Source organism: Pteronotus mesoamericanus, unplaced genomic scaffold (assembly GCF_021234165.1).
Source record: "Pteronotus mesoamericanus isolate MK-2021 breed Mesoamerican mustached bat unplaced genomic scaffold, CSHL_Meso_final contig_116, whole genome shotgun sequence".
In the NCBI taxonomy this organism is placed as follows: Eukaryota; Metazoa; Chordata; class Mammalia; order Chiroptera; family Mormoopidae; genus Pteronotus; species Pteronotus mesoamericanus.
The window spans coordinates 37,578,922-37,867,279 of record NW_026555027.1 but is presented as its reverse complement, the minus strand read 5'-3'; positions in this window follow the sequence as shown (position 1 = coordinate 37,867,279).

Below are 288,358 nucleotides of genomic sequence, written 5' to 3'. Positions count from 1 at the left end.
TTAATGTTAAATTCTCCTTTTCCCTCTTCCCCTTTCCTTCCTGGCCTGCCTTTCCATTTGGTTTCTCTTATATAATATCTCTGTTTATTCTTTTGTTAAAATCATGTCCTTTAAAACTTCCTGCAGCTGGGCTTTCCTCTCCCAAACCAATGTTAGAATCACTTTGTTGATAATATTTAATTTTTATTTCCATGTTTTATTTTTCTTTATTGTTTCTCCTTTGATCAAGTTTCTATTCAATCTGCTTACCATCCCCCTTATTAATTTGGAAGTTTTTTTCCATACTATTTATTGTTACACTGGATGGCTTTTACTGTTTTTTTCTCCTACCTAATTACTTTGTTTTTATGGCAAAATGATAAAGAAACAAGACTATTTATAACAAACATTTACTGATCTCTTCTTTGATTATGAAATTTTCTCCAGTGTTTTTTATTTTTTCCAGATGAAGAACATAGGTGATATATTCTCTGAAGTTTTGTATATCCTAAAATATTTTCCTTTAACCTCAACCAGTCATCAATAAATTGTTTGGATGTAGAATTCTTGAATTATTCTCCTTTCCTTTCAGTGATCTGTGAATGTTACTATTACACTGCTAGTTAACACAGATCGAGGATGAGATGTTTGGTACCAGTATGACTTTAATTTATATTTTAGCAAAGTTATTTTTTCTGCTGGGAAGTTTGTATATTTTTAAAATTGTCTTAGAGGTTTAGGAAGTTTACCAGGATATGCTTAGTTATGTATCTTTTCTCATTAATCCAGCCTATTGTGAACCCTTTAAATGTGCAGGCCCAGGCCTCTCCCCATCATGGGGAAATTTTCCTTCTAATATTACTTGCTTTTCCTCTATCTGTACCAGTTTCTCCTGTGGAACCAATATGATTCTCATGTAAGGTTTTTGAATCTATCCTTTACTTCTCTTACTTTATTTTCCCCTTGTGATTTAATTTTTTCTTTTTTTAATTTATTTTTTAATATTTATAAATCATGTTTATTCTATTACAGTTGTCTCAATTTTTACTCCTTTACCTCCCTATCCATCCCACCCCCACCCCTCACTCCCACAGTCAATTCCCACTCTGTTGTCCAGGTCCATGGGTCACTCATACATGTTCTTTGTCTAGTCCCTTCCCCTTCTTTCCACCATTGTCCTCTTTTCCCTTTACCTCTGGTCACTTTCATTCTGCTCCATGTTTCTGTGCCTGTGGTTTATTTTGTTCGTTAGCTTATTTTGTTGAATAGAGTCCACTTATAGGTGAGATCATATGGTATTTGTCTCTCATCAACTGGCTTATTTCACTTAGCTTAATATTCTCCAGTTCCACCCATGTTGTCACAAAAGGTAGGAGTTCCATCTCTCTCTCTCCTTCTTTCTTTCTTAAATGAAGATTTATTTATTTATTTAAATGTCAAAGTTAATTATAAAATATTTTAAAAATTTAAAACCATTATAAAGTCTCAGCAATTAAACCAATGGGACACCAGTCTACAGCCATACCACCCTGAACGTGCCCCATCTCATCTGATCTCAGAAGTTAAGCAAGGTTGGGCCTGGTTGGTACTTGGATGGGAGACCCCTTGTGATTTTAATCTCTGTAGCTTGCTCTATATTTTAAAATAATTTCAGTTTTCTCACATGAATTTAGGTCTCAATAATGCCTTGTCCTTCACCTCATCCACTGACATTTTAATTGGGTAATTGTATCTTTTGACTCCCAGATATCTTTTGGCTTCACCTGAAAAATTCTTGAATGCCTGTATGTTTATTCAGATCTTAATTTGTTTCCTCTAGCAGTTCTTTGTCTCATGATATCTTGTTCTGATTGTTTTGAGTCATCATCAACTCTAGCTTTTCAGCCCCGTTAGCTGACTTGACAGTTTGCTTGGATTTTCTGGGCTCAGTTTTATCAATTACAGTACCTAAATAGCAAGAATCTTACTAGGATACCAGCATTATTGGGACATAATTGTGTAGATTGTCAGGTCCTGTTTGATTGCTGGTAGAAATTCTCCTGATCTCTGGTCTGTCTGCTCTCTTCGCATTTCAGAAGTTACCCTTTATCTCCTGGCCTTCTGAAGTAAATAGCCCAGTACATTTGGGTGAACATATATAGATCCTTCTTGTTTAGAGGTGTCTGATTTATGATAATGAGTCTCTTTCCAGGACCACACTTTTCTTGTCCTTGATTCTGATCTCTGAAGCTATTTTTCAGATGTTTGATCAGGCATAGGGAATAAAGTTTCTCATCAATTCTTTCTACTTGCAACACAATAGAAATCAAATATTATTTAAGCAAATACTATCTCTATTACTTAACAGGTCAGATCAACTTAGAAATGGTTTGGAAATTCTGAAAAAACCAATAATTATAATATCATCATCTGTGGAGCATAATCTAGTTTTTCTACATACAGTTAAGACTTTAAAAATAAGTCTACACTAAGTGATGTAGAGCTGGAAAGGGATGAGAAAGGAGCGATTGTCCTACGTCTACAATCCCATGACTTTTGCTTTTTGGGATTTTCAAAGGAATTTGTAATCCATTCAATAACTGTTTCTTCAGGTAATTAAAACTTAAACTGCTAAAGCCGCTGTTCTTCACATATTTAATGCATTTTTCGATGGATGACTTTGTATATGGATGACAATGACAATTTAAAATTCATAGGACTGTTATCTGTCCATCTAATCTAACAAGATAGTAGGTTGTCATTTCCAACCATTGTAACTGATTTTTTCCCTGTAGTGCAAAACATCATAAAGCCAACTTACCATATGGACCCTGCCATGCACTTATCCCTTTTTATGAAAAAACAAGTACATCTTAAGCTCTATGTAAGTCCTGATCTTTAGAATTGCCTGTACCCTTATAACTTCGCACTATAAAAATTGATGAAAAAATTAATGAAAAAGCTTTCTATTTGTTAGCACATCTGATTGTTGGAAAGAGACTGATGTTTTAAAAATAAATTCAGAAATCTTTCCTGTGTCTTAATAGCCCACATCTCAAGATTTGAGTGAACTTTAAAGATCCTTTAGTCCAATTTCTCATTAATGCCAAGTGGTTAGTTGGATTTTGTCTTAATTCCCTGGAGGAGGTAACCCAATACCCAGTGGGCAGCCAGTACATTTATTAGAAAACTCTGATTGTTTAAAAGGTCTGGATATATTGGGCTTGGATCTATCTCTTTGCAAACTGTGGCCACTGATCTGTTCTACGTTTAGAACATCTTTTTTGCAGAATAATGCTACCCTTAAAAAAACATTTTATATTCCAAAGAAAAGCATATATGCTTACAGAGTTTTTTTTTGGGAGTACCAGTACTTAAATGCTATATTAAGTGGAAGCTTAAATGCTATGTTGACCTTTCATGTGATTTTAACTTTAAATATTCTGAGCTGGTTGGCCTAGATAGGCATATATCCTGAATCTAATCTTAAAAAATCTCATTATCAAACTTAGGTTTTTAGTGTTGGAAGGAGCTTTGTACATACACCACCTAACCCATTAGCTTTATTTTACATAGAATGGAATTAAAATCCAGAAAAGCGAAATTTCTTTAAAAAGTTAAGGCCACTGAAATTTAGATCTCCTTCTCTCTCATGTGACAATGGACGAGATGAGGAGATCTAATTTAGTGTCATGTGACACTAAAGAGTAGAGCTTAAAAATGCTCTCAGTGGATGTTAAAATGTAGATATCAAATGCTAAAAAAAACAGTAAATATAATAATCTTATTTATGGAAGACAAACTAGTTACTGCCAAATACTATACTACTTTTAAGATAGGTGCATTCTGAACAAATCTTGTCCATAAGAAGCTTGTAAACTTCTTACAGAGATAAAACCTAAGTAATTATTACCTCTTATTTGGTCCTATGTGGACCTTGCCCAAGATAAAAATTGATAGAGAAATAATCTTTTAAAATTCACTATGGCTTGAAAATCAATAACAGTGCTAAAATGACTGAGCTGCTGAGTTATTAATTTTTTGACAAGAAAGAAAATCAAATGCTGAAAGTTAAAAATAACTAATAGAAAAGTTTAAGAAAAATAGGTACAATACCTTTTAAATGTAAATCAATCTTAACTAATGACTACAGATGACATGTGCTCATGTTATTTTGTTGTATTATTTATGGGTGAAAAACAAGGAAGTACCAGAAAAGACTACAAAGGAGACTGGAGAGTATAAGACAAAATAAAACTCTTTTATTGCTTCTGGAAATGCTAAGGGAAGACAAGTCAAAATCTGTTTTCCTTGATAAAGATATTACTCCTTTTAATATGTTTAAGAAATGTTTTTCTTGCTGGTGGTTGGCTATACATCCAATGGAACACTTGGCCCTTCGACAAAACTGTAATTTTTTGATGGATTGTGAAGTATGTTTACTCTATCAGCCTACATATGATGGCATGCAATAATACACAGTCAAAACTATTAAAGTAGACACACACAGTACAGTTTTACCAAAGCAATTCTTTATTTTGGTTGTTTATGTCACTGTTGTAGGATACAACAACCTTTGGATTCTTATTCCTTGGGGGTTGGACTCATGTTTTATTTGTCTTTGTGTCCCAACTAAAGCATCAGACCAAAGCCATACTTTATTTCCCATCCTCCTGTTTCTTAAGAACATTCAAAGAAGCACTGGCCAAGCAGTTCAATATTTATTGAACAAAACTAAAAGAAATCAAAATGAACAAAATACTTGTATAAGGTATCACCCCACATGGCACATAAACAACCTTTCTCCCTTAGTGAATGTAATATTTTTACCATGAAGAGGTAACCAATTGCAAAACTATTTCTCAGTTATACTAGTGGGTATAAAAATACCATGTGATGTTATTTCATCATTGTAGTGGACAAAGAAGAATTATTGTTTCTTTTACTTTGTAGCTCTGGTGAATCCTGAGGAAGCGTAGTTGAAAAATCAATTTTCCAGGCTGAAGTCTTTGCTGGTCACAGTTCAGGGATTAGAGAAATCCAATTTCAGGAAAATATTGGTCTTCCTGAAGGCACCCTTATAGCTCCTCTTTTTGATGTGCTAAGATGGCTTCCCTTCTGGGTGAATATGCAAGCCAGGATTTTCATCTGTCAATATGGAACTTGCCCCTGTGCTCCTTATGTTATAGGTGGTTAAGTCTATGGATTTTTCCCTTCATTTAGAAACAAAGGCATCAGCAAGTTACTAGAGGTTTAAAATGTTTCCTAATTGCTATCAAGGTCCTGCTAAGACCTGCTGATATAGGTTCTACTGAAAATCCTTTGTCTAGTAAACCTGTACTCCATCCACATGTCCAGGAAGACTAGTTTCCATCTTTGTTGGGTAATTTACAATGAAGCCTACTTGATATTAAATAAGTCCATGTAAGACCAAATTCTGTAAGAGAGTCAAGAGTGAGATTGATTTATTAGTTTTGGTTATTCTGAGCATCAATATCTTTAATCAAATAGGCAAGGTCTATTTCATAGAGAATTCTGTAACTATGCCTGGAGAGAACAGGTTAACCTCAATAGAACCTACATTCTAAACACAAGTGATGTGTAGTTTACTGTCCTTATAACCTGTGTTGTCTTAGCCAAGTAACTGACAGTTGTCTGATTTTCCTCCTAAATATACAGAGCTTCTAGTGGTAGCATACTCAGGCCTGTATATAGCTGGCACCTAGCACAGTGTCTAGCAGAAGTTGTCCAATAATTATTGGTTGAATAAAGAAATGTATCTTAGCATGGATTCTATAAACACCACATAATTGAGGCAAGAGTTTTTTAAATTTTGTTTTCATGTACTACCCCCTAAGGAGCCACAGTTTCACAGTCCTATCATGGGATACTTGAACCCAATGCAAGAATGTTAGGAACAAGCGTGTAGGAAATAAAATGGCATTGTAGCATAAGTTGTCCCCCATAACTGTAGTTTTGTTGAACTGATCTGGATATATGATACAGCATTTTGAAGAACAATATAGCATTGTTCTCTAATTCAAAACACCTACTCCCTCAGATAAAGTGTAAAGTTATTAGCAACAAATGATCAGAGTGGTACTGCAGACTTTCTCTTTTTGTGGATTTCGAATTCTGTATCGTCCTCTCTTGCCTGTCCTGCATTGTAACTGTTTTGAGGTCTGGAACAGACTGATCACTTCCTGGTTTTGCTTGCTGTGCTGCCATTTTTTTCTTACTGTGAAAATGCCTGGCTCAGTCCTTAAAGAATTTGATGTTCTTGTTATATCATTAGAATTTTGAAGTCTTTTTTCTTTTGACATTGAAGGGATTTGGGTGAGACAGGAATTCCACTGGCGCTGTACAATGACATCAAGTTGGTGCCTCTGGGTGCTGTCTATATGCAAAAACATTTTATAGTCGGGTACGATTTTAGAGGGGAACGTAAATATCTTCTGGGCCAAGTAATCCCTAGAAGGCTTCCTCCTATTGCTCAAGTGCTGACTGACTCTTCCTCACATAATTCTTCCCTCTCACCACTGCATCTCCAGAGAAAGAAAGGGAAGACTGTTCTTGGGATTATGGCTTCATCAGAAATGTGGCAAGATTGTTTAATTCTTTTGTACCCACATGTCCAGTTTGCATGTATGCATTCTTGTATGTGTGTGTGAGAAATAAGCACACTGCTCATAGTCTAGAGAACAAAGAGGGTAACATCCTATTGGTTACAATAATCACAATTGTAGTGTGTTTTCAGGCTGGTCATTTCACCGTGGTCTTTGCTTCTCAGTGTTCCGTAAGGTAGTGTACTTAAGTGTTATGGCAATCTCTCTAAGAGCTTTCCAGACGTGAAACCATCAGAAGTTTTGCCTTCTATAGAGTGTGTCTACTTATTGCCCTCATTTTCTTTGGTTTCTTAGTTAATGGATTTGCCTTCTCTGCTCCTGCCTCTGCTGCTCTCTGTTGGAAAATCCTTAAAGCCCAATTCTGATCCCACCAAGAGTTACCTTTTTTTTTTAAAGCATTGCCTACAGAAACTGAACTACACTTCAGGGCCAGGGAATATTCCTGGGAGCTCAGTTGCTCTGATCAGACAGAAATCACCTGGAAGCTTTGTAGCCCTTCACATAGTGAGATGGCTATTCTCATTAGCTTTAGAGAGCGCTTCTAACCTGGCCATCTTCTTGTTTCTCAAACATATGTTGCAGCATTTTGCCTCTGAGGAGGCACCTATATTCCTCACTACCAACTTATTCTCATGGATTGGTAGATGCTCATTGACAAGCACTGATATTTCTCAGGTTTCAAATAAAGCTGTGTCCATAGGATCCCCTATGGTTTATATGTCTTCACCCTGCTTCTAATTCTTTGCCATAACAGTTGCTCCACAGTAAACTACCCAAGGACACACAACTGGTTATCAGCAGGATAAGAACTAGAACCCAGCTATGTATTAGTTCATAGCTCTTTTCACAGCAAAAAGGCCTTGGCTGCTGGCAACAGCATTTATTTAATAGATAGACATAAATTACACTTTCAGGATATATGAGTCATAAAGCAGGAAAATGACAGAAAGCATCTGGTTTATTATGTTTCCTTATTGTTCGGTTTCACTGAGGATTTTCAGTTTTTGAAAGAGAGAGGTATTGTGGAGAATCCACAATAAAGAGATAATTTTGTTTTGTGCTTTGATTGAGCTGAAACATTCAGCTACCTTGATTTTAAGCTCAAAAACTCCTAAAGTGATCAGCAGCTGTTTATTCAAGAGGGTACTACCTCTCTGAATACAGAGCAAAATATAGTTGTTTTTTAAAATTTCACAAAGGTAATAGGGAGAACAATGGTTCTTTATGGTGAAATGGCACATCCTGGCATGAAAAATCTGATTAGTGCAGGTTTGAGGAGTTGTCTCAATAATCAATATGCCCTAGTTTCATAAATGATAGGGCTCCTGAAATCCATTTTGTAAATTGTTCTCAATTTACCTTCTGATCAATTTTATTATAATGCATTGTAGATACTGATATTGACCATAAATTTGTCTTTAAAAATAGAGAAAAATCTAGTATGATATATGTAGTGTAAGAAATAACAAATGTAACTGGCTTCTTTCCATCGTCCCATGTCTAGGATTGTACCAAGAATATTTACTAAAAGGAAAAATTAATTTAGCTTAAATATTGGATGAATAGTATAGACAGAAGTTTTCAAACTTCAGCCATTGGACCAAGTGTGGCCCAATGCTTATTTTTGTAAATAAAGTTTTATTGGAACATGGCCACATTCATTTGTATATTATCTATGGTTGTTATGCTACAATGACAGAGTTGAGCAGTTTTAAACAGGTGTATGGTGCACAAAGTCAAACTATTTATTATTTGACCCTTTATAGGAAAAGTTTGCTAAACTCTGGTCGAGAACAGTGATTTTTATAAAGTGTGGTTTCATTGGCATTAATATTAGTCTAACTGTTATTCACTTAACCATCATTGTTGTTAAACTGTTAAATTACTCGCTAAATAGAAATGACTTCATTAACCATTTCCAACTGTAAGTATGCCTATTAACTGCTTTTTGTATTCTTTTGACCAAAAATATAGGTCTACATAATCACAAATAAGGCACATTTTGTGCTTTTCAATACCAGTTAGAATAGATAAAAAAAAAAAAAAAACCCCTGCATATTTAAAGGACTGATTTTCCTGGATTGTGTAAAAGTATTATAACTGATTAAAAATATACTTTGTGGAATACTTTGTGTTCATTGAGATCCAATGAGTGATCAGCCTAAAGTCACACAGATGAAAAGGCCAATATAAGTATGCCGTCTTTCTAGTTCATTTATGGGCTGAGTCACCAGGCATCTGTGATTCCCTTCAGTGTGTGCTCTGAGGAGACAGACATGGCACCTTACTTGTGGCTGTGAGGATGCTGTAGGAAACCCATCTCAGAAGTCTGGGCATGTGTGTTCACAATGTGACCACAGGGTTTGGGAACAGGCCCAGTGTTCACTCTGCAGCACCCTCTGGTCTGCCGGCAGGACTCAGTGGGCACTGTTGGAGCAGTTGTGTGCCAAGGATGTTTACATTAATGATTGAATGCTTATGGGATGTATTGAATACCTACTCACTTTCTCTTTGCCAATAAATTCAGAGTGTAACCAATGTATTGGGTCTGTACATATTAGCTATGTTTGGAAATAAAATAACAGATAACAATGTTGTCTTAACTTGAATATGACTTCCTGTGACTAATATTTATTATTTAATGGATACTAACATGCATTAAAATGTAAAATTCTGAGTGTTTATGCAATTGTCTATAAATAGGAAATACAGTTTAAAATTTGGAAGCAATTTTAAAGTTTCCAATACCTAAAGGTTGTATTGCAGATATTTAGTGTTATATTTTGAGATTAGGATCAAATATTTCAATTCCCTAAAAATGATTTTATATACTTAATGTTTACTAAATGCAGCAGTGGTTTTAAAAAATAGCCTGTAAATATGAAATATGAAAAAACATATTGACTTAGTTATGGTTTTTAAACTCCCAAAATAAGACAGATCTATATAATTACATGCTTGCTGATGGTTGTCTTCATTTATGATTGTCAACTCTTGAACAGTCCTTACCTAGTAGACATATAAGACACAAGTAGACTAATACATAGGAAGAAGCTTATATGTAAGCATGGTTATACACATATTTTAATGACAGAGTTAAATACACTTAGGTCTATGTTTATTTTTTTTCCTCCACAGGGTAATCTTATATTTGAATTTTACATTGACCCACTTTTAAAAAAGTGAGGGGGGGAAATAGAGGTTGATTCTATTTTGTAGAAGAAATCTTAAAAAATATAGGTGATGAGGCAATGCCAAGAAATTCATTCTAATTAGAATAGAAGCAGAAGATAGCAAAATATGGGACAAGAGATTTATGACACAGTTTAGGCTTGGATTTTAATACCTAATATATTTTAATAAATATAATGAAAGAGGTGGTATGTTAGAAATTATTAACCAAGCTTATGAAATTCTTATTTCTTCAAGATTACAGTGAAGCTATTGCTGTAGGTCCAAGATGAGGGTTTTTCTGTCATTGATGTACTAAATCTCACCCCTGGCATTGACTTTTTATTCAGGTAGTAATCTTCTTGTTAGGTAATAAGAATGTCCATTTCTATAAGAAATGTGGTGAGCAGAAATTTGATCTTGGTATACTCTCATGGTATAACATTTATTTAAGAAGACAAATATTATAACTAGCTCATCTGGTATCAAAACTTTGAAGTTTGATTACTGTATTTAAATAGTAATTTTGCATGGGGACTGGCAGGAAGGAAGAATACATTTAGTGAGAGTACTGTCTTTGTGAGGACAAGGGTCTTGAATGTTTTATTCAATGATATAGCTCAATCTCCCAGGATAGCACCCAGTGCATCGTCAATCATTTTTATTTATTTATTTTATTTTATTTTTATGTTATTTTTTGCCAGGAACCAGGATGGCATTTTTTATTTTGGGTTCACATGTACAGATACTAATCATGATAGAAATGATTCAACAAATAGAGTCATAGAATTTCAAGACTACATAGAATATGATAGAAAATGATCATACAGTCAAATAGCTTTATTTTGTTTTTAAGAAAAATGAGCAGTTACAGCTTGGTACAGGTAACTTAAAAAGTTAGTGATAGAACAAGGACTAGGACTCAAGTACTAGCTCCCCATCAAGTATTTGCTCCCAAATGTTGTGTTGTCATTTTTCCTTGTTTCTTCAGACAATAGAATTCAACCAAGACTCTTAACTTATTTATTTGTTTATTTGGTTGTTTTTCTGGAGATGTAATTTATATACCATAAAACTTATCCTCTTATAGTACACAATTCATGGGTTTTTAGTAAATTCAAACTGCTGTGCAACCATCTTCTCACTATTTAATTCCAGAATGTTTGAATAACCCCAAAATAAAATCCCATATCCATTAGCAATTACTTTCAATTCCCTGCAACTGCCAAACCCTGACTACCACTAATCCACTTTCTGTCTCTATGTCTTTGCCTATTCTGGACATTTCATATAAATTAAATCATACAATACATGGTATTTTGGGTCTGTCTTGAATTACTTTAGAATAATGTTTTCAAGGTTCATTCATAATGTAGCATACGCAAGTACTTCATTCCTTTTTAGGGTTGGTTAATATTCCAATGTATAGATATACCACACTTGGTTTATCTGTTCATTAGCTGATGGGGATTTGGGTTGCTTCCACTTTTTGACTATTAAGATAATGTTGCTACACTGTGGAAAACAGTATGGAGTTTCCTCAAAATATAAAAAATGTTACTGCTTAAGGACCCAGCAATTCTACTTCTGGGTATATATCTGAAGAAATGCAAAACACTAATTTGAAAGAATACATGCATGCCTACATTCATTGCAGCATTATTTACAATAACCAAGATAGGGAGGCAACGTAAGTGCCTATCAATAGATGAGTGGATAAAAAAGTGGTGGTACATATATGCAGTAGAATATTACTTGGCCATAAAAAAGAATGTGATCTTACTATTTGTGACAACATGGATGGATGTAGGGGAGTGAAATAATCCAGACAAAGACAAATACTGTATGATATTACATATGTGGAATCTAAAAAAAACAAAACAAACAGAATTAAAACAGACTTACAGATACAGAAAACAAATTAAAAGAGGCAAGACAAGAGGGATGTTGGGGAGGGTGGGTAAAAAAATGAAGAGATTAAAGAGTACTAATTGATTGTTACAAAATAAGCATGGTATATAAGGTACAACATAGGGAATGGAGTTAACAACATTGTAATAACTATCTATGCAGTCAGGTGGGCACTTAAATTATTGCGGGGAACACTTTGTAATGTCTATCCATGGTGCTGTACACTTGCAACTCAAACAAAATTGTTGACTGTAAACAGTAATAAAAAAGAGAATAATGTTGCTATGAACATTTATGTACACGTTCTTTGTGTGGACATATGTTGTCAATTCTTTTTGGTATATTCATAGGACTGGAATTTCAGGTCATAAGGTAATTTCATTTTTAACCATTTGAGGAACTGCCAAATTGTTTTCCAAAGTGTCTGTACTATTTTAGACTTTCACCAACAATTATGGTCTCAATTTCTTCACATTCTTGCTGTATTCTTCCCCAATTTTTTCTTTTAAGTTTTTTGATTAAATTGATGTTTGCCTCAACAGTTACCACCACTTCAGCAGTTTTGATATTAAACAATGCTGCTGATTGTTTTGACAAACATGCCTGGGAAGAAGGCTATTTTCCCTGGGTGAGCTCTAAGTTAGGTCAAATGAAGACACGCTTTCTGAGTAGGGTTTCCTAAATAACTGCCAGACAGGTCAAATAATTACGATTTCCCGAGGCTAGGCTTTAAAGGCACTCCAGCCCCTTTCTGACCCTTCTAGCTGTGGCTAGGCTGCTGGTGTACATGGTAGTTGTGGGCAATTGACTTTTTACGCCACCGCAGAGCTGGAAGAAGGTAATGGGAACAGGACAAGATAAAATGTTACAAAGCAAACTGCCCTTACCAAGATTCAGCAGCTTTTCTTGAATAAAAGCTCCCTGGATTGTTGCAAGGCTTTGGTTAATTTCCAGAGTTCTGAGAGGTTAAGATTTTGACAATTTTTTTTTTGCTAGTGTTTTAGTAGCTTTTATAAGAGACAGAAATTTTAGAGGTTCTTACTACATCATTCTCACTGACCTCATCCCCTAACTTGTTTTCTAATTACCAACATATTAAGTCTTGCATGCAGGAAAATAAGAGAAAAGAAACACAGAAGGAGATAAAAGAAGAGAACAGGGAGGGAGAAGAAAAAGGATTTATCTGGGAAATCTGGAGAAAGCAAAAATGTGTGCATATTTTGTTTACAGAAAAGACCAAGTACACACTCTTTAATGGATCTATGTCTGGGGGAATACTAAAGATACAAATGGCATATTTTATGAATCCTTTGCAGATTCATACTCCTGGGCAAATCTTTCTATAACAGCACGTGTTCAGTGTGAGAAGGGCAGCCAATCCTTTTCTTTCTCTTTTTTCCCCCACAGTCTTCTTTTTAAGGCAGACTAAAGAATCCAAATAAAATTACTGACCAAGTTAAATTTTACTTTATATATTAAAATATAAGCAAATAAAACAAATTGAATTTAAAGCTATGATTTAAGGACAATTATTTTAGGAGAAAAAAATACTTTTAAAGCTTGCACTTTACCAGAATTCATAATTTCCACATTCTTTCTATACTTGGACTCTAAAGGTCTAGGTCTCCCTAATTTACAACTTAAATTTCATCTTAGAGCTCGGCTTACTGCCACCTTAGAAAGTAATCAACTAAACTAATTCCTACTGGGTTTTTAATTACCAATAATTGTCTGATGAAAAGCCATTAAAGGCATAACCCTTATGTCAGTATATCCTTCTGTGAATCATACAGGAAATTAATTTCAAGGAATATTGCCTTTGATGACATACTTACCCTCGTCCCACCCTATCCTCCTGGGAGAACTTGAAATATGGGACAAGCACTGTTGATACTTGTTAGCATTTTTATCACAAGGTTAGCAGAGGAAAACAATTAACGGGACATAGAACAGCAAAAGTAGCATAGCTAATTGAAAAAGATGGCTTTGAATTCACATAATTCAGATCTAATACTCACCAGGTGTGTGCTTTTGGGAAATTTCTCAACTTCTCTGAACCTGTTTCCTTACCTTTGAAATGAAATAACATCTACTGCATGTGGTTCTGGAGGAAGACTAAACGACAACTCTTATATGAAGTTACAAGAAACTGAAGAAAAGCATTAGTGAGCAGGTCAAAGTCATGGTCATGATCACCACCCAGACTGTGTTAGAATGTCTTTTACTTTATTCGCAGAGTTAAGGAGGCCATCTTCAGGACGACTCTGTTGCATGGAAGTGTGCCTACCCATGCATGGTGTTCTCTGGCAGTCACCCGAAATGCAAACGAAGAAAACTCCCACTCTTCCAGGAGCCTACAGTTAATCCAGCAATAGTGGGGCATCTCCAGTTGAGGTCTTAGGAACCTGAATCACATTAAAATCCACCCTCGTGACTCATTCCAGTCTTAATTATAAGCAGATGGAATAGACCCTAATTGTTTACACACACACACACACACACACACACACACACTTATCTATGTGTATGTATGTATAATTGTTTATAAATGCTTATATATACATATATGTATATATAATTTAATTATGTATAATTTTATATATGTATGTGTGTACATGTATGTTTACATGCACATTTCTTTTTTCTCTCCCTGCAAATCATTGTTTAGCTATATTGGGGCAGGGGGAGAAGCTGGCCTGAGTCAGTTCCAATTGCCCTTAGTGTTTCCTTCTCCTTTGCCACCACTGTGGTATTTATGAGAACATATCATATCCTGATAGTGACAAGTTGAGGACGCTCTGCCAGCGCTCTAATTCTAGCATGGTGTAATTTGAATTCTGGAGTAAAAAGGAATTTACATTCTGGCAAATAAATTATATAGAGTAAAAGCCTTAAAGATTTTCCTTTTCAATAGGGACATTTCACACTCAATTATTTTTGATTAGGGAATTTCTTTCATGTTTCTCAATCATGTGTGTGATATTTGGCGTTTTCTTTGGTTGGGGAAGAGATAGGAATTTTCTCAGGATTTGGAGCCTGAATCAAAGGTATAAGGATGGAGATATAGAGGATGGTAGAGACTGAAGAAATAATTGTTAGTAAAAGATAGGACCAAAAACAAACTGTCAGGGACAGGAGTGGCGTTAGGGGTAGGGAAACTTGGAAGTGAGATGCTCAGGAATTTGGCTTGGGGTACAAGGTGGATTTCTCTATCCCTCCACATGTGAAACAGGTAATTAAAGAAAGAAGAGTAGGTATAAAGATAGGGAAGAGTTTGAATTTTGGGCACACCCATGAACTGTTAGGTAGACCATCTCATTATGTCATTGAAGATAGAGGATTCCTGCTCTGAGATGTAAATTTATGGGGCATCAGTGTATATACGGTATTTTAAGCCAAGAGGGTTAATGAGATATTAAGGAGGCTCTACATGAGAAGTAGTAGGAAGACAGAACCTGAAGAAACATTAACAATGAAACAGGTGCCAGAAAAGAGGGCAAGCGTGAAAGATTGAGAAGGGCATGCGCAGATGTGGCAGGAGAATCAACAGAGTCATGCTGTGCAGCCAGGAAGGAGGACGATTTCAGAAGACAGAGGTTGAGAGTGGGGGCTGCAGTAACTTCCTAAAGGGTCTCTCTTTCTCTAGTCTCTTCTCCATGTCCTCAGGCTTCATACTGTCATCCAGGCGGTTTCTCCTATAACAGGCTGGCAATTAGTAGATAGCATGCAAAATTTCATACATGAGAGAATCACCTAGGCCTAACTCATCAGCTAAGCCAAATTGGCTACTGAAAGATCAGCTCTGGGTCTCATACTCAGAGATGCTAATTTAGGATGTCTGGACCCAAGAACATGCCTGTTACAAAAGGCCCCCAGATGGTTCAGGTGCAGATGGTCTATTGATATTTTATGATACAGTGGCCTAGGGGGTAAGTTTAAATTTCCTTGGGTAAGATTCATGGCTTTTTGCCTTCTGGCTCCAATATCCATGCCCCTTCTTACTGCTCCCTTTCCCCCTCTGCTTCAAATCCATCATGAACTCTATAGTCTAGCCATGCTAGAATTGCAGAGATGGGTTGTGGTGGAGGGAAAAACCCTTCCTGGAAAAAGAGACCAGCCTGTACAAAGGGACTAAGGTGAGGCGACATGGGAAATGAGAAAATAGGACAACAATCGCGGTGGCTAGAAAATAGGGCATCGCCTGGTCTGAATGATCATAGTGTACATACAGAAATGTGTTTGGAAAGACCAGTTGGGGCTAGACTGTGGGAAGCTTTGAGTTTCAGGTTGGAGAATTTATCATTGTTCTACAGTAAACTGGGGTGCTTGGCTCTTTCATACTTTGTCTTATTCATCTTTTTCCTTTTCCATCCTGTATGTAGTATCAGCTCCCTCATATTATCATTGAAACTGTGTCTTTTCTGCTAATTTTTTGAGTCTACATTTCATAGGATGAATAAAAAAAAAAGATCTGAGTTTTCGATAGAGAAATAAACAATTTCTGGAATGATAAGAGGACCTTGAATAATCTAGACAAATTTAGTCATAGTTACAAGGCAATTAATCAACTTTCAATTTTCCTAAGCCTGCTTAAGAGGCAGGTAAGCCACTGTAATTGTTCTCTTAATCTTTGTCAAAGAAAAAAAGCAAGACATAGCTCAAGTAGCTGGAGTTCAGATTCATCACCATAAACCTGAACACCATGTATTTTTCTCCAATGGAAGATTTCTGCCAAGTCGGGTCCAAGAGAACATACGAGCACCTTATGCTGAATGCACACTTAGAGAACTGGATAAGTTTTGCCATCTGCTAAGCCTCACATAGCCTCCAGTTTGAAGTTGAGGCAATGTCAGAAGCTGATTTAAGCAGGTTGCATATGTTGCACTGCAGGAAAAACATTGGACGTTGGGGACTTGGAAAAACAATGCTAGGCATTTGGAGTCCATAAATGTTTAGTGTTTGTGACAAATATGCCCAGTAGCCATAGGGCAACATGTTTCTCCCCTTAGATTTAAGTGTAGGTTTTACTCCTTTGCTTAGTAAAAGAATTTCCACATTATTTTGTATATTTGCTGGAACTGCAATCATCATTCATTATAGCAGGTAAGGTTACTTTAGTTAATCACAACCTTCTTTTGTTGCTTAAAATTTGACAGAAAATGCCAGTACTATGGCATACTTTGGGGAATTAGTCTATGGACTTGCCATTATTGATGATGTTCTTGAACAATCTAGATGCATAAAAAATAGGTGAATTTATAGTAACTGACCTTTAAAATTCTTAAGGGTTCTATATGCACTCTATTTTGCAAGTCATTCAACTTTTTCTCCAAGGCCTTCTGCGGTGTGAATGCACCAACCTTTCTAGTCTTGTTTTCCCTCGTTTTGTACAATTACAAATGTAATTCTTCAAACACATTGGATTTTTTAAAATCTCTAATTGCATCTACTAATACAGCTTTTCTCGTCTAGATTTTCCTTTTCTGCTTATCACCATCATCTCTCCCTGTTGATAACTTATCTGTTACTAAGGACCAGCTCCAGTCTCCTATACCCTGGAATCCTTTGTGATCGCTTATCATTTTCTCATAGCACTTAGCATGGTCTCATTTCATAGTTATAATATGCATGTATTCAAGATCTCCTTTTAATGGGTCATCCTTTCCTTTATTATACAAATAACAATTAATGTCCTCATCATCTGAATTTAAGATCTCCCTCATGTGTGTCTTAGGAAACTGTAAAAAAATTCAAGGCATGAGTATTAGCAATTAAATTCAAATTTTGGAATTCTCTTAGAAAATCTGTAGCTCTAGACAAATTTTTGCAAGGAAAGCAACTGGCTAGTGATGAATATTGGTCAAATTTTAAAAAGAAACAAGTATTCCAAGTTCAACTCAGTCCCTTATTACTTGCATTTTATGTCACTGTCCTTATAGATGTATAGCTGTATAGTGTGATTCCAATGCTTATGTATTTTCCACATTCCTCCTTCCTGGACACTTTTCACTCCAAATTTTTCTGCCCATGACTTTTTGCCACATGATAATTGCTACTCCATGTTTCTGAAGGTATTCATTCAACTCTCCCATCCTCTGCATGGACATGGACCCCTCTGCATTTGCTCAAGGTGCAGCTAACATCAGGTCGCAGTATTTTGACAAAATTTCCCCCAAGTATGGAGTAAGCAACTTTAAAACCAGATATCTGATATTACAGTTCTTGGAGTCTATTATCTAGGCCCTTTCCCAGCAATCTACCTAAGCCTACCAACAGTTTATCCCTCCTCTACTGGGGAAACTCGTTATTTTCTCTTTATATCCCATCTCAAAGAGAGGTAACAAAAAAGTTGACAGAATAGCTCTGTAGAATTGTACACTTCCCTCCAAAGAAGTTAGCTTTTACAGTATGCCATGGAAAGCATCAACATTTCTTCCTCATTTGAAGTATTACCCAAGAACAATGGGTAACTACTGCATTCCTAATGACTAAGCTATTCATCAAAATGGTGAACGAGAAAAAACAGCTCTCCAAAGTCAAATTTTAATTTCTATAATTGAAATATAGCAGTTTCTTAAAATAAGGTAGGTTCATTCACATAAGTGAGGCTGAATATTTTATTAGTGATGATTTTTTAGAATTACCAGTGCATGGTGATAATAAAAAGAAAATTGACTTTTCTTAAAATTGATTTTATTGCTGCCTAAACAGGGGGAAGAGAGGTGATGGCAAGGAAGACTGTTCCCATTGTGTCTTCTCCCTCCTTTGCCCCTGCTTAAAATCTCCCCAAATGGCAATTCTCTTTGATTTATTAACTTCAAGAACTAGATTCTATCTGTAGAAACAGCAGAGAAGGTGCTGGAAGAACTTTTGAATCACTTCTCGGCCTTTTTGCTAAGACCAAGTGTGGAAGAACTCTTGGAGTAAAAGAGATTGACCAAATACTTGTTTAAATAACTTTCCTAATTCCTAGGAACATATGTTTTGTTTCTTTGAGACAAAAAAAATCTTATTCAACTCAATTTCTGTAGAGTATTGCATCTAGAAATTCACTTATCCAAATGTGTGCTCACGTACTGCATTCTTCACTTGCCTTAAATATTTATCCTCTGTTTAAATCTTTTACCTTGCAAAAGATCATGAAGTATTTTTTCTCAAAATTTCTTTGGCAAACATCCCCTGTACATCCAGAGTGACAGTTTCTGTCCGGAAAGGGTGGACTTAGAATAGAGGCTGTGCGTCAGAACGCTGTGGTCCAGGCTACCATTCCTGTCCAGGGCCAAACTGTGCAAAGGTTTTACACCAATGATAATAATGAAAAGAAAGCTTTGGAAACAGACTCTCTAGGTTTGACTCTGTTTCTACAACTACCAGCTGTAAAATTGAGAATGTTATTTAGTTCTTAGTGCCCTAATTTTTTATTTTGCATGTTGGAGAGAGGAATATCTGTTTTTTTTGTTTTTGTTTTTGTTTTTAAAATTAAAGTTGTGGCCCAGATAAATAAGATATGTCAAGTAAAGCACTCAGCAGGATGTGGGGACTGGGAACACTTGTGTACTGCTTGTGGGTGAAGAGTTTGGTACAAACCAGTATGTAAACTGGCAGGACTTAACTAGATAAAATTTTTAAAAAATTCATACATTAAACTAATGATTTTACTTCTAGGAATATATCCCAGAAAAATTTTCACACAACACCATAAGAAGATGTCAAGTTTCTCTAGTTGTTAAGGGGTATGGAAACTAACATTTGTAGACTTTCTGCCATGTGCCCAGGATGCTACAGAGGTTGCTTTATTTAATCCTCAGAAACATACTTACCACTTAATTTTATCTGTTTAACATTTGTGAGTATGATTCTCAGTGAGGTTCCATAACTGAACAAAGATACAACTAATAATAAGGAAATTTGGGCTTGAAACTCAGGTATAATTTTTACTCCATTCCAATATCTCATACAGTGTAAGAAAAGGGTAATTATCTCTCTTCCGTTCCCCACATAGACTGTTGTGTGGATGAGTTTGTATATCACATGGTTTTCCTACTTTGTCTCTCTGTCGTCTTCTCTTTTTCTAATTTTACATATTATCTCTTTTTCATTCCATCCATTTTAGCCCCTTTATTTTTAATACTTATGCTGTTTTCCCACTTCATTGAAGATATTTAAAATTACTTTGGATTCACATATATATGAATGATACTGAAAGATAAGAAAAAATTCTTAGACTAATAGTTACAAATAAAGAGATTGTAGCTATTATTTAAAACTAAAGAAAATCAACTGCCTTTTCAGAAATTAGCCAAGTCAAACTATTAATTTCTTTCTTTTTAAAGTTGAGCCTTCTGGCTTTTAATGAGAGGACTTTAGGAACAAGGTCCAAGTTCGTTGATTCCTATTCTATCCATCCATTTTCTCACATACATTTAAATAATAAACTGTGTCTTTTTAACTTTGAAATGGAATTTAAATTTTGACCAACTTAGTAATTTCTACCCTTAGGTAATGGACATTTGTCATATTTACTAATGGATTCATCAATCTGTATTAAAAGTTCCCAGGTGGACTTATCTTTCCAAACATCAATTTGTCATATATGATCTGATGATGACTTTGTGTTGTAATGGCCCTGTGGGCTGCTTACAAACAAACACACACCGTGTCTTTAGACATAGTTAGTTGCATATATTGGACATTTTATAATTTGCAGGTAATGGCCTAGAGCACAGAAAGTGGTTCACAATGAGGTTCACTATGGAAGACTAATGCTGTGGCAAAAAAAAAAAAAAAAAAGAAAAAAGAAAAAAAGAAAAAAGAGGGATGGACTAATAACAAATGTTCTTCATTTGTATTTAGTGCTGGACTCTTTGAATTATTTATGTGTCTAGGCACAGCCTGGGAAGTATTTCAATGAAGCCTAATTTGTCAAGGTTACTTATACTTTACCATATTTTTCTTAACTATATCTTTCTGGATGGTACCACGCATAAATATTTTCATTGTGCTGTGCATTTATTTGCAATATTGATGGCACTGTAAAATGTGGGATATAATCACCTCTTTAACCAATGTCAGCTGAAGAATTAAGATCGGAAACACCAGTGCCCTCCTTTTAGAAATATGGAAGTTAAGTTTGATTATTATTCAGCTTTTGTGGCTGATGAGCCAGCTATAAGTCATACTGTTGAAAATTTAGTGTGTAGAAATCATGTTACTGAATATTTTATCTCACTGGAAATCCACTATAAAGAGCCTGCATCTTTAATCAAATATGTGATGATGTTGCAAGCTCTTGGGTTGTACTGTCATACTGAAAAGTTGAGGTTAAGCAAAACTAAAGGCATAGCTTCTGGAGAGTGCAATGATTGTCAATGTGTATGTAGATGTTATTTCTCTAAGAAGTTGTTTTATTTTAAAGCACTAGGCTATAAAAGAAAACTTGGGCTCATTGTAATGTTCAGATCCCAGTAACACCAGGTAGTGAAGCATGACCAACAGAACAGTCAAGGAGGAAATAAAGGGGAGAAGCAAATAATGGTTGCTCAAGTGTTTGCAGTTTCTCTGATATATGTTCCAGATCTCACAGGACCTGAGGAAATTTCCTGTTCATAGGAAAACAACTGTCTCAAGGGCAGAGATAAAATGTCTCATTGGTAGAGGTGGTACCTTAACTTTAAGTGTGAATTATTCCAAGTTCCTGGTTCCCAGTGGTTCTACAGCCTCACCTGTATATCATACCACACCAGGATGCTTGTGGCTTCTTGGTATTGTGTTGTGTTTCATTTTGTTTTGACATTGAAAGAGGAAATGATTATTCATTTTTGGATCCAACTTTCAGTTCAAGCCTTTTATGACACACTATCCTAATGCTTTTATTCCTTTTCTGTGACTAGAAAATGTAAGAAAGGGATACTAAAGGAGGTTTTAGAACAACAGCCAATCTGAAGAGACTCTGAGAAAAGACCTGTAAGAAGTTTGAAAAAAAATTCTGAAATATTATCAAACCAGGATCAAGCTTGTCTTGACCTTGTTTAGCTACTTAGAGTGCCTAATTACTGTTCTTTTTCACAATTTCCCCTCATTGCTCAATTTCCCTTTAAAAATCTGTGTCCTGTACCCCTTATAACCTGGAGGAGGCTACTGGTTTATTGAACAAGATATAAAAGCACTTTACTGAGCCTTATAATTGCTAGATCATTCTAAATAATTGAAATGGAAACCAGTGCTGTTCAATAGAACACTTTTGATGATGAAAATAGTCTGTGCTGTGCTATATGATACAGTAGACACTAGGTACCTGTGGCAATTAAGCACTTAGAAGGAGGTTAGTGTGCCTGGGAAACTAAATTGTTATTGAAATTTAAATAGCCACATAGACTACTGGCTACCACCTTGAAACCGCATAGCTATATACATATATTCAGGATACTGTTGACAATTGCTTTTTGAGCAAGTTCACTGACAGTCATTACTTTTTTAAAAAGTGAAATGCCATTTATTTCTGCATTAAAAATTAATCTACATATACTCACTTTTGTGTTTTTGTTTGCTTGTATTGGGAGAAGTGGGGAGTAGGTGAGATAGAGACAACTATATTACTCTGTTGATATTGAATTAAGAAGAATCCTACATGAAAAGCTCTGTTGTAAGAAATATGTTTTATCATTAAGAATTTAGGAATTTATTGTAAAGGAAACTATGTCGTGCTATTTCAGAACTAAGGAATTATAGCAACACACTACTTATCCAGAGGTCAGTATTCTATTAACTTTGCATATAAGAAGGGAAGATGCCAGAAGTAAACAAAAGAGACCTCAGAAAAGTACTGTATGGCCCCAAATAGTGTTGACAACCATGATTTCCTATGTTCTCCATGCATGTGCATCTTTCTTAGTCACACTAGATTATCACTCCTTGCAAAATGTTTTTCATTCTGCCTTTTGATTTGGTTGTCTTTTTCTATGCTCCTATTTCTGTCTACTGAAACGCCATCTGCCTTTGGAAGTCAAGCCCACCCATGCTCTTTGGGCTTCTGTTTCATAAGCACTGTGCCTAGAGCTGCGTTTGGCAACTAGCAACCTAATAAAACATGAGCAGACTCAGAAGGGACAAGGCTGGGCAGGTTTATAGTGTCTTAGAAAGTTAACCACTGCTTCAAATCTGCTTTCCAATGGAAGCATCATTTTCTTGACAGGCAGGTATTATTTATACAGGGTAATGTACTCAGAGGTACAAGGAGGATTAGGCTTCCCCTGGCTCTTCTCAGTTCTCTCCACTGCATTTCTAGTATTTATAGCTTCCTGATTAGCCTCCACATTTAGGGTACAATAATGTATTTTTTTTCTCTTAGTCATATAAACATACAATCACCTAATCTTCATTGATCTCAAATATCTAGATAAAAAGCATTTCTCTCACTTCTCCTGTTATTCTCTACTGCTTTCAAGTAGACCAAGCTTGTAGTAGCTTTTATTTTTCTTTCTTAGTACCATGCATAAGTTTATAAGAGCCAACATTCTCCAGTTTCTTTAAAGTTTGGTCTCTTGTCCTCAGTTATGCTAGATTTTGTGAGTACGTAGTCCATACTCAAAAGCCAATCAGTGCGAGTTTAACCCACTGCCTTGCTGCTATGGCTCAAGGACTGCCACCTGCTCAGCTTAGCATCTTGGGATTCTTGCTATGGTCCCATTTTACCAGACTCAGCCACATCTGTCACTTGCAACATCTCATGTTGCAAAGCATGAGTTAATGTTGTTTTGATTTCATGTGTTATCATTTCAAGTGGACTTGACTTAAGCAAAAGGATATTTATCCATAATATTTTTGGCTGTTTCACAGAATGACAATGTTGTGGGAAGTATCACAAAGCAGATAGGCCACAGAAATACATGGGTTCTTGGACTTAACTCCCCCAGAACTCTTTTTGCCTCTTGTCTTAGCATTTCTCTGTTGTTGGTATCATTCTCCATTTCTGTTCTAGATGTAGGCTCCACAATGGGACATACGGCCAACAACCACCCAACTTTTCTTCCTGTGTCACAAGTCCAAATACCATGGGAAAGGCTCTGATTGTTCCAACTTGGGTCAGCCCATTCTTAGATCATTCAGCTATACCAGGGATAGCAGCGTCATAGCCAGTAATTTGTTATCTTCACAATAGGCCCGTTGGAGGGTGGGGCAGGGACATACTTCCCTTTTTAGCTCCACTTTTTCCTCCCTTTTTTTTCAATTCCAATGACTTCCAAGTCCAGCTCAAGCTCCACCATAACCACAACATTACACACTTATAAAAGTCTCTAAGAATGTGGGAGCAACATAGTTTGGGTTTATTTAAGTTAAAATCCTAGACAAAGTATTCACTGCTACTTATGGCTTTGTGACTTTGACCCTTTTATTTTCACCAGTGAGAATAGAAAGGTAAATTGGGATAGGATTGCAGAACTTTGAAAGTCATCTGACAAAAGAGAGTTTATATAATTTTTTGAACAAGAAATTGTAAGTGGTATTTTAAGAATTGTAATTTAGCAGCTGGCACAACAGCTCATTGCCAAATTCAGTTGTTAAGATGATCAGGGTAATGTTTAGCATGAAATCTAATCAAATAAGAAAGCCCCTAGGAGACACAGGAAGTCACTTGATCTTTACAAAAGGCTAATGTTAAGATGGCTGCCTTTTTGTCTCCTGTCTATTCTCATATTGTCTTTCTCCCTTCATGCATTATACTTAATTTCTGCCTGTTGTTCACCAAACCAGCAGTTTTTCACTCTTAATATCAGAGCATGGTAGACACTTATCTTTTTATCTAGTCACTTTTTTTTTTTTTAAATCTTAGCTAAATTAGGATTTTTAGAGGGAAGTGAAGGTCACAAAACTGAAAAAAATTATGAATAAAAAATGAAAATGTTGGTGTGGTCAAAAATTTTATATGGCTTTTTCCATAAACTAAAAGGTATAATTTTTTTCACCAATAACTTTATTGATTTGGGTATTTTGAGTATGTCAGCTATCTTCCGCATGATACAACACTGATTGTTCTCAATTAATGTCTCGATTTGATCGCTATCAACTTCAACTGGTCTGCCTAACTGTGGAGCATTGTCCAGTGAGAAATCTCCAGTATGAAACTTTACAAACCATTTTTGACATGTTCAATCAGTCACAGCACCGTCTCCATACGCTGCACAAATCTTTTGTTGCATTTTGCTTGTGTTCTTTCCTTTCTTGAAATAATAAAGCATAACATGCCAAAAATGTTGCTTTTCTTCCATTTTCAATATTAAATAGCTACACAAAAATCCACCAATTTTGATAAGGTTTTTTCAAATGCACGCTGATATGACAGCTGTCACAACACAATCCAACAAAGTTGTTTCAAATGAAGATAAAGACAACTAAGTACTACTAGAGCCATCTTATGGAAAAACCAAACAAACTTTTTGGTCAACCCAATATTTTAACAGAGTATTGAATATAAATTCAATCTAATAAATATATATTTTTTATCTAGTATTTTCAATATTGTTTTAATCCAAAGAATACAGAATTTCTAGATTTGGAAACTAAAATCAAGCAGGGGTACAGATTAAGGAATTAGGTTAGTTATTCTCACATTGTTTAGGTGCTATTACATCTAAAGTTCATGATGTTTATTGGAAAATAAAATTACAAAATATTACTAAACTATATTTAAAAGGACTAAATATACAATTGTGTATTTAATTAGGTACCATCTTTTGCTAGATTTTAGCATATATAATCTTTAACATCTGCCAAAGACTTAGAAATAATTACAGGAGGAAAACTAAATCGAGAGCATGCTATTCCATTGGCTTACTATCATTTGCTGAATTAAGAGAAAAAAATATAACATTTGATTTTAGTGATGACATATTTTGATGGAGCTCAGTGAGAGCGTGATCTGAGAATCAGTAAATTAGAGCTCTAACATTCAGTAAGCTCTCCAAGGGATCTTGGGGTAAACTTCATCACAATGTGTATTTGCTTTCTGCTTACAGCCTTCAGTACCAGGGAGTTGAGGGTAAATTGCCCAGCAATACATACAGATAAGGACAAGGGGTTCTCAACTTTGGCTATATTTTATTTTATTTTTTAAATGGATTGATTTGAGAGAGAGAAGGGGGGGCTAGAGAGAGATTTGTTATTCCACTTAGTTATGTATTCAGCGGTTGACTCTTATATGTGCCCTGACAAGAGATCAAACCCACTACCTTAGCATGTCAGGACAATCCTCTAAACAACTAAGCTACCTGGCTAGGGCAAAGCTGACTATATTTTAGAATCATTTGGCAAGCTTTGAAACAAATGTAGATGACAGAACCCACTCTAGACCAATTCAGTTAGAATCTGTTGGGTGACACTTGGGCATGGCTATTTTGAAAAATACTACCCTGCGAATCCTAATATGCAGCTTATGTTGTGAATCACGGATGGTAGAGATGAAAAAGAACCATGAATGTCCTAGTCTAGCAACCAAGAGTTTTAAATTATTACACACATTTTGGGCAGCGCAATGCAACTATTTTACATTTCAGTTTCCTTAGTTGGAAATGAAAGAATGAGACTAAAATACCTTGTGTATTTTTCTAGCTCTATGACTCTTTAGATGTACTCCTAGAAATTTGTATATAAATAAAATTTTCTGTAAGTAGATCCAATATAGTTAAATTCTACAATAAATTCTTCAGTAATGCATATATATATATACACACACACACACACATATATATATATAAAATGCATGACAATGTTTTTGTATATTATATAATGGAGTTCAAATTCAGAAATTAAATTATTGTTTCCTTGCTACAGACATTTTAACAAATTTAAAAATAATGATTTCACTCAGTAGACTAGGTTCTCCCTTGGCATCATCATCATCTAGAGAGCATTTTCATCTCTTAATTTAGAGAACAACTCTCTTTTATTTAGTGTTTCCCAGTCACTCTCTATTAATTTCTCAATTTTTGTTTTTTTTGAGAATGTTAAAATGTCATCACACCAGCTTGCTGGGCCATCTGAGCAATGTTTCACTTGTCAAAGTCCAGGAGACCTTTAAAACCATTCACCCATTCTTTTCATGGATTTAACCAGTGTGTGCCAAGGGGCTTAGCATGGATGGAGTCAGATAGTGGAGAGAATTACTGCTTGGCTTTCTCTCTCATAGCTGATTTCTGATTCAATGCAACTACATTTTATTTTTCCCCTTTTCTGGATGAAGAAAGCAAGAGCTGGGAAGCTGTGTGATTTTCCTAGCAACTATAACAGGGAATTGGTATTAGGACTTTTATACTTCAAACTCAGCAGCTTTGTGTAAGCTCCCACATGTTAAATTAAGTGTTCATTTAATAAACATTTACAGAAAATCATTTGCGTGCATGGAGTTGAGGATGATAAAAAGATAATAAGATTAAGTCTCATCAGGATCCCTCTTAAGAAGAGAATGTAAAGAGATTTTGGTAACATGATTTGATTCTTCCTCAGGATAGAAGCTGAGACTTGAGAACTAAGGGGCCTTGATCTGGGTGGAGCTACATTGCCAGGTGAGAGAGAGGCTCTACCTGTTGCTTGTAAGGAGGAAGAGGAGATTAGAGATGGCACAAAAGAAAGACTGGGTAGAACTGGGAGATGCAGGAGACCTTATCTTAACTCTAATAAATCTAACACATCTTGAATGTTTAATGGGAGTGGATTTAATATGGAAATAGTAAATAAAGAATCTTGGTTCTTCATCCAGAATGTCCCAGGATAATTGGAGACATATGGGGAGGCTGTGTTCAGACGCATAAGGAAGGCAACCAAGCACTCATCGCTGAAACGATGGAATTGGATTCAAGACAGGTTTAAAGGTGTCTGCAAGGCAGTGAGAGAGGGAGGGAGAAAGAAGTCATTAGCGGACATGTGTTATCCCAAAATCAATAGAATACACCCTGCTATCTTTAGCCAAAAATATGAGACTGCATAATTTTAGAGACAACAGTGATGTGAAAATGATTTACTTACATATTCTATTAAAAAGTAATTTACAATGGCAGAATAGTCCTTAAATGTTTCAAGATATGTAAAAAAAATTATCAAAATAAAAAAGCCTAGAAGTATGATGAATAATAGTGGTATCTTACATTATTTCCTTAGCTGAGTAACGTATTATGCAGAGGTAAGAATGCTGAAGAAGGCCAACATTTGTATCATTTTAAAAAATTTAAAATTTGAGGATTTAATTAAATCATTTTGTTTCCTCCTTAGACACACAGTATTTCATCATGGTAGGCTTATGAGATTGTTAGTGTGTGTGCATCTATGTGTTTTCAATGGAATCTACCTAATTTTTTAACCTGAAATTAGTTTTTTCTCAATGTAGAATTGCTGTAATGGACTTTTTTACATTCACTGTATTTGGAATGAATACTTTGGCCTGCTTTATTATTGCTTGTGATAAAATATTGCTAAATTTATCAGAATGTATACCACCACAGTGATTTGAACAAGTGAATCACATATTTACATGATATTCTTTTGTTTAAATGCAAAGGTAATCTTAAATTATTTTAACAGAGCATATGCCTATGTAATGTCAGTCTTCCGAATTGTTTGTGATGAATATGCCCATTTCTCTAGAAGATATATTGTTCTATTGGGTAAAAATATTAAGCAATTCCCAAAACACTTAAAATCAATTTGGTTGGACTAGTTCATTACAGTTTTTCATTAAGCACAGACAAGAGTCCTTAGAATAATGAATCTAGCCTCCAAACTTTCATTCTAAATTTAGGTCAGGTAATTAGTGTATGTTTCCCATAAGAAACAGGTAATTATAGTGGCAAATGTCCACCTACATGGAAGAGTATATGTCTTATTTGTGTGTTTTAATGACACAATAGTACCTGAAAACCCAGATTGGACCCCAACTTGTGTACTACTTTTGAAATCTGGCATTTGCCATTTGTATGAACTTGTCATGCTTTTTTCATACCTTTCTACAGAAATGGCACATGAGCTAAATGCTACTTGTGTTCACCTTGGAAGAAAATCAAATGGGTATATAATCTGGTATGAAAGTACAATACTGCACTGAGTTACATTTTCTGACTAAGAGAGCCCAGCAAAGATATTTTAGGCATCCATCAATGAGAACCCTGCTTAAGAAATTTGTGTTCTGCTGTGTCTGCGATTGTCAAGTCACTTGGGATCTGATTAGTTCCATGTGTGCCTTTCTCATTTATCATCTAACTTAGATCCATATCCAAATGAGAGTTAATAGGGGCATAAGGTGGAAGTTGGTATAATTCTGTAGGTATATTACTTCCCCACACATAAATGTGGTAATAGATTGTTTTCCATGACAAGATAAACATTTTTACCATTTAGGTTTCTGGGTACCTTTTAAAAAATAATTAAAACATATTATCTTCTTATGTGAGTCATTGAAAATGAATGTGCTCATTTTAAGCAATACAAACAAAAAACACTGGTCTTCTGGTCTGACACGTAAGTCTTGGAGAACTTTCTTGTACAGTGAGCATGCATGAGTTTCTGAATTTACAGTGTTGTTAGCTGGAGCCTGGACTTTGGTGAATTCCTTGAAAAATGCTTCTCAAGAAGTAACTTTTTTTGAAAACAACTTTTTGATTTGTGCTGGTGACTTCTCTTTGCCTCATCACAGACACACCAGTGCACCTTTTTGCTTTGAAAACCTCTACATCATTGATTCTAGCCTACCTTTGTCAGAAGTGTTCATAAGTGAACGAATATGAATTATATTCAAGTATTATGAATTATATTCAACAAATATGAATTATATTCAACCATTGAGCCTCAACATTATGTCCCTCTTGCATTGGTTACATTGCATTTTCTCATTTAGCTAATTTGGTTTGGTTAAAAGATATGCACTATATTGTCATAAGAATGTTCTATATTGATTACTACCAAGATCAAAAGTAGAAAACAAATATACCTTAAGGATGAATGAATGAATGTTTGGAATGTTTCTATGTCTTTTGTACCCTAAAATATAATCTGCAAATAAACTTTTGCTGCTAAATCTAGTAGTAGAAAGTTAACAAAGGGATAGAGTTGGACTTAGTTTGTTCAAGAGGAGTTCTCTGATATTTGAGTTATTGATTTAGTCAGGGATTTCCTCCAAAGATCACGTATAAAATGACGCTGTTTCTTTTCTTTACATTTAAACTATTTTCAGAAAATGTTTTTTCCAGGGTTCTACCCATGATAGATCTTTGATAAGGCACATAAGAACTGATGTAGGTAGACTGATAAGACAGATGCCATCAATAAATGCCTTCACAAAAATACTTGCCTGTCACAAGTTAATTTGATGCAGTATTTTCTGTCATGAGAGTGGATTAATTTTGTCCATTTTCTCCTCTTGTCGTAATTCTTGTCATGTGAATTATAAAGAAGAATATACTAGACATTATAGTTCTGTGATAACTCATTTTTGTGACAAAAAATATAATGAGACCAGACAATAGTGCAAATTCATCATATTCTTACAGTGAACTTAATATTGACTTTCTGGCTTCTGTTCATGATTTTGAGGGCATGTCACTTATGGTTTTATACCAACCAAATGATTAAAGAAACCACCATTGAAAGACTTGTACTGATTACAAAAGCCTTTCAACAGGAAAGTAATAGAACCATTTTGATTTTCTTTCCTTTCCAGCTTAAACACATATTTAATGTATACTTGTGATTTCATTTTGATGAAGACTCATTGATTTGATAAAGTTACTCAGAAAATGTAATAAGTTTGAAGATTAGACTGCATTTATCAGAGAAAGAGTGAATTTCTCAATAAATCACTATTGTAAGTCATAAAGGAAAAACAGTTTTATGAAAAGAAACTTTTAGAAATATTTCTCATATTTTGTCCCCTTAGCTAAAGCAGCAAAGCAATCATTTTTAGCATGGTCTGTAGCTCTAACCATAAAACCCCAATTCAGGAAATACCTACCTAGTAAACAGACTAGTTGTTTTTAATTTCCTTCTATTTCTACCACCTGTACTCTAACTCCATGGATTCTCTAATTTCTTCTTTTCATGTTGGAACAAGAAGAAGCACTTATTCACAATCAACTATTCCTTTTGTACAACTTCAGAAAAATATTTAAACAGAAACATAGAGGACAGAATCTATAGGGAATATTAGAACTGAAGAACAGTCCTACAATAGAAATGTCATCTAGATAACACATTTACTACCATTCCTATGCTCATTATCATCAGTGAAAATCATACACAAATTACTCTTTTATTCTGCATTCATATAGTTCTTCAGAATCCTTCTTAACACAGCTCTAGAAATGATCAGCTAACAATTGCCTTTGTGTTGAGAGTTGAAGCCTACTTACGATTTTCTTTCTTAAGATTCACTGTCTATATGTCCAACATATGGAAAACATTAAAAAAGTGCTCATTGCATTATGCTAAGCAAAATAAGCCAGGGGGCAAAAGACAAATACCATATGATCTCACCTGTAAGCGGAACCTAACCAAAAATCAAAGATGCAAGGAAAATAAGACCAGCAACACTGAAAGAAAAAAGAAACCAACAGACACAAGAGGGAAGGAGAAAAGGAAGGGAAGGGGCAAAAATAAATAAATAAATAGATAAGTGCTCATCGAATGGATGATTAAATGTTTCAAATTTACAATGAGAAAAATAACCTACATCTACATAGCAGGGGTCTCATTTCTCTTGTGATATAAGAGTGCTTCTGTCAACAATGTTCTTTGTGATTTGACTTTCTCCCTAGAGAAGGTGATGAGCATACACAAAAATTCATGTGAAGAGCTATTTAGCAATCTGTGTTTATGCACTTGAAATCTATACATTTTGTGAGTATATACATAAACATAAATTCACTCAGAATACAATGCAGTAGAAAGACTCTGTTAGATGTCGCTTCTGTTCCCCCTTTACATGAGACCTTGGGTCTCAATTTCCTCAGCTATAAAATTTAAGCAGTTATTTATAAAATTTCTATCCTTTTATACACACACACATACACATATATAATGTGCATAATCAGTTATAAAATAAACCAAAATTTCACTTGACCGAATTTTATGGGTTTATTTATATCTTAAATAATAAATGAGACATATTACTTTAATACTTTGCCAAGGACCTTTGATGAAGCTGTCAAAAACCAAAGGCTGATTTTTCTTTTCCGAATTGTAATTACCTGTAGGAAAATAAATGCGATAGTATTCTTTTCTTGTTAGAACCTGGGAATTCTATTCCAGTGTTAAAATTAGAATATCTCCAGCCTCTTGTGAAATGAAGTACAAAGAATAGTCTCTGACTGAGGCTGAATTTATCCAGATAGAAGACACAATCTTGAGTGTCCTGGAAGATCTGCTGCCTTCTGAGAAAAAAAGGCCCAGTTTGGTGTGGATTCTTGCAAAAGGTGCTCACACAAAAAGCCTGAGTCACCCAATGGGAAAGCAACTAATTGGCTAGACAGTCTTGGAATGAATTTAGCTGCTGGTTGGCAGGTGGGGTACATGTAAAGCATCACATCCAGGCTACATAGTAATTTGTTTTTAATTACCATGTTTGCTTGGAAAGGCTTTGAGGTCTACTTACTGCTCATACTGGTGTGCTAATTGACTGAAGATTTACAAACTCGGTGTTACACAGTGTCCTTTTCAATCACCTGTGGTGATCTGAATAGCATATTATTTACTTGGTTCTTCTAAATTTTGTATTCATATCTCAAATAAAGATAAAAGAGAAAACTTATCTCTTATTAAACCCCTCAATTTCAGCTAGTCAAGATTATAAGACTATACTACCATGGACAAAGCCAATGTGGGGAAGGATTGAGGGTGGGAGGTGGGGGCGAGTGGGGCAGGGGAAAGTGGTGGTAGGAAAATGGAGACAAATGTATTTGAAGAATAAAAAAAAAAAAAAAGAATGTATCACCCTTTAAGCATGTCTTTGATTTCATTTTTTTTTTTGGCTTAGAAAATGGAATGTGTGTGTCGGTGAGAGAGATGTTCATGAGTGTCAACAAGTAAATACTGATTGATGTGCACGTTCTTACAGCCCAGGGAGGTGGGAAGTGGGAGAGGGAAGTGAGGTGGGTATGAGGGGAGCAGCCAGGGTGCAAGGGGAGCCAAGCAAATGGTGAGCCAGGTGCCTTCCCAGCAGGAAGCGTGCCCAGGGGCACAGCCTGGCAGCCCACAGTGGGTCAGATGGGGTTCAGAAAAGCACAGGTGCTACAAAGTCCACGCCTACAGCCTGGGAGCAGTCATGGATCAAGCTGGGCTGGATGAGAATAGGCAGAGAAACGACCTGCATGAATGATGAAGAGGCAGTCAGATCTGGGTCAGATGACACATTGGAGCCAGTGAGTGAGAAGGTGAGCGTACATGCAGGATACAAGGGTTGTGTGAAATCCTGCCAGCCAGAGAGGTAGTCCTCTCCAAATGTTGAACTGGAAGAAGAGTTTGTAATGCTGTAATTGTGTCTCCAGGGTCTCTAAGCTGTTGGGTTGGGGGTAAGGGACTAATACAAATTACCAGTGATCTAAGAAGATGTCCTATTGTCAGTGCTTGTTGCATTTGTATTGAAATAAAATTCCTGATACAAATTTAAATGATAAAAAACCCCATTGTAAATATTTAGCTTGTCTGTGATTCCTGGGGTTGAGGATGCAGTTTTTGCTTTTGTATTTTAACCAGATGTACTCTAGTTCAGTCCCTTAGGTTCTATAATAGTTCCTGACAGATAATTGGAGCCTAATGAGTTTCATCTAATATTTATTGAATAAATGAAAATTTTTCTTTCTGTAATGTTTTAGCCCCATCTTAAAGATATAAATTGTGGCTCCATGCACACTAGAATTCAACATAAACAGAAGGAAGTTTAGAACCTTTCTGTCAAATTTAAGCACGAATGCATTTTGACTTGTCAATCTAAATATTTTTGCTTTGTTCTTTTTGGGAAGTGGGCATAGGTTATGCTTTCTGCATACTTGTCTGAATTTTCCAATTTATTTAGTCATTGTTAATACAGTTAGAAGTCATTATTGTGCTGGGTTGCTGTTAATATAATATTATATGGCAAGGCTTGCAGGAATGCTGACCTGGACCAAAAGTACCTACTCTCAATAGAAAGCTAAACATTTACACCCATGTGCTTAATAATATTAATCTTTTTAAAAGATTACACTCCCTAAAACATGGCTAAATCACTGCTTCTCGAACTGGAGCCACACCCTCTTCCTTGGCAGGGATGGGGTGGTGGGATGAATTTGACATCACAGAGGTTTTAAAGCACCAAGCCGTATTTCTTTGGATTCAGATCACTGAGTTCAGTTCAGGTTCTCTATCATTTACTAGTGTTATGATATGAGTCAAATGATCCCATCTGTAAAATGGGAGTAAGAACAGAACTTAGATAACAGTGTTGACGTATCAGTTATGTTCGTATATGTAATGCGTTTAGAACACTGCCAAAACCACACAGTAAGCACTATAAATTGGCTATCATTAATTATATTATCACTATAATAATTATTCATTGTGATTCATACTTGAAGGGAGGAAGGCAACTGGAAGCTAGAGAAAAGAACTTTGACATCTCCTAAAGGCCAACAAATATAGTGGTATATAGGATGAAAATAGAAACTTTTGTTAGAAAATTGGAGCAAGTATCTCTCCATCTAGCCATTTAACAAAGATTTCATTTTCTGCTTAGATGTTTGATAACATGGAGAGTATACTATATACATTTTCATGAATAAAGATGATACAGTCATAGACCACATTTGAAAAGAATTACTTATATATAGATTGATTAATTCTCTGTGCTTTTTAAAATTGTGGAGATAATAATTCAGCTATGCTTTCATGACAAGTGTAATTATGAAACAATATTGACTGAGAATTCAAGACTTGTGTAATTATCACAAATGACAATAACCAAGCATATTGTAATCTGCTAAAAATCATACAGCAAATTTATTCTATTAAAATAAGAAAAGAGATCTGACTTGAAAATATACATGGAGGAACCTGAAAAGTAAAGGAAAACTTGGATAGCCAAGTGAACAAAGTTGATTATCCTAGGATAATCATGGCTCTAATAAAAGTTATTATCGGTAGATCTTTACTGAGGGACGTTACCCTAAAGCCCAATCATGACATCAAAATCAACACATCTACCTATATAATTTTTTCCTGGGATTGCCTTCTATTGTTTGAAATCACATTTAATCCTTCCACAATAGGAGGCTGATATGCAATTGTGAGTGCCTGAATCACACTGATTTACTCCCTAATTTCATTTGAGAAAACCACTTTATAAACTAATATCCTGATTCCAAGCAGAAAAGAGATGGAATACAAAATAAAATATCCACAGGGGGCTTCAGCATTTCATTTGGGGTGTCATATTGAACATTAAAATGCAATGTAATAAAAAAATGTTTAGAAGAGATAAGATGATGCTGTCCTTTTGAATAACTCAAAGAAAAAAAACTGCTTCAGCTTTGAGTGCTGCATTTTATTTATAGCTTCAACTGATATCTTGACTTCAATCATGGAACATCTAGTTAGTTTGCAGAGATGGTTTTATAAGCCTCCTGGGTGAAGGGAAATAGCCTTCCCTGATTGGTCCACCAATAGGTGGCTCGCTGAAAAAAGAAAAAAAACAAAGGAGGAGAGATGAAGAAAACTAGTCAGCAGTGTGAAAGGTGGAACAGAAGTTTCCCAGGGGAAGCGTGTGAGAGTGGAAGATTAGTTTCAAAACCTAAGAACTTGGAGGACAATGGAAGGGCAAGATAATAAGAGAAGTAAAATAGAAAGGGAGGAAGCTGCTACACTGTGAGCAAATAGCTGGTTTAAAGGAGGAAATTCAAACTGGATATTTAAAAAATTTTGTAGACCAAAAATGTGAACATGGCAATACAAAATAGCTATTTGTCAATAGCTATATTTGTATTAGCTATATGTAGAGCTTTTTGGAATACTACGGTTTTAAACAAAACAAAATAAAACTGAACTTAGTTAAGTAAATTTGAGAGTATATTGATGTAGCTTATAATATACTTGCATTAAGAATGTGTATAGACTATATATAGACTGCATATGTGAATAGATTATTTTCATATTTATATATTGCTTTATTCTATTATTTTATATGATACTTATGTTAGACTATGTTAATAGAATATATATTTATTTTGTTCTAGCCTCAATTTTTCTTTAAGGCTAAGATTATTTTTCAGCAAAATAAAAGCAGTTTAAAAAGTCTGTTAAGAAGTATTTTGTAGAGCAGTCATTTCCAAATGGACAGTGCTCAGTTAGATTGACTTTGAGGATCAAATCCTGTGAGCTCTGCCTTTCAAATATACACGAGGCCGATTGCTTCTCATCCCCTCCCCTGCTGCTACCCACCATCTTTCAGTAGATTATGGAAATATCCTTCTAACTGGTCTCCCTGTTTCTACCCTAGTCCCTAGATCACAGCCAGAGAGGTGCTGTGAAAATGAAAGTCACATTACGCTACTCCTCTGCTCACACTCTAAAGGCTCCCTGTCGCACTCACAGTCCAAGTCTCTGCACGCTCAGCACCTGCAGAAAGACTGCCCTGCAGACAGACCCGAAGCACCGCAGAGCTGAGCCTACAGGATACAGCCTTTGTATTTGTAGTATAGTCAAAGCACTCATCTTCACTGGGTAATTCACTTCAAAGAGTCTGGGAGTCAACCATTTTGCTTTCCAAGTTCCACAAATCTGGACCTAATTTCTGGCACTGCATTCGCTCTAACCCAGTTCTATTAAAATATAACCATTTGGTAGTTTTATGGAGTTTGTCAGGTTTCACCTGTTATAATTCACACTGTGTTTAATGATTCTTATCCAAGCCTGTCGCTCACTGCCCAAGGTTGGGAGTTCCAAACTGCCTTTTAAGAAAAATAAAATAGAAATCATTTTGAGAAGAGGAAGTTAGAGTTGGAGATGTTTGGCTATAGAAATTTGAAAGTTGTTGTTTTTTAATTATGAAGAGATAAGGTTTTTGACCTAGCGTGACCGAAGTAAGTCAATGAAGAGGAAATGTTTTGACTGAGCTTTTAAGATGCTTTCAGGTAAAGGAGAAAAGTAACATCTAGAATTGATGAGAATACAGCATTGAATAAATACTAAAAAAATCGTTTGGATCAGGTATAGTGGCTCCCAAACTTAGTGTTCATTGTTAAAATACAGATGCAAGGTCTTGCCTATAACGTTGTGATTTAGAGCTGGAGTGTGGGTTTGCAAATATATGTTTATTTAAAAGTAGTCCCTGAACCTCTTTGAGAAACTCTAGAAGCAGCTAGAAAGGAAGAAGGTGGGCTCTCACCTTGACAGGGCAGAGAGTTATGTGACCTTGGGCATGTAATGATGCCCAAGTCCAGTTTTTCTATCTATGATATTAACAATTCACAGCTGTATATACATTTTACAGAATATAAATATTATTTTCATATATTATCTAATTTAATATTTCTGGAATTTTGCAAGGTAGTTATTATTGTCTCCATTTTATGAGGAAAAAATCCAAGGTTCAGAAGGGTTATCACAGGTCATTGACAGATCTGTGACAAAAGCAAAATGAGAAATCATGCTACTTTTAATCCTATACCATGCCTGTTACTATACTTCAGATGCAAATGAGGGAGTAGATTCAGATTATATGTTTCCTTCTAGTTAAATTCTATGATTTATGCAGCCATTTTAGATAGATACAGAATTATTTTCAGTCCACATTTCCACTAGAGCAGGGTTCAATTCCAAGCAGTTATTTTGGTTAAATTGATGGCTGAAACACATTAAATATGAAGCTAATCTTTTTCTGGTCTAGATTATTCTGTTTTATTAATCAATGGGTCATAGAGATGGTTTACTTGATAATTCCACGGATTAGCACATGACATTAGGGGAATAAGATGCAATGGGAAGGGAAGGAACCAGCAAAAATGAACTGACCCTCACACTAAGAAATAGCTGAGGACATGCAGCAGATTTCTCTCCTAAAACATGCACTAACCTAATTTTGTATTGGGGAGAAGCAACAATAACTTCCCCCTCCCCGTGTGTATTCTGAACAACAGAGAAGGCCAGACAGTAGGGAAGATGAGCGATCGGATAGCATTCATATTAATTGCACTCTAATTGAGAATGTGGCTCCTATCTGTCCACACACAGCCTTTGTAACCAGAAGCCTAAAGTAATCAGACAGCCTCTCCTCAGGGAAGGGGGCCTTCAGTAGAAGCAGGTGGCCTGCCTCTGCAGGAAGGCTGCTCCCAAGAGGCCGGGACCTGCAGGGAGCTGCATGGTGCATGCCAGACTCCTCTTCCAACTACACAGACAGGTCACTTGCTTCTCCTCCTTAAAGATAAGGAAAGGCAGGGCAAGAGGCCAGGAGCTTTGAGGGAACCCCCCCCCCCCCCCCCCCGCCAAAACAAAGGAGAGGATAGAGGAGTGGGGAATAAATATGCCTCCTAGACATGGCCTTCCATCTAATGAGAGAGATGTGGGGCTTGCAAGGGGAATGGGGATCTTGTGTAGAATTTGGAGGCTCTTTCTTTTGGTGGAAGAAAGGGTGAGAAAGGAGTGGACCTTTTCTCTGTCCGCATTGTTTTCTCATATAGAAACTTCAGTGTCTGGTCTCTTTTACCTGCTTTGAAGTGAAAGATTCTGCTTTCTTCACACACTGTATTTCTCTCTTTTTTAGAGGCTCCCTTGAGGAAACCTGCTTCCACTCTAGCTTGAGATTCCAGCCCATTACATGCAGCACATCTCCCTGCCTTGCACACATTGTTCCATAATAATAATAATAAAAAAAAATCCCCATGTCCTCAGCAGACAGAAATAGAAGGGCTATATTTTTGAAAGGTTACTGAGTTGAAGACTTGTCTAGTAGCGTTGTTGATATTTTATTTTCGGGACTAGAAAAGCATCTAATTTGAAGGAATAGGGAGTAAACAGCACTGCACAAAATTGGCATCATATTAAGCCTGCACGGTCAAACCTCACTGAGTGACATTGGCTAGAGAGAGCTCTATGGTAACCTAAGAAATAAGAATTTAGAGTGTCAGGCAACAGAGAAAATCAAATTATTGTCAACTTGCTACAGGAACTCTGTTCAAGCAAATATGTCATGCAGTCAGTGGCAGACATTTAAAAAGCCATGCCTCTCAGCAAATAAATTGCTTGGTTACTCCCTTAGAGCATTTTCATTTTTAATCTCACCTTCAAGATCTTTTATCCCTATTTTTGTTCCTGTTCTCTTGTACCACAAAGCTTTCTTCTACCACCACCAGAAAAGATAGCATGTTTAAGAATCATGGTGCAGCAGAACTGAAAGCAACCTGAACGCTTCTATTCTAATGGCCTCATTTTACCCATGAACACCGAATCTCAGTGACATTGATTGGTTTGCCCTAGGTCCCCCCTCCCGCAGAAAGCAGCCACACAGCCAGCAGAACTCAGCTCCCCCAAGCATCCACCCACGATAAAAGGTTGCACAATTACCTGACAGCAGCTGACTGTTTTCTATTTGTTCCACCACTTTAACCTTTAAAAAGCGATTTAATTTTAAAGTAATGCATAACCCTTAATAGCAGCTTATAGGGCTGATATTTTTGGAGATTCTTGGAGCTGTTCTTATAGGAACTACTTGTTATAATAATGTTGTTGTTACTATTGATCACTCTGTGCTTGACACTCTGCTAAGTGCTTTGTAAATCTAATTTCTTTTAACCTTCACAACTATATTACATGAATCGCATAGAGGTCAAGTTCTTCAGGAGATACAATGTCAGATCTCATCAAATTCAGTTACAGCCTTTACTTTAGTGTCCCAGTGAGGACAAGGAAGGGATCATTATTTCCTTTAAAGCAGGAACCCTGACTAATCATAACTGAATTCATTAGATAGTGTCAAATAGAATGCTGCTTACTCCGTGTGTACCAAGTGATATTTCTAACAAGCTATTCACGGGGGGAGGTGGTGGGCAGGAGCGCATTGTTAAATACAGCTATTACAGAGGTTTTCTTGAATACAGCGGTCCCCAGCTCTACTAACTGAGCCTATGGCCTGGGCAAGACACTTAATGAGGTGTGGGGACACGGGTGTTTGCTAAGGCCATGACACAGGGGTCTTACCTTCTGGACATGCATGTTAGAAACTTTCTGGACTAAGTCTGCGGGCAAACCTTCAAATAGCACCTCGTCGTATTGAGTTACTGTACAGGATGCTCATCGCTCCAGTTCACACAGGGTCCTGTACTGGGTGCTTTAGAAACTCACTTTAAATTTCCTTGACAACTGCATTACTACCATTTTACATAGAAAAAATATTGAGGTTTAAAGAAGCCCTAAAAGTGGTCAATGATGGGCTTTGCACCCTGGCGTGAGTGGGTCCTCAGTGCGCTCTCTTCATGTTACATCACAGAGCCTGCCCCGCCTCTGCCTCCTTTCAGCTCTGCCCTTTTCCGCCCGTACAGTTTGTTTATAGTCTCCTGGGCATAAGTTATATTTTGCAAGGAAAAAAAAAGGAATTCCACAACTACGGGTGAAATTGATTTCCCCAAATTTCCCACTTGACTGAGCTGTGACTGACATCCCTAGTCATACCAGTTATTTGAGTACTGCGTTGCAAGAGCACTTATCAGCAATTCCTATCTGTACAATGTATCAAGTAAGTGTTATTGCAAAGACAGTTCATGAGTTCCAAACTGCTTTTATAAACCCAGCGTTTACTATAGCAAAGATGAATGTTACCAGTTCCAATTGCTTTTCAGGAGTAATTTCTACAGTGACTAATATTGTAACTTGAATACATCTAATGGGTACAAACAAAGAAGGGTATATTGAATACAGTGCAGATGGATCCTTTTATATTTATACAGAAACTGGTTGATTTTAATCATTCATTTAGTGTTTTATTTAATGGCTGCTATTTGCTCATCACTGTGCTTGGTATGAAGGGGACTATTATTAGACATTGCTTCATCTCTAAATAAACACACACACAGCCAGAGCTCACATGTGCTTTGTTCAACAAAAATTTCAAGGTGCATATAAATATACAATATCATTCAATCCTCACAGCAGCCCTACAAAACATGTATCATCAACTCTAATTTGTAGTGAAAACAGACTGAGAGGTTAAAGAATACAGTGAGAATGTTGGAGAGCCAGGATTAGAACCCCAATCCTGACTATAGTTCTAGGCACTTCCTACTACTCTAGTTTGCCACACCGTACTATGACCTTGAAGCGAAGGGTACACAATAATGTACGACAGAAAAGGGAGAGATCCCCAGAGGCCAGAATAGCTGGTCTTGGGTGATGAACAACTCTCAGGCAGATGAAGAGGAGGGAGAAAGAGGACTTCCAAGGAAGAGCTGTAAGAAGAATGTCTAAAATATGATATGAATAAGGTATGTTCTGGGCAGCAGATAAGCCAAAGTGAAAGGAAGACTGGTCTCAAATGGGGGTCAAAGACCCCGCTAGAAGGGCAGGCAGGGCCCGGTTATGGTGAGCCATGGGGGCCTGTTTATCAAACTCTGACCTTCCTCAGGCCTGGGAACTCCCTGCAGGGGTGAAGAAATGTCTTCCCTCTGCCTATTCTGTGCTGTCCCTCAAACAAAACAAATTATTTCTTGTTTCAAAGGTCACTTTAAGTCTTCAGGAAGCTTTCACTGACTGCAACAATTTGGATATTTTCCCTTCAAGGAACTCCTAGAGCATCGATTTTTGTCCTGCAAAATTTATCACTTAATAGGATTCTGTGTTTTGTTTTTCCCTAATTGTTACAAGTAAGTTTGTCTTATGATCTCACCCAGGCAATAAACTTCTGGAAAATAGGGGCTATGTCTTATTTATTAGAGCTACCGAGACTCCCTTCGAATATGGATATTATAAAATAATAGTAAAATATATCTAAGAACAAAGAATCAAGAGCAGGGAAGATATAAATGGGAAGGAGGGCCAACATGAATATGCACACTTTCAGAATGATAACATGATTTCCTATAGATGCCAAATTGTAAGGGAACAAGGCAATATAATTCTTACCATCGGTAAGAAACATACTGTGTCTTCAGATAAGCTGTACTTTCCTCAGCAATTAATTTTAAAAGATTGATTTTGACTTATAACAAGGTACATTATTTAACAGGTTATAAAAAGTAGCGTGCCAGTTATCAGTGTATTGCCACTGAGCTTCAAGTCCACTCCTCATTGTCTACTATGCAAAACCAGAGTTAGATTGAATATTTCTCCATTGCTGGGTAACACGGTGTTGAACTTTGTCCACAGACTGCTCTAGAGAGATGTCAGAAGAGGAAAGGGCTTCTCTTTCAGATCTGACCTGCTCCTGGCAGTTGGCTCCGGAGGAACCTGCCATGTCTTTATGGGCAGCTTCTCACAATGTTCTGAAAGCAGTATCCTTGCAAGTGCCTCTGGTGTTGCTTCTCCCAGTGGGTGGCTTCCCTTGGTACCTCCTTGTACCAAAGCTTTGGAACTTGGGCATCAAGTTCCCAGGGACAGCACTTCCCTACGGGTAGCTCCCATGGCACCGCTCAGGTGGCGCTCCAGTGAGCCATGAGGCCTGGTACCTCCTCGTGGACGACCTTCCCAGCACTGCTCCTCAAGTGGCCTGTAAACAAGTTCTGATAAACCTTTGCATGTGAGCAACCTGCAGCACCCTGGAGAGCAGTTTTCTGGTGAGAGCCACTTTTATGGCAGCTTCCTGCTGATGGCTTCCTCTTTTTCAGCACCCTCAGAGGATGGCTTTCCAACGAATCCCACCCAGGCGGCATCTCAATAAACTTTTAAGATCTATTTCCTTACAGAATCGGTACAGATTTAACATATAGAAACCACCTAGGAATGTCTTACTATGTTAAGTGCAATCTGGCCTATTGCACTGATGTTGACCCTCAACGGGGATGTAATGATGGGCGTATTTCTTAAGTTTGTTGGGCTTAGTTTTTCTCCTACAAAATGAGGAGAATGAAGTTGTACATCCATAAAATATATTTTAACTCTTGGATGCACAGATCCCAAACTTTGTTCACTTATAACTCCGGCTATAGGACTAAATTTAATTTCTAGTATTAGTTGTTCTTAACTAAGTATAACCCGCGAGTGTCTCCTACCTCTCAGCAACTTTGTAAAGATGCCATGTTGTGTTTTACAGAGCCATCTACTCTGTAGAAGAACCGGTACTCTCTTTTTCTGCTCTTACCATCTGCACTGATCAAAACTAGCCATTGTGAGTCATGCTCATTTGTTTATGTCTTGTCTGCGGCTGCTGTTGCATTGCAATGGCAGAGCTGAGTAGCTGGGACGGGGACCATATGTGGCTCTCTCTTTCACTTTGCACTGCTGCTTGATCCATAACAAATAGCAGTGATGCAGTTAAAACTCAACAGCATTTTGAGTGCCATGCATACTGCTGTACTGTGACATTTAGTTCTATTTATTTTTCACTCACCAGCACACACTCAGAATGTCAAAACGAGAAGAAAAACACAAAACCCTAAATATTGTAAACCTTTTCCTGGGCTACATATAAACACAATTCTGACTATATAACTAATTCTATTTTTTAAAACTTGCATTAAACATCTGATTGTTGAAAACAGTATGCTAGATGATTTGGTGGTTCATTTTCTTCATGGTGAATAGTGGCATAACAATCAATATATAATAAAACATATGTAATCAAGAATCCCTGAAAATATTCTTACCTCATCGCTGTATATTTAACAAATACTTCTTGAATGCCTATGCCTCAGGCATTTTTCTAGGTTCAGGGGAAACAATAGTTAGCAAAAATACACAGTCATGGAGCTTACCATTAGTGGAAGTGGTAAATAATGTCATATAATCACATGCAGGAGCCTATTTGCCACAGTGAAAAGCGATACAAGTTGGTGCATGTAGGAATGAACCTAAAAGAAAGGTTTTCACTTAAGGTCAGGAAAGGCTTTACTTATCCTTGAGCAGAGAACAGAAGGGTGAGTCATAGTTAATGGAGGAACTGGGGAGGGAAGAGTCCTTTATTCAGAGAAAGCAGTCTGTGCACAGATCCAAAGCCAGGAGACAGCACAGCGAGTACAAGGCGGGCACAGAGGCCAGACTGACTGGGAAGCAGGAAACAAGGGGAAGATGATAGAAGACAGGGAGGATAGGCAGGTGGTGGCCAGGCATTACAGAGCCTCGCAGACTCTACTGAGTCCTGTGTTTATCCAAGGGGATGGAGAGCCGTTAAAGGATTTTAGGCAGAAAGGTAGGCACTGTCAGGCATTGTCGAGATTCACACCTTGGAGGTCTCAGGCAACCTTGTAAAGAATGAACTGGAGGTAGTCAGAGTGGGTCCAAGCAGGCTGGTTAGGAGGCTGGTAAGTTAGAATTAAATATTGAACCATGCAATAATTTGCCTCAACTTTAACTAGTGACTTTTGGGTCTTTAAAGGAAACAATGACTTCCCAAATCAAACTGTGCCGCAAGCCTCTGCACTTGCCGTCTCCCAAATATTTGTGCTCCTTTACTGGCTGGGGTTACCGCCAGTTCCTGGACCATCTTGCCGTAAACAACTAAAACACCTGATAGAGGATAGTAATTGCAATGTAAGACCCAAATCCTTCCCTCCAGTCGTAAACCAGACATGAATTCCTAACAGCCAGGCAACTGCAAAGAGTGTAGTGAGGCACAGTTGAACCAGGATTTTATATCTCCTTGATGAACAAATTGGCTTATCACATAGGCCGTCTGATGGTTAGCCTCACAGCCAATTCCTAAGACAACAGAAAATTGCAAATCCGCTTAGCCAGTGAATTTGGCAGTGTCTTGTGGACTTGGTAGTAAACTCTATTTCCAACTGTCTTCATAAAAAGTAAACATATAATATTTGAAAATCACCCTGTAGGATACAGCAGGCATTTTTCAGATGTTTGATGATACCAGTGTTGTTATATTAGAAACTTTAAGTCTGTTGCTTAAATTAAACTTAATTTATTTTGACTTGACTTTTGCCTTGCAATGCCTCAACTAGAATATTTGGGATTGGCATTTTTCCCCTAAAATTTTCAGTGGCGTAAAGTAGTGAGAATGATCTATTCACTAATTAAGCTAAAGACAAATATACTCTTTCTATTTAGGTCACCGTAGATGTCCCCTTTAAAATTATAAACTGGCTTTGGTATATAAGCTTTAATAAAAACCAGTGCCTGAAGCATACTTGCTATAGGTAAACAAGGATTTTCACAGTAGGAAAAACATGAAAATAAGTTGTTCTGTGCACTGCTTTATTCTAACTGAAAAACTCAAAGAGAAAGAAAACATTTTGCATTTAATTTACTGACTACACAGGTTCATTTTATAGGAGCATGAATTATCACACTAAAAATTCTGAAGACTAATTCACAAAAATAATTTATTTTTCTGAAGATGCTTCATGCCAGATGTTTACAAGTAAAGAGATTTACTAAATGGTGCTCTCTTTGACAAGTTAAGAATCCAAACCATAGGTGTTACCCTTTTTAAATTCCAGAAATTATAGGACTTGGGGCAATTGTCATATGGGAAAGTGTTATGTGGACAAAGTTCTACATACTTTCCTGTGACTTTAACAGCAGTTAACACTGATTACTTATAGAACCTGAAATATTTAACACAATATTGAAGACATTTCTTAAGCCCTTACAATGCTATAACATAATCTTTTGTTTAATGTATTCATTAACATATCTTTATGTATTTTGTTATTATTTTCATAACAAGTTACTACAGACTGAAAGTGGCTTAGAATAACAAAATTTAGTGTGTTATAATTATGTAGATAGCAAGTTTTATTGGGGCTAAAATCAAGGTGGATGCAGGCTGCTGTATCTCTTTCCAGAGGTTCTTTCAGGAGAGAACCCTCTTCCAGCCTTAGATTGTTGACAGAATTCAGTTCTTTGCAGTTATTAGACAAAGGTCCCCACTCCTGCTATAAGCTGAGGGACCCACCCATCTCCGAGAGACCCTCATGTTTTTTAGCTCCTGGCCCCCTCCCCCATCTCCGAAGGCAGCTGTGGCAAGTCAAGCCCTTCTCAGGTGTCATTTCTCTGACACACCCTTATGTCTTGTTCATGTTTAAGGGCTCATAATTAGATTGGACCCACCTAAATAATCCACGAATCTCCCTGTCTTCAGATCAGCTGATTAGCAATTTAATTCCCTTTTGCCAGGCAATGCAACATGGTCAGAAGATTAGGATGTGACCATTTTTGGGTTGGGTGGGTAGGCAGGGGGGGCATCTTTCTATCTACCACACATTGTAATTGATTTTTTAAAATGAGTTTACTTATTCCTGAGGGAGGGAACTGTGAACAGTTTATCTGTGTATCTATAGCGCTTAGTACTATAGGATTTGTTTGTCAGTTGTCATTCAAATTATGTTTAAATAATGATTGAAGAATTGAGTTATTAAATAATTAGCTCTAAACATAGAACCTCAGTTATCACCAGCAAGGAATCTTACTTCTACTAATTAACATATTGACTATGAAGACACTTTGAAACATAAATATTATATAATAATTAAATGGTGTTTTTAATGTCGTGCTTACTTTGGTGACAAATATAATATCTGTCCTCATTCTCTTCAATTTTACTTGCTTCCTATGTATTCTAGGACAGGTGCTCACTTCCTCCAGCTTCTTAGCTATGGAAAAAAAAATGACATATTTCTGGCCAATGGCATTAAGCAGGCATCTGCTAGGAAAGATTCTAGGAAGGCTTTTGGTTTTTCTGATAAAAGGGACAGATGCAGTGAGCACATAGTGCTACAAATCCAAAAAGTGGAGAACAACAGATCAGAACCTGAGTTGTCTTATAGCAGTATTAATTAATTAAATCAACACTGGTGACCTGCCATATCCAACCCGTGTGTGTGTGTGTGTGTGTGTGTGTGTGTGTGTGTGTATTCATCCTGTGGTTTTAAGCCAATAGCATTTACATACACATAGAGACTTTCTGCACATGCTTATTCTTTATCAACATCTCAGAAACAAATTGATTCAAATTAAATATGGATTAACATACTTAAATTTGTGAAGGCAAAAAGACATGAAACTTATTAAACTAGCCAAGTGAAGATAAAAATCTATCAAAACGTATGGCTTCTGAAGAAAATCTTTAAAAGGAAGTTTTAAAGAAGAGAACACTGTTCAATTATTTCTTTTCCAATAGTAAAAGTCAAGAAAGCCTTTCAATTCAAGGCCTTCTTCCTTATTCTCTAGAACTAAAAGTGGAAAAACAGTTATCTATTTATCTCTGATCAAAAAGCTAAGGAAATTCATTCAGTAACTTTCTTATTTTCTACCCAAGTTTAATTTCCTTGAAGAAGTCAACCCATTTGGGAAATTCTAGTGCCAATCTTTAAAAAGTGTTTTGGAGACTAGGTCTGCTAGACATAAAGAAAGGCCAAATACATGAATAATAACAATTTTTTTTGTTTTACTTTCATCTGTCAAAGTATCTAAAGATCAAAGCTTTAATCTGAAATGTATTAAGTTAATTTCAATCATAATAAAAATCTAAGGCTTCTCTGACATACAGTTATCTGTGTAATTTTGTAAAACTTTTTAAAGATAGAATAAATGGATAAAATAATTCAATAATTCAATGCATCTCTTCTGAAGTTTAAGCCTGGTATTTACAATAACAAGATGTCCTTTTGGTATCTATCAATAGTATAAAGTCTACTTGGAATATCAGTCATGTTATAGCACTAATAGTGTCTAGCAAAGAAGCCTCTGTAGAAATCATCAGGCATAATGTATAGGAATAATCATGTTATCACTGTACTAAAAGTTCACAAATATATTTATCTTTTTAGTGGGAATTAATACCAGTTCGCTAAGTGTTAAAACACTGTGTTAACCTTTTACATGTGTTAAACTATGCTTTAATCCTCTAACAATCCTATGAAATACAGTATTCTTATTGTTATTTCCATTTTTATGGATGAGGAAACACTCTGATGAGTGGCTGGTGATTTGCTCCCCATCGCACAAGTAGGAAAAGAGCAAAGATCCAAATCACAGCATCTGATTGTAGAGACAGCCCTTAGCCTCTACTGCTGGGGCAGGAGATTGGAAATGGCCACATGTACTGGGTTGAACAAGTCTAGCACAACTGCCAGCAGACACAGTGTTACCGAACAAAAAGGACCCGTGAGGGGGGTGGTGCCCAGATGCTATCACCAAAACAACGACACCCTCCTTCCCCGGGGTCCCTCAGGTGTGGGTCCTTTGCCCGCCGCCCTTGGAATTATGGCTCTGAATAGCAGAGTTTGGTGAAAAGGAAAGGAACTATTTATTCGAAAATTTTACAGGTTTGATTAATGGCTAAATGTTACCCTTAAACCTCAAAATCCCTTCAAAACAATCACCAGCACACACACTGTCCTGCCTCTCCCCCTTTGCCCAGTTAGGCCAGTCAGGCCAGTCAGGGGTACCGTCCTTCAGAAGAAAAAGAACAGAAGTCCGGGGCTCGGCTAGGCAGGCCTCTCGCGGGTCTCAGCACCACCCACTGCATCGCCACGATCTCCAGCTCTTAATCCATAACCATGTGGCACCTTCTCATAGCCCACTAGCAAGAGTCCTTTCTCCCCTCTTTCTTTCTGCGTGGTCTTCACACTGTTCCCCAGAGTCTGTGTCCCTTTGTCTCTCCTGCAGGCCCCTGTCTCTCCTCTTTCTCTCCCAGTTACATTCTATATCGTCTTTGAAGCCTTCTTGATTAGCTTTGGTGATATGCAAAATAACTCTCTTTGCATATGAGGAATAAAGCTATCCTGCTATTGACATGCAAAATGACACTCAATGGCCCTACTCAAGGCTCCCCTCCCCCATGGTAGCCTGCCCTGGGGTGGGGAGAATATATTTTTCTTGGACACGCAATCTCTGGACCTTGTTACAAATACCCTTTGGGGGGACCCTGGCTGTGCCCCATTACAAGAGCATCTCAACCTCCAAAGGGCAAGTCATCTAGGTGGACTGAGCATGACTTAACCTGTTAAAAGCAAACCTATTGCAGTAAATGTAAATTTTTGGCAGGTTGGGATTACCATGAATCTGAGGATGCTTATTCTTCAGGTTCTCTCACTTGGCTTAGACCCTTTCAAGACTCTGTACTTAATTTTGTATTAGTAATTATGTTCTTTACCATAAAAGGATTCCCCAAATTGTACAAAATTCATGTTTCTAAAACTTGAGACCACCTCTGTTTAAGGCAAAGACATCGTTTGCAAGTAACAATTATTCAATATTATTAAATTGCTTGAAATTATCACTATTAAATAGTTTGAAACTATCTTGGCTACTTGTAAAATTCAAGCTGGTAAATAAATTTGTCACAATCTCATCCAGTAATTATCAAATGTTTTGTGGTTTCTCCACAGCAGGTGAAGTAATTGGGCTCCATATTAAGAAACTGAAAAGATATTTTCAGTTCTAATATTAATCAGGCTTGACAACATTTCGTTTAGCCAATGTGAGATATAAATTTCTATGATTTTTATACAAAATAGCATGGGTGCTAGGTTCTGACATTATTCTTACTTCTCCACATTTATCTAAATGTTTTAATCTTTCAACTTCAGAGGTAACAGGTTCACTTGAGTGGATTTTATGTCATATCTACCCCTCAAATAATGCCCTCCCATTAAAAACCTATCTAACTACAAAATGCTGATGATGCCTAGGAAAATAAATTGTTCTGTATCCTCCAAATTAACATAGAGATTGAAACCTTAAAACTACAATGAAAAAGCAAAGCTATACCAAGTAGTTCATCTGTTCCTAAGTGCTAAAAACTAAGTTGCAAATTTAAGAATAAAGGATCTTTAGATTCCATCATCTATAACTAAGGGATCAGATGACTACTGAAGCAAACAATAGGGGTTTTAGGTACACTATTGAGAAATAGTTAACGCTTACCAAAACCACATTGACATTGTGCTTACCAAGACAGCACCTAGTATTTGAAGTTGTCGCTTAAAACCCAATAGTTGCATTAGGAATCTTGTGAGGTAGTCAGTTGCGTATAAAATTAAGAACTTGTACTTTTAAGCAAAGAAACTTGTTTGGGTTCTTGGATTTGGACATGAACATTTCATTATATACTTACGTATTATAATTAAATAGTAGCGATTTGTAAATGCAATGTGAATCAACACTTTCATGTTGGAGTCAGTGTGAACTTTTGCTCACAAAAAACATGAAATAATGCTATTAAAACCAGCTTCAGCCCCGGGTGATGTGGCTCAGTGGATTGAGTGCTGGTCTGTGAACTGAAGGGTCACCAGCTCTATTCTCAGTCAGGGTCCATGCCTGGGTTGTGGGCCTGGGTGTGTGACAGGTAACCAGTCAACATATCTCTCACATATTGATGTTTCCCTCACACATTGATGTTTCTCTCCTTCTTCCCCCTCCCTTCTCCTCTCTCTAAAAGTAAAGAAATAAAATCAAATATTTGAGGCAGTTTTTTTTATGAGTCTTGATGCAAATCCAGTTAAGGTAATTATAGCTGCTTGAATTAGTTCTTATGATCCTTTACCTGCATTTTTTCTGTAGCATTTATTAACAGGTTGTTTGTTAGTTATTTATGTATCAGGTTTTTGTCTCCCAAGATGTTTTAAGATCCTGCAGTCAGGGCTTCAGTCTTCATGCTCTCTTTTGACCTTCATTGCTGTCTTTAATTGTTGGTGTTCAATGGATTGTTATTTAAAAAAAAAATTGACTTTTATTCAGTTTAGTGGGAGTAAAATTCAAGAGACATGTATTTGTAAGTTGAGAATATTGTGCTGAAGTATTTTAGTAGATATGACAGTCTCTAACAATGAGATAGGTTCTTCATGAATCAATGTTAAATGTCTTAGTCATTAAATAATATTTATCACAAAACCACCGGAAGGTTAAAGGCCTTATAGGAATGTGTCCATAACTATCTGTTAAGATATACAAAGTAAGCAGAGAAAAGGCATTTCTTTATCTTTGTTGGTTCATTCATTTAACACAAATTTGTGAAGTATCTACTATGTGCAAATGCTTTTATAGGCACCAGGATCAGCATTTGAATGACACATGCTCAGTGGTCTTGTGCACAAGAGCATGGGAGTCAGGTTTAAGTCTAACACACAAAATTAAAAATTAAGCTATTCCATATAGGTGTTTGCATACATTATTATAAAATTAAATTTAAACTTAGTTTAAACAGACTCCTTAGTGAATTAACTTTTTTTTTTTTTTTTTTGCGCAAATTGTTAGTCTCCATACTACTAAAGCATTTAGAGACAAAATGCCTCCCCTGAGCCTGAGCCTATCCAAATTGCAATGAAGATGGTGTTGGCCCACTTGACTCCTTGTGGTTCCCAGAAATATTCAAGAGAAATAGAGAAGCACTTAGAATGCCACTCTAATGCTTTTAATACAATTAGCTTTGGTTGTGTAGGTACAAGCCAATCAAAACAATCAATTAATGTGAACTAATATGGATTCAAATCAACCTGATAAGTTAATTTCATGATTCTATTTACTTGTATCATAAATGCCTCTTCTTACAATAAAGTAGTTTGTGTCCTGAAAATTTCATTCCATTCTTCAGCTTTTGATGTTTTGAAAGAAGAAATCAGATTGCATACTTTTAAGGTTTTCTTTTAATTTATCAGTATATTTCCAATGACTAATCTCAGTCTTAGAGTTGCAGCAGGGTGGCATTTAAGGATCCTTGAAAAGAATCCTGAAGAGCATCAGCCCCGGAATTTCCTCCCTGTGGGCTGGGATCTCTGGAGCATATCAGGGGTGTGGTATGGAGTCTGTGATTCCCTGTGTACATGGATCACTTTCTGTGGCTGAAGTAAAAATTTCATATGCACCATTTCTCAATAGCTCCAAAAGATGCTCGTTTAAATAGGAACAAATGGAGTTATTTAAAAATGTTCTTCAAGTCATAATAGTGTTTTGACAATACTTTCCTAATCAGCAGAATCTAAAAATCTATTGAAAATCATGTGGGGAAGATGGTCTGTGGAAGTTTTAAAATTTAAAAGGTTCACATTTAGAAATGTAGTTGAAAACTGAATGCCTAGCACATAATAGACACTCAGTAAATATGTACTGAATGATGGAGTAAATAACTCTACTCTAGAGCTAGCCAAATATTTTCACTTTAGGGACATATGTACGTATCTTCCCATGGACATGTGAAAGGTGATGGTAGGTCCTATATAGAAGGACCTTCTTTATTCTATGTCTGTCTCAAAATAAATGTAGTTAAGTTCTCTTCTGAAAAGATCATTATGCTTTGCTCAGCCTATTGAAACTGCAGGACTATGCAGAAACTTTGGGATAAGTTTTGGCTTCTCCTCGAGGTCATGCTCAAGTACAATAACCAGAAAATATCTGGAAAAGTCGTAAAAAAATTCTCCTATAGAAGTGTGTCAATCTGTGGTCCAAAGAACTTGCATTAAAATCTCCTGCGATATCTACTAATATACAAATTTCTGGGAACCACCCTAGTCCTATGGAATCAAACTTTCTGAAAATAAGGTCTGTAGATTCTCATTGTCACTCATCTTTCTAGTGATTCTTGTGGACACTGACATTTGAGAGCCACTGTGCTGGTTGGTGGGAGAGAGGAGTTAAGTTCACTCTCTCAGCTTCGACTTGAAGGCACCTGATGATCATTCCTTCTTGAAACTTTGTGAAAGATGGGGCCTTTCTCTGTTTTCACTGTTTTATTGGTAAGAGAGGGATTTAGACAAGAACATCCTTTTCTTGAAAATATCAAAAGACACACATGACCTGGGAACAGAGAATAAGCTACGCTTTACAAGTTAGGTTATCTAAAGCCAACATTCCTCACATTCACTTTCCTTTTGTTATTACCCTAACCTTGCACACAGTAAGTCTTATTTAAGTGTCCCAGACTGCCTTAGCAGTGCAGGGGGACCAAGGCATGTGGCACCGTTACGCAGAAGCATCATCTCCTCTTACTCCAGGATACACTGAGTGAAAAGGGAATCCTGGGGACAGAGCTGCCTCCAATAGCCCTTCAATAATTTTTCTTCCTTGTGCTGACCATGAGATCTGCATTTATTACTTTTAATAAGGAGAGTACAATTTCTTTGAAGATGCAATTCTGGGACAAAATATTCCCTGATGTTCAGCCCATGAGATCTCTCAGTTGTACCTGGGAATCTATTATTTTTGTTGTATCATATTAGAGAAGTTGCTTTTCACGTATTCATACATGTAAACTTCTTAAGTTGCTGTTCTTCCACAAGAAATAAGAGGTAGGTTTTTTTTGTGAGTTATTACTAATGTTTGTTTTTCAGAAATCAGCAAGAAATTTAGTTTAAATGGGACACAACTGGAAGCAGTAGTCTTGAAATGGAACCAAATACACCATAGTGGTTTGCATTAAACTGACTCAAATTGCTACTAAAGAAACAAGCCCTAATTACCATTCTTCATCAAATTATTCATTTTTATAAACTGGAGCTTTTAGTGCATTAATGAGATCGAAATCAATCTAACTGGAAGCACAGGAAGCAATTAAAATTTAGCAGGGAGAAAGGATGCAAGGATATTACTGATAGTATAAAACTTTGCTCTGACTTAAGGAGAAATGGTTTTAAATAATGGTAAGGTCTCCTAAGATAATAATCGTTGTCTTACACAAATATAGCTGCAATAAAATTAACTTTTGAACCATTTAGATTGATTATTGTCCTTTTATTCACATCATCAAAGTGTGAGTCTGACAGCATACCAGAAATATATTTTCTTTCCTTTCTATATATTTATATGGTATAAACTGAGATTATGACCTGCCAAAAAATTAAGTGGATACATTACCCTTGAACTACTTGCTGTTTTGTTTTTATTTAGTCAGTAAATACCAGAGTGTGAGCAATTATCAACAATAAGTTCTGGTTTCACCTGGAACAGATGGGTCCAGGATAACACAAATGAAATCATCCAATAGTTTCTCAGTCCCCTGCTTTTTTATTTTTTGCATTAACTTTTTTGTTTACTCATAAATCATAAACATGTTTTAAAACTTAGCTCAAATGTAGCTTCATACTCACTTTCTATTATTTTAATCATGTCACATCTGTCTCTTATATGCATTTTATACTTGTCTAATTATACTTGTTGAAGTGAATGTAATATTACAGAATTTGTATGCATATCTTTTACCCAATTATCATCCAGATTTCTTAAAGTGAATGCCATGTGTACCTCCCTCTGTCCCCTAAGTGCTACTCAATACACTGTGAACAAATAGACAAGGACATTGAGAAGGAATCCAACCTGAGTTCCAGTTTCCTTACAATTTTGTGTCCCAAGTGGGATTTAGACATGCCCGGTGAAACAGACTTGCCAGGGTCCTGTTTATATAAAGATCAAGGAGCTTTTGGAAGAGACCTTATCATCAGGGAGAAAAGAATTGGATTAGCTGGCCAAGAGGGTGTCCTTTGTGATTGAAAAAGTGAGCTGATTGGGAAGAAAGCAGGGAGTTTAATGCTATCCTGTGTCACTTCTCACTGAACTCCTGTGGGTCCTTTCACTTGAATAAACATGAAAGAACTTTTGTCCTGCAAATGCTGCGGGCACTGGGTCGTCAGGATTATTGCCCAGACTCCTTGTAAAGTGTCGGAGGTCAGAGTGGGAAGAGGCGTTGCTCTTCATCACTGCACAATAGAGCAGAACCATGCGAAGTGCAGTCCGCGGACTGGTGCCAGTCCGTAAATTGGTCCGTGATGAGAGGAGGAGCTTGAGTCAGAACCTAAATCCATCATGTCAATGAGCACACTGTTTAATTGAGCTGGCATTTTCATTTTATGATAGCAAGACATTCTTGATGAAGGAGGAAGAGTGTTCATTTTCATTCTGGCAGGACTTTCTTACTCTTGGTAACAAAGAGTTTGTGGACTCAGTTTTTGTGTGTACCTTTGCATCTCAACAGTATCTAGCACATAGTAAATACTTACATATACTTAAAAAATATAATTAAATGACCAACAAATACATTTGGATAGTTGAGCTGAAAGGACAGAAAGGATTAGGTATTATGAAACAAGTCAGACCACGAAGTGTTCGCTTCTCTTGGATCACCCATTTTGATCCTGATTGTACCTTTGTTTGCTGAGACCTAACGTCCCTACAGATGGTCTTGGTTGTTTCCCTAGGCTGTTTAGTTATAACTTAGCATTGTGTAGTGTCTGAATAAAAGTACACGGTTCCTGCTTTTTCAGTTACCCCAGAGATAGTTATATATTGAAAACCTAAGAGTTGAACCATGTTAGGATCTCAGAGACCCACAGAGCGTAATCATCTCATTTTATAGAGGAAGACACTGAAGTTCAGAGTGGCAAACTGACTTGTTCCAAATTATGCTATTGATTTTTTCCCCTTAAGCTATGCACTTTTTTCTGAACAGTGGCTGGTAGAAGATAGTCCAGTTTCCTTCCAAGGCACTTTGTTGAAAAGCCACATACAAAGTGATTCTCTATGAAGCATTCAAAACTATTGGCTCTAATAAAATTACCACATTCATCTACTTAGTTCCAAATCCAACATTAATTTACTTAGTGTATTCCAAAGCAACTGACAACAGGCTACCTCTGTCCTAGCTCAGCACAGTTTTGTAGTTTGACAATTTGCCAATTGACTCCTTCAGCCTGTTTTTACAACCTGAATTTGTAAATGTTTTATGACTGACTCACCATTAGGCCCTAGCAGTCTTTTCTGCGAAGTCTCACAATCTGGAAAACAACTCTTTTCCCTCAAACATCCATCAGTATTTGATTTTCGTGCTGGTGTGAGTTCCAGGGGCACAGGCCCACTCAGTCCTGAACCAGATCCTCCCTCCTTTTCTGTCAGGTGCCTGTAACTCATCTGGCTTTTATACCTGCCTGCAACACAGCTTAAAGTACCTGACTTCAGGGTGGGTTTATGAGCAAAGCACTGAGAGCAATTAACATTTGAGTGAAAGCTACCTGTGATTCCTCTATTTAACAGCTGTTAAATGGAATTACTTCTCTGCTTCAAACTCCAGTCTGGTGGGTGGTGTGTACCAGACAGGAATTACAATGTACACATGTAAATGGGGATTAAATGGATTGGATAGCATAAATCAAATTGCAATTTTGAAATCCAGGCAATATTTCCAGTGGCTTCGGAGAAAAAACCCATAGAGATGAAACCATATGTAACAAAGCAGGAATATTTTAGGATGTTTCAGTATTTAATTGTCCCAGTCCCATTCGCCAAACCAAGAGTTGACTGAGAGCTTCTGGATAACCTAAATGCAAAAGAACAGAAATAGCAATAATTTTTTTTTGAGCCAATATTGTCCCTGCATTTCAGATTTGCCTTTCAATTATATGTTCTTCCAGAGGAGTCACCTATTGATGATTTTAGACAAACCAGAGGTTTTGTCAGACATACAAGATTTTGTGCTTTGGTGTTATTCTTTATGGGTCTTTTGGAGAATCTTACACCAGTTTTGAGTACCTATAGTGAAGAACGGATTAACATGTTAGAAACACTATGCTTACTGACCCGAACATAAAAGATTTGGCAATTACTCGTTGAATGACTTTGAGTGATTTAGAAACCAAGATATCCATATCTCAAAGTGAAAGTATTTACTTATAAATCCTACCTATATTAATTTTAACCATATAGACATTGTCAAAACATACACTTCACCAGTGATATTATGTATGGGTCACTTTAGAATTTAACTTATCTGGAGATAATGATGCTCAAATAAGTCAAATACTAAAACTAAAATATTTAGGACCATAGTTGGTCCCTAGACTAAAACAATGCTTCATTGTATTCTATCTTTTAATCCTTGCAGCAACCCAGAGTGCTGTAATTACCAAACACTTATTTACTTGTAAAGGTTGAAGCACAGAGGTGGTGTGTGATTGTTCCAGGCACAGAGGTAAGGTTGGTAGAGGCAGGATTTATACCAGTAGTCTGATCCTCCAGCCTTAGTTCTCAACCTCTCTACTCTATATTGCAGTTACATTTCCTCTCTGTTTTTCTGTTTTGTTTTGTTTTGTTTTCTGGTCGACAAATGTTTGTGATGCTAACAAGAAATGTAAAGTTATGTGTGCATGTATATACGCCCCCCCCCCCACCATAATGGTTTAGTGGTTATATTCTGCGGCTACATGTTAGTGGCCTATTTGTAATAGAGTCAAGAGTTGAGAAAAGCCTGTCTTCATCTGAGCCCTCTATTGTCCTCCTGGGCTTTCCCTCTGCCTTTTGGGTCTTTTGTTCTGCCTTGATTTTCATCTCTAACGTTTCCTTTAATTACTGTGTTTGGGTTATGGTGGTTATTATTTTTAAGACTTCAAAACTGAGAATTAATACCCTTTGGGAGAAATTCTTTCTCTTTTCTTGTTTTCCATAGAAATATCAAACAGAGTTCCTTTCCCCCTCTGTACCACTCATGTAAACGACACAAGTTCTATTTAGCAAGTTGTACATTATGCAAATCATCTGATATTACATTTGCTATTAATATTTTTATTTACTTTTTGTTTTAGAGCTTTTTAAAAAATCAAATAGCTATTCACTATTATTTGAGCATTAAAAATACTAATGCTTTTTTATTACAGTTACCAATGTATAAATTATAGTTGAAAGGAATGTATTTTTAAATATTTTATTAGTACTGAAACATTTTGGTTTTATTATAGCATAAAAATTCATAAATAAAGCCTAAGGACCAACTTCTTTCATTTAGTTAAAGGTACAATTTTGTACACAAAACAATCCATAGTATAGTCACATAACTAGATTGTAGCAAATATCCAATTGTGGAATTTCCAGAAGGTTTAATGCTATGATATTAATGGAATATTTTACCCACATATTTATTTTTTTAGAAAATTCATTTCTGTAACATCTGAATGTCACTCAACAAACACCAAATGTATAATAAATGATGGACGTGAAAGACATTTCTTTATTTAAAATGCAAAATATATGTTAATAAATAAAAACAAATTTAGATGTGAAGCAATAAAACATTAAATTACTAGCAACATACTGCTCTATATTAATTTCCATAGCAACTAACCAGAAGCCTAATCATTTACCCCAGGAACAACATCACAGATTTCATTTAGGCAAAGCCTGTAAACTTGTTATTACTGATGTCTGCCAATGGCATTAGCTGGCAGAAAAAGGCAAAAGAAATTGATGAGATCAAATTCTCCAGTTTAATATACTTGACAAAAAAAAACCCCAAAAACCCAAACTACCTCCCTTTAAACTTTTGATCAGATCAAGTTTTTGTAATAATTCCCAGGATATAGAGACTGACTCAAAGTAACTTTTTATTAAATAAGAACATATTAGGTAGGGAGTGACTTTGTTCTTTTCTCAGTAAATTATACTTCTAAGGCATATTGGACCATTGCACTTAATTTTCCATGGCCTTTCTGTACTATAATTATGCATCCATGTCTTTTGCCATGTAACTTTGCAGAACTATCCACTGGAGAAGGTGGAATGTATTCCCTTGCCTGAACAATGTTGACCTTGGCCATGTGACTTTTGCTAAAGCCAAGGGAATGTTGGTGAAGTAAAAATGGCTAGTTTTGGGGCCAGACCTTGAGAGGCATCATGTATTCTTGTCATCCTCTTGTGGCCTTGCTATTAGAAACACTAAAAGGTAGATACTGGTCCAACAAAATGAAAAACACATGCTGTTCACTTGAACATACCCCAGCCTACCAAATCAGAGCCAAATCAATCAGAGTCAATTTATAAAACCACAGGAAAATAAATGCTCAGTGTAGACCATTGAGTTTAGGGTGGTTTGTTTAGTAGTGTTATTGTGGTAATAGCTAGTTAATGTAATGGCTATCCATCCAGTATTCCAAGCCAGAAACCTCAGTATATTAGGTGTTGTTTTGGTTTGTTTTTAAGGAAAACTAGGTTATAGTTTTTTAGAAATACTTGTTATAAAGAATTTATGTACTAAAGAGAAGAATAAAGATGAAAGATAAAAACAAAACAAAGAAAATAAAATCAAAAGATGCTAATTTCTTACCCCTCAAGAAAACCATTTCAAAGTTAGGTGAACTTCATTGCAGACAACCTTTTTTTTTTTTTTTTTTTTTTTTTTTTTGTATAAACTTATTTTAAAATAGTTTTAGATTTATGTAAAAAACACAAGGATAGTACAGAGAGTTCTGTATTTCCCTCACTCAGTTTCCTCTGTTAGTAACATCTTATGTTACCATGGTACCTTTGTCAAACTGAGGAAACAACATTGATATATTAGTAATAATTACACTGTATAATTTATTCAGCATTCACTATTATTTTCCTACTGTCCTTTTTCTGTTCAAGGGTCCCATCCTGGACACCACATTGCATTTAGTCCTCATTTTTCTTTAACCTTTTCTGGTCTGTGATAGTTTCTCAGACTTTCCTTGTCCTTAACAGTTTTGAGAGTTATTGATCAGATGTTTTGTAGAAACTTCTTCACTTGGGATTGCCTGATCTTTTTCTAGAGGTTAGATTTGGGTAATGGGTTTTCTCTGTCCCATGTCAATACTACATTGTGTTATTTCTGTAGCTCCACAGGAATTTTGAAACTGGGAAGCTCTTCTTGTTTTATAAATTAAATTTTCCTTACAATATTAATGATAAGTTTTGAACATTTTCTTCTTTGTATAATGTGTCTCTTCTAGATATTGTTTGTTAGTTTGCCTGCTGTTTTCTTTCATAAAACCAGCTTTATTCAGCTACCTATTAATCCTTGCTTGTCTGCTCATAATTAATGGTGAAGATTAAACATCTACTCAGAAGCTCAAAATATGTAGCTAAGACTTGTGGACTTTGATATTTATTGTAGGATAATATTTTATTTGTAGTCACAATTTGGGGGTAGGTTGGGCAATAATTTATAAAATTATGGGCATTACTGGGAAAGTGTTTCTTTTTTTCTTAGAGAAATCTGACTCATCTTGTAAGTGAAGAAGTTCTAGCAAGGGTGTTCAACCTTTTGGCTTCTCAGTCTACCCTGGGAGAAAAATTGTCTTGGGCCACACGTTAATTACAAAAAAAATCTCATTATGTTTTAAGTAAATTTGTGATTTTGTGTTGGGCTGCATTCACAGCCATCTTGGAACACATGTGGCCAGTGGGCCACAGTTTGGACACCCTGACCAGAGAGTGCATAGGGAAAGATGTATGCTATCTTCACAAATTTGAAATCATAGATTATAGCAAAAAAAAGAGATATATTCCTATTTGAAGAAGCACTAAAATAATTCAGACAACAGCAACAATGTAAATTTTTCTTATTTGTTTCAAGCATTCAAATAATGATTCACTTACTGTTTCTAATCTTTCTGGAACATGTGCTCTTTTACTCTCTAATGTCAGGCTGCATAGTTTTCAATTCTGGCTCTGCCACTTCTTTTGCGACTGAAAGCAAATTACTTTCTTCTCTGTGCTTCAGCTTTGATGTCAAAAACAGGGATAATATTAGCATTTATTTTATATGGAATTAGCACATTTAATGCACCGATCAGTAAATGAGTAGATCAAAAAATCTGTGGTACATTTATATAATGGAATACTATACAGCAGAAAGAAAGAACTCCTACCCTTCACGACAACATGGATGGAACTGGAGAGCATTATGCTAAGTGAAATTAACCACTTGGTGAAAGACAAATATCATATGATCTCACCTGTAAGTGGAACTTAATCAACAAAACAAACAAGTGAGCAAAATAGAGCCAGAGACATGGAAATGAACAACCTGACAGTGGTCATAGGTGAGGGGAAGGGAGATATTGGGAAAGACAGGGAAGGGTCAAGTCAAGGAACATGTATATGAAGGACCCATGGATAAGTACAGTGCGGGTGGGAGAGGAGGGTTGAATGTGGGAGGGGATTGATATGTCAGGGGAGAGCAATGGAGGGAAAATGGGGACAACTGTAAATGAACGGTAATTAAAAAATGCTGAAAAACTCAAAATAAAAATTGGAGGAGAGCGTTAAAAAGAAAAAACTTAAAGCAATGCTTGAGAGACCGAGTTCTACATTTTTTTATTGTTGTTTCTTTCTTCTTCCTCTTTCTTTCCCCTATTTTTTTCCTTCTTTTCCGAGAAACATTCTTGTGTTACTTTTTAAAAGTTTTTTTATGTACCATTTGTGGAGTTTTCTGTTTAGAGCTACCAATAATATCCATGCTAAACATTCTTTGTTCTTTAGAGTTATTAGTTTAGCTTTGATTGCTCTAAATGCTGCCTTTTATAGCTGCATTTGCAGTGTTTACACCAAGGCATTTCTCTAAGTCAGTTAACTGATCTCCATTCCATGCTTTTATATTTATTTTCCCCCGTACACAAGTACTTTTACATTCTCGACTCCATAATTCTTTTGCTTTAACATCATTACATTGAGTGAACCTCTTATATAAGAGTTACATAAATTGTTTATAGCTCAAGGTCCTATCATGGGTTCTCTTTTGTTCAGAGGGTTATATTTTCTAGACTTAAAAAATCTTTTGAATGATGTATTTTTGTATGTTTATTTGTACTTCATCTGCTATTGTGCTTTGCCTTTTTTTTTTTTTTTTTAATGCATGCTCTTTGAGGTCTTTCCTTTGCTGTGTTACAGTGTATGAACTCTGGAGTAACCATCTTACTATGTATAAAACGTGTGCCCAGAACTATCTACTCCGACAGCCCCAGTGTTGAGTGCTGGCTATTTGGCATTCTATCCATGCCTGAGGCCATAACCACAGAAGCCAGCGGGATGCTGTGGAGCTGATGTGAGATTATACTTTAGATTTTGCTAAACATGCTGATTAGGGCTCCGAGGTACTTTGTTGAGGGGTATGTTCTGCACCTGTGGAGGTGCCTTATTGTCTGTATCTTTCTTTCAGGAAATTTCACTTGTGGAAAACAGGAGTTTTTCTTGTAAGCCTCAGAATACCCAGCTGGCTGCCCTTCCTCCAGATTTGGGAGTAATAGTGAGAATTGTCATTATTTATTTATTTTTCTTTCTGATTGAGAAGTATCAGAGATTGATTGTGAGCAGGATAGGAGCCTTCCAGTATTTGTCTCACTGTTCTACCCCAGGAATTTTGGTTTCTCTCTTTAGATTCTACTTTTTAAATTTAATGGTATCAAACTGTGCCTTTTTCCTTGTTTGTTTGCTATTTATTTTGTATATACATTTTGTATATTTTCATATACATGCATATAGTGAAAAAGAGAGAGAGAATTCGAGTTTTTGCTGATCTGGTTTGACTTGTTAGATATTTGTAAGTGAAGATTCTGTGAGGTAATTTTATTCAACCATTAAGTCAGAAGACTTTATGGGTTTTATTTTTGACTCACCTCATTTTCTCAGCACTCATATCAAATTAATTACCACTTTTTAAAAAACTTAATTTTATCTGTTAAATTCATCTACTTTTTAAGTGTTACTGTTATTATCTTAGTGTAGCTCTTATCATCTCTCTCTCAAGTTACCAAAGCAGCCTTTTAACATGGCCCCACTTCAGCATGGCTTCTGTCCAGCTCAAACCTCACAAATACCTCTCTCTAATCCAACACCCAAATTAAATAATCTTTATAAAACAAAAATTTTCATATGCCTGTTGTGTACAGTTCTCAATGGCTCTTGTTGCTCTCAGGAGAAACAGCAAATGCTTGACATTGTTTATCATGGCTTGCATGCTCTTCCTCCTGTTCATGTCCCAGTTTTATCACTTAATAAATTCCCAGCACCACCAACATCTCAACTACATACTTCTGTGCGCTGAACTTCTGAATAACTTAAGACCTCTCATACTCTTTCCACTCCAGGCTTTTGCTTTTGCCATTACCTTCCTTTACCATTATCTCCCTGGACTCCTTTCCAACACCCTTGTTCCTTTTGATTACCTAATTGCTTCTCCTCCCTTCAGGGCTAACTCCTTCTAGGAAACCTGCAAGATCAACCAAAGGTGGATAAGAAATGTCTCATGTTTAAAGGAACTCTCAAATCTCAGTTTTTTCAGGAAAAAAATAATTGTGTTTATGTGACTCAAATTAAATAAATCATATGCGACTATAAATAGTATTTGCCATCAGTCTGTATTGGTTTGAACTCAGGATACAAGGTAATAATATAGCAGATCCTCTGCTATATTATTCACAACATAATGGTTGTAGAGAAAATAATAATAATAACAGAAATCATTAATGGGAGGTAAATGATTAGTGGGCTGTAATGGTAATGTCTTCCATGGGCCAAGCTGTACCCATATGTTATCTTTAATTCTTAACATACTATAATAATTTTTTCATCAACAAATAGAGAAAATTGAGGCTTGGCATGTCAAGTGACTTCCTCAAGACCAAAACTGGTAACATAGTTGTGGTAACACTGCTAGTATTTGATCCATACTTTCTCAGGATCTTTCTGCTACAGCAAAATGGAAATGTTTAATAATCAGTCAGACCCATGTGCTTTCCTAACTAGTATTCTTTGCTGCAGGAGTGTATCTAAGCACTATGTCATGAAAGGGACTGATTGTTCTTCCTGAAGTCAATTAATGTCAAAGTGAGCAAGACTAAGCCAGTGCCAGACACATAGTGTGCAGTTAATTCTTGAAAGAATTAAAAAAAGAAATGGGTCAGCTTTTCTAATAAACCCCATTGTCTAATCACTCGAAGTTTTATTTCTAAAATGTTGGAATCCATATTTGTTTTTGTACATACATATCTCCATCCTTATCTTTAGCCAATGGTTCTCAACAGGAGGAGGTTTTGTCCCTGATACTTGGCAATGCCTGGAGAGGTCTCTGGTTTTCATAACTATAGAAGAAGTGTTGAGGGATGAATACCAAGAGTGCTGCTAAACATCTGGTAACACACATGACAACCCTCCACAACAAAGAATTATCCAGCCTAAAATGTCAGCAGTGCTGAATGTGAGAGATCCTGCTCTTAAACTAAGGCATTTAGATTCTTGAGAAAGACAGGAAAGTACTTCTTTGTGGTTCAATATAGATTTTCCAGAAGTTATTTGTGGTTTCTATTTCTTTGTTATTTTACCTTCTTTTCTGCTGTGGTTGAGTTAAAATGAGCTTCTCTGAAATTTAAAATAACTCAAGGCTTTATGTTTTCATATTTCTACTTTTAGATCACCATGGTTTTCTTTGATTTTTGCCAATCCTATGTCTTATTGAAATGCTATTTCTTATTTCAACATAGAATCACTAAATTTGGCTATAATAATTACATTTTGAGAATAGGTTTTGAAACAAGGGGTAAGTTGAAGGGACCATTAAAAATACTCACTTTCCAGATGTGTGCCACAAATTGGGACCTTTGTTTATGAACAGTAACAACTGCTCTTTAGATCATTATAGCCATCCCAGTTTTCTTGGTCTCTGGCAAGGAAAGTAGAGAATATGTTTTTGGAGGCAGTTGTGATGGCAAGAAGCCCAGAATTTGAGGTGGTTAACTTATGACAGCAAAGGTCAACAAAAGCCATCAATCACGCATGATAAGTGACCAGTTTGGCAAGCATGGCCAAGAGTCACTTTCATCTGCAATCACTTTCTGGGTGTGGGATGCAGAATAACACATAAAATCATACAAATCATTTAAAATTTGCTTTTCCTTTTCATGTGAAAATATCATAACTTTTGCCATATTTGGGGCCAAGTTACATTCTTACATTTTCTTGATCAGGCCTTTTTGGCCAGAGAAATCCTTCTTGTAAGGATTTTAGTTCTAATCATAGAACTTTTAATTTCAAATGAGGAATGATATGTAGTTCCTGAACTGATTAGGAGTTTTAAGTATGTCAAAAATATTGCACCAATAGGCTTGTTACTGAACGTTTGTGCCCCCTCAAACTTCACGTGTTGAAATCCTAAGCTCCAGTGTGATGGTATTGGAGATCGGGCCTTTTGGAGGTATTTAAGTCATGAAAATGGAGACATGAGAGAGATTGCTTCTTCTCGCTCTTTGTTCTATGCCACATAGGACTCAGTGAGAAGATGGCCATTGACAAAGTAGGAAGCAAGCCTTTATTGTCCCTGTATCTGCCACTCCCTTGGACTTCCCACCCTCCACAACTGTGGGAAAAAGATTTCTGTTATTTAAGCCACCCAGTCTATAGTAACTTAGCAGTCTAGATGCACAAAGACAAGACTTCAGGAGATAAACAACAAACACAACTTTTATTAAATACTGAGAAATATTAATTACCCCATTTTGACTGAGGGCAGGAGGTTAAACAACTACTAGGGACCCCTACTTTCATGTGTGTGATGAAATAGTCAAAAACGCAACCTAAGCTTATCTTTGAAAAATTCAACTTCAAGAGATGCTTTAAAAAAAGAGAGCTGAGTAATTTTTTTGCTTTACTTCTAAAAGGGATTTAACATGGAAAAAGCAGTATTTCCTCACTGACAAATAGTAATGGATAAATAGAATATATATATTAGTTATTAAATAATCATTAATTGCATAAATATATGTTAAAAGTACAGTTCAACCTGTCAAGATAGGTTAATGTGAGCAAGTTACCAGGCTGAGCAGCACAGAATATGTGAAGACAAGACATATTTCCTGCTCAACTAGAATTTTGGATCAGATAACGGAAATACGTACACTTGGAAGTACAACTCAAGGGAAGCAATTGTAAATGGGGTGAGATGGGTTGTTTTGAGTTGACGTGCTTGTAGAAGCAACAAGCTTCTGTTGGAAGTTAAGGTCACCAGGTCAATGGATTTTACTTTAGGAGGGCACAGAACCTCCTGGTCTTAGTTTTCATGGTTTTAAAATTAACATAAAAATGTCTTCTACAACTAACTTGCAGGGTATTTGCAAGAATCAGAGAAATAATGTAGGGGAACCACTTTATCAATGTCTGTAGATGTAAGTGATTTTTGTGATATGAAGAATGAAACTTTTAACCAAGGGAAACTCAGAGCCCATTCTGACCCTGTCTTTAAACAAGCCTCTTCTCGGTGAAATGAAAATGCTCTTCCAAAATCCCACAATTCTAATTTATATATTGCATTTGTTAACGCGTTTTTTCATGGTGTAAAAGATACAATGTAAAATAAGGTCCAGTCTGTCTAGGTTCAGTTCATGGACCTTGAGAATTTATCTTCTGAATAATCTACTTCAAACAGCTTACTAAAGTTCAAACAACAACAAACAACAACAACAACAACAAACATTTAGTCCTGGTTCAAGATACACATGTACTATGTCAGACCTAGTTTTATTCTAAGTCAGGCAAAGTTAATCAAATTACTGATTTACATATTTGTTAACCCTCCCAAGCTAAGCCCTCAAGTTAAATAAACTGACCCAAGTGTTAATAAACACTGTGACCTATAAAAAGACTGATAACAGTTTTCTTTCCTGAAAGACAGAACGAGGTCAGCCCATGACTGTCCTGACGTCAGTTTCTGAGGGCAGAGCCATGATAATGAGAACTAAGCAGCTTCCATGCCTTGGAGGAGTAGACCTCATTTCACCTCTTAGTCCATCTTGTATCTGGGCCACTCTCTTGACAAGCAAACATTGTGAAGACCAAGACAGTCTCATTCTCACTTAATTGAGTGTGTGGGCATTAGATCTGCTCCGATCATATGCTTTGGCTTGTCGTGCAAAACCCTTCTTCTTAAGAAACTTAGCTTTTCTCCATACATGATCTGGTACTTAGGATGTCATTTCCTTGGTTAGTCAAACGAGACAAGAATTATTTGTCATAAAAGACAATGATCATGTTTCATTTTTAGTTTCAAGAAAACCTGCCAAAACCGAGAGCTTGTGCATTATATGAAGAAAAAGATCTTAACCCAAGAGAAAATCTACTTCTGGCTTTAAATGTCTCTATTCTCTGTGCTCATACAGGAACAACTGTGCCATCGTGTTTTATATCATACCACTGACATGGGAGGACTTCTGCTGCCTTTTCTTATTTGTTCTTTAGAGGGATAGGATATATGTCTATATGGAAAATAATACAGTAATTAATAAATAAAAATACACAGATAAACTGTTTTGCATACTTAACAACTATAAACCTACTTTTGTTCTATGCTGTGTGTGTGTATATATATTTTAAATTGGAATAGACTATGTTATATATATGTGCGTATACATAGATATGCATATATTGAATACCTCTTTGAGGTATGATGTTTCAAAGTTTAGCATATGCATAAAGCTCATTGAGCTGAATAAATGTGAATTCAGGTGAAGACTCATTTAAATTCACGGAAGCCTATCCCTTAGAAGCAGGTGCACAGCACATGATTAAGAGAGAATCTAATTGTGAGAAGCAGGATTGTAGCAGCAGCGCACTAGCTTTCTGACTCATCTGAGGTTGCACCTGTGTGTTTGTAAACTTTATTTTTAACTAAGAACTATTTCTTCTCACAGGAACTGGATGAGTTTTTAGAAGGGATTGGTTACAAAGGAAAAAAACTTCCTGTGAGGTTGTGATAATATAACTGAAACAAAATGCACTTGAAGAGTTCTTTTAGAATATATCTCACATGAAGTGTTCAATAATAATAACATAGCAAATAATATAATTGTACTAGAAAGTCTTGGCTTGAGTGTTGGAAGACATTTATCATCTGTATCTCCTTGCAAATTGTCTAATTATTCAGAACCTCAGTTTTCTGAGGTTCGTCAGGTACCATTAAGATATCTTTCAATCCTGATGCTGAACAACTAGAACTTAATGTTTTAAAATGCTGTGACCTTGAGCTTATGGCAGAGTTCATGGACTAGGTAGGCTCCGTTCAAGTAAGTCAAAGAAATTAGTTATTGAAACCAACTGGAGGAAACGAAGCAGTGAATGCTATCCATTTTGCAGTAACAAGAATTTCTGGGAGGTAAAGACTAAAATACATGTGGAATAGAGAGCCTAAGAAAACTGGAGGCATATTTGGGATTCATATTTACATTTTAAGGCAAAGTAACAGTGTTTCAAAAGGCAGCTACTCAAATTAAATTCTGTATGAGCAAATAAGACTCAAATCCAAAGGGTTTTTCCCACTGTCATTAAGTTTTTATTCCTTTGGATCTTAGACAGCTATCATTTTTCTTTAATTGCCCTTAGAATCTTCAAATGTAAGAAAACACAATGTGAGTGCTACAGCTGATACATTGATTACCGTGTAACATTTTGGAAGATTAATTTAGGGCAGCTGAGACTAAAACTAGGCTATAGTAGATGTTTGGAGAGGGTTCCTTGGGAACGATAGGCCTCCAGAGGAAAGAAAAGGACGCTCATGGAGAAAAGCTTCAGGACACGGTGAATTTGCATTTGGGAGGGCAGAAGGTCCCGATCACCTGAAATGAAAACACAGAACCTGGAAGGTTAAAGCTGGAATACGTCATAGGTGGAAAGAATAAAAATGCTAAAAGTAGTATAAATGAAAAGATAAGCAGAATATACATTTATTTAAATTAGGAGGAAACCTGCAACAACTGAAAACTACAAAAAGGTGCTAATGTTGAGTTATTTCAGTGTATGTGCTTTAGGTGTAATCAGATTTAAGACTCACTAAGCTCTGACGTGTACCCCTCCCTTCTGAGAAGAGCTAAGATACCAGGCCGTGGGTAGAGGGGATCTAGACAGAGCTCCTCCAGAGAGCCCTCCGAGGTGGGCCAGGGTGAAGCAGGCTGTGGGACAGGGTGTGTCACGGGACTGAGATTCTTTTCCTGTTGTAGAAAAACAGCAGTGAGGAGAGACAGATTGAGAGAGAGAGAAAGACTAGTGAAAATTCAAAATAATAATATTTGTGTTTTTTTTAGATATCTTTCCAAGATAGTTCTTCTGTTAACAGGTATGGTGAGACAAAGCTCCTCATCCATACCACCCTGCTTGTGAGTGAATACCTTTCCAGAAGAAGGCTGGTGCCCTCTCTCTCTATATGCAAAATGTATTAGAATTCCAAAAACATTCATTGATCTTCATCATAATAATTATGATCTAGAAAAAATTAAGGCAGAATTTAAAGATGCACACAATGTAATATGAACAAAGACATTCTTTAAAATATGAGTATTCTATTGAAAAGAGGAAAATGTCTAGGTCTACGTCAGTTTAGAATTGATTAGTAATGGTATTGCCTTATGAAAGATTAACATTTTTACACACTATTAAATGACATGGAAAATCTATAGGGAGAAGCAGATATATACAGCAGTATTATAGAATGGTATGCTAAATTTGTAAAACAAACAATATATTAAAGAATTGAGGAACTATAACAACATGACTTAAAATACTTTCTAATTGGGAAGTTAAAATACAGATAAATTAAGTGAAATTCCAGAAAAGGCTACAGCCTTCTGAAACGTCACATTCTGAACTTTCAGGTTTCAGCCAGATGCCAGACACTCTGACTGACATTCGGTGAAATGGTTTCTTGGTTTAAAATTCCCTTGGCCCAAGTCTTAGAAGTTCACGGAACAGATGGCTTCAATTTGAAGGACGTGTCTGGTAATAGACAACGGCAAACCTGTCCCTCTGTGCTACGAGGAAATAGGGCACTGACCAAGAGACATTTCAAATTCTGCCACTTTTTCCAACTCTTTCATGCAAAGGTTTTTGTTGCTGAACTCCAGCTCACAGAGAGGATAAAAATCAATGTCACTGGACTTTATGTCGATAATTAAAACATCTCCGTGGTCATTCCCCGTACAAAGTATAGACCAATAGATAAGCACAAAAGTGGCCCAGGAAGGCTGTTGGCACAGGTTTTCACAGTGCAGCAGTGAGGTGTCTCAGTCAGCTCTCTTTTTTTCTAACCCCCTTCGCCCTTTGCGTGCACCTGGGGACAACAGGCCTAGAAGATACCTGCAGGTAGCTGCTGTCAAAACTGCTTGCAATCCACGACAAGCCTATCAAGCTACCCAAACTTCTCCTGGTCCTGGGGTTCCTCCTTTTGATGTTCTCGTAGAAGAGGCAGAAAGGACAAACTGGATGCCCAAAGCACTGAGCTTGTTACATTAACTAATAAAGCCAATAGGAAATCCAGCAGACCTGTGGGATCTAGGAATTTAACAGACACATTGGCAAGGAAAAAAGAAATTCTTTTACTTACAACCTCTATGATGTCACCCTTTGCCTTTTGCACAATTTTTTCTTAATCCTTCCCCAAAGGGGAATTGGCAAGGCTAAGTGTTGCTCTGCTCTGTTCACTGTTTATACTACACTAAGATTTATTATTATAATGCATTTAATGGGAGGAGGGTCTTTAATCATGACAACACTGAGGTGAGCCTGCGTAGTCCAGGATCTGGCAGAAAAACCACTTACTCACTTAGCCTGGCTTCACCTGTTTCCTTAATTTACTTCACTCTTGCAAAGCTTTCATAGACTCCTCTCCCTTGGTATACTGACAAGGATAATCTCAGCACAACCTTGAAGATCTCTAAGTAGTTATATCCAAAGTGTTAACTCCTTCTAAGAAAGGCTTCTTACTAAATGTAAAACTTTTTTCTGCTGATTTTTCACTTCAATTTAGCCAATAAATTTTTCTATTTTTTATTGCCTATCATCTAGGACTGCCCTACGTTTCAATTACTCTAAAGGTGATTAGCAAAATTGAGACTAGGAAAGGGTGGAATATAGGAAAATGTATGGTCTATGTATGGTTGTTTTCTATATCAACTTAATTCTTAAATTGAATCAATAGATTGTTGGATATAATTATTGATTCTAATTTAACATTGAACAAAATTTTCAAAGAACTTGGTATGTCAAAAGGAAGAGTAAAAACAACACTAGACTGACAATCTGAGTCAGTCTGAGTTCTCTTTGTCATAGTCTAATAGTGTGACCTTGAAGGAGTTACTTCGGTTCTCAGATTGTTTCTCAAATGTGGGTGATTGCTGCTTTACCTGCATCACATGCCCGCTGGGAGAACAAATGGAACATGGTGTGTGGGGAGAAACTGTAAATCTCCACACAAACATAACATATCATCAATGCTGAAATATTAGCTTTGGAATCTGCATGAGTCTGGGAAATTGACAAATAGTTTTATGAATTGAGTTTGTTCTAAAAAACAGTACAAAACAAAACAAGAAAAAATTCCCTCAGTAGCATTATCTTTCTATGTTTAAGACCTTTTCATTTTCGGCCAACAGACATTGAACTCCCTGAGGATGAAAGTCATGTCATTCATATTTATATTTTCATTACTGAATGGAGGACCTCAATCTCAACAGATGTTCAAATAAGAGAAAAATACAAGGATATATATGTGGAAATGCCCTGTTTCCCCATTAATAGATCCCCACAAAAGCAAGCTAAAACCTGATTGATGGGCTGAGCAAGTTAAAACCCTATCTTGTAGACCTTGTTTAATTTTCATTATGTCTCTTGCCTGATGATCATTACATCAATTATTATTTCTTCAGACTGTCAGAAATTGCTGGTTTTCATAGACTAACTATTGAAATGAATAAATCCCAAATGATTCACCCCATGCTCATTGGTTCAAATGGTGATCCTCATTTCCACAATAGCGGTTTGCCTTGCAAACCATTCAAACATGAGAGAAATCTCAACGATTCCCTTGTGTCGCAATGTGTGTAATGATGTGTGTGTAGCTTGTACAAATGCACATTTTAAACTTTTATTTGGAGAAGTTAGCTTGAAAGAGAGTCATCATGTACATTTTATAAATATCTGACTTCAGGAAGAAATAACTGTAAAGATTAATACAGGGAAACCTCACTAAAGTAGAGTTGGGGGACCAGAAAGGGGCAGCTCTCACACAGTACCACTAGATGTCAACTGCAGAAAGAATTGTAATTGACCCCCCTTCCAATGGGGTCCGTTCAAGACCTCAAGGGAAGAATCCTCAACATGCAAGAAGCATTAGAAAGGAAATGATGTACATTGTGTCTCCTATAAGAAATCAACTACCCCAGCAACTCAGCTAATGTAAAACCATCATCTTCCTGAAGTCTCGCTTTTTCCAATGGATGTTCTTTCAAAACAACCCCTCCCAACTTCCTCCTTTTTCCCCATGAAATAACATTTCTACCCTTATTTGACATTCTTGCCGATGGCTTTTCCATAGCTTGCTTGTCCTCAATTGCAATTCTTTGTTGTTCCTGAACAAACTTATTTTCTTGGGATAAAATAATTGACTTTACTTTTAAGGTCAACATTATGAATGAAAAAATGTCTCTAACATATCTACCAATGGAGAGAGTATCTCCCGGGATGGTAGCAAGTGAACTAAAAACTGAAAAAGGACAAATAGCAGGAAAAGAACAAAAGAGTACAAAAGAGGAAAATACTTATGATCCACAAAGACTAAGCTGCTTCTCATAGCCACATTTTGCTAGTGGTGTTAACATTTATATTTTTAACAGGAACTCATTAAGTAATTTTTTTGTTGCTAATGGAAGAATCCATCTGAGGTGAAACAAAAAGTATTACTATTTGTTCATTTTAATCTACAGAAATATTCAGCTGTTTATAGAACCTAAAGGAAGATATTTAAAAAGAAAATCCATGACAAAAGGCTGAATCAATTACATGAAAATACATTATTAATTATTAACATAGCTATAGTGTTTTAGTGTCAGTTTCAATTTCTTTATGCAGTGTGCTTAAACACGGAAAATACTCCACCAAATATATCTAAAAACATATTGAAGTATATATGAGAGCTGTCCAGAAGGTATCCAGCTATGTACTATGAAAAATAAAGACATATACTGAAAAAGTTACAAGATACAAGAAACATTGTACATAGGACACTGACGCCTCAGTGCCCTTCAAAGTAGGCACCTTTTTGACCTCACACAGTTCTTCTAGTCACCATCAGCCATCCCATTGTATTTTCCTGAAAATCATCGACAGTCCGAAATCTCTTCCCTTTCAAAGGTGATTTTAGTTTTGAGAAAAGCCAGAAGTCTCAGGGTGCGAAACCTGGGTTGTAAGGAGGCTGAGTCACCTGGGTGATTCGATGTTTCACCAAAACACTCTGCATGAGACATGATGCATGAGCGGGCTCTGTTATTGTGATAAAGCTGTCAATCACCAGTTGCCCATAGCTGCAGCCTTCTGAATCATCCAAATAGTTTCCATGGAGGAATGTTTAAGCTTAATGCAAAATTTGATGCAGATTCATTGTTCTACTCCTTCAGTCATTTTGAATGTGACCATGCAGTACCACATGCTCACTCAACAGCGTCTACCATCTTCACTGACTAGTACAGCAAAGTTGTCATTGTCCACGCATGCGCATTCCAGTCCACTTTCCTTGGCTGCCAAGTTACATTGTGCAAACCATTCTCAATATATTAACACCGGTTGGACTTTTTCTGGACAGACATCGTGTATCTCCAGTTGAATTTCAATATTTTTAAAGTTTTCTATTTTAGAGAGAATAATTTATAAAAATATTACATTTTATTCCATAATACATTTGTACCTGTGAAAATAGTATTTCAACTCAATTTGAGTAGATCGGACATTCCAAGAAGTAAAGCCTGCCACATTGATTTAATTTCTATGTTTGTAAACATCCCTTTCTCCCCAGTTGCCTATATCTTTGGGTATACAAATGTCCTCGGTTAAACATAAGAGGCTTGGAATAATTTATATGGTATTTTTAGATTTATAGAACCTAAAATATGTTGAAAGTGTTATTTACACTAATTTTTTTATTTTGAAGATAAAAATCAATACCAGGAAGGTTAAATGGCATTCTTAAAGTTTCAGAGCTAACAAATAACAAATTTAAATTCAATATTTTATATTTTCTGTGCCAAATTGTTTTTACCGCATAATGCCACCTTCTTATTTTTTATTTTTAAAGAATAATTATATTTGGAAACAACAGGAATATTTAAAAATGAGGAACAGATTGAATTATAGTGCAGAATATCTGTAGCCATGAGAGTCATATTTAGAAATGCATTTAACAACATGATAAATGATCATGACGTATGGTTACATGCAAATACTGGTTATTAAAGAGAAACACAGTATGCGTCTAAATTTGTAAAATTTAATTTTATGTAATACCAGCTAATATTATCAATTGATATCTTTGGATGGCAGAATTACAGGTAATGTTTATGTTCTTTGCAGTATTCTCCATATTCCAAGTTTTCTAATGATGAGTATATTACTTTTATAATTAGAAAAATGACTAGACGTAAACTAAGCAAATAAACTGCCTGGGACAGGTTAAATTAAACTTTATTTTAGTTAACTTATCATATGCATGCAAGAATATGATTTAGCTAACAGTAACTGGTTGTGTGACTAGGGACACATTTTCACTCTCAGAAGATCCATTTTCTTGTCTGAAAAGTGGAATATAGTTATTTTACAGATTTTGGGTAGCGATTAAGTGAGATCATGCATATAGTGCATATAAAGTGCCTACCCAAGTGGAGATGCATAGTGGCCATTTAGAAAATGTTAGTTCATTTTACTTTTATGAGTTCATAAATTTTTATTAATGAAAATGTCTATAAAATGCTATTTTCATTAAAGAGTTACAAAAACCTGATTTTCAAAATCAATTATATTGTTGCTGAAGTGCCTTACTGAAGAGTATGGGGGATGATAGGGAGGGCAGGGACAGATGAGAGAATGGGTTAGGGTTTGTGATCCTCACAGAGAATGTAGGACAGAGGGAAGAGTGTGCCTCTGGGTTTAGTTAAAATGTTTTAAAGGACTCACTTCACAGCGCCAGAACTTCTCAAATATATTGGATGCAAATGCATTTTCTGGTTCTACTCAAGATACTGGAAACTTAAATACCAAAAATAGTCCAGCTCTTTGAGGTAATTTACCTAAATGCATGAGCCCATATAAATAAGGTGTCAAGCAACCTTAACTCATTAGGCTAATGATTTTTCTGTGTCTGAGAAACAGCATGATCCAGATGTTACAGGATACCTATGTGAGCCAGTAACTCACTTTATTTTATCAGTCTAGCTACTGGGTACCATTATTGCCTTGGCGCTCAGTAAAAATGTCGTGTTGCAGTTGATCAGCTAGACTGTACTATTTACCAATATTTCCACACATTTGTCACACAGTGTTTAAGAGACTTTTGGATCGCGAAGGAAATGTTACATTGTACACAGCCTAGATTTAGTGGTAAACCTATTTAAATGTATTACAATCACACATGCGAAGATTCTCTAATCCAAACATCTGATTTTGCAGAAGTTCTTTCTCTAACAGTATTAGAAAACAGAGAGATGTCTATATAGAAACACCTCCTGCTTCTTACTCCTTTTAAAAGTGTCAGGTGTCAAAACACCTTCCAAAGCAGCCAAGGAGATGAGAAAGTCATAATGATGTTAAAAGAAAGGAGCAGAAATGAACAGTTTCACTGGATGAAATTTATAATGGAAAGTGAGTAAAAGCACGTTTTAACTCCCTTGTTTTACAACTGCATTTTTTTTTTTTTCTGACACGAAATAGTTTTAAATACTATGTGGTTCAAAGAATAGGTAATGCATCTGATGACACACCAGGTTTTCTAACCTGGGCTGCTACTTCCAATCATGAGGCTAACTATTTAGAAATCTCAATAAAACAGAACACATTTTCTTTTTCTTACAAAAATCGCAGCTGCCTTTCTCATTAATGGAGAAATATTTTCATGTTTCATTAACCTGGTGTCCACTGGGTAAATACGTGGTAGCATTTACTGCTTATATTGTACAAGTGCTTTTGTCAAGTCAGGACAAGTTAATGCAAAATGTTAACCTAAAACTAAGTGGAAAATAAAGTTGGCATTTCATTTTCTATTATCTCTACTATGGGTATTGAAGAGCATATTTGAATTGTCACAAATGAAGGGTTTTCAAAATTGGCTAAGTGACATTTTAATATATGGCAAAAATTTTCTTATCAGTAGCCTTGATACCATAAAAAGTAACTCAGCAATACATATTTCTCTGTTCTGGCAAGATAGGCAAACTATCCCAGGTACTTGTCGAGAGAATGCATTGCTATGAGAAGGTTCTGAGGTAGCGAGGTTTGCAGCACGGACTTAGTTCCACTTAGAGGACCAAATTCTTCCTGCCACAGCGATGTAGCCAGAAAACAATCCTTGGAACAGTGGATTGTTTCTGCCTTAGGGGAATGCTTTTGTTTTTATCCATTTCTATTTTTCTTCTTCATGCACAGACAGGCATCAACTTGTGCTTGCTGATAATGGAAACAGAGACTGACTGCTGTGAGTGACATTCATTTTCCTCACAGATGACCCTGATTTATACTTTTAACTAAAGCTTTGCCTCGATGTAGGAAAAAGGCCTAGGCCTGCAAGAAATGCAGCAGAAGCTGCTATGGCCCATATGCTAGGCCCATAGAAGTCTTCAGTCACTTTACTTTGAAGTAAAGATGCAGTCTCTACATCTTCGCTGCTCAAAGTTATGAATAAGGTCAGTGGTATTGGCATTGGCATTCTGTGGGATCTTATCAGAAATGCAGAGCCCCAGGTCTCCCTCAGACCTGTGAGTCAGAATCTGTATTTTAACAGGATCCTCAGTGATGTGTATGCATCATGCTGTTTAAGAAGCATTAGTCTAAATAATGCTGCTTGGTATCTTACTTTGTTATTCTGTTAGGTAATCCACCCACCGAAAACATTAGTTGATTAGAAAACATTAGTGACTGTATTAGTCATTGTTCTCCAGAAAACAGAACCAAGAGGACATACTCGCAAACAAAGATAAGTACTGTAAGGAATGGGCTCACAGGACTATGGAGACTCTGCAGTCAGCCAGTGGGAGACTTCAGGAGAGGCAATGGGGAAAGGCCAGTCTGAAAATTGGCAGGCTCAAGACCCAGGAAGCAGTGATTTTCAGTGAAATATAAAGACATGGAAAGCTCAGCAGCCGCTCAGGAGAGTGGCTTACACATGGGAGGGTCACCCTTTTCATTCTAATCAGATCTTTAGTTGACTGGATAAGGCCCACCTGCAGTAGGGGGGACACTCTACTTTGCTCAGTCTACCAATTCAAATGTAAATCTCATTCCAAAACATCTTTACAGACACTCACAGAATAATATTTGACCAAATATCTGGATACCTCATCACGTTGAACATACAATTAACTATGGCAAGTGTCATGGTTAAAATACCGTGTAAGAAACATTGTCCTGGCGGTTCTGGGTATTTTCCCTGCACACTTGGCCCAGGTCCCTGAAAGCATCATAGCTACAAGAGAGCATTGTGCTTAAAAATCTGCAACACACTTTCCCGCTATCCATCGCCACTACCCTATCACAATCACTACCATCCTGTCCCAACAACCTTCCATTGTGTGGGCAACAGCAGCACTACTGGGGAAAGCAAAACCCTAGGGGAAAGGCGCAACACATTAAGCAAGTTGTATCCTTCACCATGCTTGCTTTGGTCTTTCGGTGTCTTCTGTTTCACCGTTTCTGCCTTTTTCACATTCCATTTGGAGATATTTGGCAATGGCTGTAATTTCATTATGTTTTTATATTCATCATTATTGTAATTCACTTCTCCAGTTGATTTATGTTACTTATCAATAGGTCTATTATGTGACTTATCAATAGACCTATTACTATAGGTCTATTACTATAATATAAATTAGAGACTATTTATTATATTCAATAGTTAATTCAATCAAACAACTGGGGGTATATGTGAGAGTAAGTGTGAACTTCAGGTGCGGCTGTGTTGTGACTGGAACCTAATGAGGGTACTGTGGTGATGTGATTAGTTGAATTTACTTGTAGTTCCTTTAGTCAATGTCATACACATTTGTAAAAATTCAAGCTACAGCAACCTCTCCTGAAAGGAGTTAATATTTTTCAATTCCTGTGTTTTGTAATAATGTTTAATAGTTTAAAAATATGCAACATTATCTAGCTCAATGGACTTTGCTAATGGCATTTCTGAAGGAAAATATCTTTCCCTGTGAACTTCTGGGAAAAAGGTATGCATTGCTATGGCATAGTTTAGAAATATTTCACATTTGTGGATAAAGAGAAAGCCTTCATGAACAAGAATGTCAAGGTCTTCATTTTCCTTTATTATTCAGTTTGGTGTGGCAGAAAGCCTGTTTTCCATCATAATTTGCTTTGTGGTAGAACCCGCACTAGCTGAAAAAGTCCTTCAGTGGTGGGCTGGAATTTACGTGTGGTTTTCCTCAAGACTTATCTTCCTCATTCCCGATTTGGATGTGAAATCACCCAACCATCTAAAGATACAAGAAAATTCAAGAAGTCCTGGGCTCTGGAAGAATTTATTGAAGACTTCATCAGTGAGGCTGCCAATCCTTGACCCTTTGAGGGAAATAAAAGGATTTCTAGGTATTATAAAAATTGATGCTAAAATGTGAGTTACTTTTCTTATGTTTGCTACAATGACTATATATTAAAAAAAGAAGGATACATATGTGTTTTTATTAATTGATCAGGAATTGGTTTATATGAGAAAAATTTTAAAACAAAATTAATTCATAACCCATCAGACATTAAAAAGCCTCTTTCATTGAAAAGAAGACAAAAAATCCCTGAAATTATAACAGCCTTGAAATGTCATTTTTTTGTGGACATAATATTTAAGGTTTGGCTAAAGTAGACTTAGTCATGAAATACTGCTCTGTTTTTATGTCTTATTGAATCTGATTTTTCAAGTATTAATATTTTTGTGTTAACTCTGCTATTCTCTACTAACGTTTTTCAGTAAATCTAAAAAAAATATTTCTCTTTAATTTATCTTAAAACTTTACGTCTTATCCTAAGTGGCTAAAATGATTTAATTCAAATGCACCTGCTCACAAAATTCCTGTCTTTAACAACTTGTGGTGGTTCTCCTTACTTTACATAGTTTCACTGGCTGAATCTCAGAATAGGTACATATTTTTTCCTCTCCTTTAAAAGAAATTGTTTGTGGTGATGTCCCCTGGGAGAGATCGACATAAAAGGAAATAAGGTGTCAGTTTATATATGGGGAAGATCTGTTATAATGCCATTGTGCTTTTTTCCTCTTGATAAAGGGATAAAAATTATTCTCATTCTGTTTAAGGTAACAATACATTATTTTAAAATTGACAACAAATGAAAGATAACTTTGTGCAGTTTAGCAATACTTGGCTGTATGAATATTTAATTGTTTTTAACTTAAGATAGCTAAGTTAATGATAATATAACTCCATACCTCTATTAGGACTTAAGTAGAAACCAATAACTTTGATTGTAGAGGATCTTACTTTTAATACCTGTTACTTGGTTCTGTTCTAGTATTTGGCATTGGGAGACTCTACTTCTCTTTACTCTTGAAATTAGGCCTGCTGAGTAGATTTGCTCTGCTCAAGGTGTTATTAACATGTGCCACATCTTGGTGGAAGCATTTAACTGTTGATGTGCCACCCTAGAGTCTGCTGTTGTTGCTGTTAGGGTTTTCCCGATGGGAAAGATGCCATCCATCCAAAGCGAGGATGGCAGAGATCAGAAATGCCCTTCAACACCCAAAGGAGATATGATGAAAGTGATTGTTTAAATATTATCACAGCACAGTCTATCCTGGCAAATGCCCTGATGTGAAATTACAACCTTGTAGAACATAGACTTACCTGGCATAGGCAGGGGATATAAGAGACTGAACCTTGGCCAGGGGTTAGTATTATACCTCTTAGATGTCAAGATGATGCTTTGAGATCCAACACATTGCAATTACTTCCCATGTAAGAACAACAATAACAACACAAAAGCAGACCCAATAGCTGCTGGGTCCATGAGGGCCAATATTATACCTGTCTTTGGCCATGTACTTCAAATGAGAACAAACACCTGGATATTGAAAGTGTCTTTCTGTATGATCTAGGGCAGAGATTTTCAACCTTTTTTATCTCATGGCACATATAAGCTAATTACTAACGTTCTGCAGTACTCCAAAAAATATATTTTTTGCCAATCTGACAAAACAAGTATAATTTTAATTCATTCACACTGGACAGCTATTGTTTTGTTGGCTATTGTCATTTTTTTCTTTGTTTGAAAGTCTAAGGGAAAAGAGGTCAGTGCCCCTGATTAAATAGTCATGTATTGCATATTTTAAAAATTCTTGTGGCAAACTAGTTGAAAATCACTAATCTAAAAGAGAAAACAAAACTAAATATGAACAATTTGTATCAATTTCTATGTAATATTTTCTTTGGCCACAAAGCAGAGTCAATGAACCCTACTTCCTTTTTTAAGTTCTTAAACTTGAGTAGCTTAGTTTGAGCTATCTATAAAGAAGGCTTCTGGAATAAGTAGATACATCTAGTCTTTAAATTCTTACATTAGTTTGGGAGTAATTATAGAAATATCTTCATTTTTGGGGGGGTAAAATTCTGGTTGTGATATTTACTAGCTTTACATGCCTGGATATGTTACTTGATTTCTATAAACCTATTTCCTTTTCCTTTCTTTTTATTTCTCCTTTTTTTTTTTTTTGTTTAAATACCTTCACACTATTGTGAAAATTAGAACATTAGAAAACATATGAAAGGTCTAATGGAATTTTTGTTCCTCTCTCCTCCTACTGGTCCTTGTCCTCCTTCTCCCTTTCTTCCCCTTCATGTCTGTCCTTTCCCAATCCCTCCTCTCCCTCTGCCCTTTTTTCCCTTTCTATTTCTTCTTCCCATCCTCATTCCTTCTTCCTTTTTCTTGTTCAAAATACAGGGACATTAGTCAAGATAAACGTAATCAATTTTAAAATTGGGCATATTTTGCACTTTCTCTGATCTTTTTACAGGTTCTTTTCACTTCTATCAATTTTTGCTAATTCCTTCCTTCAGAAACTCTTAACATTTATCTCCATAAAATACCTTCCAATCAAAGTCAATTCATTCAGGTCCCTTTTTTTCAATGACCACTCCCTGACTCTCCCATTCAGATTTCTTCAGGTATTGCAATGTCAGTGTTAAAGTTTTTTTTAAAAACAATTTGATTTCAAATTCCTTAGTAGCAAGGCTGTCTCTTTTTGTTTCATTTTTTAAAAATAACATGATGCAAGATTATGAAAATAAGAAATGAGGGGGAAAAAATGGAAATCTTCATGACTCAGACCTAATCTTTATTTTCATGTGTTATACATTGTTTCAGAGTGTTTTAATGCATATGTTTTATGAGAAGGACTAACATAAAGGCATGCTTTTATTAAATACAACAATGCAGGTTTTTTTAAATCCTTACCTGAGGACATTTCATTTTTCTGTTGCTTTTAGAGAGAGGAAGGGAGAAAAGGAGAAACATCAAAGTGAGAAAGAAACATTGATTGCTTGCCTCCCATATGAGGTCAGGTCAGGGATCAAACCTACAACCCAGGTATGTGCTCTGTCCAGGAATTGAACCCGCAACCCTTAGTTTACAGGACAAGACTGCAACCAACTGAGCCACACTAGCCAGGGCCAACCGTGCAATTTTTAGTGAAAACATTTTAATTGTATTAGAATATTTCAGAAGAGAAACCACAGTGTAATTGGAGTCATTGAAGAAATTCATTTTTTTTCTTCACCAGAGAGATTTCTGCCTAAAGAATTATTCTGACATGAAAACAAATACAATTATGGAAGCCATTCAGAGATTGGAATTATTTTTTAAAAAACGATTTCAATTTAACTCTGTGTCAATTGATTTCCTTTTATGAAAGCTATACCTTCACAATTCTATTCTCCTCTTCACCTCTCCAATTTTATGTTTCATTACTATTTTTTCATGCTTAAGGTGTACAAAAGTTCTAATCTGTAACCATGATCTGCATAGTAGTTTCCTATTATTTCTTTACTTAATTGTATTTGGTACTTACCAGAATTTCTTGTTCTTTATTTTGGCTGTATTTATTTTCAAGTAGTTTTTCCAAAGAAGAGCTTAAGGGTTCTCTGTTCTCTGGGTTCTTCCTATTTGTTTTATATTTATATTGTAGCATTGCTTAGTATGATATCATTAGATAATAGCTTAACTCATAATGTTTTAAACATAGCCCATTATTATGTTACCATAGACAAGTCTGGAGCCATCCTGTTATTTTGTCCTTTGTATGTGACTTACGTTTTCTCCTGGACACATAGAGGATACTTATTTGTCCTTAAACTTCTTAACCAGGATGAATCTTTATGTTGAGCATCCTATACCAATTTTTCTGAAACCTCATATATTTCTAAATTTGGGTTAAATTATTGTTGCTCATTTCAGTGAAACATTTTTTTTGTATTGTGTATTTTAATTTTTCAGTTACGTTTGTTGAATTCTTTACTTCAGAAATACTAGTTATCATTAGGATAGCTTGCACTTGTCTGTCCTTTGTGTCTATTGACTTCTGTCAATTAATTTAATCTCTTTCTGTTTTTATCTTCTTTCATTAAAGTTTTCTCAAGCTCTTTGTCTGTGATACTGATTTTCAGACATGTCTAGTTGTTCCATACTTTTTCAATATATTTATTATTTTTTAAAATATATATGACCTGCAATATCATACATATTGTTGTAGTCTGGTGATCTTTAACCTCTCTCTTTGAAAAAAAATCTCATTCTAAACATGATGCAAGATCAATTTTGAGTTCTTATTGGCTCAATTTTATTCACAAAAAAATTGTTTTATCATCCAGTGACTTTTTTTTTATTGATCAGGAGAATACGTTTTCTTCTAGTTTAGGTTTTTACCATGCAAAAGGTTTTCCTTTTCTCTTTACTCTTATACCTTTGCCTCGTTGTGAATTCTGTCATCTTGTTTATGCTTGGGTGGTGCTGTCCAAACCTCTTATTCAGTCTGATGTGGTGTCTCACTGTATTTGAGAATTGTGACTTTTCTCCTTCAACAATAGTTTGAAGATAGACTTGTGTATACTTTCTATTTTTCTGTAGCTGAGGGAATTGTCAAGAAGAGGAAGGAAAGTCAACTGTGGAGGTACACAGATTTATTTGGGCTACACTCTTCTAAAAGTTTATCGGATGTATTGTATAATGTTACACTCCATCTGGTTGGAAAGGTGGAATTTACATTTCCACGAGGGAACACTTAGATTTCAGCCCATTGTTCCAAGTTGGTGTGCAATCGTACAGGCTTTATTTCTGTACGTCAGTCCCATTGTTCACTTTCCTTATTTTTGTTTCTCCACCAAGTGTTTCCATTACTTTTCAGTCAGAATTGGAACAGAGATGCTGGCCACTCAGTTTGCCTTTCTTTGTGTTTGAGAGTTTTACTGAGAGTCCTTAGAAATTTTGCCACACTGTGTTGTATGGTGCCCCTTCCCTGTTTTCAAAATCTTATCTTTTATACTTTGACTATGAGTCTTGAAGTTTATGGGTATAGACAATGTTTCTTTTTTAGGTTGCTGCTAGGTAATAGTTTCTTCTTTTCTGTGTTATTATTTTTTATTTGTTTGCTATGTTGTTAGTTATGTGACAGGGAGATTGCTTATTCAGATTTATTCTGCTATTTTAACATAGATTTGCCATTCCTTTTCCTCTTTGGGTTTAATTCTTCATTAATAAAACTTCATTGATAACAATTACAGCAATGACTTCATTGGGTAGTTATATAGGGTATAGTAAAGAACACCTGTAGAAATGACAGGTGTACAAGAGACACTACTTACAGTTTGCATGATTTTCAACATGTCGTTAGAATTGTACTAAAATGATATTGATGTGAGCTTCTAGAAACAGTTACAATTTTAAATAATTTTGTTACATTATGGTATTTTGTATGTTTATTTTAAAAAGAAGACAAACGTGAAAAATAAAATAATAGCAATTAACCAAAATTTCAGGTTCCCTTTTTAAAGAATATTGAAAGTTGCTTCAAATTTCCTTAGCAATGGCCTTGTTTTCTGTACCATGTACACGCTATGAATTTAGATATAAGCTTTTATTCATTATGGGAAATCTCAGGTTCTGGATTTAGCTTCTTTTCGTTTGCCTCACCTTCCTTAAATAAATAATGCAAGAGATTGCATGAGTTTGAAAGTCTCAGCTGACCTGGAAAACAAGTCTGTCAGGTATATTTTCTGTGAGAAATATCAAGTTTGCAGTAGAGGGAAGTGAAAATCATCAAGGTTTTGTCCAGTGTCACATCCCCTGACTGAAATATTCAAGAAAGCATTTTTTTTATGCTTCTGTGTATGCAGGCCTGAGTAGGACTGACAGGAGCTGGTGGGCAGGACTTAGAGTGTGGTCCCAGGGGCAGCCTGCCAGCCCCGACCTGACAGGAAGTAGACTCGCTCTGGGTTTTTGTTTACACACCCAGAACCATGAAAGTCTATCATGCTGCTTTGCATTAGTCTTAATCTACATGAGTGCTGCAGTTTTACACATAATAATAACATTAAAATGATAGCTGTTATGTACTGGGCAGTTGTCATGGGACTTTGCTGGGAAATGTACATCTATTTTCTCATGCAGTTCTCACAACACCACTGCAAGGAGAGTATTACTCCTCACTGTAGCAATGAGGAAAATGATCCCAGAATGGTCAAATACCTTATCACTGTGAAGCGTCTCAGGTCCTAAATGACACTCAGCTGTGTCACTCAGCTGTAAATGGCGAGAACATCTGTGTGGCCTGGTTTCTTAGATTATAAAATTCTCATTTTCCACTATTCTATATTGCTTCCTAGAAATCTCAATTAACAAGAAGTTATTTTCTTAATTATACATTTTAATAGCTTTTTTGAGATACAATTTACATACCAAAGATTGATCCATTTAAAATGTATAACCCAATGGTTTTTAGTATATTTACAGAGTTGGCCAACCATCACTATCACCTAATTTTAAAATAATTCTATTATAACGAAAAGGAAACTTAGATAATAAAGATACAAAATGCACAAACAAAAAGAAAAATATCAAAGGGTAATTTTTATTGCATACTCAATGTAACTCAGCTGTAGTTTTATATTCTTCTGTCATAGACTCTGATATTTGAAACAATAATCCCAATGAAGTATCATGCAGTGCAGTTTGTGGTTTGGCTATTTACCCCATATTTTCAAATTTAACTCCTAGCTTCCACCTTTCTCTGCTCCTACCATGCACTATGAGGACTCACGGTCACTTAATATTTTTCCAGTTTATTCAACATTCCTGGTCCCTGCCCCTTTCCTGGAGCTTCCAGCCACTTGCAATCCTCTTCCCAAGAATTCTTCTCTGATTTCTGTTTCCTTTCACTAATGTTTTCCATTGTTACTAGTTTGTTGATGATTATTATAATCATAACTATTTATTTATTCATTTATTTATTTCCCAAATGCATGATGCATACTTTACATTTCTTTCTTTTAGTTTTACCACCACTCCATTTGGTAGAAATAGTTACCTATTTTTTAATAAATGAAAAACCCTGATCTGGAAGATCCCCATTTTATAGCTATCAAGTGAAAAAGCATTGGGATTTATGCGTCTGACCACAAAGTGGGTAGATTGTCTTTGCATCATAGCAGTAAATCTGTCAGACTACCTGGCTAGAATTACAATTACTTCTGTCCAAATATGAATTGCATACTAAGATACTGACCAAAGAAGAAAATTCAGAACAGACATTCCAAGCTGAAACTGCTTGCAAAGAAGTACCAGGGGACTTGGCACTACTGATGGCTTCTCTCCTCATTGATCCACACACTTGCTTCACGTTGGATTTGAGCCTACCTGTCTCTAGGCCTCTCCAGGTTTCTCTGCCCAGGAGCGCATAAACCTTCTGCCGCTCTAACACTCTTAGAAAGAAAAGGTTGTTATATTGTATGCCAGTCCCATAGCAGGCTCTGAGCTGGATGCCTGTTGCCAGCTCAATCCTACAGGATTGGGCTCCACGGCCTGGCCTGTGAATGTGTAAGTAACATAAGTTTGAGGATCAACAGGCGCTTGCATTAACACATTAAAGAAATGTGACTGGATATACTTGTAAAAAGAAGTGCAGTTGTCAAGTCTGAACACACAGATGCTACTATATGCCTAACAGCTTATAGGATTTACTCATTCGATCCTCATAACAGCACAATTATTTAGGTACTCATGTTATATTCAATAGATAAGAAACTGAGACCTGGTAAGTGATAGAACCAGGTGAGTCCCCAGGTCTGCCTGGTACCACAAGTGGTATTTTTAATCAGTTCAGTATAGTACAAAAATTGAGTCATTATACCCTGTACATAAAAATCTAGAAACGTATACATCTATAAATGCTTATCTATTTGTATGTATATTTTTCCAGCTTTTTTTTCCCTCCATTGTCTCATATAGAGAAATTGGCTGTGTTTTGAGTATTACTTTCATTATTGACTCAAAGTATGAAGATATTAATTTTATAATACTTTATATTAATTTAACAAAAATAAGCGTTTCAATACACTTTTAAATAGAACTATTTCTTGAAGTAGATAACCAGTTGACAACAAAGGGCCAGGTGATGCTTTGCCTCTCCTTGAATACTTAAATCTAATTTATTGTCTAATTATCTTAGTCAAACTAAAACATCTACATAATTTGATAAAAAAATATATGATTTTCTTTGTGGATACTGTAAAACCCTTGGTAACTGCTTTTAAGCATTTAATTTTTATTAAATTAGAATCACTGCAACTTAATGTCTTTTCTAATGTGTCAAATATATTTTCCTAGTTGTAGAATATGATGTGCTTTCATGTGAATTTATACAGAATTTCTAAATCTCTTGGTAGTGTGGAAAGACTAATATGTACTTGCATTTATATGCACATAAAAATGAATATAAAATTTAAAAACTATTTAAATGTCCATGGTTGATCAGCTCTTATTTTTCAGTTATTTTATTTTTCTACTAAGAGTTTAAGTAGATTTTAGGTATATCCCTTGGTTTCCTTTTTTACCAAAATTAGTGATGAATGGTACTTTCATCATTTTGCCTAACTGACCAAACTACTGTTGTTAGATAGGGTTATTTTGTGGTAGAAGATGATCTTAGTGAAAATATTCACTCATTTCCTGAACCCACAATCTTGAAATGTGAGATTGTGTATACATTAAAGTACACACACACACACACACACACACACACACACAAACATATTCATGCTGGAAATTAACTTTCCAGAGATAATTTTTTTTTCTTTCTTAATTTTTTCTTAAATTTTATTTTAATTTATTTTTTCAAATACATTTGTCTCTGCTTACCCCCCACCACTTTCCCTTGCCCCCTCCCTCCCTCCCTCCCTCAGCTCTTCCCCTTTGGTTTTGTCCATGAGTCCTTGCTATATGCTCCTTGACTTTCCCCTTCCCTTCCTTTTCCCTGCCCCCCCTTCCCTCTTGTCTCTGTTTTAATTTTTTATTTTTATAGTTATAAGTGTACTTTATCAGAAGATTAACTACCTGTGAACAGTGATTGTGTGATATTCACAATTACAGTCCCACATCGCAAGGTCCTGGCACACAGGAGATACCCAAAGATGTTTATTGAATGAATAAGCAAACGAAGAGCATTGGCAAGTGCTTATAACCTCACAATTGTCAGCACTAATTTCATGTATAACAAAGATATCTTCATACCTCAGGAAAATATTAAGGAATATCCTTGCCCCTATTTCCCAAACTGTTTTCCCTAATTGAATGGGAGTGAGACTTGAGTGGGAGAGAATATTTTTGAACTAATATTCTTGGTAGATAGATATGCACAAATACTTCTGCCTAGATTATAATAATGCAATGAGAATAAAGTATGGGTCATTTTCCTTTTGTCCCCTTTCTAATCAAAGTTTGCCTTATGACCTAGCAATTCCACTTCTTGGAATATATCCGAAGAACCCCAAAATAACAATTTGAAAGAATATGTGCATCCCTATGTTTATTGCAGCATTGTTTACAATTGCCAAATTTCGAAGCATCCCAAGTGCCCATCAGTACATGAAAGGGTAAAAAAGCTGTGGTACAATTACACAATGGGATACTACTTGGTCATTATAAAAAAAGGAGATCTTACCTTTTGTTGCAGCATGGATAAATCTGGAGAGTATTATGCTAAATGAAATAAACCAGTCAGAGAAAGTCAAATACCAAATACCATAAGATTTCACTTATACGTGAAATCTAATGAACAAAATAAACTAACAAACAAAATAGAAACAGACAAATAGGTATGGAGAACAGACTAATAGTTGTCAGAGGGTAGGGGATTTTGGGAGCTAGTTGAAAAAGGTGAAGAGATTAAGAAGGAAAAAAACAATCTTACAGATACAGACAACAGTGTGGGGATTACCAGAGGTAGAAGTGGGCATATGGGTGATAGAAGGTGAGGGAAGACTTGACTTGGGATGGTGAACACACAATACAATATATAGATGCTGTATTATAGAATTGTACATCTGAAAACTGTATAATTTTATTAACCAATGTCACCCCACTAAATGAAATAAAAAAAACTAATCAGGTTTTCTATTTCTCCTTGAGATAGATTGGATAAGTTGTGTTTTGCAAGAGATTTGTCAATTTAATCACAATATTATAATTTTTGGCATAAAGTTATTAAAACTTTATTACCAATTTAATTTTGTAGAATCTGTAGTAATGTATTCTCTTTCATTCTTGATATTAGTAACTTGTATTATATATCTTTTTTCTTTGTCAGTTTCTTAAGAATTTATTACTTTCATTTATTTTTAGCAAACAACTCTTAAGTGTGTTAATTTTCTTTGTGTCTGTTTATTGTTGCTTTCATTGCTGGTCTTTTAATAATATTTTCTTGCTTCTTGAGGTGAAAACTTAGATAATTTATTTTCAGCCTTCTCTTTAAAATTTATATAGTTAAGGCTATATAAGCATTACATTCTATAAGCATTGCATTCTATAAGCATAAATATGAGGTCTGTCCAGAAGGTATCCAGCCATGTAGTATGAAAAATAGAGATATTTATTGAAGGTACAAGATACAAAAAACATTGTACACAAGACAATGCTGCCTCAGTCCCCTTCAAACTAGGCACCGTTGGACCTCACACAGTTCTCCCATTTGCCATAAGCTGCCCCATTGTATTTTCTTGAATCTCATCATTGTCTGAAATCTCTTCCCTTTTAATAGTGATTTTAGTTTTGGAAAAAGCCAGAAGTCTTGGGGCACCAAATCGGGAATATAGAGGGCTGCGTCACCTGGGTGATTCGATATTTCACAAAAAAACTGCACAAGATGTAATGACTGAGAGGGCACACTGTAGTGGTGAAGCTGCCAATCACCAGTTGCCCATAGCTCCAGCCTTCTGAATCATCCCAATAGTTTCCATGGAAGAATGTTTAAGCTTAATGCAAAATCTGATGCAGATTTGTTGCTCTACTCCCTCAATCATTTTGAATGCAATGTCCACACAGTCTACATGTTCATTCAATGGTGTCTACTGCCCCCATGGACTAGTACAGTGAAGTTGTCATTGTTCACACATGTGCATTCCAGTCCCCTCTCCTTGGCTGCCAGGTTACATTGGCGTCACGCAAACCATTCTTGTTATATTAACAATGGCTGGACTTTTTCTAGACCTCATATGCCATACTTTCAAAATATTTTCTAATTATCAATTGAAATTTCTTCTTTGGTCAAAATGATATTTATATTTTATTCATTTAAAAGATAGAGTTTTCTTTTAGTTTATTTCTTATCAATTCCACTGTGGCCAGAAAACATACTTTGTATGTATTGTTTTCTGCTTATTCTATCGATTACAGAGAGAAGGCTATGCTTCTCCTATGGCAAAATCTTTTAGGGATTTAAATAGACAACCAAGGTTGTAATTAATTCCCTTTCTTCTTGGTGAACTTTGAACTATGATATCTGTCTTCTAAGAATGACAGAAATAACTGCTTATTTTTATAGCCCCTTAGCAGCTATTTTCTGCTTCGTTTTGACATTTTTATACTGCATATGCACAGCTAGAAAATGGCAAATGCGTCAAGAAAAATTTCATGCAGAATCTTGGGCTTATTTCTCCAAGGCTCTCTTTTTTCAGGAACTTGGTATCTCAGCTCTCCAAATGTTGGCTGCGGGTGCCTTAATTGTTGTTGTTGTTGTTGTTCTTTTTTTTTTTTTAAATCAAACCACAGTTTTAATTGTCCCAAAGTTGTTTTCAATCGAAGGATAAGTCTGATACCAGTACTGCAGCATAATTGCTGTACTTATTTATTTAAACTAGATTGTGAGCCTTCTTGATGGCAGATCGAATGCTGTCTTAAAAATCTCTTTAAGTCTAGTATATTGGTAAGCATATTACCAATATTTTATATTTTATCACTGTAGAGAAAGGGATATAATTCTTTTGCTTTTACTGTCAATCACTAAATCCCAACGGTGCAAGAAGGATAATGGAATGGAAAAAAAAATAATGTTTCACAGTTGGAAATAGTTTAATGCTTAACACACATTTTATCTTATAAAGTGTGGGATTTAGCCAAGTTATTTAACATGACATTGCACATAAAGATGATAACATTTTGCCATGTTTGCATGAAAATTGAATGACATAACACATAATAAATGTTCTTAAATATTCAGTTGACTTCTTTGACTCTCTACTTGGCCTAGTAACACACATTTTGACTACAGTGGCTAAGTCAGCATTTATTTTTTCTACATAAGAACAAGAATAACAATCTTAGGTACTTGTACAAAGTTTCAGTTTCATAGATTTAGTAATAGCAGTAACAGAAATGACAGGGAGGCCCAGGAATTATATGGATTTCCAATGCTGCTTCAGTTTTACTGGAGAACTTCAGGCAAACAGAAATAAACCTGAAAGTACAACCCAGCAAACCAGGAGTAGTTTCCTACTTGCCTGAGTTAGCAAGGAATTTAGCCTTGTGAGAATCAGAACTAAAGTTCAAAAGCTAACTTAAGCCTGTGCACAGTATCATTTTCTCTCCTTGAATCAAACTGCTTTATGTCAAAAAGGAGAAATGCTCAAGAGAACTGCCCCTGCATAGCTGAGTTCAGCTTCTTTTGATCCAGCAAAGAGACATTAACAACCTCAGAAAGACTAAGACTGGATGGAGAGGCACAGAGACCTGAGTGTAGGGCAAGCCTGTTATCTCAATAGACACAGTTCCTTCCCCTCAGTCTATACCAGAGCAGGGAGGTGTTACAGTTTTAAGGAGAAGGCTTGCTATTTGCCTTATCTCTGGAATCAGGTTTATTCCCTTTATATCATTAACCTCTCCATACTGACACTTCTGAAGACATGCATCTCCCTGGGCTATTAATGCAGAATCTTCAGGGCTTTAAAGTAGTTTTCTTCTGGTGAAAATAATCTTAGGAATTATGTAAATATAGCACTTGAAAACAGTTAAAATCATGTATACGACAAATAAATTATTATGAAGGCATTATATCTTTCACTTTGTGGATTTTAGTTAAGTTTGAGGCATGAATTGAAAAAATGTAAATAAGTCCATTCTCTAACAAGAAAGGAGATAAATTGTTCAGTAGCATAGTCAAGATCCTCTCAATTTAGTTTAGTGCAGGGAGTATTAAAGTTTAATTGAATGGTTGATATTAAAACTTTCCCAAATAAAAAAGAAATAGTATTAGTGAAAATGAGGTGAAAAATAACTACTGCCTGGGAAATACTGACAATCCCCAATAGCAGATTAAAGGCTAAGTTGAGTTTAATTTTCTCCTGCACATAAATCTAAATGCCCCAAACAACCTGAGGTATTCAGAGCCGACTTTGAAATAATATAGTCAATTGGGTGTCTTCTCTCTGTTTTCCTGAAAAGAAGCAGTGGGGGAGACTTACAGTCTAGTTTTACCACTTTCAACTATTCTAGCTTCTGAAATGAAAATTGTATTTTCTGGTGCTCTTGGAACTAACTACCTCATGAAAAGGAGAGCCATGAATGAAAGGCCTCATTTTATTTTTTGTCTCCATAGAAAAAGACGAATTTCTTTACACTTGTCCCTGGAATATCTTTCATTCCTCAAAAGATTCAGACCGCAGAAAAATCTTGGAAGTATGCACCTGATATTGATTAAAATGCCAAAAATATTTAAAATGCACTAGTAAACAAAGAATTTTAATATGGTCCTTACTTCCTGGAGTAGAATCCATAGATGGTATGAAAAAACAGGGATTAAATGCAATTGTTCTTGGTTATTTGTTTGTTTCTCGGTATGCTTAGGTATCTTAAAGAATTTGATGAACCTTCAATTTAGGAAAATATGTAATGGCCTGTACTTAATAATTATGAAATATTTCATCTATAGAGAAAAGTAAAGAAATAATATAATGAGAATTAGTATTTCTTGTATACTTTTAAAGCAGTATGATGTTTCAGATATAGTTTAAACCATTTTTGTACTCATGTCTGAACCTTTTTCCTTTACTTCCTCTATTAAAATAATTACTATTATAAGCGTGGTATTTTTACTTCTATGTAAACATGTTTATGCTTCTAAAATATATTTATATAACAATATATACTTGAAATAAATGAATATTTTATATAACATATATGCAATGTGTATATGAGTGTAAGCAACTTATACACATACATATGTGCATGTTTTTAACCTTTTAAAGAATGATTCATACTGTAATCTTTTTCAACTTCTAGTTCAGTCATTTTAGCTGCTATATATGGTCTTATAGTGTGAATAGATCAGATTTTTTTATCCATTCCTTTGGTATTACATTTTTAAGTTGACTTCAATTTTTTTGTTAACATACATATGTTGCAATAAAGATTCTTGTGGATGACTCATTGAGTATAAATGGGAAAGTTTCTCTAGGGCATGTGCCAAGGAGTGGGACTACTGGAATGAAAGGCATATATACCTTCAGCTTTACTTTTCACTGGTAGTTGTACTAATTTACATTCCCACCACCAGTAGATTAGAGTTTCAGTTCCTCTACATACTTGTCAACACTTGATATTGTATAACATATTGTTCATTGATTGGACAGTTCATAATATTAAGTCAAAATAGCTATAACAATGTTATAAATTGCTATTATACTCGCAAAATCCCAAGGAATGTTTACCTATTATTTAAGAGATTTTTATGGATCAAATCTCTTAAATTTAGGGCATTCTGCCAAGATTTGGGCAGTCTACACAGCCCAAAAAGGAAATAAAAATTATAGGTTATCTATCCTGCCTCCCCCTTCCTCATTCCCTCAACTTTCATCTTGTGGGGCAGAGTAACCAATGGAACATGCTCTTTTGAAACATTAATTATCATCTGTGTTTCTGCATCTCTATTTGTAAGTTAAAAATATGTTGAATTAATTCCTACATGGAGAAACCATATCATGGGTCTCATAATAGGTCTTGTTTCATATGTATTAGTGAAGTGGCTGAACTAGCCTAGTGATTTTATAGCTTTAAATTCTATTATTCTGTGCCTTTAGAGTCAGTCATTTTTGTATATGGAAGCAAATCTCTGGAACTAGTAGTCTTACACATGGTAACTTGTTATAACAAAATTAACAAATTTGTTTTGCTTATATAGATTTTAGTCCTACCTAAAAAATATTCAAAACTCCCTATATGTTTTTTAATTTTTGAAATTTCCAAGGAATGACATATCCTACCAAGTCCTGCATGGATTACTTTTAAGGTAATAGAGAATCATAGGAACATTCTCCTAAATGTCCTACAAAGGCTACTCTGGGGCAGTGAGCCAACCAGGGCTTGCAGTGTAGTGCTGGTTTAGAAGGGACAGCTCCTTGGGGTTCCATCTTAACTGTTCAGTAAGCCACAAATCCTCCACAGGACTCTTGGACACTTGCTCTTATGCCCCCAAGGGGTTGGGGTGATTTATTTTTCACCGGATTCATGTTGCTTGGACCCACATCACACAATTCCAAGCCAAGACTAATCCCAAAACTTTATCATGAGAACCACATTACTGGCAGCGTGTCATCTTTCAATAGACATAAGTGAACATAAAAATGGTATAGGAATTTTATTCAAACTAAACAAAATAGTTTTATTGCCAAAATAAATTAATTTTTTTCTCATTTTTTGTCTTTGTAAAGAAGCAAAGTCCTCCAATCTATTTTTCTCACAGTACATTTCTGATGGTGGCAAAAATATTATAAAGGCTACTGGGACTGGTATCTAATTAGATAATCAAAAATGTTGGCTAAAGCAAGAAACCAAGAAAGTTATACATACCCATGATAAATGTTTTATTTTGGTTCAAAACAAATAAATATACATTCATTTAAAATATTTTAAAGGGGAGTTAGGGTTTTTCCAGAAGTATAAATCTATTGGCTAAATTTTTATTTATTTTTATAACATAAACCACATACAGAATTCAACCTATAATGTTCAGATTTTTCTCTATAACATGATTTGAAAGACGCTTGCAAAAATATCTTTAAGTTTTTTATCATTTTGCCCTAGTCTTCTACATTGGCTCACCCACAAATAATTCAATAGCATTTTTATTTAGCAACATAGGATAATCAAGTTTTGAAACCAACCAAATTTTCACAGAAATAAATCATTTTGGCACTTATATTTCATCAATGTACAAACTATTTAATTAAACAGAATTGCCATGCCTAGTGTGTTCGTTGGCATAGTGTTTTTGAAAGCTGTCACAACTAACTCATGCTGAACACGGGATTCTACTTGTGGACCAAAAGTGTCAACCATACTGCTGGAGTATCCATGCCATATATAGCAGAAATGGACAATATTAATTAACATTCAAGTTAGTAAAGTAAATTTTTGCTCAGAGAATATCTTATGGCACCACAGATATAGGAAGTAAGGCTATGTGGAAATCTTTCTTTTGTTCTAGTCATTAATTTCAGAGCATAATAGGAAAAGGGCAGTCTACAGTATTAGAAAAGCTTTAAAAAAATTAAAATCAATGCTGCCTCAAGATGAAACATAAATCAGTATTTAGAGGCTTAATCCAAAAACCTCTAAGACTAGGTTCCAGGACCAGGAAGCAAGCAAAGGTGATGGGTTCAATGCTATGTGATAACAAGGACCAGGTTAGAGTCACATTATGACATAAAGCTCAGGCAAGGCACATTTATGAACAATGACCTAAAAATTTTCCAGAGCTACTTTTGGTTGCAACTAGTATTTACCTGCTGCATAGAGCAAGGGAGAGGAGATAATGGAGGTATATCAGCATCTGGGCCAAAGTGCCCACTGACTCAGAATCTGTATTTGTGGTAACCTTAGGGAGCAGGTCCAAGCATACATTTTAAGACTTGTTTCTGAAATACACACCTGTGAGCTGGTTACAGATAGCTGTAAAGCCACATTCAGAGGTACAGTTCAAGAGAGAGACACAAATCAACACATAAATTAAAAACAAAAACAAAAACAAAATTGACCACCACCACAACAGTAATCTAATAACTTCCAGATCGATGTGATCCTAAAAATTAGGATTCCAAAACACAAGAGGAAATCAATTTCATGACAGTCAGTCATAAATTCAACATGAATATTTCCTTCTTGAATTCAAAAACATCAGACATGATTGCCTCAAATGTAGTTTCTCTTATTCCCTATACCCTTTACTCTTAAACTTACGTTATCTGTGTGTAAGAGCTTCTCAAACTTTCTCTGGCAGTCTTCCACTATCTTTTATTTTTTTTTTATCTGTTACATCCCTTCATAGACTCTCTGGGTCAATTCTTTAGTAAAGTGTTTTAATTAACTCAATTTGTCTATGCTTTTGCCCAAAGTAACATGCAACTCTAATTTAATTTTAATGTTGATATTTTTATTTCCAAAATTAATAATTGACTTTAAAACAATCATCTGGTTTTTACCCATATATTTCTTCTTTGTTTCATAGTTTTTGTTCTTCCTTTATGAATGTTTTTTATTCTTTTATCACTTTGAAGATTTTCAAAGCCATTTAAATATTTTTCCCCCCACAGGAGTTTTCAATTATTTGCATTCATTCAGGCAGAAATTATCCTAGTCAGGTAAATTATCATTCAAGAATGAAGATGAAATAAGCTACTTTCAGAAATACAGAAGCCGAGTTTGTAACTGAAAGATTCTTGCTGAATCATTCCTAAAAGCTGTTCTTCAGCAAAATACAAACAAACAAACAAATCCAAGAAAAGTACTAGAAGTACTCATGGGACAAAAATAGTGGTAAATAATGTCAGTAAGTCTATAAAAAAATAAAACTCTAAGTCTTCGAAGATTATTGCACAGGGATTGGAAGATAACTAATGCATATTAATTATCTATTATTTGGTAGGAGAAGAGATATATTGAATAACTTTAGATTTTGTTGGGACTATATAAAGTTAATGTTAATGCCAAACATTCAAGAGTAAACACTAAAAATATAACAACTCACCTTTTCTTACAGAGTTTGTCTGGGAAAGTTATATATATGTGATATAAATAGATGTAAGCAAAACTTTATCCAACAAAAGGTAAAAAATTTTTTAAAAAGAAAAAAAGAATAGTAAATAAAAAAGAAAAAAGGACTGAACAGTTTCATGCTTAAACTAGTAATCATAGTATTTGTTAATGAACTAAACTCATATATACAGCTAAAGACTACTTGATATTATATTAAAATAAAATTCAGAAAAAACAGAGCTTATAAGGAATACTTAAATTAAGGTAGTTCAGAAAACTTGTAAGGACAAGAAATGCTATAAAATCCTAACCAAAATACAGCTGGTTTAGCAGCAATATGAGACAAAGAAAAATTTAAGAGAAGAAACATTACTAAGGTTTGAGAGAAGTCTTACAAAATAATTAAAGAAAAATTATGATACTACAATATTGAACTTGCACACAATTCACATTTTTCTCTTGTAATTTATATATCAAAAGCCAACAAATCTACAAATACAATCTCAATGGGAAATTATGATAATCTTTCAAATATGCTAAATAGATCTAGCACATAAAATTAGTAAGCAATCAGATTACTTAGATGATGTAAACACAACTGATTAATTTGATACAGTATATCTAAAAAAATCACATTCTTTTTACACCAACACTGAAAACTTACAAAAATGAACAACGTGACAATGATAGACCATCTAAGTGTAATTCACCAAATTGATAGATGCAACAGCTATGGTCATATTTTAGGTACAGGCAAATATTTGATCAAATTCAACATGTATTAAACATATATTACATATATGTTTACATTATAAACATAAAACATATATAGCAAAGGTGCTATAGAAATATGTTATATGTTTTTATATGATGGGCACTTTTCTAGGCATTGGGGATGCTATAATAAATAAGACAGACAAAATTTCTGCCCTGATGGGTCATATATTATAGTGGTCAAGACAACAAATAATAAACTATATATTTGCATGTATAATGTAGACAAGTAGTGATAAGTTCTATGTGTAAAAATAAAGGAATAAAGAACTATGGGTGTGTGCATTTGCATGAATGTGTGTAATATTTTAGATATTTTTGATGGCATGGTCAAGGACTGCAGTTTTGAGGAGATAGACATTTGGGTTGATACTTGAATAAGTACAGGGAATAATCCATTATATTATTGTAAGTACATTGTAAGTACAGGGAAAAAATCTGAGGGAGGAGGGTTTCAGGCAAAGGGAACATCAAGTGAAAAAGCCCTGAAGTTGGATCTACTAGAAATGCTCAAGAAATATCAAAGAAAGCAATATGTGAGGCAAGTTGAGAGATGTAGAGAGTAAGAGATGAGGCTAGATGACATAGACTCTTAAAGGTCAAGATAAAGATTTAGATTAAATTTTGCATCCAATGGAACGTCAATGGAGAAACTTGAGCACAGAATGAGATTAAATAGTTTACATTTTTCAATGGTTACTCTACCTGTTGGTAAAATTGACTCTCAGGACAAAAGAGAGCAGTGAGAAGGCTATTGTAACCTATATGAGAAATTGTAACTAAGTTTGTGCGGGCCAAGGAGATGAACATAGTCGACTACTTCACAGTTTTAAAGTCAAGTCTCACTGGATTGACCAATAACTTGAATGTGAAAATGCAGGAGATAGAGGAGTCTGGAATGACTCCTACATTTGGACCTGAGTGTCTGTGTGAATGGTGGTGCCCTTTACTGAGATAGGGGAAGTTAGGAGAAGAACAGATTTGGGGAGAAAATAAAACTATTTTGGGCAAATTAAGTCTGAGATGAGAATTAAATCTCAAAGAGGAAATACTGAGTAGGAAATTTGTTATAACTTCTAGAAAACTAAGACTAAGTAGGGACTTATCTTATAAATGGCACCTGCCAATCAGGAAGCATAATATAACTGGTAAAAGAGCATCATCTCTATCAAGGTAGCAATAATTAAAGTGCCTGGTATTGTTACCATAGACAGTCAGTTAGAGCACTGGGGAGTTTCCCTCATTGGTCAAGATGGTGGCAGGTGAGGTTCTTACACTGAACACACCAGAGAACTAGAAAGATGAATGGATAGAGCCCTGAGTAGCAAAAGCGAGAAAGATAATTGGATAGTAAAAAACCTCTCTCCTCCCTATCCTTATAAGAATCTTAGGTCTGAGCAGGAAGATTGAGATGATCTCTGAGATAGGAGACCCCATTCTCCCAGGCCATGCGGCAACTGAATAAAACCTCTTTCCTTTGGCATCAGCACCTGCCTCATGAGTTTGGCTTTTGTGGGGGCAGGCAACTGAACCTCCATTTTTGTTTGGTTACAGTATTAACTATTTCTCTTCAGTTTTAGTTAGTTTTGCCCAAAACTATTTTGGGCAAATTAAGTCTGAGATGAGAATTAAATATCAAAGAGGAAATACGGAGTAGGAAATTTGTTATAATTGTGCTGGGTGTTATAGCCAATGTAGCAAAACAAGAAAAATTAAAATGATCATAAAGGAAAAATAAAATTATGGCTATTGGTAGACAAGATATGTTTATGTAAAATTAAAGGGAAATCTCAAAAAAAAGATTGCAATAAATCATAGCTCAGCACATTTACTAGATACTGATTTTTAGTTTCCTATTGCTGCTGTAGCAAACTATCACACACTCAGTAGCTTTAAACATAGCTAATTTATTATTTTACAGGTCTGCAGGTGAGAGATCTGAAATGGTCTCCGAAGGGATTTCTTCTGGAAGCACTAGCAGGGATTTGTTTCTTTGCCTCTTCAGCTTTTAGAAGCATGCATTCATTGGCCCATGTGCTCTTTCTTTAGTTTCAGAGCCCACAGCATAATATCCTGGGCAAATGTTTCCCTGACTCTGAATTTTTTGTCACACTCTTCTTCCATGTGTAAGGACCCTTAATGTTCATTGCATTTACTGGGATAATCCAGGACAGTATCACCACCTCAAGGTCATCTAATTATCAGGTTAATTATTTATCTCTGTTGTATTAAGTTTTTCTCTGAGGTTTTGTCTTGCTCTTTTGTTTGGAATACGTTCTTTAGTTTCCTCATTTTGCTTGACTCTGTGTGTTTATTTCTGTGTATTATGTGAAATAGCTACCTCTCCCAGTCTTAAAGTGTTGGCCTTTTTCAGGAGATGCCCTTTGTCCTTCAACCTTGTCCTAGTTCTTGGTTGTCTCTTGAAACTTTGAGATTGTCTAAGCAGTCTGATTTATTCTTACAGTTCTTGGTTGTTGAGGGTTTGCCAAAACCTGATGGCTTTCCAAAAGGAAGGATCTCAGTCAGTGGCTTAGAAAAGCTGATTGGAAACCACACCCTCAGGCAGCAGCTTTGAAAGTATGGTAATATATATACAGCCCCGTGAGACCACAGTCATAAATCCTGCTGACTTTTAGAGCAGGAGGTCTGGAGGTGTCCCCTGGGTGACAGCTGCAAAAATTTAGGCTTGAGACAAGTGTATAACCTCCTTTCTGGGAGGTGCCAGTGAGCTGTAGTAAGACCCAGAGAGAGTGCAAAGATGGCACCCTCCCTCCACGCTTAGCCTGTTTTGTAAAAACATCACTGTGGTGTCTAGACGGTGGCAAACCTGAAGCCTGACATTCAGGCTGAAGCTCCAGAACAAGAAAATAGGCCTTTTTCACAGAAAGACAGGAGGTATGTTTCAATCTGCTGTCTGCGCAGTGCCCTGAAGTCATACCCTGCCACGCACTGCTTCTCTGATCTTTACAGTCCTGTGGGACTCAAGAATGCAAGCCCTTCTGACCACCAGAGCCAGATGATCAAGGATAGTGCCCTGTACGGTCTATGCTTGCCGAACTGGCTTTGGGGAGGCAGCTGGAGAGTGCAGGTATGGGGCATGCCCTCCAGCTCTAGGTGTGCAGTAGGAGAAGGTAAGAACTGCACTCCCCGGCCAGCCCTACATTAACAAGGGAGAGGGAGAATGCCAGGGCTTTCATCCTCAAGAGAGAGTCCCAACCAATGGACCTTCTTCATAAATAGCCTAGGCACTTTTCAAACTGCTGCTTTTGTGCTGAGCCCAGGGTGAGCGAGTCTGCCCGAGTGGTGTCTCATTTCCCTTCAGTCCTTTAGGTCTCCTGGACATAAGCCCTGTTGTTTTTCAAAGCTGTTATGTTTTGGGGGCTCATCTCTCTGATGCAGGTTCCAAAGGTTGGGGCCCCTGCCGTGGAGCACAAACCAAACTTCTTATTCTGCCAAAGGCCTTGACAGCGTATGTTTTTGAAAAAGCACTGTTCACTAAACTTTAAAAAATATCCATGGTAACCATTGCTTCACAGTACAAAGGCTCCTTGAACTTTCTGTATCTGTAAGAGAACATGGAGATTTGGGATTATGATTGGTATGTGGTAAAGCGAGTGTCTTTACAAGAAAATTAGCTTTCTGTTACTGTGAAATTTTTAATGGTTTCTATTTCCAGGGTCTAAAAAGCCAAATGAGTGTCTTTCAAAAGCAATGAAATGTAACATTTAAATTAATATCTGAAAACGTACTGTTGTAGGTTGTAGCCTACACACAGATATCAAGTGTTAAAAAACCACAGGATACAATCTCTGGTTTTTCAATCAGGATATGTGCAGAAAATATCCAGCCATGTAACATTAAAAAAGGAGATGCTCATTGAAGAAGATTCCAGATAAAAGAAGCATTGTATATAAGATGATGACACCTAAGTCCCCTTCAAAGTAGGCACCTTGAAACCTCACACAGGTCTCCCAGTGTCTCTTCCACTGTTCAAAACACTCTGCAAAATCTTTTGTTGGAATTGCCATCAGCTGCCCCATTATATTTTCCTGAATCTCATGGACAATCTGAAACCTCTTTCCTTTCAAAGGTGATTTTAGTTTTGGGAAAAGCCAGAAGCCACAGGGTGCCAAATATGGGCATAGTCGGGGCTGAGTCACCTGAGTGATTTGGTATTTCGCAAAAAAACTGCAGGGAATGTGATGCATGAGCTGGCGTGCTGTCATAATGAAGCAGCCAGTCACCAGTTGCCTATAGCTGCAGCCTTCTGAATCATCCCAATAGTTTCTGCGGAGGAGTGTTCAAGCTTAACGCAAGATTTGATGCTGAATCGTTGCTGAATTTGCTCAGTCATTTTGAATGCGACAGCCACACAGTATACTCGCTTGCTCTACAACATCAACTGCCCCCACTGACTAGTACAAAGAAAGCATCTTTGTTTACACATGCACCTTCCAGTCCACTTTTCTTGGCTGCCAGATTACATTGGTGTCACCCACAAACCATTCTCATTATATTAACAATGGCTGGACTTTCCAGACCATCATAGACTCTACTGCAGGCTCATTTATGGAGATTGTGAAAATAAGGTATGTGTGTTAAAGGTGGAAAGGTGAAAAAGCAGCTGGTCAGTTTTCTGACTTTTAAAGATTTCTCTATTTTCTTTCTGCTTTGAAAATTCTATTTCTCTTTCATTTCTTTCTTTAAAAAGATTGACTCATTTGTTCATTCATTTGCTCTTCAATAAATATTTTTGAGTGTCAGTATGTCACAGGTTCTGTGCTAGGGATTAAAATAACAAAAAAAAACCCAAAAAACAAAACCAAAAGCCTGTTCAAGGTTATTTACTGTTTTCTCATGCCAGAGGTATACTGAAGTAATGTTTAATGTCCATGCAGAGATTTTAAATCACTGGAAAGCCTTCCTCTCAAGAATAAACAACCAACGAACTGAAAAAACAAAACTGTGTATCATGGTAAATGGTCTTTGTCACGAAGTGCCCAGCTCCTTTGGTGGGAGGGCCTTTGTAGAACCTTGTATTTCATTAATACACTTTTTTTAACAGCTCAGCACTTGTAATTACATACCCAAGGTCGCTTTCTTTCCAGACACGGAGATCACTAGATAATGGCCTAGGGCTGCTTATCCATTTCTATATCCCTGCTCTCTGACATAATACCTGCTGTACATTAGGCACACAGTAAACATTTGTGGAGTAAGTGAATTAATATAAATACAGTGAGATGCATGTTGGATGTGTCTGTGTTACTCCCTTGCCTCTTCTGACAATGCCAAGAACTTGTTTTTAGAGCAAGATTCAAGGTGAATCATTATGACATAGCAACTCTAAATTGACAGTGTATCAGAAGAGATGCTTACATTTTTCATTCCTTTTTATTAATGTTTTATGCCTAATACAATTTTTGGAATACATGATATTATTTTTATGTTCTCTTTAAAGTTTAGTAAAGGGAATGGTAGTCTTTTAAAAATAGGCATGGTATTTGGTAACAAAATATATGGAAATAGATACATGTTTGCAATAAATATATATTCTATCATTTGTATGTATATTATAATAAATATATATTTACCGTAAATATTTTATATATTTACAATAAATATATACATTTATATTGTTTTATATTTACAATTTTATGTCTAGGTCAGCATGTGGTAAGAACAGTGCTATGGTGCAAAACGTCCAGCTGATCCAATACAGGGCGGCCAGGCTGCAGCAATGAAAGCTCTCAGACTGGTTTATTTTGCCATTTTTATGTTATTTAATTTTTAAAAATTCTCATCTGGGGATAACTTCATTGATTCTAGAGAGAGTGGCAGGGGAGGAAGGGAGAGAGAGAGAAATAGACAACGACATTGATGTGAGAGAGAAACATCAATCCATTACCTCCAGTATGTGCCCCGATGTGGGATCAAACCCACAACCTAGGTATGTGCCCTGACTGGGAATCAAACCTGCAACCTTTCGATGTAGGGGACAATGCTCCAACCAACTGAGCCATACAGCCAGGGCTACTTTGCCATTTTTTATTGCATGAGTACTGTTGTTTTGCACCAACTGTGTATTTTCTAAAATCACCACTGTATCTGGTTTTTTTTTTTTTTTAATTGTTCTTCACAGTCCACACTTTCCAGTTTATCAGCACATCTCACTGGCTCTAGATTCAATTTTGAATATTTCAGTTTCCACAGTATTTACATTGCTAACATCCAGGTCAGAGCCACTGTCTTCTCTCCCGTGATTTGCACAGTAACCTTTCATTTGTTCTTCCTGTTTCTTCTCTTTCTCCTACTGTCTATTCTTCACCTGGGAGCCATAGTGAGCCTCCTACAATGTCACCCATGGTGGCCCCTTGCTCCAAGCCCTCTATTAACTTACCGTCCTGCTTAGGCTAAAATGCAAAGATCTCTCCATGTCCTACAAGACTCTACATTATCTGACCCTGACTCTTCGGCTTCATTTCAGACCTTTTCTGCATCTGAGTCTTTGATTTTCCTATTCCTTCTGCCTGGAAAGGGTTACCTGAAAATTTAGCTAGCTTGCTTCTGCCTTTATTTAGGTTCCACTTTGTGTCATAACTTGAGAGATGCAGTCATTGACTTCCCTACTAAAATAGATCAATTTGTCATTCTTTATCCTTTTATTATGTTTTATCAGATCTTTTTACATGTCTCTCTCCTTCCCACTGGAATGTTAGCTAGGTACTTTATTTTGACCTTATGGTAACTCCAGGACACAGGAAGTACCTGGTACATAGAAGGTATTCAGTAAAGACATTTTGAACACATTAATTTTTCTTCTCTTTCATTAAGGCTTCCCTTTGGTTAGTGCCATTACTTTTGTTCCTTGTTTGTGTTACTTAGTATTGTTAGTACTGGTTTTAGCACATGCATTATCCTCATAGTAGACTGCAGTTTACATAGACAGAAGGAGCATGCCTTCTATCTCTCTGGAGCTCTGTGTATTTTTACTCATAGTGGTAAGGACTGGGTTGTCATTACCTGCTATTTATAGTAAAATAACAGGTGGAATATAATTATAAGAAAGAACTCCATATGGTCTGGCATTTTAACCTGCTGCCATGTCATCCTGAAGTGTCCAAATAGTATTAGAATTTTGCTAGTGTTTCATGCTATTTTACTGTTGCCTATTGGCAAAATATTTCCTATGTTCTTAGGAATTTTTAAAGTATATATCTTAGCTCACAAATCCTGATATTTCTCTTTTTAACAGAATTTCTGCTATTGTTTACTAATTACTAGACATGTCCAAGTTTTGCATGTAATTTATTTTCCATTAGGAGAACTATAGAGAGATCCATCCTAACATAAAAGACTATGAAGTGCAAATCATACAAGGGGGCAATTTTATAAAAGTAGTGATTAAGAAAGATGTCTCTGTAGTTAGACCCACTTGCTTCTCATTCAGTCTGTTGTATTATGATTTTTGTCAAATTGTTTAAATTCTCTGTCTCTAAACTTCCTAATCTGAAAATTGGAGATAACAGTTTCTACGCCATGGGATTTTTGTAAAGATGAAGTGAGTTAATCCATGCAAAACCCCTTTAACAGTGCCAGAAACATCATATTAGTGAATAATTATTAGCTCTAATTATTATTATAATGAAGCAGTATTAAAGGCCCATATTTTTGAGAGTTTATAAGTATTTGCAATTTACATACGATATATTATTGAAATCATGCAATATATTAAAAAAACACTTTAAGTCTCTTAATGAAACTACATTTGGCTAATATTATTAAACTCTTTTGCAATTTATCCTTGAACAGAGAGATAATAAGCAGTCAATAATTCATTTAAATTAGTAATCTCATTTTGTTTTTTATGTTTAAGAGATATCCAGAAGACTTCTGGCCAAGATGGAGGCACAGGTAGATATACTTTGCCTCCTTACACAACCAAAAGAAGGACAACAACAAATTTAAAAACAAAAAATACCCAGAATTGCCAGAACATTGAACTGTATGTAAGTCTGACAACCAAGGAGCTAAGGAAGAAACATTCAGCTAGATTGGTAGGAGGGACGGGCAGCTGGGGCAGAAAGGATGTGTGGCAAGGCAGTGGCTGGAGGACTGGGTGGTCCCACATTTGCATGCAGATAAACTGTGAGGAACAGCTAGGGGGCGAGACAGACCATGCAAAATCCAGGGTTCTAGTGCAGGAAAAGAAATCCTCAAAGCCTCTCGCTGTAAAAACGTGTGGGGATTGCAGCCATGGGAGAAACTCCGAGCCTCACAGGAGGGTCCATTGAAGAGAACCACAGCGTTCTAGAACATACACAAACCCACCCACCTGGGAATTACACCAGAAGGGCCCAATTTGCTTCTGGGTATCAGGGGAGGTGACTAAAAGCTGGTGGAGAGCCAAGCAAGCAACATTGTTCCCTCTCAGACTCCATCCCCACAGACAGCATCACAACTCAGTGACCTGGGTTGCCCTGCCCTGGAAAATACATAAGGCTCCATCCCTTCCAACTTAAGACGTGAACTAAGACAAAGAAATACGGCTCAAATGAAAGAACACATCAAAGCTCCAAAAATAGAACTAAGCAATGAACAGATAGGCAACCTATCAGATGCAAAGTTCAAAACACTGGTAATCTGGATGCTCACAGAAATGGCTGAGTATGGTAGCAAAATGAAGGAAAAAGTGAAGGCTATGCAAAGTGAAATAAAGAAAATATACAGTGAACCAACAGTAAAGGGAAGGAAACTGGGACTCAAATCAACAATTGGGAGCAGAAGGAAGAGATAAGCATTCAACCAGAACAGAATGAAGAAACAATTTTAAAAAATGAGGAGAGGCTCAGGAACCACTGGGACAACTTTAAATGTTCCAGCATCTGAATTATAGGGGTGCCAGAAGAAGAGGAAGAGCAAGAAATTGAAAACTTACTTAAAAATATAATGAATAATTCCTCAATCTGGTGAAGGAACAAGACACGCAAGTCCAGGAAGCTCAGAATTCCAAAGAAGTTGCATCCAAGGAGAAACACACCAAGATGCATCATAATTAAATTATCCAAGATTCAAGATAAGCAGAGAATCTTAAAAGCAACTAGAGAAAAGGGGACAGTTACCTACAAAAGAATTACCATAAGACTATCAGCTGATTTCTCAAAAGAAACCTCATAGGCAAGAGGGGGCTGGAAAGAAGTATTCAAAGTCATGAAAGGCAAGGACCTACAACCTAGATTACTCTATCCAGCAAAGCTATCATTTAGAATGGGAGGGCAGATAAAGTGCTTCCTAGATAAGGTAAAGTTGAAGGAGTTCATCATCACCAAGCCCGTATTAAATGAAATGTTAAAGGGAGTTATCTAAGAAAAGGAAGAAGATCAAAAACTATGAACAATAAAATAACAACAAACTCACAACTATCTATAATTGAACCTAAACAAAAACAAAAAAAAAAACAACTAAGCAAACAACTAGAACAGGAGCAGAATCATAGAAATGGAGATCAGAGGGTAGGGGGGAGGGAAGAATGAGGGAAAAAGTACAGAGAAGAAGCAGCATAAATAGTAGGTACCAAATAAGCAGAGGAAGGTTAAAAATAGTATAGGAAATTGAGGAGCCAAAGAACTTATATGTATTACCCATTGACATTAACTAAGGGTGGGGGGAATGCTGGTGGGGGGAAGGGGCAGTTCAGGGTCGAGGGGAAAAGAGGGGAAGACAAAAATGGGACAACTGTAATAACATAATCAATAAAATACATATTAAAATACTGAAAAAAGATATCCATTAAGTTCTTGTTAGAAACAAAAAAAAATGACATTCAAAGCAATATATATTTTAAAACCTGCTTTGCAAAGACTTTGTATTTATTTTCCTTCCTATACATTACATTTATTTTAAAACTTATAAAGCCTAACAAGGAGATCTTTAGCAAAATTTTAATGTGTTGGAAAGTTATTCTTCATTGCTTTTAGCCTACAAATTGCTAAATTTAATATCAGAAAATTAAAAACATGCATTAGAACCAGAAAATAAAACCTACTGCAAAAAGAAAGGTGAAATGATAAGTAAATTTTTTAGTCTAAGTCAAGTGAAAAGAATAAATACATTGAAAAGACATTATACTAAAAACTAAGCATTTGCTTTCAATTACATTGTTTTTGCATTTTTATAATGCCTGATTAAAAGACTATTAGTACCTATTTAAATATTTATTTTAATCTGCTTCTGTACATAATGCTCATAAACACTAAAGAATTTCTGTGAGCATTTTTTTTAAATAGATACTTTGAAAACTTCAAAGTAACTTTTGTTTTCTCTAGTTTACTTTAAATTTATTTTCCCTTTGAAATGTAGTGAGTCTCTACTACTAAATTAAGGAAGTCTTTTATTTCTTAGAGAAGGCAAATTGCTTGCTAAGATTCAACCCACAGCAACATTTTAGTAGTAATTTTAATTCAATAGATATATCATTTTACAATGGAAACATCAATGGAACATTAACAACAGCTAAAGTAGATATTGCTGATTATATGAGTGTTATAGAGTCATTTGCTCTAAATGAAGACCATTTATCTTTCCATTTTCCATTTATCCACTACTTGAAATAAAAGTTGTCCACATTTCTTCCCAAAGAAACATTATTCAACACACATCTGACTACACTTCTGAGAGCCAGGGAAACAGTGAAGGCTTGTTTTGTTCAGTGCTATTATTTCTGAGACGGAGTGAAAACTGTCCTGTAAACAGATACTCTCATCACGAAATCACTTCAAAGGCATCACTACCTGACATTTTTACTAACAATGTTAGTCATGGTAAATGCACTTATTGAAACTATTGTTACTACTCAGTTACATAAGCGTTATCAATATTTTACTTTTTATTAAATGTCTTATAGATAAATTATTTGAATAGTTTCCTTTTGAAAATATTGCCTAATACCCAGTCAATTCAATGGTATAAAGTACTGCATTAAGAAGTTACTCAGACTATATCAATCATAATTCTTGGCCACGGAAGAAGGCCATTAGCCACAAATCATGCTCCTTCTTTCTACCTGCATGCCCCATATCCCAAGACATCAGGCTGCTTAATGTCTAGGCTACCTGTTTAAGTGTTTAGTGGAGACAGAGGAGCAGGATAGATAAGGTTTCATCCAAGCAGAAAATCCAAAGTAAACTAAGTCTAGATTCAGATCATGTATATCTAACTTCCTTTTGTAATTTGGGCAGAGTTGGGTAGAATTGAAAAAAGATTTGATTCATGCCTGGGTTAGACTTATTCTATTTATTGTTTCCTGCTCTTTGACTACCTAATACAGCAGAGGCAGCCCTAAAGTCCAATATTCTCTAGGTAGTTGACATGGTTAATGGCATTTGGGCTAAATCACTGTACCTATAAAATCATATTAGCTTGTACTATATTAAAGAAAAAAATCAATGTTTTTCCAAATAGAAAAAGATGACACTTATGGAGAAAAGAACTGATGTCATACAACTTTAGGTAAGGCAACACCAGAACAGTAATTGTTTTAGACTATTTTTATAGATAAATGTAGATATATACATATTTTCATATGTAGTGAGAGACTGAACAGTCAGTTTTATAAACCTTGATTTCAAAAGACAGCATTAGCCTACATAATGCTAACATTGATTTGATGATGTGTGCGTAGTATAGTACCATAGAGAAACAAAGATCAATGTTCAAATGAGGGTAGGCTCTTTGAGGAGTATAAGCACATCAACACTTGTGTAAATCATAGACTATCATCCTCTTTTAGGAGTCTTGTATAGAGCCAATTCTACTGAGGTGTTTTCCCTTCTCCCAATGAACTGTAAATTTTCATAATCAAATCTAATTCTAAAATGTTCTTTTTTAGAGCTTAAAAGCTCTTGGAACATTAACTGTTCTAAAAATAATTAAATAATAACATTTTCTTTGACTCTTACCAAAATGATCCAGATCTATTTGCCTCAGGGCAAGACTGATTATGCTAATGACTAAATATGCACAGTTGAGCTAACTCACAGCCACCCAGCTATTCAGTCTCAGTCACACCCTCAATTGGTGGTTGGGGGTATAGGTTAAATTACCAATTTCTCCAATTCATGTAACCCCAAAATGAAATGGCTCACTTGTAGGCTCTTGAACGAGACAGCATATTTCTTCCTTTTTTACTTTTACTTTTTTGCTGTATGTTTTTGAACTGTATTTTTAATTTTTTTCATTTACAGTTTACATTTCAATATCATTTTGTATTAGTTTCATGTGGACAGCACAGTGGTTAAACAATAATATACTTTACAAAGTGGTCCCCCCAATATTTCAAGTACCGACCTGGCGCTATACATAAGTATTACAATATTATTAACCATATTCCCTATGCTGTACTATATACTCCTGTGACTATTGTAAATACCAATCTGTACTTCTTAATCCCTTCACCTCTTTCACTCAGGCCCCCAAACCTACTCCCTTCTGGCCTCCCCAAACCGTAAGTCTGATCTCTATATCTATTTCGTTAGTTTGTTGCTTTTGCTCTTTCAATTGCACATGTAAGTGAGGTCTTTCTCTGTACATATTATTTCACTTAGCATAATATCCTCTGGGTCTATCCATAAGCTATAACATATTTCTAAATTAAAACTCCTACTCTCTTTAGGTGTCAGAAAAAGGATTAGTAAATGTACTCATAAAGGTCTTTGGCTTCCTGACAGGGATGTCCTTCCCACATTTGTTATGCCTCTTCCATATCATCTAGACTATGAGCAGGTACCTGATGAAAGGTATGTTACATACCTTCCAAATATGGAATGAAGGAATTTATATACGCAGGGGTTCATTCTCTGCTGCACGCTGCTTTGCAGTTTTCACGCCCATTAATATCTTCTATGCCCCCACTTGAGCCCCTGTGCAAGCATTAAGGTAAATTCATCTTCAGAAAGAAAAAATATATCTCAGGAGATTCATTTCAGATAGAGTGTTTGAATAACATTAAGTGAACCAAGCAAAAGTAAGATGCTAATGAAATTAGTATAGTCAGATTTGAAACTTGATGAGTATAAATAAATCCTCTGATAAAATATAACTGCAACATTTAGTCTATTTTTCATTACAGTATTTTGGAAAGAATACAATTGTGTCTTGAAATAGTTCTACTTTTTAAATATACTTTAAAATTTTTCTTTTGGCTGCTGTTCCTGAAATAAAAAGTCTATTGGAAGCAAATTTGATAGTCCTGTATAACTTAACCATGAGGACTAAACTGATTATTTTTATTTACCTTAGTATGTTAAAGAAATCGTAACATACAACATCATTCTATTAGGTACCTATACCTATAACTATATACTAATAATATGAGTGGTTTACATAATACTTTTAAAAGGATTCTCTAATGTATTCCATACAAAAATACAATTTAGTATTCATAGCAATCATATGAACTAAAGTATTTTTCTTCTTTTTTAGCTTTCTCCTTGAGGAAACTGAAGTTGAGACAGGTTAAGTGACTTCCTCAATGACATACCATTGTAAGGGGCAGAATAAGTTCTTACTTGAAAATAATCGCTCTGCAATTTTATTCAGAAGCATTTTTTGTTTTACCATTTTCTAGACTTTGTACAAAGAGAAGTGACTGCAGTACAGAATACAATAGAGTATTTGCCTTGGTGGAGCTTTTAAGTAAGCATAAATATTTGTAAGAAAACATGTGCAGGTGACGAAGAGAGGAAAATGTACAAACAATTATCATGAAATGTGATAAAAGCTAAATTCAATAATAAATTCAAATATGGTATTAGAAAATAGGGAGCAAATAGAGCAAATATTACTTTGAGGAAATGTCGGGAAACCCGTGGAAGGAAGTAATTTATGGTTTCATTTGGGAAGGAAAAATGGATTAGGTATTAATCAAGCAGAAAAAACAAAGAAGGCATTTCAGGCATAAACAAAAGATGTGAAGTGAAAGGAACTGAGGATTCTTGAGTGGCTGAAATGTGTGTGCATGGTGCTGCATCCCATGTGTAATTGCTGAGTGAGTGAGACTATAAAACTAAAAACCATCAAGAGCTCAGAGGCTTTGCTCATGGTAAGAAGTCTGGATTTTACTCCTGGTCAACAGGGATTCATTAAAAGTGCTGAAATTTGTTCTAAGCCCGAAGTTCCTGCCTGAAAACAAAGTGCAGTAAGCATTAGTCTTGATGCCAAAGTATTTTTAGCCAGAAAAGAGCATTAAAGAAAACCCCCCAAAACAATGATGGATAAATAAAAGTGATGCAACAGCTCTCCTGGAGAGTATACCCCAATGACAGAAATGACAACCCATAATCTCAGGACATGATATGTAATCTGAAGAGTGATTATTCATATGTTATCATTAAAGAAATAATACCTCTACACACCCTCACACTTCATGTCCTTTGTTAAAAACCACTAGCAGAAAAAAAGTATTTTTTCAGTTTAGGGGCCATTATACAAATCCACATTTGCAGTCCAGAAAGCAAGGATATGAACTGCTGGGGGGTTGACATGTTTTTAAATTCAGCCCATCAATTCCTGAAGCCCTGCCCCCTAAGGCTTTCTGTATAGGAACTCTTTCCTCCCACCTCCTCCAGGTGACTGATTACTTTTGGCCTGCTCATCAGAGGCTGTTAGAGAAAGAAATAACAATAGGGTAGGTGTCTTTCTTATTTGGATTTTCATAAATAAAAAAGAGTTTGAAGGATAGTCTTGATGGGGATAATTTTAAGATGATAGCACATAAAAGTCAATTTAAAAAAAAGAAAAATCAGCATGATAAAGACTGAATTTTATTTAAAAGTTTATTAAACATTTTATTTTTAATTAAGTTAAACTTCCTTAAAAATATAAATACACATAAACCCTAAGTCATGTGTAGAATGTGAAAACTTCTGACGCAGTGGGAGCTTTCTAAGCTTTTATAAAATGCCTGTCTTTTTGAAAAGTTCAAATCTAATCATACAGAAGTAGGTAGTCCATGAAGGGAAGGAGAAAAGTTAAATTAGAAAAGCTGAGAACGTAGTTGATGTGTAGCTTGAAAAGCTGGATATATCCCAATCAATAATCTTGGAGGAATGATGCTTGCAGAATTTTAAAGGAATTTTTATATTATTAAATATTGTAGTTCTGTGTTCATTATTTTTAAGAATGTTCAAAAAAAGAGAAAGGCTCAGATTACTTGAAAAGGGATGGCTGGGTGGAAGAGAGGATGACCGTGATAATTATATGTTCTTCAGTTTCACTTTGACAGTAAGACACCCAAAATAATTTTCAATGATCTATTTTGAATCACCTAGAATTATGTAAGTTTCTGAGCATTAAACAACCAAGTTTATATGTGGAGTTTTTCTGCATCCTGTCTAGGAGCTTTCTTAGCACATTACGATACCAAGCTTGCTGTCAGAAGAGTATATCTTTCCAGCCCAATTTAATGTCGTGTAGGTAATTGAGGTAACAGGAGATGGAACCTCTTTGAGACTTAAGCATTTAATAGTTTGGTTCAGCAATGGGTCCTAATGGTTCAGATGTGGGGCTCTGACGTGAGACAGACCTAGAGTTGAATTACAGGGGATGACTTTGGGGAAACCTCACTTGGAGTGGAATCACTTATACATTCTACATAAAACAGAGACTATAGCTCTTCTCTCATAGGTTTATTTTGAGGTCAAATGAGAACCCAGGCACAGGAAGACCTACAGAAAAACATTTACTCATTTGTAGTTTTATTTAATAGTCCCTCTCAGAAAATTTCAACAGTTTAAATTTATAAATTTTACTTTTTAATGATTTTGTGCAAATTGGTAATTACATTAATAAAGATCTGAATAGTTAGATAGATAACTTCCAGTATGTTTATGCTTTTTGTTAAGTTTGTTTTTCCTCATGTAGCTTTTAAAAAAATTAGTAGACTTCATATTTAGAGTAGTTTTAGGTTTACAGAAAATTTTGTTAGTTTTCGAGCAATGAATTTTTATCCTTTGATTTAATTGAGTTAAAGTAAGAGTACAAATAAATACATAACTATACTTATTCATTAAAATTTTGTGACTAAACAGGTAGTTACTTTGTCAGCTACACACACACGCATGCACTTACAAGCCGAGTAACCCCTTATTTTAAAAAGTTGCAAACATAGCTTCCATAGTCTTGACATGTTGTAAAATAAAGTTGTATTTTAATAAAATTTTAGATTTTCTAGTAATACATTTAATTATATATTAAATTTTCATTGAACTATCACATCAATGTTCTTATCTACTTTGTAGGTTTTGAGCAAGAGTGCCATATGCTAAAAGTGTCCAGGTAGCAAACTGGTTACTGGTCTCTGCTCTTGGGAAAGACTATCTTTACTGATTCTGACAAAGATTTTTGAATTTTTTTAGCTAAAAATGTGATAAATATCAAAGCGCTTTCTGAGGAACTGTAGACATACAGTTGTGCTGTACAATAGTCTAAAAATACTACTCTCTACCATACTGTACCTAACTGAAGTGTACCATCTTATACTGCCACATTGTATCACTACCATACTTTATTATTTTATTACATATGGTCATTATCTGTAGTGTTATTACACAAGTATGAGATGGATTCTTTAGTAGTCAAATTAGACAAGGCAATTTTTTCAATAACATGAGTTTTCTTTATATCCTTGCATTTGTATTTTTTTCCAGTACCGTATATTTTTACAATTACTTATCCAATAATTTGTTGCTGCCTAGGTCATGAAACTGACGACCAATGTGTTAGAGCATTCCATTCCATTGACTCATCAGCCCAATGTTAGTGCTTCACAGAGCACATTTCTGGTGTTGGCATTTCCCTTATGTGCTAAATATCTGGTTGTTGGGAGCTGAAACTGCCGTTAAGTTCACAAGATCATGTAGTCCTGACTGAAAATTTAAAATGAGCTATTTGAAAAATAAGAAAATTAATCATCAAAAAGCAGACAAGTTTTGAGAGATATAAGTAGGAACAACTACATATCTCAGGTCATCAAAAATCATAGAATGTCAGGAGAAAAATAACTCAGTAGTTAGTATTTAAACCAACTTAGAGGACACGGAGATGCATAAAGTCAGAGAACTCTTTTTTTTCCTCTTAGAAAGGATTTTGTTCTTTGAAGTCTTTTTATCATTTAAAGGTTGATAGGAATATGCAAAGCTCTCCTGGAGACTTCTGACAAATTTTATTTTGAGGTAGTCTAGTTGTTATTAGTTTTGAGCCCTTATATTATAGACTCTTGTTTATTTTTATCCCAGAAAAACTCTAACATTTATGCTATAGATTTAGTGATTTATAATAGGATAGGGTCTAATTATTTCTGTTGCTTTTTGATTGTGTTTCACTTATTTTATTGTTTAATGTTATTTATTGAACTGATATAACCAAAATAACTAAATAGTTAAAGATAAGTAACATGTCTAAAACATAGCTGTGTATATTTTTATGTATCTAGTTAAATGAGTTTCTGAAGATATTATTTGGCCTTTGCATTAATTTGGGTTTTCTGAGATGCAGAGCTCAAGATGGGATTAAACATGCAAGAGATTTATTAGGTAAAATGCTTATGAAAGATAAAGTCAAAAGATAAGAATAAGAGTAGAAAGAAAGAAACTCAGACAATGAAGCAGCTCTGACACTTGTGAAAGAAGAAGGGGAAGGAAGGAAGGTTGGGTGGGAGGAGTACTAAGACTCTTCAAAGAAAGTTTTAACTAGGATCATGGGGAACCTTTAAACAAAAGTCTTAGAATAGAGTAGTTCTATTTCACTGCAAGAATGGGCCTGCACTGATATCCCTGCTGTGCTCAGTCATTGTTGACAGCAGTCCAGGAAAAGCAAGACCTTGGGGCAAAAATGGTGGTGGATCTAGGGGAAAGACAGCTGAGGCTGTCAGAAAACCCTGCCCCTGCTGCAGGAGAACTGAACAATGCATCACACCCTGGGAGGCAGTGAGGTAACAGAGAGAAGAAGGTAATTATTTGAATTTATATCGTGGCTCTGCCACTTAGAAGTTTCTTGAACTTAGCTAGTTTTTGTTGCTCTAACTGTAAAATAGGAAAATTAGTGTGTATATTGTTTATTGTAACAGTTAAACCCACGAAGGGGAGAACAGATGGGGAAAGAAAGAGTTTAGGAATTTCTATGATACAGACACAAATATAATGAAATTTAGGAGCAATAGGAGAACATTGTGGTTAAGAGTCAGACCCCCTGGATTGAACTCCTGAGTCCATTCTTCATTGGACCTTGACCTTGTTTGTTTTCAAATATCTGGGGTTTCCCCTACCTGTTACATGGAGATAATAGGATCATTGTGAGAACTGACTAAGTTAATAAATGATTAGATCCATGTCTGGCATATAGTAAGTATTGCAAATGTGAATTTTTAATGTTATTTTTGCTTAAACTTTGTTTATTCAAATGCCTGTTCATTTGGGTTTTCTCATTTTATGATATTGCATTCTTATTTTTACTATAATCTTTATTTACTTTGACCTCTTTTCCTCTCTTCTAAAACTGTTTCTTATCTGTGGGTGACTTCTTCTCATAGGTTTTGCTGAGATTCACTTTAAAGAGAAAGGTTTCCTAAGCTGGTGGTCAGCTGGAATAGAAATGGGGCATTTTCAAGAGTCATTCCCTTTGATTTGCCCTCTGTACTCTGGCTTTATCAGCTGGTCATCCCCACTTGTGTTTTCTCAGTGTGATTTTTCAGGAAATTGGCCTGTATAAGGGTGTGATAGGCAGGCAACATGAAGCCTCAGCAGAGGACCACCTAGCCACTTGCTGAAGTGATATTATGCTTCAAAACTCATGCCCCATGCTGGTTTCTCAAATATTCACTCCTCTTTTACTTTAATGTAAAAGCTTAGTGATTTTGAGCTCATCAGTAGGGAATGGAATTTTGAGTACGTAAAATTTGTGATAAAAGCTAAATCACAACAGCAATAGATTTCTTCCTTCAAAAAAAAAACACTTCAAAAGAGGATTTTCAAAATTTGTATTTATTTATTTAAAATTGTCTTGGTGCTTTCAACTCATCTTGGGGAGGTTAGTTATCATGTTCATCCTTGAAGAGATGATTGAGTTTAGGTGACATGCCAAGCCTCAGAAAGATGCAGAATGTAACTTTCTGACGTAGAGGGTAATGATTTGAAGCCATAACTCATTCTCCTTTTTCACTCAGCTGCATCAAGAGTTTGGGCTCTACAGGCCAAGACGACACCCTGGAGTACAGCTTGCAGACTGCAGTTACATCGAGCTCATAAATGACTCAGTTGGCATCTCAGGCAGGGAGTATATGAACCAGGGTTGGATGCTAATGATTTGATGTCTAGATGTGAGGAAGGGAGGGAAGGGGGTTCAAAGCATCAACAATAGCTCATTGTAAAGGAGAACAATAGCAAGGGAGAGAAATTAAAGAGAAACACAGCAAGATGACAAGGTGAATTGGAGGGGGGAGTATCATTCATCTCCTATGAAAGCCCCCACAGCAGAAAGATAGATTAATGCTGTCAGAGCTGTTATCCATTCCATCAGCTTTATTATATGGTAGAAAGCTACCTGTCACTATCTTGGCTGCATGCGGTGATACAATCCTGGCACCTTTTCCCCAATGCATTGAAAACATTTTCTAGGTTTTTTTCTTTGAGGCAGCTTTAATATTTGTTTCAATCACAGGTAGATCCATCATATGCATTTAATTTAAAAAGTCATAACAAGCAGAATTTCTGTTCAACATAAAGAGCTCATAAAACAAATGCTACTATTTATCAACTTTAATGCATTTTTGTAAGGCCTTATAGGAATAAAGAATAAAAATCCAATGATGGTCTTACAATAAATATTTAATACTTTATTGCGTATTTATGGGGTAATCTTGCCTTCCCACAATATATAGCTGTTCAAAGACTTAAATTGTGGTCATGTGGTTTACTTGCTCAGAGATGGCAATAGTGATCTATTTCCATGTTAAGCCTTGCAAAAGATCTTCCACCAAAATTAAACTAAGTACCAAAATTATTGGGATTTTCAATTCTGTTTTCTAACGGAAAATTATTCACTTTAAATCCTTAAATTAAATTGTTTCTAATCATATGCAGTCTGATTTTTACCAAAAGCATTGTTGTGACAGCTTTCTAAAGACCCCAAAATAATCATTTTGCTCTCCTGGAAGCAATAATATAATTCTGGAAAAAAAAGAAAAAACAAAAACCCTACGCACACAATAAGTTTTACAGAAGCCATGGGGAATGAATTAAAACAGGAATTTGATAAAATGATGAATAACACTTAGGCAAGGATCACTGAATGTTTAAGGAAGGAATCAGATCAATAACCCTTGAATTTACTGTGTAGGCCTTTTGCACTTTGATTGCGGTTGGGTTAACTTTGTTTTATCTGAGTTCAATGTGATGCTGTCACTGTTCAACCTGAGTGAGGCTGAAAATGTGGTAGAAATTAAACAGCCCTTTCCATCAGGTGTATATACTTTTCCTTATATTGTCAGTGGGAGCCACAAAAACCAATGTTTTCCTCTTTGCTTCACTTCCTAGGAAGCTCAAGCATAATTGTCATTAGCAGATTTCATGAACCAGTTTTATTTGTCATTATTTTATTCTGAGCTAATGGGTCAGTTTTCATGTTTTTTTGTTTTATTTCACATTGAATCTCTCTGGGGAATACATGTGATTTGAGCTCATGGGTGTGATGCAACCGTGTGATCGTTCTGGATAATTATTCCAGACATTCTTTGCCGTGATGGTTTATGGATCTACCCATATATTACATCACAATTTTCTTAAAAAAAGCAACCATAACATGAAAGTCATCTTAATCTTTTAATGGTACTATATGTAAGATGACTGCTTTCTGTTTCTCAGTTAGGATGTTTTTAAGTATAAATGTTCCCATTTAGGCTATTTAAAAAATATAATTGTTTTCAGTTTGTTTCCCCTAACATTTCTTTTTCAACTGTTATATTTGAGTCATTTACTCTAGCTCATGGTCTATTGCATAGCCTGTTGCAAATGGGATACATATATTTCTAAAGGATTCTATATGGAGTAAAGCATTATTTAGTAAATTGTATTGCCACAGTGGTCAAAAGTAATAGTATGTTACTGAGGTTAAATTCTGTTAAAGTGATAGCTATTATGACAGTGTTGGATCCTAGCATTTTAAAAACCATATATGGAAGTTAAAAACTCAATTTCTGAGCTAGAGTATTAATTGTGTTGTCTTATGTGATTAAAACATAGTTTTATCAATAATTGTTTCCACATAATTCAGTTAATTACTTATGTCTACTTGATTTCAAGGGTATGCTGAGAAACTCAGTTGAATATTAAAATTAATAACATGACTTTTGGGGATGAGTTGAATTTAATATAATTTTCTTGTTTTCACTCTTTGGTTAGACTTACTGTTGTGACTGAAAGTCAAGGCCAGTGTTCATGTATTGGTTATGTGAAATGATATGTAAGCCGAGCCAGTCCTGGGACTGTTCGCCTCTCTTCACTCCTGTTATTCTCTTCTGTGTCATGGAGGGACTGACTCTGGCAGGCTGCATTTCCCAGGTTCCCATGACACCCATTCAGCTAATCGCGAGCATGTGTGAGATATCAAAGGGTGGGAAGAAAGAAGGAAGCAGGCTATATCCCCATCTTGTCTTTGGGTAGTGTCTCTGGCCCCCTACCCACTTCTCTGGTGGTTCCCCCTTCTACCAGGCATCCCGGCTGCCGCATCCTGGAGGTTTACCTCCCCCAGCCTCCTCCAGCCCCCGGAATGACAGGGGCTTCTTACTGGTACTCATGCCTGGGTTGCCTCACTCTCCCTGGTTGGGTTTCTCAGCCTCTCCATCACCTGTGTAACCAATTTCTTACGTAAAATGTTCTCTGTTATAAAAACCTAAAATGATTTTCATCTTCCAGGTAGATCTTGAATAAATGATAAGATTCAGCAAAAAATACACTTAGCATAGAAATAGTCTGTATATCGATGTTATTGTAAGTTGTTTTTTACATACTTTTCAAACCAGCTTAAATGTTTTTTCACCTTATATCTCAAGTTCTGAGTACCAGATTTCATGACTCCTGTGTCTTTGGGAAATACTGTATTTTACTAAGACCACAAAGATGTAAATCAGGAGTAAAATAGCAAGAGGGTAAAGGAGAAAAAAAATAAGTAAACAGGACTCAAAGCATACAATATTTTTAAAAAGTAATTATAGAACCTAATGGGACTCCAGAGTACCTCATTTTTCCTAAAATGTTTTACAACAATATTAATTTTACTGTATTTTAATGTTACATGGGAAAAAATGTGCCATAGTCAACTAACTTTGGGAAATAAAACATTCACCAAAACAAAATAGCTTTTTAAAAATAGCATTGCTCCAGAGAGTTTAATTTACTGATGAGCCTTGTGACTCTCCAGGAGGCTAACCTATTTCATTCCCTCTACTCACAGATATTGATTTCAGAATTTAATCATTTATTTATTCATTCAACAAATATTTATTGACTACTTACATATGAGGCACTAAGAATTAGGGATAATAAGATTAAAGAGAGCAGGAAATAAACCATTTCTGACTAATTTCTAGTGGGAAGAAAAAGACAACGAATAAGTAAACTATGTAAGTTAGATGGCGATAAGTGTTATAAAAACAATAAAGCAAGGAAGGGGGATAGAGGACACTGAGGGGAAGATAAAGACTTTCACTTTTAAACACAGTGGTCAATGAAAACTCCATGGACTCATGGACAAACCAAAGTGGGGAAGGATTGAGGGAGGAAGATGGGGGAGGGAAGCAGGGGAATGTCGTGGGGGGAGGGCGGAGACAAATGTATTTGAAAAAATAATTAATTAATTAAAGTTGAAAACTCCATGGAAAAAAAGGGGTAAGTCATGTGACTGTCAGATGGACAATCATTCCACCTGGATGGTACGGTAATTGTTATCTCTGAGTAAAGTAAGCCTGGGATTTTTGAGGAGCTAATATGATGTACATTTTAAGAGACAACATCAATTTAAAAACAGCTTTGCAAGCAAATATTTGCAAGGAAAACAAAAGCAGAACTGCTATATTCAATCTACACACATCTTTTTAAAACTGACCATAGCATTTATCATTGTATATCACCTTTTTTACAGGTTCGAGGCTATTTTTTTTCAAGTTTCTTCTGAAATCTGTGACCAGTAGTTGTGATATATAACATCATGGTAACATATTGGTTTTGATTATTTTGGCTTATATTTATACCTCCATGGATTTGACAATATAATCTGGACTCACGATGAAGAATTCTTGAATTTTGTTCTGCATGTTTTATTTAGGTACACTCTCAGTTTCATTTTCCTTCTTAAGTTAATTACATATTGCTAGAAGTTAAATAGCTTCTCTTCAAAGGCAACTAAAAACTTTTGATATCAACCTTACAGACACCCTTCAGAACTTGTGATTTAGTCACACCAATTATCTCTAGCTTTGAAATACTTGTGATTGGTTCTCAGATGTTTGGTTACATTTGCCTGAGCAGTCAATGACAGGTACTTCACAACCTATGCCTTTCTCTGCAAGCTGAAGAATTTCTTTTGAAATTGATTGGGAAATGCCTTTCCCCTAGAGAAATTTGAAAATGTGAATGAAAAAAATATATTTGAGCCCAGAAACCATTTTGCATGAAGCATCTCAGGGGACCAATGTTTTTTGGGTCACACTGGGAGAAACATTGATCTGGTCAAGTGTTAAATTTAACAAAAACATTATCATAAATAGTACCTGAACACATTATCTTAGTATGAGGTATAAACAAGGTAGAGATGCATAGGTCACAATGTAAAAATTTCTCATTGCTGCTAGTCCCACTCCGGCTCCTTTTCTAAGAGATGGTCTCTGTGAACAGTGGTGTGTATTACTCACAGCACACTTACTTTATTTTGTTGTTGTTGCTATAATTTTTTAAAATTGTTCAAGTACAGTTGTCTCCATTTCCCCCACAGCACTCCCCACTTCCCACCCTTGACCCTACCCACCTTTGGCTTGTCCATTTGCCCTTTATAGATCACACTTTCCATGCATTTACAGGTATGTATATACAGTAAGTCCTCATTTAATGGCAATGATAGATTCTGCAACTTTAAATAAAATGATATCTATTGAAACCAATTTTACCATAGGCTAAATAGTATAAATAAGAGTTAAGTTCCTACAGCATCTCATCAGTGTTATAACAAAAATGTTGAACAAAATAACATTATTTAAGGACCTGCTGTAGATACACTCACATATATATATGTTTTTATATTTTTTATATGTTATATATATACACATGCACATATGTAGGCAGATATATGTTTATAAATATAAAAACAAATATAATTTTTATATAATATAAATTAAAAATTAAATAGCCGCATTGTTTTTGATTTGTTTTGTTTATATATCTTTCAGAAATCATTCTATGTCATTGCATATTGGTGTACCTGACTTTTAGTATGCCATTATATGGGTATATTAGAAATTATTTAACCTTTCCTCCATTAAACAATATTTAGTTCATTGGCATTTGGAAGAGTTATTACAAGGAATGTTTTGGAGAGTATATAATTATATCTTTTCATAAATGTAGAAGTAGGTGCTTTTTAATAATGATAATTATCTGGAAGCAGAATTGTTCTTTAAAGTACATGGGCATATTTGAGATCTAACAAAAAGCTGCTAGATTGTCTCCAGGTAGATCCCATTGGCTACACTCACACTAACAATGCACGGAAAGGCCAGTTTCTCTGAATCTTCCCCGTGTTTCTTCTTCAGTGTTTAAATACTTTTGTTTTGTTTTTCTAATCTTATAGGAGTAAAATTTCATTTCTTTACTAGCATTTCTCAAATTTATTTGTACATTGAGTACCTTTCATTTATTTTTCTGTGAATGTTCTGTTTGCATTTTTTGCCCATTATTTCTATTGGGTAGTTTTTTTCTTTTTTAAAGTTGATTTATTGGAGTTCTTTTTCACAGAAATTAATCTTTAAAATAGAATACAAATATTTTCACCTAAGCAATCATTTGTTTTTTAACTTTGTTAGTTATTTATTTCTCCAGAAATATTTGAATTCCATATAATATAATCATTACCATTTCCCTTTCCTGTTTTCTGGGTTATGTGACTTATCTCTTTAATCCACCTAGAAATTAGTTTTTTATTTATTATGTGAAATGAACTGTATTAGGGAACATTACTGCTAAAGCAATTAGATTTTAAAAATATATATGAGTTCAAACAGAAGTTTTTCAGTCAAGGGTAATTTCAGCTCCAGGTAATTCAGGCTAATGATGGCCGGATTTGGAAGTTGGGTAACTGTTACTGTGTTTCTTTCAAATTCATTTGTTGAAGTCCTAAGCCCTCACATGATGATATTTGGAGGTATGGCCTTTGGGAGATAATTAGGTTTGGGTTAGGTAATGAGAGTGGAATTGTCATTATAGGATTACTGATTTTATAGGAAGAGGACGATGCTATCCTCTTTCCTCATGCATGCACTGCAGAAAGATGTGCAAGCACACAGCAAAAAGGCAGCTATTTGTAAGCCAGGGCGGGGGGTGGGGGGGCGGGCGCGGGGGAGAGGGATCTCACCTAGAACCCAATCTGCTAGCACCTCATCTTGATCTTTTCAGCCTCCAGAACTGTAAGAAATACATTTCTGTTATTTAAACCCCTCAGTTTATAGTATTTTGTTATTGCTGTGAGAGCAGACTAAGACAATAGATTAGTTTACAGAGTGAATGGGCAATTCAGGAAAACTCTGGCTCTGCTATTTCCCAAATGTGGTTTGCAAGGCTTGCCTGAGAGTCTCTTTCAACACTGTCATTTTGAGGGAAAAAACAAAAGGGGACTATGTGTGTGAGTTTTTCTGAGCTTTGTCTGAAAGTGGTATGTATTATTCTCATGTGCCATTCTCTAGAACCAACCACAGGCTCAAACTGCATTCCTCAGAAAAACAGACTTAGTATACAATTGGCATCCTCAGTCACAGAATTTAGATTTATTTTGTTTCTATAAAATGATCATTTATTGAATAGGCCAATGTTTGATGTGAAATACCACCATTATCATACATTAGATCGCCATATATACAAGATCTATTAGGAAAGCTCCTGTAAATTGTTTGTTTATTCTAACTTGAATACCATGGGATTTTATTTCAATACTTTATAACAGTCTCTCTAACTTATTTTTCTTTTTCTATATGTTTTTGACCATTTATAAGCATTATCTTTTCTAGATATTTTTTTAATTGTTATATTTTATTAAAATATTGTTTTGATAGACCTGGCATTATATTTATAGATTAATTTGGGGAAAATAATTTTAACTTATTGAAACTTTACATCTCAGAACATGTGTGTATTATTCAATATTTAAGTTTTTCAGTTTTATTGGTATTTTCAAGAATCAACATTTGGTTTTATTCATCAATCTATTACTTTTCTCTCATTTAATATATTTTGCTTTTACCTTCTTTACTTCTCTCTTCTACTGTTATTAGATTTTTCTTGCAATATTTTGAGTTTATTTAGGTGTTCTATCATTCAGTTATATTTAAAAATTTCCTGCTCAGTGATTAATGCAATTAATTTCTCACACATTTTTTATATTTGTTTACATTATCATTCATTTATACATATTTTTATTTTTTAATTTTGATTTACTCTTTAATCTGAGTTTTTTAATCCATCAACTTATATATTGTACCTGTTGTATTTTATCAGCAATATTATTTGCATTGTTGAAGTTAACTGAGGTTTCCTTTTTTTGACTTTAAATAAATTTTTATTTTTCAATTACAGTTGGTATACAATATTACTGTAGTTTCAGGTGTACAACTCAGTGATTACTGAGTAAGACATTACATAACTTACTAAATTATTACTCCAATAAATCTAGTACCCATTTGACACCATATACAGTTATAACACTGCTGACTATATTCCTATGCTGTACTTTACATCCCTGTGACTGTTCTGTGACTACTGACTTGTACTTCTTAATCTCTTCACCTTTTTTATCCATCCCCACAACCTTCCTCTCATCTTAAAGAAGATGTTTTAACATTTCTTATAATACTGGTTTGGTGGTGTTGAACTCCTTCAGGTTATCTTGTCTGGAAAACTATTTGTCTGTCTTCTGATTCTAAATGATAGCTTTTCTGGGTAGAGTAATCTTGATTGTAGGTCCTTGCTTTTTATCACTTTAAATACTTCTTGCCTGTCACTTCTGGCCTGCAAAGTTTCTGTTGAAAAATAAGCTGGCAGTCTTATGGGAACTCCCCTGTAGGTAATTAAACTACTTTTCTTTTTCTGCTTTTAAGATTCTCTCTTTGTCTTTAAGCTCTTGCATTTTATTTATGATGTGTCTTAGTGTGGACCTCTTTAGGTTCATCTTGTTTGAGATTCTCTGGGCTTCTTGGACTTGTATGTCTATTTCCTTAACCAGGGTAAGGAAGTTTTCTGTCATTATTTTTTCACATAGGTTTTAATTCCTTGCTGTCCCCCTTCTCCTTCTGGTGCCCCATATTATACAAATGTTGGTATGCTTGAAGTTGTCTGAGAGGATCCTTATACTGTTGTCATTTTTTTGGATTCTTTTTTTTTTTTTTTGCTGTTCTGATTGGGTGTTTTCTGCTTCCTTATATTCCAAATTGCTGATTTGATCTTTGGTTTCATCTGCTCTACTGTTGATTCCCTATAATATATTCTTCATGTCAGTTAATGTATTCTTCATTTCTGACTGGTTCTTTTCATATTTTCTAGTTTTGTTTTTACATTTTCTCTTTGTTGATGTTTTCACTAAGTTCATCTACTCTTCTCCTAAGATCATTGAGCATCCTTATAACCAATGTTTTAAACTCTACATCTGGCAGATTGCTTGTCTCCACTGTGTTTAACTTTTTTTTTTTCCAATTAGTAATTTGATTTTTATTTAGTGTTATTGTCTTTGGGCTTTTTTTTGTGTGTCTCTCTTATGATTCCTATTTTCTATGCTTTCTTGTTTCTTGTCCTTTTTTAAATTAAAAAAAAATTCTTCTTTTTTCTTTTAGTGGAATTGGAGTTATACATCTTAATTATATATTCTTCTTATAATATATATATTTAAACCTAGAATCTTTTCTTGAGGATTCTGGGCCTCTTATAGCTTTGACTAACCTCACAACATTCCTACTTTTTCCCTTTAGATACTATCTTTGGCTATAACCAACTGTGTTATTTTCCTAGGGCTTCCATAACAAAATACCACAAATAAGAGGCTTAGAACAAGTAAAATACATTGTCTCACAGTTCTGGAAGCTAGAAGTCCAAACTCAAGAAGTTGGCAGGGCCGTGCTCTGTCTGAACTTGTGGGAAAAGGCTCTTAACTTGCTTTTTTAACTTCTGGTAGCTTCACATATTTCTTGGCTTGTGGCAGCATAATTCCAGTCTCTGCTTCCATCTTCACATCATCTTCCCTCAATGTGTATCTGTCTTTATGTCCAAACCTCCCACTTCATAAGACATATTAGATTATAAACCCACTCTAATCTCCTTATTTTAACTTGGTTACCACTACAAAGACCTTATTTACAAATTAGGTCACAATCTGAAGTACTGGGGGCAAGGACTTCAACATGTGTTTTTGGGGGGCTTATTCAATCATACCACCAACTGAACTACTCTATTCCCAGTATATCCCTCTGTTTTTCTCTCCAGGTAGAGCTGCCAAATTTAACAAATAAAAACAAAGAAACCTCAGTTAAATTTAAATTTCAGATAAAAATAAATAATTTTTAGTATAGGTATCCCAAACAGTACATTGTTTATTCTTATATTAAGCTTTTTTGTTGTTTATTTGAAATCAAAATTAATCTGGGGATCCTGGGTTTTATTTGGTAACCCTAACTCCAGGTCTTTGCCTTCCTTAATTTGGTTAAGCTATCTTTCACAACTTGCAAACCAACTTTATATCAAGATTTGGCTCAAGTGACACTCCAAGAAGATTTTTCTGTTCTTTCCATCAGGAAGTGATCTCTTTATCTTCCATATTTTGGTAGAACCTAATTTACTCTTCATCTGTGATATTTACCAGATTTAACTTTGTATTAAAATTATTGATATATGTATCTTATCTACCCTAGTCAATAGAAGTTATTTGAAGGCCAAAAGTTTTTACAATTCAGTTTGCTATCCTACACAGCATCCAGTTCAACTTTTTGAGACAACAAGCATTCAGAAGAAAGAAAGAAAGAAAGAAAGAAAGAAAGAAAGAAAGAAAGAGAGGGAGGGAGGAAGAAAGAAAGAGGAAGGGGGAAAGAAGGAAGGGAAGAAGGAAGGAAGGAAGGAAGGAAGGAAGGAAGGACCCATGTTTTTATTTGATTTGGCTTGCTCAGGTAAGAAATACAGAAAAGAAAATCCCACAAGCAAACAAAAACAAAATGGACCACTTAACAAGTTAACAACCAGGAGAGACAGAAATATGTGCAAACAATTCTTACTTGATGGTGGAACTCTGAGCCCTTAACAAAATGCTCCCTGATTTCTAAAGTGCGGCCTCTTCAGCAAACCACTGGTTTGACCTATTCTAAACCTTCATCATCAGGTTTCCCTGATTTATTATAAAGGATTAAAGTGCTCACTGGTATTTACTTTTGATGGTTTATGTTTAGATTATATTTACAGTCAGTGTGGAAGAAATATTGAAGGGTATATTCATACCCACACTTTTTAAAAACAGCCTGGCTGAGTGTGGATTGGCCAGCACATAATAGAAAGAAGAAGGAGGAAGAGACTCATTTTTAATAGCAGTGATCCTGCTCAGTACTAATTGCAGGGCAGAGATGCTGTTTATTCATTTTTTCATTTATTCAGCCAACCAACAGATCATTGCTTGTTGTCGGTTAAAAAATACACCTATGTGGACATAAATGTCATCAAGACCTCTTTATTGTTGGTATTTTTATAATTAAAATCCAATGTAATTCATTAATATTATTCGTGTCAAAGGATAGAATTAGTATTCTCCTTAAATTGTAACTTAAAACCTTAATATTTAAAAAAATATCTTTTCCTCAAACTGATAAACTGTAGGTCACTAATATGTCCTATACTAAAAGACATACACCACCCCTCACATTTGAAAAAAAGAAAGTACACTTGAAACCAATGCAATCTTGTTAACCAATGTGAACCCTGTAAATTTAATTTAAAACAAAGAAAGTAGGTGTATTCACACATGAGTTTGGAAAACATTGGATTCAAAGCTTTCTTAGATATTTAAATATATCCATGGCTTATGTAGTAATGGATGCAGTCTTTGCCATATTTATAAATACTTTGGGAAACAACACCATATTACTTTGAGCTTTCACTGTACAAATATATTTTGAGGATTAACGCTTGATTTGTAGATGTAAATCTGTATGATAATTTGTGCCTTAACAGCTTATTTCATTGTAATTAATATCTTCTAAATGTTGAAACCCTTTTTTTCTGTCGAAAATGTTCAATATGTGCCAATTAATGTGTTAATTAGGTATGTCAGTCGCAGTAAAATAAGGAGAATACTGGGTCCCACATTGTAGGAGTCACTGGGGAGTGAAGGTATGGGAGGAGGTGTTAGAGAGCCAGAGGAAATTCATTACCAAGCCTTGAAAACCTAGGTACATCCAGTTGTTAAAGTGAGACCACAGGGAAGAGTTGGTAGAGAGGTCTCTTGCAGGCTGCTTTTTCTGCATTTGGGGTCACTGCATTTTCTGCATTGTTGGTCAGTAGGATTAGCAGAAGGGAAGGAGAGCTGGAAATGACTGTGAGCGAATAAGGACACTTGGGAATCTCCTGGCCCTTTTGCATCTGTATTTCATTTATAATCATGGTGACTCAAAGTTTAATGGTGGCAGTTCTGTTTCTACTTTCCAAATCTCTTACGAACTCTTTTTTTTTTTGGACAATTCTAATGAGAACATAATCAGGGAAAGGGATTGTGAGAAATGTTTCAGCTTAGATAAATTAACACAGAATAAAGTTTCCACAGTGAGATTTGGGATTTATTCTTGAGCTCCTTTCAGAATAGAATACTTTGCATCTTGTGTTGTGGTTCTAGTCCTATCTCTGCTATTACTGCTATGCGATTTTGGTCAAGTGACTTAACACTGTTAGATTCAGTTTCCATATTTGCTAAATGAGGGGGACAGAAATTCTCTTTCAATTTTAAGATTTGAAGAGAATTGTGGACACTCTCGGCCCACTCCTGCATACAGTACATTAAAATATATTTTGTAGAATCACAATAAAGATTATATACTCCTTTTATATTTCAAAAGTCTAAATAAATCTGGATTCAAGTTTTAAAAATTTATTAGCTCTTTCTAGGACCAAAATAAAAGTGTCTATGGAGACATTGACTATATTCTGTAGACACTGAGACAAGTTGAAAGAATAATAAAAGAGTTTTTAAAAATTTCATTCTAATCTGGAGGACTAAATATTTACTTTTTAATATTATTTCTCAAAAATTATTAAATGTATTTTTTAAGAAGTTCTAAATGATTGATTTTTCTTGCTTAGTAATTTCTTCAGTGTGTTATAAAAGATAAAACTTGCTTCACTGGAACAGTAATTTCTAAGTGAATTTAAATGATTAATAGAGGAAAGAGTTTGACAATACTGAAACAAGATTGCTTTTTCTGCAATTAAAGAGCGTGCATATATATTACTTTTGTCAAATATTTATGAGGAACCAACTATGTACCAGTCACTCTGCTAAAGGTGACAATACAGTTGTTCAAAGAAACACAAGAAACCAGGCTAGCTTGATGCACAAATGCCCAAACAAAAAAATTTTACTGAATTCAACAATAGATCTGGTCACACAATCTTAGGAGAGCATGGAAGAAAGTAAAAAAAAAAAAAAAAAAAAAAAGATGACTTTGGAGAGGTCCTATGTGAACTGAGGTGATTTTTTTTCTTCTTCTTAGTTTTGTTTGTTTGTTACAGTTTAATGAAAGGGAGTTAGCCTGATGAAGAGAAGAGAATACAAATGGGAAATCTAGTCACAGGAACATCATGTAACATGAAGCTGGAGAGAAGAGCTCATTTTGCAATGCATGCTAGGTCTTGGGCTGTGTGTACATTACTTTAATCCCAGTAAAAGCCCTACGAAGTAGAATTATTATTATTTTGTGAATGTCAGATGTGAGGGAAGAGGTGGCAAGAATCTAGGCTACTGTGGAAAGGAGAGCCTGGTTAGTCTAGTGAATAAGCTAGGGCTTGCTTTCTGAAGGAAAAGTTATAAAAAAGTATTTAGAAAAAAGAAACCAACAGAATCAAGAGGGAAAGGGGTGCGGGGAAAGGGAAGGGAAGGGTCAAGTCAAGAAATATGTGTGGAGGACCCATGGACAAAGCCGAAGTGGGAAAGGATTGAGGAAGGAAGGTGGGGGAGGGGGGCAGGGGAAAGTGAAAGTGGTGGCAGGAAGGTGAGACAAGTGTATTTGAACAATATCTGCCCCCCCCAAAAGTATTTAGCATAAGTTTGGCATAGTCAGATTTGTGTTTTTGAATGTCCTGACAGATATTGATGGTTGAATTTGAAATGGGTAGGAGTTATAGGGTGGGAATTAATTAAAATGTAATAGTAATAATCTAGGCTGACCTTAGGACAATGATGGAAAAAAAAAAAGGAATATATTTAAGAAATGTTTAGAAAACATTTCATTCCCTAGTCTAATTAAAAACATTGGGCTATGAGGCAATCAAATTTAGTCATCCTTTCACAACTAAAATAGTTATGGATCTACATAAAATGGATAACATGTAAAGTATAACTAAAACTTGATTGTAGTTTCAATCAGTGTTTTAGAGTTTGGGTGTTCAACCTACATGCCCTCAAGCTTCAGAGTACTTGAGCCAGCAGAGTTCATACCCCAGCCAATATAAGTAGTTGATTGTTTATCTTTGTTCCCTTCTTCGGTATTAAAAGGACAACAGTGGTGCAGCAATCCAGACAGCCAACAACAAAGTGTTTCTGTCCCTAGTACTTCCTGTGGTTACATCTGGCCATGTGATTTTAATCTGTCTAATGAGATATAAGTGCCAGTCGACTAGGATTTCTGGGAAGATTTACCTTGATAAATCTACCACATTTGTTTTCCTGCCTACAATCCAGCTGTAATGGCCAGATAGGCAGAGTCTGAACCACACATCAAGAATGGTAAAGCAGGAAGATTGAGAGAGACTGATTGCTTGAACATCTGTACCAGTGTTGAATTGCCAAGCCCAGGCCTCTTGTTATTTGAGAAAATAAATCCTTTCCCTGGTTAGAACACTGTTTCATGGTTTTTATTGTATATAGCTGAATTCATCCTGATTTCTTGTTATAATTGCATCACCTTCCCCAAAAGTCATCTCAAAAGAATCAGACTTAGGAGGAGATGGTGATGTAAGTTATGTCTTAAGTTCATTTCGTTAACTAATCTTGACATTCTCCAAGAAACTGAATAGTTTTTGGTGAGAGTAGCACTCTATAAAAAATGTAAACCTTTGTTTTTTTGAGTAGGTAAAATCTTTTTGCTACTTTTTTCACTGGCAGATTATAGAAAGAAGATATGAAAAGCTTTTGGCTAACTTAGTAAATTTATGTTTAATACAAAGAAAAAAAGCAGTTGAGAAAGCCCAGAAAAGGGTAAAACATCTACTGGAAGTGACTGAATTCTACTACCTAATCAGAATGTTGTCAAGAGCTGTGACAGTAGGTAATGTGGAGAATGAGATAAAAAAGCCAGCCTGTTTTCTTTTTTTTCCTTGAGCTGGAAAGAATATACTCTGAGCAAGTACTTGACAAGCAATTATCTCACACGATTTTCCTAAAAGACCTTGAGGTATGGGCCTTCCTTAGAGACTATTTTCTTTTTTGTTATTCAATTTTATTTTAGCAGCATTTTTAAGCACAAACAAGAAAACATCACCAAAGGCTTAGGTCTAAAGTGGAACCCATTTTTTGTTGTAGATTATAATATGCTTGCTTTCAGTAGTAAAAGTATATGCAAAACTGAGAAAGGAAACTCAATCAAGACAAACTTAACCAATTTGAACTGAAAAAAAAAGTTGTTTAAAAGATACAGGTAAGTGGAATCTTTTCAACAAATGATGTGGAAACAATTAGACATTACATGCAAAAAAAAAAATGAATCTAGACATAGACCTTACATCTTTCACAAAAACCAACTCGAAATAGGTCATAGACTTAAATGTAAAATATAAAACTTTGAAAAGTTATTATAGAGAAAAAAATCTAGGTGACCTTGGATTTGGTGATGAGTTTTTGGACATGTCAAAAGCATGATCCATGAAACACACACACACACACACACACACACACACACACATACACACAAATTGAACTTTATTTTAATTAAAAACTGTTCTGCAAGAGACACCATGAAGAGAGCAAAATGATAAGCCACAGACTAGGATAATATATTTGCATAGCACATAATAAAAGAATTGTATATAAAATGTATCAAGAACTTTTAAAACTCAACACTAAGAAAATGAACAACCTTTTTAAAAAGGGTAAAAAACAAAAAAGAGCAGACACCTCACCAAAGAACTATACAAAAATGACAAATAAGCCTATGAAAATATATTCAGTATCTTATACCACAAGAGAGTTGCAAATTAAAACAGTGAGGTATCAATACATACCTATTAGAATGACTAGAAGTCAAATGATTCACAATAGCAAATGCTAGCAAGAATGTGGAGTATTAGGAACTCTCAATCATTGTGTTGGGAATGCAAAATGTATAGCTATAATGAAAGATAGTTTGGAAGTTTCTTACAAAGCTAAAAATAGTCTTACCATACAACCCAACAGTTGTGCTCCTAGGTACATATCCTTTTCATTTGAAAACATGTTTACGTAAAAACTTGCACACAAATGTTTGTAGCAGCTTTATTCATAATCGCTCAAACTGGAACCAACAAAGATGTCCTTCGTAGGTAAACAAAAAAAAATGTGACACATCCATATTGTAATGTGTGGGGATGGAGCGTGGCACTCTGGGATCTGAGGGTCACTGTCCGGGGCCAGCCGAGATGGGAGCAGAGACTCTGAATCCCGCAGAGCCCATCCAGAGGGTGTCTCAGATGGGGGGACTAAACACGAGTCATCGCAAACACTTCTCTGTCTGCCAGGACAGGGGACATGGCACATCCCTCTAGCAGGGAAAGCCCAGAGTCCCTTTGTTCAAAGGCTTTTATTGAAAAGGTTATCAGTGAAGCTAGGTAACAGGAATGCACAGGTTATATTATTACATCAGTATGTTAATGTTTACAGAGAATAAGTGGTGCCTTGAAGAAAGCAAATGGCAGGCACACAACGATTTACATGGGTCTGAGAGGAGACTAGTAAACAAGAGAGACGACTAAACATGAGGGCGTAGGAAACACAAGAGTGCCTAAGGTCTGTGAATAATGTAAACTTCCTTCCCAGCAGGAGCTGGCTATAGCTTCTGAGGGAAAAACAAAGCACACTTTAAAGAATTTACTTTTAGGCCTGATTTCCCTGGGAACCATCCGTTCTAGTTTAGGGCTGATTCTGGTATTGTTTCGAACCTGAGCCAGGCAGGGGGAGGGAGCTGCCAAGAGACAAGGAGACTTCTTTCGGGTAGAATGAGGACTCCAGTCATGTCCAAGCCGACCGAGGGGTGTGGGCCTTTTTGCCCTTTCTCTGTGTCCCCCAATTTCTTGTCTGCCTCCCATACTGATTGATGTCTGGCTTAGGTTATTGTCTCTACATGATATAACTTACCCATCATCAACAAGCAAATCATCACAGGGCAAAGCAGGGAGGCAGGATTTATGCTCCTGCCAGGGGACACAGGTTATATCTCCTCAGGCCTGTTTGCCCAGAGCCTTCTTGATTATTTCCAGTCTTGGGGCCCTCCTGCCTGTCAGTGGGGTTACAGTTCCTGAAACCAGACAGGGCGTTTCCCAGCACATATAATAGAGTATTATTCAGCAATAAAAAGAAATGAGTATTAAGCCATGAAAAGACCAGGGAAAATTCAATGCATATTACTAAGTGAAAGAAGCTAATCTGAAAATCTTGCAAACTGTATGAATCTAATTATATGACGAAAGGTAACACTATAGAGACAGTAAAATATGTTGGTTAGCAGAGATTCAGAGGGTGGTGGGAGAGAAGAGTGAATGGGTGGAGCACGGGGGACTTTAGTACAGTGAAACCGTTCTTTGTACTGTAATGGTGGGTACATGAAGTTTTGCATTTATGAAAACCCATACAACTGTACAGTGCAGAGAATGAGCCTTAATGAAAACTATGGACTTCAGTTGAAAATAATATATCAATAGATATTGATTCATTAAATGTAACAAATGTCCTGCACATGCAAAAACTGGATATGGGAGAGGAGGGTATATGGAACTCTGTATACTATCTACTCTAATTTTCTGCAAATCTTAAACTTTTTTTAATGAAATTAGAGTAAGATAAACTGACGTCACTTATTCTTGGGATCTGAAGAACAAAATAAACAAAACAGAAGCAGACGTGGATACAGAGAACAAACTGAGGGTTGTCAGGGCACTGGGTGAAAAAAGTGAGGGATTAAGAAATACAAATTAATAGCCACAAAATAGTCATGGGGTTGTAAATATTGTAATAACTATGTATGCTGCCAACTGGGTACTAGACTAATTGGAAGGGTCACATCATAAATTATATAAATGTCTAACCACTATGCTTACACCTGAAACTAATATAAAATAATTTGAATATCAACTGTAATGGAAAACTAGAAAAGTATCAGTCTGTGATATATTGAAAAGCTTTTAAATTTTAAATGTTAAAGTAGTAATTTAGTACTGCCAGAAATTCTCAACAAGTCTTTCTAAAAGGGAGGAAGCTAACAGTGACCACCTTAAGACCTTAATGTTCTTTCATTAGGCTTATAAAGAATCACAACAAACCTTGAGAGGAAAGACTTAGTATGTGAATTTCTACAAGTAAAAGCACTAAGCCTTTGAAGTTCTACAAATTGTGTAAGATCACACATCTAGGAACTGCTGGAACTAGGCCCTAGTTCCCTCTGATGGTAAATTCCAAAGCTGTCCAAGCTCACCAGTTATACACTTGGGCTCTAGAATGAGCAGACGTTGATGCACATCCCAGGTCTGCAATTTCTTAGCTGAGTAGCCTTAGGTAACTTACCTCTATAAACTTCAAACTTCTTAATCTCAAAGTAACTTAATAGTGCTACTTTATGGGATTATTATTGGAAACACAATTCTTAGCCTAAAGTCTGTAACACATTAGTCAATATAAAGTTCTCTCCTACCATCATCATCATCACCACCATCTTCTTCTGCACCTATGGCAATGGTTGAGTAAGGAACTATATACATAGAAGAAGGGCAATTCTGTAGAAGAGTCTATACTTACAAAAAAACACAATTATTTTTACAAAGCGACAGGGTGTAAAATTAGCCATAGCTATCACAAAGCTGGGATCATGCTATTTATCATCTTCATTCTTTCCTCCAGCATCTTTATGTAGGTAAAATCAGGTAGGCAAAATATACACATATACACACACACATATATGCCATGTATATTAGCCATATATACATAGAGTTATAAAAGGCAAGTGAGTCATAAACAGCTGTAGGGTGGAGTTAGAAAAAAGTAAAGCCTTTTATTTTTCTTTACTCTGGTATTAGTGAGTTTGGTGGGGGGAATCATTAAAGTCATGTGAGAATCTTCTGGGATTTTAAAGCAAAAACTTCCATAAATGCCTCCATATCTTGCTACTTCCTCAAATTGTAATTATGACTGGCTGTTTGGAGTTCTCAGAATAATTACAAAAGAGTGAAATTTCCAAGATGTTTCAAATGCTCAGGAGGAAATGCCTTATATCAAAAATGAAGTTTCTGGAGTAGTATGCGACTTAAACCTGTTTTGATTCATGGATAAAAGCTATAACACAATGCCTGGCAAATTGTAGGTGTTCCATCTGTATTGAATGAATTACTATCTCTGCTGGTAAACACCCTATCTGGTTTCAGGAACCGTAGCCCGGCCAACAGGCTGGAGGGAGGGTCCCAAGGCTGGAAAAAATCAGGGAGGCTTTGGGCAAACAGGCCTGAGGAGACATAACCTGTCCCTCCTAGCAGGGGTGTAACTCCTGCCTCTCTCTTTTACCCTGTGATGGTCGCTTGTTGATGACGGGTAAGACACCTCTATGAAAGGAGTGACCTAAGAGAGACATCGACTGGTATGGGGAGCAGACAAGAAATTGGGGGACACGGAGAAAGGGCAAAAAGGCCCACATCCCTCAGCTAGGCTTGGACATTGCTGGAGTCCTCATTCTATCTTGTCTCTTGGCAGCTCCCTCCCCCTGCCTGGCTCAGACTTGAAACCATACCAGAGACAGTCCTAAACCAGATCTGGTGGTTCCCCGGGAAATCAGGCCTAAAAGTAAATTCTTTAAAAGTATACTTTTTTTTTCCCCCTCAGAAGCTATACCAGCTCGTGCTGGGAAGGAAATTTACATTATCCACGGACCCTAATCCTATACCCTTAGGCGCTCTTATGTTTGCTCTGCTCTTATGTTTAGTCATCTCTCCTGTTTACTAGTCTCCTCTCAGACCCATGTAAATTGGACCCAAGTAAATCGGTGTGGTCCTGCCATTTGTCTTCAAAACATCACCTATTCTCTGTAAACATTAACATGCTGATGTAATAATATAACCTGCGTATTCCTGTTACCTAGCCCCACTGATAATCTTTTCAATCAAAGCCTTTGAACAAAGGAACGCTGGGCCTTCCCCACTAGTGGGGAATGTGCCATGTCCCCTCTCCTGGCAAACAGAGAAGTGTTTGCGATGACTCGTGTTTAGTCCCCCCATGCGTGACACTCCTGGGACGGGCTCTGCAGGATTCAGAGCCCTGCTCCCATCTCAGCTGGCCCCAGACAGTAACCCTCAGATTGCCGCGCTCCCCGTGACGTGCTCTGTCCCCTGACATGGCAGTTGTTGCCCTGACCCCGGATGAGCGGCCACCCACAGTGCCCCTCCTACACGCCACGCGACGTATCTCCTCCTCTCCCACTCCAATAGCATTGACTTTCCTGATATGCCTCTAGAAACAAATGTTGTTTAAACACCTCTTTAGAAGAATCTGAAAATAACTGAACAAAGTTTTGGAAACATTTGTGAACTACCATTGAATTGCTCCATGTATATTGGCCTCAAACACAATCCCTAAAAGGGGGGAAGCAAAAGGTTGATGGTTATCTTCTCCAAACCAAAGAAGAAAGATTATTTTCTCTAACTCCTGTAGATAAAAGTTTTAGAATAAATGTAGTGTCCAAGTATAGAAATTGAGCCAGGTTATTAATATGATTTTGATTCTTTTAAAGACTGAATGTTTATGTACCCCCCCAAATTTTATGTGTTGAAGCCCTAACCTCCTAGGGTAGGAATCTTTGAAGGGGGGGTCTTTAGGCAATAATTAGCTTTAGATGGGATCCCACGAAAGGATTGGTGGCCTTGAAAGAAGATGAAGGTCAACCAGAGCACCTGCACTCTCTCTCTCCCTCTCTTGAATGTGAGGACACAGTGAGAAGGCAACGACCTGCAAGCCAGGAAGAGAGCTTTCACCAGCACCTGACCCAGATCTCAGACTTCAAGCTGGAAGAGCTGTGAGGAAAGACATTTATGTTGTTTAAACCACTCACTGAGTCAATGGTATTTTGTTATGGAACCTTGGGCAGATTAAGACAGACTTTTCTTAGGCATAGTGATAGTCATAATAGAGCCAGGAGAAAGTGAAAAAATAAACAGCACCTGGAGTATCTTGTGTTAATTAACAACACAAAGTATGTGATCCAAACTGAGCTAAACAGGGATATATGAAATAACCAGAAAAAAGGATTCTCAGGGGTTTGTGCAATCAGCCAGTTATTTTGAGGCTTTAAAGTTTATTAGCTTCTTTAAAGATCTCTGTAAAGTGATATCATTCAGCTTAGATAACACATATCATATCTTATCACTTTTAAAGCACATTTGCTTTTGTTCATATTTTTCCATATCTGAAAATAAAATGTGTTTTACAATCAATGGCATCTTACAACATTCAATACAATTTTCCCCTTTTTTAATGTTCATAGAATAATAATATATTTTATGATTGAGCCTCTTATAGTTGATGAAATATGATGTAAAGACCATAACTCAGTACTTCACCTTCTTATGTGATTATTTCTTCATTCATTCATTCATTCATTCAATATGTATTTACTTAACCAATAGCATTCTAAGTTCTCTCTGTGCTTGATTCTAGGGTTTAAGATGAATCCAGCTTCTGTCTTCAAAGAACTCACTGCTGAGAAAGGCAGATTTGTATACAAATAAAAAAGGTGAAAAATAAAAAGGCTTGAAATAAGGCAGTCAGAGTGAAAATGAGAGAGATTAGATAGATGTGGTAACTAATGAGGAGATAGAATTGACAAGGAACTGATCAGTTTGCTTTGGTCAAGTTTAGATAATTATGTGAATTTTCAAAATAGAGAATAAAAAAGGAAAACAAGTTTTGACAGAAACCTAATAAATTTTAGACTCTCTATCTAACAGGCAGGACTGGTCCTAAGGAAAGGGCCCTTGGATGGTCGTTTGGATGTTTAAGTCACATAGTATGTTGTTGGCATGGATTATCAATAAAATTGCTCAGGATAAACATGGAGAGTAAGAAAAAGCCAAGGATAGAGCTTTGAGGATACTCCAGAACAGGAGTAATCAGAGATGGAGGTAGCCTGGACAGAGTGGTCTTTAGAAAGTCACAGAGGAGAGTTATAAGAGCAAACATTGCTACAGAAAGGGTCACGTGAGTTGAGTCTTCAGAGCCTATTAGATGTAAAATTCCAATGACATCTGACGTCATCATTAAAAGCATTCTTTGTGCTAATATTTAGTATTGTTTCCTTGGTCCTTATTAAGCAGCCATGGGGTTTACAATGAGTACATGAATACATTTTCATCTTTTGCAAAATGCTGAGGAAAACTTCATTTTATATGTGATTTGTATAGGTTCTGTCAAATTGAATTCCTTCAAGAAGCCAGTGCAAGGAAAGTTTCTGTCATCTGTACAACTATTACATTTCCTTTAATCAGATGGTGAAAATATGTGATCCTTTATTTTTCTTTTGGCTGCCAGGAAGGTCAGAGCTGAAAGAAAGGCTCAGCCATAGTAACCTTCTGACCCCAGACTCTGGGTAGAATAACCTCCACCCCCTATTGCTATCTTTTTCATTATTTCTTTTTTGCTTTTACTTTTATGGTCTTGCTTGTTTATTAAAAGAAAGTTCAAATATATTTTGGAAGAATAGGAAGTATGAATTATAAAGAACTAAATATAAGTAAAAACAAAACTATCATGATGTATTTTAGAATTCATTTGATTTTTCTACTGATATAAGGTCTAGGGCATGAGTTAGTAATTAATATTAATGCGTAGAAATGAAGGCTTGCATTGTTGGTCTCCTGTTGTGTGAGCTGTGACAGCAGCTCTTTATTCAAACTATTTTAGGAGTTGAGCTCATATTATTAATGATTCAGGTGCAGTAATCAAATAATAAACCCCAAATCCACATTAATTTCTATTTCTATTCAGGACACTAGGGAAAAATAATCAGTGTTGGCTGAAAGAATGAGGAAAATTGAAGAGAAATTAAACTTATTTTTAAAACCTCTTTGGAATATATTAAATAGGGAAGAAAATTTGACAGCTATTTTAAAGATAATTGATCACTTCTCTTAAAAAAAGTCATATTCCTTACTAATGCGACAATTGTGCCATAACATTTTTAGAGCTTTTAGTACAGAATATAGTGTGTTTCTTAATTGTTTTAAGAATGTTACTTAAATTTATCTTATTGGTCATGAGCAAGAATTAGAAGTACCTTAATTTCTTGCAGAGATCTTATGGCGTTTTCCTGAAGTGTGATCAGTTTCCAGTAGTACTAGTAGTGCCTTTAACAAAAAGCTGATAGGAGCAAAAGATAATACAAGTCATAGCTATAATGTTCAAGAAATTGGAAGATGTCAGGCACTGGGCAAACAATCTCATATGCATGTTGTATTAAATCTTCACACCAAAATATTTATTTTCATCATTTTCAGAAGAGTAAACTGGAGCCTAGAAAGGTCACACAGCCCAAAGTGCCTAGGTAGAATTAAAACCTATAATTTTAACTATTAAGTTCTAGCGACCTGGAATTCATTCTCAAATGCAATTATTCTCCAATGCTTTTTTTTTTTACCCTTTAAATATTTATTACATCTATTCTAGGATCTTCATCAATATTCATTCTTAGTTCAGATTGTCTTTGTGTTTTATTGCCGAACTATTGGAAAAGTCTTACAGTTGGGGATTTCAAGCATGGTAGAGCAAAGAGTTCACTACGATATTCTATCCTCAAAGGGCAACTACAAAACTATAGAAAATTATCAAAAACAATCAGTTAGACCCCTCAAAATTGGCAATGATTCAAAACAAACTGAGAAGCACTGATTAGTGAAGAACTACTAATCTTCAGATAAGGAAAGTGGGAATTCAAGGCATTATTACTTGTGGCTGCATCTATTTAGGTCATAAATAGCAAAATAACAGACATAAATCCAATCATACTAATAATTACATAAAATATGAATGGACTAAGCACCCAAATCAAATGCAGATGTTGTTAGACTGAAAACAAAAAAAAAAAAGTAGGATCAAACTCTATTCTCTCTACAAAAGACACACTGTAGATTATGATTCAATAGACTGAAAGTGAAAAGATGGAAAAGAACATACCACGCAAACAGTAACCATCAAGGACCTGGAATGACTACATTAATATCAGACAAAATTTGTTTTAAGATAGGTTGCCAGAGACAAAGAGGAATATTTCATAAGGATAAAAAGGTCAAATGTTCTGGAAGATATAACAATAATATGTATGTATAAATATCTAATGACAATACTCACAAATATGTAAGAGTGAAAGGAGAAACAGACTTTTAGAAATAATAATTAGAGACTTCTAAATACTACTCTCAAAAACTGATAACACAAACTAGACAGAATGTCAGGAAGGATATAGATGACTTGAACAACACTGTCCACCACCTTGAAGTAATTGACATTTATAAAATACTCTAACCAATAAACAGTAGAATATACTTTTTTTTTTGCTTGGTGAATTCCCCGTGTTAGGCTATAAAACAAGTTTCAATTAATTTAAAAGGGGCAAAATGATACCAATTGTATTCTCTTAACATAATGGAATGAAGTTAGAAATGAATGAAGGCCCAGGAACCATGCAGTTTTATAGGTAAAAAGTACAAAATGGGAGTTCACTAAGTTTTATGCTTTATTCATCTATACCTTATTTATGCCTGATGATGTTTCTTTAAAATATTTAGATTACTACTTATGCAGAATACTATTAATCCTACCATGAATATTCAGCATGCAAATTAATAAAGAATTAATCTAATTTTTTCAGTCATAAAATATTTCCTGAATTCCTGCTATGTGCCAAGTACTGTTTCTGTAGTTGAGGATACAGTAATGAGCAAGACCAAACCTCAAAAAAAAAAAAAAAAAAAAAAGAAACCCTTGTCTTCATTTAACATACATTTTAGAGGATATGAGCAAAGAAAATAAATATACTAATAAGTACATTTAATGTATATTAGAAAGCAATAAATGTTATGGGGAAATATTAAACAGAGATGAGGAATGGTAGGGTAGAGCTGAAAATTTAGTCAGGAAAGGCTCCTTGATAAGGTGATATTTGAGCAAAAGCTTAGAGGAAGGAGCAGTGTAAATATCAGGAAGAAGGTCATTCCAGGTAGAAGAAATAGCAAGTACAAAGGCTCTGAGGTACAGGCAAGGTTCTGGTCTTGGAAGAAACAGGAAGGCCATTGTGTCTAGTAAGACAGACACAATTACTAAAACAGTATTCCAACTGATGTGATGAAAAGAGAATATAGGAGGACAAGGATGGGAACAGAAATGCTACTGCAATTATCCCTGCAAGAGATGAAAGAGGCTTAGGTTGTGTAAGAGAATGCTGGAAGCAGGGAGACATGGGTGAATTCTATGCATACAACATTGTGAAGGAAAGCCAGAAAGTTTTCTAACACACTGGAGATGTGGAATGAGAAAATGAAAAAAGTTAAAAATGACTCCAAGGTCATAAATGAAAACCTATTTTGTACATGCATTTTGGTAATAAGCAAAGCCTCTGCTCTCGCTGTTGCCTAAGGCACTTGTAGAAGCTCTGGAGTGTGTCCTTTGTAATTAAGTGCTCACTGATCACTTATGTCCCATGCATTCCTCATTAGGACCACTGGCAGCATCTGTAAAGGACAAGAAAGCAAATATTTAGGCTTTGCAAACGAGAATGAACTCTGTTACAGTGGCAAGAATACAGCTATAAACAATACATGAGTAACTGAGTTCAGCTGTGTTCCAAAAAATCTTAAGTCATATATGTAAACAAGTGGTAGGCATGCTATAGTTAACCCACTCCTGCTCTGGGGTGCAGCTTAAATGTAATGTTTCACTATCATAAATAATGTACTTACTGACTTCTGTGTGGTTCCTTGGATAATCTAGTTTTCTATTCCCTTGGTTTGTAGTGCTCTTTCCTCAGATACTCATATGACCTTCTGCATCACTTTACTCTATTCCTTGTTCACGAGCCATTTCCTCAGGGAGGCTTTCCTGACTCCCAGTGTAAAAATAACACCCACTTTCCCTTTTGTAACCATGCAAACTAGGCTTTCGCTGCTTGGTGCCCTTATATATGACCCAACTATCTGTGTTGAAAGAAACATGGTATTATTTACAGGATTTCAACCTTAGGGGCGCTGAGAGCACTCCTTCTCTGAACCCTTTTCTCCCACAAGACCCAGAGCCTCTCTTGCTCCCCAAAAGACTACAAGCCAAAACCATGCCCAGAAGTTTTCCATTCCCTTATCTATCCATCAGCAGGTTATGCAAACAGATCTCCACCCTCTCTGGCATGTGCACTTGTGGGTTTCAGAGTCGCCTTCCTCTCTCAGCAGCTCTTTCCTTAAGGATCTGGGGTGCACTGTTCTCAGTCTCCATGTAGCGTTCCATGTTGGGAACCATTGTGTCTGGTTTCAGGGACTGTAGCCTCGCTGACAGGTGAGAGGGTCCCAAGGCTGGAGCTGAGCAAGGAGGCCTTGGAAAAATAGGCCACTGAGGAGATGAAACCTGTCTCCCTGGAAGAATTGCAGCTCTTGCCTCCTTCACATCACTCTGCTTGGCCCCAGAAGATGGCTGGTTAGTAAGACCTCTCGATGGTAGGGGTAACCTACGACAGGCACAGCCACGTGGGTAACAGGGAAGAACCTGGGGAGACATAGAGAAGGGGAAAAAGACCCTCACCCCTCAGCTTTGATATGGCCAGAGTCCTCACTCTATCTGAAGAAGTCTCCTTATCTTTTGGTGGTGCTGTGCTGCCTGCCTGGCTCAGGCTTGAAACAATACTGGAGATAAGCCTAGACTGGATTGGGTGATTCCCCAGGGGAAATCAGTCCTAGAAGTAAGTTCCTTGAAGCATGCTTTGTTCTTTCCTCAAAAGCTATGATAAACTGGCTCGTTCTGGGAAGGAAATTTACATTATTCACAGACCCCAATCTGAGGCAAATTTCTTGTGTTCTATGTTATCTATGTTATCTGTTATCTATGATCTCTATTTGTTTTCTGTAAACATAGCCTTTTGATGTCGATTGATAAGTTTTGCTGTATACCCTGTGCATATGGTTCTCATTAAAAGCCACTTCAAGAGAAGAGCTCAGGACCTTCTTCACCAGAAGGAACTGCCACCCCTTCCCCTGGCAGACCAAGAGAAAAGTGTCTGATATGACTTATTTTATTTCCCCATCCGTGACGACCCAGAGCATACTCTGCGAGACAGAGTCCGCCCTCCACCTCAGCTGGAGCCTGAACAGGGACCCTCAGATCCAGAGCTCTGGAACTCAGTTCCAGAAATCATGTGCTGTCATACTCTGGATCATAGTGTGCCAGAGGCTGGAGCCCAGGGAGGCACACATCTCCAGGAGTGGACTCCCATCCATGCAGCGTCTAAGCCCCTGTGGGCTCCTGTACAAAGAGAGTGACTTCTTCTTACCAAGTGCCAAGCCAAAAGAGCCCCATACCCAGAGCATGCACGAGACAGGGGGAAAGAGAGAGAGAGAAAGACAGAGAGAGAGAGAGAGAGAGAGAGAGAGAACGTGCCTTTTTGCCCTTTCCTTTAAAACTCCTGAACTCTTACATGGGCAGGAAGCCAGTAGGAATGCCCAGCTTTTCCTACAGTGCGTTAGTATCTGACATTTTTGTCAGCCCCAGTGTCTTTGATCCTCTTTTGGCTGCCATCTTTAGTCAGGGCAAAAATTTCCTAGCTTTTCTTAGGTGTAAAAGTATCTATTAATCCAGGGTGGGGCATCTCTGTCCCTGTGGCTCATGCAGGTGTTGTATGAGCATCCCCCACCCCAGGCTACACGATGAGAGTCTCCGCAGGAACAAGTTCTCAGAGTCTTGTTGTCTTTGTTTGCAGTTTGCCCTGGGCAGCAGTCTCCTTCTTCAGCCCTTCCCTTCTGGAAGGCAGGAACTCCCTTAGTCTGCCTTTGTTATGAAAATATGCCCTAAACACTGTGCCTTTTGCTCTGTTGGCTCCTCTCTGACCTGGAGGAGGTGTGGTATTTTTAATCTGCCACCTCAGCACCCTTCCTGTCCTCTTGCCTCTTTGCAGGATTTAAGGGGGTTTCCCCTGGACCTGAGGTCTCCCCTGTTTTCACAGGACCTCCAGTCTGACCTACCCTGTTACACTTTGACTAATGTTTCTTTAAAGAGTTGTCACTGTTAACATCACATCATGTTTTTTAAATGTGTTTATGTGTGTTCCCCACTAGAATGTATGCTCTGTGAAGGCAGGGATATTGCTGTAACTATGTTACGGAAAGCCAGACTCAAGACACGATTCAGGGAACGGAGTAAGCCTTTATTCACACGCGCGGGCTCAGAGGAGGCAGTCTCCAAATTCTGAGCCCCGAATCGGGGTTAGATAGGGGTTTATAAGCCCTAGCATTCCGGCGGGAAACGGATGGGCTTCCCAGGTGGGGGAAGGGATTAGCATTCAGGTGGGAGATTGATGAGATTGATGTGCTACCCAGGCAGGGGAAGAGATGTGAAAACGGGCTACAGGAACAGATAAGCAATGATTAACAGTTAACCTGGGAGGGGTCTCTGGCTAGGCTGTTCCTCTTAAATCATCTTGCCCTTATCAACTATAACAGTTCCTCGAGACAGTTGACAACCCATGTTAGCAGAATTCATAGATACTGGGTCTTCCCTTACCTGTGCTTACCTGACACTCTAGGCTCCTCTCCACAGTCATGATTCAGATCTGAACTGCTCATAGTCCACTATCACTACCTTCTTCACCAACACGTGCACAAACCAAGGTCATTTTCCTTACTGTAATATTTTCACATTCTTTGAAAATTATTTGTTTATGTTCGTTCATCTTTATTTCCAAAGACAAGAACAAGGACCAAATGGTGATCACCTTTTTGCCCTCAATGCCCAGTATAGTGAACGGTTTAGAATACAAGTTCAATACAGATTTCTGAAACTTAATTGGTCCTATGTGTGTGGTATGGGTAATGCATATGTGATTGATTATGTTTCTTACCAACAATTTCACTGAGTTGCTAGCACTTAAAAAATGGGGCTAGGAAAGTGGCAGAAGGCCATATTTAAAAATAGAGTCCTCTATCCTTATACTTGATACCATTTGGGATCGTTTTTATATGATTTAGGACTCAGATATCTTTTCTAAGAGTTTTCTAATGCTTCATGAAAAAGCCATTTTTTTTTTTTTTACATTTTCACAATAAATTAATGAAATAATTTTTATGATTGGTTATATGAAAGCTACCAGTATGATCAACCAAAATATTAGATGTATTTCTCAAAATTTAGTTATAAATTTGGGCATCTGCTCCTAGTAAGACCCCTTGCGAATAAATTCTTGGTACATGACACAAGGCCAGTGCCACATTAGATCCTGAGACTACTTGCCACCTTTGAATCATGAGGATGTACACCAGCAGTGTCCCTTAATTATACTTGTGTGGAGGAAATGTTTGCTTATAGTGTTTACTACTTTTCTGCTTGCTCCTGGTTAGGGCTGCTACTCCTTTGAGGAGAAAGGCAGAAGAGGAAAGATCCTGGGTCCACCACTGAAGGTCATGATGATTAGGGACCATAAGATTTGTTGCATAACAAATCTGTTTATTTGTTTATAATATAAATTTTGTTTATGATATCAAAAATATACTCTATCCTCGGCTGGTGTGGCTGAGTTGGTTGGGCATTATCCTGAAAAGCGAAAGTTTGCTGATTCCATTCCTGGTCAGGGCATGTGCTCAGGTTGCAAGTTCAGCCCTAGTTAGGGCATGTACGAGAGGCAACCGATCAATGTTTCTCTTTCACAACAGTGTTTCTCTTCCTCTCTTTCTCCCTCTCTTCCCCTCTCTCTAAAAAAGAAATAAATAAAATCTTTAAATATATATATATATACACACTATATATAAATGTATATAAATATATGTATATATAATCTATAAAAAAACAAACAGTAATAAAAAGAATTATATGGAAAGTGAAGAAATAGATTACCTATCCCATTTAATATAGCAATGTATTATCATCCCCATTTTTAGATGAGAAAACCAGGCTAGGAAATGTTGGATAACTTGCTCACAGAATAACAGTTAGAAAATGACAGAGCCAGGACATGAACTTTGGCCCATTCATCCTTAAAAATATGCTCCCAACTACCATACTATATAAAAACATTCCATGGTATTAACACTTTTTGGGTAGATTACCTGTGAGCTATACTCCAACAGCCTATTCTTATTCTTTAAACTGTATCTCAATTCCTTTTCAAATTTAGCCTTGAAACTAAGGCTTCCTTGAATCTTTGCTGCTGCTTCTTCTTCTTCTTCTTCTTCTTCTTCTTCTTCTTCTTCTTCTTCTTCTTCTTCTTCTCCCAATAAAAACTATGGCCTGACCTGTTTCTTAAAAGTAAGTTGGCCATGAAGATTCCCCTCCTTTAACTTGAGCTGCTGGTTATTTGCCAAGCAAAGGCTTGTTGCTGGAAAAGCTTTCCCAGAGAAAACACAGTTCAATGAGCTAGTTATTTTACAAATACCTACTTCGACTAGTTCTTCTTAATATCTTTGAGACCAGTAGTTCTCAAACAGTGTTCTCTGGACCAGTAACATATGCATCATTATCTGTGGGAACTTGTAAAAAAAGATCCTCAGAGCACAGCCCCAAATTACTGAATCATAAACTCTGGGAATGGGTCCCAGTAACCTGTGCTTTAACATACTACCCAGGTAGTTATGGTGTACGCTCAAATTTAAAAACCATTGACTCACCCACCCCCTTTACAGTTGGCTAGGAATTAAAACAATGAAACAAAACAAAACATTTAAGCGTTTTTTTATCTGATTATTATTTTACCACCCAAACTTATTTAATATATTGAATATTAAAATATTTGAGAAGAAATAAAATTTTGGGGTAGTGTGATCAAATGGTATGTATCTTTGTTCAACAGTAAATTTAAGATAGGAAAGTTCTCTTATCATTTTTTAACTACATTGGTTAATTACTACTCATTTCTCTGTTTTTTACTTATCTTACTATATTGACAAATTTAACCAGGTTGATAGGAATGTGTTGTGATTGCCACCTCCTCAAAAGATCACCAAAAAAATCTGCTGGTTAAACAAAGCTTAGTTAATTATTATTACTGAAGTAAGAACAAATGCCTTCCAAATAGCATCTCAATAGTGTATCAAAGAGTAATGTAAGGAAAATATATTTATAAAGTTATAGACTCTGATTCAAGTGGTTTAGAGACTTTCTAGGCATAAAACTGATTAGGACTTAGTAAATTCTGTGGCATAATAACTTAAAGTTGGTGGATACAGTGAGGTGAGAGTGCTCGAGTGTCTTGGTAAGTAAACACTGTTTGATATGCAAGCTGTCTGCCAAGTGAGCAAGATAACTGTCTTGAAAGAAGAGCTGTTTTCCCAGATCAGCAAACTGTTTTTTTTTAAAGACAAATTGGTTGCAGGAATTTTCTGAAGCAAATGCTGTTACATTATTTATTTGTCTACAGGCTTACATTCCGGGGCAAGAATTTTCTAGAACACATAGTTAAATCATGTTGACACAGGTGGCCTCAATTCTCTGTGATAATAGTTAATTTAAGTGGAGGTAGGTGGTCTTAATTCTCAACCCTTACTATCTGCTCCCCAGGATCATTCTTCAGCCTGAGTTGGAGAAGTGGTGAAGCCGGATCTCCAGCATGTTTAAGGTACAGCCATCAGGTATCAACTTTCCAGTGGTGGTGATTTCAGCCTCTGTAAGCGTCAAGTTTTCCTGTTTTTCATTGGATGATTATTTTTATAATCATTTAATGGGACGGCGGTGGAACAATGGTATTTAAATCTCTGGAGAGCTTTCATTTGGGATACACTGACAAATACTAACTGGATATTTATGATCAGAGATTGTAGCTTACTACTGATCCAGAAGCCAATAGTGTAAATTAAATAAACAGAGCAAAACTTATCCCTAATCTGAAGAACTAACAGGAAGAGTTATGAGGATATAAACTAAATGACCTAATTTCTCTCTCTTTTTTTTTTAACACCAGAGATGTCTAGAGCAATATAAATACAGCATTCTTCCCCTAAAATAGCACATACTCTCAATTTTTTAAAAAGTGAGCAGTTTATATAAAGTGGCTGATTTTGATCCACTTTTTGTACAATTTTATCAAAATTGCATGGGAGAACTCTATGGATTTACTTACATTGTCCCCTTTGCCTGCTATTCTTTAAACTGTAAGCATTGGGGCTGGTTACATAATTGGCAGGATGCAATAGAATATGAAAATGTGAGGCCCCTTGTTAAAAAATCTAAGAAAGTGCAATTAAGCATATTAAAATACAAAACTTTTTCTTTTAATAATATCTCATTACTTATGAATAATAGTAGTAATGGTAATGTATCCATGTATAACAGCTCATGTTGATGCTCAACCCGAGTGCTAATGCTTGAACAAGGACTTGCCCTGTTTTAAAGTGTTTTCAACTTGAAAAGGCAGTGGAGTTTGAAGATTCGGGGCTGCCCATAATGGAAAGACCTGGCTCATAGAGTATGGAGAGGCACAAGAGTGGGGAGAGGACAAGTCAGGTAACGACTGCTAGGTTCAAGTTGTGATTTGGAAGATCTAACATAGATTTGAATTTTTTACATTTTCCATGTGTCCTGGTGAAGAACTCTTCTTAGGAAACAGTTTTGGAATCTGAACTTTTTGGGGGAGTTTCGTCATACAAGGAAAAGTTCATTCAATGGATAGCTTCAATTTTACTCCGTTTTTTTGTTGTTGTTCTAAGTTCCCTCTGGTATGATGGAGTTTGCTAGTATTAAAAATTCTCCCAAATATCCACTATTCTTTGGTACAATTATGCAATTTAGGAAGATAAGGAGTGGAATTAGACTTATAGTGCAAAACCACATAAGAAACAGGAACGTGACCCACAGTTGGTATTAATTGGAAACAGAGATGAACCCATGAGTTACTGTCTATCAACGGTTGTTAGAATGAGTTGCTGAAGCACTTGGTGTTTTGGACCCCCTTGAATTTAATAGTCGGCTCTCTCCAATTAGAAATTGACAAATGGGCACTTTTTGTAGAGGGACTGTTTTGAGGAGAGATTGCTTTCAGAACCACTCTCTCATGAACAAAACAGGACAAGATGGAGGAAACGTTTTTATAAGATATTGGTGACTCAAGGCAATTTTTGTCCTATAAGAACATCAATGTGATGAGTCCTGACCTTGTGAATCTTTGGAGTCTGCGTGAGAGATAGGCTTAACTGTTCTCTTCCCTGGGAACTTCCTCAAACAAATTTACCGCAAATGATAATGGGGACAGATAAAGTCAATCAGTAGTGTAATCAATAACTAAGTGGATTTCTACAAAGAGAAAATATTTTAAAATTTGTGAAGATAATAAAACAATTTCTATACAGAGTTCCTCATCTCTAAGATACAGACTTTGAGGGCTCAAAAAAACTAAGAGCTCAGATTCAACAAGAGGCTTACCTCGCCTTCACAGCAGGAAGCTCAAGGGGCTCCGGATGTCTGTGCTGTTGCTGCAGCAGTGGTGGTGGAGTCTGGACTTGACCTTTAGGGGCACTTTTGGGGTTGTCGCTGCTGACTCCCCAGCTGACTAGTAAAACACGTCAGTCAAACAGAGCTCATTTTATTAGATTTACTGCAGTGAGGATGAGCACTATATTGACTGTTTTAGTAGCTTCTCAGAAGGGAGACATCAAAGAATGCTGTTTACACAGCTTTAGGGTCTGTGCTCAGGAGTTTGTGATGGGATTTCAAGGACGAGAACTAATTGAATGGAACAAAATTTGTGGCATAATAATTTAGGATAGGTAGACAAAGTGAGATGAGGGCCATGAATCAAGTCTTGTTCAGTAAACTTTTGTGTAAGCTATTTGCCCAGGTGAACAGTCCATTGTCCTGATTGAAGATTTTACCCAGATGAAAATTTTTTTTTTAATTTTTTTTGCCAGAGAAATTGGTTTTCAAAAATTTCCCTCAGCAAAAAATAAAGATATTTATTTCTTGTGTAATATCATTTTCTTCACTTATCTGTTCAAACAGGCATTTGGTATAGAACTGAGTCACACACCCAATATCTGTGAAATTGAGCAGTCATTTCAGAGGGAGTACTAAGTAACAGATTGTTTAATGAATGATTATGTCCCATAATAAAAATGTATAATTGCATGTCCTCTTTAGTTTCTTTGCATCAGTGGAGAGGTATCTTAAACATATTCTAAAAATTATTAATTTTATAAATATTAAGTTTGTGGTTACCAGAAATAAAGGAAATAAAAAGAGCAAACAGGTAGGGCAAAACATTGCTGAATAGATGAGTTATAAAAATGAAAATATTGATTTGGATTCCAGCTAGAAGGTTAGGAAGAAATCAGACTGTAACTTCTATTTCCTCAGGCCCAGAGCCCAGGGAAAATCAATCAATAGCAGCGTCCTGGGTGTCAGACTGGCTTGCTCTTGTGGACTCCTAACATATCCAGGGCTCCTAACATCTAACCCTGTTAGCTTTTTGTGTGCAGCTCTAAGTAAAGTTTCCCTGGTTATTATGCAGTTCTTACAGATCCACCTGGTGGTGCCGACAAATGAGGCTTTCATCGCCTCTATCGTTGATGCCCAACATGTGTGCCAGGGCCAGTCGGGTGCTGCGTGCTCTCTCCCGAAGTCATCAGCACTGTATCTTCTCATTGTCAGTTACTTGCAGGTTGCGATGTTTGCTGTGCAAAGGTCTTTCATAATCCTGGTTTTATGGTCTTAGCCTGATGGTGACTTACTTTTACATTTATTAGTTAAAAAGTTATTTTAGCTTTTGTTCTCCCTAGGTTTCTAATGTATCTATGGAGGTCATGGTTATGACATAACCAAGTGTGATCATAATTTTCTTCTCTTTGATCACTGCTGCCTTTTTTTGGCCATACCTGCCGCTTTGTTTTCCTTTTTAAGATGTGGTGTCTTCCACAATTATATTTAGCTCTTCAAAAAGATTGGCCCCTGGCAGGGTGCCCCACTTGTGTTTAAACAAACTATGATATACAGTCAATCCTAAAAACTAAACTTGAATTTGCAATATGCTGAGCTCTATGCTGAATCCACTTCAGGGTAGTGATGTGTAGGCATATCCCGCTGTAACCTACATGCAAATATGAGTTATAGGCACATACTGTGTCCTTTTATATAAGGACTTGAGCATCTGCGGATTTTGGTGTTCCTGGGAGGTCCTGAAACCAGTCTGTTGTGGGCTGAAGGACAGCTATATCTGAATGCCATGGATAAACCAATAGCTTAAGTAGGAACTTAAGACTGTGTTCAGTTAAAAGTGGCAAATACTTCTGTGGGAGGAGTGCCTAGGTGGGGGATTATTCATGAAATTTCAGGGGATAGAACCCAGGTGTAAAAATATAAATATATCATCCGGGGTTAATGGAAAAAAAATCTCTAATGGGGTGTGATACCAGCAAGTATAGGCTTTTTTTTTTTCCTCCCCCTCAAGACCAGGGTCTGTGGGAGAGAGAGAAAAAAAACCACAAAAAACAAAAAAAAATCTGAGGCAGTATGAGAGCATGTGAAAGGGAGAATATACTCAGGTATTTTAGAGCTTTTTAAATATGGCATCTAAAAGATGTTAGGTAGCTGCATGATTTTAGACAGATGGTAATGTTTTCTCATATTTAAAATGAAGTTTGAATTAGCTATTTGCAAAGTTGTTTTCAGTTACAAATTTTGATTCTTAGGAGAGAGACTAAATTAATCTGCTAACTAACCTTGGTAAAGTTAGACTCTAATTATACCATGCATGTTACTTTCATATAATTTATAATATTAAAATTCCCTACTTTGATAAACTAGTTTTCTTTCTTAATACTCTTTTTGGTAGACTATGTATATAATTGTTTGGATGATTCATAAAGAAGTGTTATGCTAATAATTAAGGACTCTGTTTTATTTTCAATAAATCCAGTCTTAAAGACTAAAATCTTTATTTAGTATCATATATGGTATAGAAAGAAGAACATTGAATAGGAGGTAGGCTGTTTTGGGGGATATCTGAGACATTTCATCAAGTTAAAAAAATCGGGGACATCTAAGGTTAAAATCATTTTTACTCTTATTAGAGAAATTTTTAGAAATGGGGCACAGACATTTTTGGGGAGTGAAAACTGCAGCCACAGCCAACATAATTTTGTGTCTGAGTGTTAAACATTTCTGGAACCAAAGACACTTTCTACTGTGTGCAAAACAACACTGGGGCTAGGAAACAATTACTTAGCTACTTGCTCCAGGAAACACTTTCTTCTGGAAGACAGTGCAACAACAAAAAAGCACACAGTTCGATCATCAAGCCTTGTTTCATTGACCCTAACTTTGATGCATCTTCAAATCCTAAGCTCTTTTAGTGTAATCTTTGCACAATTCCAACCATTTCCTTCCTCGCAAAATTGCCTTAAAGTCGTCTCACCTAAGCTCAAGACTTAGCTCCTCTAATTTCTACTTTTTGAGATACTACTAGAACTACCAAGGTGATGGTCTCCCTTACTGCAGGAAGTCTAACAAATTTATCATTTGATCAACAGACATTTTTTGGCACTATTTTCGAGACATCAGAGTTCACATCATACATTTATTAATTTATAACTAAATGGTTGGCTTATATTATAAATGTCATTATAGCTAGTCTTTCTATATCTAGAATCACACTTAAAAATATCTATATATAATGTGAAGTGTTATAACTCTTGGCCATGGAACTATCAGTTTTATATATGAAGCTTTTTCTATTTTAAAAAATAATGCTTCCACCTTGGTAATCTCTTAACTAAGATTGTTTAGTTATTTACCCTTAAGTTAAATAGGAAAGAAAGAAAAAACAAACAAACAAACAAAAAACAGAAAAAAAAATCTGACTCTGTCAAATCCTCCTTATATAGTTTGTCATTTCCCCTCTATTAACTCTGTCCCAGGATTGAGAAGAAGTTGACTTTTTGAACTTTCATTTACATACTGTGCTGAAGCTGGAACTCTGGCTGCAGCTTGTTAAATTTATTGACTAAAAGTCCCTGGAGCTATTGAAGACTCTGACTTACTGTGTTGGAGAGATGTCATTTGTAGCCAGTTGAAGCTTTTTACTTTCTCTACTATTTTCCCCATGAACAATCTATCTTACCTATTTTTTCCTTAAAAAAAAGCATTTGTTCCAATCTACTGGTTGTTTCATTTGCTTAAAATATACAAACATAACTAGAGGAAAAATGACCCAGGAGAAAGTTCCAGGGAGGCATCTACTACAAAGCCGTCTAAGGAATGAACCAAAGGCTATAAATTTGGACAGATTTTTCTTTGGCTGCAGCAAGCTTTGCACCAGTGCTAGTGAGTCAGCACAAGATTTGTTTCCTAACGACCTTAATACTTCTTTTCTAAAAGAAAGCCCTGAAGTATAGAGGGTCAATATATTTCTGAACCTGGATATAAAATAAACAAGAGAGCAAAGGAATAACAACAACACAATAAAGTTTCCCCAGAATCCTGATTTATACTTTACAATTCTTAGGAATATGGGTTTGTTGTTGACCACTAAGCTCTAACATTAGAACCTATTCCCCTAGCTTCCTGAGCTGGGGGCTGGGAACTCGGGGTGCTCCCCTCAGGCTGGGCCCGCCTCTGCACCCTGTACTGTCAGGTACAAAGGAATTGCTGGGTTAGCTTCCTTGAAATGATAGATCAAGTCCTGGGGGTGGTTAAGGAGGGTCAGTGGCTGAAATAGGTATACATATATAACTAAGCAGCTTCCATGGTTTTTACATTAGAACTTATAGAATACACTATATACAATGAATTAAGGCCAGGGCTTAATTCTTTGTGTATTAAGAATACACAAAGAAATAAGTTTTGTTACCTTGGTTTTTTTTTGTGTGTTCCATTTATGTTTTTCAGAGACGTTTTTATTTATTTTTCTTTATCCTAGTTTATACACATATATAAATATCTATGTATTTTCTTTTTTATGTTCTAGTTGTTTATTTCCTTACCATGTGTGCAGATGAGAAGGTACATCCAGTCATGCTTCCACTGGCCAACTTGATTGGTAACTCTGCAATGAGTTTTAAAATGATTTTAGCCAGTAACTAATATTTTAAAATCAAAATTGTTCATATAAAAATCCCAGCTTCTGGCTTCTGTTTTAACAAGATTGATGACCTAAAATTACTGAAGTTATGTTCTCACATGGAAACAGTTGCCTGAGCTAAGTAAGCCGTTTTCTTTAGATGAGGCCTGTGTTAGCTACTGTACATGCATCACCACAACTTCCTGTTTTTCTTTACTCCCATCAGACTGTTGGCATTGCCTGGCTACTGCAAGTGTTGGAATTTATGTTCCTTGATATAGGAGGGGAGAGTAGCCTTAAATGAAGCTGGTGCGTTCAGTAATATCAAGATCATACAGAGCCTTGGATTTGGGATCCATGAGTTTAAGGAGGGGAAAACAATCTCATATAACTAACGTAGTAGCACCATGAAGTAAATAGCAAATCCTTATTTCATAGATGAGAAAATTGGTATCTAAAGGGTTGTAGATCCTTTTCAAGTTCACCGAACTGCTGTGACTAGATGGGAGATTTGGAATTCAGATTCCAAAACACAAAAGCTTTTACTGTTCTTCTTGACTAATACAGTTCTCTGGAGTGAAGTTGAAGATCATTTAATAGATTAATATCAAACTACCAATTAAAGTAAGTAGCAAATAGAAATTGATCCTTATATGTGGCACTATAGCTGACTATTTCTTTTGAGTTGGGTTAGGAGTAGGGCATCAGAGACTATGGGGAACCTCCATCTGGAGAGCAAATGTCCTTGCATGGTGAAATGAAAATGACAAAGAATCTGGTTAGGCCTTATAATGAAATGACAAAATCCATGGAATTTAATCATAAAAACTAAATGCACAGGCCAGTGCACCAGTATCTTCATTTTGAACAATTAATAGATATGTAAGAATGACTGAATGATATTTTATGGTTAAGGTTAGGTGCATTAGTCCAAAGTGGTACATGCTTTCAGGATACTGAAGTATAGAATAGAAGCTGGTATAGACAGCATAGACTTAGAATAAAGGGGTTGCTTTAGATAAAATTAATTCCTTCTTCCCTCCTTCCCTTTTGGCTTTTGAAAAATAAGAATTGAGGATCTATTATACTCATCATATTTCTGCTAGCATTAGTGATATAGTAGTTAGTCAAGCACATAATTACATATTTATATTCACATAAGTAAATATATAAACTATGTTCAGAACAAGACAAAAAATATGTAAGGCGTTATGAGAATTTGATGATGTGACCTCGCTCAGATTGGCATATTAGATGACTCCCATACCTCTTGGAATTTAAAGTAAGTCTGGAAAGATGACTTGTACTTGTCAAGTAAAGACTGGTTAGAGGAGCAATCCTCTTAACAAGAATAGCGGGCATTGCATTATAGGGTGTGGCTCAGTTGGAAATTTTTAAAAGGCTGCTGTCGCTAGCATGTCATGAGCAAATTAGATACTGCCACCACCAGGATTGTCAGATAAAAGGTGGTATACCCAGTTAAATGTGAAATGTAGATAAACAATGGATAATTTTTAGTATGAGACATACAGTTTATTTAAAAACTCAGACATCCCCTGAGACTGGAGAGAAAGAGAGCAGCAGCCTCACCAGCAGGAGCTTGGAAACTGCTTTAAGAACTTTTACTTCATTCTCAGTTCAATGAGAATTAGTTTGAGCAGGTGAAAGATAGGATAAAACGTATGCTTTACAAAATTTCCCCTGCTGCTCTGTGGAGAGTGGACTAGAGAAGCAGGAATGGAGGCAGACAGTAATGAGGTTGTTGACAGAGTTTAGAAAAGGTGGTGACTGGACCTCTGATTGTGGCAGCAGTGATGCAGGAAAGTGGTTTGAATCTAGACACCTTGTGGGCAAAGACTTGGATAAGTGGCAGACAGTGATGAAGTTATCAAAAATAATTTAGGTGGAGGACAGAGGGACCGTATACTGAAATGTAGATGTGCCAGTCTTTGGAGAATGTTTGAAGGGGGATTTCAAAAGTTAGTATTTGCCCGTGTTAAATTTGGGATGCTTGTAAGACGTTCAAGTATAGATGCCAACTTGGCAGATGGATATGTAGGTCTGAGACTGAGAAAAGAGCTATGGGCTAAAAATATAAATCTGTCTTCAGCCAAATCTGGCCAAAAGAACAGAAGTAAGAGAATTAGTTGCTTCTTTGTTTGGCTAGCTTTAAACCACTCTATTCCGGTTACTTCATTTTGAGAACGTACCTTGTGCTTTTGAAGAATAATGGGGAAACAGTCTGGTTTAATATGCAAAATATTTCAAGAAACATTTCTTAGGGGAGAGTCTTTTGATTTTTTTTTTTATTCCTTTATATTTCCAAGAGTCATCACCTAAACTTGTCCATCTGTGTGGGAGAAAATGGTAATGCGTGTGCTATCCCCAGTTTCCCCCACCATGCACTGACCAGGGCGGCAGCCTGCTAATTCCTGCGGTAGTAAGCAAGCTGCTTAAAGGAGGGAGAGAATAGAGACAGGAAGATTTTAGACTTTTAGAAGCTTTTTGCATATTCAGATAAGAGGTAATTATAAAGTAAATGAAAGAAAAGACTTTGAGACCATTGCAGGTGTGGGGTTGACAGAACCTCAAAGATGAGCTCTAAGGGTAGGGGATGACTCAAGGATTTTTCTCTTCCTGTACGTTTTTCTTTCATCCATTTAAGACCTAAAACACAGAGGCATTTCTCAAGTATTTCTACCACTAACTCAAGCAAAAAGCCTGGATTGCTGTAACAGAATTTTGCGGTGGTGAAATTTAGGAAATGTCTAAGCTCTGAATACGCCTGTCGGATATAGAGTTATAATGGGGCCCAGGGAGCCCCAATGCCTCCCTTAATGACATGCACAAACTAACAGCTGTCTCTATGCATTGTTTTCTGGAAGGGTTGGAGATGTCCCATTCTTTATCATCTCTTAGTCTAGAAATAGTCATGCGTAAATGAACAGGAAATTGGAGAGGATTAAAAATGGTAAAAGTGGTTTGTTTTTTCTCCTTTCTCTCTGTCTTTGAGGCTAAAGCAATAAATTTGCACAAAGTTCTGTTTACCTATACTATTAATAGTGGGAAAACTTATAAAATAATTTGATTCTCTTACATATTTTAGTTTTTCGTCTTTTAAAAAATTTTCTTAAGTACCTATTATCTTTATTAAATAGAAATGTTTGGAGTATATCTACATTGTGTGTTGTATATCATTCCAATTTGAAGAAATTTCAGCACTCTTCCTTTTTTTATTGAGAATATATGTAGCACATTATATTAAAATCTCTTTAAAATAATTTATTAGTTACTTTTCCAAATGCCCCTTGAGGCAGCTTAGTGGCAAGTTTTATATCACACAATTTCTCATGTCACATTGTAAAAAGAGTGAATTGTTTGGTATAACTGTTGTCCTTTCAGCAGAAATTGTATATCTGCTTGTTTTAATAATAGGATTCCAAGTTAAGATAAAAAAAAAGTAAATAATTAAAAATGTAGGTATTCAACAAAATAATTGTGTACTGTAAAATATCAGTAAGTTAAACTTCAACTATATATAACACATTAGTAAATATTTTATGTGAATAATCTATATATTTTAGAGTGTATAGGACTATGACAAAATGAACAAATTATATTTGCTTTGTAGAAGGGACCACTTAAGAAGAAAGAGGAAAATAATTTGACCTTTAACATTTTAAATCAAGATCAATAAAATCCACATGGCAGTTTATTAGAAAATTATTAAGCAGTACTTCAAATACTATATTGAACTTCACACTCTACAAACACAGAAAATGAGCTAGCATTTGATTAATATATGTTATAATTTGCTTTTTTTCTTGAAGTTAGCCAAGATCTTAACCATTGTAAGTAAAGATTGTTTAAAGTATTTTAAATGCTATGTGGATTTTATGTTGTGCATTCACATCTGGACAGAGTTTTAATACAAATAAACAAATATTTGAATCACTTTCAAGATTTTAGAGTCAACTTAAAGTTGCAAGGCATTATGCCACCAATCTTTGGCTCACTGTACAAATTTGACATACAACTTTAAAAGTCTTAAGAATGATTTACCCAGGTTAACCTTTCAGGTGGTGGTACAATTATTTTAGATAAAACAGATGGCACATTTTCTCTTTCTTTGAGATTAAATAACTGAGATAAATGTTTTTAGAGTTCTCACAAATAATTGTTTTGGGTTCCAATCACTTAGTGGGAGACAGTGAGGCTGGGGTAGTAGGATAAAGTTAAGGAACAAGTTACTGAAGTAGCAAATGGGTCACGTTGTGCTTTGAGAGGGGCTCACCTGCACACACATTGTAAAATAGCAGGGATAATAGCAACAATAATACTAATAATAGTAATAAAAATGACAATAATGTGGAGGTTTTAACAGTTTTTTATTCTGATGCAACTCTTACTAAATCTCTACAATGTTCAAAATAATCTTGCCTACTTTCTTATATAATCTCCATTGTAGAAGAGAGACCCTGCTTTATCAAGTTTAGACTAATTAAGCCTTTAAATTTAGCATATTCAGATATTGAAATGGCAATAACTTCCTGAGTTCCTACCAATTCTAATTGTTGTAGGAGGATAATTGGTTCAATATATATGTATGAGGCAGAGGATTTGGGATTTTATGAAATTCTGTGTTTTTGATGTAAAGACAGTTTGGGTACATTTCTATAGACTAAACATAAAATTAGTGTTGATTTGTTTTTTTCAGTTGTTGGCCAGTTTCTTAGTATTAGTTGAATTGGCCCTATTTGCTTGTATTTCAATATCAAGGGGCAACAAATGTGGCATAAAAACCCAATATCAATACAGTACTGTTGCTGTCTTAGATTGTATTAGTTTTCTGCTTCATATCTCTCTTTGAAATATCTGCATCTATAACAATAATGTGTCATAATATCTTATGTTTGAACAGTCATAAATCTACCATATATTGATGGTTCACCAGGTTCTGTGAAATGCTAATTTTCCCAGTATCTTGCTAGATATGTATTATTATCACAACTTTATAGATCATTATGGAGTTGTGAAAGGACCCCACTAATAAGTATTGGAAGCCAGAATAAGAACACATACCTATTTGCTTTGGTAGCCTGACTTTTTTCTCTATAACATTAGAATTTTGCTTCCAATATAAGGTATAATTTTTCACAGTTTTAAAACCAAATCAGATATATTACCTAATTTATCTTCACTACAACACCATGAGCTAAGTTTGCTATCTAGATCAACATTAAAATTCTGTTTTGGGATCTGAAGATTTCAAATGCCTTCCTCAATTTGAAATATTCTGATTACAGTTCAAATCCTGGGCCTCTGACACCTTTATCTACTTTTTCTGTAGACTAAACATCTATTTTGTATAAAGTTCTGTAGAAATAGAACATAGAAGATGGAGTACAGGCCTAATAAAGAGGCTCCAGCATGTTGTAGGTGTATGTAATTAACAGCACAAGAAAATATTTAACATACGTCAAAACAATATAGGCACCAAAAGTTCAGAGGAAAGACCTTTGTGTTTGTGTTTTATTTCAGAGAAGTGAGACTTCAACTGACTCTTGAAGGAAGTGTAACATTTCATAAAAATAAGTAGAGATTCAATATTAGGTATAGGCAAAAAAATGAAAGACCTGTACTTTCCAGAGCTACTGTATAGCAAATGTAATCCTTCTTGGCAATAAATTTAAAAAACAAAACAAAAACAAAAACGTTTTGATAGGAAACTTCAGTGAGCATTTTTCTCTGGCTTAGATACTTCTCAGAGGTTCAGAGATAATTTTTTTATTCTTTTTCAGGACTATTTTTCTTTTATAATTACATGCACAGTGATTTTAAACCATCTGCCAAAAAATTCAAAATAATTGTTTACTTTTGTTTTTCATTACCTGCTATGTAAATGTAATAGACTCCTTTCTGTAGTATCCCGGGTCAAATCACTCAGCATTTTCAAATTGTGAACATTTTATCAGCATTGCAAATTTTATTATGTTAGAGTTGTATTCTATTCCCTCCAGTAATTAAATTCTGTATTTTGAAAATCTGAGCACCTTTTGTTCATGACCCACCAGTAATCATGGATGTTGCTCATTTTCTGGCATGGTAAGTTTGTTTTTCTGAAACAAAGTATATGGAAGCTAGACTATACTTGTCATAAATGTTTTAACAACTATGGAAACTTTTTTAAAGCTTTATTATTTTCACTCTCAGGCTTTTAATAATCACACAAAAATAATATTTTCATAGATAATTATGTGAACCTACAAGAAAACTCTTTATATAAAAACTGCACCCCTCTCCCCATTTAAATAATATTTTTGAAGGAGCAAATGTTCATTTTGGTTAGCATAAGTTATAGTTTTTAGATTGAATAGATTTACTTATAATCATAATATCTTCATTTTATTTTGGCTTATTCCATTCATGTTCTTTATCTCTTCCCCCCTCTTCTCTCCATCCATCCATCAACATACTCACAGGGAGAACCACTCATGCCCACATCGCTTTGAGCACTGTTTTTGATCATTTCCATGTCAGCAGGAAAAAGAGAGTGTTTCTCCAATTTCTACATTTTATTCTTAATTGTCATTTTATTGTTTTGCTTTACTCTGCTAAATCATTCACCTATTATTGGGCAAGATACAAACATAAAATATGTTTTCTTTTATTCCTATTTTCTTTTCCCCTTTGGTTATGACTTTTTTTTCCTCTCTGGCAGATTTAGCTAGAATAGAGAAAAGATAGTTAATCTAAAAAGGAATAATTAAGCAAGATATCTTGATATGCCAAAGACCGAAAACTTGCAAGTACTAATATGGTCGTCAATATACTACTTGTGAAAGTTTCTAAATCATCATTTTTTAAAAATTGAATTTATTGTGGTGACATTGCTTAATAACATTATATAAATTTCAGGTTTACAACTTTATAACACAATATCTGTACACCTAGTCTCCCTCAGTAACCGTATGTTTGATGCCCATCACCCTCTCCATCCTTCCCAGCTCCTCTTTTCTTTAATTTGAGAAAGCACGGTAGAAGGAAGCATGTTGATCTTGAAATCAGTAGACCTGACTCTAAGATCTGACTGCCATGTACCTGCTTCGCTTGGTTTGTATGTGTTACATCAGTTCTCTTGGCCTCAGTTTCCTTATTTATAAACTGAAGGGGTTAGATTTCTAAAATGTCAAGAATTCAAGAAAGAGAACAGAGGGTATCAAGTGCCATATTTCTCTAAAAGGAAACAAAGAATGTGATTGATTTTATGGCTTTTTAAGTGTGACACTGGTTTCATGGTCTTTTTAATATGTAATACTGGCTATATATTAAGTAGGAAAAAAAACTAGGCTTGTGAGGTTTTAGAGCTGTTAACAAATGATTGCTGCAGATTAAGAATCCATAGAGAAGTCATATAGAACTATACATGCTATTAAAGTTTTAAATGGTGCAAGCTGGTGTGATTGAATAGTTATCAACTAAGAGGATGAATGGGATAGAACAGGTTTACGGTTCTGCATAATTGTATTTCTACATCACATCTTATTGACTAGCTAAAGGGAATAATTTTCACTTCTTTTCAATACTCTTGCATCTTAATTGTGCTATTGTGAATTGAGAATCATATTCTTCGAACAGGTGTCTGCAATTCAAGTTTGGTAGTTTTAAAAAATAACTGAAAATGTGCTACCAAGATTGATAGAGGAATAGATTAATACATTTTGTTATTACTTTGAACTGTTTGTCATAGGTTGGCAAAAGAGATACTGGTGAATTCTCTCCTATTTATTTCTCCCTCCCATCCTTACAAAATTCTGTTTGAGGTGAATTCTGTTGAAATCAATTAGCATAATGGACTGTGAAAGCTTTAAAAATGACTGGTTGATGATTTTTCTGTATTTTTTCCCCTGTTGTTGTTGTTATATAACTCATGTCAGATTTCATCCAGCATTATCAAAGACTAGAAGGTCTGAAATATGTTGGCAACTGCTTTAGTGGGAAGAAAAAATATGTGTTCCTGAACCTATTGCATTTTATTGGGCTTGATAATTTGAGCCTATTACTTTACCTCTTCTAACTCAGTTTGTTCATTTCAGTTTAGAAATGATAAAGATAATGGTGATAAATAGTAAACTAATTCACAGAACTTTTCGATGCCTCAAATGAGAAAATGGAGGTAAGCTTGCTTTATAAAGGATAATACACATGTAAGGAGTTTTCACCATTATTGATCAGCTTTTACCACCCCTTTTTGCATGAGGTAGTATACTTATCTTTAATAATAATAATATTACTAATACAAAAATTCCTGTTTTTTGCATAGATAATAGATATCTTTTTACAAATGCTAAATATGAAAATAAAGTTGTTTTTATTTAAGAATAGATCATCATTTAATTTACTAAAAAGGTGTTTTATACTGTGCTTGCATTGAGTATTCTTACTATATTATCGCATTCAGTACTAATGCTTAGGAAGGCTAATTTATTGAATATCACACAACTAGTAAATGGCAGGCTTAGGATTTAAACACCTGTAGATCTGGTTTCTATGCTGCTTTCACATCTGCAGTGTGCTGTTTCTTGACTTGACCCTACCTTTACCCATTATTGTCTTGGTTCTGAAAGTTACCCTGCTTTTCAATGATAGTGATTATGGTTCAGTGAATTGTAGTCTAACACAGAAAACTTCAGTGAAGACTAAAACAAACTCAGACACTAAGTTCACAAGTCATTTAACCTCTCTAAACTGCTTGTTTTTTCATCTGTAAAATGGGATTCAGAAATAGAGTATCCTATATGATAGTGACATTATGAAATCAAAATGAGCTCGTGTGAGTATAAGGGGTCACAATACCAATGAATGAGAAAGATTTTAATCTAATAGAGATATGAAATCTGGATGTTAAAATATTACTGTAAACATTACTTGATTCATTTTCAGGTCTCCATTTAGATACTTTGTCTTTGTGTTAGTAGTGGCGCTACTAACACAAAGTTAGTAGTTAGTAGTTAGTATGTTAGTAGTGTGTTAGTTAGTAGTTAGTAGTGACACTGGCATTGCCATTTTTATGTGTGCAAAGCATCTCTTATGGAAACAAAATTAAAATCATGGTTTAGACCCATCCCCAAAATGTCATGTTGTAGTCATTAACAAGCTATAGTAAAATGTGTGTATGATATCAATAATGGATTACAATATAAATATTTATGGAGTGCTGTGAGGTAGTTAGTTTCCATCAAGCTGGGGACATGCAAAATTGAATAGATAATGTCACCAAACAAGACTTTGATTAAGTGGCTATGGCACAATCCTTTTCCAATATTAAACAAATACCATCTCTAACATTGTTTGAGGTAAAATGAATTTTGAAATTTTGGTAACAGCAAAAGTCTTCTTAGTAAAATATGTTAATGGATTCTGAATATAGTATGACTTTGTAAATGTCTTTATATTTTCTAAGTTTGCACAGTGAGTAGAAAAATATTATCAAAAAATAATACCTGCATAATAGCACCCAGATATTTTGGAAATAGAAAAGATACATAATAGTTTTGTCCACAAGTATAAATGATTGTCATATTAAGGCATTCAAATTGATTTGAACATTTCTCTTCTCTATTTTTGTCACTTTACTTTTTCCCTCTGGGAAATTATTAAGAGAGTCTAATATTTCTAGAAAAGTGTGAAAAATCTGTTTTGGTACGCTGTTAACAATTAAATTGTATATGTACAATAGTTGTAATAAGAGCTTAAGCACAGACATAGCCCTAAGCTGCTGAACAAATTTCTTGGAACATAAAAGATGTCAACTCTAAATCAAAAATCTTCCTGTGGATTGGATCCACAACCAAACCATCCCTATGGCGTCTCTTAAGAACATTGCAGGCAAATGATGCAAGCCCTTTTAGAATATCAAAAAGTGTCTATAGGACATATCTTTTTGCTATGACCCAGGTGCTGAGTATTTTTTGAAAAGTGTATCAGAAACTATTCTTAGTGCTTTACAAGTATGAACTTACATAAAAGTCATAGCAAAGCTGCTAAATATTGCCATGACCAGTGTGGCTTGGTTGGTTGGGTGTTGTTCCACACAGTGAAAGGTAACTGGTTTGGATCCCTGTCAGGACACATGCCTGGGTTGTGCGTGCATTTGGCTTCCAGTCATGGCATGTGTGATAGGCAACCAATGGATGTTTCTCTCTGACATTAATGTTTCTCTCTCTTCTTCTCTCTCTCCCCTCTCTCTAAATAAATAAATAAAATCTTTTAAAAAAGCTGCTAAAGAATATTTATTCCAAACTTGAAGGTAGGACAAAATGATTATTTATTGATTTAAAAAATTTTATGTTAGATCATCATAAGATGATCTGAGCATCATCTGATGCATGCAAAGGATGCAATGCAACTTTGTTTCCCTAATAATCAATGACAGATAAATGTACTCATGGTTTATGTTCTTTTGAGGTTAAAGGATGACCTGTAGAAAATAATAAGTTCTTATAGTTTGATAGCCCCGGTGACATATCAATTCCAACGGTTACATGGTTTGAGAGGTCAGTTGAAAGTGAGCCTAGCAAATACAACATTCAATTTGCAAATTTACTTTAACTTTCCTTTGTAACTATTTTATCTTTCTGCCTACTTATAAATAGGTTAGATAACTTTTTAACAAATGCTAACTAGTACTTTGTTGGAGTATTTGATCCCTTGCTATTATATTTATGCTGGTATTTCTCTCATTTTATAGATTATTAAATTGTGGCACAGCAAGCTTAAATAACGTCCTAAAGTCAAACAGCTAATCAAGGGGTACAGCTGGCCTTCAAATCCATGTATTTTGTCTTTAAAGTCTTTGTTCTTAATCATAAGCTATTTGGGCTTCCTCGTTTACCAAGATACTTATTAATTATACTTTCTCCCCACAACAGACAAATCCCTAGACTACTCATGCAATATGCAAGGGATTAATTGTAGCCTTATGTATACACATACTTGCCCAAATATAACAGCTGTGGGAGACACTCCATATAAACATACTGAACTACACTGTACTGCAAATTGAGTCTCAAACATTTTATCTATAGACCCTAAATCAGGAGAATAATTGGCTTATTAATCATCAAAAGATCTCTAATAATGCTTGAGATCATGCTTTATGCATAAAGAAGTGAGTTAATGATAACATAGTATACTTTTGAATGGTTAAGGAATTGTTTCCAACCTAAACCTAATTTTAAATGATAATTACAAAATGTAAGAACAAGGCTACTGGTCCCAATAGGCATTAGTATTTTTTTATTGTGAGTCTCTATTTGTTAACACAGAGGTGATCAGACCATTGTACAACTGATTAGTTGGTAATGACATTGGTAGCTAAATGACATGTCCTGGGAGTATTTGAATGAGAACCTCAGATGACTAGAACCAGTTCCTAGGGGGGTTTGGGGATCTTGGAGGATAAAATCTTTGCAGCTTTGGGATCTAGAGCTCCTGGGGGCAGGAAGAATTGTCTTCTTTATAGAGGCTGTCTAGGGCACTGGGAAGTTTTGCTTGTTCCATCAAAGAGCTGGAGAGAGAAGAGAATTCAAATAAAAGAAATGGATGAGGTCACAAAATGCTGACTTTGGTTCTCCAAACTGACTGCCTTTAAGAATATTCACTTTAGGTGGTACACAAGAGGCTCGGCAGATTTGAGATATGGTCACACTCACTTCAGTTAGTTTATTTATCACTTTTATTATAAGTTCCTTACTTGTTCTGAAGGACATGGGAGAAAGGATATCTCCTAGAAGGGGTGTTTACAACTCTAGAGGGCAAAGATTCACTGTCTTATTGACCAAGGTTATAGCAAACTCATATCAATGAAAAGAACTCATGGTGGGTTTTGCCAAGGTCAGGGACTAGCGATCAGTGAGTATTTAGGGAATACTTATGCCCGTGATCACAGTTATAATTAAGGTGAGTTACACAAAGCACTGAGTGTAAATAATGGAAAAAAGCAAACTCTCTTGAGTCTGCCTTGCTTTCTATCACAATACTGTTTGCAAATTATGTTAAATAAACTTTGTTTTGGCTACTTTCTTGTAAGTTATGATATATATTGAATACAAAATACTTCTTGAGTTCAAAAAATTTAGACTTGTGTGTCCCAAACATGTGATTCAAAAGTTATGTCACTTTTTTTAAAGATAAACATTGTCTTTAATGAAATAGTTTAAATAACATTGTTTTGCATTCATGATCATACAAGAGAATTTGATCCACACCACTTAGTTGGTACTATTTGTTTATATACTCTTTATAAATAAAGAGTAAACTATTGTGATAAATTGTGTTGAAAAAGTAATGCAGCCTTTCTTCCATGTCATGGAGATATAATCACTCTACCACATTAAAGGCCCAGGAATTGTACAGTCATAGGTCTTATAATTAGCACTCTAGATTTCTGCGTGTATTTGTACAGAAAAAAATGTATTCATGTTTCATTAACTACTAAGACTGTCATGATTTTATGCATTTCAAAGAGACAGTGTTATTGTTTTGTTCTCAGTGACTGAAGTGCCAAAACCTTTTGTGTGTGTTATTATGTAATGTGCCTTTATTACCCTTGAAAGCTTGAAGCTCCGTGTGACACCTACATAAAATTGGACATTTGTTTCCACTCTGATTATTCTTTTAAACACATGTGTACAAAATTGAAAGAGAAAATGGTATATGTTAAAACTGTGCACTGACAAAGTTTTAGTTTTTCAGTTTAAAAAAAAAGGGAGGGGACCTCAGACAGAAGGCCACACATCCAAGATGAAATTAAAACATTTTCATTTTTAATTCTCCCCAGGTAGTACTTAACATGAGTCAGAGAACAAATAGTTCTATTGTTGGAATCCTCTCTTCTTTTGCTTTATGCTATTTTTTTCTTCCATTTTTTTTTACCAACTGTATAAATGTGAGGAGAAATAAATTTGGCTTATCAGGGATACATTTAAGAAGATTTTAGCTTAGTTCATTGTAAACCCCATGTGAGGAAATATTGTGATATAGTTACTCTTTATCTTTATCCACAATAATTGTTTTTAAAAAACTGCTTTTCTTGACACTTATCAAACTTACTACTTTTTGTGCTTGCACCCACATGTTAAGTGGGATATAAACCTTTTTGGAGGATAATGGTAAGGGGATACAAATATCTTATATTAGGAGTAGTTGAGAGAACTGAGATAGATTAGAGAAAATATGATTGCTATCTTCATATATTTTAAGAGTTGTCAAGGAGAAGAGGGATTAAACTCATTATGTCTAGCCCTGCAAAAGATAAGAGCTAGGCAAAATGAGTAGAAGCCATAGGGAGTGAAGTTTCAGCTCAATAGAAGGAAAATATTGAGTCCAAATTGTCTAAGAAAGGAACAGACTGCCTCTGCAGGGTGTACATTCTGGATCAATGGAATAATATAAGTACAATTTGCATTCGATTGCAAGGGATGCTTTACAATGTCATCAAGCATTGAGTGAGTAGTTGGAATAAATGGTTTTCTTTTTTTGGATTCAATAAAATAGTGCTTCAGTAAATATTTATAAGGTGAGTTGATCAAACTTTGAGTCAGGGTTTCTTTTAACTAAACTGTGCCTTCTGATTTTCCTGTATACTCCAGTTCATTTGCTGCAAAAGAAATGAACCAGTAGAATGATGTACAGGTATAGAATATACTTTTGCCCCTCATGTTAAGTGTAAAATCATTCACTGTAACAGGCTAATAGAACTTCTGAAATAATTGAATCCAAGACATTTATTTTACCAGTTTGAAAACTGAAACTTAGAAAAGTGATGCCATTGGCCCAAGTTCATAGAATCAATAAGGAGGACTGGGGTTGTAAGGCAGGATTCTAATTCCCGGTTAGATCTTTGTGCTGCAAGAGTAGAAAAAGATGTGTGCTTTGTGCTGGAATGCAACCCATGACTATAAGAATGACATCCCACTAAAAGGAAGTGTCAAGACTCGTGTGTGTGTGTGTGTGTGTGTGTGTGTGTGTGTGTGTGTGTGTGTGTAGTTTGCTTACCTATGAGCTAAATAGAGATTTTTAATCTTTTTCATCTCATGGCACACATAAACTAATTACTAAAATTCTTTGGCACACCAAAAATATATTTTTTTGCTGATCTGACAAGAAATAGATGTAATTTTGATTCATTCATACTGCATGGTTACTGTTGTGTTGGCTGTTGCTAGTTTTTATTTGACAACGTAAGGGGAAAGAGCTCAGTGTCCCTGACTAAACAGTCAGGTACTGTTTGTTTTAAAAGTTTTTGTGGCACACCGACTGAAAATCGCTGAGCTAGAGCTATTTGAGCTCAGGGTTTTTTCCCTAATTGTTCTGACTGGTTGCTTGGATCTTTGCCCCGTCTTCATGTTCAGTTGGTCCTTAATTCTTAATGTGTCCAAGTAACATTTCACAGGACCTCCATTCCTCAATCTATAGCATTAAACAAAAGCTGGTTAGAGTTTCCTGGATTCAGGTATTGTTAAAAATAAGGATAGTTTTTTAAATATACCAGGAAGTAGGTTTTGTTTGTCTAATTTTATTATGAAGGTCAATATGGCTCTTCAGCTATCTGCCACAACCACGTCTCTCTCTCTCTCTCTCTCTCTCTCTCTCTCACACACACACACACACACACAGAGTCTTTTGCCAGGATGGATATTAATTACAGGCTGAAAGCAAGAAAGATGGTTGAATGTTGTTGATTGCTAAAGAAGCAAGGGTTAAAATTGTATCCGATATTAGTTTATTTCTCTGTTTTCTTCTGTTTTGTGATTTTGTTGGTAAAGTGTATGTATAGCCAGAAGAGGTGGTCACACTTATTAATAACATTTAAAGAACAAAACTGTTCTGAAATCCATGGATTTATACAAATATTTCTGAGTGAGAAATCTGCTGGTTTTACTTCATCTCCTGATAGCTGTAAAAGACCAAATCAATATCAAGGTGTCCTTTCCTATTTACTCCTCTGTTCATGTCACAATTTCCTAAATGAGTCAGAGCCAATTTCTTACATCTGCAACTCTATACCTGCCAAAAATTGGTCATTCAATGGGCTCATTCCCACGTTATTTGGCCACTTGCTTCTTTTTTTTCTGAGAACACAAGAGACCAAGTGCACCTGCATTGAGCTAGATGAAGAATCAGAAAAGGAATATTTTAACAATTCTATTTTGGTGTGTAATTAATCCTTTTTTCACAGGAATAAAAAAATGACATTGCCACATTATAATATGTAGCAATGCTTATTTTACTTGTATTTGTAATGTAAATTTTTTTTTTTTTTTTGCAAAATACAGGTAATTTGACTGGTTATTCTGTGAATTTGTTCTTTGAATTTAAAAGGCACAATCAAAAGACTTTCTTCTAGGTTGGTAATGCAAATTCATTGATGTGCAAGTTTAACCTTAAATACTTGGAAAAACAATGAAACAACAAGCATAAAGTAATTAGTGCAGTACATATACTTACAAGAAAGAAGAAGCTGGTAGAAAAAAACATTAGTAGTAGGAAAAACAATTATACATATATATATATATAAAGACTATTTATTTAGATAATTATATATATATTTTTGGCTATGTAGGATAGAGTAAGATAAGAAGAACTTTTTGGTCACTAATCAAAAAGAGTGTGGTTTGGACTGGACAAGCCTAAGGAGCATGCTTATTTTATGGAGAGATGAAGGGAAGTACACCAGGTTGGGATGTGTTGGGATTGTTATAGTGTTTTCAGGTATATTACTGCACTCCCTTTCACAGAGTTTTCTTGAGCTCTGCAAATTTGCTGTCAAAAATATTTGTTGAATTTCAATTAATGTATTTCCATTTCTTAGCTTTTCATTTTATGATTTTTTGAACATATTTGGCCAATTTTTATAGCATCTCACACCATAGTCATTTTATTTGTTTAAGCACATCAATCTGATATTTTACAACTAATTAAAGCCCGTGAAATTTTTGAAAGTGTGATTTTCCATGTCTGATTTAGTTATTTCTGCCGATCCTTTTCCTTGGTGGCTTGTTTCCTTGTAAGTTTTGTGATTGTGAGGTCACAGGTCCAGCAACTTTATTCCATGGGCATTTATGAGGCCTGTTTAATAGTATGCTTCTACAAAGAGATTCTATTATTGCTTCTAACCACATGGTTGATGCCCATCAGGGACTCATTTACATTAAATATTTGTCTTGAGGTTTTGTGAATTACTTGTGTAGTTGGAATAAAGATCCAAAGCTAAATGAGTAGTAGTTAGAAATTCATGGGGGAGACATTTTCTATTTGCTTTCTACTCACAGCAAAGGCCAAAACAGGTAAGTGTCCCCTGTACCTCACACTGCAACACATTTTTCTTGTTTTTATTCTTCTTTTTCTAATGCAGAATTGAAGATTCTTGGGTAAAAATTTTAAGTGATTTCTCCATCTTCCTTTACAGGTCCTATGTCTTTGTACCTCACACTTCCAGTGTTACCGTGGGTGTTTAGCTAGATATTGAGAAAATAGAGCAAAGGGAACTAGCTGAATAAACTGGAACATATGAGCATACTTGTGAGCCAGGAAGCTATAGCTTCACACTCCAGGGGATTACAGCATTGCTCTGCCAAGGGGATTCACACTACTCCCTTCCCCCATCTAGTACCAGATTGTTGGGTGGGAGCAGGAAAAAACAGGCACATACTCAATAGAAGTCAAAATGGCACAGGTGAAGGTGGCATAACAGGTGGAATAGAAGCCTGTTAGTTTAACTAGGGGGTGTGAACATATCCACGCCTTCAAAAATTTGGGAAGTTGATTCGTTCTTCTGAAAGGGCACCTGGTCCATCCCACACCCAAACTATTATAATCCCAGGGGAGCAAAGAAACTCTACCTCTTGCTTGTGACCTCTACGCTCATGGTGCACTTGCTTGCTCTCTCCCTGTGGTCCTAGCAGCAATGGATCACAGCTGGAAACACACGCTAAGCTAGCCAGATGCTGGACTGAACTGTACATTAATATGGAGCAGAAACTCTGGGCAGTGGCATTATTCTGGCCTTATTGAAGACAAGATTGGACCTTTTCTATGGTGAAATGGACAGAGAAGGGACATGGGGAAGTCGGGAGGCAACACCCTTAATTTTACATCATCAGTAAACTATACCACAGAGCCACATCCCGATGTGTGGGTCTCAGGAAATTCGTTTCCTTTATGTGCTGAAAGAGCCCCACCGTTAACATGAGGGTCAGTAATTAAGCTCTATTATTACCTCTTCCAGTTATGTACTTAATTACAGTTGTCTAAAAAACTTGATTTAATCGATATGAATCAAAATATTCACAAAATGTTTTATATTGACTTGCTTAACAATTTTCAATGTAATTGTTAAACTATGTAAAATAAGTAACTCTGTAGTTTTAAAAATTATAATATTAGGAAGTGAATTTCTGAGTTTGACCTATAACAGCAATTCCCTGGAAATTTCCATCCCAAACAAAGTTGGGAAATCTAAGTTACAATTGACTTCCCACTAAAGATTGATTATTTTATTTCTATGGAAGATCAATTAAATTATTTTGAAAAAAGTTTCAAGTCTGAACCCTACCTGAGTCTATTTGCAAATATCTTCATCATATATTTAAAGATAGTATTTTAGAAGAGTATATAATCCCTGAATCTAATAAATTTTAGGTGACAAATAAACTGAATACATTTTCCACCTTTATTAGAACTTTTTCCTTTTTATTTTCTTTGTATCATTTTCTTAGGAAAAATATTCAAAGGCTCCTACATTTATAGCTGAGTGACTCAAATTTGTATTTTAAAAACCCCTTTATTATAACATTAATTTGGGTTAATGGGAACATACTTTCAACGAATCTTTAATAAAGATTAGGAAGTATTTCATGAAGTAACTTGGAAATGTTTTATTTAGTCAGCACTAGCTAAGTTATGGTAGATTTTACTTAATTTCTTGTTGAATATTATCTGCCATAAAAGTAAACATAAAACTAAAGGGTCTTAATTAATAGTTAATCTATTAAGTCTTTGTAAAATGTATGCAAGAATTAGGCTTTTTATAGGATACTGTGAATGTTTCATCACTAAAAATCTGACCAGGAGCTATAGCAGTATAGCCAAACAACCAAATAAGCAAACAAATAAACAAAACAGAGGCACACATATACACACGAGGTTTGTCCAGACAGTGTCCAGCCATAAATACACTAGGTATGTCCATAACGTATCCAGCCATGAGATAAGAAAAGTAGAGACTTTATTGATCAAGACACAAGATATGAGAAACATTGTATATAGGATAATGATGCCTCAGTCCCCTTCAAAGTAGGCACCATGGGATCTCACACAGTTCTCCCAGTGTGTCTTCCCTTTTCAAAACACTGCAAAAACCTTTGTTGGAATCACCATCAAATCTCTTCCCTTTCAAAAGTGATTTTAGTTTTGGGGGAAAGCCAGAAGTTGCAGGGTGTCAAATAGGGGTGGTAGGGGGGCTGAGTCACCTGGGTGTGTGATGTTTAGACAAAAACCTCTGCAGGAAACATGATGCATGAGTAGGCATGCTGTCATGATGAAGCTGTCAGTCTCCAGTTGCCCATAGCTGCAGCTGTTTTTGTCATATTGCATATCTCATCTGACGAAAAACACTGAGGTAGTACTCTTTATTAGTTGTTTGGCCATGAGGGGCATACTTCATGGCAACACCTTCCGAACCAAAAAACACAGTTAACATGGACTGGATCTTGCTGTAATTTTGCTGTGCCTTCTTTGGGTGTGGAGAACTGGGTGACCTCCATTGGGGTGGCTGGGCCATTGTTTCCATATCATAGCTGTAGATTCATGTTTCATCTCTGGTTATGACCTCCTTGAGGAAACCTGGTTCATTGGTAGCAATTTGAATCAAGTCATTAGAACTGCAGCATGATGTTCTTCCTGTTCTGGTAGCAGAGGTCACAGAACAAATTTTGCCATGAACATGTCATGCCAACATCCTGCATCAAAATCTCAGACACAGTAGTTTTTTGGCATCCTCAGATCATCTTCAAGCTCTTGCATTGTCAGTTGTGGATCTTTGTTGGTTGCAGCCCATACACGTTCAACATTCTCAGGTGTTTGGCCTGTTGCAGGCCTTCCAGAATGTGGATCACTTTCAAGAGATTCTTGACCATTTTTGAAGTGTTTGTGCCACACTTTTATTTGCACTGCACTCATTGCATCATTCCTGAAAGCCTTCTGAATCATCTGAATAGTTTCTACCAAGGAATGTTCAAACTTAATACAAAATTTTATGCAGATTTGTTGTTCTACTTGCTCAGTCATTTTTTAATGTGATGACTAGACAGTACACATGCTCACTCAACTGCATCTACTGCCCCCACGAACTAGCAAAGTGAAATCATCATGTTGTCATTGTTCACACATGTGCATTTCAGTCCACGTTCCTTGGCTGCCAGGTTACATGGATGTTGCACAAACCATTCTCATTATTTTAAGAATGGCTGGACTTTTTCTGGAGAGACCTATATACAGGGTCCAGCAGAAGGCTTGCTTGAGTGTGGTTGGTAGGGTATGTGAATGACTCGCATGAGATGGACAGCAATTTGACATTTCATCTAAAATGCCACATGATGTGCTTGAGTGTGATATTGTTGTGTTACAGAATTACATGCTTATGATTTTGTAGTAAGACTTTGTAGTAAAAAGGGGCGTTATTTGTGCCAGACCCTGTATGTATATCTATCTTTCTATCATCTATCATCTGTCTATCTAACATCAGTTGCTTTATACCATAGTCTTACACTTAATCATTAACCCCCTCTGATATAGGGAATGAGATTATATTATTTCAAACAGGTAAATTCTGTCTTCAAATGTTTCAGGTCAAATTTCTCCACCGTACATCTAAAACTGCCTTTTTGATTAAATTTTAGACATTATTTTGGTTGAATTAGATTAGTTGTATTAAAAATAAACTATAGAAGTTTGATGGTGGGTTAAAAGGGAAGACTTAGACAAAGAAGAAATGTACTGAGCTAAATTGTACTGATCTTCACTTTTGCATAAGCAATTTTTTATTAAAACCCTGAGGTTAATATATACACGCTATATGAATTATTAACAAAAATGAGTGGCAAGGCTCCTAAAAAAGTATTTTGGGGCATGTTCTCAAGTGTGGAACACATGGCCATTTAAAACAGGCATGTCTCAATCTAATAATTCTATTAAGAGACATAAATAATAATTCTCAATGGTATATATAGTCTTATAATTGTAAATATATGTAGAAAGGTTATGAGAAATCAGGAGTCAAAATAAACTTAAGAATCCTATTATTGCAGGACATAAGAAGACCAATTTTTCTTTATGGAAGTTAGATATAGACTTGGGAACTTTTTAAAACAAAAATTCTTATTAATTCTAAAAGACATATAATAGTAATGGCAGTTCTTCATGAACTTTTTTGCCCTCGTTTAAACTATTGATTGCCAAGTGGCATGCTTTGAAAGGTCTGTATAATCAACCAAGGTAGTAGTTAAAATTCCACCTTTAGGGGTGAACTCCTATGTATTAAAATTATATTAAACCAGTGATTATTTTTTAAAATGTGAATGCCTTTTTATATTTCAGAATAATAAGGTGGCTATGTTTCATTATTAAAGTGTTTATTGCTTTGGGTAGAGAAGAGGAACTCAAAGGTGGAAAAAGTGCAGGAAAAAAAATTAGAGAATTAAGACAAACTTTGTCCAAACTTGAGGATAATGGTAAAAAAAAATAGCTATCATTTTGAAACTGATTTAATTACTTATAACCTGTTTATAACCTAAAAAAAAAAATAATGTTGACAGATGACTCTGAGTTCATTGAAACTGCTTTTTTTTTGTGATATGTTATCAAATTGTATGTTTATTGTTTTAAAAATTGGTTTTGAGTAATGTGTTCGCCTTGCAAAACAGGTAGTCCAAGCTGCTGTTTCTTTTTCTTTATTTTTCAGTTTTATTGAAACATAATTGAGTTATTGTGTAAGTTTAAGGTCTATTCATGTTGATTTGATACAATTATATATTGTGAAATGATTACCATAGTAATGTTAGTTAACTCCTCCATCACCTCATATAATTACTGTTTCTTTCTCACTTTGCACTATTACAGATGGCCCCATATTTCTCCACCTTTGCCTCCTCTAGCCTGCCCTGGCCTCTCCTTCCCTTGTTGATGTTCTCTGTCATTGAGAAGAATCACTTTTTGGAGGAGATTCACCAATCTGAATTACAATTCTCATTATTTATTGACCTCCAATAGTTAATTAGTTCAATCCAATAGTTAATTCTCAGTCCTCACTGTAGAATAACTATCAGCAGCATCATTTGACATAGTTGATTAATTCTCTTGCATTTGAAACACTTTATCCTCTTGGGTACCTGGAGAAACATACTCCCATGGTTTTTCTCTTGGCTTACTGGCAGTTCCTTCTCATTATGCTTTGTTATATTCCTTTAATACTTCTAATTTATAAATGTTGGAGTGTCCCACAGTTAAGTCTTTATATTTTTCCTCCTCTGTAACTACATATATTTAAAAAACCCTACAGTTTTAAATATTATTCATATGCTGATGACTTCCAAATATGTATCTAAAGAACTAAAAATCCTTTTTTCCAAACTTCAGGATGCCAAATCTAACTCCCAACAAAATCTATTTACTAAAATACCTAATAGGTAACTCCAAATTAATATTTTTAAAAATTGAATATGTAACTTTTGATCTTAACTCTACAAGTTGATTTTCTTACAATCTTCTCATCTTAGTAAATGGCAACTCTTTTTATTCAGTGGCTCATTCAAACAGTACTAAAAGCTGAAGTCCTTCAGGGATCCTCTTATGGTCATGCCTCATATGAGAAACTCCTGTTTGTTTTTACATTATATATAATGTGATTATTTCTTAACACCTGTACAGCAACTTCCCTAGGTTAAATCATTATCCTCACTGGCCATAACTAAAGAAATAGGACATTAATTGTGGGACCTTCCTGTATTCTCATTTCTTATAACGAGAATGTTATATGGTAAATGAGGATTATTTACTTCATAGTTGTAAGGATAATTTATCCATGACTTTGCTACTTTGGACCTTTTGCGAGTCCTAGCTAGGACAACAAGGCAAGAAAATGTGAGATAACATTTTGAAAGTTAGAAGTAAAACTGTTGTTATTTGCAAATAACATGTTGTTTAAAAGAAACCAAAGACTCTACAAAAATTTATTAGAATTATTAAGTGAATCAGCAAGGTCCATATAAAAGAACCTGAGGTCTGTATACACAAATATACACAGTTAATATACAACGGATAGAAAATCTATGCAGAAAATAAAGAATATATCGATATACAAGCAACAAATTATAAAATAAAATTAAAATATGCTATTTAGATAATATCAAAATCATCATATTAAAGATGTGTAAGACTTATACATTGAAAACTGCAAAATATTAGTGACTCCTTCAATGATGTAGAGGTTTACTTAAATGACTCAATATTATCCAGGTGTCAGCGCTTCCCAAGCTAAATGCTGACTTCATAAAATACCAGTGAAAATTCCAATGGGTTTTCTTTCTATTGTGTCAATAATTCTGTGTATAAAAATTGACAAGTAGATGCTAAAATTTATGTAGAAATTTAAGGGACATAGAATAACCAAAGAATCTTAAAGAACAAGTGAAAGGATTTATAATGATACATTTTTGAGACATCATAAAAGAATGAAATTAAGATCCCGTGGTGTTGGTGCACCGGTGAGCAAATAATGAAACAGAGCCAAAATTCCATGTATATATTCACTTGATACACAAGAAAGTACCACTGCTGTTCATTTGGGAAAGAATTTTTTTTTTCAATAAATAATGCTGGATCAATTAAATATCCACATGGAAACAAGTGAACCCTAACCCTTATTAAATCCATAAATAAAACTCAATCACAAGTGGATTACATATATGAATATGTAAAGTAAATAATAAAGTTTCTAAATAAAAGACTATCTTTGAAGCTCCTGAATAGGTATAACTTTCTTAAATAGGACACAAGATGAACTAACCATAAGAGGAGAAGAATAGATAAACTGGACTTAATTAAAAGTAGAAATTTCTGTTTATTAAAAGACACCACTAAGAAAGCAAAAGGCAAATCCCATGCCAAGAGAGGATATTGGCAATATTAAATTCGGAAAGAATTTATATACAGAACATATAAGTGGATTCTACAAATCAATTTAAAAAGACAAAAGAAACCTTAAACAAAAGTGAGCAAAAATTCATGAATAAACCCTTCTAACAGAGGATATTCAAATGGTGATTCACATATGAAAAGGTGCTCAACCTTGTTAGTCATCATGAAAATGCAAATTAAAACCATTATGCAAATAATGACCCATATAAAATGACATAATAATATCATGTTAGCAAGGACAATATATATTTATCATTATACATCACACCTAACAAATTTTAGTTGGAATATAAATTGGTTAAAATCACTTTGGAAAATTCTTTAGTGGTTTTTACCAAATCCTAATACACTTACCTATGATCAAGCAATTTCACTGTTAGTTATAGACCTAATAAAAATACCTAATGAGTGCATGTGTACAAAAGGAGATATGTACAAGAATACTGTTGGCAGTTTTATTCATAATAGTCTAAAGTTAGAAGCCACCTAAATGCCCAACAAAAGCAGAATAGATAAATTGTGATATATTTATATAATGAAATAGGTCTTGGCAATATTAAAAAAAACATGATATATGCAAAAGATGGGCAATTTCTAAGAAGTTATATTGAGAAATAAAATAAACACAAAGCTTATCTATTGCATTTCCCCTATGAAGTTCAAGAACAGAAAAAAAAACAAAACAGTCTACTTAATAGAAGTCAAATTAGTAGTTACCTCTGAGTGAAATAGTAATATTAAATGGGAAGATAATATTTTGGATTTCTGGAAACGTATTCTTTAACATGTTTAAATATGTGTGTGTATGTGTGCGTGGTGCATATAAAATTTAACAAGGTACAGGCGTAGTTTACTCACTTTTTGGGTCTTATATCCCAATTTAAAAAAACAAACAAAATTCAAGTGGCTTTTTTATTTTAGTCAGAAAAGTCCAAAAATTTTACTAGGGCCCGCAAAGTCCTGCATAACCAGTATATGGTTACCTCTCTGACCTCGTGCCACTTTCCCATTTCCAGAGTGCTCCAGACAAACTTACCTTGTTGAGGTTACTCAAAGTATTTTCCTCCAACAAGACATCACATAAAAGCCAAAGACAAGAAGTGAGGTTGGGACTAGGATGAGCCCTGGAAAACTGGGACAGGGCAGTGTTTCTACAGTTCATGAAATTATCGATTGGTCTTTTTGCACCCACCCCTTTTATTCCTCTTTCCTCAGGTCAGTTTTCTAGCTTCTGTACTTACATTCTCTAGTTCAGTGTCTATGCTTGTCCTATTTTTGAATTTCTAGAAGACAGAAATGAATTGGCTCAACCTAGCCTCCGGAAACATTCTCTCCAGGTGAAGTGTTCACTCTCTGACCAATATACTATGGCCATGAAGAGTCTTGCAGTACAAAGATCTCAGGGTCCTACCCCTGAGGCAAAGGGGGTTCTCATAGAAGAGGTTAAGAAGAAGGTAAACATGTATTGTCTATAGATTAAAACTTGAAGGCTATGACACATTTTCTGTTTTGACCTTTGTGTCAATATACAGATTCGTTCATCTACTCTTGCCTTCATGCCTGCCTCAGGTGTGCTGATGTGCCCCTGAGAGCATCTTCCGTTAGCACAGCTCATTCATTTTAAGTGATAATGATCATCCCAATATTCATCAGACTGCCAGAAAACCCAAGGAAATTGCCTTTTAAGTAATTATTATGGTTGCTTGGAAGAAGTGTGAAGCTAATTAAGACAGGGGTCCTGTCCTAGAGGGGCTTACATATGGTAGACAGGTGAAAAACTCGCAATTACAATGTGGTGTGTAAAGGGAATTGAAATAACTTCTTATCTCAAAGGGCCGCTTACCTAATGGCAGAACAAGGGAGGGAAAGTGAAAAGTGGAACCAAATCTCTTATTCCTATTATAGAGCAATATAGCACAATTACTTGACACAAATAAGCTATTTCTGTATTTTTATTTCATAGTGGTTGGTTTGCTTTTCATTTAAAGAGATAATGTTTAATGTCTATCTAGAAGCATAATGCTTAGATGTGCAGATAAACAACACATAAAGTAAGTAGAATTTTATTGTAGTTTTTAGCATGTGTATGTGTAAAGGTTTTAAATTACATGGTATTTTATTATTCTGCAGTGTTAGTAATTTTAATTAATTTTGTAACAAATAAATATACAGGAAAGTTGGAGGTACAGGGCAAAGTCATTTTTTTTCCTGACTCATTTGAGATTAACTTTACAATCTGTTGCCCTATAACACTCTATTAATTTAGTCCTACAAAAAAGGACAGTATTTAATGGCACTTAGTATTTAGAAGTTGTATATAGTATTTTGCCCTAAAAACATTCTCCTAAATAACCATAATATAATAATCAAAACCAGAAAGTATTATGTAGGGGCTACTTTGAATCTGTAAAAATATCTCTTTCTTTCCAAACTTTTAATGTATTCATTTATTTTTTTATAACATATGAACTCTTGTTTTATTTTTAATCTTCAATGTATTGTAATCCAGTGCTAGTTTCATTTATTTTGATAATGATATTATTCCTGGATTTGACCAATTTGAGCTCCTTCAAACAAGTTTTTCTGTCCTTTTGATATGTTCCTGTTATTCTTCGAGCACTTTTTTACTTTCTTTAAAAAAAAAAATGTGTTCCTGCCCTAAACCTGGAATAAGCATTCCAGGATGTGAGGAGCTCTAATTCTTTTATTTAATCAGTTCCTTTGTGTGTATCCAATCTCCCATCACTGCTTTTACTCCCTCCCTTGTGTGGATATTATGCTGTCCCTGGTCAGGCTCTCATTCTCTGTTCCTGGATATCCATATTCCCAATACCATGTGATATTCATATTTCTGGATATTCATATTCCCAATACCACTCCTCAACATGCTTGGACTCTGATGTTGATTGAAATCTGACTCCCCAAGTCATGCTGTCTTTTCTGCAGTGACAGGCTTCTCACTCCACTTAGACTCTGACAGCCTACTCTGGACCATTGAGACAACCACTCTGTTCCCCACTGTGGACTTTGCTTTATCTGCCAAATAAATTCAGGATTAAAATACTCAGAACAGGAAAACACCTATACTAGATTTTCAATTGGTCAATAAAACTTTTGTGGGTTTTTAGAAGAAAATGCTCTGTTACTGCAGTATAAGGGAAAAGGAGGCAGAAGGCAGGATCCTTATTCTCAAGAAGTTTTTCAGGGTAATTAGAGAGACAATTCATTTTATCTTTAGAATAATTCTGTAAGGCATAGATTAGTATCTGAGCATAGCTATTAAGAATATGAACTTATTTTCTTTGAGGGGGTAATTTCTCAGCAGTTTAAGAATAAATGGAACTGAAGAGAAAAGGCTCATGTAAAAAACAGGATGCTAAGCAAATTCTAGAAAGTCACAATGAAGAATTACACTTCTTTTTCTCTGCTTTTCTCTCAGTTTAGAATGCATGAATAGCAGAGATGAAACCCTTTGGCAAATCAAGTCATATTAATTTACATCATTACAATGCTACGGGAAACCCAACAAACCAAGAAAAACACTACAACTTCATAACATGATAATTCCACAAACAGGCCAACTGTTTTCAATTATTAGTAGAATATCAAACCATTTGGTGCCTTTGTTTTGAGTTTTATAGAAATTCTTCTGATTATGAATGTTTAAAAACTGGATATGGTATTAAAGATAAATCTCATGTGTTTATAATTCCAATGAATATGAGGGTTGGTGGAAAGAAATAACAGTGTGAAGCTAATCTGTCAGATGGGGAGGCAGCAAACTGTGATTATGGTGGTCAGGTCTGTTCTTGTTGCCTGTTACAAAAACAAATCACCTGAAAACTCTTAGGTAAATAAGGGATATATATTGGCTTATGTAATCAGCATTTGCAGAAGTATAAATGGAAATGACTAGAAACAAAACCCTCAAGTTACTAAGGCTATTACTTTCTCTTCCTCCTATTTATGGTCTTTTGTGTATTACCTTAATACTTCTGCCACTGACTACTTTTCAACCTATGATTATAGATGAACCTCTGGAAGTTCTAGGTTCCACTTTTGGCATCTTTATTAACAGAGAGAAGAGCGGTTTACCCCACAGCAACACTTGGAAAAAAATCAGAGAAAGGGTTCTGCTTGGGTGGATACATATCACACCCTGTTTAGTCCGGTTTTTATGGCACAGGATCAGAGCAGAGAAGCTTGGGCATGTGCACATCTCCAGTATCATTATTGAAAGTCCATGTTGGGGTCAATGATTAATGTGTGAGTGAAGTAGTTCCCTTGAGAAACAGAGACTAGTATAGATCTGGCTGTTGGGAAATTGCTGTGAACCAGGCAGCTGTGCAATCCATATCTACTGCATTTCTAAATGGGTTGCAGCGGTAACACTGATATGGTTCTAGATGTATCTAGAAGACATGTTTAAGACATTTATATTTCAAATATATGAGTAAGTAAATGTAAAGGGAGATAAGGTTTGTACATTAGATCAAACTAGTACAATGATAATGACTATACACTATGGTAATTATGTATATATAGTGAAATAGAGTAACTACTAAACATGGCATACATAAAGATATTCTCAGAAACAGTCAAGATACATCAAAATGTAATTTTAAGAATAAGTTCAAATAAACCATGGGAGGGTAAGAAAAAGAAAACAGAGAAATAAAAAATACCAAACATGCAGAAGATAAAAAATAACTTGGCAGACTTGAACCAACTATATCCTATCTACAAGAAAATCACTTCAAATATAACCATATAGTCAGTTTAAAATTAAAAGAGTAAATATGTATCATGAAAAGCAAAATAAGACAGCATTGGTATTATGAAAGAAATGATAGCAGAAGTAAAAAAATAGGGATATACTACAGACCCTGAAAACAACAAAAAGGTTTGTAAAATACTATGAAAAATTGAACACCAAATATTTGACTAAGTGAAATGGAGCATTTTCTGAAAAAAATACAAACTACTATAGTTCATCTGAAATAGATTATTTGAGCAGCTCTAACTATTTAGGAAATTAAATTTGTAATTTAAAAACATCAAAAAAACAAACAAACAAACTCTTAATATCAGATAGTTTTCCCTTGGGAAATCTATCAGGCTTTAAAAGAATCAACACCAGGTCTACATATTGTCTTCTAGGAAACAGCCTCATTTTATGAGGCTAGTATTAGCCTGATAGCAAAAGCAGACAAAGACAATATAAAACACCAGTACCACCAATCAATATTCCTCATGGCATAGATACAAATTTCTTTAACAAAATATAAGCAAATAGAATTCAACAACTTAGAAGAAAATTTACACCGTGACCAAGTGTGACTTATTCTGAAGATACAAAGATAGTTAAATATTCAAATATCAACCATGTAAGCCACCTTGTTAACCAGCTAAAGGAAAAAGAAATACATAATCTTATCAATTTATGCATAAAAACATTTGTAAAAATTAACACCTATTCATGATAAAAATTATCAGTGCATTAAATATAGAGATGCTCATTTTGATAAAAAAAGGTGACTGAACTTGGAAATGGAGGCATCTCAGCATCATGCCACTCTCACCGCTCAGAGGATGAAGTTCAAATTGCCTAATGCAGCTGACTAGGCCTGATGCATGCAAATCTGTCCCACTGGCCTCCTCCAGGTCTAGTCTTATTTTTTCGAGCCAGGCTGGCCACCATCTTTTAGTCCCTCTAATAGAGCATTTGTCTCTCTTCAAGCTCTTTGAAATGGCAAAATTATAGAGGTAATTAAGTTAAAATGAAGTCATTAGAACAGGACCTTTTCCAATCTGACCAGTGTCATTGTAAGAAGAAATCAGGACACAGACTCACATGGAGGAAAAACCGTCAAGACAAGGGGAGAAGACAGCCATGTACAAGTCAAGGAGAGTGGCCTCAGAAGAAGTCAATACTGCTAATACTTTTCTCTTATTCGTCAAGCCTCCAGAATTGTGAGAAAATAAATTTCTGTTGTTGAAACCACCTAGCCTCTGGTATGTTGCTATGACAGCCTTAGCAAACCAAATCAATATTCAAAGTCAATTGCAAAAAGAAATCCCAAATAATCCAATTATAAAGGGGCAACACAGGTACACTTTTCACTAAAGGAGAAATACAGATTGAAATGAGCACAATAAATGATGTTCAATGTCATAAGCCATTAGGAAAATGCTAATTAAAACTCCAATAAGATATTATTACATATCTATCAGGGTGACTAAAATAAAAAGTACTGACAAAGTCAAATGCTGGCATGTATGCAGAGCAACTCCATCACTTACATGTTTGAAATGTGAAATGGTATGGCCACTGTGGAAAATTATTTCTTTACTTAATAAACTAAACATATAACTACAATAAAACCCAGTAATACACCTCTGCCATTTATTTCAGAGAAACAAAGGATTATGTTCACACAGAAAGATTGTCATAACATTTGTAAGCTCTTTGTTCACATCAGTCAAAAACTGAAAACAACCCAATTGCCCTTCAATCCATGAATGTTAAAACAGTGATGCATTCATAGGATGAAATGCTACTCAACAATAAAAACAAACTATCAACACAAGCAATGACCTGAATTAATTTCCAGAGAATTAAACTGAGTGAAAAAATCTATCTCAAAAAGTTGTACACTTTGAGATCCTATTATATAATATTTAAATGGCGAAATTATAGAAATGGAAAGATATTAAGGGATGCCTGGTTTAAGTAGATAGTAGTGATGTGAGAGAAATGAGTGTGGTTATAAAAGGGACCCTTGTAGTATTGGAAATGTCCTGTACCTTAATGTATTAATGTCAACATCACTGTTGAAATCTTCTGTTGGAAAACATTAACATTGAGAAAAAAACAACCTTTTCTGGCCTAATAGGGCTTTTTAGACACAAGCATATTTATGATTTGCGTATCCTCCCTATTGTAACACTCTTTTCGGTAGTTTCTCTTTAAATCAGTATTTGCTTTGACTTGACAGCCATTTTGACAGTTGAATTCCACTTTCAGAAAGATGGAAGAAATGACTGAGATAATATACTGAAATATTTGATTGGAAAAATTTGATAAGGAAGTTATTTGACTGATCTCTATTTTTTGCTTATTTAAAATTATTGCCTGGCATCAGGTACTAAAATGATCATCTGGACCCAATTAAAATAATCAGGTTATGAAGAACCAAGAGAAGGAAACCATTTCAAATTTTGGCAGGTTCTGACAAAATATCAAGCTGGAAACAGAACCATAAGCCAAGTTTTATGTATCGCAATTTAGTGGGCAAACCTTCAAACCCACTGTACACTGACTCTTGATCTCAGCTGCTAGTCCAAATTAATTTCCAAATATTTTCTTTGCTTTCCTTAGGATTGGCTAGGAGTCAAAATAGGGTTTATATTTAGATAAAAATTTTCAATGACTATTTGATCCACCTGGGAAATCAAGAAATGGACACAACTTAAAAAAGCTGAATTTTAGTAAGAAAACAATTCTATGAAAATGCAGACACTAGTCATCTTATATATACACAACTTAAATTTGTCAGTATCAGTAGATGTATTATAAGAAGCACACTGATTTATCACTTTCAGGGCATTGCAATTATTCATCTGTTTTGATGACCATGTGAAGTATTATCAAGCCACTGATAGTGCAAATTCCTGTGAATATATGCAGACTATGAGGGTCTCCATTTACAATCCAGGGCTTCATGGTTTCTTCTGGAAAATTCAGCAATGTCATTTGAAGGAAACTGTGTCCACTTAATAAAAATCAGTTTCTTTTTTGGCCAACTTCAATTTCAAGAAATCCAGAAATATTCCAAGGCTTACATTCTATTAAAAAATGTATTCTGGTTCAGGTCAACATTTCTAACATCCATATGAAGTACCTTATCGTCTAAGTACTTATGCATTATACTAAGTCCTCCCTCCAACAGTTTTTTTCCTACCTTGTTTCCTCTCCCGACAGGATAAAAATAAAGTGATATAACATGCAAGCCTCCAGAGTGCAGACCACTAATAAGCTCATAGCATGATGTAATTGCTTGTCTTCCCCCAACAGTAAGGAGTCACCAAAGAACCAATGGCAGCTTGGTACCAGGTACATTATAAATAAATTAGTATTTGCTGAATCATTGACTGGGGAGGAGTGTAGGGGAGTAGGAGGTGCACCCTGGGATCTGGAGGCTGAAACTCTTTCTGTACACTCATTACTTTATCAGTTACTTCTAACTTATGAAGAGTCTGTGGCTTCTTACTTTTGATTTGTTGGTTGAATTAGGTATTTGTTTTATTTATATTTTTAATTCTTAGGTATTATAAAATTTGTACATTAATACTTTCTCCTTATAATAGTTGATGAATAACAATTATCATCTAAACCAAAGTATCCTTTTGACACCCCTTGTCTCCTTTCAAAATATTCTTACTTTTTCTCTGGAAGTAAAAGCAACACTTACTATTTGCTTCAAATGTATCATTTTGGAGAGTTAAGAAAAAGTGTATGTATTTAGGGATAGGTGAAAGAGAGAGAAAGAAAGAAGGAAACATGGGAATATACAGCCGACAATCCTATGCATATCAATACTGTGACCTCTCTAAGTTTCCAGATGGGTCTCCTATCCCAGGACTTTGCTCAGGGTCACAGTCTTATTCACAGTGATGTTGACTTTCATCCTGTCTACATTACCCATGCCTTTACCCATGTCAGTAGGATATCCATGCCTTTTTCAATAATACAAAATATTTTGCAGGTATATGTTGCACCTCCTTCTTTAATATTATAAATGTATAATGAGAAAGTGAATACCCTTCTAAGAAAAAAAAATGTCAAGACCTTTAGAGTATTCACACACTAAAATGACCACTGAGTCATAACATTTATATGATTTTTCTTTTGATTATATTTAACTGAAAATTCCCATAAAATTTTCTCAAGTCACTTTATAAAATAGATGAAATCTTCAGAGGAACCATTTTTCATATGTATAACATTCACTTGGGTACTGAAAAATGTCATAACAAGAATGAAAAGATTTTTTTAGCTTAAATTGACAGTTTTGCCTTTCTACAGGAAGATCTTAAAATAGACCTCTTTTTTAGTTTTGATCATATTTTTAAGTAAGAAGGTAAAATATTGTGGTATTTTGCTATTCTAAATATTTTGAATAAAACTTATATCAGACATTCTTTTAGGTTTTAGACCACTAATCAATTATTTAAAACTGAGTTATTATTTTCAAAGGTCAGAACATTTCAATAAGCTTGGCATTTCTAGACTATATTAGAAAAATAAAGCTTGAAAATTAGGTCCCAGTGGAAAAATTTGTAAATAGTTTCTCAAAGGACAGAGTCTGTAAAATTAGAAGAGTGTAGGTAACATATTTTGCCATAGGAAATCAAGCCAAGGTAACTAACATTTCACTGTCTAGTTGAAGTTCCGACCAATAATCATATTTGAAACTGCTTATTTACCTTTAATAAGCAAATATTTCAACATTTAATTTACCTATCTTTTAGAAGAGGGTGGTCAATATTGAAGCATTATGACAGTGATTGTCATAAAGGAGATCTTCCATAAAGGAGATACGTACATGAAAAGACTTCTGAGAAGGGCACTTTGGGTCCTTTTCTGGCTATAAAATCTCTCATGCAATTGTTCCTTGAAGTCTAATGAGCCCATCATTATCATCATGCTTTAAAGTTAAAGTCAAGACTCAGGAGGGCTATTGTGGGAGATACATTTTCCAAGTAAGAGAAGCAAGGGCTATTGGATGCATGATTATAGGTCAGATTAAATTTAGCTGCCTCTTTGGAAAGTAGACTTGTTCTGTGAGAACGGAATAAAAAAATTGGCAACTTTTATTGACAACAAGGGTGGGAGGAGCTTCATATGCAACCTGGCTCCTAGAGGACTGATGAATGTGACTCCCCATGGGCATGGGTCTGGAAAGATAAGATATCTAACAGTGGATGTGTATGAGTGCGCGGCTGTGGGGGCACCAAGAAGGCATGGCAAAATGGGGTCTTGGAGGTACTGAAGCTCTGTTGCACTATGGTCGCAGTTTGTTCTTGGGTTGACACTGGGTTTTACTAAATGCTTTATAAGAAAAATGGGAGGGTTACTTCATTTTAGTGCTTGGGCACAGCCATGAAGGTAGAGGTGGGAAAATGAGATAAAAAGATCCAAAAAATATTGCCTAAGATACAGGGTTAAAAAAAAATTATCATGGGGACTAAAAAATGCATTTTTTAAATTGAGACATTTGGGTTTTAAATTTTCCATAGAGAAACAAAATAGCTAGAATAGTAATTATCACATTTTTTTTTTGTAGTAAAAATAACCTATGATTGTTGCTTGATTTTGTTGCACACTTCCTTCTACAAAATCATTGCCAGGTAGTAGGCACTTGTTGCAACCTGTTAGCAAATTCATTGATGGAATGGTACAAATGTGCAAAAGTTTGATTAAAAATGATTTTTAAATAAAACCATGGATTCTATTAAGATGTAGAAACTAAAATTTGGTTGCAAAACTGGATTACATTTTAAATTAAAAGATTTTAATTTTCTTTCAGACACTTTAACTTGTGAACCCAAACCTTTAACTTGTAATGATTCTGTCAGAAATTTTAAGCACCATTTGGGTGGTGTCTTTTCTTTTAAGATTGTTTTTAGAATATCTTTATTATAACATATTATGTAAAAGTGCACATACTAAACTCTTTATAACTGGCAGAGTTTTCACAAACTGCACACACCTGCGTAACCAGAGCCCAGATAAAAAACAGAACATTGCTTTTCCCTGCTCTCTTGTGTGGCTTCCACTCACATTTGATTTCCCCAGACACATGTCTGCACGCTGACTAAGAAGCCCCTACCTACTTAAGTACTAGAAAGAACAAAGCGGGCTATGGGCCAAATAGTTAGGTTAACATAGTATGAGCTGCACATGCGAGCCCACTTCATGTTATGGGAACCATTTATCAGACCCAGACTCAAGGCCGTGAGAACACTACTTTATCAGACCCCTTCAAGGTTGTGAGAAGCTGCTTCCCTTAGTGACCCAGATACATGGGTGAGGGAGTCAAACTTCCTCTACTTACTCCACAAGCAGCATAGATTAATATTGCTTATTTTTATGTTTTATGTAAACAAAAGTATATAATATGTACATTTTTGTGCCTGGTTTCTTTATCTCAATATTGTGTGTGATGTTCTTCTATTTTTGTTGCATATACTCTACTGTAGTCATAGACCATTCATTCTCATTGCTTTCATGTTATGAGCACATATATAATACTTTCCATTGAATATACCATTTATTTTATCCATTCTACTATATTTGAGTATTTGAGTAGTTTCAAGTTGGGGCTATTTTAATTTGTGTTGTTATAAACATTCTATTTCCTTCTTTAGGAAACATGAATGCATTTCTGTTGGTTATGTACCTTAAGGGGCATTGTTTAGTCTTAGCTTATTTGTGTATTCAGCTTTAGTAGATACTTCCAAATATTTCTCTTAAGGTATTATACCAATAACATTTATTGTACCAATTCATATATTCTGTAAATATTATATGATCGTGGTTGGTTTATAGCTTTTTAAGATAATTTGAGAATTATTCCTCTTTTTTTAATTTTAGCCATTTTGGCATTTTCCTGGTGGTAGCTAAGGTTGAAATTTGCATTTACCTGATGACTAAGGAAGTTGAACATCTTTTCATATGTTTACTGACCATTTATATCTCCTTTTGAGAAGTATCTCTGTGAATATTTGTCATTTCTGACTTGCAACTTGTGTGCATTTTTATATTATGGATAAAAGTCTTTTTTTATAGACAAACATTTTCTCCCATTTTTGGCTTATATTTCTACTTTCTGAATGATCCCAATTTTTTAAATACTGTTTAAACATTTCTTGGCTGATGTTATACTTTTATTTTTACTTATTTTTTAAACTTTATTTTTTAATTATAGTTTAGATTCACTATTATACATAGCCATTACAATATTATTAACTATATTTCCTATGCTGTACATCCCCATGACTGTTTTGTGGCTACTAATCCGTACTTTTTAATCCCTTCACGTTTTTCACCTAACCCCCCAAATCCCTTTGGCAACCATCAATCTGATCTCTGTATCATTGACTCTGTTTCTATTTTGATTGTTAGTTTATTTTGCTCCTTAGATTCAACATATAAGTAAATTCATATCATATTTACCTTTCTCTCTCTGACTTAGGTCACTTACAATAATACCCTCTAGAGCTATCCATGCTATCATAAATGGTTTTTTAATTTTTATGACCAAGTAATATTCCATTGTATATTTGTTCCACCACTTTTTTATCCAGTTGCCTGTTGATGAGCGGTTGGGTTGCATCCATATTTTAGTGATGGTAAATAACGTTTCAATGAACATAGGGGTGCACATAGTCTTTCAAATTAGCATTTTTGGTTTCTTTGGATATATACCCAGAAATGAAATCTCTGAGTCAAAAGGCTGTTACATTTTTAAGTTTTTTGAGGAATCTCCATACTCTTTCCATAGTGGCCGCACCAATCTACATTCCTGCCAGCAGTCCACAAGGGTTTCCTTCTCTCCACATTATTGCCAACACTTGTTTGTTGATTTATTAATAACCATTCTGACATGTGTGAGATGGTATCTCTTGCAATTTTAATTTTCATTTCTCTGATGATTAGTGGCTTTGATCATCTTTTTATGTCTATTGGCCATCTGTCCTCTTTGGAGAAATGCTTATTCAGGTCTTCTCCCCATTTTTTAATTGTATTGCTTGCTTTTTTTTTTTTTATATATTACATGAATTATTTATAAACTTTGGATATTAACCCCTTATTGAATGTATAATTGGCAAATATCTAATTTAGTAGCTTGTCTTTTGTTTCCTTTGATGTGCAAAAGGAAGTTTGATGTAGTTTGATTTATTTTTTCTTTTATTTCCCTTATCTGAGGAGATATATCAGAAAAAATATTACAAAGAGAAATATCAGAGATTGCACTCCTGTTTTCCTCTAGAAATTTTATGGTTTTAAGCCTTACATTTAAATCTTTAATCCACTTTGAATTTATTCTTGTATATGGTTTAAGAAGGTGGTCTAGTTTCATTTTTTGCATATATCTGTCTAATTTTCCCAAAACCATTTCTTGAATGATATTTTACCTCATTATATTTTCTTGCTTTCTTTGTTATATACCAATTGAACATATAGGCATGAGTTTGTTTCTGAGGTCTCTATTCTGTTTCATTGGTCTATATGTCTCTTTTTGTGCCAGCACCATGCTGTTTTGGTGACTATATTCTTATAGTATAGGAACAGTTCTATAACATTCTTTTCCTATATCATTTTCAGGTTTATAAAATATTTAGAATTCTTTCCATTGTTTTGTATTTTCTGGAAGGGCTTGCATGATATCTGTAATATTTATTTTTTTAAGTAAATTAAATAAAATACTTCCATACCATACCCATGACTGAGAATCATCAACCCTGGGATAAGTTATCTGTTTGTACAGACAAACCTCCTTAAAAAGTACAATAGTACAGGCAGGAAGACAGACTAAAAAGGAAAATTCTATATAGTGCTTCTGTTTGAATTCTAAGGAAATTCCTTTGCATTAAATAATTACAGTGATGATTACAAAAGAATCTTTATAGGGCTCTACAAAATGGCATGGAAACCTATATCTTGGTTTCTGGAAAAAGTGAATAAATTCCTAACTGCAACTTTGGAATCTATATCTACCAATTGCTACACTTGTCAAAATATTACTAAATGTTTGAACTTTTATTGTTACTCGAGTTCTCTGTACTTCAGTTTTCTTATCTGAAAAATGTGGAAAATAGCACTTTTCTCATAGTAAAACTGAGATTAAATTAATTAATATATGTAAAAATAAGTGTGCCTGACATAAAATAGTGTTCAATAAATGGTATGTTATTATTTTTATTAGCTATTATTATAAAATTATTAGTTCCTTGAGGGGGGTACCCCAGCCTGCAAAATCCCCTGGGTCACTATAGATGGTAGAAATAAGTCATTCCAGACATGTCTCAGTCTGCCAGGAAAAGGAGGTAGCAATTCCCTTTAGTGGAGAATGTCCCAAGCCCTTCTCTTGAAGTGGCTTTTATTGACAACTATATGCGCAGGGATATATAGCATGCACGCAAATCTCATCTATCAATGTCAAAAGGCTATGATTTAAGACACAGAGATTTGCTTCAGGTCAGGGTCTGGTAGGGTGGCACCCATTTGGCCCTGAAACCTGGGAAACTGATCACATACTATGCTCGACCCCAAACATCAGTACTTATTAACTTGAGGGCATTCTTAGCAAAGTAAGTTTCATAGGATTTAATGCCTTCCTTTTCCAGGCCTATTTGTCCCCAGGAACTGCCTGATCCAGCTCAGGGCTATACCTGTGCTTTTAGTATTGTTTCACTGACCCTGTCAGGCAGCCAGGCTGAGCAACCAAGAGATAAGGAGACTTCTTTCTGATAGAATGAGGATTCCGGCTGTGATAAAGCCAAGGGGTGAGGGTCTTTTGCCCCTTCTCCGTGTCCCCCAAGTCCTTCCCTGATGGCCCCCATGTGACTGTGCCTGTCTTAGGTTGCCCCTGCCATTGAGGGGTCTTACCCATCATTGACTAACCAGCCATCCTCAGGGGCCAAGCAGGGTGAGGTGAGAGAGGCAGGGGCTGTTCCCCTGCCAGGGGGACATGTTTTGTCTCCTCAGTGGCCTGTTTTCCCAAAGCCTCCTTGCTCAGCTCCAGCCTTGGGGGCTTCTCGCCTGTTGGTGAGGCTACAGTCCCTGAAACCAGGCACAACGGTTCCCAACAGTTCCTGAAATTAAAAAATGTATATTTTATAATTTGTATTTCTATTTATGTCCATTTGAATATTTTGTGCCTAGTCAATGCTAAATAATGTTGAAAATAAATAAATAAAGATGTGTGTATGGGGGATTCTACATTTAAAAAGGGGGACTCTACATTTAAAATGTGAGTTCTCTGCAGACTAGTGCAGTCACTGTGGAAAGCAGTATGGAGATACCGGAAAAAATTAAAAATGGATCTATATTTTGATCCAGCAACCCCACCTTTCAGAATATATCCAAATAAATCCAAAGCACTAATTTGGAAGAACATAAACACCCCTATGTCCATTGGAGCATTATTTACAATTGCTAACATAAAGAAACAGCTAAAGTGTCCAGCAGTAGATCAGTGAATAAACCAAGTATGGGACATTCATGCAGTGGAATTCTACTTGTCCATTAAAAAAAAAAGAAAATTTTATCCTCTGAGACAGTATGGATGGACCTGGAGAACATTATGCTAAGTGAATAAGCCAGTCAGAGAAAAACAAATACCATATGATTTCACTCATATGTGGAATCTAATGAACAACCTGAACTAACAAGGAAAACAGAGACAGACTCATAGATGGAGAGCAGATGACAGCTATGGGAGTGGGGAGGTGAGTGGGTAGAAGGAGTGAGCAAAAGGGAAAAAAGACTCGTGGACATGGACATCAGTGTGGTGATTGCTGGGGGGAGAGGGATAACAGTGGAAAATACAGTAAAAAAAGATTTAATGGAAAAAAATGTGAATTCTTATCAAGATTAATTACAGAAAAGAAATAAACAAAAATACAGTAAATTATTTTCACATTTATAGACTACGTTGTCTCATTCAGGTCAAATAGTAATTCTACCCAATTGTGTGATGTAATTCTCTTTAAATTTTCTGGTTCTTGTTTTCCCCTTCAGAAACATGAGTTAATATTGTGTTAATTAAGGGTTTTCATGAGAGATTATATGTGGTGGATTTGAAAATAATAGTTAAGATAGGAAATAATCTGCTATCATGGCTCATTTAATTTGTTTTTATGAATCTAAAGTTATAAAATAGAGAAATATATTTTATGAATGCAAAGATGGTAATTCACTGTAAATTATTTATTCCACGTCTTCAACTTTCTATGCACTGTGTCAACATATGAGTGAAATAACAATCAAAAACTCTTGTATTGTGAAGACTTGTATCTGTCCAGATGGTAGAGATGACATAAATGTTGAGATTTCTAAAAACTAAAAAAAATTAATAAAGTATCTTTGTGTTTCTTTATTGTGATCTGACCTTCACATCCTTAATCCAAATCTTGCATTGGTTTGTTTTTAGGCAATAATAGAGGAATGGACATTGAAAACTCTATTGCTTTGAGTAGCAATTATTTAAGTTATTTCTGCTTTCAGTTCTAGAAAAAAACAAGCATTTTTTCAAGAGCAAAGCTCAAACAACTAAGAATAGACTGTCATCATAAAATATTGTATTTATTACATCATTTTAAAAGATTATTCATAGGAAAATAGATATTAACTTTAATAACAACAAGAGTTATCTATTAAATAGTAGAGAGCACTGGAAGAACTATACAAAGTAAAAATATATTTTTGTCATCAAAATATTAAGTGAGAGAACTGTGCTTTCCTGCACTTTAAATTCTATTCATCTGAACAAATTCTATAAAAATATGATATTCTACAATTCAAGGACAGATTATTATGTGTCCTGGGAACGGAAGGCAATATTTTATGGGAAACATTTTTTACTGCTTAAGAATTGCATAAATCCCAGCTATCCATGAAATAGCTATTGTGTTTTCTCTTTGCCTTTTCATTTTATGGGCTATTCTAACTTATGGAGCTGCATACTGTGTTTTATTTCTTTAAGAAAATGTTTACCCTTTCATTGCAAAACCTTCTAAAGAATGACTTTAATAAGACGAACCTTTCATTTAGAGGTAATAGCGTTTTTTTCCTCCAATGTGTGCTCCTTTTAGTGACTATAGATGCTACTATTTGCTAAATAAAAAGTAACTCATAGACTTCATTTTTGTATTTCCTGTATTTTGTTTAAAAGGCAGAGATCCACGAAATTGATTTTCTAATAAAATGTAACCTAAAATTGTCTATGCTTCATATGTAAATTAAGTTTAAATATCTTTTCTTCTTGAAAATATTCAGCTTGTACAGTGTTTTTGGTACAAACGGAACTTTTAACACCAGGAGTCATATGTAGTCTTGCTAAGTTACTAATTTTGAGAAAATTCTGTATACGTAGATGGATAGCAATAAAACTTATGATAAAATGTACTCCATCATAAAATCAGAAATTAAAAAAATGTAGTATAGTTAGAGACTTTGGATCCTAACAAATTCAAATTTCTTTATTCTATATTAGTTGTAATGTTATATATTACAATAACATTCTATTAGCTTGTAATTCTTCCTCATCAATTTTTCTCTACCCAGAATAGTTTCTGGTGCATGTTACATACTCAATACTTAATTTTGAATAAATCTTAAGCAATATTATTAAAAAAAAAGAAATGTAATGGAAATACTTAAACCTATTTTCCTGTTAAGAAACACAGTGCTAGGTGCCACTACTTTATAACATAGTTGGTTCCCTGTGTTTGGGGGAATTGGTTCATTATACCTAAATAGTCAAATTTATTTGTGTTGAGCTGTTAATTCTGTTATTTTCTTTTTTTTCCCTCTTGTCATTATCTTTTCTTTATCAATGAATTATATAGCAATCCTGTTTTATTTCTGGTATTGGTAATTTCCTCCCTTTCTACCATCCTTCACTCCCTCCCTCCCTTCCTTCCTTTCCTTTCTTCCTTCCTTCCTTCCCTCCTTCCTTCCTTCCTTCCTTCCTTCCTTCCTTCCTTCCTTCCTTCCTTCCTTCCTTCCTTCCTTCCTTCCTTCTTTCTTTTCTTTCTTTCTTTCTTTCTTTCTTTCTTTCTTTCTTTCTTTCTTTCTTTCTTTCTTTCTTTCTTTCTCTCTCTCTCTCTCTCTCTCTTCAGTCTTGCTGGATTGTTGATTTGTTAAAAGTATCAACTCTTATTTTCACTGAATTTCTTTATTGTTCTTTTTTTCACACTTTATTGATAGCTACTTGTAGTTCCTTTCCTTTGCTTGCTCTTTCCCCCCTAGCTTCTAAAAGTGAGAATTTTGATTATTGATTTGAGACTTTTCCCCTTTCCTAAAATATTCATTTAGTGCTATAAATTTTTCTCTTAGCCCTGCTTTTTCTGTGTCTCTCAAATTTTGATTTGTTTTCATATTAATTCAGTTCAATGGGATTTTTCAATTTATGTTGAAAATTCCTCTATTACTGTTGATGGTGCTTTTACAGTATTCTATACCTTTACCCATTCTGTGTTTAGTTGTCCTGTTAATTGTTGGAAGAGGAGTGTTGAAGAGTACAGTAATAAGTTCTACTTGTCTATTCTTTTCAGTTCTATACATTTGCTTTATATTTTTTTGCAAATGTCTTGTGTGGTGCACACATATTTAGGATTTCTGTCTTCTCAGTAAATTGATAACTTCATCATTGTGTTCCTATCTATCTCTAGATGTTTTATTTGTTCTAAAGTTCACATTATTAAACATTAATATAGTCATTCCTGCAATCTTACATTATATATCTATTTCCATCTTTTACTTTTAACTTGCTTACATTGTTGTATTTGAAGTAAGTCTCTTATAGAGAACACATGGTTGGTTAATGTTTATTAGTCCACACTATTAATTTTTATCTTTTATTTGGTATATTTACACAGTTTACATTTAATGTAATTATTGATATATTAGACCTACAGTTTGTCATGTTATTTCTTGTTTGTTTTCTGTTTATTCACCAGCTTTTTTTGTTTTCTTTTTCCTGTTCTCTTGTGAGTTGCTTGAACAATATTTTTAGAGTTCCATTTTTATTTATCTTTAGCATTTCTGTGTATATTTGTTTTAGTAGTTTTTTTAGTGGTTGATGTAGGTTTCATTATATAAGTTTCTATAAAACTTATTAAAGCCCAGTATTATTATTTTACAAAATAGAACAAAATATAAAGCCTTATGTCCCTTTTCATCTTTTTATTCTCCCTTAGAGTATAATTTTATATATATAAAATCATTCCAGTTATAATTTTTGCTTCAGTTGTCAAACACTGTTCAGAAAGCTCAGGGTGAGTAGGTTTATCTAATGCATTTGCTTACATTTTTGCTTTACATGTCCTTTCTTTCTTTCTATATTCTAAAGTCCCTTCTATTATAGTTTTCTTTCTGTTTCTAGAAGTTTCTGTAGCTGATTATAAGGATAGGTTTCTGTAGCTGATTATACATCTATTAGTGTTTAGTTAACAAAGTGTGTTGACATTCACTTTATTCCTGGAAGATATTTTCACTGGATATAAGATACTGAGTTGACAGTTTTTTTCTTTCAGCACTTAAAACGCTTGATATAATATTTTTCTGGTCTCAGTAGTTTTCAGTGAGAAATCAGCTATGATGTGAATTCTTTTCCCCATGGATATGGTGCCATTTTTCTCCTGTTTCTTTCAAGAAACATATAGTTTGACTATAATGTATATTGGTATTTGGGATTTTTTTCTGTTTATATCTATTGGCATTTTGAGGACACCAGTTTTTTCACCTCAAAATCTGAGATTCATGAGACAAAAAGAAAACCCAGGAAACTGTTGTTTCTTGGATCCCAAGCTCCCTAACTGGCCTGTCTTCTCTCTCTCTTTTAGTATCTTCTATGTTTGTTTTATATATAATGTTTATGGGTTCTAATTGCTCATAGCAAGAGGAATAAAATAATATACCACTACTCCATTTCCCTAGAAGTGAAAGTCTTCCAGAATGTTGTTTTGAATGTAATACTCTCTCTTTTTTTTTGAGAATTTTATTTTATTTTATATTATTTTATTTTTCCCATCACCACTTTCCCCTGCCCCACCCACCCCCACCTCCCACCCTCAATCCTCCCCAACTTTGGCTTTGTCCTTAGGTCCTTTATATGATGCTCTTGAATAGCCCTTTGACTTCAGAGACCTATTACAGAATAGGCTAAAAAAGTAAATTTACTAAAAGACTTCCTTTTTTTCCCATTAGATTAGCTAAAATAGTCTATACGTGATGACTTTGAATATTTCCATTATCTTAACAGTTGCACAACTTAATGCTCAAGACGTGATTAAAAATGAAGCAAACAAAATAAAATTTATCCTAAAATACTAAGATTTATGTTGTATAATGGTATAAAGGGTTTGCTATTAAATCTGTTGAATATATATATATATATATATATATATATAATACATATAATCTCCCACTTCTCTCATACATAATATATGTCTTCCCTTGAGGTACTTTTTATATCTTTTGTTTACTCTCATTTGCTAACAATTTATTTCTTTTAGTTCTAGTTATTTAAATAAACAGATTTATCATTTAATGTTTTCTCTGGCCTCTATGCTTCTGTAGTCACTGTTTTGCAATGAGTCTCTTTCCTTTAAGGAAAGAATGGTATGGACTCAAACTAACTAGCGAGTGGGATTCTTGTTCATAATCTTTATTAGTTGTATGAACTTGAACACAGCATTTAGTCTTTCTATGCCTATTTCCTCATGTGTAAAAATAATAATAACATTATGACATTGTATGGTATAACTCTTTCTGAAAGCATCGAGTCAGTGCCCATAACAAAGTATGTGCCATATAAGTGTAAGTTTTTTACTATCTTTTTTAAGTAATTAAATATATGTAAACAAAAGAGTAATTTTCTTGTATGTAAGTGTTTTAGGTTAATAAATCTACCTATCATTTTTCCAACACTTTGTTACCCTTAAAACACATTAGCAGGAGTGTCCCACCCATGGCCTGTAGGCCGCATGTGGCCCATGAATGTGGCCCAACACAAAATTGAAAATTTACTTAAAATCTTTTTTTTTTTGCTCATCAGTTTTTATTAGTATTTGTGTACTTAATGTGTAGCCCAAGACAACCCTTCTTCTAGTGTGGCCCAGAGACACCAAAACGTTGGATGACCCTGCGAAGATTCCCTACCTGTTTTGTTTTTATTATTAGTTTCTGCAATTTATTCACAGGTTCTACTTCTTCTTATAACAGTTTAATATCCAATTTATCTAAAATTTCTTCCCACTTGCCTCTTAATCTAGATAAAAAGATATGATTTAGTATTGATTAAATCTTAAAATTATAATACATTTTTATCTTCCAAACAAGGACTCTAATATTTGACACAGTAAAAAGAACAAAGGATTTAAAAGATTAAAAATTGTACATTCTTTATGCTTACTATGTCATATAAAGACAAGACTGGAACTTGGTTGACCAAAAAGTTATCAGTGATTGTATCTTTTCTAAACTTTCTACTGTAATAGATACAAGAAAGGAGGGAGATTATTTACAAAAAATTATGTTTTTAACAATTGATATTGGTACAAAAGTATTTTTGTAAAACATTACAGTAATAACTCTTTCTTTCCCCACACAGGGTACATGTTTGTCTGTGCAAAAGCATGAGAAATGAATGAATAGATTATAAAAATAACAGAGATTTTTTTTCCCATTAGTGACAATCACTAAGACTCTAATGCCTAAGGACTGCTTTATAAGATTTAAAGGTTTTTATGTTTTTGTTTTTTTTGATGGTAGGAAAAACACACTGACACTTGGGTAGATAAAGGGCAGATCACCTTGTTAGCTCTAGGTCTAAACAAGAGAAAGCTGTAAGGAAGGGAACCACAGGGACTTGTACCCAAGACAGCAACTGTAGCTATAGGAGGCAGCTTATATATGGCTGATGGCAGGATGGGGAGGCAGGTTAGCTAAGTTTCTTAAACTTTCTTTAGGTTGGTTAATTTGAATAATCTCTTGGGCTCTTGGGCATAGGGACTGTCTCTAGTTGTTTGATACACCTGGTCTTGGCATGATTAAGATGCCTCAATGTTTAGTGGCCTGGTGCTTAAAGGGCTCGTTCAAGAAGTGGTTTGGTGTATGTTTAATTAGCTATTCAAGAAGGGTCACTGACCTGCCTCTAGCCTCAAAACTGAATCTAGACAGCATTTTTGAAACTGTGTTACAAAATCCATATACATTAGTAGCAGCAAATTAGTGTCCAGTGATTAGTTGTGGTTTCTTCTGGAAAATGCCATTGCATACATGATAATATTCAGTAGAGATGACTATAATAAGAACATTTGTGGCATATTTATTTATCTATTTGTACAGCTGTTTAGTACATTTTAAAAAATATAGTGGTGATAGAATTAGTTTAATTCTTCCCCCTATCCCCAAGATCATCAGGGATATAATAGTCACAGCTTCAGTAGTAAACTTAGTATAAGGAAAGCTTATGATGAGGTCAAGTCTGCTTTGTAGGGCATTAGAATAAAATTAAAAGTAAAAGTATTTCATTAATTCAACCTTTCCAATTGTCAAAATTCTTCTTGACTCTGAATAATGTTGTTTCTTCACTGAGTAGTCTTCATCTGTGAAATCTTCATGACATGCTAACTTTAAATATCAAAAAAAGTGTTTTTCTTATTTTATACTGAAAACTTAGAAAATAAATATAAGTAAAAAGTTATCCATGTGCCACTCCCTTATTTGTGCAATTAAGATGGCTGTATTTTAGAAAAGATGGTCTAGCTTTCAGTTGTTTTTATGCACAAATCTGTCAAGTACACAGCAACTCCAAGAGGACAATATACAGTTGATTGAAGAGCTGGTCAGAGGGCCCGTGTCATTGGTGGTTGCAGGTATGGATTTTGAGTGTGTCTGTATAATTGTTGGACTGACTTTGCATTTCACATGCAATACTTTTCAATTGTTAAGCCCATAAGGCTTTGCATTGGCTACTCATTGTTCAACGATCTCATACACAGTTGTTGTAAAGGCCAAAATTATTGATGTGGACCATATGAAGATTTTTTTGTATAGTTGTCCATAAAAACTTTTAGTATATTTAAAAGACTAATTTGGTTTATATATCTTTACTTGCAATAGGAATAATTTTATTTAAATCTACATATCTTGTTAATATCTATATTTTATCTAGGCTGTTTTTACTTAATATTCACACAAGGCATTTTATAACAGTCATATATATTATGTGCATTTCAACTATAAAGTATTGTAATAGCTGACACTGCACACTGCAGAAAAATCCTTTAATAGACTTCCAAAATTTTCAGTAAACTCATCTTATTCTTTCAGCAGAAGATTTTTTTGTATAGTTGTGAAGTATATGGCATGTAAGTGTTAAAGGAAACTGGCTGATCAAAACAGATGCTAAGGAGATTTGGAGGATCAATGCTAGTACTGCTTTCTTATTTTTTTAAATTTAATTTTAATTTATTTTTTCAAATACATTTGTCTCTGCCTACCCCCCACCACTTTCCCTTGGTGCTAACCTATATTCTCTTACTATTCTTTACCTTCCTATGACCTATTTTCTAATAAGTGATGATAATAATAATGGTGGTATATACATTAACATTATGTAATTATATAAATACATATTAGTTATCAGGTAGAATATTATACAGAGATATTTTCTATAGACTTTAGGAGAGGGAAAATGGATTTCTCTGAAGTGCTACAGAAATTAGGTATTATACTGAAAAAAAAGTCTATACCATAGCATAGCAAATGTTCTTTATTCCTTTGTCCAAGGAATTAGATTTTCTGATGTAAAGCCCATTGCTGGAGAAAGCTACACTGGGGATCACTTCTGCTGAAAGAATAAGATGAGTTTATTGAAAATTTTGGAAGTCTATTAAAGGATTTTTCTGCAGTGTGCAGTGTCAGCTATTATAATACTTTATAGTTGAAATGCACATAATATATATGACTGTTATAAAATGCCTTGTGTGAATATTAAGTAAAAACAGCCTAGATAAAATATAGATGTTATTAAATAAGATACATAGATTTAAATAAAATTATTCCTATTGCAAGTAAAGATATATAAACCAAATTAGTCTTTTAAATATGCTAAATATTTTTAAGCACCTACATCTTTGGTTTTTGACTTTTAAAACTGTGTTAATTTTCAGTGATAACTGATACTAATTTCTTTTCATATAAGTCAGGAATATTACCCTGTTATTAAGTGACCTTCTCCGTAAGATTGCAATGCTAATGAATAGGATTTTTTTCCCATTAGGTTATAAATGTCGCTGGTTGCCTTAGCATGCATCATTTCTCAGTATATTTATGTAATAATTCAGTTGAGATGTTGTTTAAATTAGATAATTTTTCCACTTTGGTATAGTTAATGATCTCCAAGGGGAAAAAATCCCTGGAAATTTCCATCAGCTCTAAGGGAACTAAGTTTAGGAATATATTTCTCCTGATGTTTGCCCCCAAATTACTGTAAAATTAGAAAACAATTGGCTTTGCATCAAAGACATAAGGAAATTATATTATCTTCTCCAACTCTTATTGAAACTTTAGTCAATTTCAGTGATATTACACCCTATCTTAAGGGTGTGGTTTAGACGAATAAGCAAGGTTTGATCTCTCTGCAGTTGCAATTTCCTGACAAGTGCTGTGGCTTCTTTATGAAAACCTGACTAAAAATATGCATTTGCCTATTTTCCCATGTCTTCTAGTATTTAAATATAATCATGTTGAGTGTGGGTGTGCATGCTTGATCAGACTTGGGATAAATTTTTATTACAGTCTCACTAGACTTTAAACTCTCAAGGTCAGGTAGTCATTGCATTTCTCTACATTATATCTGCCACCCTAATTTGTATTTCTCCCATTGAAGAAGTACCTAATAATCACTTATTACTTGTTTTTTAATAAAGATGGGTCACTCTCAACTTGGGTGAGCAGTGTCACAAACTGCAAATGACTAGCACTAAGGTCTCCCAACCAAACTTGCAATATGTCAGTTTCAAGAGTCAGGAAATGAAGCATCCTAGAATATAAATCCAATTGCTCCAAACTATTGAGGCATTGATTTTGAGGTTTCTATAGCAGTTCAGTAAAGACTTAAGATGCTTTTAGCTTAAGAGGCAATATAGTTCAGGACAGAACATGACTGAGGATTTTCTTTCAACATGAAATTGGGAAAGCTACTAAAACCACAGCCACACTAGAACTTAATGCTTTAGACAAAACACTTATTGCAGTCTCTGTGTTGAATTCACAATTTACTCTGAAAAGAAATTACCAAGTAGCTTAAATAATTAGCTATCATTTCACAGGGAGGGTTTTCTTATTTAGTAATATAATAAGTGTAAAGAAAAGTCCAAAAATTTGACATGTGCTTCTGCATGTATATTTGGAAATGGAGTGATAGAGGCTTCTCTAAGTAGATTATATTTGTGTGCTAATAAATACATCATTTAAACTGCATCTGTCTACACATGAGCCACCACTGTGAGCTACCTTCTTCCTGCATGGAAATCCACATTTTTCGCATTGCAATGTTTAACTTTACCTGATATCGTAGGGGCATATATTGATAAAAGCTCTAAAGATGTGAAATATTACAAAATTAAATTTAAATCAAGTGAGTCACTTGGTATTTTGTACTAAATAAGCAGAAAAATGGTGATTCAATGTCTGAAGTCCAATACAATAAAAAAATAATAATAAATCTCAAAAATAAACTCTCTATAAAGTTATTCATCTTTTGCTCTTCTATTTTTGGTTATTATTAAGAACCTACAAGGCTAAATTAGAATTGCATTTGTCTCCTGAGATTGCCTTGTTGAGTCACTCTGGAATGTGTTCCAATATTCACAAGCGTAAGGATTGCTGCAATAGTCATTTTGAGGGTAGTATAAAGCCTGTGTAATATATTGATTAAGATTAATGATCCGAAAAGGTAGAAATTAAAAAAAAATTCCCTTGTATACCATGCATGAGCAACATATTGACTTGTTTTTAATGTTACTCAGCATTTACAATTCTATACAATTTTTATGATGTTAAAAGAATAAAGCACAATTTTGAGACCAAACACAATACTTCCAATTTCTAGCTTAGATAAACTATTTTAAAGCCATGAAAGCACTGCAACAGTGTATTTCTAAAACTCTCCAGGAACTTTTTGCTGTCTCACTCTGGAATTACTTTTGTAATTGAAAAGCAAATACAAAAACAAACAAAACCAGTTGTGTCTTTTTGTAATGGGAAACCAGATGTTTTCAGGGTTTAAACTATTCGAAGGAAAGAGACACTGGCCTATACCATCTTCTGGGATTCATTGGAATTGTTTAGTGCAGTTTTTAGTAGTTTCTTGCATGCTGAAGTTTCACCTCAGTATCAGCCTTTGTTGGGTCACCTAAATCCTTGCTTAGGGCACTGTGAGAAAGGACAGTTTTGCTCCTATGAAGCTGAAAATTTAATTCCATACTGTATTTAGCTCAAACTGATCTTTCAGCTGCTATCACTATCCGTTTCTTGTTTACATGATACACAGTGAAATGGAATGGGGTGCGGCTGATGTGGAGAATAGCATTGCTGCTGAAAAATTCCGGCATGCGAACACAAGGCATAAATTTTAAAACCAACACAGTGTCCTTTATGCTCGGAGTGTATCGAGATTACAAATGTGGGAACCAACATACAAAAACATGTCATTCAATTTTTTAATGACCATTTTTTAAATGTTATATACATTTACTACTTAATGTTGGTCAATTAATTTTTCCTAGTAGTCTTTGTCACATACTGCAGAAATACTCTATAGTTTATGAAAGAGCAAGGATTATGGACTCTAATACATTTGTAGTCTAGTGTGAGCTCTAGCACTTACAAGGTATTTGATATTACACAATTTACAAGGTCTCTAAACCTCTGTTTTCTCATTTATAAAATGAAAAATGCTGTACTACCTTACCCAGAAGGTTGTGGAGAAGACTAAACTAGATAAGCATTGTAAATCTTCAAAAGTGTTCTAGTACATAGTATTGAGAAAGCATAGTATGACCACTCTACAATTTCCATTTGACTCTTTCCTTAGCCAATACTTTTGCCTAATTGAAAGGCCAAAAACTCACATCACAATTGTTCTGATTTGCATTTATTTAACTCTGATGTGTTGTTTTTTCTGTTTCATGTGTACTGGCTTTTTATATTTTTTTCTTAATTTACTATTGATGATTTCCTCTATTTTTCCCTTCTTAGAGGTAGGTGCAAGAGAAAGCTTGTCTGGTTGAATAATGGGTAATGGGACTTTGAGAAGCACCTTTTATTGGCAAGACATCCATCCCAGTCAATTCATTTCCAGGAGACATAGAGCAAGGCCCCATTTTTACATACAAAAGTCAGTTGTGTTTATATGCACTTAACTATTGATATTTTCAAATAGTTTTCTGTTAAGTGCACTATTTGGAGGCTCCTCAAAAAATTACAAAGAAAACTACCATGTGATCCAGCAGTCCCACTTCTGCATACATAGCCAAAGAAAATGAAAACAGGATATCAAAAAGATATCTGCATGTTCATGTTTATTACAGCATTATTTGCAATAGCCAAGATATGGACACAAGTGTCCATCAGTGGATAAATGGATAAAGAATATACATATATGTATATACACATATATATATACATGTATATATATATGGAATATTATTTAGTCATAAGAAAGAAGAAATTTCTGCCATTTCTGACAACATGAGTGGTCCCTGGGGACATTATGTTAAGTGAAATAAATCAGAGAAAAGCAAATGTTATATAATATTATTTATATGTGGAATATATTTTAAAAAACTGGATTTGTACAAACAGAGTAGAATAATGATTACTGGAACCTAGAGTTGCAAAAAATGGGGAGATGTTGGTACAAGAGTACAAACTTCTAGTTATAAGACGAATAAGTTCTGAGGATCTAATATACAACGTGGTGATTTTAATGAACAAAATTATATACTTGAAAATTGCTAAAAGAGGAGATCTTAAAAGAACATATGGTTATTATATAATTGATAGAAGTGTTAACTAATAGTACAATGGTAATCATATTGCAATATATATCTCTATGAAATCAACACATGTATACCTTAAACTTTCACAATGTTATATGTCAACTATATCTCAATAAAGCTGGTAAAATAAAAGCATGAAGAAAAAATGAATAAATAACAGTTAAGGAGTAGTAATTATAAAGAAATTATTTTCAACATGATCATTTTTTAAAAGATTTTATTTATTTTTTAAAGAGAAGGGAAGGGATGGAGAAAGAGAAGGAGAAAAAGAAAGAGAGAAAAGCATCAGTTGCCTCTCACATGTTCCCAATCAGAGACCTGGCCCACAACCCAGGTATTTGCCCTCATTGAGAGTAAGACCAACAAGCTTTTGGTTTGCAGGACAACACCCAACCCACTGAGTCACCGCACTTAGGTCTTTTGCATGATCATTTTAAAGCTATTTTGTTAATGTCATTTTCTGGGTGATTATATTCATATCTTTAAATTTATTCACTTAAATAGTTTAATGAAAATATTTTATCCTAACAACTTGGATGAAATAAAATAGCAGAGCTGCCAGTTAAGCTGATTTTAAAAAGATAAAGTTTTAATTAAAAAAATGAATTTTTAAAGAATTTCTACAACTTGATAGCAAAAACTAATAATCTGATTTAAAGTGGCCAAAAAAGTTGAGTAGACATTTATCCAAAAAAGACATACAGAAAAGACATCAAAAGAACCTATACACACCAATGTTCATAGCAACACAATTTACAATAGCCAAGTGCTGGAAACAACCTAAGTGCTCATCAATACATGAGTGGATCAAAAAACTATGGTGCATTTACACAGTGGAATACCATGCAGTAGAAAGAAAGAAAGAGCTACTACCCTTCACGACATCATGGATGGAATTGGAGAGCATTATGCTAAGTGAAATAAGCTAGGCGGTGAAAGGCAAATATCATATGAACTCACCTATAAGTGGAACCTAATCAACAAAACAAACAAGCAAGGAAAATATAACCAGCAACACTGAAAGAAAAAAGAAACTGACAGTAACGAGAGGAGTGGAGGGAGGCGGTAATGGGGAAAAAAGGGGAAGGGTCAAATCAAGGAATATGTATAAAGGACCCATGGACAAAGCCAAAGTGGGGAAGGGTTGAAGGTGGGAGGTGGGGGTGGGCGGGGCAGGGGAAAGTGGTGGCAGGAAAATGGAGACAAACGTATTTGAACAATTAAAAAATAAGGGAAAAATGAATATCTGACTTTTTTCCTTTTGCTAAAACACCAGCATAGACTCTCCCATGTCAAACTTTCACACAATTCAAAAATTCACAGCCATAGTCAGGAAACCAAGCTCACTTGATTTATAGTTAAAATAGACAAAAACAGACTCCAGTTGTAGTGACTGGATGCTATAATTCTACTTTGATGACTGAAAGGTTTTGTTTGCCACTTTGGGATGCTTGGCGTTGTGCACCCTAATGGATGTCAGATAAGCCATCCCCAGGGTGGGGAGGTATGATTGTATTTGTCAGGTGTTGTCACTCTCCTGCTAGGTAAAGATAACGGAAGTTATTAAGAGCCAAAACATTCAGCATCAAAACCTTTATATAAAAAGGGAGATTGCAGAGAGGAGGGGCGAGAGAGGGCTGGGTGAGTATGAGACTAAATGGTAATGAAAAAAATAATAATAAAACTTTTTTAAAAAGAAAAAATAAAAAGACACCAAACAGGCGTATAAAAAGGTGATTAACATTACTAGTCATAAGGAAAATGCAAATCAAAACAACAATGGGATGTCACCTAATACCAGTTAGGATGTCTATTATTGGAAATAGTAGGAGACACAAATATTGGCAATGATATGGACAAATTGGAACCCTTGTTCAATGTTGATAGGAATGCAAAATGGTACAGCCACTATAGAAAACAATATAGAAATTTCTCAAAAAAAAGATATTAACATTCAAAGATTCATTGCAGCACCGTTTACAATAGCCAAGATATGGAAACAATCTAAGTGTCAATTGATGGATACAGAAAATGTAGTATCTACAAGCAAATGCAATATCATTAAGCCTTAAAAAAGAAAGAAATCTTGTAATATATGACAACACCTGTTATGGGGGAAACTCCCAGAAACCAACAAACTTGGTACTTCTTGCTGATGCAGTAAAGAATTACAGATCAGGGAGCCCACTAGCATGTAAGCAAAGGTTATTCATGCTAAGTTCTAATGGGAAAGCAAAAGCAAGGGTGGCTAGAGCAGGGGTGGCAGAAGCAAGATAGCCAGAGGCCAGGTGACCCGCAGAGGCCAGGCGGCAAAAAGAGCCAAGAGGGCCAAGAGGTCAAGAGTCCTTTGTTCTGAGGGCTTATATAGTTGGTGGGGTGGGGGTGAAGAAGTTACATTTTGACTGATCGTAAAAGTCATGCCAGCTTTCCCCCAGGGGAGATACGACTACCCAAATGTAGGTATGGAGGTCTGCTATCCCAAATCCTTATCTTGCCCCAGACTATTTGTTCATTTTGAATACATGACAGGAGGCAGGCAGTTAATCAAAGTTGTCTTATGGGCTTTTCTTTGGGCACCGTAGTTTCCCTTCCCTTCTGCCTTCTAGGCCCAGTCTCAAGGTTTCTCTTTTCCCCATTAGTGGAGATGATATGATACACACAGCATTTCAAGGGCTTTCCCCCTGCACTATTATAGTTTACTTGTATTGTTTGGAATGTCAGACCACGCTTAGGATTATTGGGTCAGTGGGTGAGCTTTGCTTCCTCCTCTATTACGTTCTTTGTTAGATTGCAATGGTGAGGGCCCTGCCTTCATTTCCCCCTGGCCACTCATTCCACCTTAACACATGAATAAACCTTGAAGATACTGTGGTAAGTAGAATAAGCCAGTATTAGAACATATACTGTGTAAGTCCATTTATGTGTTATATACAGCAAATTCATAGAACCAGTGATGGGGAGAATGGAAAAATAAGGGTTGCTAATCAAGGGATATAAAGTCTCAACTACTTAAGACAAGTAATTCTACATATCTTCTGTACATTATTCTTTTTTTCATTGTTCTTATAATTAACAATAGGTTATTGTACACTTAAAATTTTTGTTAGGGTAGAGCTCCATTAAGTGTTCTTTCAACAATGAAATTAAAGTTAAAAAATAATATAATAATCTCTTGTATTTGGAGATAAGGTCTTTCAAGAGGTAATTAAGTTAATGTGAAGTAATTAAATTGGGACTTAATCCAATATGACTGGTTTCCTTATTAGAAGATAAGATTTGGACATAGACAAATAGAAGTAAGGACCTAGCAAGAAGAGAGGTTATAGAAGGAAACTACTCTGCTGACACCTTGATCTTGGACCTCTTTTTTTTTTTGCATTAAAAAGAAATCTTGCTGCTTCTATTAAATTTGTCCCAATTTTCCCTCCTTTTCCCCCTCTGTCCTGTCCAATCCCTGCTCCCACAGTCAATCCCCACTCCACTGTCCATGTCCATGTGTCATTCATACACGTTCTTTGGCTACTCCCTTTCCCTTCTTTCCAGCGTTCATCTCCTCCCCCCTTTCCTTTGGTAGCTCTCAGTCTGTTCCATATTTCCATGCCCCTGGTTCTATTTTGCTCATTAATTTTGTGCATGAGATTTCTCTTATAAGTGAGATCATATGGTATCTGTCTTTCACTGATCTTGGACTTCTAACCTTCAGAACTGTGAAAAAATAAATTTCTGCTGTTTAAACCACCCAGTTTCTGGTACTGTGATATTTTATTTCAAAGGCTTTAACAAATTCATACACTTCCTTTATTTCTATTTACCTCACATGGACAGAACCCTACAGTTAATACATACTCAGTAAAATTTAATTTTAATCAAGTTGCTAATTGCTGAAAATTTCTCAACATCCTTCTGTAAATTTAAAAATACATACTTGTTCTTTTTTCTATGATTTATAATAGACTCTAATCATCCTGATCTAATTGGATTTCTTTTTAAATTTATTTTTCAAAATATCAAAATTTAACTTTTTTGTTTATTTTTTTCATTAGTGATCCAGATGCTATTGAAACAAGGCTTTTATGGAATTCATAGACAGAAAGTGTCTCAGAAATGTTATTAATGGCTAAGTGAGCAGTCTTCTCAAGAGTCCCTTAAATGATGAACACCTGTCTAATTGTTAGCTTAACAGGTTCTCATTATGAAGAATATCAGAAAAATGATAATAGCTGGCATTCTCGTCATACCATTGAACTAGTGGGAATACTATAGTAATGAGTAATTGACATTTACCATGTCCTAAGACACTTAGTCTTAATAGAACAGAGACATAAAATACCTGACAGTAACATTTATCCCAGGTGTTAAAATAACTTTGTTGACTATGGCTTTGGTATCTAACACTAAAAAATACCATCTACAGGTTATTAAATTAATATTATGAGTTATAGCAACAAAATCAATGAAAGAATGGAGAACATATTTAGACATAGTAATACCAACTTGCCAGAGTAGTGTACATAGGTGGGTATAGCTACTTACTGAAACATAAACACAATTTTTACATTCCTTGTACTCTATTTCAATTTTGTGTCTTCTCATTGTTAATCCAGACTGATATGTGGATCATGAAACTTCCCTATTTTCACTGATGTTGATAATTTTATCCTGTGGGTAATTTTTTTCAGGTATTTACATTAATAATTTCATTTCCTTATTTATATACATTTCTTCAACAAGTATTTGCTAAATGTAGAATGAGTGAGAAAATAAAGCAACTCTGGCAACTCTTCCAAGTCTATTCCTCTACACTGAAATAACCTCTGAAAATGAGGGTGGGCATTCAGGGCAACTATAAAGTAGAGAAAACTTGCGTTTGGCATCCTCCCATCTGTCAAAGCATCTGTTCTGTGATTTTTCACTCTAAATCCCAATGATGTGGGACATCACTTGGCTGTAGAGTATCTCCCAATACCAATTTTCCATTGGGATCTATTCTGGACATATTATTCTGAAGATCTGCATTGTCCAGTATGGGAGCCACTTGCCACATGTGGCCATTTGAATTAAAACTAGGTAACACTGAATAATATTAAAAATAAATTTCCTCATTAACATTAACCGCACTTCAATTGTTCAGTAGCCATATGTGGCACGTATCTTCCATACTGAGCAATGCAGATACGGGTATTTCCAATTCACAAGAAGTTCTTTGTAAAGGTTATATAGAAATGTCCATATTCTTCTCCCATCTATAAATAAAATGCATCAGGCCTCTATCATGATCTCTTGATACCTTATTTCTCTGTTTGTGTTGTCTAATAAAATACTTGTGCTTAGATACTAATTATTTAATGACCTAATGTTAACCTAATGTTAACAGGGTTTGTACAACCCTGGTACAAAAAAATTAAATACTAATTTTAATTCACTAAATTTTATTTTAGAAAATTACCTATATGAAACTGTCAGGTTAACACAAGTTAATTTTCATCTTTTTTAAAATATAAAAAAGTACAAGATTCTGAGAAAGTTATGAATGGTATTTTCCAAAATAATAAAAAAGAATGTATACTATATTATAATAAATTAATTGGAAAGTAAATAACATGAAAAGGAATACTTTCTTAAAAACATATTTCTGAACTTGGGGAAATGAAAACCAATAAAATATAAATCAAATGTTTAAAAATGTTAATAATGGTCATTGAGTCTTGGAAAGTTCAAAACACAGAATGTTTTATTAATATATTATGTACTCTGTATTCTTTTTTATCTATTATATATGAATTAGTTCCATAAAAGTAGGTACTGATGACAGTATTTCTTGTTTTTCTCCTTCCTTATTTGACTAGAGATAGACATTTAAAACAATTTAAAACAATTGGATAGACATTTAAAATAAATACTTTTATAGCATTTCTATTTTTGATTTTCTTAATTCCATTAACACAATTATTAGGCATATTAATAAGCTTTGTGTTGATAGCTAGTGGTATATGCTCAATTGAGTAAGGTATGATATTTGCCACCTAAGAACCCGTTGGAATTCAGAGAATGTCATGAATAGCCAATAATTATAACAAAGTGAAAGGAATTAGAAATACAAATCACCAGTTATAAATATAGTACTTGGATGTAAAGTATTGCCTAGGGAATATAATCAATAATATTCTAATGAGTATGTGTGATGCCAGATGAGTACTTGACATAGCTGGATGATAACTTCATAAGATCATAAGATACATAAGCATCTAATCATTGTTTGTTTTTCACCTGAGACTAATATAATGTCATATATCAACTATAATTGAAAAGAACTTTTTAAAGTTAAAAAAAGTGTCCTGTAATGGGTAAAGATTTTCAGAACTTTTAAAAAAATTATATTCAGCTCAGGGAATTAAGGAAATTTTGTGAAGGAGTTGGATTTTGGCTGAAAGATACATAAAATAGCATGGGAAAGCTTCCATTTATTTGAAGGGGCTGATGAAATAGAGTAGGTAATTTGGAGTGATGAACGCTAAAGCTGAAAAGGAAGCTTGGGACCAGATTACTGACATTTTAAATTCCTGAGCAGTAAATTTCCACTTCATTCTGTGGGAAAATGAGAAACACTGAATTGTAATATGACACTTCAAGATGAGAAGTTACACAATACAATAAATATGTAGAAAATTTTCAATCATGCAAAAATTATTTCAAATATTTGGCTGAAAATGAGAATGGTGACAGTTTGACCATGAGATGGAATAGATGTGATATAATCCCAGATAATTTTTTTTTAAGAATTAGGTATAATCTAAACTTTGATTTATTTTTAAATCTAGTTTCCGTGCTACACAGTTTAGGTAGATGGTGTTAGAATAGTCATGTTTGATTTCCAGTTCTTTTTCACCTTCTGGCTGTGTAATCATAGGCTGGTTACTGAACCTCTCTGGAGCCAATTGTATCATCTGTAAAATGTAGATACTAAAAATAATCACCTCATTTCCTTGTTTTAAAGCTTAAATGTGTTAATGCAGGAAGTATACCTATGATAGTTCTTAATATGTAGTAGGTTCCCAGTAAATAGTGAATAATGTTACTATAAAAATTGTTAATGTGGTAAATAATGGCATAGAACTCCTCAAAGTAGGGCTTTATTGGTTGTTACGTTGTGAAGTTTCTATTCATCTCCAAAGCTACCCCATAATCTATTTTTTACACCATTAAACATATCCATATTAATTGAATGATTAACTGATTTATTTGTTCATTCACTTATTCTTCCAAAGATAGTTTAATCCATTCATTCTCATTCTGGAATAATTAAGATATTACGAGGGAAAATTAATTTTGCCTAGAGCTTTAAATTTGAATTCATGAAGAAGTTACAATATAGGCATAGTTTATTACTACCATAGGTTCTGTTTCACTCATACTCTATTGGAAGGTAGGCAGGCATTTTGGGTGGAATAACCCACCTCAAGTCCCAGGGCTAGGCCTTGACTGGCCCACAACACTCATTTTAATCTCATGTGCTTTGCTACAGTGATTGGTTCAAGAACTGGCACCAGCCTTTAACTGTACTTACTCTAATGAGGACCAAATTATTTTAGTAACTGAAAGAATAAAAGGCACTCTTTTTTTTTTTTTTCATTGCTTAAAAACAAGACAGCGTGCAACTTATGGCTGTTATTTCTGGACCAGTCAAATAGAGCTGGCCAGGAATCATAACAAAAATAAGAAAGAAAAGTTAAAGGGCAGCCACTGTGGAAAGCAGTGTGGAATTTCCTCAAAAAGCTGAAAATGGAACTGCCTTTTGATCCAGTGATTCCCCTGCTGGGACTATACCCTAAGAACACCAAAACGCCAATACAAAAGAACCTATGCACCCCAATGTTCATAGCAGCACAATTTACAATAGCCAAGTGTGGGAAACAACCTAAATGCCCATCAGTAGATGATTGGATCAAAAAGTGATGGTACATATACACAATGGAATACTACACAGCAGAAAGAAAAAAACAACTACTAAACATTGCGACAGCATGGATGGAACTGGAGAGCATTATGCTAAGCGAAATAAGCCAGGGGGCGAAAGACAAATACCATATGATCTCATCTATAAGCAGAACCTAACCAACAATACAAAGATGCAAGGAAAATATGACCAGCAACCCTGAAAGGAAAAGAAATCAACAGAGACAAGAGGGAAGGAGGGAGGGGGGGCAGGGAAAGGGAAGGGAAGGGGAAAGTCAAGGAACATATAGCAAGGACTCATGGACAAAACCAAAGGGGAAGAGCTGAGGGAGGGAAGGAGGGAGGGGGCAAGGGAAAGTGGTGAGGGGGAGGCAGAGACAAATGTATTTGAAAAAATAAATTAAAATAAAATTAAAAAAAAAATAAATAAAACAACTGAGATAATATTAAAAAAAAAAGAAAGAAAAGTTGAGAATCACAAGTGATAAAAGCAGGACATAATCACATTGGTAGAGCCAAGATAAAGCTGCATTGAAAACTGATCAATAATTTTAACCAGTGTACTCTTGCTTTATAACCCCTTCTTTCATATCCTAAATCTTGCCAGGTAATCTCTACAGAAGTCTAATTCTAATTTTTTATGTGTGCTGTAGTAACTACCTTTTTGCATTCTTTCTGTCACAGACACTATAGTTGTTTTTGTTGTTTCTAATATCTGGATTCTCTCACTACTTCTTCTTTGACTCCTAAGATCTCCTGTCATGTACACATTTTCTCTGAAATTCCTAAAGTGGTTCTGGTTTTCTACTGGATGCTGATTGATTTGGAGCTCTCTCAATGAGAATATTATATTCTCTTTAAACTAAACACTCTTATTAGTGTTTTTATTAAGAAGAAAACAAGAACTTTTCTGTGCTTTGCTGTGGTTTCTGTGTTGTTAGATACCATTTGCTCAAGTGTGAGTCTATGATAGTGTCTGCATAGTTACCATACACTTAACGGGTTCTTGGAAGTCAAATATACAGCCAGCAATTCTTAGGGAAAGTCAAATCATAGTGCTTGGTGGTGAGGAGTGTTAAGGCAACAATGGTGCCAGGGAGAGGACAAGTATAGACGCTAAGGGTCCTACCTCCAGGGGTCGACAATTACACAATGCTCAATAAGACTCTTCCTAAACAAGTCATTCAGGAAAACAGCTCTGCTAGCTTATTTCTGGGTTTTCATTTCAAATACTGTTTCTAGATAGAATAAAGTTTGTAAAGGGGAGCCCATCTATATTTTGTGATATTTTCATATGAAATGTGAAAATATTTTCATATCCAAAGCAATAAAAAAAGAAAGCAGGAACCCCAACCATAAAGTATGCAATAAAAAAAGAAATGTGTGAAAGAGATAAAAGAGCTTTGATGCCTTTCATCTTTGATTCATTTGAATGAAGTAATGCTTTATCCAGCAGGGTAAATAATCTCTGACTCTTCTCTAGGCAGAGATGAGATTTATGGTTTGAACCTGTTCTATAAATGTCATTGGCAGTATTTTGACTTGAAGCTGTGGTTATAGTAATTTGGCCTTTGTTGTAAGTAATTGCAGCTGTAGTCTGCGGCTGTTGTGGAGGTGACTTAGAAAAGTGAGAAAAGACTTGATAATTAACCCCTAAGTACTCTATGACTCTTGTCCTCAATTCAGATTAAGCTAAATTTTATAGATGGTGACATAGATTAATTAGTATTTAATGTTGTTGTTTCAAGGCTCTCATGACCTCTGTATCAAAGGTAAGTGATAAGTTAAAGTTATATAGTCTTGTTGATAATGAATTTAAGACAAGGGGGCATTTAACGTTCAGTGATAAGGAGCACAATGAAAGAAAATGATCAGGTTGGAGTGGTCTACCAGGCTGATTGGTATTCTAGTAACAAGGTTTCAAATGAAAGCTGGAAGGCTGGGTGTGTTTATCCCGGATATATAGGAGAAAGAGAGAGTGAAAATAGATGACTTTAGACATTTTTTTGTCCTCTCATTGTGGAGGAGATGCCAGCTATCCTGTGTAATCTAAGAAGAAAGAGATAGAATTTAAGGGCATAATTTTCAGGGCAAGAGACTTCCAATTAAAGACAAAGTTCCTAATAAACTGAAGTATCAGAATTCATGAATGAAATGCTTTGTCTTGTGAGTGAGGCACTATTTATAGTAAATGTAAAATTTGCAATAAAATAGCATAATATAATAGAGATGAAGAGAGTGGTGGAATTTAGGCGAATGGGACAAGGTCACATTTATGTTGTGAACTATATTATAGAAAGACATCTCTTGATCAATGATCCTGAGTGAGTACTTTCCAGTCAGAGGGAAGAGTGGACAAAGACACTGTAGAGAGTGGCTTATATTTTGCCCTGCTTTAGAAATAGGCAGAATATCAAGCAATGTGGCTAGACTTCGGTCTAAGCCATGATAAGCAGTATTAAATTTAACCTAAGATTAGTAGAAAGTCATTAAAAAATTTTAAACAGAAGAGCAAAATGATATACCGTATTTTGCCATGTATAATGGACTTTTTGCCCAAATTTTTTGGGGAAAAATAAAGATGCACATTATACATGGGTAGTACAAATTCCATATCTATATAGATGTTTTTATTTCTTTTATTTATGCTTATGTGCCAAACGTGTAACTCTAGGAAGCAATAACAATATCTGTGTGCAAAGTAGTACCCTGGAATATAATAACCAGTTTTGTTGAACTTACAACAAATGTGCAGCGAAAGCGGTTTTAGCCAATGATTCAGTGAAATGAAATGAAGGGCGACCTATTGTTATCCACAGAGTAAGATAGACAATGCCAATTGTTATCCACTTGATAGGATATATGATGCTGATTGTTATCCACTTGGTAAGATAGGTGATGCCAACTTTATTACCATTGGGTGAACAGTGTGACATTTCTCTTCGTATACTTTAGGTGTGAGAAATTATTGGGAACTCCCTTGGAAAATGTCAAAGTAGTTTTTGTACACTGCAAGCTTTAAGCTAAAGGTTATTAAATATGCTAAAAAGCATGGCAACAGAGCTGCTGAGAGACATTGTGGACCTCCCCGCACAGAGAGTGTCATTAGATTTTGGAGGCAACAGGAAGAAAATCTTCAGATGCCAAGACAGGGAAACCTCCAAAGTGGCTGGAGGTGGAGCAGGAGGTGACAACCTAGATTCTAGAGCAGTATCAAACTGGGATGTCTGTTTCGGCCAATATGATACAAGAAGAAAGTAAACGGATTTCATGAGAAAAAAACACTGATGATTTCTCAGGGACACCTAAGTGGTGCTTTAACTTTATGAAGAGAGAAGGTTTGAGCACAAGGACACAAATGAAAATTGCCCCCAAACTTCTAGCAACCTATGAGAATCAAGTTTTGGAATTTCATTCTTATGTTATCAATTTTTGAAAGACCTACAACTTTGAGGTGTCCCAAATCACCAATATGAATGAGGTCCCATTTACATTGATGGACCATCCAAGAGAACTGTGGGTGTCAGAGGAGCAAAGGCCATGGCTGTTAAAACTAGTGGTCATGTGAAAACACATTTCACTATTGTTCTAGCCTGTTATGCAAGTAAGACAAAGCTACCACCTATGATCATCTTTAAAAAAAAAAAATTCCAAAAGAAAAAATTCCAAGTGGAGTTATTGTCCATGGGTATGAAAAACAATGGATGAATGAAGAAGGCATGAAAATCTGGTTTAACAAAGTCTGGTCACAAAGGCCTGGAGGATTACTTAAAAGCACAGATTTGCTTGTTTTTGATCACTTCAAAGCCCATGTTACACAAAGTGCAAAAGCAATCACAGAGGACTTGAAAACCCAACTTCCCGCGATACTTGTTGGACTAACTCACCAAATGCAACCTCTTGATGTGTCAGTAAAAAGGCCTTTAAGGCCCTAATGGAGAAAGAGTGGACATTGTGGATGCAGTCAGCTGGTGATGATTTAACACCTACAGGTAGGATCAAGAAAGCATCTATCACCCAGGTTGGTGATCGGATCCTAAGATGGTAGAACAGTGTCAAGAAGGAAGTAGTTGTGAAATCCTTTAAACAATGTGTCATCAGCAATGCTGTGGATAGAACTGAGGATAATGAAATTTACCAGGATGAGGAAAGTGACTCTTTAAAAGACACTGGTAATGCAGAAATTGAAGAGGACGATACTTCTGATATTGAGAGTGATGAAGAGTTCTTGGCCTATGATGCATAAATATCATAAATTTGTTAATAGTACAATTTCTCTTACCTTATGTCTATTTTTGTATTTTGTAATTATTTGTCACATAAAATTTCTTGTATCATAATATTTTAAGAAATAAAGTGCTAAAATTCCTTTATAATACCAACCCCCCCCAAGTATCTAAATATAAATAAATAAATATTGAATGAAAAAATTAAAACAAAAGATTTTTTTCCTGAAAATTTGGAACAAAAACATGGGTGCACATTAAACAAGGCAAAATATAGTAACTTACATTTTGAAAGATTAATTTGTTGTCCATGTGAAGAATAAGTTATTGTGTTCAAAGGTAGAAGCCAGGAAACCAGGAAAGGAGCAGATTGAATAGTCTTCACAAGGGACTGCCATCTTTTTTTATAGAGGGCCAGAGGATAAATATTTTATACTTTGTGGCTATATAATCTCTGTCACAACTACTCAAATTCTGCCATTGTCTATAGACAAAACATTAATGAATGTGCTTGGATGGGTTGAAAGGATTTGGCAAATTATCTGAGGGAGGGAGTCATAAAGAAAGATACCTAGAAGCTGGCTTGAAAATTTCTAGACCACATAAGCAGGAGAAAAATGCTATTATTAAGATAGGAGCCAGAAAGAAGAAACAACTTAAAGAAAGACATACATGAAACCATATTTTTGAATCTAGAATAAAATTTAGTCAGTAGACAAATTTTTGGATTTGTTCTTGGGAAAAGTTTACTGAATTAAATGAGCTGTCTCTGCAAAAGAAAAGAGGAGAGTAAAAGAAAAGAAGGTTTCATGGGAAGGGCTATACTAAAGGAATAGTCATGGAAAAATGTAGAAGTGAAGAACACAATGAGGATAAGGATAAAGAGGTGAAAGAGAACAAAGAGGCTGTGTTATGCAAGGCAAAAAGACTTTGCAGAGGGAGGATGTGGTCAATAAAGGAGTTGAAGAGGGTTAGCTCTGAAGAGTCTGTGAGATCTTGGAATCTGGTAGGTTGTTATGGACATCTGAGAGTACATTCAGTAAAGTGTACGTGTGGAAGGTCATGTCTACTAAGCAAAAACAGTTTTGAAATAGCTGCCTAGTGAGAAAGAAGTATTTAGACATTTATTAGCATTTAATGTGATCATGAAAGAATTATAGTTGTAGAGCCAATAAGCTTCAATTTTTGAAGGGCTGATCATTAAGATTCTTTTGGAAGTGAGGTGTGATTGTAGATTTAATTAGATTTATAAAATTATCTGAGCCTGAGCATTCTGAAAAGGAATTAGACTGTGACAAGAGGGTACTGCAAAATTAAATTTTGTCTTCATCTGTTGTTAGCCTGATAACTTTGGGTAAATTGCCTAACCAATATGTAACTTTCTTCCTCTATAAATTGAAATTATATCACTTTTTTTTGGCAGGCATGTAAATGAAATACCTCACATTTCTGAGGGCTGGCATAAAGATGGCCAGCCAGTGTGCGGTCCTTTCTCTTTGTTTCTCAATGCTCTCAGCAAACCCACTGCCTCGTGTACATTATTTAGATATAAGAGCAAATCAGTTACACTGAAATCAAGCCTACACAGGCCAAGATCACTGGAATGATATGTTTGATTAATGTCTCAATTTCTACTAATGGCATAGCTCTTTTTCCAGCTCAGTCAGCTTTGATTTTTCTTCTTTTCTTCCCCAAGACAATCAATTTTCTAAATTGTAGTTGTTCATAACATGAGTTTGTAGTCACAAATCTTGGATTTATATACTACCTTCACTTACCACTAAATATAAGAATTTGGGCAAATTATTTAACCTCTCAGAATCTCCATTTCTTCATCTAGAAGGTTTAGATAACATTACTATTTATGATTACAGTTTCATGATAATTAAAATAATCCATATATGTATAGTGCTTAACCCAGGGCCTGATACATAGTAAAGTTTTAATAAATGTTAGCTATTATGTAAATACTGGTGTCACTATAATGTTAAAATTTGACATGATATCTTGTTCCTTATTTTTCTGTACTAAACTATAACTTGCACAGACTTTTATAATAACTTGCTAAATTTATGTCCATCCCTAATGTCTCCCTGTCCAACTTATCATAAGATAAGTTGCTAGTATACTAGATAGCCTTTGAAGCATAGTTTTATTGATATCATTATGCTAGTAACTACCTATCATCTCCTGAAGGGTATGTACCAAGTGTTTGAGTAGCCTTTATTGCCTTCTTCTATAGTTGTCCCTTGAACTTTACATTCTTCTATTACACTTTTCTGCATCTGATGCTGACACCTGTTGCAGCAATAGTTCCTGTGAGAATTGTCAAGTATACACTCCTGTTAGAGGAGGTTTTCCTCACCTGAGATTCATCAGTTTATGTCAGGTGTTACCTACAACAAACATAACCACTTCAATAAGACTTGGATGTCTATTGGAAGTAAATTTTTCCTCCTCTGCATGAACACATGTAATACTTTCTCTGAACTTCAAAGGGTAGCTTCTGTATCATGTTTATTTATTCTTCTCACAAGTTCCCCTTATCCTGGACAATTATCTCCTCCACAACTTATCTTGATGTACATTATATTTCTCCCAACACACATCTACCATTAAAGCCCCTATGTTCCCCTATATTGTTTATGGAACCACCTATAAGGTGGGTCGATAGACTGTGTTGCATAACATTAAAGCCCCTATGTTCCTCTATATTGTTTATGGAATCACCTATAAGGTGGGTCGATAGACTGTGTTGCATAACATTAAAAAGTAATTTCAAGTGGAAAAACTCAGCTAATATCCTGCTGTTATATAAAAAATCATTTCAACAAGTCATTTCAATATTTTAAAATCATTTTACTGCATTTTAGAAGACTAAAATTACCAGATATGTTGTTTTCCTATATTGATTGCAGGTACCCAAGTACATATCCCCAATAGTATACCATTCTCCAGTATAATAGGCTGCTCAAATAAACTTTTTTATTAAGCAACTGAAATAAATAGTGACTCTGTCTTCTTCCCTTATTAAGCAATATATTTACAATGTATATCTTTACTACATATCAGTAAGATTGGATACATATCAGCATGATACTTACTCATCTTAAGCTACTTTGTCATAATAACCAAAAATCAAAATAAAGGTGAGCACATTCTCATGTGGAATTATTTTAGAAAGAAAAATGCCATGTAATATTTTTTATTCTTTTAAAAATTTAACCCAAAATTTGTATTGCTAAAACATTAGTTACTTTCACCAACATCTCTTGTCCTAGTGACAGAAACTATATTAGAAAAACATTAGAAAAGAAATACAATCATTTCAAGATAATTCATGTTTTAATGGCACTATTAAATACTACATTAATAGCTCATTTAAATTGATTTGCACACTTGAAAACATATTTTTAAATAAGAAAGAAGTGTTTGGTTGCTTTCTGACATTGAGAAGAATGTTTTACATAGGAACAAGTGATTCTTTATGATAAACATTTGAAAAAATAATAAATTATAATTAATTTACAGGATTTATCTATTAAAATTTTTACATCAAAAATACTAAATGCATTTAAAATATTTTTGTTGTTTACCTTTAAAAGAATCTTATTCTGTTTAAACTGAATTAATTAACAACTGAACAATTGAGAAGAAAATATAGAATATAGTGTGTGGATGTATTTATGGCCAGTAGAGTCAGTATTTTTTTAATAGAGAAATATATGCAAACATATTTTGTTTTCTAAAGATTAATCCCGTAAGCTTTTGTGTTAAAAAAATAGTCCTTAAAATAGTTTCTTCTTGTGTTATGATGAAAAGAAAGAATTTCCATGATATGCAGTTTATACTTGCTTTTTTAATCTAATCAGGGAAACAGTTTTAATTAATTCAGTCAGTCGCCTCTATGGTGTCTGTGCCCTTTAGGGACTTTTTCATTACAGATGCAAATGTGTTCCTAAAATAATGAGAATGTCATTATCCTGTTTTATTCATTTGGGTGGTCACAGAGAGAACAAAGACATCATTTGATGGTGAGCTAATTCTTTCAATATACAATAAGGGCATTAACTTTGGTATTTCTGTGTCATTTTCTTGATCATTCTCAAACAATGCTCCCCTGTGCAAGAAGGCAGGGATGGGAAGGAAAGCTTAACTTGAAACCTTTGTATTTCACGCTGTCGAAGCATAGATTGGAGCTTCCTTTTATAGTATGTGATAGAGGGTAAGTACCTGTCCAGCTAATCATGTAAGCTGTATAGTATATAAAAGAATAATATAAGAAATCAGGTTTTTAATAAAGCAGTCAATTTTTAACTTTTTAACCAAGCTTATAATGATAAAATTTGGATCACTCTATTTCTATTATTCTTTAAAAAAGACAGCCACTGTGTAGAGGAGTAGGTTGCTGTTCCACTAACTTTCAGGATTCTTGAGAGAAATATTTGACACAAGGACCTTCATTAGGTAAAGTTGCTTCAGTATCATGCTTCATATTTCATTTATTCATTTATTTATTCACTAAAATTTTCTTGTGTGCCTATCAGGTACCAGAGGATGGAAACCATGTAGAAACTAGTCAAATGTAATTCATGTTATCATAATAATCTCAATAATGGGTATATGAAGGAGACATCTAAGCATTTGAGCATAGAAACAGAGTGTACAAAGGAACAGAACCTCGAAATAGCATCATACATTTGGGAACTGTTGCTAGATTATTGAAACCTAGGTATCCATTCGAGATCATGTGCAGAAATAAGGGTCATGGAGTGTCTTTTACTCAGAATTTTAATTTTTTATAACAACAGGTAGTCATTAAATGTTAAAAAATACTGTGAAATAAAAGTTTCAATGGAGCAAGCAACTATTTCATAATATAATTATTGAAATTAAACACAAGCCAAACACAACATCTAGTTCCAAACACTGGCCCCTGTCCTTTATCCCTGGCCTCATCACACACACCTGAAATTTCTACAGTGGGTGTTAGTTAATCTACATGACTAATCTTGAAAACAGCAAACTATTTTTCATGCAGCCTGACTGGTTTTCCTAAAGCACAATGGCTGCATAGTTCATTTGTATCCCTCACATCAAATCTGAATGTCTTTGTATTTTCAGAAACCTTCACAATCTGTCCCTATTTAAACTTTCACAGCTCATCAGCTACCACTATCCTACACAATCTATGTTCCATTTAACCAAATGTCTCAAATTTTATTAAGCACCATTACTTTGTTGCCCCTCCATGCTCTTATGTGGACATGTGGTGTTTATTCCCCGGTGAATCCTCTTGCTCAATGGAAACCTCCTTTTTTTAAAGATTCAGCTCAAATATTGTCTCCTCTATGAAATTTCCTGATATCCAGAGTTAGAGCTGTTCTTTCACTACCTGGCGGCCCCACAGTACTTAGATTTGTCCTCAATTACAATATAGCCATGTTTCAATGATATTTATACATCTATCTCTCTCAACCGGGGTACAGAATTCAAGGACAGAGACTTCATACCTTCTGTTCTCCCCAGTTCCTGGTGTAGTATCTGGCTCTTACCAGAGACCAAATAAATTTTAACAAAATATATAGCATATAAATAAACATTTACCTGTGTTCTCAATTGCTTCTTTAAATACTTATGTCGAGAGTTTATTATTGCAGATATGGGGACTGAGGCTCAGAGATATTTGATTTGCACTTTGTGACATTGCTAATAATTCACTGAGCTAGGAATTGAAACTATGCTTTATAATAACAAATCCTAAGTTTTTTTAATTTTAAGTAGTTTTCTTTGTAAATCAGCAATGTTCAGCAGGATGTTTAGTGTACATAAGAGTTAAATTTCAAGCAGAGAATTTGGGGGGGGGAATATGAACTAAGCTATATTTTTATGATCTGTCCCTCTACCCATAGTCTGATTGAGGAGCAAGGTTGAAACTTAGGATTATATCCATAATAATGAAAATCTTTTACTAAATTTATGTACTGGGAACTTATTTTCAATAAATCAGAGCTAAAGTGAATTAATACTGTATTTGTATATCAGGTTTTCTCTTTTTGATTAAAAGTATGATCTAAAACCACATGAAGTTACAACCTTTTTATCAAATGTATTGAGGGTGAGAAAATACAAAAGTTAAAAACTGTTGCTTTTCTAAATGTGTTTTTATTTGATTATTATAACACAGTGAAAAGAAACTTGGGATTGGATATCATCGCTGCCCATCATTCAGAAACCAAGAAGTTTATAAAATGGGTCAAAATCTCTCTCTGAAATAGTTACCCAGTCATGCCTAGTAAGTTTGGCTTTGGGTGTGGGAGAGTTTTGGTCTGTTCTTTCAACTTGATGGGTTTCAAATTCTAAGAAAAAGAAGTCTTTGAAGCACAAACATAAAATTAGCATTGACCATCTGTCTCTGCTACTTAACGATGCTTTGTTGAGGGAAAAAGGAACAGAAAAACTTTTGACAGATCTCTGTATCTCTGTATTCTGACACCTCTGGTTAATTGCATTATAAAAATCAATAAAGTCTAACAAAGAGGAAAATTTCCCAATTTTGGCAGCATCATAAAGCATATTAGTTTATGGGTTAAGATAGTAGTTTGTAAGACATCAACCTATGAAGATTTAACATATAGCCCAGTCATTCTCAACTTTTATATGTGTCAAAATTTTAAACATAGAATTTTAAAAGTTTTCTAAAAGCAATTTGAATTTTCTGTCTACAAATAAGGAGAGAAGAGAAACAACAACAATAAAATAAACAAGAAGCCAGAAAAAGATGTTACAGAGAAGATGACTTGTCACAACAGAAAATGAGGGAAGTCAAATTGTTGAGTTAAAATGATGGGAAGCTTAATGAATGTTTTAACTGAGATTAATAGACTTTAGAAGATGACTTTGCATATCCTTACTCTACCTTTTATTCAGCTTAAGGCATTGTCAGTAATTTTGGCTGTTATAATGATAAAATATTATATTACTTTAGGTCTCTTCCAGTATGCTTCCAGAAGTAGAGCTGCTGGGTCATGAGGTAGACACCCAAAACACTAATTTGAAAGAAAATATATGTACTCCTATGTTCATTGCAGCATTATTTACAATAACCAAGATTTGGAAGCAGCACAAATGCCCATCAGTAAATAAGTGGATAAAAACGCTGTGGTACATTTACAGGATAGAATACTACTTGATCATAAAAAAAGAAGAGCATCTTTCTTTTTACAAGAGCTTGGATGGACCTGGTGAGTATTTTGCTAAGTAAAATAAGCCAGTCAGAGAAAGACAAATACCATATGATCTCATTTATATGTAGAATCTAACGAACAAAATAATCTTACAAACAAAATAGAAACAGACTAATAGATATGGAGAACAGACTGACAGCTGTCAGAGGGAGAGGGGGTTTAGAGGCCTGGGTGACAAAGGTGAAGGGGTTAAGCCCAAAACATCAACTCATAAGCATAAATAATAGTGATTTTCAGAGGGAAAGGGTGGTGAGAAAAGGTGGAAGATGGTAAAGGGTGGATAAATGGTGATGGAAGAAGACTTGAGGTGATGAACACAATATAATATACAGATGATATATTTATAGAATTATAGATTTAAAAATTATACAATTTTTTAACCATTGTTACCCTAACAAATTCAATAAAAATTCAACCAAATAAAAATGTTATGTTGAAATTTGAAAGCATAAATTTTGCAGTAATGATAAATCCATGCTAAAAGTATTTGATCTTTTAGAAAAAGTTTTTAATTTTGTCAGAATTTACAAACAAGAAAATAATAGGTAAAGTTGTTTTAATCCAATGCACTGATAAACAGTATTCTAGTGACGGTGAAACAAACAACATGGCCATGGTAAATAACATAGGGAAAAAAACATTAATTGAAATGAATCATTCAATAGTTATGGGCATAATACATATGATAACTGCATTTTCTTTCTGATAACAGCCTTTCTAAAACCATCTGTTAAAGCCAAACTAATAACACAGGATCTCAGAACCACACATTTGCAATACTACTACTACTACTACTACTACTACTACTAAAAAAACTTAAGAATGTGATGAGTTAAAAAACACATATTTATGTACTTGCATTTTTTTCTCCTCAAAAAGAGCACTTTAGTGAAGTAATTTCCAAAAATGTTTTAACTATGAAAAATATAAAATGACAGAAGTAATTAATTCAAACAAAGAACTACTTCAATTTCATTTGCTGCTTCCTAACTCTTCTGTGGTTTTAAAGCCTACTGAGTGAAGGGATTAAAAAGGACAGACTGGTAGTTACAGACTAGTCAAAGGGATGTAAAGTACAGCATAGGGAATATAGTCAGTCATATTGTAATAACTGTGCATGGTGCCGGGGGGTAGTGGAAACGTCAGGGGGAGCACCTTGTAAAGTACGTGATTGTCTGACCACTAAAGTTTATGATACTATATGATCATTATGATAAGATAATGTCGAATGTATTGATAAAGTATAATTAAAAATAGTTAAGAAACTATCAACAAGCAAAATATTTTTAAAAAGCTTATTGATCTAGCATTTATTTTAATTAAATTCTAGTCATTTTAGTAATCTGACTTTGTTACTGAACCTGCCCACTTGGTAAGTGTATAAGATACAAGTCTCCTAATGCAATTTCCTTAATAATCTTTCTTGTCCTATCTACTTGGCTGTGGTGTATTAGGAATAAACTTTCTTGTCCTATCTACTTGGCTGTGGTGTAGATTAGGTGTATCTACTGTAAGGAAATAAGGCAGAAAATACAAATACAGAGAGCCATACAATGTCAAATATAGGTAATATCTATGTATATAGGATTGACCTTTTTTTGTGTCAATACTTTTATTTTTCTTTGACAGTCTGAAATAGCTGACTCAATGGTAGAACTGATAGTGTAGTAATTGGAAGAAACCAGGTCAATAATGTAAATGTGGTTATTCTGCCTGCTGTTTTTAGTTCTGTTGAAAATAAGACAGCATTATTTACTTAGTGTTTTGGCACCAAGAATGAATGAAATTTTAAGATATTATAATAGATGATGATACAGAAAACACACTGAGAATAAACAACTAAATACATTTGAGTTCCTTGCAGAGCTGTGGCATGACCTGTTGTCACAAATAATTAGACTTACCTGTCCTAGACTGAGAGCAGATGCCCCTTATTTCACTGGCTACTTGGAGAAAAAAGAAAGAAGCAAACCAAAAAGAAAATGACCTGAATTAGGAATCCAATGGGGAATATCAAAACATTAAAACAGGAAGATACTAGATCTTTTGACCTATGTTTTAAAATCATCTTCAAGTATTCAGACCCCTGTTACCTTTTTCACCTATGTCCTTGGACTTGATTCAGCAGTACTCCTCCTTCGTTCTGGGGTCCAGGAAAAGAATAGCACAGAACAAACCATCCCTGGAGGTTAAGAGTAAGCTACAACATTGACCCCTACTGGCATAACTTGTCTTTCATTTGCTCCTAAACTATAATTCCTTTGTTCTTAATTTACTGATTTGAGATTCATGAGCTTTGCAACATTTAACATCAGGAAAAATAACCCCCTGCTGTTGAAATCACTTGCATAATTTCTATCTCTCAAAATTGGAATTGCATCATTGCTTCCTTTGCAATCATCCTGTAGTCAAGCCTTTTACCTCATTGTAGGGTCTTTAACTTTTCTTCATCCTTAAGCATTTCTTCACTTCTAATAGGCATATATGAATATCTTAAGGTGCTATAGCAATCTATTCATATATGTGTGTAATAGTTTAGAAGTATACTATATTCAGTTTATCTTTAAAGTTAGACTGCCGGAAAATATTACTTATGTACTGATTTATGTTTAAAAATTGGCTGATATTTCAAAACAAATATTATCAATATCTAATAAGAAATCATTATTCGATTCTGTCTGTCATTCTCTTTGTTTTGTTTTCATAATGCTTTGTTTTTATATCCTAAAATTATATTTTAAAATCTTTTTATTTGTGAATGTCTTTCTTATTTATTACATTCATTGGGGTGACATTGCTTAATAAAATTATGCGGATTTCAAGTGTATAATTATGACACACAATCTGTATATTGTATTGTGTGTTTACCACCCAAAGTCAAATCTTCCTCCATCACCATATATTAGACATCCTTTACCCTTTACTCTCGCCTACCCCTTCCCTCTGGCAATCACCATACTGCTGTCTGTGTTTCTGAGTTTTTGTCTGTCTTGTTTGTTCATTTATTGCTTTCAGTTTTCTATCATATATATGAGTGCAATAGTATGCTTTTTGACTTTTACTGTTTGCCTTATTTTGCTTAGCATGATATTCCCAAGATTCATCCATGTTGTTGCAAATGGCAGTTTTTCATCTTTTCTTATGGCTGAATAGTATTCCATTGTATATATGTACTACATCTTCTTTATTCAGTTATCTATTGAAGGCCACTTTGGTTGTTTCCATGTCTTGGCCACTGTGAATAATGCTGCGATGAACATAAGGGTGCATATATCTTTATGAATAAATGTTTTCAAAATTTTCAGGTAGGTATTAAGAAGAATGGTTGCTGGGTCATGTGATAACTCTATTCTTAATTTTTGAATCTTCATACTATTTTCCATAGTGGCTGTCTAATTGAACAATAAGCTTTTGGAAGGGTTAGAAATATCTCATGTGCCCATTTATTCCCCATGTGGAGTATATTTAATAGAATGCACTATTTAGACAATAAATGTTTGTTGATTCATTTAGCAAATTTTGGTAAACCAAAATATATAAATGTGACTTATCACATAAAAAATAGCAGTGAGGATGCCATGTCATAATCTAATTAGATCTACCTTTGTAGTTTTCACTTGAAAATAATATGCCTGAAATATGAACACATGACCTCTTTTTGATGCTAACATTGAGTAGCATCTCATTCAAAATTTACTCTGCTCTAGTTAATTAGTTATTTATTTTACCCAGACCATTTTCCATCCTTTGGAATATTATAGAATGAGTCTAAATTATACTTTACTTGAGAGTCCTTCAAATATTTGAAGATAGCCACAATTTCTCATTTATCTCTGCCTTAAGTTAAACATTTTCAGTTTTTTCCTACTATAAAATGATTTCCTGACCCCTATTTTTCTACTATATTTTTTTCAGTGATTAATTAACTTAAGACAAATTAGAAAATGGAGAATGTAGAAGTTTCTAATGGTTTCTATATTATTTCTTCATTCTTGCCCATTTAAAAATAGGTACTAATGAAAATGTGTTGTTTTCTTTTCTGTCTTCTAATTTTAATTCTCAGAGGTAACTGTGGTTGGAAATTGAGTCAGATTCTGCTGTAATGTCATCTCTGCTTATTTAAACATACTCAAATACACACATGCAGAATATATTTAGAGTTTTGTTCTAAGAAAAAAGAAAACTTGTTATAATATTGCTATGTCATTTCTTCTCATGAAAACATTCTAAATCATTGATCTTTTCTGGTTACACTCTAATTTGTCAGTAAAGCTCTCAAAATGTTGCACTTAGGAGTAAATATAAATTTGGATATAATTAACTTTATTAAGCATTTCATAGATACTAGACACTGCACTTTATATTTAAAATGTTATATCATTTTAATTTTCAAAACAATATATGAGGTGATATTTCAATTTTATATATAAAGAAATATGTTTAAAGAGATTAAATTGCTCAAAATCACTCATGAATAGTGAGCTGCAAAGCTGTGTATCTATTTGTTTTTTCCCAGCTTGATTTAGAATGTATTTCAGACCTTTTTTCAGGGTCTACAAATCAACCATATAGCTTAAATGTGGAAAATAACAGGAAAAACTCATCAAAATTGAGAACATGAAGTTATGTCAAGAATGAGGCTAGTAAAAAATAAAAAAAATATGTACTTGTTATAGATAACTGCAGGTAAGGTACAGATATTCTTAGTGATTTATGAGACCATTTATTTAGTTTATAAAGCTAATAGGATAAAATAGTATTTTTAAAATCCAGCTAGACTTGGCACTAAGGATAAAGAATATCTACTGTATCCTTAGAAAAAAGACTCAGAATATGTAAAAGTGAACATTTTCATAAAAGATATAATGATAAATTTCATAGAGTTTTTATTTATAAAACTCTCAATGTAGTGGAAGTTCCTGACACCAAAGCATTAATCAGTAAAGTCAGTTCTCTAGGACACCAATAATTTTATGTTCTGAGATACCTAGAGCTCTCGTTTTTTTGTTTTTTTGTTTTAGTTTTTTCATAGATCAATTGTAAAGTTTAGAACATCCAGAAGAATAAATAAATGAATTGCAAGCATTATCAGTATTTCTCTCTTTCTCTAAGAATATATCTGATATGTAGTAATTTAACTTTAGATAATGAGAGATTTCTCTCTCTATATATAGCTTAGTATATGATATATATGAGTATATATATCTAGTAATCCAACTTTTGATAATAATCATAGAGTAGTGGTTAAAAAATGTGTCATTATGAAGACAGCTATTATCTTTGGGAGTTAAATATAAACTGCAGACCTGAGGGTGGAAATATAATAAATCTGATCTCACTTCAACTCCAGCGCTTTTGCTAGTTCTGTATGTAAATGTAGACTTTTTGGTGCAGACTAGGGAGAGGTAATTATTTGAATTGATCTGGCAATTAATACCTCTTTAATATCTATTGACTAAGTTTATTATGAGTGGTTAAATACGCTTAACCTCAATTACTTTTGCCCTGTTTTATTTCTACTGTATCTCTCAAACCTTATTCCTCAAAAAAAAAAAAAAAAAAAAAAAACAACAGAAAACAAATCCAACATTGATTTCTATCACAAATTCTCAGAGGCCAGGAAACAATTGACAGCAAACCACCATAAAATCTTGTAATAAGTGGATATTCCTGGGTCCACACCACAGACTATGTCTTAAGGAAGTGGAAAATGGCTGCCATAGTCATTCTGTTGCCTAATGCATTTCTACCAGGAATATCATTGCCAAGCTTGGTGCAAAGTCAGAATGTATAAGATTTTTTTACATTAAGAATCTCTGCAAGTGACAGCACCAGCAGGAACCAGTCCTTCCCTGTGAGTGGAATGACATGCTTACTATTGACAACCCTAAATGTTGCCAATAGCTGCTGTTCTTAGAAATGGTAGGAGTAGTTTAGATTAGAACTATTTTCCCTCTTTTGCAGACGAGTATGGAACAGCATATCTCCATCAGCTGGAAAAACAGGAGATCTGAAATAAGATAAGAATCAGGCTTGTCCTGGAATATGCCTGAAGTGGGAGGACTCAGTGTTGATTAGGGAAAAAGAGATGGTTTTGTGAAAGTTTATCACAATTCCAGTTGAGGCATAGGTTTTCTCTCTATTGGTAGCTACTGGCAGAAATGCTCTGGCCAGCAGGTAAGTAGAGAGAAAAACATATAGTGACTAGAAAAGCTGAAATAAGCATCTAAGCTAAATTTCAAAACTCATTTATAGAATGTAGCCATTCAGATCAGGAATTCCAACAAATGAAGACAGCCAAGGTCAGTCTTGTTCTACTTGTAAATAACTAAACTTTGAAAATCAAATTAGTCTTCCATAAAACAGAAATATTGAAAAGGAAAAAAATTAAATTCAAATTTTTGGTTTTTATACATTCAATTTCACAGCCTATATGAACTCTGAGTATGAGAAAGAATAAATTTATAGTGTCTTGATATAAGTAAAACTATTTGAAAATTTTAAACTGAATCATTTCTTTTTGCTTATTGTTAGTTTTGAGAATGTCTAACTGACAAATATTTTCCAATTGATCTAATCAGATGAAAATGAAAAAAAAACAGCTCTCTAATCTTTCAGATGCAAGTTTAGTATTAATCAGCCCCCAAGAGCTCTTTCAGGAGCATGAGTTTATAATTCTATTATATAAGGAGGTACCTTTTTAAAAATATCTAGAGATTGATTCCTATTCACATCTTTAATTTTATATCTTAAATAGAAGTTGATAATTTTCTTCAAATCCCTCAGTCAGTTGGGATTACTGATTCCTAGTAATACTTACTAGCTGAGAACATGCATGACCTGTAAAACTTTAAGAAATCAAGAAAATGTTATTACTTTAATCTTCCCAGTGTAAACAACCAGACTAAAACATCTCCATTTACTATATGGCTCTTTCTTTATATCTTCACCTATAAAGGGACCAAAAATTAGTTGAAATATGTTACTTGAATAAATAAAAAAATGAGTAACTAGACATGATTAATAATTTTTATTGGACATTTTGCTTTCTGTGCATATTAACACCGATGATGACATTCATTTTTCTTTTTATTGTCTGGCTTCTGAAAGACAGACATTTTACAACTCTCTCCATGACTTATAATGTCTTTGATATTTACAATATTGGAAGGACTATAATTTTCTTGCAATAAAAAACTGCTGGTGTTTTTTCCCTTAGAGAACAGTATTGAACAATGCATGTTCTATATCTAAGTAGTCTAAGTAAAGTTTGCAAAACGTCACTTATAATATTAAGGCATACATGAAAATATATGGCAATTTGAGGAATGCTTATTTATACTTAATGAGTTTTCATCTGAAACTCCTATATCAGTATATTGAAATGTAGAAATCATTCAAATTATTCCTGGATTGACATCGGTTTTGTGCAAAAACTTACTCTTCAAAGATGCAGTAGGAAAAAATTTTAGCAAAGATGAAATTAAATGTTTCTTTTAAAAATAAAATAAGTATGTTTTAGTAATTAAAAATCTATGTGCTTAGATTTTTAACTAGGATAATTGACTATATGAAATGTCTATTTTAAGGTAATGGATCCTAACTGTGAAATGTTTGAGATCTATTTTATCAATGAACCATATTCATGTAATAAAGTAATCAAGGGTGTTTGCACTCAAAAATATTTTAGTGTGAACTCCATGAATGGTATGTGAAAAAGATACACAATTGAGGTATTGCTCTGCATCAAGGGTTCTATACTAACATGGGAAATATCTAAAAACAACTGTGCATTTTAAAAAGGGTAGGAAAAACTAAGTGCTTATAAGAGACAAAAGCAATGTTTGGGATTAAAAGAAAGTTGAGTATAATTTTGATTAGGAGAAGCCTCAATGAAAGTTAACAAATGAAAGAAAGGTAAGATTTTTGATAGGCAGAGAGGTCAAGTGGTATGTTCTATTTAAAAACAATAGAGTTCAGAGGTGTGTGAGTACATGATTTATGTAGAAAGGAAGTTAAGTGTGCATGGTCACTAATTCAGATGAATGAATGAATGCATGCAGCAGCAGATGGCCACAAGAAAAGTAATTAACATAAAATTATATAAAGTATTGAACACTATTAAAGGAATTGGAATTTTAGTCTTTAAGACAAAGAGCCAATTAAAGGCGTTCCAAAGGGGAGTGTTGTGATTCAAAACCTCTGAAGGGAAGATTGAATTGCTCACAAACATTCTGTCTAAGGAGTTGGAGATAGCCACGTTCATCAAATGCATGCGAAGGAAATACCTGAGATACAGGAAAGAATCAGAGGCCCAATGTATTCTCACTCCCAGCTGCTTATCCAATCTGCCTAAATAAACAAACAAAAAACAGAAGCCCCGATTTGTTTCTTATTTATGGCAATTATGAGTAAAATGCTATGAATATTTGCACATGGACGTTTGTGTCAACATGATTTTTCATTTCCTTTGGAGAAACATCCAAGAGTAAGATTGGTGATTCATGTAGAAAACGTATGTCAAACTTTCTAAGGAATTTCAAACTGTTTTCCAAAGTGCTTATGCCATTTAGCATTTGCATTAGCAACGTATGAAATTTCCAGCTGTTCTGGAAGCTTGGCACCACTTCGTGTCAGCCATTCTCATGGGTATACATTGGTATCTGCTTGTGGTTTTACTTTGTATTTCTCTGATAACTAATGATGTTGGGCCTGTTGCTATGCTGTTCTATGCCAATGTAGGATGCATTTTATTCTGTGTCTTTACAAAGACACTTCACTGTTGCCACTGTTTTTTGTTATGCCATTTGTCTCATTGCTGTGTTGTAGGAGTTTATATATTCTGGAATGGTGTTCTGTCTTGTTCTATCTGAAAAATAATTATGCCTAAATAGTTTCTTGCATTGTGAATATAATAAAGTTTGTTTGGTCATCTACTTTATCTCTAAGTTGACAAGACACTAGACATTACTTTTCACTGCTTTCCATGTTGCTCCTAGTATCATATGTTTAATTGTTAGAGTAGGGCAAAATAACAGTAAGTCAAGGACTGTGTTGCAAAAAAATAAAAATCAACCCTGGGATTTTATAAAAGGTGATTCTCTCTTTAGTTGAAGTGATTAAAAGAGAGAAAAGTGAATACACTCTGGGGAACAAAGTGGGTGCTTGTGTTAAATAATATTTTGAATGTCATTTAAAATTGAAAAACTATGAGCCCTGGCCATCCTGTAAACTGGAGGGTCACAAGTTTGATTCCCAGCCAAGACATACCTGGCCTGTGCGTTTGGTCTCTGCGTATATGGGACACCAACTAATGGATCTCGCTCTCCCTCTCTCTCTCTGGAATAATAATAAAAAAATAGTGAAAAGCACTGATATATTTTTTAAAGATACGTGTTTTGAGGACAGTAAAATAACTTATGAGAATACTATTTAACCTTGAATTCAATAATTACTTTTGAAGATTTGCTATCCATTTGAAGAGGTTAGTATGTCATACAACGTATCAGTGAAATGATAAAAAATGCTTTGATTTTTTTGTATGTTTACCATGATATAAATTGATCAGGCAAATTAAACATGATATTTGGATTCATCTATAACTATAACATAGTATAATAATTAAATGTAGTCAAAAATATATGCCCCTTAAGAAAAGATAAATCAATTTGCACCAAAACTTCATTTACTCCTGGAATGTGTAGTACAATCTAGAAACAAAATTGTTGAAAGAGTAATGTATTCAATCTAACTATTGACTTATTCTTATCAACAAGAAGCATTCTGTAGACTGGCTGTATACCAGAGGAATCACTGAATATAGAAAGTTTTATGATTACCAAAATTGGAGGTTTTCCGATCAGATCTACCTGGCATTATGTTCAGGGTAGGTTACTGTAAGATGATGATGTACCTCAAGTTTGTATAATAGAGTCCTCCCACCAAAAATCCATGATTAATTAAGTCCGCAAGTCAGAGTTGTGGCAAACCAGCTGTGGAAATAAATGGTGAATCCAAGTTATTTATTTCTCTGAATGTGGTAGACAGATGTCTTTCTCAGGAGATAGTAACTTCTCTTATGTGATTTATGAGTTGAGGATGCTAATTGAAAGAAGTTAAAGATATGGATAATATGCCATATATGTGCTAGTCATGGAGGCACAGAACACTGAGCACTCTTCAAGAAAGAATTTTCCATCTACTTGCAAAGAAAGTAGTTACCTTCTGCTCTAGCGCATCAAGCCTTCAAGGTTTGCCTCAGGTTTCCTGACCAGGCCAAAGTCTTCCTGCTTAGCCTTCAGCCAAAAACTAAGTGTGACAGTACTAGTAGGGTCAGGCTCATCTAACCTAGTGCAAGACCTTTCTAACTGGCAATCCTTATTGCTCCCATCTAGGCTGGCCACAACTTAGTGTGGATCTTCACTGAGGAAGCCCTGCCCAATCTTACCTTCTCTTTCCATTCCTTTCACAAGCTTCAGATCAACACCTGGGCATGAAGACTTTCCATATCCAATCCTATGTTCTCCTTTTATTTTTCATAAGCATTGCCTATCCTGAAAAGCTTTTAGCACTCTTAGCTTTATCCCATTATCTGTTGTAGGTTAAAAATTTATATATAAATTTGCAGTTATGTAATTTTCTTTAATGTCTTTGCACATTGTGCTGGTTAACTATGCTAGAAGTTTGGTTTCCTGAAAACTCTGTTCTTTTTTGTCTTGCTCACAAAGCTCCAGATAGCCACTGTGTGCATGGATTTTGGTTTTAAAAACCTCTATGTAATGATGCAATAATCTACCTGTTAATCTGATCTAGCCTAGCTCAGTGGCTTCATAACAGAATCACATGGGCGACTTCTAAAATAAACTGAAGCCAAACCCTAGTCCACAGATTCTTACATAATTTGTTCGTGGTGGAGTCAGGATTGGGAAGCCATAACATAAAGTCATTGTTGAGAAATTAGACCCCTTGACACTTTTCTCTAAAGTCCACATTCTCAGCATAGCTTCAGAATTTCACTGTCCATTAACAAAAAGATACACAAAAAGTCAAACACAAAAGTAAGCATTGCTTCAATTTCTACACATGTGTATTGCCCCTCGTAAATCTCTGCATTCTAGACCTGAGATTCATATTTTGTGTTTCCAAATTTATGAATTGTATTAGAAGTCCTATTTAGTAGGGACCATGAGCTCCTCCAAAGATGGAACAATGCCATTAATAATGTCGATCAGGTGCCAGGAACTATGATACAACCTTTGAAAAAATTGATCTCTCCTTATCAATGAGGACTTTTCTTGTTATTATATAAGAACAGAACCATTTTTTTCTTATGTCATTTACTACCTTGTGCTTAATTCTTAATCTTTTATTTGTTTATGTTTTTCTGTTTTTAGTTTCTACCTACATTTTCATACATTAACTCAGGCACTTTTAATTAAACAGATAAATTAAAACACAAGTCAGCACAAATCAAAATTACCTAATCCTCCAAATCTTGACTAAAGCCATTGTTTATGGGGAGACTGGCTTATGTTTGCCTACTACATGTATGCATAAATATCAGCATATTTACAGACACAGGACAGCTTTGCTAGTTTAATTAAAAGGAAGAAATCTACATCTTAATGTGTAAAAATTCATAATAATGGATGATAATGGGATGTTTATTAGCATATCAACGATTAAAAATTATTTGCCACTTACCCTTTCTTCAGGTTTATATGGTATAATTTATATGCTAATTTTATATTAGAAAAAAGAGTTGACAAACGATTGTTAGAATACAGAGATTATAGTTATTTTTTATTAATTCCATTTTATTAAATAATAATACACTGAAAAGGAATGATTTAAAGGGAATAAAGCAAGCATTTTTACAAAACATTATGTCACTGCTATGTTTGCAATATTTTGATATAACGAAACATAACTATGAACATAAATATGAAAAACAAATTTCACAGGTAATAAATATCTACCTTTAGTTATTACATTTTATTTGAATGGATTAGTTGAGTATGGTATATAAACACATACACTATTTCCTGTCTCTTGAGATTCAATATAGTTTTCCTACAATTTATTTTTGATTAACAGAAATACCAACTGTAGAGACTTAATAGGCTTGTTATTAAGTCAAAATAAGTACAATTTTTATAAAATGCTACAAGTTTTTTTTCCCACCTAATGAATAAAAGCCAAAAAATACTGCTGACATATTGGTAGCTAAATTCATTTGGCTTAGAAGACCATCTGCTGCGTAAGCAATTTGTATTGTGAAGTCTAAGTTTAGGTGTAGAATAAGTCACAGTGGACAGTAAATAGGCTTTATTTAGAATGCAGTCATTCTATTTTTAGCCTAAACACTTTTTTTAAAAAAGATTAATTAGCTATTTCATTTAAAAACTGGAAGATTTCACAGGAAATAATGTAGAATTGGACTTTTTTTTAATGCAAAAGATTTCCAAATACTACTCCTACACTTACACAAGGGAGCAGAGTGTAGCCAGACTTACATAATTTTCCCACCCCCAAAATAATGAAACAAGTCATTCTACCTACTTAAAGAGAGTCAGAAAAGTTTTGCAGAAAGACCACATGTCTGTTTAAGAAAAAAACTTCTTCCCAGAAATTACCATGGAAATTTCTTTGAAGAAATTCGGTGTGGATGCTGTAAGTCATATATTTTATCATGTCTCCTTTTCTCCAGCAGCTACTAAACTATGAACTCCTGAAATTCTCCTCAGACCTGCTCTTTGCAAAATCTTTGTAAACCATTTATTGTAAATGGTTTCTTCTTATTTAAAGCAACAATGCTTTAAATAAGCATTTGGAATCTTCTTTTTCTGCCAGGACTAAGTTTTAAAATGTTACCTCACTGGTCTCTTTATTGTTAAAGTGTGAATTCTGAGTGGAAGTTTCTACTTTCTTGTAAGAAAAGCAGTTCAGTATGGAGGATTTAATCTGACCTAAGGAGTGAAAATGGGGTAGCCTTGCTATTTATTTATTTATTTATTTATTTATTTATTTATTTATTTATGTGTTTGTTTATTTATATTTCAATGACATGGGATATGTCTTTTAGAGTCACAATGGTCTCTGTCTCATTTTTGGAGAGCCGTGCCATTGAGTGCCACTGATTGCTGGTGCTATCTGGGCTTATTGATTAGGTACCACATAAAGGCTCAATGACTGACAATGGTTTCTGCGGCATCTCAAACTTCCTCTCTTTAAAAATGACAGCTTTCCACCTGCTTTTGCTGCAATGACAAGGTGCCCAGTTCTATGTTATTGTGTCCTGTTGTCATTTTAACCCAAGTGAGACCTATACCACTATCAACAGCCTAGGGCATCCTATGAGTTCCCTGGCCTCTCAGCCTAATAACCACATGAAACTTTCCTGCTCATCCCTCATTCCCATTATCCACCTTCACATGAAACACTTCTTATATGCCTTTCTTAATTTATTTGACATATTATATATTTTACATATTCATGTTGTTACTGTTTGGCTCTCTCGTTAGAAGGTAAGGTCTATAGTAGAGATTTACGTTTTTTTCACTGCTATATCCTGAACACCCAGAACAGAGTCTGCTTAATAGTAAACAACCGATAAATATTTGATGAATCATTAATTGTAATCTTCTACTAGCAAATGTAACTTCATGCTGTGTTGTGTTGAAGTAGAATGAGTATAAATTAATAAAAGGTAATAAGAAGAACCAAAGAAAAATATGTTAAATGCCTATACATTTTTACCTCAAAAGCATAGCAGAGCTATGATACTAGTTACTGTGGAAAGAGAAATAATGGCCCCACAAAGATATCTATCTCCAAATCCTTGGACCTTGTGAATATGGTACCTTACAGTGAAAAAGGGAATTAAGGTTACAGATGTGGTTAGGGTTGGTAATCAGCCTACCTTAAAAAAGGGAGTTTATTAGGAATTTTTTGGTGGATCCAAGGTAATCTCAAGGATCCTTAAAAGTGGAACAGGGAGACAAGAAAAGAGGTCATTGTAAGAACTTGACCCATAGTTGCTGGCGTAGAAGATGAAAAGAAGCCATGAGCCAAGAAGTGCAGGTAGTCACTAAAAGCTTAAAAAATTAAGAAAACAGACTCTCTCCTGACTCCAGAAAGGAAGGCAGCCCTGGTGACACCTTGGTATTAGTCCTGTGAGTCTCATGTCAGAGTTCTCAGGTACAGAATTATATGGCAATTCATTTGTATTGTTTTAAACCAAGTTTACAGCATTAATGAAAAATTAATAGTTTAAACATTTTAATTTTTGACTCTCTACTTATCAGATAAAAGACTTACTAATGTATTTTTCTTTAAAAAGAAATATTTGCACATGCTTTGCCTTTCAAGGAATTGGAGTACTCCCCTGGGTCATTGGGTTTTAGACCAAAGGCTTCAACTTGAGTTTTTTGCCTTGAATTAGGTGACACAGTGTGTATCTTTCTAAATAAATATTCAGATGAAGACCTTTAGATGGTATAAAATCTTGTCATTGAAAACATAGAAGACAACTATAATTTATCTATAACAGAAAAAAAATATATAATGAAAACAAAATTTGAAACAAAACCCAACAGATACTTAATGCTTATTATTCTAAATATTCTTTCTCAAAAATTAATATAGTGAAGCAAGCACTCTCTCTCCATCTCTAACAACTGACTTTGAAACTGGCAAATTCCAGATAATGTCTCATGCTGCTGTATTCATTTAAGTTTTCAAACTAGTTGAAAGCTTTTGTTAGCATCAGTCAGTATTTAATTTTTGCAATTATGAAATGATTATTCACTATGAATTAAGAAGAGATGAACCTTCTTGAATATTCCTTGTTTGAAACGCCACTGGTGGAAATTAGAGCAATTATTATGTTCTCCATATTCCCAAGACTTGCCCTTTTTCTTCAGTCAGAGATAATAACATGATCTGAAAATTATTTTGAACTTCCTTTTCCATTGGGGCATCTTAGAGTTGTTGTGGGCCCCATTTGGGGTGGTTCAGATGGTTGGGCATTGTCCCGCAAAACAAAATGTTACTGGTTTGATTTTGAGTCATGGCACATGCCTGGGTTGAGGGTTCAGTCACTGGTCAGGGCACATACAGGAAGCAAAAGATCACTATTGCTCTTTCACATAGATGTATCTCTCCCTCTCTTTTTCCTTCCTTTCCACTCTCTCTAAAATCAAAAATAGAATAATTTTTTTAAAAAGTTATATTTTTCTGGAAATATTGGCTATAGCCTTTTGCTCTTAGCAACTATTTCATGGTTACTTCTTTAGATCATATTTTTATATGTGTAGAACATGGCAAAATCTTTAAAAAACTGATATAGAATACTATACTCTTCAAGATAAAAGATTTTTATTTTTATATGACCTCTTTTTTTTTTTTGCCTTAGTGTCCATATATGACTCCATTTTGCAATTTTTACCAATCTTTTAATTTAGTATTTCAATGTTCCAAATTCATGGAGGAATTTTTAAAAATAAAACAACAATGAAAAAATAACAAAATAACCTCTTAAATTGTAGCTTCAGATTTGTATGTATAAGCTCCAGAAATAATAATAATAAAAAAAAAAAAGTTCTCCATTGTACCTCTATGTGGCCTTCTTTTTTAAAAAAATAAGTTAGGATTAATTTTATGGCTATATAAGAATAGATTTAATTTACAGATTATCTGTGACAGACTATGCTTATCCTAGGGATGCCTAGAACCATAACATTGACTCTTAGACAAAGTAGTGATGAAACATTTGAGCTAATGATTTGGAATGTGCTAAACCCTAACTCTCCTAGAGGTTTCCTATACCAGCTTGTTAAAATTGTTTATTGTAAATGTATGGTTTACTAATCTAAACTTGGTTTATCTGATTAGAAATCCTGGTCTTAGTGGCAATCTCAGAATAGGCAGTTAGTTACTTATTAATGAAAAAGAAAGGGTCTTGTTAAGCCAGATTAAGTTGGGAAACAGCAGTTTTACAGTTGACCAGGCAGGAAGGATAGCCCTAAAGCCATGGGGGGTGGGTGGAGACTGCAAAGGGAAATTTTTTTACTAGGTGCATGCTTGGTAGAAGCCAAGTGGTGAAGCAGAATTAGGAGGCTTGGGCAGTAGGAGTCAAATTGGTGACCATATAAGGCACTAACTTGGAAAGTTTTGGAAAAGGATTGGATTGGGGAAGGGCACAAGCATAGGAAAACCCAGGAAAGAGATTGGATAAGGGGAAGGCACTTAGCACAAGCTTGGGAAAAGCTAGGATAGAGATTGGGTAGTTTGAATGAAAGCCTGCTCTTTCCCCAAACACAAAGAAATGTATGGAAACTAGACAAAGAACCCAGCAAGCCCTCCTTGGAGAATACCAGTGCCCTTTTTTCTCCTGGACACACACTTTTTGCCTTCTATTCTTCTAAACTCTAAGAATCCCCACAATACTTGCAACAAAGCAGTGACATAGGACGTTCCTGAATCCATGCAGCTGCTATCCTATAGCCTGACTGATTTCTGCCTCTCTGAGAGTGTGCAGTCGCTTTTTGCTCTAATAAATCTTGCCACTATTCCTTAAAACTCTTCTTATGTGAATGTCCTTGAAATTTTTTCCTCTTAACACTGCAGAAGAGCCCATTTCCAAACTGTGCTGGAAAGAACTGCCTCAGTCCAGGTCTTCTTCTGGTAACAGTTAATGTGATTATTGATAACCTCTCAGTAAACAAGTGCTTGGGTTTCCCTGAGACTGAGCCCTTATGCACTTATCTTGGTAATTTGTGATGTGGAGATGAAGTTTATCCTATGTACTTGAGAGGACTCTGGAAGGAATGCTTGGATGCCTCAGACCTGCCTCATGTTTTCTTCTTTTGCTGTATTAAATGCCTTGTTTTTATTAAAAGCTTATGTTTGTATACTCTGTGACATCTCACCCATATTTTAATTGTGTGACCCTCTCTAGTTGCATCAATGTCTGACTTTAGTAAAAGTCTGAGATCTATGACTTTGTAAGATTGTTTAGCTTCTCTAAGTACCAGATTTGCTTTTCTTAAATAATTTCTAGTATTACATATTATTCTTGATGTCTATATTAAACACACTTGAAATTAATACCAGTAAGTGTTCAAGTAATGGTTGTTTCACCTCCAATTATAGAAGTAGTAAGTTTAGAAAATGTTGACCTTATTTGTTTTCCCCTTTGGTGGATTCATTATTCTAAAAGCAGCCAAGGTTAAGAAGCATAGTAAAGGTAGCTACAAATGCTACAACCTAAACCAATTCACAAGAGTCAACAGAAGAGTAAGCACCATAATATTTCAGCATAGAATATCAATTGTCAGATCATTGAGACAACTTGGATTCTGAATCTGTGTAACTGCCATTGGAAGAAATAACAGGAAAGACCATCCCGAAACAGTTCTGGGGATGATCAAGACATACCCTAAAGACACAAACTCTTCTCCACAGGATCTCTATCATTGTTCTCTATATGAACACTACTCACATTTTACTTCCTTTTTTACCCTCTGTTATAGCCACGAGAATTTAGATTATTATCATCTATGTGTCACTAACTTTTATGCTGATTGACATGTTACTCTGAGGATCTCTCATGGTGTCAGTTTTATTGGTTATATGCCTTCTATTTTTAATCAAAATAGCACATGAAGATGGTCAAAAAAGGATAAAAAGTAAAAACTAGATTCATCGCTTTGTAATGTACAACAAGACACTGACTCTTCCTTCTCTGCTCTGGATTCTTGCTATACTGAGGTCATTGCTTTCAACTACTAGCTGTTCCTCCTGGTTTTTACTTTTATTCAAAGTCACATATTTATACAAATATTTCTTGAATTTTTTGGTTTTAGGTACTCATTATTGACTCTCAAGTGTAAAAGATAAGAAATTAGCTCTCTTAATTGCCCTAACTCCTACACACTCCAATACACACATTTTCTTCTGCCATTTTACTCTTAATGTAATTGTAACCTCTAATGTAATCTAATGTAATTGGAACATAATTTTGCTTAATTAAATATATAGTGCTTACTTTTGACTACATAAACTTTTTTCACAGCTGAGCTACTAAAGACCTATAATTATCTGTAATGGAGGATAAGTGGAACAAAAGAGTGACTAAGGAAGAAACTAGCTAGATGTCCTTCAATTCCATTTCTCTTTTCCTGGGCACATGGCTAGACTACATTTCCCAGATTCCTTTTCATTTGGCTGAGTTGACATGCTTGGATTCAAGAAAAAGGAATTTAATTAAAGAGATATAAACCACTTCCCAGCTTCCCACATGAAATTCTTCATGCTCTTCTCCTTTATATAAGCTTAAGTCATATAAAGATAAAAATCTCATAAATAACCAATTGATGGCTAAATCTCAAGATGGAAAGAGGCTGTGAGTGAGGAAGAGTGTTGACTGTCAATCAGAAGTACCAATTTCAAGTCAATAGACTAATTTTCAGGTTTTGTATGTTATAAATTTGTTAAGTAACAATCTTGAACACTTGCTTTATTTTTTCTATGCATTCTACATGTCTTAATTTACTTAATTCTCTAACAAACTTTTAAAATTAGATTATCTTCATCTAATTGAAGAGGAGTCCCAGAAAGTAAAAAAAAAAAAAAACAAAACAAAATTAGTTTAATTGTATATATCTGGTAACTGGTGAAGCTAGAATTTTGCTTTATGCAATCAGATCCCAAAATTTACTTTTAGCTATTTAATGCTATTATAGTTATTTCTAAAGAAAGAGTCTAAGAGTGGATCTTTGGGCATTCTTGTTGATTGTAAGCTCCTCTTAATATTCACAGGCAATTCTTCTGTTATTACTTGGCCCTTGGCTCAGAATTTTATTTGTCCTGAGAGAGTGGAGGGACTGGACATAGGTAGTTATCTTAAAGATTAATGCAACACTTAACCCATTTTCCCTCCTAAAACTTTATGTTCTGGAAGCAGAGTTACATTTCTCTGAAAGTGAATCTAGGGACAACATATTAAAATGTCTTTTTTGGCATTCACAAAGCTGAAAACAGAATTTCACTGAGAATCAAGATGTTCTCTAAATAGAGCCAAGAAAGAAAATATGAAAAAAGATCAGGGGTGTCCAAGGTGAAATTTTATTGGGTCATAATTCACATTATGAGCCCACACTCTCAGCTGAGCAATCACATTTTCTATGCAACAATAATAATGTTGCCAGAGCTTTAAAAAAATGCTTTCTCATACATAGCTTCATTTAGTCCATCTAATAAAACTAAAATAGGCATATTTATTTATTTTTATTGTTCAAACACATTTGTTTCCATTTTCCCACCACCACTTTGCCCTGTCCCTGTCTCCCACCGCCCTCCCTCAACCCTTTCCCACTTTGGCTTGGTCCATGGATCCTTTTTACATGTTCCTTGACTTGACCTTTCCTTCCCTTCCCTTTTCCTGCCCCCCCCACCACCTTCCCTCTTGATTCTGTTGGTTTCTTTTTTCTTTCAATGTTGCTGGTTATATTTTCCTTGCTTGTTTGTTTTGTTTGTTAGGTTAAATATCATTTTAAGGATAAACATTTCATTAATGTATCATATAAGGTGTACATCTTGAAAGTGTAGAGCTCAATGGGTGTTTACAACATAAAAACCATCCGTGTAAGTATCACTCAGAAGAAGAATAGTGGCATTGATAACATGTCTTTGCTTAGTCACTTTCCTTCCCCAAATATAACTACTGTCTCACTTGCAACACCACAGGTTAGTTTTATCCAGTTTTCAGGTTTATGTAGGTGGAGTAGCGGTGTTTATATTCTTTTGTATCTTAACTTTTTCACTTTTTATTACATAGTATTCCCCAATATATTTATCCTTTTTTTTCTTGTTGGACATTTAGATTGTTTTCAGTTTTGCCCATTGTGAATTGTGCTTCTGTGAACTACTTCTGCATATATTTTGGTGAACAAATATATAAATTTCCGTTAAGTTTTTATCTATAAGTGGACTTGCCTAGTCTAGGCAATGAATGTATTTAGATTTAGTAGATCCTATGAAAAAGGTTTGCATGGTGATTGTGTCAATTTATATTAGCACCAGTAGCATATGAGCATTCCAGTTGCTCCATATTCACACAAACATTTGTTGATCTTCATATTTTTAGTGTTTGGTGGGTTTATAATAGTACTGTCTCATTTTGTTATTAATTTGAATTTCTCTTATGCTAATGATATTTACAACTATTCATATATACAACATTAACTATTTTGATACCTTTATTTCTGAAGTGTCTATTGAAGTGTTTGATTCCCTATCTCCTTTTATAACTGTCTTTGCTATCTCATTGTTACTGAATTTTAGGGATTCTGTGTATAGAAGAAGTTCTTTGTCAGAGATGCACATGATCTGTGGTGTGTTATTTTGCTCTCTTATGTCATTTAATAAATAGGTATTCTTAATTTTAATGCAATCCATCACATTTTCTCCCTTTAAGTAATGCTTTCTATATTTTGTTTAAGAAAAGTTTTATTTACCAAGATAATTAATAATTTATCATTGCTTTTTATAAGTTTTGTCTTACCTATCACATTTAGAACAACAATAGAACTGGAATTGCTTTTTCTCTATGATGTGAGGTTTGATTTAACTTTTATTTTTATTATATATAATGATCCAATTGACCTAGTATCATGTAATGAAAGTAATGTTTTTACCATGTACTACATCTTTGCCTTCGTCAGAGCACAACTAAACATAGATATGTCAATCTGTTTCTAGACATGCTATTTCATTCCATTGCCTTATTTGTCTAATTTTGTAGTAGGTCATAATGGCTAATAGTGAAAGTCTTTGTTTCTTTTTCTTTAACAACTTGAAAACTTGCATTTTTATTTTCATTTTAAAATTATCTTGCCATTTTCCCATGAAATTGCTGAGATCTTGATTATTCTGATGTTTAATCTATGGATCAGTTTGTGAAAAAATGATGCCCTAATATTATTGAGACTTCTTTAACTTTCCTCAATAATTTATAATGGTTTCAAAGTAGAGATCTTGTGCAATTAGAATTATTTCTATGTTTTTGATACTAATATGTTATTTTAAAATTTTATTTTTTACTTATTATTAAGATAAACACAAATAAAATTGATTTTTGTTTATTGACCTTACACCCATGTATATTATATGTTTAATATTAACTTTAAGTCACTCTATTTAGGGTCAAATTCCAAAAGATTAAACAGAGTGACTATTAAAATTAAACATAATAGTCACTGGGTACATGATCAATAAATAAAAATCAATTTTATTTGTGTATATCTTAAATATAAGTAGAAAATAAAATTTTAAGAGTAATATGAATCATCTTTCTTGTTTCTGGACGTTGTTTTCCCTAGTACTGTCTTTTTTATTGAATTTATTGGGGTGACATAGGTTAATAAAACCATATAGATGTCAAGTGTATAACTCTATGACACATTGCCTGCATACTGCATCATGCACTTACCACCCATTTTGAAAGGTAGTGGTGATAGTGATCATCTTTATCTCATCACTAATCTTAATAGCAATGTTCTCAATGCTTGACCTCTAAATATGTTTGCTATGTGTTTCTTCTAGATTGTCTTATTAGACTGGGGAAATTTCTTTTTATTTCTTATTGAATGTGTATTGAATTTCTAAAAAGTTTTTCTGGATATCTTATATAATCATTTCATTTTTCTCCTTTTATTAAAAATAATCTTGTGAATTACATTGAATGTGAAATGTTAAATTTCCCTATGTATCTGAAAAATCCCACTAATTATTAGCTATTATTTTCCCCCAATATTGCTGAGTTTCACTCATTAATCTTCAGTTTGCTAATATTATTTTAATGAGGGAAATTCACATTTTTTTCTAACATCCTCATTAAGTTTGTGGCTAACAAGATTTAATGCTAGCCTCATGAATAAATTTTGAGTAGGAGGTTATTAACTTATACTTTCTTTTCTCTGTAAGAATTTGTGTAAAGTTTGGCATATTTATTATGTATAAATTTCCCCAAATCATGAATGATGCCAGCAGGGCTGATATTTATTTATCTTTACATATCATCATGAATTTTTTTTTTATTAAAAAATTTGCTTGATATAAAACTAACAGATATTTTACTTCTTGTGATGGTTTTGATGAATCGTTTTTCAAAACTTTTGTTGATTTCATCTAAATTTTCGAATGTATTGGATGGAGTTTTTAATGATAAAAACATTTATATACCTGTAATCTGTATTAACTGTTTTCTTTTTCTGAAATTATTTATTTGTAGGTCCTATAATTTCTTCTAAAGGATGGTAGTAGTTTATAAATTTTATTATATTTTCCAAGAATCAATTCTTAGATGAATTGTTTTTTGTGTCCAATCGTTTTCTTTTTACTTGATTTCTACAATGTGTTTATGAACTTTTTCCTTATATTTTCTTTATGCTTAATATGCTGTTTTAAAGCTTTTAAAATATATATAATATTTTCTTCTAGTATATGCTATGTCAAAAAAATTTACATTTTTATTCCTTTCCTAGGTATGTTTGGTGAAAGCATAGGTCTGCTACAAGGTACTCCATTATATTTTGAAGGAGAAATCTGTTATTAGCACTTAATTATGGTATTATTTTAGTAAAAGCACTTCATGTTATTTTTACATTTTTATAATATACAATTAAAGATACATGTCTGTTTATGTTAATATATTTTTAAAATAATTGAATCTTCTTTAACATTATGAAATATACTAGTCTAATAATTTTAGATTCTTTGACATATCTTAACATATTATTTATCATATTATAACATTTTACATCTTATTAAATATTTTAAAATATGATTTTTTTATGGCCTCATAGTATTCCATTATACAGTGGCATCATTATTTACATAGCAGTTGTTATAGTCATAAAAATTTAGATTTTTCTTTTTTTAGTTCAATTTTTTTCTCTAACAGGCATACTTATATATCTTTTTTAAAAAATAAATCATTGTTTCCTTAAGGTAGACTCAGAAAATTGGAATTACAAGGCCAAAATGAGCTACCTCTTAAAGGCTTTTGTTGTCTCAGGAAGATTTTTTCTTTCATTCAAAGATGAATAAACTGAGGAGGATAAGTAATGCTGAAATTCAAATGTAGTGTCTCTCTGAGGTGACATACAGGTATATTTTACTGAGTCATCCTCTATAATTTGGTGCCTTGTTAGTGAGAAAATTTTATGTAATTTTATTATTATCAGAAATAAATATTTATCCATAAAAATATTGTATATTTCAGAGTACAAGAAACATTTTTAAAAAACAACATAATACATTGTGACATGAAATTACTGATGTTAATTTTGCAGAGAGTAGGCAAATGAATGTTAAAAAGGAATCAGCTATTCTGTCTTCCAAGTTACTTTCAGACCCTTTCAACTGCATCAATATGTTCCTGACCACATCAACATTATTTTAAAAAGTTAGACAATGAACTTGAATTATTTGCAGATGGCAGGTAATTTACTAAAAGAGGAAAAACATATGAATCTCGAGAGATATCATGACCCACCAACGGTAGGACACAGACCTACAATGAATAATAATTTAAAGCTATTACTAACGTAATTAGTAAGCCAATCTGCTGCTAAAAGGGTTAGACCTTAACTTCTCAATTTATTAAAAAGCAGATCCTGATATGTGAATGAAAAGAACCCAAAGTTTACTGATACCATAACCCCAATATCTGCCTGCCATAAAAAGTTAATGATTTAATATGAATTAATTTCAATTCTTCAGGTAATGCACATTTTTATCAGACAATTACATAATTGACATTTATTTTTACATTGTACTACTTACAAGTTAAAAATAATTTTATGGTATTCAACAATAGATACTAGGAAAAATCTACTTTAGGATAATTATTTCTAGTTTAAATTAGAAATAGTTTTTTATACACAATATCTAATTCCAGTTTTTATTGTGCTACATTTACAAGAGCATAGTGAAAAATGAACAGAGTTAATGCATTGTATAAAATTACCTCCATGACTATATTTAGGACTTGTGAAAAAAATTCCTATTGTTCACTTTACCAATACTTGCCAATATATTCAGAGATAAAGACATTTTTTTCTCCCTATTTTAATCTACTTTCCCTAATAAGCAACCAACTGCTTGCCATTGGCTAGTCTAATATGAAGAGAAAGGAGACCTGATCCTTACACCCGTGCATCTCTCTCTTTTATATATACTTCATATTAGATATAGAAATTTGGAGAAAGAGATTATTAATAGCAAAATACAGTTGAAACATTTGACTTTACCTTCTTCTTTGAACAAATTTCATTATCCAGAATGGTGAGTGAATAAACATTATCAATTCCCTTGAAAATGGCTTTATAGGGGCAATTCTTTAACTATATTATTTGCATTTACAGTAGGAGAATCTATGAAGTTAGAAAGGAAGAGATATGAGGCAGCAATCAAAACACCTGTTTCAACATAAGCTCTGATTCTTTGAGCTTTATCCTTGGTAAAGCAATTTCTTGGGAAATTATTTTTCTCTTTTACAAATGGAATATTTGAATTAGTGAATCTCTAATTTTTTTCCAGCTCTAAAGTTTGATAAATTCTTAAGAGTTAAAAATATTGAATGTTTCTGAGGACTTATCCATAACTCTGCATTAATCTCTGTTCTTTATAAATGTGGGAGAGAAGCTTAAAATTGATACAACCATGCCCCAAATGCTGATGTTCTAAGTAATGGTTATTGAGGTAATGACATTTTAGTGAAAATTAGGACATAATTGAAGAATATATAAAATACAAAGTCATCATACCATCCAACAATGTGACAAATTGCTGGTTACTAAGTGCAATCACCAACCCAAGAACCAGTGCTCATAAAATAGTTTTAGGTTAAGCTTCCCAAGGTAATTAGTACCAGTAAATTTACGCATCAGACAAAAATAAATTTCCCTTGTCATATAGATATGGGTATAAAACTGTTCACTAGTTCTAATTTACAATGGCTTGGTGTCACAATTCAACTACTAGTTCATGAAAAATTATTGATTATATGTATTTTATGCAAGTATAATTCATGGTTCAATTATATTTTATAAACAAAATGTATTATAACTTTTATCCTTAAAATTAATGATAGTTAACACAGACTATGCAAGCAATTTTGCCCTCGAAAGGAAAATAAATACACATAATTTTAAGATGATAATTTAAATGCAGGTTTGGAAAATACAGTGGTACCTCAGTACTCATCATTAATTCATTCTGTAACTTGAGATGAGTGCAGAAACTTAGGAGTGCAGAACAATGAAGTATTTTTTCTTGCAGAGCGACATTGTGACTCATACAAGTTCTAGCAAGCTCAATGAGTTCCGAGCAAGCTCTGACTACTGAAACATGTTTTTCCCATCAAAATGTGATGAATACAGTTCAACAAGTTCTGAGGCCACAAGTAGTGAGGAATGACTGTATGCAAAGCAGAGGAGGTATATTTATAGAAGGCCCTAGATTTGCATGTTTCCCTTTTATAAGCCATGACTCTTCCTACCTCACATCATAATATTGATTATTAATGTATACTTTTTAATATTAATTTATACTAGAAGTAGAAATAATTCCCCAGTATTTGATTCTTTAATGCACTTTTACATGAAAGCAGCATATATGGTTATGTGTATTATGAATCTAGTCACCAATTAGTTTCCTGTCCTAGAGGATTCTGACCCTCACTCTTCCACTCTCAAGTCTAAAAAAGATCCACTAACTTGAAAAATTTTTAGGGAATTTTTTGTTCAAATGATGCTTTTTATTCTTGAATAGAACTCAGTGGAATGAAACAATGTCTTTAGCACTGACCCTAATCTATCAAAAAACAAAACACAAAAACAAAAACAGGATTGACTCAGTATTTATTTATTGATCCAGCAGATAATTTGAGATTGCTAATAGAGCATATAACAGAACTGAAGAGAACACATTTTATCTCAGTGAATTCATTCCAGTTGTGAGCCCAATTCTTACTCTAGTATCTTTTCATGATAACATACTATAAGTCATAGTTTTATGTGCCAATAGTCAGTGGACATATTTCTTACCCTTAGTACTTAAGGGAAAAAAAAAGCCGCTTTTGAAATCATCCCAAACTACCATATAAAAAAACTTTTGTTGCCTTAGACATTATTTTTTCATTGAGATCTTAATAAAAAATTCAGAGCTCTGGATCTTGGACATATTATTTGGTGTGAGAATTAAGTTCAGAGTATAAAAGATTTTCATATATAAAATCTTTTTTTATAAATAAAATCTAGTTTTTATTTATAAAATGTATGCATATTGACATAATCATTTACTTATGCTGTGTATGTTGCTTTTCTAAAGTCGCATACTTAGAATCTTAAGCAATAGTATATAATTGTGATGATATAAGACAACTGCATTTTGCTTATCAAATTAAGCAATTATGACAATGTATTTCTCTCAAAATGTAATAACATTGTTGCATTATTTATAAGAACTTGAAATGCATTGTTAATTATTTAACTGTGTTCATATATGTATTACTATTTTCTCCATTAGAAAGGTTAAAACTCAAGGATAAATATTTTATCCAGAAATGACAGAATAATAAAATGAGATATAGAAGAAAAATTTTGTAAACATAATTAAGTGAACATAATAAAAGATGGCATATGATAACTATGAATGATCAAACTATTAAAATATTCTTTGCACATTTTATACTCCTTCAGACAATATTAATAACTGTTGCACACTGAACACTTAAGATCATTTTTAAAGAGAAATGACCATGTTGGAGAAAAATCCATTTAGTCTACTGTATTCACTTCTACAAATGAAGTTAACACAATTAATATAATATCAATATTATACAGGATGAGGCCACCCCAGGATCAAAGAGTGAAAGCTAATACAAAATGTGATCAATAAACTATAGTGATTTGTATATTTAGTGCTTCAGTTCCTTTTACATGATCATTCATAAATTATAACTTATGTTTATATCCATAGGTGACAAATTTTACTTATGAAAAGCAATTCTATAGTGCTACTAATTCTTCTATTTTGCTTTTGTGTTTTGAGCAAAAGGCATAATAATTGTACTATGCTATTGTTAGCATAGGTTGTTACCTAGTTATTAATAAAGAGACATTTATTGGGAATGAGCAATCAGGCAAAGGGAATTAGACACTGCTGAACCTAATGATCTGGGGAGCATGAGGCTTTTTGCTTCACTGGGAAGCTAAAGCATAAACAGACTGACTTACACACTCCAGGGGAGGACTGCTACTGAGGATTAGGCTCCTTGCAGCAGACAGGAAATCTCGTTGGGGGTGCTGATAGCCAGCATTCCTCTACTGGACACGTGCACAGTAGAAACCAGAAGTCATAGCAGAACTTTTGACATGCACGATAGGAACCAAAATGGCTACCAAAGAAGCCTGTCAGTCTCACGTGGGAAAGGATCAATTGATCAGGCGGGTAGTCCTATCATAAGCCCACAAAAGCTTGGGAAGTTGACTGGTTATTTTGAAAAACCTCTTGGTCTATCCCAGGTCCAAGATAATATAACAAAACTTAACAAAAAAGTACTCTTTCTCTCTCTCTCTTCTCTCTCTCTCTCTCCTCCTCTCTGTCTCTCTCCTTCTCTCAGTGACCCATGCTCACTCTGTTTCTTTGTGCATTGTCACCATAATAACCATGTAGGTGTAGCAGCACTGAAATTCTGGATACTGCTCTGCCAGCATGGCTTAGTTGGTTGGGCGTTGTCCTGCAAAGTGAAAGATCACTCATTTGATTCCTGGTCAGGGCACATGTCTGGGTTGCATGTTCAATCTCCACTGGGGACATGAGAGAGGAAACCATTTGATGTTTCCTTCTGACATGGATGTATCTCTCCCATGCTTTCCCTCTCCCTTTCCCTCTTTCTAAAAGATAAATAAATAAATATTAAAAAAAAAGAAATTCTGGACATTGGTCTTTGTTTTGGCTTTGCTCAAGACACAGTTGGACTTTTTCCTGGAAGAATGGATGGAGATAGGACACAGGAGCAGCTTCTATTTCCACCTGAATGAATCTTGCCACAACACAATCTCCCATACGTGGGTCTATGAAATGCTTTTCTCGCAATCCCATGAAAAAGTTCCATTTTCACCAGCAACAGAGAAGTGAGGATGTTTTTAATTAGTATGAATTCACTGGCAGTAAATAAGTTGCAAAAAATGGACAAGTTGTTAATTATTTACTATCTCCTTGTCAGTTTAAGTATTTATTTTTTATATCTCAGGCTATTTTTTCTTTTTCTTTTTATTTTCCTTAAAATCAGCAGCCAGAAAAAATAATAAGTTTCTGGTGGCTTTTGAAAGCAAAAACTTTATGAAACTTATGCACTCCTCTGTATGCCATTTGATGTACAAGGTTAAAAGAAATGCACTTGTGATTATGTGATTTATAATAATAAATATATATTTGGCTTTTATCTATTATTTCTGGCACAAAGTCCTTAAACTCTTGGGGTTTTCTAAATGATGAAAAAAAGGAAGGAAGCTGTCATTTGTTAAGTAAAAAGGTGACTTATTTTTTTTTACTTTTTGCAATTTATGTATTTATTTTTAAATTAAATTTTATTGATTATGCTATTAGAGTTGTCCAAATTTTTCTCCCTTTGTCTCACCCACCCATCACCCTCACTCCCTCAGGAAATCTCCACACCATTGTTTATGTCCATAGGTCATGAATCTAAGTTCTTTGGCTACTCCATTTTCTATCCTCTATGTTATGTCCCTATGGCTATTCTGTAACTACCTATTTGTACTTAATCTCCCCACCTCTTCAGCCATTTCCTCACAACCCCCTCCCAACCTGGCAATCATCAAAGTGCTCTCTATATCCCTGACCTTGTTTGTTTAGTTTTTTTATTTAATTGTTGATAGATATATATTTATTGTTACTTTATTGTTCATAGTGTTGATCTGCTTCTTTTTCTTATATAAAACCCTTTAACATTTCATATAATACTGATTTGGTAATGATGAACTCCTTTAGGTTTTTCTTCTCTGGGAAGTTCTTTATCTGCCCTTTGATTCTCAATGATATCTTTGCTGGGTAGAACAATCTTGGCTGTAGTTTCCAGCTCTTCAAGACTTTGAATATTTCTTACCCTTCCTATCCAGCCTGCATGGTTTCTTTTGAGAAATCAGCTGTCAGTCTTATGGGAACTCCCAGGTAGGTAACTAACTTCTATTCTTTTGTTGCTTTTAAGATTCTCTCTTTACCTTTAACCTTTGACATTTTAATTATGATGTGTCTTGGAGTGGGCCTGTCTGGGTTCATCCTGTTTAGCACTCTCTGTGCTTCCTGGACTTGCATGTATATTTCCCTTACCAAATTAGGGAAGTTTCCTTTCATTTTTTTTTTTTTCAAATAGATTTCCAATATCTTGCTCTTTCTCTTCTCCTTCTGGCACCCCTATGATGAGAATGTTGGAATGCTTAAAGAGTTCCCAGAAGCTGCTTACACTATCCTCATTTATTTGAATTCTTTTTTCTTCTTGTTGTTCTGATTGGTTGTTTTTTGCTTCCTTACACTCCAAATCATTTATTTGAATCTTAGCTTCATCCACTTTACTGTTTCCCTGTAAATTGTTCTTTATTTTAATCAGTGACTCCTTTTTTCTGACTAGATATTTCTTATGCTGTTGAGGTCCTCAGTAAGTTCCTTGAGCAATGTTATATGGCCCAAATGAAACAACTGATCAAAACTCCAGAAAAAGGACTAAACAAAAGGGAGATAAGCAATCTATCAGATGCAGAGTTCAAAAGGTGACTTCCAGATCTCACCTAAGGTTAAAGGCTGGTTGTTAGAAGACTGAACCATGGGATTAGAGGACTGGAATCTTTCATTTCATTCCCCTTATCTCTGGAGAGGGGAAAGAGGCTGAAGGTTGAGGTTAATCCGCAATAGCCAATGATTTAATCAATCATGCCTATGGAATGAAACCTCCATAAAAACTCAAAAAGATGGGTTTTGAACAGCTTCTGCATTGGGGAATACATAGATATTTGTAGAGTGATGTACACGGAGAACTCTTATACCCATTTCCCCTACCATGCCCAGTGAATCTCTTCCATCTAGGTGTTTCTGAATTATAACCATTCATAATAAACCATAATCTAATAAAAATATTTCTCTAAATTTTGTGAGTTGCTCTAGCAAATTAAAACCAAAGTGAGGGTCATTGGAATCTCCAATCTGTAACTGGCCTGTCAGAAGCACCAATGATGATAACCTGAGCTTGGGATTGGCATCTAAAGTTGGGGGTAAGTGCAATCTTGTAGCACTGAATCCTTAACCTGTGGGATCTGAAGCTATCTCCAAGTATATGGTGTCTGAATTGAGTTGTATTGCAGGACACCCAGTTGGTGCCAGAGAATTGTTTATTGGCAATGAACACTGCCCCCCTCCCCAATACACATGCATACATTGGAATTGGAGTGCAGGGACCTTTAACATCCTTGACTTTTATATGATGTCCTGATTAATTTTCTTAAGTTAATTAATCATTTCCATTCCTTAATGTGAAAACCATCAGTGGTAAATGCATTTGGGTTCATAGACTAGGTGTGTGGTAGAAAATATTTGAGTTTATGTGTACCATTCCCCATTCCAAACCAAACATCCAAAAGACAAAATAAAAATGATAGTTGACACAGGTTATTTTCTGAATTAGTGTGAGGCACAATTTTCATTTTGACTTAAGAGGATTTAGCTGAAAGCCAAACTGAATTCCTTACTTGCAAACAAGCTATTTCTCAAAGTTCACCTCCAAACAAACTAATCAACCAGATAAGTTATTGCTTTCTTTTGGCCAGAGGGAGAAAAAAAAACCCTATTATATGTTTATATACATATATCTTCAAATTATATAATTTGTCTAGAGAGTAGGATTTCAATAATTCAGTGTGAAACTTAATGATTGTCTATATAGAAATTATGACTCATTGGCTCATTTTATACCTTGCTTCTCTATTACAACATGGAATTTTCCTTCGGTGCTACAATAACACCATTGCTTCCTAACTAATGAGCACACTTGTCTGGACACTTTCTATTACATTACAGTGTAAAGGAAACTTAAGTGCCTTCAGTAAACTGCCCTTTTTCGGCATGTGATTTTACTTTAAAATAGTAATGACTGGTGGTCATCCTATCTCTGCTGAATAATTTTATGTCTGCAATCTGTAAAAATAAGTTTTTTCTGAAAGGACATATTCCAAATGTTAAAAGGAGTTTTTATCCCTAGAGATTAGAAGTACAAAAGATTTTCATTTTCTGATTTATATCTGATTTATTCTGTTTTTTAATGAGTCTTTTGTAATCAAAGGAAACCATAAAAATATGTTCATTTTTAAAAACTAAGTTCTACTGAACATAAAATATGGCAATGTATTCCTAATGTATTTGAAATAATCATGGCCAAATTTGTATTTGATTTTTGCATAAGTTTCTAATTGTTACCGTACCACTTGAGATCTGTATAGATTTGTTAATAGTTTTTTGCAACTATATGACACTTCAAAAGAATTTGATGACACTATATGTGTAATATTTTTAATGTATTAAAGTATATCATTCTTATAAAAAACCTACATTATATGATTGGTAAGATTTGAAGCAACTTAATTTTCTCACTTTTTAATGGCTAAAAAGGGAGACTACTTTATTCTTTCATAATATACTCAGAAGGCCAATTTCTATGACAGTTTTATTGTACTTTCCCTGAGATGAAGACATTTCACATTAATCTATATTCTAAAACATTGTAGGTGTCTCAAATGCTAAAGAATAATTCAGTTTAACTGTGAGGCTGAAAGTTCAGTTTTAACAGAAGACTTTGTAATTTAAATATGAAAATTAATTCAAAAATACTTTTATATTTATAGTAGCAGCTCTAAAGCTTATAAAATGGCACATTCAATAAAACTATGAGTTTAAAAAATATGATCTAATATTTATGACACTAGAGACATATGTAAATGGAGAAACAAACTTCATCTTTTTATTGTTAGAGGTGTGTTGTTTTTTAATAACTTTTACTTGTAGATTTTGTCTTTTCATCTTATAACTGCTCTAACAAAAGGATTGTGTCATCAATTTTAATATCTTTCATTATTCATGTAAAATACAGAAGGTTCAATATGCAGAGTAGAAACTACCTAGGAATTTTAATATTATTCATCTTCTTTTTATTACACATGCATATTAAGATTTATATTTTGTCTGTGATCCTCATCTAAAACATTGTTTGTTATGTATCATAGCTACAAAAAGATGTTCAGTAAAGGTAATTGAGATGCAAAGAGACTCTATTCCTTTTAAAAATTAATACAGTCAATAAAATCCCTAAAGAAACAAATGTACTGATTTTTTAAAATAAACTATATCATACTATAAGCTTTCTTGTTAAAGTATAAAAGGGTATTTGTAATAAGCCACAAAACAAATTGTGACATTTTTAAACTGGAAGAGAAATTTTAGGTATTGTAACCTTTTTTTCCCTTTTATACCTGAAAATAATAGAAGCTCACAAAAGATTAAACCACTTAACCAAATTCATACAATTTTTAGAGAGCTAATCAGATTCTAGATGTTACGCTTAAATTATATTTCTATAAACCTTATTTTATTTAAAGTTTTGTTCCACAATGTTTATTTTTTCTGCCATCTGTTTGAAGGACTCAGAATTTGTCAGCCATCACTCTTATTTATATTAAAAATAATAACACCTATTCATTAACTTTGCAAAGATTTCTTGAACACCAGTTACTTAGTTGCCAGGTAGGGCTAAAAAGCACATCAGAGAAAAGAGCAGCAGTCATGTTCCCTGCTCTCACAAAACAAATAATAAAATGACCAACACACAAAAGTAATTTCCGTATTAAAATGTTACAAAGAAAATAAAACATGACAACCTGTTGAAGAGTGACTGGAGTGTGGTGAGCCAGGTCCTTTGAGCCAAGACCTGAAAAAATGAGAAGAGCTAACACTGAAAAAATGCTGTGCAAAAGGGTTTTGAGAGAGAACAGGAATAGGAGAAGCTCTAGAGAAAAAATTAGATTAAGTGTTTGAGAAACATAAGTGAATCACGAATGAGCATGGGAAAGAGGGATGAGGTGGCATTAGGGCAGCCATCAGGCGCCAGCTTACAGAAAAGCCTTTTAGAAGTTGGGATTTTATTACAAGTACAAAGAGCATCTACTGGGAAGTTAAAAGTAGGCAACATATGCTATGATTTCCATTTTGAAAAAATTTCTTTGGTTGCTTATTGATAATAGATTAAAAAACAGCAAGAGTGCAAATGTGGTTTGCATTAAATGAATTTCCTGCCAAAAAGAATTATAAAAGTTTAATAAAACACCAAAAACAACTACTATACCAACAATGACTACTTGAAAGCATCCAACATCCCAGATAAAAGGGAAAACACTTGAATAAAGAAATATTTATGTAGAATATAAATAGAATATATATATGGAATATATAAAATACAGTTTCCACATATCTTTAGGGCATTTACTGATTCCTGGTACAGGAGAATAAATGCCAAGTAGGGGGACCGTGTTGACTATGCACGGGGAAAATTGAAACATTAAAATAGTCTAGATAATCTTTTTGGTATTGAGAGTATTTGTTATCCATGAGCCTATAGGTGGCAGAAAACACAAATACACATAAGGAATATTAAGCTAAATATCACCATCAGAACAGAAAAATTTGCAAAAAATCATGAAACTACTGTGTTAAATTCTTTATCAATAAACTTGAAAATCTACATGAAATAAGTAGCTTTATGAAAACATAATTTACTAAATAGAAATTTCAAAAAGATAGTTTTATATTTAAAAATGTATAAAAATTTATAAAAGGGCTTCCTTATAAAATGCAGCAGGCTCAGATGAGGTAATATGATAATGAAATAAAACTAATTCCCTAGAATTAGTTTTACCTTTGATTCTGATTCTAAATGCCCTGAAATTCTTAATCATTTTTTATTTTGTCCAATTACAGTTGACATACAATGTTGTATTAGTTTCTGTTGTACATCCCAGTGATTAGACTATATAATTTGCTAAATAATAATCCTAATAAATCTTGTACCTATCTGGTACCATTCATAGTTATTGCAATATTATTGACTATATTCCCTATGCTGTACTTTACATCCCCATGACTATTCTGTAACAATACATTTATACTTTTTTAAATTCTTCATCTGAAAAGAGAGAGACAGACAGACAGAGACAGAGAGACATCAGTATGAGAGAGAAACACCCATTGTTTCCCTCCTGTATGCACCACAACCAGGGATCAAACCCTTAACCTAGGTATGTGCCCTGACTAAGAATAAAACCTGCAGCCTTTCAGTGTATGGGACAATCCTCCAACCAACTGAGCCACACTAGCTAGGGCCAACTTGAACTTCTTAATCTCTTTACCTTTTTCATCCATCACCCCCAAACCTTTCCCATCTGACAACTATCAAAAGGTTCTCTGTATCTATCAGTCCATTTCTGTTCTGGTTGTTAATTTGTTATGTTTTTTAGATTCAACGGTTGATAGGTATGTGTTTATTGCCATTGTATTGTTCATATTTTTATCTTTTTTTCCTTCTTTTTTCTTAAAAAAGATTCTTTAACATTTCATATTATGCTGCTTTGGTGGTGATAAAATTCTTTAGTTTTTTCCTTCTCTGGGAAGCTCTCTCTATGTCTTTGGATTCTAAATGATAGCTTTTGCTGGGTAGAATAATCTAGGTCCTTGCTTTTCATCACTTTGTATATTTCTTGCCATTCCCAAGTTTCTGTTGAGAAATCTGCTGACAGTCCATGGAAGCTCTCTTGTAGGTAATAACTGTTTTTCTCTTCCTGTTTTTAAGATTCTCTCTTTGTCCTTAACCTTTTGCATTTTAATTGTGATGTGTCTTGGATGTGGACCCCTTTGGGTTTTTCTTGTTTGGAACTCTCTGTACTTCCTGAACTTGTGTGTCTACTTCCTTCATCAGGTTAGGGAAGTTTTCTGTCATTTTTTCAAACAGGTTTTCAATTTCTTTCTCTTTCTCTTCTCCTTTCAGCACCCTCATCATGCGAATCTTGGAATGCCTGAGGGTGTCCCAGAGGCTCCTTACACTATTTTAATTTTTTTGGATTCTTCTTGTTTCTTTTTTTGCTGCTGTGATTGGGTGTTTTTTGCTTTCCTATATTCCAAATTGCTGATTTGATGCTCACTTCATCTACACTACTGTTGATTTCCTGTAAATTATTCTTTCTTTCAATTAGTGTGTCCTTTATTTCTGGTTCTTTTTTATGGTTACTATGTCCTTTTTCTTGCTGTTGAAATTCTCACTAAGTTCTTGAATTTCTCACTAAGTTCCTTGAACATTCTTAATAACCATTGCAGAGGATGGTTAAGGCTGACATCAAAAGCTCAGATTAAGTGCATCTGCAAAGCAGAGCAAGCCGGCAGCTAATGGCAGCTGGAACCTGGAGTGGGACAGGGGGGTGGGTTGAGAAGGAAATAGTTAACCACAAGCTTCAGCTGAATGTGACTGAAACTTTGGCAGAAGAATGCTTTATCATTTAGATAGCCTGAGAATGGAACAATCAGTGCCAGCAGGTTCCCTTAAGTCTGCAAAACATCCTTGAGCTTTCTCTAACCAGCCCCTGTAAAATAAACCCAGAGGCTGTGTTCAGGGTCATTGTCTCTCCATCCAAGGACAATGCCCCACCAGGCCTCCACTTTTTCTTCAACTATTTGTATTGTCTCTTTCTCAATCTCCCATCGCCCTGCCTGCGGGACCTCCACTCTGCGCAGATCATGGCACCATTGTTTTGAACTCTCTATGGTAATTTGCTTGTATCCATTTTTATTTAGTTCTTTTATGGAGATTTCTCCTGTTCTTTTATTTGGTACCTCTTTCTTTATCTCCACATTTTGGCTGTTTCACTATGGTTGTTTTTATTTATTAGATAGAGTTGCTACATCTTTGGACTGGGTAGTGGCCTTATATAATAAGTATCCTGTAGGGTCCCAGAGGCACAGCCTCCCTAGTCACCAGAGCTGGACATTTCAGGTGTACCCCTGTGGGAACTGTGTGCATTGTCTTATTGTAGTTAAGCCCTGATTGCTGTTGGTGTCACTGGGAGGGATTCATCCCCAGGCTGATCTACTGTGGGGGCTGGCTGCAACTCCAGCAGAGGAGCTGCTGTGCAGGAGTTGACCCTATGGAGCAAGACTTGCTTCAGTGGGGCTTTGGTGCTCATGGAGTCCCCTCCAATGAGTGTCACATTGTAATCTGGCATGCTCTAAAGCTTCCACTGGGTACATAGCTCTGTGGCCTCCAGGATGTGCAAAGTAGCCACCTCGTGAGCCCTGCCTCACCAGCTGCAGAGTGATCTGTAGATGACTCTTACTTTTGCTGTTCTTGGAGGTACCCAGTAGAGGCTAAGCTGTGAACCAAGGCTGGCTGCTGCTAGTGCCAGGCCTGGGGCTACTTAGCAAAAAGTATGGGGTATGCAAAGGCCAAATGCTGCTTGTTTGAGAGGTTTTAGGAATATCCAAAGCATGAGGCAAGAGAGGGAAATTACATGGAAAAGCCACTGGGAAGAGCTTGGGTGGGCCTATAAGCTGGATGAGGCAGGGTCTCAGGGAATCAATCACCAGGATTGGAGGAACAGTATGAGCTATATTGATGGAGACTCAGATACAGTGCCTGCTTACTGACTCTGTGGGGTGGGCCTCAGAAAAGAAACAATGGCTTTTGCCAGCACTTTTTTCCTGGCAGAAAGCCATCCTCCCCCTGCGCCCCAACCCCGACACCCAGTTCTTATCTTGACGCTGGGTAGTTAATTTTCTTACTAAATGTCCCTGGTTCCTTTCAAGCTGCTGGCCCAGTGATGGAGCTCAGAGGGAATAAATCCATGCACGGGCCCTTTACAATGAACTACTTGGGACTGAAGAAGCCCTGCGTCTCACTCGGCCACAATCCTTGCTTTTTTTTAGAGATAGAAGTTATGGAAATTTCTCTTCTTGGCTCTGGAACCCTGGGCTTGGGGGTCTGGTGTGGGGCTGGGGCCCTTTGATGCTCAAGAACTGTAGGAGGCAGCTTTGAGTGGTATCAGCGACTGTAGTCCCGGGCAAGCTGGGGCCTGGGAGAGGCTCTGTAAATCTTGGCCAGGAAGCTGGTAATGCAGTTGATAGGCAGGACCCGATAATAGCTCCAAGGGCCCCAGCGGGTTGCGGGGGATTAGGCCTAGAAGTAACTTACAGTCTGTGAAGCATGCTTTGTTTTTCCCTCAAGCTCTTTTAATCTTATACCACATAGCCAGCTCACACTGGGAAGGAAATTTACATAATTCCTGGACCCTGACCCAAAACCCATTTGGAGCCATTATGTTTACTCATCTCGGACCCAAGCAATTTGGTGTGTTCCTGCCATTTGTCTTCTTCAAATATCACCTACTCTCTGTAATCTTAAAACACTGATGTAATTAGATTACCTATACGTTCCTGCTACCTGTCCCTCACTGGTAACCCTCTCAATAAAAGCCATTGAACATGGGGGGCTTAGGGCATTGCCACTAGAGGGAATTGCCTTCCCTTTTCCTTGACGGGTAAACGGTGTCTGGAATGATACTCCCATCCACGGCAAATCTGGGGACTTCGCAGGCTGGAATCCCCCATAAAGAACGACCTCTACAGCTGAGATATCCCTCCTGATTTTTATCCACCACACTGTGTGTAGGACCAGCCCAATCTGGGTCTCTGCCCCTCCTACCAGTCTCCATGTGGTTTCTTACTTAAATTCCTAGTTGTAGGACTTCCATTCACCTAGATCTCAGGTGGTTCTGAATGAATCCCCTGGAATTCTTGAATTCAAGAAACCTGGTCATGGAAAAAAGGCCAAGCATCTTTTTAAACTTAAACATAGTTTTAACAAATGGGGAGGAAAGGAACTGGGAAGGATTGGTTATTTTCATTGAAAGTTACATCATATTTCCTGATACTAAGAACAGATTTAAAAGGTTAAGTTGAAGGAAGTGCCACAGAGTGATCCTTGTTTTTTGTTTGTTTTTTAATATAAAGGGAGAATCTATCCTTATGATTTCTTTTCTTTAATGTGCCACATCTTCTCTCTACTGCTTTTCTTAACTTTTGAACTGGCATGTTATGACCTAAACTGAAAACTTACTGTATTTTATTTGGTCTTCTTTTCAGTGGCTGCTGATAGTTTATTAACTCTGATAATGAATCAATCTCTTTTATTATTTTATTAGAACTCTAGTCTTCTGTGGCTATGGGGTGCTGTTTGTTTAAAGTATCATTGCATCTAATAAAATTGACGGTAATTGCTTAATATCATTTGATATAAAGTCCATGTTCAAAATTTTCCACCCAAAATATTAGATATATATTTTAACAATTTGAAAGTAAGTAGCAAACATTGTGAATCATTGCTAGGAAAAAGCACTTTCTCTTCCATAAATATCACAACTGAGAAAATTAACAGTAATTCCATAACTAATATACATTCCATTTTCAAATTCTCTAAATTTCCCCTAAAATAACAATGTGTTTTATAGCTCTTACTTTTTTGACCAAGTCTAGTGAAGTTTTCTGCATTCAATTTTTTTCCTAAATTTCTTTAGTTTCTTTTAATCTTGTACAATTCTTCCATCATTACAGAAAAGCTTTTCTCTTGTTTTTTTTTTCATATTTTACATACTCAGCAAATTTTATAAATATATCTTATTACAGTTTCTTGTTCATATAAGGATCTAAACAAAATTCATCTACAGTGGTACCTTGGTACTCATCATTAATGTGTTCCAGACCTTGGGATGAGTGCCAAAACTGATGAATACCAAATGATGAATCATTTTCTCTTGCAGGTTGGCATTGTGACTCATACAAGTTCTAGCAAGTGTGATGAGTCCTGAGCAAGTACCGGGTGCAGAAACATTTTTTTTTCCTCATCAGAATACAATGAGTACAGGGTTTGACAAGTTCTGAAGCCAATGAGTAAGTACCAAGGTATAACTGTGTTATATTAGAGTATAGTCTTATACTCTCAGAACTCTTACTGTGCAGTCCCGTATCAATTTGTTAAAAATTTTTTATTCCATTGATTTGTTGAAAAATCCAGATCAATTTCACTGTAGAAAACTGCGTACTGTGGATTTGGCTGATTGCTATACCTACTCCCTTTATTCCTCTATTCCCCATATTTCCTAAAGGCTGGTAGTTAGACCCAAAGTTAATTATGTTCTAGCTTTCTGGGTATGTGTGTGTGAAAGTAAAAATTGGTTTGGTCATTGGTTTCAGGTGAACAACATTTTTTTTTCTCACTTTCTTTGCAAGTATTTTTGCACAAGGATATATATTTCCTTTTTAAAACATTAATAAAATTTCATGTAAAAGGCATTTGTATTTATTTGCTAGTGTAAAATGTTATATTCCCCATCCCCCTTTTTTTATTCACCTACAGTTCTAGTCATACATTCCAGAGGTAACTCTAAAGAGACATTTGTGTATTATTTCAGAAATCGTCATTCAGAAATATGTACTAAAATGGAAGTATAACTATTACATGTATTTTTTGCAATTTTCATTTATCAACTTATTGATCTATATATTTCACTTTTTAAATAATTGCAGAAATATTGTCTTGATGTACTATAATTTAATCAGTCATTTTCTTTAAAAAAAATATTTTATTTATTTGTTTTTAGACAGAGGAGAAAGGAGGGAGAACAAGAGGGAGAGAAACATCAATGTGTGGTTGCCTTTCACATGCCCCTTACTGGGGACCTGGCCTGTAATCCAGGCGTGTGTCCTGACGGGGGATGAAACTGGAGACCCTTGGGTTCATAGGCTGGCACTCAATCCACTGAGCCCCACCAGCCAGGGTTTAATCAGTCATTTCCTGGAAGGCAAAAATGGGTTTTTTAAATTCAATATTGGCTTGTTACTTTTCTAAACAACACAATAAGAAATGTACAATATTATAATCACCTCAGTGATTAGACATTGTATAACTTATTAAGTAACCATCCTAATATATCTCATACCCATTCTTTTGATTTGATATTTGGAAGTAAAATGTCCCTTTTGGGCTAAGGTAGTCCCCACAAAGTCCGATGGATTTCAAGGAGTCGGGAGAGATTCTGCAGAGTTCCTAGATTACTGAGACTTTGGCAATTGAGTTTTGGAGGTAATTAAAATAAACAGAACAATAAAATAAACAATAAAGTCATTTTATTTCCAGCTATTATATCAAGGATGTGAGAGCTGATTAGTTATTTTAAGAATCTATGTTGTAGCCATTTAGTTAATATGATTTAAATAAGATGGGTTTTTTTGTGGGTTTTTTTTTTACCTCATATCATAGTCAAGGAGAGAGTGGGAGAAGAGCCAGTTAGCCAGGGACGACAGAGCAGCTCTGTCTTAGCTATCACCGGCTCCCAAGTTTGTTTCTGTCATCAGCCTTTCTCAGCCAACAGGAGGAGAGGCAGAGAAAATCTAGGGCAAGCATCTTTGAGTAGATGACCTGGAAGTGACACATATTTCCATCAGGATCTTCTAGCCATATCTGCCCACCAGGGAGGCTGAAAAGTGTAGCTGAAAGGCCAATAGAACACTTAGGATGTTCTATTTTCAAAAGAAAGAAGAGGAAACAGAGGGTAGGGGATAGTCCGTAGTCTCTATCACTGGGAATAAAGAGAATGAAAGGAACTGCGCTGCCCAAAATATCATATATCTCACTGACAGAAAGTTCACCTTCTGGCAGTCCACACTCATAGTGAATTGGACGTACTCGCTTCACCTTCTGACAATGAATACAGAGATTTAGAATCCCTGGAAATAAAAGATAATGATGTATGTTGGCAAGTCTGAGGTTGTAAAAATCTTATGAATGAAATATATATTTTGCTGAATTTCTAAATTGGGTCATGCCCATTGACTTTGACCTAAAAATTTTGATGCCACAAAGCCCCACTTCACTTGAACTAAATCAAATTTGGTAAGAATATTTTCTCAACCATCCTGCATTTGGTCTTTTATAACAAGAGAGACAACTTAGCCAGAACTGCTTTCATTCCATTTCTACCTTAGTGCTTTTGCATACGAAGGGAAACTATAATCAGTGGCAGTCCATCTAACACTTAACACACCAGTGGGGAATATGGCCCTCCTACACAACACAGTTTTCTGCTTTTCACCCCTTTCACGTCTCTGCATCTTTCACTAGTACTTCACTTTCTGTCCATATTGTCTTCATTGTTCCTCATTGTAATCTTACTTTAATTAGTATTTATCTCCCAGGGATTAAAAAAATTGTTTTGCAGCTAATTCATCTTTTCAAACTTGGTCTCATTTATTATCCTTTGATGTCCATATATTTATGTCTAACTACATGGTAATCAGTTCTTTTGATTCTTAATGGTGATCCTTCTTTCCTTAAATTTATGTGCCTTACAGCGGTCTGCATCCCTGTCTAAATAAAAGACAAGGACAGTTATATTTATATACACACACATTTGGTGGAGAACTACCTTATGTTTCTTCAGGCCTTTATGCCATTACTTGGGTACTATTTTGAAGTTAGTATAAAACACTTAGAAAAAAAATCAAATTTCCTCCTAAAAATTAAATTATAAACTCAAAGCATAATGGACTAGAGCTTAGATAATTGAATTCTCATGAAAGAAACACACTAGCTCCCAGGCCCTTATGGTTTCACCGTGTCCTAAGTGAATGCATTAGAAAATCTAACGTATGTGTCAACTTAAAGATTGGCTCATAATCTAAGGCTGCAAAGAAGGAAGAGAAAGTTATAAAGCAGTTGTTGCCAATGCCTAAATAAACCCTGCCTGGAGAGAGGTAGGCATTAGTAAATAAACATTGAATATTTCCAGTCCCATTAACAAAACTGTCACACATGTGAGATACCTGCGTCTGACAGTCTTATAGCATTAAAATTCAATTGATCCCTTGGTTGTCCTGATGTCATATTTACCCCACACTTTCAGATGTTTATTGGTTTCCCATATATTTTACTATGGCAAGTATTAGCATACCAATGACATTTATGCTTCTCACTGACAATTAACATATTGTCGTTCTGATATTTTTTTATACAGGTCTTCTGGGGCCTGGGCACTTGGCACCTAACAAAAATAGCTCCCTGAATCTTAAAGATGGAGAATAGATTTGAAATGTGACAAACTGTTGATGTTCAGCCTGGGTCTGCCCAGTTCCAGTAATGCTTTTCTATGCTTCATAAATTAGAGTACTCACCATAGTAACATGGGAAAATTTAAGAAAATAATTTAAGAAAGATTTATTAATATACCTCACCCAAGATATACCAAATCAGGATATTTATCAGTAAAATCCTTGAACCTCTGATCTATAAAATTACCCTGAGTCATTGTGATGTAATTAACCTAACAATACACTTGTGACGCATGTTTATAAAACCACTGTGAGAATTTTACTATGCTACAATTGTCATTCATTCTTTCTAAAGAAGTTTTTACTATTTTTATGAAAATTCTGTACTTATATGCTTAATATTTAGAAAATACATGTATACACACATACATGTATGTATACCCATGTTGACCTACAATATGCATGACATATTAGATAATCATTACTTATATAACAACCAGTAGTCCTCTCCAGATTCTATATAATTTCCTCAGATTTTAAATGAGGATTGACTACCAAAACATTAAATTATTGAGAATATTTTTAAATATTTCAAACAACTGTTATTTACTGCATTATTCTATTAAATAATGTTATTCTGTGTTGGAGAATCAGCTCTTCTGGGGTCCTTTGTGTCCTGTGAAATTTGTCAAATCATTTCTGCCCTGGAAAGTTGAAGCCAACATATTTAGTAAAAGCTCTAAGTACAGTATTCTTTTTAATAATTACATGGATGCATAAATCCTATTGATTTACTTAATTCTACCTAATGCTAAACCTAAAATTATCTAAGATTAACATATATACTGATATATAAATGTATTTATTATTTATTTACATATGTAAGAGCAGTAAGAAAACGTTCAAAATGATAGATGTGAAGAAATCTTAGTGATGGGAAACAGGGTGGAGAAAGTCATGGGTTAATTGATACCGCAAATAAGTCATGAGATGCTAAACACATCACGACATCACAATTTGGCAGGAAATATATCAGTGAATACTAAAAGCTGAACAATGGTTTGTTTAACACATATTCATTGGGATACTGTACTAGGTACTGGCAACGTAACAGTGAACAAGGCAATTTCCTCACAGAGCTTACATACAAAGAGGAGACTACAGTCTATTTGTAAAGACTCAAAAAGAAAATCAACATTCAGGGTGGCTTCAACTACCACAATCTCTGTGAACTGTAAAAACTTAGAGTAACTTTGTCAGGGCTGGACCTCTTGAAATACGATTTTATTCTGACCCAAAGATAGCAATAGACAAACTGAAAAGTCAATAAGTAGGTCTCAAAACAATATTTTGTTGATCAGAATCTGCATAAGATGAACATAATGCTCCTCTCTCCCCATTGCCTATACCTTCTTTCCCACCCAATCGCCTGTATGTCTTCCTACATTCTGCTACACTTTTCTTCTAAGATTTATCCTGCTAGAACAAGGTATATTTCAACAAAACATTGCATGCAAAATTTTTGTTAAAAATTGAAGAGGAAAGAAACAGACTAAAGTTTACACTTAAAAAATTAGAGATATAAGTATGTTTAATAGTGTTTTAATGCTAATCATTAAAACAAATAAAACAAAAATTATATTAACAATAGTTGACTGAAAAAATGAGATTTATCTGAGAGTGTTATCATTTTTCTGACCTTCTATGCCATTTGAAAAGAAAATATATTCACAACTTCTATAATTAAAAAAAAACCAAAACTGAAATACATTTGGAATTTCTAGATCATCAGCACCAAGAAAAAACACAATGTAATACAATTTTGCCAAATATTTTAATGTTTAAAGTCATCATTATCATTAATGTTACAGTAAAAAGAAAATGGGAAAGGCTTCTAATTTTTAAGTTCTTACTTTGAGCCATTTACTGTGAAAAATACATATTTACATATTTTTTTTGTTTTCTCACCCAAATATCGAATTAATACCCCTGTTGCAGAGATGGAGGAAATTGAAGAATATCTTTTAACGTAGTTGATAGATTGTGAAAAATAATCAAATACACTAATATATAGTTGCTACAATGTAATTCACAATTTCATGTATAGGTCATTATAAAAAAGGACAGCATGTACTAACACCCTGGCAATAAATAAAATGGGTTTCCCAGAGCTGTTTCTTATTTTTTGGAAATCTTTATTAAATGAGAACAAACAGAAAAATGTAAAAAATGAACATTTCTCTTTTCTCCCTCCTCCCTTCTTCTCTTAGATTCTTACCCTTTAGAGGTGATTACTTTCTCTGCTCAGCTTACTTGGGACAGTATCTTTCTGTCTGTGACTATATATTATTGGAACAACTTGATATTTTCCCAAGCTGTACTGTAAAAAAAAAATTCTGTGTCTCTCATCTCAGCACACAGTTTTCTAATATAGTTTACTTTAACACAAAGATGAAGTGTTAAACTGTGGAAAAAATAGCTTAATTTCATAATCTTTGTACAATCTCATTAATATTTTATCAATCAGTCAAATATTAATAGAATACATATTAGGTGCAATGCATACTGTGGTCAGTAGATTCAATTTATTTTTGCATTGCTTTACTTAAAATATTCATGAATTAATATAGGCAGTATTTATATAAAAATAGTACTGGCTGGAATTGATAAGTGCAAAGAAAAAGCACTGGATAAATGTTCAAAGAATTCAAAGATAGAGACTTCTTGTTGATGGGGTCAGGGATTAATGGAAAAGATGATGAAATGAAAACTGAGTGACATTCACTGTAAGGTTTTTGGCATGTGGAGGAATCACCGTAGGAAGGGAGAAAAATGTACTCTTGAAAAAAATAACAAATCAAAGGTTGATGAGGTAAAGAAAAGAAATCAAAAGGGGAAAATAACAGATGACTATGGGGTGGGGGAGTTACAAAGAATTGCTAAAAAGATCTCAAGATGTTTGTAACACCCTTGATGGGCCAGTGTTTTGAAATTATTTTAGTGGAGATGTAGGGAGTTTCATTTTTGGAATGCCAGAAACCTGAACATGAACAGGTATGGCCAAGTTGACAGGACTCACTGAGTTATCATCTTGTCATTCTTCTTTATTTTTTTGCAGGCATTGTGAAGGGGACCTCTGGTTTAAACTAAAGTGATAAAAGTTCTACTTCATAGAAAAAAGGATACGTTGTTAATTAAAAGACTGTAGGAATAGCAGGATTGTAGCTGGGGTTTAGAGAATTAAACCAAGGACTGGGATATTTCTAGAACATACTTAGTACTAGTGCTTCATGTGACTATTTGTGATCTATGATGTGATTGCTTTATGTCTGTCAAGGTAGTTCCAATGGGGTAGACATGCCTGCTTGCAACTCTTATACCTTATACCTCATGGCACCACTGTTAGAGAAAGATTGCATTTCCTACCAAGGTCCTGTTTGAAAAATCCCAAGAAAACTCTTCTTTCTGGGTCAGGTGTATGCCCCTGGACAAATTAAGTGGAACCAGAAGAGAGAAGTGTATAAAAGAAAGTGCTTTATTTATTTTTATTCTCATCTTCATTCAATCTGCTCCATCTATGCTGAAAGTAGGTGGGGAGAGCTGAGTAGGAGTGAACACAGACCTCACTGAGATGATGTTTTGAACAAAGACTTAAAAATGATAAGGATATTGAATATCTCATAGAATCTATAGAAAAATTTGGGAAAAGAACCCAGCTCAGAGAAGAGGTGGGAATTAAGAAATACCAGACAATAGGAACAGAGCATAGCATGAGAACTGTTTGAGGAGAAAGCCGACTGACAGCATGACACCTTGCTGAATTTTTGCCACTGGCGCTATAGTCAGATTCTTGATACTGTATCTGCGCATGCTTCCTCAGCATTCTCTGTGTTTTCCCATCACTTCTACTTTTGTCATTGGAAATCAGGCTCTTCCACTGGATTGCAATGAAAGCATTTCAAAGACCCATACACGGGAGATTGTAGTGTGGCAAGGTTTATTCAGGTGGACATAGAAGCTGCCCCCTAGGTTTCCAATTTCCCATTTCCCTCTCTTCCACCATGGAAAAAGTCCAATCATGTCTTCAGCGAGGCCAAAAAAAAAAAAAAAAAGCCAGTATCCAGAGTTTATGTTTCATATTAAAGTTTCGTCCTGCTGCAGGTCCTGGTAGCTGCTAGAACCACAAGGTCTCATGCTTCCGAGCGACATAGAAAATGCAAATGAATGGGGCAAGTGCATTACCGAGCAAGCAAGAGACAGTACTTCTTTGTTCCCCTGAAATTTTATTAGCTTGGGTTTGGGATGGCCCAGATATTTTTTTAAAAGAACCAGTCAACTTCTCAAGTTTTTGCCAGCTTTTGATAAGACCATACCTAGTTAGACTGACAGGCCTCTATGGCCAAGCTCTTCCCCCTATTCCCTGCAACAATGCTATACAATCCTGGAGTGTGAAGCTGTAGCTTTCTGGTGAAGCAAACGGGCTCAGGAATCCCAGTTTATTAAGCTCAATGAAACTTAATTTTCCTTCCTTTCTTTTTATCGTTTAAATATTTTATTTATTTATTTTTGGAAAGAGGGGAAGGGAGGAAAAAACAGAGGGAGAGAAACATCAATGTGGGGTTGCCTTTAGCACACCCCCAACTAGAGACCTAGAGTGCAACCTAGGCATGTTCTCTGGCTGGGAATTGAACCAATGACCCTTTGGTTTGCAGGACAGCACTCAGTCCACTGAACCACACCAGCAGGGTGCTTTTCTTTCTTATTAATAATTACCTAACTACATACAACATCACTATTAGATATGAAATTCTAGGGAGGAGCACAATTTTCCCCTAGGGTAGGTCTAAGACCTTTTCCCTATCTCAGAGGGGGCAAGCCAAATACTTGAATTCTTTGGCTTTAATAGTAAAATCAGGAGCTTGCTTTCTACTGAGACTCATAAAACAGGACATTTCCCTAAAAAGAATGAGCTCCCAAGTTTGAATTGGAGATAAAATGACAGATACCAACTAAAACCCTTTACTGTTATAGTTTTTCAATTCTTTAAATGTTGTAGGAAAAGTTAAAAGGAACAATTATATTGAAATTCTGTTAAAACCTGACTTATACATGAATTATAACACTAAATTAAGTGTTAAAATTTATCCTAATATTTGCTGTGTTTTGGCTCATTTAAATTTTATATTCCAAAATAGTTAAATTATGTTACATTTTAGCAAAATTTATATACCTATTTAAAGCTATTCCTATTTTGCAAAATATTCTAAAAGCTTTTCTATTACAAAGAAACTACCTGATTTTCAATTTTCATCTTTAAAAAGATTCTTCTGAAATATCCAACCCCCAGAAGCATAACACACACAAAATAAATCACAAAACATATTGTTACTATTTTCCTTGTTTTAGACTATCAGGTTTCTCTTAGTCTGGAGAGATTCGTTAGCTTCCCAAAGTCCACATTGTTATGTCTTCCACTGGAGACTCTCAGATTGCAGTAATAGAGCTCATCACCAACTCTTTTCTGATAACTTCCTGAAGAATATCTGAAAGCCCATTAAAATGCAGTGCACTGAGCTGCTTCAGGGTTTGCAACTGTACTGGAGAAACAGAACAACTTATACAGTTCCTCTGGGGTGTGTATAAATCTCTTCCTCTCCTTATGTGTATGCTGTATTAATAACTAAAACCATGCAACCTGGAGCAATTGTACAAGGAAGAGAATATTAAGGTTTTTCTTTTCTAAACATTTCTCTTTCTACCACTGTCTTCAAATCTCTATGTTACAATGAATACATAACCTTTTTGCTTGATAAGTCACAAATTTGGCTGCTTTTTCTTTTTCTTAGAGATTTATCGTATGAATTATTTAATAATTCATAATATTTTGACCCATGCCCTCATTTCTCCAGTGCTGTTTGCCAGTGCACATCATCTGCAATATTTGCTGTGTGTCTTCTGTGTACAAGATGACAAAATACAAGCGCTCTCCTTCCACCTCTTAGATGCCACAGTGCAAAACCAGATGGTCATACACAGGGACTTCAGCATTTTTTGCTGCTTTTGCTTGGCTGCTTCTCCTGTTTCATAAATTTTGACTTAAATAGCAGGTGTTTGTACATCTTCTACTTAACTCCCTGGTTAAATTTGTCTTCCCAATATCATTGCCTCTTTGGTAATGGACTGAAGTTTTTCCATTGCACTGAATTTTTTGCCTTGCTCACTTGAGGTGACACTGCTAGCATTAATGTCAAATGATCATCCCATTTATTCCCCTCCCCCCCATGGAATACGTACAGTCTCTCATTTCCTTCCTCAAGAGCAAATCTTGGTATTATTGCCCCACTGGAAGAATGGAGATGGAATCCCCCTCTTCATGTGAGTACAGTTTCACATTTTTCATCAATTGATAGTTTCCTGACCAAGACTTACCAGATCACAAATTATTCAGTATTTTGAGATATGTTTTACTCTTCTACTCCATAACAAAAATAATATTTATATAAAATTGTGAAATGATGCAAGGAACTATAATTGGGGAGTCATACATTTATTAAATTAGGAGTGTGGAACATAAAGAGAATGAAAAGTTTCCTAATTACTTCCCCATTCTCAGTAAGGCAGAAGTGGCTGAAGTAGATTCTAAAACCACCCAGTATCATCTACTTAAAGCTGCAAAGCACTCTCTTTTGCTTCATATAATTTTGAATTCTAATCACATAAATTTCCATCTACTGTATAACTTGATTTCCTCCATCCTAATTTTAACAATTTTTCCCGGAGTTAAAATGAGTTATTCTTATTGTTGCTATGCACAGATTTGTATCATGCTTAGAGCTTCTAATGAAGTTAGAAGGAAAATAAAGAAATTTTCCTGTTCTGGAAAATAAACACATTTCAAGAAAGTTTGCTCTGTAGCAATCCAGCCTGATTCAGTGGTTTAAAATGGAACCACTTATTTTTCACAAGCATACAGGTCCACTGAGGATTGGCTGGTCTAGTCTGGACTCCATTCGGTGGTCTTATGGTTTCAGTTTAGTTCACTCTCAAATACTAGGGCAAATAAAAGTTAACTAATCTAGACTGGTACATCTGGGTTTTGATTAGTTCCACCAGTCCTGCATCTTCTCTTGAGGCTGGGCACTGGCTGAGACACATCCTTTTCATGGTGACAACAGAAGTACAAGAAATGAAGGTACTTACAAGCTGCTTCTTGCATCATCTTGGCTGAACTTCCAATGACAAATAAGCTATATGGCCAACTCAGAAGACTAGGGGTGGAAAAGAAACCCCACTTGCAATGAAAGCCAGAGAGAAGTTAATGTACAAAGAAGTCAATACATGGAAGGATGAAGAATTGGGAACATTACTGCAATCTAGCACACCATTTATAATGGTGAAATATGTGTGCATAGATTTTTCTAGAGATATATCTACTTACTTATCCATCATTTATTAACTAAGTGTTTATAGTAAATATAAGGCTTTAAAGATGAACCTAATCTACAGCTATACCTCCCTGAAGGCGCCCAATCTCGTCTGATCTCAGAAGCTAAGCAAAGTCAGGCCTGGTTCATACTTGGATGGGAGTAATTAGGATGACTCTAAAGGGGAAACCCATCTTCTAAGCTACTCACTGTGTTCACATGCCAATCTGCTTGCAATATAGCTACATGTAAGTCTTTAGAGAACTATCCTGCAGGCAAATAAGGATTGACAAGCAGAACAAATAGGTAAACAGCAATAATCAAAGGGATCTGTCTGAACTGTTCAAATAACATTATTGCATAGTTGAAGTGTTCTTTGTATAAATTGTTACTGTGATTGCACTTTTTAGCTTTCTAACTCTCTCCCTTCCCATTTTTTTTTAATCAGGCATGCAAACAAAAGCTTATAGGAAAAAAGTAGCTTTTGTGAGAATAATTACCATTTCTTGTGCATTGCTATGTGTCAAGATATTTTGCAAGTCATGATTTCCATTTTGCAAGTGGAAAGATCTCTAATCTTTCCCCTAAACTGCAGGGTATGTATCATAATCATCAAAATATACGACCTTCATAACAATAAATATTAATGGGATTTTCTTTCTAACATTAAGTATTTTACAATAGTAGGTTGAATCATACATGTTTAAATAAGAAGTCACTTTAAATAAAAACAAATTTTGCTCAACAATAATTTAAGTTCATAAAATCTTTGATAAGAAAAATAGTACCTAAGTGTTATGCTGCTACCATGACATCAACTTAAAGTTTATTTATAGTGGTGTCTATCAAGATGTCACTCCTTTATATCACCTTTTCACAGAGGTCTGTTATTGTCAGACTTTACTGAAAAGACTACCCTTAATTTTGAGAAAATTCAAGTAATTCATTTTACTCAATCCAGGTATGTTGAAAACAAAGAAAGAGATTCCTTTAATAAAAAAGAAATGTCTTCACAAGATTGTTAAGCACATTCAAATAACCATTATAATTAAGATTGCATCAAAAATTGGAAGTTTATTAATGTCTTATATCATGGGTATGAATATTTACTTTATGTCTCAAGTAGTCATATTTATACATAAGATTATGTTTACATTTTAGCTAAGAAAATGCATAAACTGAGAGAGAACAGGCATGCAGAAATAAGAACAGAAGAACAAATAGAGCCCCAGCAGTGACTATGAGTATAGCATTTTTGGCTTGAGACATGTACAATAACTATGGACAGTTGAATACTTTATTGTTTCTAGAAATGATGCATCTGGTATTGGTTTGAGGAGTGATAGTGGGTCAACTCGAGAGAATGTTTCATTACCTTTGCCTCCCATATCTGGGTTTGTTTGTTGTTTGATCAATAGAGAACATCAGTCTTTCAGATATTAATTTTTCCTCAGAAATGTCAACACTGTGCTCTACAAGAAATTGGAAATTGAACATGTCTTCAAATAGATTATTTATATTTAGTGTACTAATGTAGAATCTCTTCAAGATATTCTGATTGGTTTCAGTTAAAAATGAATTTTTATGTTATACGAGTTGAGCTATTTTTGCAGTTATGGTATTGTATGAATATTGTAATATCATTTAAATTTGTTTTCGATTTGAAGAAGAAAGGATCATTAATTTGGAATTGTTCCCACTTGAGAAAACTCAAAATGTTCAAAACACTGTTTTTGAATAGCAAATCTTAGAGTTGCTCTCCAAAATTTAAATCACAACATTCAGCATTTGCTTACTAGAAATGTAGTAAAAAGTTCAGCAGAACACTAAAACCAAATAGGAATCATCTTGAAATTGGTAAGGAATTGGATATAAAGGAAGTTTGAGGTCAGAGAAAAGAATTTGAGCAGCATAATTGTGTAGGAAGTTGTGCATACCTTCACTAAGTGCCTGTAAAATGTCCTTACTGAGTTTTCTAAAACTTGTATCATATTACAGGCACTCAGAAATTTTATCGTTTTTGGTAATAACTACTTTTTTCTGTAGAACTTTAAAAATATTACTTATTTTTTAATTCTATTTTTTCCTGTTACCATTTATCCCCCTTATACACTCTTTCACTTCCTCTTCCCCCTGCAATCACCACACTGTTGTCCATGTCTGTGAGTCCTTTTTCATTTTTGTTTGATCCCTCCACTCCTCTAACTCCCCACCTGGAGCTGTCAGCCTGCTCTCTATCTATCAGTCTGTTTCTATTTTACTTGTTAGTTCAGTTTGTCCATTAGATTCCACATGTGAGTAAAATAGTATGGTATTTGTATTTTTTCTGACTGGCTTATTTCACTTAACATAATGTTCTCCAGGTTCATCTATGCTGTCACAAAGGATAAATTTTTCTTTTCTATGGCTCAGTAGTATTCCATTGTATAATAACTTACTTCTGAATGGTCTTCTCACATTTGGTTTCTTTTCTTTTTTTCTTTGTACTATTTATAAATCAATTCAATAAGAACTTTTGGATTTTACACCTTCTCTGATGAAAATTTTTTTAGACTTTAGTGTGGAAAAAAGAAAGATTGATTTAAGCCAGCAGGAATATTCTCTATTATACAACATTGAGTGTGAGTGAGTTCTTTTATGCCTTCATGGATAAAAGTCTTACAGAATGGCTTTGAATAGAGTGACCTAGAGACTGTTTTTATAAAAAAGCAATGTTTGATTGTGTTTGAAAGGTGACTTGTGGGGAAAAAAGTCACCTTTCAAAGTAAGTGGGAAAATGTTTGCATAAAATACAAGGCAAAATAAAATACAGGGCAAAATGTAAAGTTGAATTGTGATTTAAATTAAAAGTTTGTTATCTAGGTTGATGTTATTTTTATGGGAAGGTAGTAAATACATAATCTTACAAACATCTCTGTCTTTTTCTCTGCCCAGATGTTTCTTATAACAATACTAAGGAAACACACACTGTATTATTAGATCATCTAATGTACAATTTCTTTGTGAAATAAATATATTCTTCTCTTGGGAGACTGTCAGTCAATCAAAATTGTCAACCCAGACAATGCAATATGTGAAAAACACTTCACCTTATTCTTTTTCTAAAATGGAATATTCTTTCTTTTTTTTTAATTGGGCATACACAATGTGTGAGAAACTATGCTATGTTGTTTAATTTAACCCTGTCAGATAGGTATTACTTTCATTACTACTATTTCTATCAGTATATTTAAATGACACTTTAAAAGTAAGTCAGTGTAAACTTTGACATATTGTTAACTTGATAAAGGGCACAAAACTAGATGTGAAAAAGCTGGGATTATGTTTTCAGTACATCATTTACATTAGGATTAAGAGAATGAGACTTGAAAGAATGAATTTTACTGTATATCATATACATAGCTCACTCAGTTAAAATTAAACACAAAGTTTTATAACTCACCCAGACAGATATCTGTAATGGGTCAGCAGGGAGATTTACTTCCAGTAGTCCTTGATCTGGAACCTGCATTGGAGCAGATACCACCACCTCAAGTGTTATAAAGAAAAAAATGAATCCCATTCTAAAGCTTTCATGTGTTGCTTCCATTCACATTTTATTAGCACAAGGAAACAATGAGGTTATTCATAATTTCAAGGAAATTAGAAGTACAGTTCTACTCAGAAGAAGAATTAGAATTTTTTTTTAACATTTGGAAGTATAATTCTACTCAGAAGAATTAAAATATTTTTTAATAGATCTGGTGATCACCATATTTATTTGATCTTCTCTAAGAGGATAGTAAATATTTCTTTTTTCTTCACCAGAGATTATAAATTGAGTTTATCATATCTCAAAGTTAAAAATTATTTTTGATCATTGGCTTTTACCTTATATTAAATGATTTTTTGTAGACTATGTGTTTTTTGAAAAATTAATTTTTCTAATGATCTTTGATGTTTTCCTTATGTATATTCAAGTAAATTTCTAGAAGAATTTTTCAATGGCTACAACTTCAATATTTAGAACAACTATTGGAAGATATTAACCACCCCCAAAATAATTTTTGATTGAGTAGTCTGAGTAATTCCTGTGAGTAGGTTGCTTTTAGAAGACACATAAATATTTCCAGTTTTAATCAGAAAGAAATGATATCATAGATTTTGTCTCATTACAATGTTAATTGACCTAGGAAACCAAAAAAATACTACAAACAGAAAAAGTAATAAAAATAGAAAATAGGTTAATTTTTCATAAGGATTCTTTAGATTTGACCCTGGAAGGATGGAATAGGGAATGTAGGAATGGCTAACATTCATTTTAAAGATGACCTCATATTTACTGCTTATTTGAGAACAAACTTAAGGGTTGGAGCTGATTATCCACAGCTGTAGGCATTGTCACATCTAAGATAATGTTTCATGTCATGCATATTTTAAACTTGGACAAGTCTCATTGTAGATTAGAGCACAGCATTAAACCATTTTGTATATCTCACACATTTGATATTCCTGGAATCTGAGTTGTGTGGTGAATGGCATGTATACTCACTCCTAGATAACTTGGAATCTTTAAGAAGGGGTCCTGGCTACAAAGCTTGGCATATTCTACCATTTGACAGATGACTAGTCTTATGGCAGAGTTTGTTTCTTTTTAAACGAAACTGCAGTGCCTTAATCTAAATCTGAAGTGTGAAATTAAAGCATGATATATTCCTTTAAAAGGTCAGTTTTCCTATGTCATAATGCCACAGTTAAATATTTAGATTTATTTTCTTTAAGTAAATTGTTCATGAGCAATGAAAAGATGTGTTTAATGTTCCAGATTCTCATTTACTGAATTGCAAAGTGAGTTCTCTGAATGATTTATTATTTTATTTTTTATGTGTGTCAGCTATCATATTTCAACATCTATGATATCTCTATTCATTTTATAATATAATTGCATATCTAATAAACATAAGACTGTTCACAACAGCATTAAAATTCATAGCCAGCAGAAAAGAATAATATAATGTTAAAAATCAAAGGCAAGACCTTATGCCTTGAATAAACCATCCAGATAAAACCAAGGCTATTTTTTATTCAAGATAGTAAATAACCCAATGCCTTCATTAACCTTTATTCTTTTTTATTAGCAGTCTTGGCACCATGGCTCTGAGCTGAGCCCAGCAGGCTACCCATGAAGTGACATTTTAGAGACTGGCAAAGCAACACACTTTTTGTCGGAGTATACTATCTTGAGGTTTTGTCCTTCACAGCAGGAGAAAGCCTCTTCGGATCCTTTTGTCCTTTTGAAAAGAGATTTGAGTGCTTGTACACAGAGACACCTGAATATAAGACTTTTCCTTGCCAACATGAGAAACAAATTACTCACCTTTCTATTTAAGATAGAAGAGCAGGTGTTTGAGGTGGTTGAAAAGTATTTCAAACTAAATTTAGCCAAAGAAAAAACTTACAATAAACACCATTTTTTGAAATTTCCTTAAAGGAAACATTTTGTTTTATGAATATAGCTGGGCATTTAAGTAGAATCTTTTCTGTTTTGCCATTTGCTGTGATAATGTAAATGATTATTTACAGAAAGTAGGTAAGATGTGGTAGTCCAAACACCAATGAATGTAGACTGGGCAGTATTTGGAGGCAATGGTGACATGCACATAGCAGTGTGCCTGAATGTTAATAATGTAGAGCTGAATGAAAAAGAGAAAAGATATTTACATGTATAGCAAAACATCATGTAAGTTAATTTAAAAGCATCAATTCAATATACAATACACAAGTTTTAGGAAGGTATAGATCAAAGCAATATACATTGAACACTTTAGCATTGATTGTTGCCTAGGCTGAGAATGTGGAATGGGAGTGCAGAACGTAGAATAACAGAATACAAATAAAAGGGGGAGGGAGGGAGAGAGAGAGAGAGAAAACAAGAAAAAGAGATTTGTAGGCCAGAGACACTTATGTACCATAACAAAAATAGAATTAACTCAGATAGCTTCCTTTTAGGTTAAAAAAAATTCCAGTGAGCTGATTCTGCAAAATATTTGAAACTGTCTTTCTTTTGTCCTCTAAAAAAGAAATAAATAAAGATGTTTTAATAAAGAAACTGCTCCTCAGGAATGATTGGGACAGAAGTATAGAGGAAACAAGAGAAGAGAATAATTAATTACATGTTTAGTACCTAATACATGCTATTCATTATGCATTTTGATTATATATATAAAAATTCATTTTTATATATCTCAATATCATTTTTTTTTGTATCACTATTTGCTTGAGGAATAACACTGTAAACAACATGAAGTCCAGATACTCATAGAATTTATTTCTATGGGGAGGCCAATAATATTCAAACAAATATATCTATAGCATCAGGTAGTAAAACATAAAAAGAGAAGTGATAACCAATGACAGGGAACTATATTTACAGAAATACAAAAGAGAGATTCTTTGAGAAGGTCACACATCAGCAGAGCTTTGAGAGACACTAGATTCCTAAGGTCATCTAATAATTAACAGAATTGAGCTGCAAATGTGGCTCTGTATTATAAAAGCCTGTAATAAGACTAAGTTTTCTAACCATAAACAAATAATTGGTTTTCTCTAGTTACACATAAACTCTATTTTGAGCTGACATTTGAAATGATGGCAGAAAACAACAATAAATTCTAGGATAATTGTTTTCTGATTTTTAATAAGCCAAATTAGTGTTGTAATCGCTCTAACATTCTTTCCCTCTCCCTATGATTTATCTAAGCAATGGTGATGATGAAGTAGAGGTGGGCAAGGAAGTAATGTGGCATCACAGTCCCAAGTGAGTTAAATAAAAGCATATGGTCTATAATTGTTTCTAGTTGTTTCACTCAGTGGGCATTTACTGCCCTCTCTGACTAGTACGGTTAAGTTGTCAATTGTTCACGCATGTGTATTCCAATCTATTCCCTGTGCTATCTGGTTACATCGAAGTCATGCAAACCATTCTTGTTATATTAACAGTAAGTGAACTCTTTCCAGACAGACATCATATATTTAGACATTGAGTTAAAAAAAAATCCAACTACTTGCATTCTACTTGTAGAATACTCCTAAAATAAAAAGGCTGATAAAAAGGGTAAATGTTTGGGAAAAGAAATTCAAGTAATACTAACTACAAGAAAGCTGGCGTTGTCATCTTTGCACTGGGATATCTGTTATACTCTCATGGGTGTGGCTGACTGCTACAGCCGTGGGAGGCTTTAGCGGCTTTACAGCAGGAATAGGAATGAGGAAGCAGGTGACCGGACACAGTGGGGACTGCTGTTAAGCTCATGTGAAATAATTGCAAGGGAAATTGTCAGATATATTTGTTTCAAATGGGGAGAGGTTTTTGTGGTATTAAAGTATTATGATACATATGTAATTCAGGGACAAATAATGTCATATTAGCTGTAAGTAATACTTTCTGACTTACACCAACAAACAGGTGAGATATGGGGAAATATGAATTGTGCCTTAATTACAACTTCCAAGAGACCCTGACTATTAACTGATGGGTTATTTTTGAACTGTCAAATGCAGATTATCTCTGCAAATAAGTCACCTGGGATAATACTAAATATTGGATAAATTCCTAAACATAAATCATTTTTTGAATCAAACTATAAGGGAAGTTACAGATGTTTCACAAATATAAAATTAATTATATCTAAACTAGAATAAATTATAAAGTATCCATAATGATAATAAAATAATAGTACCACATTTAACTTATTTGGCATATACGTGTGTGTCAAGCACCAGTTGGAATATATTTTACATATTCTTATTTAATTTTCAAAGAAATCAATATATATAGTAATTATATTATCATTGTTTTTGGCTATGAAAAGTAAAATTCAGTGAATCTACATAGGAGAATTTAATGCTATACTTCCAAAAAATTCATAGTCTGTTACTCTTTCTTTTTCTCCTTAGCACTTATCACTAGCAAATACTGATATACTTTTTATTTTTTTAAGTGTCTCTGTCCCCAGTTAGAAAGACGTTTCTTGAGAATAAAGATTTCTGATTGTTTGATCACTGCTCTTTTCACAGCACCTCTACAAGTTTCTGCCAGAGTAAGCAAAAACAAATATTTTTTAATAAATAAAAGAATAAATGAATGATCTGTCATTAAGAATTTAGTTTAATTCAATGTCTATTAATTCCAAGATCTCTATTATGGAGAGATAATGTGGTGTCTATGGGATATTCCACATGCATGAGAAGCCTTTGTTCGGAGAGAATTTGTCTTTCTTAATAATAGGGGTATAAATCATAATATTACATAAATTGTCAAGAAGAAAAGGTTTAAGAGGTTCAAAATAAATTACCAAAAGGAAATCAGGAAAAAATTACAAGGTAAGAAGGAAAATAAATGAAGTAAAGATGAGTGTGAATTAATAATAACATTTATAAAATGTAGAAATTAAGGAGAAAAATGAACACATATTTGCATATTACTCAAGGAATATAATTATATGTTTTGTGATTTAAGACCTTTGATATCATTTTGGACAAAAATCAAAGCTACTAGTTATGTCTTAACTAAAAATAAAATGATTTACTTTAACAAAAGTCAAACATGTTTTAATTCTATGTGTACTATAATTGATAGGCAATACTATATGTCTGCCTCCCCTCTTGCTCATAATATGATTTTTAAACAAGCATAAATAATGTTCAGTTCTTCAGAACAGCAAGAACAGCAATCTTGCCTCTAGCATTAATTAATTGGTGGCTTGTAAAGTTGAGAGGCACAATTTCATTTATGTAAATATTCTGTTTCAATTACTCTGAGTTATAGATGAACTGTGAATAGCTTAGTTAAAAGAAAAAATCAAGATACACTTCAACTAATACAGTCTGGTCTTTCTATGCAGGGGTAAAAGGAATCTGAAAGGAATTTCATGTTTTGTACTCACTTTGAATTCATAATTTATTTTTGAAAATGTTGCTATTGTGTCAGTGCTCATAAAGATTTATTGTTAAAAATCACTAATTTTATTATAAAATCTTAAATATGTAACTGAATCCCTTATTTTATGTGTATGTATTTTGCCTAATCTGTTATGAATGTGTTCTCTTTTCCTTCAACCCACATATAAACTTGTATCAGGCTTGTATTTCTATCAAAAAACTGATACTAATGACAATAGCTAACATTGACTGAGTGCTGACTATGACCTTGGATTTTTTCTAAACACTTTACATATATTAACTTATTTATCATAAGTGCAATAGTGTGAAGTGTTTACTATTATGATTACTCTCATTTAGCAGATGAGAAAACTGAGGCTAGCGGAAGTTAAAGTAATTATCTAGATGATATAACCAGTGGGCAGTGGATCCAGGATTGAAACAAAGGTAGAGCACAAGTTGCTAAATACTAAAATGACACTAATTATTATGAACTTTACAAAGTAGCACCTACCACTTATATGACAAACATGGTGCTAGATGTTTTACATAGATTTTACATTAAGATCTTCCTTAATGTACTAGTCCTCTTTACTTAGGGCCAATTGACTGCAGATTGGAAATCTATTTTTGGACTTTATTATTTCTACTAACACTATGTCAATATTTACACCAAAAATCACACTTTAATGCTTATAAGAGCTGTAGAGTAAGAATCAAAGTCAGGTGGTGTAAGTCCTCCCACATTTTACCTTTCTTTCAATTTTCTTTGATATTCTAGATTATTTGCATTTCTATATAAATCTATGATCTTTTTAATTTTTGAAATAAAAAGATTGTTTTCTTATTGTTGGATTTTAAGGGTTCTTTATTTTGAATAACAATCCTTTAGTAGATACATCCTTTCAAACATTTTTTTTCTAGTTTGTGGTTTGTTTTATCATTCTCTTGATATTGTCTTGAGTTATTAAAATTTTAATAAAATTTTATCATTTTTTTTCTTCCTGGATCATGTCTTTGGTGTTATATTTAAAAATGATTCACCCACTCGAAGTCATCTAGGTTTTTCCCTGTATTATCTTGTACAAGTTTTAAAGTTTTGCATTTTACATTTAAGTCTATAATCCAATTTGAGATATTTTTGTGAAGGATGTATTGTCTGGGTCTACATTCATTTTTTTAATTCCTGTGAATGTCCAGGAGTTCCAGTACCATTTGTTGAAGAGACTCTCTCTGCTCCATTATATTGGCTTTCCTTCTTTGTCAAAGGTCAGTTGACTTTGCTTATGGAGCTTTATTCTGTTCTATTGACCTATTTGTCTACTTTTTTTCAACAATACCACACTGTCTTCATTACTTTAGTTTTATAGTCTTGAAGTCTAGTGATGCCAGTCCTACACATTTGCTATCTTTCCTTTTAATATTCTGTTGGATACTCTGGGTCTTTTGCCTACCCACATAAATTTTAGAATTATTTTGTCAAAATCCACAAAATAAGTTGCTGAGATTCTAATTGAGATTGCTTTGAGTCTATAGATCAAGTTGGGAAGAAATGACATCTTGACAATGTGTGTCTTCCAACACATGATCATGAACTCTCTCCATTTATTTAGATTTTTTATTTTATTCATCAGAGTTTTGCGTTTTTGTCAAATAGATCATTTACATGTTTTGTTAGATTATTAGATTGGGTTTATATTTACATAAGTCTTTTGTTTTTAGCTATGATAATGCAAATGGTATTGCATTTTTAATTTCAAATTCTCATTTTTTGTTGGTGTGTAGAAAAGCAATTGACTTTTGTGTTAACATTCCATTTTATAATCTTGCTATAATTGCTTATTAGTTTCAGGATGGTTTTTCTGTTAATTCTTTAAGATTTTTTACATATGTGGTTATGTCAACTGTGAACAAAGAAGAGTTTTATATCTTCCTTTTAAATTTGTATTTAAAAGTTATACAAATAAATGTATAACTTTTTCCTTTTCCTTTTTTATTGTATTAGCTAATAGATCCAGTACTATAGGGTGGGGCAAAGTGGATTTATAGTTGTTTGTATGGAAAAATATAATAATTAATAAATAATAATATAAGAATAAACTGTGTTTCACATACTCATAACTGTAAACCTACTTTTGCCTCACCCTGTATGTTGAAAATCTCAGGAGGGGCATCCTTGCCTTATTCCTGATTCTGGTGGGAAAGCTTTGAGTTTCTTACCATTAAGTATGATGTTAGCTGTAGGTTTTTCATGTAGACAGTCAGTCAAGATAAGAAAGTTCCCCTTATCCTAGATTACTGATTATTTTTGTTGTTGTTCTGAACAGATGTTTGATTTTGTCAAATGCTTTTTCTGTATCTCTGAATATGACCATGTGATTTTTACTTTTTAACCTGATGATGTGATGAATTACTTTTGTTTCTTATTGAATATTGAACCAACCTTGCATACTTGTGATAAATCCCATGTGGATAATTCTTTTTTTTTTTTTTTTTTTTCACAAATAACTTATTTTTTATTGGTAATTTTCCTTTGGTTACAACCAAAAGTTCTTATATTTTTTTTAATTTAATTAATTTATTTACTTTTTAAATACATTTGTCTCTGCCTTCCCCCCACCTCTTTCCCTTGCCCCCTCCCACCTTCCCTCCCTCAGCTCTTCCCCTTTGGTTTTGTCCATGAGTCCTTGCTATAATTCTTTTTATATTTTCTATGGATTTGATTTGCTAATATTTTGTTGAAGATTTTTGCATCTATGTTCATTATAGATATTGGTCTGAGTTTTTCTTTTCCTATAATGCTTTTGCCTAGTTTTGACATTAGGTTAACCTTGGCCTGATAGAATGAATTAAGAAAAAAATCATTTTGCTTCTATTTTCTGAAAAAGATTGTAGAGAGTTGGTATAATTCTTTCATAAATGTTTTATAGAATTCACAAGTGAACTCATGAACTTAGTGTTTTCTGTTTTGGAATGTTATTAATATATAATTAAATTTATTTAATTGACACAGGCCTATTCAGAATGTCTATTTCTTCTTCTCTGAGTTTTGAAAACTTGTGTCTTTCAAGGATTTGATCCATTTAAACCATGTTTCCAACTTGTTGGCATAGAGTTGTTCATAGTCTTCCTTTATTATTCTTTTAATGTTCATAAGATCTATAGCAATGTCACCTCTTTTATTTATGATATTATTAATTTGTGTGTCCTCTCTTTTTATTAGTTAGCTTGGCTAGAGGATTATAAATTATTGAACTTTTCAAAGAACCAGCTTGTAGTTTCATTGATTTTTCTCTATTGATTTCCAGTTTTTAACTTTATTGACTTCTACATTCTTATTGTTTCTTTTCTACTGCTTATTTTTATCATTTTCTTGGGTGGAGACTTAGATTATTTATTTTAGATTTTTCTTCTTTTCCAGTATTTGTATTCAATGCAATAAATTTCCTGCAAAGTAACTGCTTTCACTGCATCCCACAAATTTTGATAGGTTGTGTTTCCATTTATATTTAGCTCAAAATTGTTTAATTTCTCTTGAGATTTTTTTGACCCATGTATTATTTAAGTGTGTTATTTAATTTCCACGTGGTTTTTGAGTTTTCCATTAATCTTTCTGTTATTGATCTCTAATTTCATTTCATTGTGGTCTGAGAACAGATATTGTATAATTTCTCTTCTTATATATTTGTTCAACTGTGTTTTATGACCCAAAATGTGGTTTATCTTGGGGAAGTAAAATAGTTTAAAGATGTCTGATTAACAATTAATTGATGGTGTTGAGTTCAGCTGTGTCTTCACTGATTCTCTGTCACTGGATCTGTTCATTTCTAGAGAGGAGCATTCAAATCTCCAACTTATAATGATAATTTCATCTATTTCTTCTTGTTCTATCAGTTTTTTTGCCTCATGTAGTTTGACACTTCGTTGTTAGGTTGTTAGGTGTACATATGAGATTGTTATGTTGTCTTATAGAATTGACTCCTTTATCATCATGTAATGCCTTCCTTTATCCCTGATACCTTCAGTTTGCTTTGAATTCTGTTTTGTCTAAGATTAATATAGCTACTCCTGCTTTCTATTTATAGTGTTAGCATGGCATATTTTCCTTCATCCTGTAACTTTTATTCTATATGTATTTATATTTAAAGTGAAATTGTTGTAGGCAACATATAATTATCTCTTGTTTTTTGACCCACTCTTATAGTGCCTATTTTTTAATTGGTGCATTTCTATCACTTATGTACATAATGATTATTGACATTATTGGATCAATACCATCCATATTTGTTACTGTTTGGATAGTGTGAGTACCTTTAATTACAAAGTAATTTTAATTTATCTGTCTTGTCCCTTGTATCATTGCTATCATTCATATTACTTACATATACCCATATATAAGTATATACACATATATATACATATACAGAATCAAATATATTGTTGCTATTATTTGAACAACTGTTATCAGTTAATTTCATTAAAAGTAAGAGAATAAACTTTTTATTTTATCTTTACTTATTTCTTCTTTGATGTTCTTCCTTTCTTCCTGTACATCTGATTTTCTTATCTATATAATTTACCTTGTTCTAAGGATCTTCCTTTAACATTTCTTGCAAGACAGATCTACTGGCAACAAATTTCCTCAATTTTTGTTTGTTTGAGAGAGTCTTAATTTCTCCTTAACTTTTGAATGATAATTCTGTGAAATGTAACATTCTAGGATGTTGTATATTTTTCTTTGAATATTTTAATTGTTTCACTTCACTCTCTTGATTGCATGGTTTCTTAGGAAAATTCAGATGTAATTCTTATTTTTGTTCCTCTATAGTTAAGGTGTTTTTTTCCTCTGTTTTCTTTTAAGATGTTTTCTTTACTTTTGATTTTTCTTTAGTTTAAAGATGACATGCCCGGGTATAGATTTTTTTTTTTTGCATTTATACTGTTCAGTGTTCTCTGAACATACTGGATCAGTGGTTTGTTGTCTGACTTTAATTTGAGGAAATTCTCAGTCACTGATGTATTAAATATTTCTTCTGTTTCTTTCTTTCATTCTCCTTCTTCTGGAATTCCCATTACATATACAGGGGTGGGAAAAAGTAAGTTTACAGTTGGAGTATATGAAATACAGACTTTACTTTTGTGTTATTAATTACTGTATTATTTTTCATAAAACTGCAAACACACATTGTCATTGTCCCACAGACATTCGATATTCTGTTCTTTTAATTTTTCACTTTTGTTCTCTTTGCTTTTCAGTTTTTGAAATTTCTATTAATATATCCTCAAGTTCAAAGATTCTTTC